At 42.5% G+C, this 238,572-nt stretch overlaps 3 protein-coding genes across 4 annotated transcripts; 1 reads left to right on the plus strand and 2 right to left on the minus strand.

Annotated features, from left to right (window-relative positions):
• Nucleotides 1-12,715: 12,715 nt before the first annotated feature.
• LOC144687120 (hydroxycarboxylic acid receptor 1-like) lies at nucleotides 12,716-13,870 on the minus strand. The gene has a single exon (XM_078552873.1). The coding sequence runs from the start codon at nucleotides 13,825-13,827 to the stop codon at nucleotides 12,775-12,777; it is 1,053 nt and encodes a 350-aa protein (XP_078408999.1). The 5' UTR covers nucleotides 13,828-13,870; the 3' UTR covers nucleotides 12,716-12,774.
• Nucleotides 13,871-90,655: 76,785 nt separating this feature from the next.
• LOC144687702 (hydroxycarboxylic acid receptor 2-like) lies at nucleotides 90,656-92,469 on the plus strand. Its single transcript, XM_078554127.1, has one exon. The coding sequence runs from the start codon at nucleotides 90,732-90,734 to the stop codon at nucleotides 91,710-91,712; it is 981 nt and encodes a 326-aa protein (XP_078410253.1). The 5' UTR covers nucleotides 90,656-90,731; the 3' UTR covers nucleotides 91,713-92,469.
• On the minus strand, nucleotides 92,411-225,462 carry kntc1 (kinetochore associated 1). 2 transcript variants are annotated; one of them, XM_078554126.1, is made up of 64 exons: nucleotides 225,328-225,462; nucleotides 221,132-221,275; nucleotides 220,007-220,127; nucleotides 218,087-218,202; nucleotides 217,618-217,690; nucleotides 216,063-216,140; nucleotides 211,914-211,948; nucleotides 211,711-211,818; nucleotides 210,320-210,410; nucleotides 205,498-205,550; nucleotides 205,285-205,397; nucleotides 203,163-203,217; nucleotides 202,842-202,940; nucleotides 202,181-202,224; nucleotides 201,928-201,993; nucleotides 200,509-200,584; nucleotides 196,931-197,056; nucleotides 196,746-196,835; nucleotides 196,603-196,668; nucleotides 196,450-196,511; nucleotides 193,174-193,285; nucleotides 190,521-190,664; nucleotides 190,370-190,426; nucleotides 188,980-189,081; nucleotides 186,766-186,885; nucleotides 186,130-186,273; nucleotides 183,402-183,500; nucleotides 182,979-183,082; nucleotides 177,640-177,742; nucleotides 177,030-177,164; nucleotides 176,567-176,683; nucleotides 175,487-175,559; nucleotides 175,338-175,405; nucleotides 174,143-174,429; nucleotides 173,708-173,880; nucleotides 169,509-169,606; nucleotides 166,209-166,353; nucleotides 162,286-162,342; nucleotides 160,967-161,130; nucleotides 159,306-159,410; nucleotides 158,227-158,355; nucleotides 154,611-154,727; nucleotides 147,114-147,223; nucleotides 145,214-145,418; nucleotides 144,017-144,106; nucleotides 143,394-143,565; nucleotides 134,082-134,140; nucleotides 129,299-129,515; nucleotides 128,741-128,814; nucleotides 127,214-127,424; nucleotides 125,039-125,148; nucleotides 121,637-121,692; nucleotides 118,781-118,859; nucleotides 117,904-118,022; nucleotides 116,283-116,418; nucleotides 113,235-113,330; nucleotides 107,127-107,183; nucleotides 105,009-105,063; nucleotides 104,830-104,893; nucleotides 101,898-102,027; nucleotides 101,248-101,337; nucleotides 99,398-99,543; nucleotides 96,121-96,211; nucleotides 92,411-93,550 (listed from the first exon to the last, which is right to left on the minus strand). In XM_078554126.1, exons 2-64 carry the CDS (start codon nucleotides 221,261-221,263, stop codon nucleotides 93,527-93,529), a joined length of 6,648 nt encoding a protein of 2,215 aa, XP_078410252.1. In that variant the 5' UTR covers nucleotides 221,264-221,275; nucleotides 225,328-225,462; the 3' UTR covers nucleotides 92,411-93,526. The 2 variants fall into 2 exon arrangements, with proteins under 2 accessions (XP_078410252.1, XP_078410251.1); XM_078554125.1 differs by having other exon boundaries at nucleotides 166,209-166,356.
• Nucleotides 225,463-238,572: the final 13,110 nt, after the last annotated feature.

A 238,572-nucleotide genomic window follows, 5' to 3' on the forward strand; every position in this document is an offset into this window, starting at 1 on the left:
GCTCCAGGGGAAATAACCCCAGTCTATGCTATGCCTCCTCATAAGTCAAACTCTCCAGGCCAGCCAGCGTCCTCGTGAATGACCTCTGCACTCTCTCCACTCCAATCACATCCCTCCCGTGAAGCGCATTTCACAGAAGCACGCAGAACTATAGCTGTGGCCTAGGCAGTGTTTTCTGCACTTGGAACATTACCTCCCTGCTCCTATATTCTATTCCTCGACTAATAAAGGCAAGTATGGCATTTACCTTCTTAAATACCTTATGTACCTGTCCCGCTATCTTAAGGGGCCTGTCGACATGCACAGCAAGGTCCCTCTGATCCTTCTTACTTTCCACGGTCCTACCATTCCTCATGTATTCCCGTGCCTTGTTTGTCCTGCCCAAATGCATCACCTCACACTTGTCCACAAAACATTCCATTTGGCATTCCTTAGGCCATCTGACCAGCCCGTCTATATCCGCCTGTAATGTAAGGCTATCCTCCTCACTATTAACCACCCCACCAATATTCGTGTCCATTGGTTCTGGAAGGTTGAATGCATAATGAGCCGGGAGGACAGGGATGAAGTTTGTCAGTGTGCGCACACTAACTGATCCACTGTCCTTGTTGTTCATTTCAGCATCATCAGACATGGCCACCAGGAGGAATTCCAGATGCCCCCTCTCACACCTGAGGGCCCTCAAGTGTCACTGTGTCACACCATTTCTGTGAGGCAGGCACCAGCGCAGATACTATGACCTCAGCGGGCATTGCAACATTGGCTAGTGTCCCGGGGCACAGTGGAGAGGGCACTTCACAATCGCTGGGGGAGCTGGCAGAGACAGAGAGTGCCAAAGGCACCAGCAATCGGAGGACTGCAGGGGACCAGGCACATGCTCAATCGGTGCCTGATGATGTGCCTCTGGAGTCGTCCACGACGCAGCAGCTGCAGGAAATGTGGCCGGGTGTGCGGAAGCATCTGGGTGTGATACATGAGGTTATGCTTCGCTTGGTATCCGTGATGGAGGAGTCCACGTGGACCATCACTGATGCAATGAGCCTCATGGCAGAGCGTCATGCTTCCTCCATGGAGAGAGTGGTGACTCTCGTGGAGAGGGGCCTCCAGGAGAACAAGCAGGTTCTCCTGGTGTTATGTTCGGACCTGCAAGCCCTCACTGCGCCAGTGGCCACAGCTGGTCATTGCCAATGTGGGAGATGGTGTGGGCTTCAAGCTTCTCAGCTTATTGCCCATCTATCCATGGTGAGCAGGGAGGTCCGGGGCGGCCTCACATTGGTGGAGCAGCTGCCTGTCGGATCTGCGGGCTCCTCTCACGGCCCTCCGGGTGAGGGCACCAGCTCCTCCACCCCTCTCCCAGTGACCGCTTCATCGGGTGAGGCTGCGACGACTGGGGAGATGCCAGCTGTGGACCTGGCAGATCCCTCCCAGGCGGGGCCAGCACAGGCTCCACGGGCCAAAGGACGACTGCCAAGGTCATCGAGGCCAACAAAAGAGCAGAGTCAGCAGGCTGTTTCAGATGCCACTCCCAGCGATGGGGCAGCACCAAGACATAGCACCCGTAAACGAAAGCATAAGGCACCTTAGGCACACCACGGGTTTCTCATTGGTGCTTTTGTGTTGGCCCGAGATTAGGTACTTATAATTTTTTTCTGCTTGATTAACGTTTTGTTTTGGATTTGTGAGAACATCTGATAGTTAAAATAAAAACCAGATGTGTTACCATGGCTGATGGTGGCTCCTTTGTTCTGCATTTGTATGTTTAAGATAAATGTGATGAGTGTTTGTTTCAACATTCAAGTTTATGTCCAAAGTCCTTAGTTGCAGCTGATGACCTGGCAGATGTAGCACTTAAGTGCCAAGTATGGAAGCGCCAGGCAAGGCTGGTCCTGCTGATCCATTTGTGTGGAGCTGGCTGAAGGTTCGTTGGATTAAAGTCTCCCAGGTGTCCCTGCCTCCTTGGTGTAGTCCCGGGTCAGCATTCAGCCCCTCATCATTCCCCTGTGCTTCTTCATCCTCAGAATCAGTGCTGGACTCATCGTGTGCAGCCGCATCCACTGCGTCAACGTCTTCATCGTCCACTGCGTCCCCCCTTTCCGGCGCAAGATTGTGGAGAGCGCAGCATGCAACCACTATCAGCAACAGACGATCAGTGGGGTGCTGGAGTGCGCCCCCCGAGCAGTCCAAGCATTGGAAGCGCATCTTGAGAAAGCCAATGGCTCTCTCCACCACAGCCCTTGTGGAGGCGTGGCTCCTATTGTACCGCTGCTCAGCTTCTGTTCTTGGATGGCAGAGAGGTGTCATGAGCCACCTTCTGAGGGGATAGCCCTTGTCACCCAGCAGCCATCCATCAAGCCGGGCCAGAGCACTGAAGAGCTCCAGCACCTGGGAGTGTCTGAGGATGTAGGTGTTGTGGGAGCTGCCTGGGTACCTTGCACAGACTTGTAGAATCAGCATCCTGTGGTCACACACTATCTGCACGTTCATGGAGTGGAAGCCCTTCCTGTTGACGAAGGCACCGGGCTCACCTGCTGGCGCCATGATGGCCACATGTGTACAGTCTATAGCATCTTGGATGCGGGGAAAGCCAGCAAAGGCCACAAAGCCTTTGGCTCGCTGTGTCTGACTTGCCTGGTCCCAACGGAAGTGGATGAAGGTCAATGTACACCTGAACAGAGTGTCTGTAACCTGCTTGACACAAGTGTGGACAGCTGATTGGGAGACACCGCAAAGATCACCCACCGAGCCCTGGAAGGAGCCAGAGGCATAGAAGTTGAGGGCAGCTGTGACCTTCAGAGCCGCTGACTTGGGGTGTCTGCCCACACAGTAAGGAGAGATCTCAGGGCCAATCATCTGACAGGTGTAGTTGACTGTTTCCCTTAACCGTCAGAGCCTCCTTCGGCACTGCACCTCAGTCATATCGAGGTAGCTGCTTCGCTGCCTGTATACCCTGGCATCAGGATAGTGGTATCTTCTGCAGCCCCTTCCACCTTGGACAATCTCTTGGCCCTGCGCCCCTTGTGCCTGTGCCTGTACTCCCAAAGGTGGCTCCCCTGGAGGCTGAATGTGCACTCTTGGCCCCCTTATTCTAGCCCTCCCTTCCTCCTCAGAGGAGCTGCCTCCAGTGGACATGTGAGAACCCATACCCCCAGGCTAAGGGGAGGCCTCCGCAAAGGCCCGGGAAAGATTACTGCCTGCAGAGTGCTGACCTGAAGGTTCAAAGTACACAGAAAGCTGCTGGAATTCGTTCTGAACTGCTGCAGATCACACAGGCAGTAAAAAAAACTTTCTGCAATAAATACTTCACAACCCCACTGAGCCCCCTTATCCCGCCCGTGGATGAGCTTTATTAAAAAGTCTCTTACCCGGCTGCTCATTGCGCCCGTGCACCGACCTGAAGATCGCACGGGCGCCTGAAAATTGCCGTCAATTGACAAATTAAGGGCCTTAATTAGCCCATTAATTAATGGTGGGCACGCGTTGAACTTCATCGCGCGCCCGCCCAGCAAAATATCATGATGGCGCACGCTGATGTCGGGACGCTTGCCCGACATCACCGTGCATCATTTTGCGCGCTGACGTGCGGGGCCCACCCCCCGCAAGTCAAGCCAAAAATTCTGCCCATGGTGTTGGGGGTGATATATAAGCATGGATAAAGGACTGGCCAACTGACAGGAAACAGAGTTTGGATAAATAGGTCATTTTCAGGATGGCAAACTGCAACTAGTGGAGTGCCACAGGGATCAGTGACGCGGCTTCAACTAGTTACAATCTATATTAATAACTTGGATGAAGGGACAGAATGCATTGTACAAGATCAGGTCAGAGACTGGGGAATTCTGTGGTGAGTAACTCACCTCCTGACTCTCCAAAGCCTGTCCACCATCTACAATGTTCAAAACAAAAACAGAGTTACCTGGAAAAACTCAGCAGGTCTGGCAGCATCAGTGGAGAAGAAAAGAGTCGACGTTTCGGGTCCACACGACCCTTCAACAGAACTGAAGTATAGTTAGGAGGGGGGTGAAATGTTCAAGTCAGGAGTGTGATGGAATGCTCTCCACTTGCCTGAATGAGTGCAGCTCCCACAACACTCAAGAAGCCTGACACCATCCAGGACAAAGCCGCCCGGTTGACTGGCATCACATCCACCACATTAAACATTCACTCTGTCTATCATCGACACACAGTGGCAACAATGTGTACCATCTGTGAGATGCACTGCAGCAACTCATCAAGACTCATGCGACAGCACTTTCCATACCTGTAACCTCTATCATCTTGAAGGACAGAGGCAGCAGATACATAGGAATACCACCACCTGCAAGTTCCACTCCAAGCCACAGACCCACCCTGACTTGGAAATATATTGCCGTTCCTTCACTGTTGCTGAGTCAATATCCTGAAACTCCCTTTCTAACAGCACTGTGTACGTACACCACATGTATTGCAGTGGTTTAAGAAGGCAGCTCACCAGCATTTTCTCAAAGGTAATTAGGGATGGACAATAAATGCTGACCCAGCCAATGATGCCCACACGCCATAAAAGAATATATTTTTAAAAAGATAGGTTAAATGAGTGGACAAAAATTTGGCAGATGGAGTTTAATGTGAGAAAATGTGAGCTTGTTCACTTTGGCAGGAAGAATAGAAAAGCAAAGTATTATTTAAATGGAGCAGGTCTACAGAATGCTGCAGTACAGAGGGATCTGGGTGTCTTTTTACATGAATCACAAAAGTCAGCATGCAGCATGTAATTAGGAAGGCAAATGGAATGTTGGCCTTTATTCAATGGGGGTGGAGTATAAAAGTTGGGAAAACTTGCTATAACAGTACAGGGCATTGGTGGGACCACACCTACATACAGTTTTGGTCATCCTGCTTCAGGAAGGATCAGTAGCCTGATTCCTGGGATGAGGGATTTGTCTTATGAGGAATGGTTAAGCAGGTTGGGCTCATTCTCGTTGGAGTTAGGAAAACTGAGAGGTGATCTTATCAAAACGTGTACAGTTCTAAGGAGGCTTGACAGAACAGATGCTGGGAGAATGTTTCCCCTTGTAGGGGAGTCAAGAACGAGGAGGCACATTTTTAAAATAAGAGGTCTCCTATTTAAGACGGAGATGAGGAGTAATTTTTTCCCTCAGAAGCTCATTAAAGTTTGGAATTCTCTTCCCCAGAGAGCAGTGGAGGCTGGTTCATTGAATATATTCAAGGTTGAGTTAGACAGATTTTTGATTGACAAAGGAGTCAAGAGCAGGGCAGGCTGGAAAGTGGAGTTAAGATCACATTCAGATCAGCCATGATCTTTTGAATGGCAGAGCAGGCTCAAGGGGCCAAATGGCCTGCTCCTGCTCCTATTTCTTCTGATCCTATGATTTAATGTTCCTGATATTTAATTGGAGGAGATTCCTGCTCATCCAATAATGGATGTTGAATAAACAGCCTGATAATTTAGCAACAGTGGAGGAATCAAGAGACGCGGTGGGCATTGTCAACAAACATGTAGAAGCTACTTCTGCTTGTCAAATGATGTCAGCGAGGAACAGCATGTAAATGAGAAATAGGAGGGGGCCAAGAATAAATCCTTGAGTGACAACAAAGATTACAGTGCAGGAACAGCAAGTGAAACCATTGCAAGTGATTCTCTGGCTACAATTAGATAAATAAGAATGGAATCAGGTGAGTGCAGTCCCATCCAGCTAGACAATGTTGGGAGGCGTTGGAGGATGATTGTGGTCAACCGGCAAGCAGGTCGAGTAGGACAAGGAGGGATATTTTAACTTTGTCATAGACACATAGGATGTAATTTGAGACTTTGACAAGAGCCTTTTTGGTGCTGTGGCATGGGCAGAAAACTAACCAGGAGGATTCAAACATGGAATTCCAGGAAAGATGGGAGCTGATTTGGGAAATGACAACATGTTCAAGGACTTTGGAGAGGAAAGGGAGGGTGGAGATGGGGCAATAGTGTGCTTGGACTGTGGGTAAAGTGTAGGTTATTTGAGGAGGGATGATGAGGACAGATTTGAACAAGAAAGGGACAACACTTAAGAGAGAACCAATTTTATCAAATCAATTTGGACTCTTCAAAACAAAACATTGTTTTAACTGGACCAGAGTTTTAAAAAACTGCTATTGTTTTATGCAGTTTGTCATATTAGCAAAGGAGGAGGAAAGAGATGCATCTTGACAATACAGGAGGGACAGTTGATATGATCTTTTCTGTGCAGATAAAACTAACTATGAAAGAAGGAAATAACATGCTATTTAAAGGAAAGAACTATCCAGCCCAGCAAAAAATCTCCAAATGTCAATGGACTAGAATTGAATCAGGAAAATGTATTCTATCATAACGTGCATTTTGAAATCACACCGTTTGTGTCAAACATGAGCTTGAATCTGTCAACTAGATTATGTGAAGGAATTATTCACAATGAATAGAGAAAATAGTAGGAGAATTAGAAAATGAATTGTTAGTAAAGAACAGGAAACAGGTACCAAAGCCTAATCAATATGGGAACTTACAGAAAATCAAACACAAGATCACAAAAGAAGCGAGGTTTGACAGAATGGCTGGGAATAGGAGTTATGGCAGGGTTAGCAGGATTAAACCCAATATGTGGGAATATGGTGAGGTGACAAAGAGGCAATTTAAAGGATTACTGACAAATGCAAATCAACAAAGCATCAGAATGCTTTGTCTACAGAAGAATTGGTGCAAGAACTGGGAAAGTTCCAGGGTAAAGTAAATAAGTTAATAGAGCCAAACAATGAGGCTAACCAGAATCAAGACCTTACTATGTGTCACATGTAGCCTGTGTATGGCACTTTTGTGTTGAAGGTTGTACAGAAGAGACTGGATGAGATAAAGGGAAATCAATTCCTTTTGTTTAGTAATGAAGAACAACTGAAAAAAGTGGTTCAAAGGACCACAGATGCAGATTATAATGTGATGCGCGAGATGGGAATGACCCTCAACATGAGGTGAGGATGAGAATATTATAAATCGGTATTGTTGGCATTACCCTTGTTAGCAAAGAATTGGGAGTCAACCTTGAAAAGTGTACCAGGTAGAGTCTAACAGAGTGGTTAAAGACTCTGGCTTAGGCTGTCACTGGATCAAAATCCTGGAACTCCTCCTAAACAACACTGTGGGTGTAACTACAGCGCATATACTGCAATGGTTCAAGAAGGCACCTCACCACCACCTTCTCAAGGGCAATTAGGGATGGGCAATAAATGCTGGCCTAGCCAGCAATGCCCACATCCCATGAATTAATAAAACGAGGTCTGGTACACAGACAATATGAGGAATGCCCATGTTATCCAATTAGAATGATGACATATGCAATGCACCAGGCATGGAGTTTTGCATGCTGAAAGGAATCGTGTGGATTTGTAGATGTGACATGGCCTCTGGCTTTGTGCTGGATGATGGTTCCCCAAGTTATAAAATGGAATTTTGAGAGAGGAGCAAAGGGAAATATTGTGTAACAACTACGGCAGTCAGCACGATGGCGGGAAGGACTGCATATCCTATCACACAAACATTATTTTGCCTATGCCCTCAGGAAGCATATGTAAAGATAGGATGAAAAATTCTGGTGGCAGTACATCGTCACAATGCAGCTGAGGTACAGATGGAATTTCCATTAAGGGATGATGCCATGTGGTCAATATGTCATATCAAACATTTTGGGCTGAATTTTCCCTAGCGGATCGTGATTCTGACACCTGCCTCAATTCCGGGTTGGAATTGGAATTCAGAAGCGTCCGTGGAGGGTTGTCAGACACAAAGCTTCCTAGAGGCAGCTGGTATGAGTTAGTTAAACTTCTCTCACTCCCATGGGCTTGGAAAATTCAGGCCTAAATATCTGCCTTATCGCTTAGCCTAAAGACAATAATTCACCAAAGTAGGACCTCTAGAAACATATGATGCTGATCCAGGATAAGGGCAGGATAAGGGGATAGAGGAAAGCATTTAAACTGCACTGGAATTTCAGTCTTGACTGTTATGCTCAAGTCCTGGAGTGGGACATACCTTTCTGGCTGAGAACCAAGAGTGCTACCAACTGAGCCAGAGCCAATATTAACACTGCGTTATTAACCTAAAAGCATAAAACACTCTGTTAAAAGGTAGCTGACTAATTTTAAAAAGGCATGTTGATAAATAAGAGAGAGGGAGAAACGGAAAAAATAGAGACAGAAAGAGTTACAGATTAAGCAACACTCTATGTGTTTAAGATTCATTCAAAGTCATGGGCTGAATGAGGTAATTAAAATATTCCATACAAGACTAGGCTTCAGCAGTGATCCTGGGATGGTCAAAGGGTTAGAAAACTTGAAATAAGAAAAGATACTGAATTAGGAGATTACCATATTAGGCAATGTGCAGTAGCAGAACCAATCAGGAGAAGGGAAAAATTAAATCAAACACTGCTTAAAGTATAAGATTTTCAGGCAGTGCAATGTGAGAAGGCATGCTTACATTTGCTGTATTCTATCTGTGAATAATACTCTGCTTGTAATTTGCTTTTTATGCTTAGGTATAAAGTGAATTATAGAATCATAGAATCCAAGTGATTGAATTATTGACTGACTTTCTTGCTACTCAAATGAACTACACAAAGTTTTTTCAAAATTACAATGGTTGATAAAGAGAGGCGCTATCCTGTTGTATCTGAAATCGGGAATAGTTATTCTGCTCTGTATGCGGGGGATGTGCTGAAAGAGAAGTTTTGCTGCTGGATGTTAATTATTTTTCAGTATACAGTGTTTTCACTCTAGTAATCTAGAATGGCATTGTTTATCAGGATTGGTCTTGGGGAAGTAAAGAGGTACATTTTGAAGGAGTGATGTTTACAGTAATCAACTGACTGGCCAATAAACAATGCATCTGGTATCACCAAGAGGACTAAATGAGTAGGCCACTGATGGATGGGGTACGAGCTGCTGCATTAAAAGCAATTAATACCACAAAATCAAAGGTTCACATACAGTCGGCGTAGTCCTTAAATAAGGAGGCCAAAACTGCACACAATATTCGAGATGCGGTCTTACCAATGCCCTGTATAACTCAAGCATAACATCCTTACTTTCATGTACAATTCCTCTCGTAATGAAGGATAGCATTCCATTAGCCTTCTTAATTACTTGTTGTACCTGCACAATGTACAGTGTGGGAAAATATGAAGTTGTTCAATTGGGCAGAAAGAATAAAAAAGCAGAGTAGTGCTTAAATGGAGAACGACTGCAGAATTCCAAGGTACAGAAGCATCTAGGGATGTTCTAGTGCATGAGTCACAAAAAGTTAATAAGCAGGTACAACAAGTAATCAAGAAGGCTAATGGAATGCTATCCTTCATTACAAGAGGTATTGAACATAAAAGTAAGGATGTTGTGCTTCAGTTATACAGAGCATTGATAAGACCACGTCTTGAATACTGTGCATAGTTTTGGTCTCCTTATTTAATAAAGGATGTAAATGCATTAGAGGCAGTTCAAAGTAGGTATACTGCATTGATACCTGGAATGAGTAGGTTGTCTTGTGAGGAAAGGTTAGACAGACTGGGTTTGTTTCCACTGGAGTTTAGAAAAGTGAGGGGTGATTTGATTGAAGTATACAAGATCCTGAACGGTCTTGACAAGGTGGATGCGGAAATGATGTTTCCTCTTGTGGGTGAGTCCAGAACTAGGGGGCACTGTTTTAAAATTAGAGGGTGCCCTTTTAGGACAGAGATGAGGAGAAAAAATTCTCTCAGAGGGTTGTGCAACTTTAGAACTCCTTGAAGGCGGTGGAGGCGGGTCATTGAATATCTTTAAGGTGGAGGTAAATAGATTCTTGTTAGGCATGGGAATTAAAAGTTATCAGGGGTAGATGGGAATGTGGAATTAGTAATACAAACAGATCAGCCATGACCTTATTAAATGATGGAGCTGGCTTGATGGGCCAAGTGGTCTACTTCTGCTCCTATTTCGTATGTTCGCATTAGCTTTATCTACTCACTGCCACCCAACCCCCCATCCACCCTCCCCCATCTGCCCCTTGGGTCCTGACACCACAGAACACCTCAAACTATGACCTGATGCCGACTGTATGTGAACATCTGATCTTGTGGTATCAATTGTTTTTAATGCAGCAGGTTGTACCCCATCCCATCAGAGGCCCAATCATTTAGTGCTCTTGCTGATACCAGATGCACTGTTCATTGTCCAGTCAGCTGAGTGCTGTAAACTGCACTCCTTCGAAACGTACCTCTTTACTTCCTGAAAACCAATCCTGATAAACAATGCCATGCTAGATTACTGGAATGAAAACACTGTGGTCTGACAAATAAATAACATCCAGCAGCAAAACTTCTCTTTCTGCACACCCCATCCCATACAGAGCAGAATAACTATTCCAGATTTCACACAACAGGATAGCCCCTTTCTTTCCTCCCACCCAATCCCCCATTTCCCTTTCTCCCTTGCTCTGATCTTCACAAGAAATCAAAAATCCATCTCCTTGTTGAACAATGGATTTTGTCATTGAAAATCACCAGTCAACATCGTATCGTAAAATATTGTAGGTTTTCTGGTAAAACAATGTCATGTTTTTACTACAGATACTCCTCCAATGTACCAATCCTTCTTATATAGCAACAGGAATAACATTACCTTCTCACATGGACAAATGAGCTGAACTCCCGGGGTGAGGTGAGAGTGACTGCCCTTGACATCAAGGCCACATTTGACTGAATGTGGCATCAAGGTGCCCTAGCAAAACTGGAGTCAATGGGAATAAGGGAGAAAATTCTCCACTGGTTGGAGTCATACCTAGCACAAAGGAAGATGGTTGTGGTTGTTCGAGGTCAGTCATCTCAGCTCCAGGACATCACTGCAGGAGTTCCTCAGGGTAGTGTCCTCGGCCCAACCATCTTCAGCTGCTTCATCAATGACCTTCCTTCCGTCATAAGGTCAGAAGTGGGGATGTTCGCCGATGATTGCACAGCGTTCAGCACCATTCATGACTCCTCAGATACTGAAGCAGTCCATGCCTAAATGCAGCAAGACCTGGACAATATCCAGGCTTGGGCTGGTAAGTGGCAAGTAATATTCGCACCACACAAGTACCAGGCAATGACCATCTCCAACAAGAGAGAATCTAACCATCACCCCTTGACGTTCAAAGGCATTACCATCACTGAATCCCCCACTATCAACATACTGGGGGTTGCCCTTGACCAGAAACTGAACTGGACTAGCCATATAAATACTGTGGCTACAAGAGCAGGTCAGAGGTTAGGAATCCTGCGGTGAGTAACTCACCTCCTGACTCCCCAAAGCCTGTCCACCATCTACAAGGCACAAGTCAGGAGTGTGATGGAATGTTTCCCACTTACTTGGACGAGTGCAGCTCCCACAACACTCAAGAAGCTTGACACCAACCAGGACAAAGCAGCCCACTTGATTGACACCATATCCACAAACATTCACTCCCTCCACCACCAAGTAGCAGCAGTGTGTACCATCTACAAGATGCAGTGCAGGATCTCACCAAGGTTCCTTAGACAGCAGCTTCCAAACCCATGACCACTACCATCTAGAAGGACAAGGGCAGCAGATAGATGGGAACATCACCTCCTGGAAGTTCCCCTCCAAGTCACTCACCATCCTGACTTGGAAATATATCGCCGTTCCTTCACTGTTGCTGGATCAAAATCCTGGAACTCCCTCCCTAACAGCACTGTGGGTGTACGTACACCACATGGACTGCAGCGGTTCAAGAAGACAACTCACCACCACTTTCTCAAGGGCAATTATGGATGGGGAATAAATGCTGGCCCAGCCAGCAATGCCCACATCCTATGAATGAATAAAAAAATCACTGCTCTTTATTCCAATAAAAACAAAGGAACAAGATATATGTCTTCCTTTTTATTCTACAAGCCACTTTCAGTCTTTTAATTATCTTCTTTGTCTCTATTTAGCTGCATTTTTAGAGATCATTGTTCATCTTTTGAAAACCTCCAGCCCTAGGTTAGATCACATTTCCTATTGGAATGGTGAAATGCTGCCAGCAATGGCACATGGGAGAAATATGTTGGTGCTGGGTGGAGTGGGGTGCGGCTGAAATGGGCGTATTTCGTAATGTTCCTGATCCAGAAGTGGCCTCAGTAACAAACATTCTGATCAATATATGTCCCGAGAGTCTTTTGTCCACATTTAAAGAGCAGGGGTCAGGCTGTTCCACCATTGAGATATGTATCTTTTCCCTGCTCCCTGGGAGAATTGGCAACCAACACCTCATACAGCTCAGACAGGGCAAGGCCCCAGGCAGAGTCGGACATTTCTAAATCAACACCAGCCTCCCATACGCCACTAAAGTCAAGCCTTTCCTCTTTCCCCACTGATTCCTGTCACCTTGTAAATAACATGAACAAATCTCATCTGCCAGAAAATGGACAACATCCCTATCCTTGTGGGAGACTTACTCAGTTTTACAAAACTGTCTCCTTACAAGTGCTGTCTGACCTTACATTGACCACTACTTAGCATGACCTGAAAACCTTGTATAATCATTTTAATTCTATAGAGTAATGGAATAACTATTTGGCATGTGGATAACTTGATTTTAAAAATTGCAGTTTATTTTAGCAGGTATTTGATAGAAACAGTTAACTACTTTTAAAATGTCACAAAATCCTCTTATTTTCAACAAAATCCTCTGATTTTAGCACTTATTCACAGGCTATACTTTAATTACACAAGCTGACAATTAACAGTTAGATGTTGCAGTCAATGTAAGGTCAGATTGGGATTGATCACAGGCATTACGGTCCGGTATCTTTCTGGAATTTGACCCACAACCATTTCTCTCTTGTGTTCTCTTTGTTGCGACGAACGACGACTTGCCGATCCGAAACAGTTTAAATTAAGAGGTGCAAGTGCTTTCATCAAAGAAGCTTTAAATGTCGAGCTTGAAAAGTAGTAAATAACTGGATCCAGCACAGCGTTCAGATATGTCATAAACAGTGTATTATAAAAGACATGAACAGCTGTTTCATATGACTTGCAGTCTTCAGCGACTTTTAGCTTTGTAATTAAAACAGCGATTATAGCAATGTTTGTGGGCAAGAAACAAAGTACAAAAACTGCTGCCACAGCTATCACAAGCTTTACCGCTCGCTTATATTTACCCCTCGATTCACTTTCCATCCGCTTTAACTTCCAGATGATGCTCGTCGTGGAGAAAAGGATAACTGAAGCTGGAAAAGCAAACTTGAAAAGGATAAAAAGAACATAGGTCCAAATTGCTGTAGGAATTAGAGACCGGGACATGTTAAAGGGCTCACAGTATGTCAGATTGTTGTGCGGGAAGCTGTGAGACTCTGCTAAAAGGTGGGAACAAGCTGTCATTGCCAGAATCCACAAGATGCCTGCTAACTTCACTGCACTGCTTGTACGTATCTTGTTCACTCGGTGGTGAGGCTGGACCACTTTAAAATAGCGATCAATCGCCATAACTGTCAGAAACACGATGCTCCCAATCCGGTTTAAGGAGATCAAAAAAACCTTCAGGCGACAAGGAACATCACCAAAGATCCAGTTCTTCCCCCGTAAAAAGTAATCTGCTCGAAATGGTAAACAGCTGATTAACAGGGTGTCTGCAATCGCCAGATTCAGTGAATAAACTGTGTTTGGTTTCCAGCATTTAACATGAAAACTGAAGATCCATAAAGCAATCGCATTTCCAATGAATCCGGGGATACAAGTTATAATAATTATGGGTGGATTGTAGGATGAATTAACATCTTTCTCAAAAACACACGGCTGGTTCCCGTTGTCCATTGTCGGCAGTATTGCAGTAAACTCAGTCACACAGCCACAGAAATTAGTTAACTTAGTGAATGATGCACAACCTTATATACAGTTCTCCCACACTACATCATGGACTGTGGGCGGTGCTCTAATACAGTCAGAGTATTAGTGGAGTTGTATTGCAAAATTACCAGCAAAACTCCAGGAAAACCTTAAATATGTATGTTTCTATTGATTTTGTACTGAGTACATTCGCCCCTTTTCCACGCAGAAAGGACCTCAGCTATTAAATTAACGTGCTTTGTTAAATGTTTTGCAATTCATATTCATTATCAAGTTTGCTTTCTCTGAATTGGAAAATTAAGTCTCAGAAGTTGCTGGTGAGGCTGAACACGAATATGAAAATGCATTTCAAGCAAATGTATTTCTTTGGCTATAACGTGCTTTGGCACATCCCGTGAGCATGTAAGGTGCTGTATAGGTGCAAGTCCACTGTGAGCTGAATCTGGCCTAGGCGAGGGGGAGGAATGGCGGTGATACCTTCCCCACTCAGACTGTTGTGGTTCAAGAAGGTAGCTCACCACCACCTTCCCAAAGAAAAGCAAGGGGTGGGCAATAAATGCTGGTCTTGCCAGCTGTGCCCACATCCCATGAATGAATTATGTAACAGTTTTGCTCCCGGTGCTCCCTCTTAACTGCCCTCTGAAATGGCCTAGCAATCCATCCAGTTCAAGGGTAATTAGGGATGGGCAACAAATGCTGCCAGTGACACCCACATCCTGTGAATGAATAAAGAAACCCACTCTCATAAATGTTCCTTAACCCCAGCCCCCAACCCAACACAGCTTTTGTTTTACTTAACTGTAGTTGACTATAAATAGCAGCAAAATACACTAAGCCAGCAAGTTTGCAACATAGCAAAGAGAAAACTGACTACAGGTTCCTAGTCCTGATTGCTATCTGTGCTACCAATGCATCTGTGCAGATGTTGGATGTGAACCAGATTGGGATTAATGCATATTACCAATTAAGCTTACCTCATACTATCTGTAACTAAACTAGAGCACAAAGATTTTAAGATGGTTGTCTCACAACATTTACCAGATTTTAATACAATCAAATCCATGAATTAATTCACTTGTTTTGCAACCTCCGGATCTCGTTTGGGAAAAAGAGGATATTTGGCCAACATAGGATATAATAATGGCACACTAAGTAAAAGTGTGGTGTCAGCAAACTCAAAAAGCAGCACTAATGGCTGAATCAGGAAAAAAGCCAAATTAGCCTTAAATTGTAGGGTATAAGAATAGGCTGCAGGAAGGTTGGGTGAAGTGAGAGGAGAAACAAGCGCTAGTGCATGGCCTATAGTTTTCCCTGCAGATGCAACCTGTAAGTTACACCCGAAAACGTGTCCAGTGTCTCGCCCAAATATCCTACCAGTTTCATTAGGATACATCTCAACTTAAGATGAGTGTAGATCAATGTAAAGAATCAGGGCCATGGATAACAACTGTTATGATCCCCAGCTGAGATAATTCTGATCCCAGAGTGGAACCCAGCTTGATAGACCCTAACTTTTATTTGTTTGTGTAGATACGTGGAGAGTAGCTACTGAACAGAGGCACAGGGGTCAGCTGATGAGCTTATTACAAAACAATAAAACATTTATTCAACAAGAAAAGATGAACTATATTACAGTACTCCTTCGCCCACAACTAAAACTTTACAGGGGTATACAAATTTGTAAGGTTAACACAAGCCACAAAAGCTATCTTATACTCTAATGTACACAGTTAGTATCTAGTCCATATAAGCCTGTGGCACCCTCAGACACACCACACTCTGACCTCAAATGATAGATGCCACCTCAACCAGGTGCTATGGATCTCGCCTCAACTTCCCCCAGATGCTTGTCATACCATGAGCCAACCAGTTTGTCTGAATTCAGTCCTTCACATGAGGGTTTCCAATCTCCACTCTCCAAGACCTCACCATGGAATCTCCTCCCAAACCGACGTTTTCTCTCAGACACCTTTCCCAAGGGTTCACCTCCAGGGTTTTGAACTCTCCTTCTGATGTTCCTCTTCCCTGGGTCGCCACATGCATTCAAGCTGTCTTCCATGCACTCTCTCTCACCACCAACTCAGCCTTAATCGTACCCCATTGCTTCACATGCCCATAGCAAAGAATTACAGACCTTCAGTTGTCTCTTTGAGCCTTTTTGCTTCTTGCAAGCTGTTCTCACTTTAAATCTGAAGCTTGGAGCCTTTCTCTCTGCCCCTCACTCTTAACTTCACTTAACAGGACCTTTCCCCAGGTTCCTGTCCTCCCTTTGGCTACAAGGTCTTCTTTGGACTTTCCCTTCTTCAACTCTCCTGGATTTTGGGAGTTTTTCTTCTCTTGGACCTTTTTGTTCTTTTGGGAAATCTGCAGTTCCCTCTCCCGATGCCCAGTCTCTCTGGGGTCCTGGCTTCAACTGAACTTAAAACTGCTGTTATTTAGTTCTGTGTGTGTATGTCTGTGGGAGGAACCTGTCTATCCAGCCCCACTGTTGCTAGGCAACAGCACCATTCTTTCTACTCTTGTGTTTGCTTTTACTTTATAGGGGTCATAAACTGCTCGTTAGAAATGCAAGCAACCTTTTAAAGTGAAGCTAAAACTTCATTTGACCTTTCTTAACACAGATACAGAAATACAAATCAAACTTAAACTTTAAAGCTAAAGCTCATTTCTAACTCCTACAAATACAAATATAACTTACTTAAACTATCTCTATTTCCTACCAGCACTGATCCCACATCATGGGTGGAATCATCCCAGATTTGCACTAAGTGAGGTAGTGGGTGGGTGAAACAACATTTCACCCATTGGCAGCAATGCCAGCTTTTTGTGTCATATCGTCCCAAACCCACTGCATTAATTATGCAATCCCAGGAAACATGCCATTTACATGGTGGGCCGGCTCTCATTTGCCCATCATGCCATCACCTCGCCGATTCATCATGCCAGGTATCACATTTAAAGTACAGCCGCGTGCACATCTCTCAGTGCTTCCAGCCCAGGACTGCTGCATGGAAGACAGGGTGGCCCCAAAAAGCAAAAAGACTGCAGCCCCACACTTTAGTGACGCACCCCTCAAGCGCCTTTTGAACGTCATGGAGGCCCACCGTGATGTCCTGTACACCTGCTCCGGCAGCAGGATAGGCAGCTGCATCACCAATCCAGCATGGGAAGCCATGGCAGCAGTGGTCAGAGCCAATGCCGTACAAGAGGACAACCAACCAGTGCCACTACAGGATGAATGGTCTCATCCGTTCCACCAGGGTAATTCACTCTTATAAAAGCAAAATACTGCAGTTGCTGGAAATCTGAAACAAAAACAAAAATACCTGGAAAAACTCAGCAGGGCTGACAGCATCTGTGGAGTGGAATACAGTTGACATTTCGAGTCCGTATGACTCTTCATCAGAACTAAGGAAATAGAGAAATTAGGTGAAATATAAGCTGATAATCACTCTCAACTCACACACTTACAAACCCATCACATATCCACAGGGATCTCACACCTCAAGGGACAACACCATTAACTCTCACACACACCCTCACATCTCCATCAGGCTCATACCCTCTCGAGTTCACGTCCTCATCCTGTCCATGGCTCCAATCACCACACAAACATTCCACGCAGTGCCATGTGTCCTGCTCACACTCCCTCCATCTGTTTCCATGCAGGAGAAGTCTGCTCACATCAGCAGGGAGAGGTCCCAGAACCGGGGTGGATTGGACCACATTAGGCCCTTCACTCACTTTGAGGAGTATACTATCGCTCTGACTGGTGAGGGCTTAGACTGTGCCTGCGGTGACAGTGAGGTCGGTGGCCAACACCCACAAGGATCCGGCACCACATCATCCCTCTCTCAATGCAAATGTGAGTGTGCTCCCTCCTGCTTTTGACTCTGCTGACATGCACTAATTATCTCTACATTGGTTCACAAGGAGCTCTGCCAAACAACCGACACCCTCAGCCAAACAGTCCCTCAGCTCCATCCACGTCCTCATCTCCAGCCAAGAGGACATCTCCTCCATTGAAGTGCTGGAAATAAGCAGCCTGGAAGACCCACCACAGCGCTTACCCACACCCTCCACCAGCGCAGAGATACACACCTCAGTGGGACCTCAATCTAGAGAAAGCTCAGGTTCACAATCTGGTGGTCACCGCATGGACACATGTCTGCAGCAGGAGGAGGCACTCGGAGGACTGCTGGGGAAGAGACATCTGTGAGGCCTGAGTCAGATGACAAACCTCTGGATTTGGCTTTCCAACTCATCCTGGAGAGTCAGCAGAAGGCTTGGGAACATCACACAGAGCTGTTGGAAGCCCTCAACAAGGTGGCACTTGAGTCGGAGGAGTGCGTCTGCCTGCTCTCTGATGAAGTGCTGCCCACATGTGCATGTATGGAGCTCTCCATGGGGAGCATGGCGGACACCATGGAGACCCTGGTCCAGCAGAATGCAGAGATGTGTGCAGACCTGCACTCCATCGCGGGAGCCATGGGTGAGTTCCTGCAGTGGCAAGAGGGAAATAGGGCACCTCAATGTCCCTCCAGGTGCTCCTTCCCCTCCAGGAGTCAGGCCAGGGCCCCCGGGCACCCGTGCCAGCTGGACACGTCTGGATCATCCACTCAGGAATCTCAGAGGCTGTCCTCTCCCTCCGGGTCCCCTTTGCCTGCGAGGCCCTCAACCTCGTCCTCTGTCACTGCAGAGGGAGCAGTTGGCCAACGAGTGATTCTGGAGGGAGAAATGTGTGTGGGGCAGGGCCTTTCGGAGACTCGTGCAAGCACTCTCCCGCACACACGGATCCTTCACGTATCACACTAATCTCACTGTCCTAGACATTTTCAATGCCGCCTGCTGGGGTTTGCTATCCATTGTCCATCTGGGATGACCTGCATCTCCACCCACCCAATGATCACACCCCCATGCAGCACCTGATCTCACCCACCGCGACACTCATTTCACTTTTGATTTAGTCAGCATGGTCTCTATTTGGTTTTTCGTGCGCTCCTCTGTCTTTTCCCCTCCCCCAGTCACCCATTTCCTATCCCATCGCTGTTGACCCCCTGGCATCAACTTCCACCTCCCCTCCATGACTTACCAGCCACAACCCTCTTCCTTCGGGGGAGTCCAGGTGAATGTGCATTTTCACTTCTTCCCATAAATCCCACCCCCATCCACATTCTCCTCTCCGACCTCCTGCCTCCCACCCCCAGGGTCTGTGTCTGCCTCTGAGTCCCCACCCACCACCCTCACCATCCCTTCTGCCATTACCATCGAACCCTCACCCTCCCACCCTACCGCCTCACTCTGCCCTCGGTCATTCTCACCATTCCCTCATACCACGCCCACCCTCAGTTCACTCCCCAGGAGGCAGCCATGGATTGATCAGAGCCCTCCCTTGCACGTTCACCTGGACATCCACCCCTAACCCCCTCCGGACCCTTTCACCTCTCAGGAACCCCTTCCCTCCTGGGAACTCCTTCCCCAGTCAGGAACCACTCCCCCCACCCCAACCCCCCCCCCCACCCCCCGAAACCCCTTCATCCCACCCCCTCCCCCAGTCCTCTTTCCGCTTGGTCGTCCCTTCCCCGACTCCCCCACTTAGTCCCTCCCGCTCCCTGACTCCTTCAGATACCTTTACTTCTTCCTCCAGCCTTACTCCCTCCCTTCTCCATGATCCTTCTTCCCCCCAGACTCTCTCCCCTCTCCGCACCCTTCCCCCCTCCAAACTCATTTCCTTACACCTTCCCCCCTTACTCCTACCTCCCCAGTTGCCATCTTCTCCCCTATTACCCCCTCCTCCCTCATAGTCCCTCTCCCCTGACACCTTCATCCCTCCCCCCCACCAGCCCCAACCTCATCCCACTCTGACATCTCCTCCTCCCCCAGTCAACCCTGGGCCTTACGCTCCCACCCGCCCGGTACATCTTCTTCTCTCAAACACAGCTGTACCTTCTGCCCCACCCCTCAACCATCATCCATTGTGAGCAGACCCTCAGCTTTCCAACTTCCGTATGCTGCTTTGCAGCAGAACCATGCCCATGAGAATCATGTCAGCGTGCCACGGATGTTCCTCCAGGATCCCGTTGCTGTCGGGCTCCAGCATTTCCTGCTCCTCGGATGTTCGCGATGTGAGCAGGACCCTGGCAGTAAGTCCCAACGTCTGCATGCCACACTTATCAAGACGTGTTTCTGCGCTGGCGTGTAATCACGCCAACATGGACGGACGATCCGGGGGGAGGGGGGGTGGGGATGAGTCCAGCGAACAAGCCTCATAATGATATACAGATGTATTACAATGAGGTTCCCAACATCCGATGGCGGGGAATGCCAGCGACAGGCTGAGCAGACGATCGCAAACTGGTTTCATGAGGTCATGAAACTGACTTTTGGCCTTCTCGCCATATTGTCCGCTCGCGCCGCTGAACACGCCCGATGCCAGAGGGCACGGACGAGTCCGCTCCTTGCATTTATTCTCCAAGTATGCACAATTGAAGTCTCAAGTCATTTAACAATTATTCCTTCACAAGAGGCACAACATGTTGAAGAATCTGCAAACAGGGATGCTTATTAATTTTTAGTGCAACTCATAGTGAATCATAAAAATGCATTAAAAGAAATAGAAATATAGAGTAGGTCCCAGGAAGGATAAACATTTTTTAAAACATTCAAAAAATTGAAACTAAGCAGCAGAAACATTATTTTCTTTCCTTTGACTGGATTAAAAAGGACACGTCCATACACAATTTAAAAATAATTCTCCCTTCAAACATTAGAGTTTTGAAATACAGGAATTTCTTTTGCTCACAGAATCCATTATTCATTTGTCATGTTTTCCAGCGATAGTTATCACTGGTTTCTGAGCCAATTGCATGGGACATCATTTGCACATTAAGATGATAATAAGATTGAAACCTATATCCGTGCTATTTCAATAGATCAGATTAATCAATGTGGTGATGTGTTACAGCTCACTCAAAGGTCGAATTGCAGTGGCAACATACATTTTTACATGCACGTTGTAGCCTGGAGCTATGGATAGTGATGGTAGAGGCTCCAATTTCTTTCTGTCACATGGCTGACCAGGAATCTCTCCCGCTCTTACCGCCTGCCATTGCCATGTGTTGGAACGAATTGCAGTTTGACACTCAACACCATCAAGGACTGGGTTGGAACTCAAACCTGAGGTCCTAAGTCAGAGGTAGGGAGCTACCCATTGTGCCACAAGACACCCCTTAGTCAACATATGAGATAGCAATTAAAAAGGACATACACGTACACAATTAAAAAATAATTCACCCTTCAAACATTACAGTTTTGAAATACAGGAATTTCTTTTGCCCACAGAATCTGCTGCTCATTTGAAACATTCTCCAGTGATAGTTATCACTGATTTCTGTGCCAATTGCATGGGATAGCATTTGACATTAAGATGATAATAAGATTTGTATATTTTTTTCAGCTAACTTTTCTCTGCCTCCCTCGCCTTCCCTTCTGAAGGTGCTGACACTTTGCCTGGACCCAGTTCCACAGATAACTTATCTATTCTGTGCAAGTTGCCAGGATATTGTGCAATTGAGTCATTAACGTCAGACCAATTTTGTGTTTACATGACACCTGCGTAAGTAGACCTCCAGCAGGAGTTTCAGGTTATGAGCGGTTAGCTTCTTTTTTCTCTTTTTGGCTGGCGCAGCCACGATGGGCTGAATGACCTCTTTCCACACCATAACTTTTCTATATAGTTTTATGGTTGAGTGAACACTCTGGAAGGTTTTTTTCCTATTACCCATGGGGCACAAGGTCAATTGTAGCACAGAATATACCTTCTTAACCAAAATCAGTAACTCAGCATAGACCAGGTTCATGTGCCAGGTTGCAGGACTGGTATTCACCAGATAAACTCATCAAGTCTTGGGTTCTCACCTTTTTAGGTTACCTTTTCCTGTGTGATACGGGCTATGTGTAGACTAACAGGTTATGCATAAAGGCAAAGAGAAAACAACCAATTGTTATGACACAGCAGTTGGTAAAGGTTGTTATTTAAATTCCCAGAGGGAAACTTTAAACAACTGTCATAACCTATATTTTCAAGTGGTATGTTTGAGATGCAGCTCTAAATTCAGGAATAAGACCACCAGTTGTCGAGAGGTTTTATATCAAACTACATGAGACATTTATTAATTTCCACAAATTAAACATATACACCTGGCTACAAATTACTACTATCATAACTTATTAACAAATTCCCAAATTAATCTCCACTAAGGCAACAACAACCCACAGACTTAAGCATACACCAAGCAAAGTATTTTCACCTTACAAATTCAAAATGAGGTTCCTTTCACATTATAACCATAGAAATCTGATTATGGTACTAAGAACATAAGACTAATGTAGATCAAAAGATAACTGCTGACCACCGTAAGTAAATATTTCCATTTTCTGAGAGAGGATCAAACTTTATTTTTAAAAATAAATCTACTCAGCTATTTCACATGTATACACTCAGATATTAGTGTGCTTTCTCTGATTGGGCACAAAAAGAGTCTGACTTTCAGTGCGTTGACCCCACATACGTTCCCTGGGGGAGCTGAACTAACAAAGAGTGAGCAAGTTCCCAGCATTAATAGTGGTTGAATAAGAGTTTTCCCATCATTGGGTAGAAAGTCTCATGCACCTGTAGGCTTAAAGTAAACTTTAAAGAAAAGGCATTGTGGTTTGCTGGCTTTCTATGTATAAATTGCTTTGGTACAAAAAGATTTCTGCAAGGAAATCAGTGGCCCAGAAGATAACCCATTTCCTTGGCAGACTATTGAAAGGAGAGAGCAAACCATATGTAGGGGCACTGACTGGCAGCAAGTGCCATAGGATCTCAAGTAGAGCAGCATAAAGAGAACGTAACAAAGAGCTTGTCACATTTTTGGGTATTTTCTACTCTTATTTTAGTTACTTTGCCTTCTGTACTTTATATATTTTCATTGATGAGTCTTAGCTCTCAAGTATACATTGGCCTTGATATTAAGGTATGTTTCTGGTAGCTAGCACAGAATTGTTTTCACTGCTGGATATCTTGTGTTTCCCCAAAAACTTTGTTACATCTTCAAAAAGCAGTTTAGGACTGTAAGGAGGGATTTAACCCTAAAAACAGGTGGGTTTGGGTCAGGTGGAAGGTTAAAATGCTAAATCCTAGTGGTGGATAGGCAATTTAAATGAAACTGGGTGCCCCAGTTTTGTGCGCCATTTTGAATTCAACGCGACAGCCAAGATGCCTCAGCAAAATCTGACAGCTACATGAAAGTGAGGATTCTTGGGTCTAAGAGGTAAGTGCGAACTCACGACTCTTCCTATCTTCCCCAAGGCCTCCAATCTCCCCCACACCCTCAAGAGATCTGACCCCACCCTGAGACCTCGATCCCTCCCTCCCTCCCTGACACCTCCAAACTCCAATCCACCTCACCCCCACCCCCATGCCTCGATTCCTCCAATATCACCACCACCCCCTCCTCCTAGGCATCCAATCCTCTCTCCACCAGAGGCTTCTAACTTCTCTCCATCCCTCCCCATCCGAGGCTTCCAAATCCATCCAATACCCCCACCCCTACACCAAGCTACCCCTTGACAGGGGTGTGACAGACAGAGTTAACACAGCATACAGACTATCTGTTTTCAATTCTTTTTGACGAGTATTGTTCATTTAGGTACTGAAAATGATGACCTACTCAGATCAAATGATTGCCAAGTTTGAAAACCATATAAAACCAAAGAACACTTGTTTGTGCTTTCTTGGTACCTCACTTCAAGCAACCCTTTCTAGCCTTCTTCTGTTCACCTCTGACGTCACTGTAATGATACTTGAGATTTCACACGTACAGAATACCACTGAGTGAGTGACAATTTTCAGGGCTCAAAGCACGGAGGGAACAATTGCGCCACCATGAATGCTGTGACTGACGTCCCTAAGGCTTTGGGCCCTCACTTCAGTAGTTTGTCAGCAATGGGTTTGTCAGACTAAGGGCAGAATTTTATGCCTCGCAGGCCGGCTCACGCCCGACCCCTTTTGGGCATAAAATAACACGAGAAGACGTCAGGCAAGCGTCCCGACATCAACCCAACACGCACACAATCCTCATTCAGCAGGCACGCGTGGGTGTCGGAGCCGTGTCCGCCATCAACTAAAAGGCCATTTAAATGGCCATTTAGGGCCATTAATAAGCCAACTGGTCCATATGTTAAGCCGCCCGTGCAATTTTGCACTTGTCACACAGGCAAAACGGGCAGGCGGACAGCCCACATTTTGCAAAACATCATCCGCAGGTGGGATAGAAAGGGTCAGCAGCATTGCCAGTGTGAGTAGTGAGGAGTCTAGGTGGTAGTTTGCTACTGGTTGCTTATTTGAACTTGACAGCTTCATCTCTGTTTGGGAATTCATTTTTAGCATTTCCTGGCTTCATTTCAGGACTCCTTGGTGTCTCCAAGACCCCTGGAGAATTTTGACAATGTGGACCCTTGCAGGTATCAGACAGCCTTCTGTTACCCTGGTAATGGGGGTTGTGGTCTCCACTGGAGGCACCTCCACTGAGGAGGAAGAAAGGGGCAGAAGAGAGAGGAGACCACGTGTCCCAATTCAGCTTCCAGGGGAGCGACCTGTGGGAGGAGAGGCGCAGGCACAAGGAGCGCAGGGCCAGAAGGAAGTCCAAGGCGGAAGGGTCCGCAAAAGATGCCACTATCCTGCTGCCAGGGCTTACAGGCGGCGATGCAAAAAATTAACATGACGATCTCTGGTATTCATTTTCAAACCAGTAAATATAAATGAAACATTGCAGAACAGAAGATCACCCGTGACATTTGCGAGTGCTACATCATGTTCTCCCCCTTGTTGGCACTGGCATTGGAGGCAGCCTGCTGACTCTGCTGTCTTGTTGGCCTTGATGACCTTGGTGGTCGCCCTCTGGCCAGTGGAGCCTGTGTTGGCACCACCTGGGAGGCAGCGGCCAGTGCCACGGCTGGCATCTCCACAGTCATCACAGCCTCATCAGATGCCAGTCACTGGCAGAGAGGCGGAGGAGCTGCTGCCATCATCCAGAGGAGCCTGCAGAGATGACAAGCAGCTCATGCGCCAACGTGAGGTCGGTCTGGACTTTCCTATTCACCATTGATGGATGGGCACCTAGCTAGGATACTGGGTGCCTCATCCACCTCCCACACTGGCACTGATCACCTTAGGTCAGTGCCTGTGTGAGGGCTTGGAGGTCCGAGCGCAACCCCAGGAACCCCTGATTCTGTCCCTGGAGTTGCCTCTCTATAAGAGTCGCCACTCTCTCCAGGGAGGAGGCAGTGCGCTCAGCCATGAGGGTCAATGCGGTGCTCACGCTCCGCATGGAGTCCTCCACAACAGAGACCATGGCACGCATACCCTCATGGATCTCTGCCAGATCATCCCACACATCCCTTTGGACATCTGCCACCTAATGGATGACTCATCATCTGCCTTCAATTCAGCATCGTCCTGGTCTCCAGCAGTCCTCCAACAGCCGACGTCCTAGGCACTTTCTGCCTCCGCATGCACCTCAGGCGAGTGTGAAGTGCCCTCACCGTTGTGCACTAGCTGAAGATCTAACACTCACCAAGATGCTGGTATCTGCACTGGTGCCTGGTTCAGAGAGTGGGTGTGATGCAGGTCCATCTGAAGCCCAGCAGTCCTCTGGTGTCAGGGGTGGGTCTTCGTGATCCTGCGAAAGAGAGCCTGCTGGCAAATCTAAGGGAGAACAATGACATGTCATTAATTTAATTCATCACAATGTCGCTGTGCACGCCAGGCACCCTGTTGACACAATGGAGATCTGCATCATGGTGCCATCTTTCAATGACCGATGGGGCCTCCAGGTTTGAGGCTCCCATCAATGATGAGACTACACAAGAATGTTTGTACCACCCAAAACTCTCACCTCTGTGCACTGCCTGGATAGAGTGGACGTGGGGAAGATGTTTCCATTAGTAGGAGAGACTAGGACCCAAGCGCAGAGCCTCAGAGCGAAGGGAAGACCTTTTAAAACAGAGATGAGGAGAAACTTCTTTAGCCAGAGAGTGGTGAATCTATGGAATTCATTGCCACAGAAGGCTGTGGAGGCCAGGTCATTGAGTGTATTTAAGACCGAGATAGATAGGTTCTTAATTGGTAAGGGGATCAAAGGTTACGGGGAGAAGGCGTGAGAATGGGGTTGAGAAACTTATCAGCCATGATTGAATGGTGGAGCAGACTCAATGGGCCGAATGGCCAAATTTCTGCTCCTATGTCTTATGGTCTTATGCACCCTTACCTTCACCTGACAACGCAGCCTCCCCAGGACTGTTGACCGAGGTGCGTGGTGCCTCTCCAGCTCCAAAGCGTCCTGCTCAAATCTGGTCCGGATTTGGAGGTTTGGGGCGTCTTCACCTGTCCGTGACCTCTCAGTGTTGTTATTGCTCATCTTCTCCTGAAAGGACAGAGGAGCATTGATGAGTCCACTCTCTACCTGCAGCGCCATTGCAGCCTGGCCAACCCCACCTGAGGAACACATTGCAGGGCACATCTGAGCCACAAGGCACTCAGGCCAAGCAGCCAGAGCTCACCACCCTGGCCAGCTCCGGCGTCAGTGACAGTTGGCACTCAGATTCTAACACCCCTGAGCTCCATGGGGGGACGGCCAGCCCTTAACACTTCACCACACTGATCCATGCCAACACAGTGCTCACCCTTCCAGGGCGCAGCAGGTGGTTGAATCTTTCGTGGCAATGCAGCCATATGGGCCACAGAACATCATGGCTGCTGACCAGCACTGCCAAAACTCTTTAGGTCTGGTGCGGTGGCCTCCTCATTCCATCTCTGGGGATGAGGGTGTCCTTCCTGGCAGCCACCTTCTTCAACAGCACCGCAAGGCACTCGTCCAAAAACCAGAGGGTTGAGTGGCCATCCGGCCTGGTATCTCCACCCGCTGCTGAGGCCATAGCTTCACTCTGCAGAACGTTCGAGAAATGTCCTTCCCTGGCAGCCTTCAAGGAGCTGCCTGTTCCATTCTTAAGCAGCCCACCAGGTCGCCATTGGACCCGGCACCCAACAGGTCCCCCTCCCCACCCGGCCCTTCCCACCATTGGGAAGCTGCGTTTCACGCTGGGTGGGCCTTAATTGGCCAGCCAGTGTGAAATCGCGGCCGTGGGCCGATTCCAGGCGGGGGCTTGTTTCCCGACTGGTCCCAGGCCCAGGCTGATCGTGTGTGCCCGCCAAGGCTAAAATTCAGGCCTAAGTGACTGGGCGGAAAAAGCATTTACAGTCAGTTTAACCCAAGCGGGAGAGATTGTATAGGCTGATCTCATGTAGATCTCCAGCTATCCAGTTGAGACACCGAGTAACAGTGGCATGAGACAAGGATCCAATGAGACAGCTTTCTCTCAGGATTTTCTGAAGCCTTGATCACCAGCACCTGTAATATCCTAGGTTACTGGGACACATCCTTTCCAGTTGATGAATGCTTTTCTCTGAGAAAATAGTAAAAGCTTTGTGCAGTATATCGGTACCTGTCGTCTGTTTTATATAACTGTGGGATACACACAGCTTTATCTGACAGGTGTGTCCTGGAGTGAGCTGGAAGGATAACTTTGCATAGAAGTTTAATAATGTTGTGGACTTTACAATGACAAAGTAATGCCAGTCCTTGAAGCTGTGTGCTATCCAGTTCATGGTATAGCTTGGTCACTACCTCTACAATGAAGTAGAAATGCAAACACCGGCCTCCTCCAACAAAGCCAGGTAGGAATGTTGTGATGTATAAAGAAGGGTCCTTCAGTATTGGTAGGAGTTGATACCAATGACATAAGTAGGGCTAAGAAAGATGTTCTGCTAAGGGAGTATGAGCAGCTGGAAGTCATTTTAAAAGGCAGAACCGCAAAGGTAATTATCTCTGAATTACTACCTGAGCCATGAGCAAATTGGCATAGGGTAAATAAGGTCAGAGAGTTGAATGCGTGGCTCAAAGAATAATGTGGGAGAAGTGGGGTTTGATTAATGGGTCTCTGGCACTAGTACTGGAGAAAGAGGGAGCTGTACCATTGGAAAGGTCTTCACTGGAACTGTGCTGGGTCCAGAGCCTTGGTGAATCATATCACAAGGGCTATAGAGAGGGTTTTAAACAAAATAGTGATGATGGGGACTTCATGTGAGGGGAGTTTTGGAAAGTCAAAGAGAAAGGATAAAGCAATAGTTCAGGGTAGCGATAAGGCTGTTGATAATCAGAATGTGACAGGAAGTCACAGAGCATACAAACATAAGGGTGCACCAGAAAATTAGGTCAGAATAGGGGAAAAAGAATTAAAAGCTTTTTATTTGAATGCATACAGCATTCATAACAAAATGGATGAATTGATAGCAAAAATAGAAATAAATGAGTATGACATGGTTACAAGGAGACCAAGGCTGAGAGCTGATTATTCAAGGGCATTTGACATTTTGGAAGAACAGGAAGCAAGAAATGGGGATGGGGTAGCTCTGTTAATAAAAGATGAAATCAGTACAGTAGTGAGAAACAATCTAGGTTTGGAGGATCAATATGTAGAATCAGTTTGGATGGAGATAACAAATAGCAAAGGAAAGAAGTTACTGGTGGAAGCAGTTTATAGGCCCTCTTACAATATAGCTACACTGTAGGAGAGAGTATAAATGTAGAAATAAATGGTGCTTTTAAGAAAGGTACTGCAATAATTGTGGGCGATTTTAAGTTTCAATAAGATTGGTCGAATCAAATTGACGAAGGTAGCCCGGTGAATTCATAGAGTGTTTTTGGGACAGTTTCTTAGAATAATCCATCCTGGAACCAACCAAGAAGCAGGCTGTATTAGACGTGATAACATGTAATGAAACAGAATTGATTAATGACCTCATAATAAAGAACCCCCTAGGCAAGAGTGATCATAACATTCAGTCACATTCAGTTTGAGGATGAGGAATGCGTGTCTAAAACTAGTGCCTTAAACTTAAATAAAGGCACAAACAAGGGTACAAAGACAGAGTTAGCTAAAGTGGACTGGGAGAATGAGTTAAAAGATAAGGTGGTAGAGAAGCAGTGGCAGACATTTAAGGAAACATTTCATAACTCTCAAATGTATATTCCATTGAGAAAGAAAGCTTATGAGAAGGGTATACCATCTGTGGCTAACCAAAGAGTTAAGCATGAGATCACATTGAAAGAAAAGGTGTATAATGCTGTAGAAATTAGTGGTAGGGCTGAAGATTTGTAAGGATTTTAGAAACCAGCAAAGGATGACTGAAAAAAAAGAGGGAGAAATTAGAGTATGAGAGAAAACGAGCAAGGAATATAAGACAGTGAAAGCTTTTACAAGTATATAGAAAAGAAAGGAAAAGAGTAGCTAAAGTTAATGTTGATCCTTTAAAGGATGAGACTGGGGAATTAATAATGGGAAACAGGGAAACACTAGAGGCTTTGAACAAGTATTTTTGTATCCGTCTTCACATAGGAAGACACAAAAAAGCATGCCAAGAACAGTAGTAAATCAAGAGGCAAAAGGGAGAGAGGAACCTAAAGCAATCATGATCACTAGAGAAAATGTACTGGAACTAAAGGCTGACAAGTCCCCTGGACCTGATGGCCTGTATTTTAGGGTCTTTAAAGAAGTTGCTGCAGAGATAATGCATGCATTGTTTGTAATCTTCCAAAAATACCTAGATTTTGGAAAGGTACCAGCAGATTGGAAAATCACAATTGTAACATTTCTATTCAAGAAAGGAGAGAGGCAGAAAACAGAAGACTATAGGCCAGTTAGCTTGACATCTGTCGTTGGGAAAATGTCAGAATCCTTTATTAAGGAAGTAACAGCAATACATTTCGGGCGGAATTTTCCATGCTTGCCAGTGTTGGGTGTGCTCGGTGGCATGAGCGGACAAAATGACGCGATAGGTTTCACGATGGCATGAAACCAGATCTCGATTGTCCGCTCAGCCGCCAATGGCGGGCAGCGTTTCCCGCCATCGGACATTGGGAACCTCATTGTAATACGTCAGCAGATCATTATTAGGTCAGCCCGCCAGGATCGATCCCCTCCCGCTGGATTGTCCGTCCACTTAGCGGGAAAGCGCACCGACGTGTTTCACAACAGCACGTAAAAGGCATGCACTTGGTGGGCTGCACTTTGAAGGGAGCTCGGTGGCTAGTACACAATAACACTGTGCAGCACTCACCAGGACTTCCAGCTTGAGGCACATTGCCAGATTAGTGATGTTGCTGCCCATCCTGCGGCCAGAGCGGGTGTAGAGGACACCCTGGCCGGCCTCCACAGCATCCAAAAGGTGTTCCAGTGATGCAGCGCTGAACCTGGAGGCTGTAGTCCTTTTGCCATGCAGGGTCACGTCTTGCCTGCAGCAGTCGTGGGCTGGAAGCACTGAGAGGAGTGCGCGAGGCTGGACTTTTAACATGGTGCCCGGTGTGATGCAGTGGCGAGGTGATGGCAGGTGGGTGAATGAGAGCCCGGCCGCCATGGAAATGGCGTGTTTCCCAGGAATGCATAAATAATACAGCGGGATTGGGACAATGGGCTGGGAATAGTGCTCAGAGTGCCCGTTTCTCCATTAGCCTTCTCACCATCCTTTTCCTTATTTATCCATTGATATTGAACTTCAAGTATTAATGTATTCCATCAGTTGAAATATATTGCTGCACATTAATATTACCAGAACACATTAGTTCTTCTAAAATAGTATTGTCCTGTCTTTGTAAGAGATGCATTTTCTATTGCAAGTTTGATTCACGTTAGTGTAGCTGTTGTCATGTCATTTTTTACAATATTTAAGGTGACAAAACCAGATCATTTGGTTGGATTGTGGTGTGGTGGATTGAAATGTTGATGCACTGAGCTACAGGCTGTAAGCAAACACGCTGCTGCTCCCAGCATAATCAGTTCCTAATTTCAAGAGCAAATACAGAAAACAACAGGAACAGACAGCATCAGTGGGGAGGAAAGATCAATTAATATTTCAGATATACAGCCCTTTATTAGAGCCTAACAGACTATACACCTGAAGCAGTAACTTATCCGTTCCTCTCCACAGATACTGATTGACCTGCTGTGTGCTTCCAGCATTGCCTAGTTTTGTTTGTTCTCAAGTCTGCAGTCACAGGAGATTTTAAATTGAGCCTAAACACTTCCTCACAACAAAAGAGAGAAAGTCAGAGGGAGAATTTTGCCTCCACCTGCCCCCAGCCTCATAGGTTCTCAGAAGAGCTGCATTGACAAAAGCTTGAGCTCAGCTTACCTGTCTGGTCTCCTATTAGTTAGCAGAGCACAGGATGGATAGAGTAAGTGTTGGGAGGGAGGGTAAAATTATATAGGCAAAGTTTAAGAAATAGAAAGTTTCTTGTATTATTTACCATTATGTGCCTTTCTAAATGCCTGAAGAAATTTTTCCGGTGTGATATATTTGTACAGTTTTGACCAGTCATTTTCTGTTCCTTGTATAGCTTTACGTTTGGTGTGGCAATGTCTAAAATGCTTTCAGCCTCACTTCACTTTTCTATATCTATTTGATCTCCACATTTCAGCAATAAGGCAGAACACAAACAACATTCCCACGTTACTAGGGGAAAAAACTTTTTACCAGCAGTTTTGTATGTGACGCATCTGCAGTGGAGGCATTGGTGATTTTTAGACCCTGAAAGTGTAATTGCAGAACCGATTGCCAAATTATTTTGGAATCCCATCTTATTCATCAGACAAGATCATTTTTTAATTTTCAGTTATTTGTTTGAAAATTGGTTGATGATTGATCACTGATTTTGGATACAAACCTCAATACTAACTTAAGTACTAACCTGTTTCAAATATCTGACTGTTTAAACTGTAATGCATTTTGGAAGGTCTAATACAGGCAGGAATTATACAGTAAATGGCAGAACCCTTAAGTGCATTGACAGGCGGAGGGATCTGGGTGTACAGGTCCACAGGCCACTTAAAGTGGCAACGCAGGTGGATAAGGTAGTCAGGAAGGCATATGGCATGCTTGCCTTCATCAGCAGGGGTATTGAGTATAAAAGCTAGGAAGTCATGCTGCAGTTGTATAGAACCTTGGTTAGGCCACACTTGGAATATTGCGTGCAATTCTGGTCACCACATTACCAGAAGGATATGGAGGCATTGGAGAGGGTGCAGAGGAGGTTTACCAGGATGCTGCCTGGTCTGGAGGTTATTAGCTATGAGCAGAGGTTGGAGAAACTCAGATTGTTCTCACTAGAGCGACGGAGATTGAGGGGTGACTTGATAGAAGTTTACAAAATTATGAGTGGCATGGACAGAGTAGATAGTCAGAAGCTTTTTCCCAGGGTGGAAAAGTCAATTACTAGGGGACATAGATTTAAGATGAGAGGAGAAAACTATAGAGGAGATGTGCGGGGCAAGTTTTTTTACGTAGAAGGTAGTGAGTGTCTGGAATTCGCTGCCAGAGGAAGTGGTGGAAGCAGGTACGATAGTGGTGTTTAAGAGGCAGCTTGACAAATACATGAATAGGATGGGAATAGAGGGATACGGACCCAGGAAGTGCAAAATGTTTTAGTTGACGGACAATATGATCGGCGCAGGCTTGGAGGGCCGAAGGGCCAGTTCCTGTGCTGTACTTTTCTTTGTTCTTCGATACAGCGTGAAAACCCGCCATCGCGGCCGGCGGGTAAAACGTTGTTTGACCCGCCCGCTACCACACTTAGTGTAATTCTGGGACAATTCCGCCCTTAGAATATCATCATACAATCAGGTAGAGTCAGCATGGTTTTGTCAAAGGGAAATCATGTTTGACAAATTTATTAGAGTTCTTTGAGGATGTAACAAGCAGGGTGGATGAAGCGGAACTGGTAGATGTAGTGTATTCAGATTTCCGGAAGACATTTGATAAGGTGTCACATAAAAGGTTACTACACAAGGTAAAGGCTCATGGTGTTGGGGGTAATATATTTGCATGGATAGAGGAATGGCTAACTAACAGAAAACAGAGTCAGGATAAATATTTTCAGGTTTTAACTGTAACTGCTGGAGTGCCATAGGGATTAGAGCCTCGACTATTTAAATTTTAGTTGACGGGCAATATGATCGGCGCAGGCTTGGAGGGCCAAGGGGCCTGTTCCTGTGCTGTATTTTTCTTTGTTCTTTGTTCTTTGGATTAAGGTCTCACACTATATTTTTATAAAATATCTATAGATATGCACATCGCTATTTCTAACATTTTTAAAAACTAAACAAAGGCCTTTAAAATGGCTGAAACTGGGTATGTCTGTGACCCTGAAACAAAAGAAGCCACTTGGCAGTTTTAGGAAAACCCACACCTCGTTATCCCTGAGGAGTCACTAACGACCCCCAGTGGATTGTATAGCCAACTTCAAAGAGAGCAGAGAAAGGCAGAGAGAGAGAGAGAAAAAGAGAGCAAGGAAACAGGAAAGGGAAAGAGAGTTCCAGCTCTGAAAATTGGAAATGGAGTTAGCAGCTTAAAGGGAAAGAGAGAACAGATACTGGAAGCTGTGAGGGGAAATCTGTCTCTACCCAAAAGCACCCCTTATCTCCCTAACCCAGGACCACTGTCTGAGGCCCTCAAGTATTCTAGATTCATTCCCAAATTTGAAGAGAGTGATGTGGAGTCAATTCTTTGCTGCATTTGAGGAAGTATCAGGACAGATAAATTGCCCTCAGATACCTGGATATTTTTAATTCAAGGGCAACTGTCAGGGAGAGCCCAAGAGGCCTACACCAAGCTGACCCCTGATGTGTCCATGAATTATGAGCAGGCCAGGGCTGCCATCCTAAATGCTGACGAGTTAGTCCCAGAAGCATATCAACAGCAATTCCGGAATGCTCATAAGAAGCCCACACAAGCCAACATTGAGCTTGAGCGGCTGAAGCAATTTGTGTTTGACCAATGGGTACAGTCCCTAAAGATCCCATGCACCTATGAGGAATTGCGTGAGCTGATATTGTTGGTGGAATTCAAAAACTGCTTACCCTCCAACCTGCAGATGCACTTAGAGGAGCAGAGAATCCTCACAGCCAGGAGTGCAGCAGTCACAGCAGACAGCTACGATCTCACATAAAGGCCTGGAAATTCGGGCAGACCCTTTCCAAACCATTCCCAGGAACATTGGAAAGATAAATAGGTGACTTAGATAGATGAGGCCCCACACAGAAAAGAAAACACAAAGGAGGGTGCGAGAAGCCCACATGGAGCCAGAGAGGACAACCCCCAGAGACCAGTATGTTCTCATTGCAGTAAAATAGGCAATTCCAGACCTGAGTGCTGGATATTGCAAGGAAAGCCTATTGGCCTAATAGGGCTCCACATGAGCAGTCCCTTGAAGGACGCCCCTATGGGTAGTGTGGCAGAGCAGGTTGAGACCCTCGCTGCAGTAACTTACCCCTTGCAGCGCACGGCACTGCGTGTGTCCGAGTCGGACAAACTGCCAGAGAGCTTTTGGAGTTCTGTCCTTTCAGGAACAGTGCCCCCTACCCACCCCAAAATGTGAACAAGTCCATGGTACTGCTCTGGGGCACAGGGGCCACTCAGACCTTAATGTTGGAGGGAAACCTAAACCTACCCCCGCCCACCCCCAACCCCGAGTCCTCGTTGAAGGCCAAAGCCCTGGTCAGTGGAGTGGGAGGAGGATCTCTGGTTTCTCCCCTCCATAAGGCCCACCCAGAGTGTGATCTTGTTTCAGGTTCTGCCACAGTCGGAATTGTCCCTAAGCTGCCAATAGCAGGAAGCAATTTCCTCCTCGGTCACAATTTGGCTGGCAGCAAAGTGTTAGGCAGCGAAATGAAAGAGGCCGACGTCAGCCAGCAAAAAAATCTGCAGGAATGCAGGAGGCTGGGGAGCGTTTAGACATCCAAAAGGGTGAAATAAAATCCATGACCATTGAGCGAGAGCTTCTTGAATGCAACAAGGCCAAAGCCAGTTCAGTAAAGTTAAAGGAGGCCCAAGAAGGACCAATAGGATTTAAAATAGCTCTCAGAATATCCCAGAATTAAACAGGGACCAGAGAAGTCCCAGGGCAGGGAAAGAGATAGTGAGGGAGATGCCCCACGTAGTTGACGAGCCGAAAGGAAGGTAAGTTATTATACCAAGAAAGACTGAGGTTAAGGGATTGCCTGAAATATAACTGGCAAAAACCTTTTTCCCCAATTTAAATAGGGACAAAGGAAGTTTCCAAACTGACAAGCAGATAGGGAAAACTCCTCCAATTGCAACACCACAAGGGAGTGTAGACGGAGCTGCACCTGCACTTGATGGCTGTGGTACTTCAGGGCACAGAGAACAAGTTAGGAGAGCACCCAAACCCAATCCAAAGGCACTGGCTAAGAAGCTATTGATTGATCTAGCTGGCAGCTTTATGGTGAATTTAATGGCCACCAGGAATGTTCTCAAATTGGCTCAGAATGAGCAAGGGTGGTGCCTCATTTAGTTGAAAAGCCACAGGGATGTACAGCAAAAGCTGACCATCTACCAGAGGGCAGTACTATTCCAAAAGGCATGGAGCCTACCAATCAATTGACCAGCAGAGAGATTCCCACCAGACTGGATCCCGTACACACCTTAGTGCAGAATCACGAGGCGACCTGACAGGGCTGGCCACTGCATTTAAAATGATCTGTAACAACCCACCAGGCTTCAGCTCTGTAGCCCTACCCAGTATGGATGCAGGAGTGGCACCTTACAGAAGGCAGTCTCCCTATCTTCTGGACCCAGAAAGGCTGGTCCAATTCAGGAGGAGGTTGCCCGCCTGTTGCCATGGCAACCCATATCACCTCGCAACAGTAACTGGAACACCCAGTGCTGCTAGCGCCCAAGCGGGACACTAAACCGGAAACCCTGAAAGAGACAAACATCTCATTAATACACCCCAATCTCCTGACCCTCAGCCTATCCATAGTCCCTGGGTTTGAACAGCTGAATGCACAGATTACCAAGGTGGACAGGGAGGAGCTAAACTGGACCAGAGCCGTTCAGCCCTATGATCAAAGGGCGTGGCACTGAGAGTGAGGTACCCGGCATTCTCCTGCTTATAGCCCCGAAAAGCATGACCATCACACACCCTCTGAGAGCTAACCACCCTGCAAAACCCCCAGACCCTTTAGAGGACACTTAATGCGGAGTTGGACAGACAGAGTTCTGAAACCAATGGCTTTGCTTATAGCTGATCCCCTACAGAGGGAATTCAGAAGTCTAACCCTGAATACCCGCCCATAAAGACAAATTTGAATCTTCCCAAGTCACCTAATCATTCCACATCCCAGGACAGAACAATGTTCTTGCTGATGCACTAACCCAGATTTCAATCTCAAAAGAAAAGGCAGCAGGGAATTGCCATTGGCCCTGCTAGCTGTGTGTCTGACATTCCAGTGTGAATGAGAGAATGAATGCACACTTTTTTACTTCATATTCTTCCTTCATAAAACCACATTTAAAAAAACAAAACATGTTTCATTTTATTCTCCAAGGCCACGTGGACTGTGAGGGACTAATACCTCACACTGTATAATTTTATAAAATAAATATAGATATGTTTATTGCTATTTCTAACATTTTTTTAAAATGGAACAGAAACCTTTAAAATGATTGAAAAGTGTCTGCCTGTGACTCTGGAACAAAAGAAGCCATTGGCAGTTTTAGGAAAACCCACACCTCATTATCTCTAAGGAGCCACTAACGACTACCTGTGGACTATACAGACCAACTTAAAAGAGAGCAATACAAATTCCATCTACATTTAATAACCCAGGCTGGCCAGAAGGACGTGGATTGTCTGTTAAGACAAAGGTCCCGCAACCGTCCTTTCAATTCCTAATGGCTGAAACTTTGGAGTCCAGACTATGGATACACATCCTTTTTCAAAGATGGTGGAGAGGTGGGAGACATGTGACATGGGCCTCTGGCTTGTGGAACAAGTAGTATTTCCTTGCTGAACTGAAAAGTTCAGTCTGCTATTTAACATCTGACTACCAGGCCACACCATAGCAGCTCTGACCTATGTTGAATGCCTGGCTGCATCTACCCTGCTTTTGTTGAAAGTTCTATGTCATTGCCTACAGGACTGATTCATTTCTGTGTGCCTATCTCATCTTGTGAAGTCACCGCCACTGGAAAAGGGAAGTCTACAACTTCGTTTTTCAGCTTACCAATCTCCGTGAAGGAATATCTCAATGGCCTTTGATTCTGGACTCTGGACCCACCTGAACCAATATTTATTTTCCCTGTGGTCTTTGCACTGTAAATCCTTCTTTTCTCTATCCCTTTCTTTACTGTCTGAGGGTGGAGGCGACGTTGCGACCCTCCTCCTGCGTCTTGAGTGTGTGCAAATAAACTTACCCTTTGAGTTCATCCTATCTCGAGTTTGCTGTGGGGTTATCACTAGAAAATTGGATCACACAAAAACCAAGGGGTTGGGGAAATACACCACTAAGGAAGAAACAAATCAAAACACCTTGCTGTTTACAGATGGGTGGTAAGTGGAGAAATTGTTGCTGCTTAAATTCACCCCCTCTTGCCCGTAACAATGATCTATATTAATGACTTGGATGAAGGGACCAACTATACTGTAGCCAAATTTGCTGACAATATAAAAAAAAGATAGGAAAGCAAATTACAGGAGGATACAAAGAGTCTGCAAAGCAATATAGATAGGTTAAGTGAGTTAGCAAAAATTTGGCAAATTCTTAACAGTGAGGGATATACTTGCATTGGAATCAGTTCAGAGAAGGTTCACTGGGTTGATTCCTGGGATGAAGGGGTTGGCTTATGAGAAAAGGTTTAGCAGGTTGGGCCTATACTCATTGGAGTTTTAGAAGAATGAGAGGTGATCTTATTGAAACATAAGATTCTGAGTGGTGTTTGACAGGGTAGATGTTGGGAAGATGTTTTCCCTCATGGGAGAATCTAGAACTAGGGGGCACAGTTTAAAAATAAGGGGTGTCCCATCTCAGAATGAGATGAGGGGAAATTTCTTCTCCCAGAGGGTCATTAGTCCTTGGTATTCTTGGTAAACATGTCTCAGTTTAAAGGGAACCGTTAGACCCAATTTTCACTCTGGAAAGGCAGGGGCGGGGTCGAGCCAGGCCCACCGACCCCGGAAGCAGACCCTCAGCAGCCATGGAGACAGGCAAGTAATGAGGCAGGCTGTTTATAAGACCTGCCTCATTTTTCTGGGACTTCATCCCAGTTGTTTTAGACACTGTTAGGCCCTTTAGCCCTCACCCCTCATCTCCCAACCCACCCCCCACCTCCCTGCTAACTCATGCGCCCCCCCCAACAAACACCATGCTTCCTCATACTTCCATGACCCCTCCATGCCAACTCATTCCCCCACCCACAATCCATGACCTCTCATATCTTTCATGGCCCCGAATACCCCCATGCCACCTCCATAGCCACTGGGCCCGTATCCACCATGGGCAGACCTCAGGAGTCAAGTGGAGGTGAAGAAAAGCAAACTTCTAACAATCTAATACAGCTTTCACTCATCTAGACTTGATAGTGAAAAAAAAAACTCCCATTCAAAACTCTTAAATCTCAAGAGCAGGATTTTATGTTCGTCAGGTGGGCTCGCACCCGACCCAGTCGGGAGTAAAATCACGCGGGCGAGCATCCCGACGCACTCTCCTGATCTTTTGGTCAGCGGGTTCAAGAGTTGGCAGCACGCCTACCGGCAAATAAGAAGCCTATTAAGGCTCTTAAGCAATTAATTAAGTTGCATTTTTCGCTGCCCGCTCAACCGTTCGGTTGGCGAATAGGCCAGGCGGCCTTTGCATTTTTACGATGCCTCATCAACGGGCGGAATGAGGTTTCCAATGGTAAGTAAAAGACGCAAAATCATTTTCCCACTTCATGGGGACATGTTTATATCATTGATTAAACCTTTATTTTCCTTTGTCCAAACCTTCAACCCTCTGTGCCTCCCACACATGTGCAGATTTCCGCACCCGCCCTCCTCCCGCCCCCCACCCCAGCAGCGCTGAGCCTTTCAGTGCACCTTTCACACTGGCTGGCCGTTAATTGGCTGGCCAGCGTGAAATCTCGGTTGGGGGCCGGTTGTGGGTGGCAGTTCATTTTGCAACCATTCTTTGGCCCGCCCAGCTGCCTGACGAAGGAAAGATCCTTCAATCTCTTCTAAAAATTGTTAAGAAATGGAGATGGTTTAAGTAAGTTATATTGGTATTCATGGGTGTTAAGGATGTGTTTTTAGCTCTAATTTTTAATTTTTATATTTCTGTATTTGTGGGTTAAGAAAAGGCCAAGTTGAGTTTTGGATTCACACCAAAAGGTGCCTGCACTTCTAATATGACTCACTGGGGGTAGTGCACTGTAATATCAAGCTCCACTGCTCCCTGAGCCAAGACAAATGTGAAAAGTTTGGTTAGACCACCAAATTGCCCAATTCTACCTAACTGTTTAATTTAGGTTAACAGAATACGAGACCAGGTTTGTAAATTTAACAAGTAAATAACTGTTTATTAAACAGATTGTCCTTAACTAGTGGCAAAAGAAAGAAATACAAACTGCTAACTTTTAACTCTATAACTTAAACTCTACCCCTTCTTAACCCCTGTACACAAACATACACACACACATAAGGCATACAAAACATGGATTTTAAGGGTGAGATAAAACAATTCAAAAGCACCAATCTGGAGTGCGGGATCAGATGTCTTCCCAAATTCCTTGCAGTTCGTTGTTAATGACACAAGGTGGTCTTCCAGCACTTTCAGTCTATAGTTCACTGGTTGAAAACTTGCTTTTCAATGTCTGATGTCTTCCCAAATTCCTTGCAGTTCATTGTTAATGACACAAGGTGGTCTTCCAGCACTTTCAGTCTATAGTTCACTGGTTGAAAACTTGCTTTTCAATGTCTCTACTGGTGATTTTCCCCTTTTCCTCTTGACAGGGATTTTTTGCAGTGAGAACAGGTTAGAGATATGAAGAAAAAAGCAGCTTGCTAGCCTTGTAGATTTATTGGAATCTTACATACACAGGAGAGAGAGATTTTAGGTGTAAAAACAAAATACTGCGGATGCTAGAAATCTAGAACAAAAACAAAAATACCTGGAAAAACTCAGCAGGTCTGACAGCATCTGCGGAGAGGGATACAGTTGACATTTTGAGTCCATATGACCCTTCATCAGAACTAAGACATATAGAAATGAGATGAAATATGTCCGTCCTTGGCCTGCTGAAATGTTCCAGTGAAGCTCAACGAAAACTGGAGGAACAGCACCTCATCTTCCAATTAGGCACTTTGCAGCCTTCTGGACTTAATATTGAGTTCAACAATTTCAGATCATGAACTCTCTCCTCCGTCCCCAGCCCCTTTTTTTTTTACACTATATTTTTTTCTTTTCCCTTCTATTTTAAAATTTATTTCGATCTATTGTTTCATCTCCACCTTTTAGCCCATTTAGATCCCTTCCCCCCACCCCACCCGCACTAGGGCCATCTGCCACTAGCTTGCTTTCCTTAATGTCCCCATTAGCACATCTTTTAGATAATATCACCACCATCAACACCCCTTTGTCCTTTTGTCTATGACATTTTTGGCAGTGTCTCTTGGCCTCCACCTATCACTGGCCCTCTATCGAGCTCTCCTGTCCTACCCCCTTCTACCAGCTTATATTTCATCTCATTTCTATATGTCTTAGTTCTGATGAAGGGTCATACGGACTCGAAAAGGCAACTGTATCCCTCTCCGCAGATGCTGTCAGACTTGCTGAGTTTTTCCAGAGGTTTTAGGTGTGTTCTCTTTGCAGGCTAGAGTCTCTCTGCTCACTGCTATCACACAAAATCTTGGTCACCTGATCAGGAGCCAATTAAAATGTTTTTGCTAGGCAGTTCCCCTTAGTTCAGGGCCCATTTCTGGCACCATTTTGTCCAGCCTGGCACACTCTGTTCCAGGAGATAGCAACATTGTATATTCCTCATCCTGTTCCAATGAACATGTCTTTCAACTGCAGCCATGGTAGTTTTTAAAGCCACAGTCCAATTTTTAAAACCACAGTCCAAGAAAAATAAAAAATAGGTTCTTTACTCTAATGTGAGTTTTATGGCTCTAAGTGAAGTAAAGCAAACAAGAGATAAAAAAAAATCCTAGGCTGGAGACTAGCAACAGGGGTCCAGAGAGGCAGGTCCCTCCCATTGACACACAGAAGAAACTAGAAACAGCAGTTTGATTTGGAAGCTGTTTGAGTTCAGTTGGTTTTGAAAGTAGCTGCCAGGAAAGACTGGAGCAAAGGGAACAGATAGCCAGTCTGAAACCAAGGAAAAGATTCCAAAATCCAGGGGAGTAGAACTAGAGAAAGTCCCAAGTAGACCTTCTAGTCAAAAGGAAGGACAGGAGCCTGGAAAAGGTCCTGTTAAGTGAAATTAAGAGTGAGGGGCAGAGAGAAAGGCTTCGAGCTCCAGGTTTAAAGAGACAAAAGCTGCAAAAAGCAGATTCAAAGTGAGAGCAGCTTGCAAAGAGACAACTGAAGGTCTGTAACTCTTTGCTATGGGCATGTGAAGTAGTGGTACTGTTGACAGCTGAGTTAGTGTGCGAGAGTGTGTGGAAAAAAGCTTGAATGCATGTGGTGAGCCAGAAGAGAGGAACATAGGCCGGAGTGTTTGAAACCCTGGAGATGAACCCTTGGGAAAGGCGTCTGAGAGAAAGTGTCGGTTTGGGAGAAGATTTCAAGGCGAGTTCTTGGAGAGTGGAGATTGGAAATCCTCGTGTGAAAAACAGAGTTCAGTGAGACCAGTTGGCTCATAGCATCTGTAACAAGCATCTGGGGGGGAATTGAGGAGAGAGCCATAGCATCCATCTAGGGTGGCATCTGTCATTTGGTTTCATAGTGTGGTGTGTCTGACCACAGGTCGCCAATTGGTTTACATGGACTGTGTACTCATTGTGAACATTAGAATATTAGATAGTTTTTGTAACTCGTGTTATCCTTATAAATCTATATATATCTGTAAAGGTATAGTTGTGGGTGAAGAAGTATTGTAATATAGTTAATCTTTTCTTGTTTACTAAATGTTTTATGCTTTTGTTAAAAGTTCATTAGCTGACCCCAACAACTCTGTTCAATGGCCCCTCTCCAGGTATCTAAACAAAAAAAAGTTAGGATCTATCAAGCTGGGTTCCACTCTGGGATTAGGCTTGTCCAGTGGTAGCCTCAGCTGAGGATCATAACGAAAAACAAACAATCATTTATTCAAATGCACATAAGAGACCTAATCCTTTAAAAGCCTCTTTAAACTGTCAAACATAAACTCATAACCCCCTGCTGTGATAATTGTAGCTTTTGAAACTCAGGCAAGAATTCAAAATGACATAATAACAGCCTTGGGAAATGTCAACAAAGACTCTTTTGAAATTGAATGAATAGATGGTAATTTATTTTCTAATCTACACCAGATAGCCAGTCAATCAAAGGAGTCCAGCTGATGGTGTTTTTTAAACTCACTCTGATAGCTTAAACCTGTCTTTTTCCCCCAAGTTTAAAGAGCAGGGTGTTTTAAAATCTTCAGATTATGACACTTAAACAGACATTATCCATCCTTTAAGAGTGTTTACATCTACTCCATCAATTCGTGACTCCCACACTGTAGGTTAAGGCTCTTAGAACAACCAAAATGGGTCTGTTTGTACTTAACATTAATTTCAAATGACTCTGCTGAGTTTGGGTTTCTCTTCAGTGTGAATTGTGTCCTGATCCCTTCCAGCAAAAATGAGATGTGTCAGAAATGGGGGCGGACTTCTGCAGCCAGGCCCGCCCAGCATTTTTGAAAATCTGGTCCTAAGGAAAGGATTTCTGGGCTGTTCCACAGAAAGAGGCAATCAAGCCTACTTTGTAAATGTGTATATGTCTCAGTAGACTCAAAGCAAGATGGAGTAAAATGTGGAGGACTGGATAACCAACCTGTTACAGAAATTATTCAATTTTCACCGCAGTGATTTCCATAGGATGCTAATAATACAAGGTCAATAATGGACATACAATCTACACCATCACATCATCACCCAGGCAGCAAGATTAAAAATTAATCCTGATGAGTCTTTACTTTTCAATATATTTTGATGGGGAAGTATTTTTCTGCTGACATGTAGGATGGAAGAGAGTAAAATATTTAGAAATCAAGCCACATAATCAAACACATGTTAAAGACAACCACAAGATAAATGGGTCAGAGAAAGCAGAGACAAGTGTAAAAACAACCATAAGATATATGGGTCGTAGATCATTTATAAACATCTAGAAAGAGCAATATATTCTTAAAACTAAAAAACATTATAAGCAACATTAATGAAGCACAATTTGGCAAAAATTCAAACTATGATATTTATACAAAGTTCTGTCCATATTTAACGACAGCAATGACCAATGTTTGTTGAGTTTTCATAATATATACCACAGTTTTAAACTGAAATATAATTAGAAACAAAGGGCCAAATCCTCCTCTGGGTTTGGAAAAAACTGTGGCAGTTCACAAATTGCACACCCAACCCACGTTTGACTTCACACGCTATTTTTGTCTTTTCACACCAGGGTTGTGTTTGCAGTGCAATTTGAGAGTCACTAAGCAGTATTGGAGAAGGTTAGGTGCAGAGCTGGGCCAGTTAGAAGGCTTGCCTTGGTTCTCCAACACAATATCCCAGCTCCCAAGAGTATTTAAGGGCCCTTTAAACCTCACGCCCCATGCCAGCCCATGCCCCTCAGATCATCCATTCTACTCCATGCCACCTCTAAGCCCATGTATCCTTTATGCCCTCTCAGATCACCCATGCTACTTCTATGCACCCCCATGTATTCCCCATAGCCTCTGACCCAGTATGCACTATACACCATCCTCAGAGTCCATGCAATATCAATGGAAAATATTTCACATTCCTTGGGGGAGATAATGAACCATCTAATAAAAGCCTCCATATCATTGATTCGGAGAGAAAAAATGCATCACTGTCAGAGTGCAGCACTGTCAGAGGCACTGTCTTTTGGTTAGGGCGTTAAATCCAGGTCCCACCTCCCTGGCTGCTGGGTTCCTTACATTACAACAGTGACTACGCTTCATTAGCTGTAAAGTGCTTTGGGACATCCTGAAGAAATAAAAGGTACTGCGTAAATACAAGCTCTTCCTCTTTTACAATTATGTTATATACAGAGTATTACTTTAAACTCTCCCTTCTTGGATCCTACAGTGCAGAGTCACATTTGAAGGAAGCACAGATCACGTATAAGTCCACTAGTGAACTTGGAATAATAGGTCCACAAATTGTCACTTCTGTTGTCTTGTGTAATTTCAAACAAAAAAAGGACCAACAATTATAAACTTGAATTAGTGAAAAGTAAATTCAAAATGTTGAAGAACTTCTTTATTTAAATAGCGGCAAATATTTGAAATAATCTACCAAACAGAATAATAGGGATAAAAATATTAGGGATTCTAAAGCCAATTGAATAAGGCGGTAGGGTGAGCTTTACTGGAATGAATAATCTTAGCTTCAATCCTGAGTTATGCTAATATAATATTGAACTGGCATGTGCATTGTGCAGGCCTTATTATCAGTAATAATAACCAGCTGTACCAAATTACTACAGTATAATTAAATTACCAGGAATATCTGCAGTGGAATTATTTAGTTGGAATTAATCAAAACTTTAAAAGTCAAAGATGGTGGATTCTGCTGTTCCAGCTACTGCAAGCATTAACAAAGCAATGGTATTGCAACTTAGAAATATGCAACCAGCCTACACAAGAAAGATAAGGTCTTAGTAGGTGAAGTAACATTTAAGGGAACCTAGTGTGTAGGGAAATTCCACAATTGAAAAGCCTAACCACATTGTTCATCTAACGTGAAGGGATTTTTTTAACCCTACCCAAAATTAAAATGCTTTCAGCCATTTTCCTCCTTAATCCTGTCACCTGGATCCTGCCATGTCCAATTTTAACCTATTCTTCTGAGCAGGCAGCTGATGATTTCAAATGCGCCCCAATGATATTTTTATCTTTCATCTGATTGGAGAAGCCACTGCTGAAGCGAATTTGGACGATCAAGACCTCCAGGCCCTGAAAAATAAGTTCTTTACTTTTGTTTTTTTTTATATTCTTTAAAGGGATTGCCCAGCATTTACCCATCCCCAATTGTCCTTGAGAAAGTGAGCCACTTTTTGAACCCCTGTGGTCTTTCTGTACCAGTGTGATACAGCTGAGTGGCTTACTAGGCCATTTCAGAGGACAGTAAAGAGCCAATCACATTGCGGGTCTGGAGTCACATGTATGCCAGACGAGGTAAGAATGGCAGATTTCCTTCCCTAAAGGGCATTAATGAACCAGATGGGTTTTTATGACAATCGATGATAGTTGTCATGGTCACTATTACTGAGGCTAGCTTTCAACTCCACATTTATTAATTAATTGAATTTAAATACTACCAGCTTCCATGGTGGGGTTTGAACCCGTGTTCCCAGTGTATTTACATGGGCCTCTGGATTACTAGTCCAGTCACATTACCACTTTCTCCCCATTACGCCTTCTAAAGTAGCAACAGTGTTCCTCTAAGCTCCACAAAGAAAGTTTAAACCTGTCCCATTCTTTCCTGCGGGATTCACCCAGGAACTCCTTAAGCACAGAGACTTTCAGGCCACTGCTGCACTGCTGTCCAATTTGTGTGGCAAACATGGCCACGTTCCTCCCACTTGCCGCCTGGAAGAGGGAGGCTGTTTCCAGGCTGCATTTAACTGCATATTGGGCAGGTTGTTCACTGTGGTTGTTCCACTCAGTAAAATCTGCCAGCATAACAATGGATACTCCAAACTCATATATCTAAAGTTATGTGGGCCCAAGAGAAGCAGGAGTACTCCAACTAATTAATGACAGTTTTATGCTACAGCCTCATTTTCTCTACGAACTGGATTAATATTGTCACAACATATTTCCAATTAGGCCATTACAGCAGAAAAACAAGGTTTTCATCCCATCATTCCACATTGGATTTGAATCCAGGGCTAAGAACAAAAATACAAAATCCAACTGTTGTAAGGCGGCCGAGTTGTGCTATTAATGATACAGTTGATCTGCAGATACTTCTTTGGTGGAAACTTTTAAGTTTATTTACAATATACTCAGCAGCAACTACACATCTGCTTTCAACTCTAGCTCTACACTGATTGCTGAGGTAGCCCGTGCTACTCTCCTACTACAGATCATGTGATCTTGTCTAACAAGTATTATTCTTAAAGATACATTACACATTAAATAAAACCATAATCATTACACCAACCTAGCACTATCCAATTACCAGATGCAAACTTTGTTATCCAACAATTTTTCTATGGCTCCTTCAGAGGCAGCATTATAGGCAGTAGAGGGTTTCATTTTTCATTAGAACTATTTGTTTAAATACAGGATTCAAAATTTCATGTGTTTAGTTGCTTAAACTTTCCTTGCCCACATCATTGTCATGTAACACAGCGGCAAGGCATTATTTACTGACACAACACTTGTACTCACAGATTTTAAAGCAGACAAAAATATAGCTTTGTGCCATATACGAATACAATTATTGCCATATAGGAACACAATTAAATACATTATAGAATACACAGAGAAATCAGGAACAGAGGAGCTTATTCTGGCCTAAGGGTGAAAACAGGCACTAAATGGATGCTACGCTAATATAACACCTTTTTGAGATAAACGCAAAATACTGCCGATACTGGAAATCTGAAATAAAAACAGAAAATGCTGGAAAAACTCAGCAAGTCTAGCAGCACCTGTGGAGAGAGAAATAGAGTTAACATTTTGAGTCCGTATGACTCTTCTTCAGAGCCCTTTTTATTACACATTTTTGAGAGTTTGGGTTTAACACTAATTTGGACTTGACCGGAGGGTGCCAAACCAGACACCAAAAGGAATGGCACATAAGTTCTGATCAGACACAATCTTCCTGGAGCAGTTTGTGTGGGCTCCTCACACCCACCTACATTGAAGGCGTGGAGTAGACTGGCTGACACAGCAGCAGGTTTCATGATGGCTCAAGGAGCAAGCAAGGAGGGTACACAGGTTCTTAGATGCAATATTGGAGGTCAGGATGGAGAAGGTCCAAAGGATATCCTGTACCCACAGAGGGGATGAATGCAACCTCACCCTTCCACAGCAGCTGGTGTTATTCTGCCTGGCTTCAGGTCCTCCTCTGATTCCCGGTGCAGTCCATGGGAGACCCCTAGCAAGATGTTCATGACCACGCACACCCTTTCTCCAGGTGATTCTTATAAATAGAGTTACACAACACTTATTTTCACAAGTAAAGTTTTCAGAATAAACGTCGCTAGAGTGTTGGTAAAATCTTAAAGTGTCCCCAAAAGTCTCCCGAGGTGTTTCAAGATTCTCTTCACCACTCCTATAGCAAGTAGCGTTTGAAATCAACATCAGCTGGTTGCTGTTAGGAGAGGGCATTAGGACAAGCACAAGCTATGAAAATGCTGTGCAGCCACCTTAATGAGGTCCAGCAGACATTTTGAGCAGCAATCAAGCCACTTAATAATTCTCCAGCCAGTTGTTCCAACAGCAAACGTCAACCCCTTTGCCAAGCTGGCATCAGAAACTGCACTGCCAAGGCTAAACTGTTTCAGTTTATCTATTTCAGAGGCTAGTTAGTGCCTGAACACTCTGCTGAAAATTATTCAAATTTCCCACACTCTAAATCAGTACGTTTTTTTTTGAAAATGCGACTGCCCAGTTTTGAACCAGGGGCCTTTCACGTGTTGGGGGAAAATGAGAAACACTACACGACAGAAGCAAGCGCCCAGCGGGTTCAATTAGAAAGAAACATTGTTTCCAACATCCAGACACAAATTACGTGATCCTATACTTCCAGCGGAGAGCTGCTTTCACAAGGGAGTGTGGATTGAATAATCAGTGTTGTAGCTGTAACCCACTCTGTTCCCTTCAGGCAATCCTATCAGAGTTGCAGAAACAACCCGGTGCCAAAGTTTTTTTTTTAAATCGTATTTCCCTCATCCCTTTTGAAGGTTCTTTTTGTCTCACTTCAATTGGTGAGTTTCAACAGTTCTCATTTTACCCAGTAAATTAACTTGTGGTTGAGCTGCATTCCACCACCTCCCCACTATTCCCCAAAGGAAAAGAAAATGTGAGGATACAGTACACTAAAAAACAGGGAAATTATTTATTTGTTATACATTAAGCACTGAGTACCATAACATTCGAACGGTGTAGTATCTGGAGATGTTACTGTGAGAATATTATGCCATCTAATGTCATGTGACTATCACAAGCCCTTGATAATTTCATCTGCGGTATTTAATGTTTGCCACAGGGTAGCACTGTAGCAGTAAATTTCCCAAAGAACAGCACACAGCAGGGCAAAGGTAAGTTTATTTTACTGAACAAGTAGTCCACAGGAAGCCATGTTTTCCTGCTACCCCCTCCCTATTATTTCCCAAGTTCGAGCCTGCTCCTTTTGCCGACTCCTCTTTAATGACAGTCTTCTATTGCATTTCTCTTCTCTCCACATTTGATAAACAGCCACCCCCGTTCCTGACACATTCTGACTGCTGCTGAACCATCACTCATCTTCCTACCCACCTCAAAAGTATTGCAGTAGAGTAAGCTTCCTGTTTGTCTCAAATAGCCCGATAGTAATGAGTGGGGGGAAAAAACTAGTTGTCAATACTGCTTCTCCCTGTAACCAAAATTAGCTGCTCAATAATCTTGTATTTAATTAATTTCCCGGGTAAAGCCTCAATCTTTAATTAGTTTTGCTGACAGATGCCATTTTCAATTTAATTAATGCTGCTGACATGTAAGAGCCCTTTAAATTAATTAATTTTGTCAAGATATAACAACATTTACAATAGAAATGGGGAAGATAATGGATAAGCAGTCAAACTTAGAAATATAATAAAACCACTAGGTTAGATAGATTACATCCATGTATGTTAAAATAAGTTGGAGAAGAGATAGCAGACGCAATATCACATATTAAAAAAATTTAGAAAAGGGAATACTGCCAGAGGACTGGTGAATAGTTAATGGGAGTCAAGGGTTAAGGGGGAAGATAAGAAAGTGGAGTTGAGGCCACAATCAGAGCAGTCGTGTTCTTACAGAATGGCAGAGCAGGCTTAAGGGACTGAATGGCCTTCTCCTGATCTTAGTTCTTGTATTGTGTTCTTGCAGACCTCTGGAGTTCCATGGAGTCTTTCCAGGGAGTCCACAAAATTATCCTTCTAGTGGGCAAGAGAGAAAGAAAAACGCAATGAGGAATAAAGAGCAGGAAGTACAAAATGGCAATATAGGTACATTAAAGGGCAGTTAGATAAGCACACGGAACAGTAAGGGATTGAAGAATATGCTGAAATGGTAAGATGAAGAATCATGAAGCGTGGTGGAAGGGGTCTCATCTGGAGTATAAGTGCCAATGTGGATCAGTTAGGCCAAGTGACCTGTTTTTGTGCTGAGGACTCTTTGTCACCATGTCCTCAAGGTATTTCATTTTACCCAACATTGCCAACTTTCTTTAACTTATTCACTGCCATTTCTTCCCATTCTTGTAAGACTGCTTCTAATTTGTGAATTCCCCATTTTCACTCCCTTCGTTTTACTTGGATCTAATTGCTGTTTTTTACTACCTCACCCGCTACTTTTGCATCCTTACCATCTCTTCCCGCTCCCTGCCTTTTCCTTGCCCCTATTCTCTTTCCCCTCACCATCCTCTCCACTTTTCCTGTCCTCTCTTCCTGAACCCCATGCTCTACTCATTCTGCACTCACCTATCTCCTCCCTTTCCTTACATATTCTCCCTGATCACCACCATTATCCTTCTCTCCCTTCTTTTCCTTCCCCACCGCACCCCTCCCTCCCGACCGTACATGTCATTAGTTCCAATAGTGCAGCCACTTTCTTTTGTTTCAATCTCTGCTCTGACAACCTTCAATTCTCTCCCCTCCCCACCACAAACCAGGTTTCTGACATTTCACTAACCTCTAACCTGCCTCAACATTGCTTTTACCTTATCACTCCAGCCTCTCTTTCACTTCACCCCACCCCACCCATCCCCCACAGTTTCTCATCCTTATCTTCACAATCATATGTCAGTCTGGGTTGAATAATTTGCCACCCATTAACTCTCCCTGCATCTCCTCCTTAAAAAGGTGCAGATTGCCTTTAAGTATTGGCTGTCCTGACAGATTTCCTACCCTCCTGATCTCTTACTGATATCTTTTCCATCAATTCAGTCCCTTTCCCAACCCATTCCTATATCTCATCATCCACCCTGCTTGCAACAATGAATGCACCATGAGCGATGCTAAAAGAGTTTAACTAACTAAATACAAGACTAGGGATCAAAAAATTGTAGGAAAAACTGGTAATTGATAAAGAGAGATGAGAAAAAGCTCAATGGGAATTAAAACTAAAGGCAATGATTGAAAAATAAGAAAAGGAAGAAGTAATGAAGTGTAATAAAGTTGAAAGTGATACATGACTGATTAACATTTTTCTTTCTTATTTTACTGAAAAATAATCTAAATATTATATTTGAGGCACTGAGCAAATTGTAATAACAAAGAATTGTCCAATAACACTGCTTTTAAAGCCAAGTTTCAGTTAAACAAGAACATAACCTGTTTTCCTCCTGTATTTTTCCAAACAAAAGAATTACAATTGGGACTTAAATCCACTGTCTCTCTGCAGGCTGACTCAGAATAAGAAACAAAAAATAGTGAATCACTTCAATAACATCTGTACAAAAATACATTTTCGCAAAATAGAAACATTAGACTTCGCTGTAATGTTAACATCATTCCAAGTGTTTAGAAGGCAATTGTTATATGACAGATGGTATTTGCCAGTCTGACCAAATCCCAGAGGGAAACTTGGCCAGGCTATCACAATAATTTTGCAATTTGTATTTATTATGGGAAGGTTTGTGCACTGAAATCAGAAGTAATGAGTCCACTACCACATTTAGAGATTTTAAGGATTTTAAAGATTAAATTAAAACATTTATTAATAGAAAAAAAAACTTAAACACACACAATTTCCTTAACACAGTTACATGTAGTTTTGTAACTGTTCCCACAAGATATATATTTAACTAGACTCCCAACTACACACTCCTTTCAGGCAACAATCCAAAATAGATTATTCATCTATAAAACATTCAGCAAGATTACCACAAGTACCTACTGTTTCTATAAGGGAGGTGTTTCACAACTTCTTTCTCCCTCTCACTGGACAATGGACTTCCAAGACTTCTTAAAAAACCTTACACTCCAGAACAAGCAAGCACTGCTCTCTGAGGTAGGTAGAGGCATCTTCTTCACAAGTCTATTTCACACAGCCAAGGTCTCACATGGCCACACTCATACAGCTTTCCATGTGTTCTCCCTTTCATTCTGTGAACCCCATTGTTTTCAACCTTTCTTTGGAAGTTACTTACCCAGAATATAAAAATTTTTCATGTTGTCATTATGGCCAGCACTTTCAGGAGAAATAAACATAATGACTGCCTTATTTATCCTGCCAGTTGTAAATCTTATCATGCCTCTTTGAAAATCAAATAACCTCTCAATTTATCTAAAAATGCAAATTCCATTCACATTGAATCTGCTGAGACTTCATCCTAGCTTACCCATCGCCATTTCAAATGTCTTGCACCTAATCCCTTTTGATGAATCAGATCTTGCAGTCTGACTGTCTGCAGTTTGATTACACTAGACACACATACACAAACATACCCACAGACACGCACAGTCCCCATGAGCCTGCTTCAGTGTCTCACAGTAATATTAGAAAAAATTTGATAGTTCCTTTACACAATGAATGACATTTTAAACTAAGATAAGCTTGAAAGAGTGTGGGTTGGAAACCTTTCATATATCACAGAGATCGAAAATGAACTCAGCGATTAAGAAGTTGAGGCCTGGAAATTCGATGGCGCCACACGCATTTTCCTGGTGCAAAGCAGGTGCCCAAGCATCCAATAATATGGGTACGCCACACGCACTTACACATTGGAAGTGCACCACAGCATACCATATTGGTAAAGGCAGAAGATTAGACACCCAGGCAGCGATCCTAAATTTTCTTATTTGTGCACAGCCCATTCATTTCAATGCACGATACATTTAAAAAGTTTTGCACTGCTGTCCACACACGGTACTGTGAGCAGCCTGCATGGTATACATAGATCACACATAGATCAGAGGGAACATTGTATCCAGGGCCTGCGCCTAAACTAGGCAATCGGTTTGAGGCCCCCTTTGTAAAAATTGGCCTGCCCTGAACGCAGTCAGGGCAGACAAACATTGTCCACATGCTGTCTAACTAGCAGCCCTTAATAAGAGGCCACCAACAAAAAGCCAAGTACTTAAAAAGAACTTACTGACCTGAATATGGAGGCACAAGGTGTATCGTTGTTCCCTCAGCTTCATTGAAGGCAGGAAGTACCGACTGCCCCCATTAGCCAATCATCCTGTTTACCAAGGACATGAGGGCCACAAGCAGACAGAAATTCAAAATCTGTTTTTGCCAGGGAGCTGCCTGGGAATGCCCAGCAGGCATGTAAATGAAGGGGGAGGCCCACCATCAGATGAGCCTCAGGCCCACTCTTCCCAATGCAGGAATTAGTCCCTATGTCCACATTTCCAGACCAAACTTTTTAATATGACTCAAGCAAAATACTGTGGATGCTGGAAATCTGAAATAAAGACAGGGTGGGCAGGTAGTCATGTCAGGTCGGGAAGGGTAGTCAGGTCGGGTCAGGGGGGGTAGATGTGCTGTTGAGGGATTGTCAGGTCGGGTCAGGGGGCTAGTCAGGTCTGGTCGGAAGGGTAGTCAGGGGTTCAGGGGCAGCCGGTGGTCAAGGGGCAGTCATCAGGGGGAGCAGTTGGGTAGTCAGGGGATTAGTCAAGTGGTTGGGAGGTAGTCGGGTGGGAGCAGGGGGGCTGGGGTGGTCAGAGGGTAGTCCTCAGGGGGATATGTCGGGTGGTCGGGGGATTAGTCAAATGGCCGGGAGGTAGTCGGGGGGATGGGGTCAGGGAGGTAGTCGGGGGCTCGATGTGAGTGATTGGGGAGGTCAGTTGTGTAGTTACCCAGGTGTTAGACTAGGTTTTAATCTGACTAACATTTCCTGGGTATCTATCCAGGTAAGTACCATGGAACTGTCCAAAGTCTCCAACTCAGAATCAGAGACATTCGTGGAGGGTCTCAGTGAGCAAAGGAATTGTCCTTTGGAAGTTTAAACTTCCTGGGCAATTCCCACGCAGGTCCACGCTGTAGTAGTAGGGTCTAATACATACAGGGTTAATGTGGGGCTGAGTACAGTACTGCCCACACAGAGATGAAAGAAGGCATATGACCCAGAGGCAGGATCAGACTAGAGATGGACAGAGATGTGTAAAGACCTAGGATGGAGTCAACTCCATACCTGTACCCTCTACCATTTATATGTATATAGTCATGAGTTACAAAGGCTTGCTGTTAATGTACTCAAGAATACTTCGACAATCTGGAGACTGGAAGATTTGGCCCAATGTGTTTTTTATTCATTCACAGGGGATGGGTGCTGCTGGCAAGGCCAGCATTTATCAATCCTTCTACAAATGAGTGGCTTGCTCAGCCGTTTCAGAGGACATTGCGGAGAATCTGGTGTCACACAGAGGCCAGACCAAGGCCAGAATTTTGGCGTCGGCGTGCGGGGGCGGGCCTGACACACCGACGGATAAAATGACGCGTGGTGGCGTCGGGCTTCGACGCCATTGCGCGTCAGTTAGATCTTTCGTTCAGCGGGCGCATGCTGGAGACAGCTGTGCGCCCGCCGAACTGTCAAAGGCCAGTTAAGGCCACTAAGAAACCAATTCAAGTAATTATCAATGCTGCCCGTCCAACCTTAAGGTTGGCGGGCAGGCAAAGAGCCCTTGCGGCCTTCACGTTTTTCAGGAAATCTCATCCCGCCAGGAATGAGGTTTCCTGAAGGTTTTATTAAATAAATAAATCATTTTTGCACAATTCATAAGCATGTCATATGAGGGACATGTGGAAATAATTTTTATGTTTCTTTATTCAAAAATTTCAACATGTACATGCGTGAATGAGCGCAGGCCCTGACTCTCCCTCCTCCCCCCACCTGCACAGGTAGCGCTGAGCGCTACCGGCCGTGCATCACGCTGGGCAGGCCTTAATCGGCCTGCCCACGTAAAATAGCGGCGTGGAGCCGATCACGGGCGGCGTTCGGCTCCCTGCCCGCCTGCACCCACTCCCAATCGGCCCGCCCAACATGGGGAAAATTCTCCCCCAAATAAGGATGGCAAATATCCTCCCTAAAGGACCTATAGTAAACCAGATGGGATTTTGCAACAATCTGGAGATTTCATAGTCACCATTACTAAAGCTAGCTTGTACTTCCAAATTTATTTAATTAACTGAATTTAGCTTCCCAAGCTATTATGAACTGTTGTCTCTGGATCAGTCAGACTGGATTATTAGTCCAGTAACATAACCATTATGCTACAGTATGTACACACCACAGGAATGCAGTAATCCAATCTTATAAGTGATTTTTAAATTTTACTTTGAATAATCAAAATATTGAAATGTATGGCATATTCATTGCATTTATATAACTCATTGTAAAAACTGTTGTCCTGGTGATACCTGTGCAGCAGCTAAGGGACTGATTAAATTAGCAGGAGTGCTAGGTGATAAGAAACAGGTTGGGTGAAACTGTGTTGGATCCCATGCCCTTTGGTTTGTTGGGGCTAAAGGGTCTGGGTTCCATGTTTGATTAGGGGTGACTGAGTTGGTAACTCTTTTTGTTGCAGCACAAATAAACCAAATTAACAAATCAAGGGACAAAGTAAAAGGCAGCCCCTTAAAGGGAAACTGCAAAAACAAAAGACAAAATGCAAAGGAAACTAACCGCCAAGACAGAGAAGATAGGTAGGCTGGTCTTAGAAGAAACACAGTGGACAGAATTTTACACTCAGCCTGCAGGCGTGCACCCAACATGCTAGAACAGAAAATGATGCGCGATGACATCGGGTGTGCGTCCCAATGTCATTGCAAACATGCCCGCTGATATTTGAAAAGCCTATTAAGGGCATTAACCAGATAATTAACCTGAATTTCACGCTGCCCGTCCAACCCTATGGTTGGTGGGCAGGCGAAAAGGCCAAGCGGCCTTTACGATTTTTAGGAAACCTCATCCACGAGCGGGATGAGGTTTCCTGAAGCTATTACAAATTAAATAAAAAGTTTCATTTGAACTTGAAAACATGTGCCATCCCATGTGACACACATCACACGAGGGGACATGTTTCATTGAATTTTTCTGCTCTTTATTAATTTTTTCATAAAACGCTTCAGCCTCCCTCAGGCAGCTCGGTGCCTGAGGGTGATTGAAGTGCTCTTTTGCGCACGTGCACGAACTGCGCGCTAAGCCTGGCTCTCCCTCCTCCCCCTGCCCGCACAGGTAGTGCTACCACTCGCAATCCACGCTGGGCGGGCCTTAATTAGCCTGCCCGTGTGAAATCAGGGTTCGGAGCTGATCGCGGGCAGCTCCGCGACCATGCCCGCTCACTGCCACCGAGCCTGCCCGACCAATGTAAAATCCTGACCATTCTGCTTATTTACAAAAGGAATTCCGCAGCTACACTTCTGTGCTTACAACTCAAAACTCTGTCTTTACTCTTCAGACTCTAATTCAAGACTACTGACTGCAGAGGTAGCCCGCACTACTCTGCTATTGGGTGCCAAGATCATGGACAGAATTTTCCCGTTGGCAAATGGGAGCCACCTTTGGGAGTACAGGCGCAGGCACAAGGGGCGCGGGGCCAAGAGGCAGTCCAAGGTGGAAGGGGCCACAGAAGACGCCACTATCCTGCTGCCAGGGTATGCAGGCGGCGAAGCAGCTACCTCAATATGTCTGAAGTGCAGTGCCGAAGGAGGCTCCGACTGTCAAGGGAGACAGTCAACTATATCTGTCAGATGATTGGGCCTGAGATCTCCGCAAATTATGTGGGTCTGCCAGTGGCTCTGAAGGTCACAGCTGCCCTCAACCTCTATGCATCCGGCTCCTTCCAGGGGTCAGTGGGTGATCTTTGTGGTGTCTCCCAATCAGCTGTCCACACTTGTGTCAAGCAGGTTACAGACGCTCTGTTCAGGCGTGCATTGACCTTCATCCACTTCTGTTGGGACGAGGCCAGCCAGACACAATGAGCCAGAGGCTTTGCGGCCATTGCTGGCTCCCACCGTGTCCAGGGTGCAGTAGACTGTACACATGTGGCCATCAAGGCGCCAGCAGGTGAGCCCGGTGCCTTCGTCAACAGGAAGGGCTTCCACTCCATGAACGTGCAGATAGTGTGTGATCACAGGATGCAGATTCTCCAAATCTGTGCAAGGTACCCAGGCAGCTCCCACGACACCTACATCCTGAGACATTCCCAGGTTCCAGGGCTCTTCAGTGCTCCAGCCCGGCTGGATGAATGGCTGCTGGGTGACAAGGGCTATCTCCTCAGAAGGTGGCTCATGACACCTCTCCACCATCCAAGAACAGAAGCTGAGCAGCAGTACAATAGGAGCCAAGGACTGTGGTGGAGAGAGCCATTGGTCTTCTCAAGATGCGCTTCCAATGCCTGGACCGTTCAGGGGGCGCACTCCAGTACCCCCCAGATCGTGTGTCGATGATAATGGTTGCATGCTGTGCTCTCCACAATCTTCCGCTGGAAAGGGGGGACGCAGTGGACGATGCAGACGTTGGCGCAGTGGCTGTGGCTGCACATGATGAGTCCAGCAGTGAGTCCGAGGATGAGCACACACAGGAGAATGCTGAGGGGGTAGACGCTGACCCGGGCATACTCCAGGGAGGCAGGGACACCCGGGAGGCTTTAATCCAATGAACCTTCAGCTAGCACACCACATATGGAGCTCCAGGACAAGCCTGGGCTGTAGGCTCCATACTCGATACCTAAGTGCAAAATCTGCCTGGTTAGGAACATTAACTAAGGGCCTTGTTAATAAAGCTCAATGTCCCACAAAGCACTCATAACATTTTTGGAAACCAACCACCTGCAGAAGAAAAGAGGCACCCTCAGCCATGGTCACATGTCTGAATTTACTATAGGAAACAAAATGACAATGGTGTTCAAAATCGAAGCAAATCGTATCATCTCGGACCAACACAAAAGCACCAGTGATAAACCCATGGTGTGCCTAAGGTGCCTTATGTTTACATTTTTGGGTGCTCCGTCTTGGTGCTGCCCCCTCGCTGGGAGTGGCATCTGAGACAGCCTGCTGGCACTGTTGTCCTGTTGGCCTCGATGACCTTGGCAGTCGTCCTCTGGCCCGTGGAGCCTGTGCTGGCCCCGCCTGGGAGGGAGCTGCCAGTTCCACAGTTGACATCTCCCCAGTCGTCACAGCCTCACCGGATGCAATGGTCACTGGTAGAGGGGCGGAGGAGCTGCCTGAGAGGAGCCCACAGAGACACCAGGCAGCTGCTGCGCCGACATGAGGTCGCTTCAGACCTCCCTGCTCACCGTGGATAGCTGGGCGCAGAGCTAGGAAGCTTGGTGCCCAGACCATCTCCCACACTGGCACTGACCAGCAGAGGGCAATACTGATGTGAGGGCTTGCAGGTCCAAGCGCATCCCCAGGAAGCCCTGATGGGTCTCCTGGAGGAGCCTCTCCATGAATGTTGCCACTCTCTCCATGGAGGAAGCATGGCGTTTAGACATGAGGCTCATTGCATTGGCGAGGGTCCGCGTAGACTCCTCCACCACGGAGACCAAGCCAAGCATAGCCTCATGTATCTCCCCCAGATGCTCCCGCACACCCAGCTGCATTTCCTGCGCTTGCTGCATCGCGAATGACTCCAGAGGCCCATCATCAGGCACCGACTGAGCATGTGCCTGGTCTCCCGCAGTCCTCTGACTGCTGGCACCATGGGCACTCTCTGTCTCTGCCAGCTCCTCCAGCGACTGTGAAGTGCCCTCATCGCTGTGCCCCAGGACACTAGCCGATGTTCTAATTCCCACCGAGGTGCTAGTATCTGCACTGGTGCCTGCCTGGCAGAGATGGCGTGACGTTGGTGAGACTTCAGTGCCCTCAGGTGTGAGAGGGGGCCTCTGCTGCTCCTCCTCCCGGCCCTGCTCCTCTGATGCTGAAAGGAAGAACATGGACATTGGATCAGTTAACGTGGAGACAATGTCAATGTGCATCCCTGTCCCCCAGATCAATATGCGCTCATCCTTCCATAAGCAATGGACAAGCCATGTTGCAAACTTCAATCACTTAACATTCAGCACTGCTATGGCTGTTGGGAGAACAATGCTGACCTCACTGCTGGGCAAACATACCTGCCCGTGGCACCCCAGCCTCACCGACACCGGTGGACCTGGGCGCATGGCGCCTCTCCAGATCTAGGGCCTCCTGCTCAAACCGGCTGAGAATCGCTAACTGCACCTGTCCTCACCTGCTTGGCGGCATTATGTGCATTTTTCTCCTGAAAAGGAGAAAGCAGCAATGATTAGTGCAAATTGTACCTGGATTCTCTTCGTGGACGGCCCACCCCAACCAGAGTGGGACATATCAGGGCTCCAGAGCCTCCTCACCCTACTGCTGCCGAACACTCACACAAAGATGCTAGGCCTGCTCCCCATCCCCTTGGCCACATGCTGCCTACATCACATTAGGCACCACAGGGCATATCCTTCCTCTGAAGGAGGCACAAGCACGTGGAGCGCAGAGGGCAGCAGATGGTTCGTTGCCACGCCACCTTGAAGCTCCCCTCCCAGTATGTCATCACCCTGACTTTGGCATGTCCTGGAGTTCCAGCACTGCGCCTAGGTGCAGCTCCTTCAGGTTACCCCAAAACAGTAATGTGGGTCTCCATGTAGCACATGCTGCGGGGGCAGAAACCATCTCTTCACCCTCTTAGGGTGACCTCAGCATGGGCAATATCTGCTAGCCCACCCAGCGAAGGACACATGCCGTCAATGATTCAATGCAGTCACTACATTCAGACTTGAGGGGGGGTTGGCAGCGGGGGGCAAAGCCTACCTGCTGGGTTAAGTGACCAATGCCAACATGGTACTCACCCTTCCAGAGCGCAACAAGTTGTTGAAGCGCTTGTGACACTGGATCCAGGTGCTCTGCACCACGTCATGGAAGCTCACCACCTCCGCCACCTCCTCCCAGGCACGTTTGGCCATTTGAGGGGGGCCTCTTCCTCCCGTCCTGGGATACCAGGACCACCCGCTGTGCTGCCACCTCCTCGAGGAGGGCAGCAAGGCAGTCATCGGAGAAACGAGGGGTACAGTGCCCCCTTGCCCTGCCCTCCTGCCTGGCCTGCTCACCAGCAGCGCTCTGGGAAGCTCTTCTCCACTGGCCATGATTCGCAGCATTTGAAAGGCTGCAGCAACTTTTTAAAACAGGCGGCCGGGTCGCCATTGGACCGAGTGGTCATTGCAGTCCCACCACCGCCCGCCCACTCCCGCTGTCCTCGGGAGCCGCGATTCATGCTGGGCGGGCCTTAATTGGCCTGTCCGTGTAAAATGGCGGCATGGACCCGACCGTGGGCAGCAATCATGTCTGTGCCGGCCCGCACCTACTCCGGCTCCACCACCCCCCCACCCCACCCCCCTCAACAGCCAGAAAATTCTGCCCACATGATCTTCCATTGCAACATTTGTCAAAAGCATATTACGCAGCAGATTACTACAAACTGATATCTGACCTCAAACTGAGACTTCAAACTTCAGGCGCACTAGTCAACCTAAATGTGCAAAGATAAACCACAGCTCAGGAGAAGTATTTATACATTTACAAGAGGATGATTTGGAGATAACTGTAAAAAATGATCGTTAAGATCCATGTTGAAAACATTTGGCTGATGCAAACCCTGAGCATGAGGTCAGATTGTGATCAGGTTATCAGATGAAATATAACATTGGCAAATTAACGTGAGGAAACAGCGTTCTGAGATAGAAATTAGAAGAAGCCCAGGGTGCCCTTGGGAAAACAATGAGCTGACCTGCCTGAGAGGCAGATCACACCTACTACCAACTAGTCTGTAGATGAGGCTTTGAAGCAATGACTTGGTTAGGGACCAGGTTCAATGAGCCCCTTGGACAGCTAATAGCTTTATTAGGACTATATGGTTTAAATGTAATGCAGGTTTGTGGGCAGACCATACAGGGACTGATCAAACACCCTACTGCTTTTAGGAACAGTCTGTTTGATGTGTATGAAAGAAAACCACCTATCGTGCTTGTCTGTGGCTCCTGGAGACTTACTATTCAGATGTAGGAGTGTGTCAAGGAACATGTTAAACCCATGCCTGTAGCTGTGGAGGGACCAGTGAGAGTCATGAAGGATAGGGGATCAGGGCCAAAGGACTGGATTTGCCCAGGTGGGTTGCATTCCCAACCTCAGCGTCAATTCAGGGTCAGGAACCCGGAAGTGTCCATGGCAGGAAGTTGGATATGGTCTTCCCTGAGGCAGCCAATTAAGAAGCTGCTTCCAGGAGCCCCATCCAATTAGGCTGCAACCAGGTCCCAGAATCAGGAGGTCCAGGCAGCATGGTCAGTGGGTAGGGCCACCAACCACCTTCACAGTATGGGCACTGCTGAGGGTCCAGCAGCAAGAGCACTATGGCATCATGGAGTCAGTAGGAGGGCATTGGCTGCAATTACAACAAGAGTTTCATTAGAAGAGGCATCAGTGTCCATGAAGTGGCAGAAATGGCTTGCCCTCTGCTAGGGAGATCAGAGCTCTGCGATACAATGCCAGCTACTTAAAAAAATGCCTTGTGTAGTTTGCAGCTTGGGTTTCTGCTATGAAGCTGCATCCACTCAACCCCAGCTTCTGACACAGTGGAGCACCCATGCATCATTGGAAAAATTGCAATGCATTTCACAATAGAGGCTAATTGCCTTATTTAGTGCCCTAACTGGACACTCACTGCTGCCAGGCAGGCATCCATTGCTGCCGGGAGCTCACCTCCAGGAAAAGCGCATAGAGGCAGGAGCATGTTGCAGAAGCAGCTCAACGTGAGTCAATCACATTTCCTTGCTCCCCGGCCACCTGCCTCTAAAGCCACCTCCAAGGGGCTAGGAGACTTCAGTCCATTGTATCTGCCCTTATTAACTGTGGCCAATGGCAGGTGATGTTAGTAGACACAGGGTAGACAGTGACCAACATTCACATTCACATCCCGAATGTTAAGTTGTGGCCCAAGGCAAGCATATACATCTAGTGGGTTTTAATGGATTGACACAGTGTGCTTATCGGCTGGGCTCTGCCCAAATATCTTTGCAGGGTGTTGATGATACCTTGCAACAGCTATGCAAACTAGTGACAGGATGGTATATTGGAAACTGATGTTTTAGAGCAATACAGTGTTAATAATTATTCTACTTAACAATACTGAACAGTCTTTACTAATGTAACAGCCTGATCCTTGTTCATTTCTGACTGTTATCCCTTAGTTTGGTTATGGAATTCTTCCAACTGTTTCACGTCAATGTCATTGACAGTGTTTACTTTACCAGGAAACACAGTGTTTCTCTTCCATGTTCTCTTGTTTAAATTCTGTGTTTTTATAAAAATGGACAAATTGCTGGAGTGATAAAATGGCCACAGCTGATAGTTCTGGAAATTTCTGAGCAGTTCTAATGGATAAAAGCTAACTCATCAACCTCCTGGAATGTGATTTCTATTGTATGAACATTCCAGCCAAACCAACACAAATGACTAGTAGGTGAGGTGTCTGCACCAACTGGACAAAAGCAAAGCTATTTGTGACTCTTCATCTCCAACATTGTGCTAATGGTTCCACTGTTACTTGCTCAAAATACAATAGGTTTTAACAAGGCTCCTGTAAAGTACATCATTAGTTGAATGGCTCGACCCAAAACCACCCTGTCACATGACCGTGATTTGAGCTGTTTGAATTACTTTAATTATACAGCTTTTGGACTGTTTTCGGTCGCTATTTAATCTTAGAAGAGAAACAGGACTCCAGGCTGGCTGCCTGTCTCTGACGACCATCTTCCATCAGCCAAACAGCAGCGGAACCAGAGCTGTCCAGGTTTAAATTGTCTGGCCCCAGACACATTATTTCCTACAGCGCCAACAAGACTAAATTGATCAGCACAGGCCCATCTCATTGTGGAAATCATCTCTTCAGCCTGCAGACTCTGAAAGAATACACCACTGGACTTTTGATTCTGGGCTCTGGACTCACATGAAACAATGATCCTTATTTTGTCTGTGGTCTTTGCCTTGTACCTCCTTCTTTCCCTTACTCCTCTTTTATTGTGTGATTGTACTGGGGTTATGTAACGACATCCCCTCCCCGCGTTTTGAGTGGGTGTAAAATAAACTAGCCCTCTGATTTTATCCTATCTCAAGTTAGCTGTGGGTTTATTAATAGAGGATTGGATCCCTCCAAAACTGAGGGGTTGGTGAAAGCTTATAAATGGGAAATCAAAAATCAAAAACACCTTTCTGTTTACGGATGGGTGATGAGAGGAGAAATCAGGGCTGTTTTAAATTGACCCCCCCCGCCCCCCTCCCCCACCCCCCTCCCCTCCCTTCCCCTCTCCCCCCCACCTCTCCTATCCTACCTGGATTTGAAAAGGCTGAGATTAGGCCAGTAAAGTTAAAAGGGGTCCGGGAAAATGGGTTTCAGATGAGATGAAAGGAGTGAGCCAGAGACCGAATTGGCCAACGCCTCCTTCTTTGCTAAATCAAACAGGGAACAGGGCCATTTCCAAGCAGCAAAGCTGATAGTGAGGGAGCTGCCTCACACTGAGCCACATGGTAGGAAAGTAGAAGCTAGCCAAGCCCATGTGAGCCAGGGTGTCCCAGAGGACGTGGGACCGAATAGGGACCGGCCCACCCCTGCAGTAATGACATTGGGCAAGTCCACACTGGCCACTGCCCAAAAGGCAGAGCAAGTGTTGCAGTTAAAGCGGGCGGGCCATACTCAGCTGAGGAGCTGGAGCAGGCAAAAAGGCTGGGTTTAGTGCGGCAAGGGCTGGAGGAGATGCAGCCAAAGAAGGGCTAGCGGAATCCTTCTCCCCGGAGATAAATAGGGGCCTGGAAAGTCCCCAGAACCAGCCAGCACATTTAAAAAGAAGGGACCCCATATCCTTGCTGCATCAGCATGAGGTTCTGGCTGTGTGAAACCTTCTTTTCAAGTGGGGTGCCAAGAAAGTCCCTGAATAAATACTCTGTTGGTGAGGGAACGACCTTTCCCAGATTTAAAGTAAGAGGAACCCGGCACTCCCTGCTGGGTGAGCAGGAAGTCTGGCTACTGAAACCCGCCTTCCCGAGTTTGGAGGCAGATCCAAGAGATTCCCAAATACTCCCAGAGCTGGTGAGGAAACTGCCTCACCCAGTTGAAGAACAGCAGCCGAAGCTAGCCCAAGCCCTGTGAGTGAGGCTATCCCCAAAGATACAGGACAGAACGGCGACCCAAAAAGGTCCCAAACCAGGCAGGACGATGTAAGAAGAAAGGAACCTGTATCCCTGTGGGATGAGCAGGAGGTCTGGCTAGCCCACACCATCTTTCCAACCTTAGAGGGAAAACCAGGAAGGTCCCAAGTAGATATGCAGATGGTGAGGGAGATGCCTCAAACGTTGAGGAGCTGCAGGGCAGTGCAGCAGGATCTGGACAGCCACCTGAGGGCAGTAGTGCCCCAAACAAAATGGGACAGATTAGGAACCAACCCCTCCCCACAGTAACAGGTCAGGGAGAGGCAGTAACCCTGAAACCCCACCGCCCTTGGGGCTACCACAAGAGGAGTTCAAATGCAGTTAGAACCAAACTGAACCCAAAGCCTGAATTTTTCAGGCGGTGGGCGGGCTCGGCGGGAGTGGGCCGATCACCACCCGCAATCGGCTCCACGCCGCCATTTTACACGGGCGAGCCAATTAAGGCCCGCCCAGCATAAGACGCGAGCTGTAGTGCTCAGCGCTACCTGTGTGGGTAGGGGGGAGGAGAGAGAGTTGGAGCCAGCGCTCTTTCTCGCATGCACACGAAAGAGGGCTTCAATCTCCCTGAGGCACGGAGCTGCCCCAGGGAGACTGAATCGCTGCTGAAATTATTAAATAAATGGAATAAAAATTTATTTAAGCATGTCCCCTCCTGTGACTGTGTCAAATGAGATGGGGCATGTTTTCATATTTCGGAAAGTTTTTAAAATTTAATTATTATTTAACCTCGTGGATGAGGTTTCCTAAAAAAACGTGAAGGTCGCTTGGCCTTTTCGCCTGCCTGCCAACCTTAAGGCTGGACGGGCAGCGTTAACAATTACATTAATTACTTCCTTAGTGACCTTAATAGGCCGTTTATACATCGGCGGGCGTGCAGCCGACTCTGGTGCACACCCGTCAAACGAAACATTGCGAGGCAGCGCGATGACGTCGGATCGCACGCCCAATGTCATCACACGCCATTTTACGCACCGGGGAGTCGGGCCCAGCCCCCGCACGCTGACTGAAAAACCCTGCCCCAGGGCCCAGTCAGCCAATGAGCATCTACCAGAGAGGGTGGACGCATCTTGAGGGTAGCCAAGAGGGGTCAAGTGAGAAGGAGGGACAGGATCCTTCCCAGTTGAACCGCCAGGTTGTCAGACCCTGGAATCACAAAGGCCCAATCGGCATCTCCCTAACACAAGAGCAGTGGGAGGACATGGCCACCCTGTTCAGGAAACGTAAAGAAATTCACAGGGATCGGCTGGAGGGTTCCCCACTAGCAGGTCCATGGTGTGGGTGTGGGAGAACCCCCACCAATAAATCAAGACCCCTGCCAGCTGAGCCCCTGCCATCTGGTCCAGGTCAGGCAAGAAATCCAGCTGGACCCTGATATAGCTGAACCTCAGAACGGCTGGAGCTCCACCAATACCCTGGAGTTGAATCTTGCAGCCTTTAAACCGACAAAAGAAATGACTCACATTGGCTGACACCCTGTCCCATGTGTAAATTCTGAGAATGCAATAGGGGACTGACATTTTCCCTTGCTAGCTGTGTATGTTCATTTCAGGAGTGAATGAGGGAATGAACGAATACCTCCTTACTTTTTTCTCTTCTCCTTAAATACATTTATAAAAAATGAAATAGAATTCACTTTTTTTTTTCCCTCCTATAGGGGAGGCATGTCATGCCCAGAAGCCTTGAAGAAAAAAATCTAAAAGAAATTTGTTTCTCTTCCATATTCACTTGTTTGAATTCTGTTTTTTTTAAAATGGACAAATTGCTGGGCTGATAAAATGGCTGCTGCTGGTCACATGCTGGCAGTTCTGGAAAATTCTGAGCAGTTCCAATGGACAAAGGCTAACTCATCAGCCTCCTGGAATGTGACTTGTATTGTATGAACATCCCAGCCAAGCCAACACAAAGGACTAGTAAGTGAGATGTCTGCACCAGCCAGTTCTGGACAAAGGCAGAGCTATTTGCGACTGTAACGTTGGACGGACAGGGAAAAATACGAGTGAATTAATTGATTAATGGCCTTAATAGGCCTCTTAATTGTTGGCAGGTGTGGTGTTGACTCTCGTGCGTGCCCACCGACTGAAATATCGTGCGAGTGCACGATGGCATCAGGATGCTTGCCCGATGTCGTCGCACGCTATTTTGTGCTCAGGCGTGTCAGGTGCGTGCCTGCATGCCGAGCTGAAAATCCTGGCCCTCATCTCCAACACTGAGCTAATGGTTCCGCAGCTACCTGCTCAAACTACAATGAGTTTTAGCAAAGCTCCTTAAAGTGCATCATTAGCTGAATGGCTCCACCTGAAACCACAGTGTCACTTGACTGAGGCTTGGGCTGTTTGAATTACTTTAATTGTACAGCTTTTGGACTGTTTTCAGTCGCTGTTTAACCTCAGAAGAGGTTAGCTGCTGGACTCTGTCTGCCATCTTCCATCGGCCAAACAGCAGCAGAACCAGAACTGTCCAGGTTTAAATTGCCTGGCCCCAGACACACTGTTTTCTACTGGAACATCTGAACTTCTGTACCTGTGCCTACGAAACTAAATTCATGCCTATGAGCCAAACTAACCATTTGTTCTTACATACCTCTCCTCCTCCCAGATGGTCCATGGGTCTATCTGCAAATTGATATTATTATTATTATTTTATTTGCCATCAAGGCTTCTGCATTGCCTAGTTATTATTGTGAATTCACAAAAGAGATAGAAGCCTTCACCTGTAAGGCTAACACGGTTATAGTTGCACCCAAATGCCTACAGAGTGAGGTGATCTGCACATGGGGCAGGCCAATACCTGTACGCAGTGATCATCATATTTTGCAGGCAAAACTTTTACTGAATTACAAATGCTCTCAAAAATAAGACACAAATTGCATATTCCACACCCTCACCAAATCCCCCACTACTACTGCCACAGTAAGAAAAATCAGGACTTTAAAACTCATTAAGGGAGTTGTGTGCAAATCATTCAACTCAAATGGGAATCATGGTAAATAGATCAACACCACTGCCTTAAGAAAACCGTAGAATAAACCAAGACTCCTCTGCACCATCTGCATCAATTACATCAGGATGACAAGGCCTAGAGGCCAAAGCAAGGGATCTTGGAGAAACCACTAGGTGAGATAATTGAATATAAAAGAAAATATGGGACAAAAACCCATTTGTAAGATTGGCATCTTACAGCTTTGTGTTTGCGCAGGGTATTATGATAATCTTGCTGATACATCTATTAAGTGGACTTTGAAGCAGGTGAATCCAAAGAAGAGGAATTTGGAGATGGTGATGCTACTTAAAAAGGTAAGAGAGATCAGCCCTTTTTGGAGTCCCACACACTCAAGGTGGGGACTGTAAAGGAATGCTGTCCCTTGTGATATCTGTGCAGCAACTAACGGGCTGATTAAAGCAGCAGGAATTCTGAATGAAAAACAGAATGGACAAAATTGACATCTGACTGCAGACCAGGAAGTCACAAACCTCAGGCCACATTAGCCAAGCTAAAATGAAGTGCTCAAAAGGAGTGCTTCCATACTTGAAAGTAATTTGGAGGAGGCTAATAACTGTCAAAAAAAAGCAAAGATAATGTAGATACAGGCTGATGCACATGATCAGGTTGTGATCAGGTTAATGTGTGGACCACGTGTACAAATAATTAAGGAGAGCTGATTGCCCTGCTTTTGCCACAGTTTTGTGTATTATATTGATGGGTGGCAAATAAGGTAGTGTATAAATATGCAGTGAAGCCAGATAATTGTAGTAGAGGAACAGGATCAGAAATCCAAGCAGCCACCAGTTTACAGCCCCCTCCTAGGCAACAACTGGGTAATATAATTCTTTGTCCTCTTAATTATTGCTTATATAATTTTATGTATTAATATTTGCTCAAAATAAATATCAATTGCTGTAACCTACTGGTGTCAAATCCATTCATAAATTCTACAGTGTCTCCAAATGCTTAATAACCAATAAATTACCTTTGAAGTACCTCTGTATAATATCCATTCTAAAAGGTGATTCATGCAGCATTGCAACACTTTGTCAGTGTCAGCCTGAATAATGAGCTCGAATCAGTAGTGGGACTTGAGCACACAAACTTCTGACTGAACATACATGAGAGGTTTACAATTAGATATCATTGTTGGTTCAGTGCAACATTCTTGCCTCTTGTGGCGGAAGGTTGTGGGTTCAAGTTCTACTACAGGGATTAGAACACATAATCAGGGTTTACCCTTCTGTACAATACTAAGGGATTGCTGTACTACCAGAGCTTCTGTCTTTCAGTTAAGACAATAACCAGAGGTCCTAGTCTGCCCTCTCATGGATTGTCAGGAAAACATAATAATGTTATTAGGATTTATTGTAAAATAACAGTATCTGTGTCTATATGTGTGTGTGTGTGTGCGCGCACGAGAGACTTAATCAGATTAAAGGCAGCTGCTCTGAAGGCTTTGATGTATTAGAAGATGAGCTATGGTTGAAATGTTAAGTAGGTAAACATGGGGAAGTTTAGAATGCAAGGTGTAAAAGGATATTTGCATTTTTTTTAAAACCAGACTAGATCGTTTTCAAAGGAGGGATAAAATGTGAAATGTGTCACCTAGCCAGGTGAAGTTCAGAAACAGTGGTCAACATTCCACCCCCCGCCCCCCCCCACCCCACCCCACATTGTGGGGGGATGTGTGGGTGCGGGCACAGATGGGCAGGTTCCCGATCGGTGCCCCCAGTCAGGGGGGCGCCGCCATTTTATGTGGGCAGGCCAATTAAGGCCCTGTGCGGGCGGGGGGGGTAGATTCCCTCAGCCAGGAGTGCACTCTTTCACATGTGTGCTTGAAAGAACGCACAGATCTCCCTAAGGCAAAGTGCTGCCTCGGGGAGATCGGCTCAGATTTGAAACTTTAAATGAAGTTGAGAAAAATATTTCGCTGCCATGTCCCCTCATGTGACACTGTCACATGAGTTTGGATATATGTCCATAATTTTTATTTTGAAATATTCTGAGATGTTTTAATCACTCATGAAACCTCATCCCCCCCATGGGTGAGGTTTCATGCCTTTTCAGAAGCGCGCCAGGGCTCCCGGCCTGCCCGCCAACCTTAAAGTTGGACAGGCAGGTCCATTAATGGTTTCAATTAGTTTCTTAATGGACTTAATAGGCCATTGACAGGTCACCGGGTGCACAGCCGAGTTGGCTGCGCGCCCGCCAACCTGAAAATCTAAATGACGTAGGGTGACGTCGGGATGCACGCCCAACATTACCCCGCGTCACTTTACGCGTCAGCGAGCGGACCCCGCCCCCGCTCGCCAAACAGAAGATTCTGCCCAGTGTGTTTATTTTTCCCAAAGATTACTGGTAAAATTGGTGCTATGATAATTTTTTATGATCAGGGTGGTAAAGTCCAAAAACATAATGAAACAATGGGAATTTGCATTCAAAGGGGAAAATATGTATAAAGGAGAGAAGGCTGTGTGTAAAGGTAAGCATTTTAAGATCTAACAAGTGTGAAAAGCTTTCAGCATCTATGCCTCAAGCTGCTGTCTGCGATGAACTGAAGTTGAGGAAACTCACTTTGAATTGGATTATTTAGGGTATCATGTTTCTTTGCCTGGGTCTTTTAAAATCTATGGGCAGCATTTTCCTCCTGTCGAGGGGTAAGTTCAGGAGCAGGCGTGTGCAGGCGTGCCTCCGATTGGCGCCCCCGATTGGCGGGAGCACCACCATTTTATGTGGGTGGGCCAATTAAAGCCCGCCCAGTGTGGCATCCGCCAGGAAGCGCTATGCTCCCTGTGCGGGTGGGGAGGGGGGAATTCCCTAAGCTGGTTTCATGCTTTCTCTGAAGCCCGCCAGGGCTCCTGGCCTGCCTTCCAACCTTAAGTTTGAATGGGCAGGCCCTTTAACTAGCTCAATTACTTTGTCAATGGCCTCAATTGGCCGTTGGCAGGTTGGCGGGTGCACAGCTGATTCAGCTGCGCCCCCGCCGACCTGAAAAAAGAAATGACACAGGGTGACATTGGAAGTTCTGCCCGACATCATCCCGCGTCATTTTATGCGTCGGCATGCGGGTCCTGCCCCCCTGCATGCCGACAGGGAAATCCTACCCCCCATGTGTCGTACTGTTGTCTTAATGGAGATGTAACTGGGAGTCAGGTTAGTTAGGGGATTTATAAGTTATTATCGTAGTAATTTGTAGACATTTGTATGTGTTTAAAATCATTTCTCTTATTAATAAATGTTTCATCTAGTTTTGTAAAAACCTATAAGGCTTTAATAATAAGTCTTATTACTACTGAATTCAAAGCCCGCATATCAAAGCATACAAATTGCAAAAGTAGTTGTGGCAGTTGTCTCAAGTTTCCCTCTGGGATTTGAACAACTCAGCATTTACCATCGGCTGTGCCATAACATGGATGCAGAGTCTAACGGAATTTTCTGTGGTATGCTGGCCAACATTTGTCACTGAAACAGATTCAGTCATCACTGGCAGCCAGACGATGTTTTGCACCGTGCTGGTCAACTCCATCATCGCCTGGAGTGACTCAGCAGCCCCACTCTGGCATGGCAGTGTCTGCCACATTTGCTGCCGAGGGAGACAGTGGGCTGAGAAGATGCACGATTTGCTGGCCTCCGTTTTCTCTGGGCCCTCTTTTCCGGCCAGCTGAGCATTCCATTTCTGTTCGCATCTTCCAATGCCCTTCCGAACAGTCAGCTTCCAGAGGTCACGGCCACGGTCTTCCAGTTGTCATTGTCAATGTACATCATCTTCATAACTTGCTTGCAGGCGTCCTTGTAGTGGAGGTATGGATGCCCAGCCTCTTCTCCTGCCTAGCATATGTTGTCCAGGTTTCGCCCCTGTAGAGGAGTGTACTGAGGGCACAAGTTCAGTAGACTGTCAGTTTGGTGTTCTCAGTAAGGTTGTTGCTGCTGCTCCACACTCTCCTACTCAGCTTGGACACAACAGCTGCAGCTTTTACAACGTGTGTGTTTATTTCAGCATTAAGTGACAGATTTAAGCTGCTGGAGAAAATTGGTTGTCTTCCAAAGTTGCTCAATGTGCTGTCCTCTTTCCATGACATCATGATGGGTAAGGTCTTTTGTGACAGGGCAACATCAGAACCCACTGAGATCTGCACTGCAATCAAGCAGGACTATGTTCTGACACCAATACACTTTATCATATTCTTCCCTTTGCTGCTGTTACACGCCTTCAGGTCATCCATAGAGTGTTTACTTACATACCAGAACTGACAGAAAGCTGTTCGGCCTGGCTCACCTGAGATCCAAGGTCCACAAAGTCCTCATCAGAGAGTTGTGCTACACTGATGATGCCACACTAATATTCCATACAGAGGAACATCTGCAGCAGCAAACAGACAGACTCTCTCACGCCTATAAAGAGTTTGGTTTGACCATAAACATCAGGAAGATGAACATCATAGTCCAGGATGTTGCCAATTCCCATCTATCAGCATTGACAACGTGACACTGGAGGTTGTTAATAGCTCCAAATATCTGGGCTCCATAATGACCAGCAACCTGTCACTTGATGTCGAAATTAACAAACACATTGCAAAAGCTACAGTTGTCATGTCCAAACTGAGTAAGAGTGTGTGGAGCACTGGAACTCTTTGTGGTAATTTATCTCATTCAAGTTTTTGAACACTTGCTTTGTGGAAATTGATACATTTCCTGAGATTACAACAATGACTACAACAGTGACTACATTTCAAAAATATGTCAATGGCTGTAATATTGTGAAAGGTGTCACATAAATACAAATTACTTCTTTATATTTCTCCATAGGTTATTTAGAATACTCAGGTTTAATCTTACCAGTTTGTCTGAAACCAGAAGTAAACAATAAATATTATTTTCTAACATGATTACATGCAATTCTAGTTCAAACAATCACTTGTTTATGTACTGTAAAGTACAACATTTGGTTTTCTAAGCGGTTTCATAGTATCTTCCAAACAGTTAATGCTTAATACAGCAGGGTTTGATTTATGATATGCTAGTTATTGGGAATGCTGATCTATGTTGCTTACAATGGTGTTTATTTTAATTATGCTGATGCTTTCCCCTCAAAGCCATGTTGGGCAGTATTCCTTTGGGAGGCAGGAGGAACATGTGGAAGTTAGCAATATGATGAGCTGTCACACAACAGTTCTTGTTAACACAAAATCCTAGCTTTTCATTTTCATACCACTGAGCTGTTGACAACTGCTTCATTTTTTATCCTTTCCCTTCTGCTGCCTCTTGTTTTCTGTCCTTCTCCAGTGTTAAAGAAGCCATAATGAGTTTCCTATTAGGGGTGCCATGGAACCATAGAGACTTACAGAAGAGAGTCCTTCAGCCAATCATATCTGTGCTGAGCATTCCAAAGTCAATCCCACTAGTACACTCACTTGGTAGACTTCTGTTATGGCACAGCCGATGGTAAATGTTGAGTTGTTCAAATCTCAGAGGGAAACTTGAGACAACTGCTGCAACTATTTTTCAATTTGTATGTTTCAAGATTCAGTAATAATAAGACCACTGAGCCTTATAAGTTTTTACAAAACTAGATTAAACATTTATTAATAAGAGAAATGATTTTAAGCATGTACATATGTCTACAAATTACTTCTATAACATCTAAATCCCCTAATTAATCTGACTCCAAGTTACACCTCTGTTAAGACAACAGTAAGACACATAGATTTTAAAAGACCCAGGCAAAGAAACATGATATCCTGAACAATCCAATTCAAAGGGAGTTTCCTTAACTTCAGTTCATTGCAGACAGAAGCTTGAGGCATAGATGCTGAAGGCTTTTCACACTTGTTAGATCTTAAAATTCCTGCCTTCACACACAGCCTTTTCTCCTTTTTACATATTTTTCCCTTTGAATGCAAATTCCCATTGTTTCACGGCGTCTTTGGGCTTTACCTCCCTGATCATAAAAAACTATCATAGTACCAATTTTACCACTAATCTTTGGAAAAAATAAACACACTGGGCAGAAATATCCCCCATCAGGGGAGTTGTGTGGGGGTGGACGTGAACCCGATCGGCACCCCAGATGCGCTGCCATTTTATGTGAGCGGGCCAATTAAGGCTCGCCCAGCGTGACGCGCGCCTGGAAGCACTGAGCACTCCCTGTGCGGGCAGAGGGGGGTGGGATTCCTTGAGTTGGGGCCTGAGCTCTTTCGCGCTTGTGTGCAAAAGAGTGCAGAAATCTCCCTGAGGCACCTCTGTGCCTCAGGGAGGTTGGTCTAAGGTTTAAAACTTTAAATAAAGAAAAGCAAATATTTTAAGACATGTCCCCTTATGTGATAGTGTCACATGAGCTGGGCATGTTCATGAACTTTGATAAAAAAATTTTATTTAATTAATGAAACCTTCATGAAACCTCATCCCGTCCATGGATGGGGTTCCATGAAAAATGCGAAGGCCGCCTGGGCTCTTTACCTGACCGCCAACCTTAAGGTTGGATGAGCAGCCCTGTTAATTGTTTTAATGACTATTTAAATGGCCTTAATAGGCCTTTGACAGTTTGGCGGGCGCACAGCCGACTCGGCTGCATGCCCACTGAACTGAAAATCTAAATGACACGCACCCGACGTCACCACGTGTCATTTTACATGTCGGCGAGCAGGCCCCACCCCCACTTGCCGACCTGAAAATTCTTCCCACTGTTTCTGAACCTCGCCTGGCTAGGTGATACATTTCATCCCTCATTTGAAAACAATCTAGTCTGATTTAGTAAAAATGCAAATATCCTTTTACACCCTACATTCTAAACTTCCCCCATGTTCACCTAACATTTCAAACCGAGTTTATCTTCTAATACATCAAAGCCTTCAGACCAGCTGCCTTTAATCCAATTAAGTCACACACACACACATAGACACAGATACCACTATTTTACAATAAATTCCAATGACATTATTATATCTCCTGACACTTTCATCTTTTTCTACTTCAACTATTAATCCAGTTTTCCCTTGAAAGATGCATTAGTCTCTTCTGCAGCCAGTCTGTATGACAAACCATTCCATAATCCAACAACCTACCGTGTAAAGAAATTTCTCCTAATTCTTCTCCAAAAAGAAAATGCAGAAAATAAAAATGTAATAAAACATGTCCCATCATGTGACACCATTACATGAGCAGGGACATGGTTTTAATTCAATTTTAAAACTTTTATTTTATCTTTATTTGCTTTTGGAAACCTCATCCTGCCCACGGATGAGGTGTCCAAAAAAAATGCAAAGGCAGCTTGGCCTTTTCACCTGCCCTCCAACTGTGAGGTTGGACAGACAGTGAAAATTTTAGGTTAATTGAATACTTAATGGACTTAACAGACCTTTTAATTGTTGGCGGGCACACTGCCGACTCTGGTGCGTGCCTGCTGACCGAGCTATCGCGCCACTGCATGTTGATGTCAGCACACTCGGCCGAAGTCAACGCGTGTCATTTCACACTCAAGCAGGTTGGGCTTGCGCCCGCCTGGCGAGTGAAAATTCCTGCCCGCTGTGTGGGAAACAGTCACTCAGCTGTGATTTTCCCCAAATTGGCCAATTATGGGACAAAGGGCAGGCCTGCCATCCAATTAAGGATGACGGCCAGAATCCTGGAGTTGGAAAGCCAATAGGTGGCCACTTAGCACTGAAGAAGCAGAAGCGGGACTTTCAATATAAATGAGAGTAAGGGCAACCATATAGAACTTATTGGGGAGAATTTCATGTCCCGCAGGTGAGTGCGCACCCGACCCAATCAGGAGTAAAATAGTGCGCAATGACATCAGGCGAGAGCCCTGACATCATCGCGCACTCGCATGATATTTCGCTCAGTGGGTACATGTGGGTGCCGGAGCGGCGCCCGCCATTAATTAAGCGGCCACTTAAGGCTCTTAAGAGCCTGACTGAATGCAATTTTTCCTGGCCCGTGCGATTTCCAGTTCATCGCACGGCCAAAACAGGCAGGCGGCCAGCCGACATTTTCACAAACCTCATCAAAGGGCGGGATAAAAAGGGTCAGCAGCATTGCCATTGTGGAGTTGTGAGGCGTTTTGGAGATAGTTTGCTGCTGGTTGCTTATTGGTACTTGGCAGCCTTATTTCTGTTCGGGGCTTCATTCTTAGTATTTCCAGGCTTCATTTCGGGGTTCATTGCTGCCTGCAAGGCCCCCGGGGGATTCATACCGTGTGGACCCTTCCAGGTATCAGACAGACTTCTGTAACCATTGGAATGGGAATTGTGGTCTCCGCTGGAGGCACCTCCTCTGAGGAGGAGGGAGAGGAGGCCAGGTGCCCCTATGCAGCTTCTAGGGGAGCGACCTGTGGGAGGTGGGGCGCGGGCACAAGGGGCGCAGGGCCAGCAGGTAGTCTGGCGGAAAGGGCCTTAGAAGACACCACTATCCTGCTGCCAGGGTTTACAGGTGGTGATGCAGTTACCTCAATATGTCCCAGGTACAATGCTGAAGGAGGTTCTGCCTCACAAGGCAGAGGGTGACCTCCATTTGCCAGATGACTGGGCCTGAGATCAGCTGGGCTCCCCCCGCGTCTAGGGTGCCACACATGTGGCCATCAAGGTGCCAGCGGGTCAGCTAGTTGCCTTCGTCAACAGGAAGGGCTTCCATTCCATGAACCTGCAGATAGTGTGTGATCACAGGATGCCGATTCTACAAGTCTGTACAAGGTACCCAGGCAGTTCCCATGAGCCTACATCCTCAGACACTCCCAGGTGCCGAGACTCTTTAGTGCTCCAGCCCGACTGGGTGGATGGCTGAAGGTGACAAGAGCTGTCCGTTGAATAGGTGGCTCATGATATTTCTCCGCTACCCAAGAACAGAGACAGAGCAGTGTTACAATACGAGCCATGCCTCCACAAGGGCAGCGGTAGAGAAGACCATAGGTCTTCTCAAGATGTGCTTCCGATGACTGGACCGTTCATGGGGAGCACTACAATACCCCCCAGAGAGGGTGTCACTGATAGTGGTTGCATGCTGCACTCTCCACAATCTGGCACTGGCAAGGGGGGACCCACTGGAGGAAGAGGATCTTGACACGGCTGCACTGGCCACAGTTGATGAATCCAGGAGTGAGTCTGAAGAGGAGCACAGTGAGGAGAACGCTGAGGCGTGGGGCCAGACCTCGGTAACTTACAGGGAGGCAGGAACACCAGGGACACCTTGATCCAACGCTCCTTCAGCTAGGCTACCAAAGATCAGCTTCAAATGCATGCCAGGGCTGCTGCCTCCATCCCAGATGTCTGAAAGGACCTTTTCATTTGAACACAAAGAACACTCAGTGCCTGTGCGATAAAGTTCAGAGCCACCTACATCCAGCATTACATGCTGGTGTTCCCCGCACCAATGAAATAAAAAGGTGAAGCATACTCAGGCAATGACGACAAAAACACAATTTATGTCATTCTAACAGTTCAAAAACCTTAACAGAAACGTTTCTGGTATTCAACATCAGGCCTTTTTACATAAAATAAACAAAAATGAACATAAAACCACCCGTCACCAGTCCCTCTTGTGCTCATTGTGCCTTTAACTTACGTTTGCGAGTGCTACATCTTGGTGCTCCCTTGCTGGCACTGGCCTTGGAGGCAGCCCGCTAACCCTGCTGTCTTGATGGCTTCGATGTCCTTGGCAGTTGTCCTCTGGCCAGTGGAGCCTGTGCTGGCCCTGCCTGGGAGGGAGTGGCCAGTGCCATGCCTGGCATCTCCCCAATCGCCGCAGCCACATCAGATACCACAGTCACTGGCAGAGGGGCAGAGGAGCTGTCTGAGAGGAGCCGTAGAGACGACAAGCAGTTCATGCACCAACGTGAGGTCACTATGGACCTCCCTACACACGATTGATGGATGGGCACTTAGCTGGGATACTGGGTGCCTCATCCACCTCCCACACTGACACTGACCATCTGAGGACAGTGCCTGTGTGCAGGTTTGGAGGTCGAGGGCAACCCCAGGAACCCCTGATTCTGTCCCTGGAGCTGCATCTCCATGAGAGTCACTGCTGTCTCAATGGAGGAGGCAGCGTGCACGACCATGACAGTCAATGCAGTTCTCATGCTCCACATGGACTCCTCCACAACAGAGACCATGGCACACATACCCTCATGGATCTCGACCAGATCGTCCCACACATCTCGCTGGACATCCAGCATCTGCCGCCTAATGGATGACTCATCATCAGCCTTCGACTCAGCATCATCCTGGTCCTCAGCAGTCCTCCAACTGCCGGCGCCCTGGGCACTCTTTCCCTCTGCCTGCACCTCAAGTGACTGTGAAGTGGCCTCACCAATATGCACCGAGATACTAGCTGCTGCTCTAATGCCCACCGAGTTGCTGGTATCTGCGCTGGTGTGAGAGCGGGTGTGACGCAGGTGCAAATGATGCCCAGCAGTCCTCCGGTGCCAGGGATGGCCCTTCGGGGTCCGGAGAGCGAATGCCTGCTGGTGAATCTAAAAGGGAGAACAAGAACATGTCATTAGTTAAAGTCATCACACTATCACTGTGCATGCCAGGCACCCTGGTGAGACAATGGAGATCTGCATCATGTTGCCATCATCTTCCAATGATCAATGGGTACTCCAGGTTCGAGGCTCACATCAATGAAGAGACTACACTAGAACGATTGGACAAGTTGAAAGTCTCACTTCTGTGCACTGCACTCTTACTTTCGTCTGACACCCCTGCCTCACCACGCCCGGTTGCACATGGGACATGCCGGCTCTCAGGCTCCAGGGCATCTTACTCGTATCTCAAGAGGATTAGGAGGCTGGGATTAGGAGATTGTTGGAAAAACAATTTTCTTCTAACTTTCCAAACCCATGCTATTTCCTTTCTGAGGGTTGGAAAGGTCTTGGATGCAAAACACATTTGCACCTCTTCTGAGGTCTGGGTTGCCATTGTGGGGGCCATATGAAATGTGAATTTCCCTCACCACGTTATTTCTGTGTGCTGGTGGAGGAGTCTGAAGCCCCAAAAATACACATCTACTTGGAGAGTTTGTGACCACTGGGAAAACAGGCTGAGGAGTCTGGAACATTCTGTCAGTGAAGTGTTAAATGTTTTGTTACCTTCAAATGTCACTATAAGATGTTGTATTGTAACATAGATGTGTTTTTAATGCAGTGATTGGTCATAAGGCTCTGTCTGCAAAGCCCTTTGCAAGTTGTCTATTACATTGACCACCATTGTGTAAGTGTTGACATGCATTACATATTTTTCCCAATGGAGAAAGTGCTATAATGCATTCAAAAGTATAGAAAGACATGCTGGAAAATTCTCCTGTCCTGAGATTTAAATGTCCAGATATCTTTTACTTGGAAAGTTTTTAAAAATTAACAGCACCTGTTCCACTCCATTGAGTGACAGGTAACCTGCTTTGAAATGGAAATGTAACATCATCTGTTCTTTCAGTTTCAGCAGTGTGGTCTGGAGCCGAAAACTAAAATTTTGATAGCTGTGCCATTATGAATCCTTGGTGAGTTCCAAAAGCTGTTGGAGTACTCAGCTCTGTTGACACAGCTGCACAGTGGATAGATTGACATTTTTACAAGACCGTAATGACATAATTTGCCTTTAATGTGGTCCCTGAATTCATGACTGTTTGTTTACACAACTTACTAGCCACTTAAGTGATTAAAATTTTTTCTCTTGGCTAAGTTTTTTTTTTGTGGTATCAATACCACAGTATTTGAATATGATTTTTATTAAATTGTTACAGGTTTAATTTTTTTCACCTGCACCTATTGCTATTTCATGGGTCCTGAGGACTGTGCATAGTGGATTCTGGGTGAGTGACTATAGAGGGCATGGAGGTGGGTGGGGGTGAGGGGTGAGATTTAGGTGCCATTCAAATGACATTGGGAGCTGGGCTGCTATCCCTGAGAATCCAGGCGAGCTTTCAAACTGGCCCGTCTCTGAAACCCCACTCCCACCGCACTGCATTGCAGCTCACAAACTGCACACTGCCCCTCTGTGAAAAAATGAAAATCCCAGGCAAAGTCAGGCATGAGTTGGGTGTACGTTTGCAAAACCACAGAAGGGCCTGACTCGCATTTCACGAGCCTGAGATGAAAATCCAGGCCACAATGTTTGAAAAGACACAGGAGGCTGAATGAATCTTTTACATTGAACAGATGGAGACATTGGATAATCATATAAGGTGGTGGCACTGGCGGTTTCTTCAGTGAAGTTTACAGTCTATTAAATGACAAAGTCGAATCTCATTATCTCTCACTAGCTGAAAGTTTGCAACCAATATTGGCAATCCTGATCCAATGTTGCAAGGAATGTTGGGAAGAGGTAAGGGGACCTGAGGTTAGCAGAGCAGGAGTGTCCAAACTAATGCTGCAAAACTTGGGAACTCCATTGTATAGCTTGTTGACCTTATTTGAATTTTGAGAGGCTGGATCTATGGTAAGAACTGTTGACAGCATTGTATCTTCATTGCGAATAACTCCTAAATCAATAACTTGAGATCAATCCATCTGAATTCAGCTTGGATTTAGACTTTTTTTAAATGCAGCTTCTAAGAATCCATGGCAGATCCCAATGAAGTCCAGGAAAACCAAATTTGTGGGCAGCAGGGCATGGAAAATAATCCTCCTCCAAAACTAAGATTTTAAATTTCTCACAGTATCTGTACCATCTGGATGCAAAGTGAGCTTTATATTTAAATATTTATCTTAAACGCAGCAGCTTGACCATTACTGTTGCCAAACAGGCATGCCCACCCCTTACCAGCCCCAAAGTCAATGAGAGCACACCCATCAAGAGCTGCCCTCCCCTTTCAGTCCTCCAAGCTCCTTCATGCAGGCCTGGGAGGATTCTGCAAATAACTAAACTATCTTTAGTGTAGGCAGTTGCCAAGGATGTTGCTAGCTTTGACATCTGTTACGATTCCAGTAGAGACTGATAACTTTAGAAACAGGTATGAATTTCCCAGTGACCAACAAAAGGAATTGCATGAAGAGATTTCACATTTCAAGACTTTAACTATAACAAAAAAACTAAAATCAACATTGACTAAATATTTCTTAGTGGGCATCTAATACACTAAACTACAGAACTGGTATTCCCTAGCAACTTCTCAACACAACTGAAAACCCCACACCATGTTTATATGTTACAGCGCATTCTCAGCAGATGCACTTTGTATTAAAGCCCCAGATATCCCCTGGAGACTCTCTCTTCCCCTTGCCTCACCAGGTTGAATCTTCCATTGTCCTTTTGAACAAAATCCCCTTCACTCAATCTCCTGGGCATTCTCAACAGGACTTCCTTCAACAAGGCATCCACCGATGACTCTTTGGTCTTCAACTCTCCACAGCAATCGTCATTCCTTCAAACAGGGGATCTGTCCTCACCAGCACATTCTGGAGGTTAACCTCCAAAACAGTCCTTATCTTTTGTTTGGCATACCAGCACCTGTTGAGGGTCTTCTTTCCCAAATCTCCATGGCTGACTCTTTTTGCGAGTCTGTAAGTTTGTTAGCAGTGGGAACAGTTGTCTCCTTTTTTGTTCAGGTGTGAAAACTTGTACCTTTCTTTCAATATGTTTCAACCTGGGCATCTGTCCCCATGGCAACTAGGTCACATGGGTTTGCCTCCAGGCAGATTTAATTTGAGGTCACGTGCCCCTCTCCAAACTGCTCAATGTTATCTTGAATTAAAGGAGACAGTTTAAAAATAACCTTCTTATAAAGTCCAGTGGTCATAACCTGTCACAGGCGCTGCAACTGTGCATGGCCATGAAGCACATCCCATGCAATTGCACACCAACAGTGCAGCCTAAAATTAACTCACCCAGTGTCAACTGCTGTTTTCAAAAGAGAGTTCCAAACTTCTACAGCCCTTTTCAGAAGCGTTTCTTAACTTTGTTCCTGATGTCCTAGGACTGATTTTTAGGCTATGTCCTTTAGTCCTAAATTGACCAACCAGTGGAAATAGCCTTTCTCTACCTACTTTACCTATTTCCCTTAATATCTTGAAATTTCCTTCAAACCACCCTTTAGCCATGTAAATTCCAGGGAATACAACACTGATTCTAGGTGTCATGCTAGTAAACAAACACTGCACCCCCCTCTAAGGACAATATATTCTTCCCAAGGTGAAGGACTTCCCAAGGACAAGGTGCCCAGAATTGCTCACAGTATTCCAGATGTTACAATGCTGCCTACCTTTTTGTCGCTGACACATTTGCATATGTGGCTTTCTATTCCATCATCTAAGTTATTAATAAATCTGGTTAATAGCTGAGGCACATCCCTATGGGACACTACTACTCACATCCTGCCAATTAGAGTACCAGCCCACTATACACTGCTACATTTTTCTATCTCCTACCATTCAGCCAATCTCTGAAATGGATCAATAATTTTCCCTCAATTTCATGAGCTTGAAACTTGGGCAACATTTTCTTATGAGGGACTTTATTTAAGGAAAGTCCCTACATCCACAACAATTCCCCTGTCCACTTTAGTCATAATTTTAAAACATTCAATCAGGTGTGTCAGGCATAATCTACTCCTTTACGAATCTGTGCTGGTTCTCTCTGATCAGCTGAAACTTCATCAACGTGTCCAGTCACTCCATGTTCAATTATGGACTCGAATAATTTCCCAACAACAGAGCTTAGGCCAGCTGGTCTCTAATTTCCCGATTTCCTTCTTACCTTTCTTAAACAGCAGTTTGACAATGTGCAATCTTCCAATCTGAAGTTATGGTTCTTGAACTCCGGAACTTTGGAAGATTATGGTTCAGGCATCTGCAATGTCTTTCTTTAAAAAAAGGAAAAAATGCATTTATACAGTCCTTTTCATGACAACCAGACACCTCAAAGCACTGGGGAAAAAAAACCCTGCTTTTCTTCAAAGAAGTGCCTTGGGATCTTTTACATCCACCCAAGTAATCAGATGAGGCCTCAGTTTAACATCACAAAGGAAAGACAACACCTCTAACTGTGCAGTACTCCCTCAGTACTATGCTGGAGTATCAGCCTTGATATTGGTGTTCAATCCCTGGGGTGGAACTTGAACCCGAAAACCTAGTGACTCAGAGGCAAGTGTCATGGCATACATAGACACATCAATCTCCATCCCTGATTCAGTATTAGTTTCTTTGAGATTTCATTCTCCACTGTAAATAGTTAATTAACATGTTCACCATTTCCTTATTTTTATTTATAATATCACCTTTGTCAGTTTTTAAGGGACCCACATTACTCTTAACCACCCTATTTTTAAAATATGATTATAGCTTTGTGTTGATTTTGATAGCCATTGCAATTTTTTTCATACTCCCATTTTGTAAATCTTGCTATCCTTTGTACCCCTCCGATTTGAAAAGATCTGTACTATCTTTGGCATTCTTCTTGGTTTGTGCTTTCTTTTAGTTTAATGTTGCCCTTAACTCTTTAGTCACCCATGGCTGTTTTTTTTTGGGCAAGTAGAGCTTTTGCTTCCTAAGAGTATGAACTGGTTCTGTATCACATCAATTTCTTAGTTTTTAAACACCTCCCGCTGATCTGTTGTTTACCCATTCACAGATTTTCCCAATTTACTGTGGACAGATTCGTGAATCACTGCTTCATGTAGACCAGATGCACTCAGGCAAGGATCAATGATTACTCCAAATGCATTTTCTTTTTTGGCCTCTTTCATATTGTTCAGAGTTGGTGCTCATGTGATTTCTGAGCACTAATGCACTGTGTCCAGCAGCTTGCTGGATCCCTTATGCATCTTCATAATAACAAGTATATTTTAAGAAATCTTGGAATAAGAAAAGGCCACGCACACCAAGCCCACAGACTATACACAATGGCCATAGTGCACTTTTTCCCACAGCCCACTAATGATCTCGAGTTTCTTTCCCATCCTTATATGAATAAATTCTTTTACATTTGTTGACAAATCAACAAAATAATGGTAAGTAACGTTTTGCATACTTTTCAGCTTAGTAAGAGAGTGCCTTGGTCTGCTTGTGTGGTTACTGCAAATTTAACCACTAATTGTTATTTTTGATCATGGTTCTTCAGCTGTTTCAAAAAAATGCTGGTACTTTCCTCCTTATACATTTACCCTAACCTGTTTCGTATGTTCCGCATTTTCCTCCAAGTTAAAAAAATATATATTTTCTTCCCATCACTTTCAATATAAAGAGAGCATGCACCATTCCTGGCTGTTAAGTTTTCAAGTGACATGCTCCTCAGTGTGTGAAAAAAAACAGCTACTCAGTATTCAAGAATTCCCCAGAGTTCATTGTACTTTCCAACAAGGGTCACTAGATCAGTGGTTAACTTTTCCTTCCCTTAGTTCAGGACACAAATGCGCTGCCTGAGGGTGTAGTAATAGATTGAATCACGGCCTACAAAAGAGGATTGGATAATTATCTAAAGAGAAAAAAAATTGCAGGGCTGTGGGGAAAAGGTGGGGAGTGGGACTAACTGAGTTTCTCTTGTAGACAGCTAGCACAGACATGATAGGCTGAATAGCCTCCTCTATGCTGTGACCATCCTATGACTCAAACCAATTGATGAGGCCCAGCAGTGATCAGCATACTTTGCCTGTATGGCTCAGTACCGCATCAGGAGATGATGCATTTCCCCATTACGCCATTGGATAAGTGCCCTCTTTCTAGCTTACAGTCAAATAACAAGAGTAAATTAAGTGGTAATTATTGTAGCACTCCAAATATTGTGTGTTTTAAATCTCAGGCAGAGGCACCAATCCGTTCCAAGCAGCATGTTACAGAGTACCATAATAGAGGCCTCAGAGCAGGTCAGTTGTTTTTCCCCCATTGAGTATTCAGTGTTTGTAGATTAGTATGAACATAACTTGCATTTAATAGCAATGTAAATCCTTAGGACATTTCAAACTGCCTTTCAACTAATGAATTACTTCTGGAAGCAGAATCATTCTCGATATGCAAGAAGGCGGGGCAGCCTATTAAGATGGTAAGGTCCCACAAACAGCAACTAAAATGAATAATCTGATTTTTTTTTTAGTAATACCATAAAAGAAAGGCATTTTTTAAAAAATCACACAATAGGTCCCTTTCAAATTAGGTACATCCACTATTACCTGCCCATGTTGGAAGAACTCTACAGTTATCCACATTCATAACAATCTGTCATAGTTCAGCCCTTTCATATAGCAGAAAATGCTGGAAATACTCAGCATGTCTGACAGCATCTGTGCAGAGAGAAACAGAGTTAATGTTTCGAGTTGAAAATTACTCTTAACTTTGTTTATCTCTCCACAGGTGCTGTCTGAGCTCCTGAGTATTTCCATCATCTGCAGTATTTCGCTTTTACTTTCATCCAGCACGCTCAATTTCCCTGCTAACAGTTAGCTACTCAAGTGGTATTCTGCCATTGTTTAGATACAAGGACCTAGAAATTCAGAAGCACCCATTTAGTAAACATTGTTGAAAAACCCTGAGAAATAATTTAGGTTATGTGTGTTGTGTTGTGTTATTATCATTTGTTGATAGCCTATTGTTTTAAGGTAAATCCGCTTTCTGAGCGCCCTGGTGAAGCTGGAGGACTTTGCAATACTAAGAGTAGGAAAGCATTCCAACTCCAGAACATGTGTTTCTCATACCAATAACTGCAAAATATATTTATATTAAATTACCTCAATCATCACCTGTGTTTTAATAGTTAAGAACATAAACACCCCATTACTGACAGTGAGACACAGCAAGGGGGTGGCAGAGACACAGGGCTGGATTTCACTGAGTCGGGCCAACTCTGGAGACCTTAAAATGGTGGGACACAGATGCAGAAGTCCCATCCCATTTCTAACAGTAATCATTTTTGATGGTAGGGGACAGGGCATGAATCACACAGGCAAGTTGTATAGAACCTTGGTGAGGCCACAGCTGGAGTACTGTGTGCAGTTCTGGTCGCCACATTATAGGAAGGATGTGATTGCACTGGAGGGGGTGCAGAGGAGATTCACCAGGATGTTTCCTGAGATGAAACATTTAAGTTATGAAGAGAGGTTGGATAGACTTGGGTTGTTTTTGTTGGAGCAGAGAAGACTGAGGGGCGACCTGATCGAAGTGTACAAGATTATGAGGGGCATGGACAGATTGGATAGTAAGCAGCTGTTCCCCTTAATTGAAGGGTCAGTCACAAGGGGACATAAGTTCAAGGTGAGGGGCAGGAGGTTTAGGGAGGATGTGAGGATAAACTTTTTTACCCAGAGGGTGGTGACGGTCTGGAATGCACTGCCTGAGAGGGTGGTAGAGGCGGATTGCCTCACATCCTTTAAAAAGTATCTGGATAAACACTTGGCATGTCATAACATTCAAGGCTATGGGCCAAGTGCTGGTAAATGGGATTAGGTAGGTAGGCCAGGTGTTTCTCATGTGTTGGTGCAGACTCGATGGGCCGAAGGGCCTCTTCTGCACTGTGTGATTCTGTGAGAGGATATGGAAGTGCATGAGGGGGTATGGGGGGCCGGTGTGGCTTGGGTTGGAAGCATGAGTTGACATGGAGAGGCTGTGGAGATTGGGTGGGGGTGTGAGACGGTGTGAGGGGTGTGGGCTAGAGGGCCTCACAGCTTCTAAAACAACTGGGACAAAGCCCCAGAGAACCAAGGCAAGTCTTCTAACTAGCCTGCTTTGGTACTTGCCTGCCCTGTGGCCACCTACAATCTGCTTCCAGAGTCAGTGGGCGCAACTCTATCCCACCCCTGCCTCACCGGAGTGAAAATCGATTGTAACGGGTCCCTTTAAACTAAAGTGAGTGTGCCAATTTAGGAAATTCCCCAACTCAAGCTATCTCTCTCGGTAACGAAAATGATCTTCATCATTATCATATTATCTTCATCATTTCGGTTTTATTCTCCCATAAGAAAAGTTGAATACTGAAAGCAGAAAGAAAACCTAGGAATCAGAGGATATCCCCAGAATGATTGCAGGCATGCAGCCAGCACTGTTCATTGGTTACGTGCTTGTGGGGAGGTGGGGGTGTGGGGTAGATGACGCCACTCAAAGTCAGCCAGCACTTCTTAAAGGTATATGCATCCTGGATTCTAGCACCAGGGAGACATTTCTTATTGAAGAGATAGCTGCAGAAAGTAGTGAGAGGGCACCAAGGTTCTCTGAAGCTACCTTAGAGGTCCTGGTGCAAGGCAATGAGCAGGAGGAGGAACATTACCTTCCTTCATTGGGTAGGGTGTCCTCCAGGCATCAACTTGGGAGACAGTGGGAAAAAATTGCAGAGCCTGTCAATGCCAGGAGATTTGCACCCAGAACATGGCTGCAATACGAGAAGAAATGCAATGATCTAGAATGTTAAACTAAGAATATTGCTCCATTAACAATCGTATCACTTTCTGGTTTACTAATTACAACACTGACAGCATTCAAAATTCCTCTCCCTACTTTCCTTCATTCTTCTGTAATCACTTGCACCACACTTCACTGTTACAAACCTTAGTTAACCACAACCTACAGCACTTCTCGGTGAGAACCCTGCCACCTAGGGGCATTGATGGTCTCTGCCTCTCCTCCTCCCCCTCTGCCTAATCCTGCTCCTGCACTTGTTGCTGCCCATGTAATGATAAAAGCTTGTCCTCCATGATGTAAAAGTTATGAAGCATGCAGCAGGCAATGCTGCAACTGGACACCCGAATGGGCATACTGCAAAGCTCCAAAAATAATTTAGGCAATTGCTTGTTGACCTTCCTTGTAGCAGCATGGCCCTTATCATATGTCAGCTTATCAAATACATAGGTGAAGGAAGAAAGGGCACTTTTTTTTTTTCAGAAAGCAGACAGTGTGGCATTCTAACCCCAAAACACCAAGAAAAACTGCAAACTGTTCAAATGAAAACATAATTTGACTTTAGTCACTGTAAATCAATGGCTGGTTATCATGCCAAGCATTGCATAAAGACCACCAAAACTATAGGAGACCTACTAGCATAATTAAAAATAAATTGCAGGAATCTTCATAAGAACACAAGAAGAAAAAGTCACATTGCCCACCAAACCCACACCTTCTGCAGTCCATGCATGGCTATATTTGTCATGGACTTGCTTCTTCACTGTCTCCTACATTCTCTCTATTTCCTTTCCAATGCCTTTCATGTCTACTGACGATCAGCTAACTGATAACTTGTTGACTCACGTTGAAAAAGCACAGTTTAGCTATATTTGTGTGGTAATTAAAGATTAGACACCACTATTTCAGATGAAGATTCTGTGTTTGCAATAATTTCCCCCATTTATGTCTATCAACACTACTACTTTTTACTACACTTCCTCTTGTAACAAAAAAAACAATTTGGTCAGGTTTCCCCACAGACTCCAAAAATGTCCACTTATCTATTTCCCCACCTTGTATTTTTTATACTTAGTACTTTCTCCGATGTTAAAAATGCTTATTTAATTTCCTTCCCCTTTCTCAAAACGGCTTAGTGTTTAAAGATGGTTTATGGTGATGACATGCACTTGCAAGAGTTGCTGATTAGCCCAGAATCAACTTGTTCCGTATCCTCCCCAAGACCATGGTAAACAGCTCCTCAGGGTTAAACTTGTCAATGCCCCCTAAGTGTCTTGAATACTTCAATAAAACTCCCGTTTCTTTTCTTGTATAAGAAGTTCCATTTCTGTGGTCTCACTTGTAGCTCAGCTGTCAGAGTGGCCCTTTGCTGCATTCCAGAACATGCACACAATACTCCAGATGGTGATGAATCAATACCCTACTATAGGCTTAGGATTTGTGAATGACATATTGTGACTATTCCTTCTTGACCTGTCTGCAGCCTTTGACATGGTTGATAACACCACCCACCTCCACCATCTATCATCGAGCTGAGTGTGACTGCATTGGTTCCATTCTTACTATCAAAGGCTTTTCATCTCACTCCCACATAAATACATCAGGTGTAGCCCAAGGATCTATCATTGGCCACCTTCCAGTTCTCATCTATACACTTCCTCTTCATGACATCATCTGAAAATACACCACGTTCCACATGTACACTGAAAGCACCCAGCTTTATCTCAACAGCACCTTTCATTATTCCTCCACAATCTCTACATGTCTGACATCCAGTACGGAGCAGAAATTTCTTCCAAATTAGTACTGGGAAAACTGAAGAAATTGTCTTCAGTCCTTGCCATATTCTCTGTTCTGTAAAATTTTAGGTTCAGGAGTCACAGATTACCTAAAAAAAAGGGGATCAAGAACTCAGTAAACTACTTTAAAACCACTTAGGTTTATTAAGAAGCAACAGGTTAAAATGACACATAAGCTAAATAGACTGTGAAAAGCACATGACCATAACATGAGAGCAGTTTGCTGATCCTAGAGAACGAATGAGTGAATATAGCCAATCTCTGCAGCTGGAAAGTGGCAGTCTCTTGTCTGTTAGCAGTAGTTTTCTTCTCTTTGTGTTTTGTCTCTTCAGGCTGACCAAGCTGTTAGGAGACTCTTGGTCTTCTGCTTGGCGAGGACTGTTCCCCTGTCCCTCTGAGCATTTGTTGATATACTTTATTTTGGATAGTTCACCCCATGTCAATTCATTTTGACCAATGAATTGTACCAAAGAAGTCATTTCCCCTTTGTCTATGGTCATCTTTCAGCTTAGCCCATGCTCGACAATGGTACAGATAAGAAGGCTCCCTCATGAATTTCTGTAGTCTAGTGCCCTCTACATGGCTATCTTTGTGACCATTATCTTTGTTTTGCCTTGGTCCCTGACTGCTCAGGATTATGTTTTTCCAGAGAGAAGAAACAGCTTTTCTGTCAGATGACCCCGTGCAATGCCTACAAATTCCAATAAGAATTCTATAGTATTCTGAAAAGTACCATTTATTTAAGGTACTTTTTCTTACAATTCTCTAGTCACTGACTCCATCCCTCAACCCTGACAACTACCTGAAGCTGAATCAGACTGTTGCAAACTTGGTGTCACTTTTAACTGAGATAAGATTCTAATCCCAAATCTGCAGCATCACTATGACGGTCTATTTCCATCTTCCTGATTTTGTCTCTGCTGCAGCACATCCAGTGCAGAAACTCTCATCCATGTTTTTGTTACCTATGGACTTGACTATTCCAGTGTAGTCCTGGCCAGCTTCCCATCTTACACTTTCCATAAACTTAAGCTTATCCAAAATTCTGCAGCTTATGTCCTAACTTGCAAACTTGCGCCAAGTCCAATTCACCCATTACCGCTGCTTGCCACATTGTTCAACTGGGACCCAATACCTCAATTTTAAAATTTTCAGCTTTATTTTTTCAAATCCCTCTATGGCCTCTAATTATCTCCTACACAACAACCCTTCAAGATATTCTTGATCCTCCAACACAGGCCTTTTGTGCACCCCCAATTTTGATAGCCCCACCATTTTAGCAATTGTGTCTTCAGTTGAAAAGGCCTAAGTTCGGGAATTCTCTTTCCCCTTTTAAAACACTCCTTAAAAATGCACCTGCCGTTACTGCTGATAATGTTCTCGTCAAATTTTGTTCGACAACACTCCTGTGAAGTGTATATGATATTTTACTGCATTAAAAAAGTGCTATATTAATGCAATTCACCCAATTTCTCATTTAATCACTCCTGCCTTCCACTCAATGACAGACCTCCCCTTTTGCTCTTTCCCGTTCCCTGCCTTTATACTTGCTTAAAATCTGTTACATCTCTAACCTTTGCCAGTTCCGATGGTCAACGACCTGAAACATTGGCTCAGATCTTCTCATCTCCAGATCATCAGAGACGAGATGGATGACCCAAAACACGCGTCTGGAGCCTGCAGAAGTCCCAACGCACTGACCTCCATGGGAATTTCTTGGGAAGTCTGAATTTCCAATGGGCAATTCCCTGCTCCCCAGAACCCTCTGCAAATATCTCAGACTCTGAGTTAGAGTAGGAGACTTCAAATGGTTCCATGGTACTTACCTGGATAGTTACCCAGGATATGCTAGACAGATTAAAAGCTAGTCTAACTCCTGGGTAACTAAAGAACTGACTCCCCAATCACTCACATTGACCCCCTCCCCAAAACTACCTCCACTGACCCAACGACTAACCCTCCGACTTGACCTAACAACTACCACCCACCTGCTACCCTACCCATTCATTCATTCATCCACTCACCCATTCACTAACATTCATCCATTCACACTGGACCCTTAAACTTACCAAACGGCAGCAGGTGCCATAAAAAGGGGGTGCTGTCCTGTCTTCCCCACTATGCCACAGTGCTGCAATTGATTTCTTTGAATGACGCTGCACTCTGCATTTCTAGAGAAGCCGAGCTCGGTAGACCCAGCAAGAAATGCAGTGTTGAGGCTGGGAAAAGTTCGAGTGGAGTGGCAATTCAACAATAATTGCCAATCTGCAAAAGATCCAGGCCATTAACTCTGTTTCTCTCTCTACTAGATGCTGCCTGACATGCCGAGTATTATCACAATTTTCTATTTTTTATTTAAGTATACACCTCCAGGTGTTTTATAGTAAGCTAATATTTGATCCGTAATAAATGGTAAGGTCACCTAGCCTACAATGTTCAAGGCAGGCTTTTCCTCTTTTATTTAAAGATAGGGGTTTTGTTCTTGCTCTCCTCTTTATCTGTAATACACGCATCATAGTTCTGGTTGCTAAAGAGCGCCAGATCATCTATTCTGAACACTTCTCATGCTTGTGTACATTTGAATAGGGTTTCTAATCTCTGCCCTCCAGGGAGAGGTAGAACTCAGATTTTAGGACCCCAATTGCTCCAGACCATTCTTAAGCAGTTCCCGGTTACAAGTTACAGAGCTAAATGATTAGATGGCCAGAGGCAGAGCAGTAAGCTTCTCCCTGTTCCAGCCTCCACATCAAGTGCATGACTCTGGATTTGAAAAGTCCTCCTCCAAGATTCTCAAGAATGAAGGAACAGAGATCTATGGTACATACATCTTTAAAAAAGGTGGAATTACAGGTGGAAAAGGCCAAGTGGGGAGACATTAGTTATGTCACAGTCGTCACAAGACAATAGCTATGTCACAGTTCGAGTCGTGTTTGCAGTTCTGGACACCCTATTTTAGGAAGTATTTTGGAACCATAACATATTTGTTCAATGAGCCAGCCTAAAATGAAACCCGGAACAAGGTTAGTTATGAAATCGTAAATAAAAAAGGGGGCTTTTCTGAGAAAAATAATCAGAATTGAAGTCAACAGGATGTCAATTTCAAAATTTTAAAATGTTTTAGTTTGCATCATACAATAAGGAACTTGCGGGGCAGCAGAACTATATATAAGCTACTTTGGCTACTTTATCATAGCATAAAAATTCAGAGCATTGTCCTCAACACAAGAGTACAGCAATGAATTTCTCAATTGAATTTGACGAAACAACGCTGATAAAGATAGCAAAACCGTTGCTGTTGGTGGAGTTCATTCTAGGATCAATTGGTAATGCAATTGCTTTGTGGATCTTTTGCTTTCGGATGAAACCTTGGAAACCAAGTACTATTTATTTGTTTAATCTGACAATAGCAGATTTTCTCTTGATGTGTTGCTTACCATTTCGACTGGCTTACTACGTCAACCAAATGGACTGGATTTTTGGAGATGTTGCTTGTCGCATGATGTTATTTATGGTGTCTTTGAATCGTGCAGGTAGCATTGCTTTTCTCACACTTGTGGCAATAGATCGCTATTTTAAAGTTGTCTTTCCTCACCATAAACTCAATTCTATGTCACAAAGATATGCTACAGTGGGAGTAACTTTTACATGGGCTCTAATGATATTAATGACCTCATATCTTCTCTTTGAAAGACATATATTTGAGCAGAAGAACCTTACATACTGTGAGAGTTTCAACTTTTACGATCCTTTCAATGTTGCTGCAACTTGGCATGATGTGTTTTTTGTTATTGAGTTTGTAGGACCACTTTGTATCATTCTTTTTTGTACATTCTCAATCATTTCAAAACTTCAGCACAAGAAAAGCGAAACTAGAAGAAAATATAAAAAAGCTATACGAATTGTAATAACTGTTGTAATAGTGTTCATTCTCTGTTTTCTGCCCAGCAACATTGGTAGGCTACTTGTGCTAGTAGCACAATCAAGCAAGTTTGAAAATAGTGAGGCATACAAGGCTGCTATTGAGGGATTTTATGTTACGCTTTGTCTCACTTACGTTAACAGCATGCTCGATCCAATTGTCTATTACTTCTCAAGTTCAAAGTTTAAAAATGCTTTACATCAAAAGAGTTCACACAAGGCGGAAAGGAAAAAGACTGGAAACTCGTCTTGCACTTCTGACACCAACAGTGAACAGGTGTGCCTAAGGAAAATATGATAAATGGGTCAACAACAGCTTCAAATTATTTAGCATGGATAACAGACTTGCATTTAAGCTGAACTGTGTGGCTTAAAAAAATAACGCAAACCAATGAGCATCTCTTGTGCTTACCACGAAGGCAGCATAATGCAACATCCCCACCAAGCTTACGCAGGAAATGTAGACAGAGCATCTGTGGAGCATTGGACAATTGGAGCGAATGATGTATGAGCTGCAGCTGGAGATTGAACAGCGTCAGTTGTGTGGGCCATCTTCCTAAAGGTACACTTCATCCTGTCCTCTACAGACCCTTGTCCATTTCCGCCTGTCTCAAGAACAACAGGTGATCAGAGAGGTCCCAGCATATTTTTTGCCAGTGTATTATTCCACTATGTGTGACCAATCACCTGGTCCTTACCTCAGTTGGACCAATCAAGGCCCATATTATCTGTATGTTCAAAATGTGTGGAATTTGTAATATTGCATGTTTCTGTAATATACCCTGACCTGAGAAAGTGTGTAATTTGGTTTTCAGCATAAAATGTATAAACAATGGAAAACTTCATTAACTACCATTAATTGAACAACCTAAATGCCAGGAAAATGAATCTTTTTTTTGTTATAATCCTATTAAATACTTAATATGCAAATTGCTTCTGTACAGTTGCCATTGCAAATTGTGATAGCTACAAAATGCAAAACGGAAGCAGTAAAAGTACATTTTAACATTGTAATTTGTTTTAATTTGAGTGCGTTAAACATTTGTGAAACAATACAGAGAGAGCTAATTTACAGTATTTTGTTTTTCAAAAAGAAAACATATGCATCTTTCCCATTTTACAGGTCTTAAACTGTTTCAGAAGAGTAAATAGTTTGAGCACACAATTAATTTAAGCAATTAAAATTAGGTCAGATAGAAGATTTATATATATTTTCATTTTATATCATTAGTGTAATCTGAATAACCTGCAGAGATCAATTAAAACATTCCAAATATTACACTAGTTCTTATATAGATACTAGATAATGCACTTTTCAAGCTTTACACATTGTGCCCAACTCCAATGTCAGACAAACTGCAGATTGGGAGCACTTACATCCATCTTTAAGTCAACAGAGTTTGTCTTCACAAATTATTAACTGAGAAAAAGTTGGTAGATTAGCAATTATGCAGCTTCATAAACCTGAAGTTATGTAAACAACTGTTGGGCTAATGGAGCACAAGTACATTAACCTCTCAAGATGCCAATTTTTGAAGAGGTGTTCGACACTTGCCAGAAGTCATTAGGTACATTGCCCAGGTGACCATTGGTGATAGGTGAATGGTGCCTTTGTGACATAGGCAGCATTAGTCAAGTTTATCTGCCTCAAACATTATCCAGTTTTCAAGAGGGCTGGCTCACTTGATAGTAGCCAAAAATAGGAAGTTTGTTAATTTTCCCCTCCCTAGTCTTGAAATAGAGACCAACTGTATTATCAGCACCAGCACCCAGCTGTGAATATTAAACTCAGTATAGAACAGGGATAAATTTCATTATTAATTGTCGCGTAAGAACCAGCCCCATGTCAGTTGGTGCATTTACCCACTGGTTATCAGGGGATGCCAAGCCATCTGTTGTTGACAACCCCATATGAATGCATTTCAATTTTTTCTATTGCGAGGTGAAACTACTTAAAAAAATGATTAATATATATCTAGTATTAAAACGTATACAAGGATGATTAAATACTAAGTGGCAAAATGCTAATACAACTTTAATTAGAGATTCCATTCCATAGGAAGACAAAAAACTATTTTATCTTAAAGCACTATGTTGATTGCGCTGATTATTCTACTGCCGTTCATGAAGAAACTCCTGGAAGAAAAAGAAGAACAAAAATCAAAAAGATAAAATCTAAACTTGTTGTATAAAATAAAAATGAACAGAGGGTAGGCCCTTTCAAGAGATTTTCAGATCCATAGGTGACAGCAGTTTGATTGGTTAGGACTGTATTTTAACTGAAAAAAAACCAGGCAGGTTTGGGTCAAGTGGAGGGTTAAAGTCTCAGAAAGTGATTTCCCAATCCAAACCCTCCTCCAACCCATGCATTTCCATCTTTAATGCAAGCCGGGTGGGCTGGCAGCCAACCAAGGAGGTGGGTTGCAGCTTTAGTTATGATAATACGACTAGGAAGCTCATTGTTGTTCTACCTTTGAACTTTTACGACTGTTGGCTGGATTTCCTGAGGGGTGGATGATCTAGCAGCTTCCTCAAGAAGAGGACTGGGCGGATTCAGGAGGCAAACTGCCCTCACACTTACCCCAGAATTCAGCTTGCCTGAGAAGCCTCTATGAGTTGGCACACCACAGCATGGAAGAAATCCCGATGGCGGGTTCCTCCAGCTTTCTGACCAATCTGCTCTCTGCAGGCCAGGTCAGTGAAAATTCTGACCTTAATATCAGTTGGCTATGCAGGACACCACATCTGCATCTGAACCTATCCATATCCTGTGTAGACATATATGCCTGTATGGACACTTTCCAAAATAAGTTACTGCATAGTTAAGCCAGGAATTCTGGATGAATTTTGCCTTTCCTGAAGACACATAACCATTGAAGCTAACTGTTCCCCACGGCATTTTTTAAAAATTCATTTATGGGATGAGGGCTTCAGTGGCTAGGCTAGCATTTATTGCCCATCCCAAATTGCCTTCGAGAAGGTGGTGGTGAGCTGCCTTCTTGAACCGCTGCAGTCCTTAACAGTGCTGTTAGGGAGGGAGTTCCAAGATTTTGACCCAGCCACAGCGAAGGAATGGCAATATATTTCCAAGTCAGGATGGTGAATGAGCTTGGAGGGGAACTTCCAGGTGGTGGTGCTCTCATGTGCCTGCTGCCCTTGTCCCTCTAGATGGTAGCGGTCGTGGGTTTGGAAGATGCTGTCTAAGGAGCGTGGATGAGTTTCTGCAGTGCATCTTGTAGATGGTACACACTGCTGCCACTGTTTGTTGATGGTGAAAGAAGTGAATGTTTGTGGGAGGGGTGCCAATCAAGCAGCCTGCTTTGTCCTGGATGTTGTCAAGCTTCTTGAGTGTTGTTGGAGTTGCACTCATCCAGGCAAGTGGACAGTATTCCATCATGCTGCTGACTCACACCTTGTAGATGATGGACAGGCTTTGGGGAGTCCGGAGGTGCGTTACTCGCCGCAGGATTCCTAGCCTCTAACCTGCTCTTGTAGCCACAGTATTTATATGGCTAGTCTAGTTCAGTTTCTGGTCAATGGTAACCCCAGCAGGATGTTGATAGTGAGGCGAATCAGCGATAGTAATGCCACTGAATGTTATCGGATCATCTAATTCAGTACAGACAAGGACTAAAGTCTAAGCCTTGAACCTGTGCTGTAATAACTCAACCACTATGTAGCACTTTGAACCATGAAGGAAGCTCTCTCTCATCCCGTTTCCTACATCTCTCTCTACAACATGTAACACTTCCATGTCAAGAGGTGACTTGCTCACATGCCTCTATAATGGCCTAAGGCCATCATTTCTGGCCCTGAAAAGTGCCCAGTTACCCCAGAAGGGCAAGGTATCTCAAAAATTTGAGCTTCAGGTGAAGCTAGCTGTTTCACGCTGCTACTATGCAGTAGCAACATGAGTGGTATTCGCCAATAACAAGGTGCTACCGTCAAGCCAAAAAGGCATTCTGCCTATCACACAAATGAGTAATGTGTATATGAATTTCAGTGCCAGTGTGATGCTAGGTGTGTAGGTCATATGTCCCAAAGACTGGCGGATCGTAACAAACAGCATGCCCCAGCCACTGTTCGCAACGGGCAGGGTACAGATGAACACAACCAGCCTGTGTTTGTAAAACTCAAAACCCAGTGTTCAACATTAGATGTGATTCCGCGATTGGACGACATTTGCTAAATAATCCTCAATGTGCTACGGTTATGCTGAAAACCAATTTAAGATTGTCAGTCGGGTTCACAGTGTGGTGCATTTGCATGTATTGGAAGCTACATATATTAATACACAGGGCCCTGTTCTTTGCAGACAGAAAGAACATGTACATACATTGCGTCTGTTTCAGCTAAACAAAATTAGTGACAGCCATTTGCTGACTCATTAGTCAAGGCGTTGCCTGAGCAATCAATGCTTGACAGTTAACTGTCAGTCACCATCAGTGGTGCATTCTCCATGGCAATGCCACTTACCAACCAATCAGCACTCTCTGCAGATACAGTATAAATTGTTATTTTCCCCTTATATTAATATTCTTGCGAGTGTCCTAATGAATGCAAGACGAAAAGCTTAGACATGTCTCTTTTTTCAGCAATACTCAAGTTTGTACTACCGGAGGATATTTTTTCTGAAATGAGTGCATATAACAATATTTCGTAAGAGAAAAATGCACAAAGTGCACTTCTTTCAAAATATATTTTACCTTTAAAATTTCAGCAGGAGAAATGTTTGATTTGATGGGTCTTCCTTCATGCGTCAGATATTCAGTTACCACCGACAGTGCATCATCTAGGCTGCAAGAGTAAAGCTGAATTACTTAAAGTACCGTGATGTTAATGAAGAAAAATGGAGTGCATAAGCACACTTGACAATCGAATCACACCTATGTACCCTTTCAAGCAGCCATTTTGATTATACAAAGGGCTAAACTACACATATAATTCATGTCCTTTATTTAAACATGTTCTTTTTAACCATTTATAGCATTGTGAAAGCAAGTTGGAGCAACAAAACTGATGTAGGGTCCTGGCTCAACCCCACACAAATATAGGAAAAGAAAGGCAATATTATGCTCATCTGATCCTTTATCATGTGGCCTTGGGCACCTCTGTGGCCAATCTCAGAAAAACTAGAAAATTCCTCCTCGACTCCTGACAGCAATCAAACAAACCCTTGAAGATAATGGTTACCCCTTGACACATCATACCACATCATACAAACCTTTGCAGTCAAAAGCAAGATACAGCTAAAATCACTGTACATGGCTCACTTCAATATTAAACACTGACACCACACTGGTTTTACTGCAGTTATGACTTTATTTGGCACAAGTAAGAATTAATATATTGTAGCATTAAAGCAGTAGTTATAAAGCATAACTGAGAATTATGCTGTCCCATAATCCTTTGGGTAAAAGCTGTGACTCCATTCCGCATTGCTTCTAATCCTGAGCTTTCATTCACTTGCCTGGTGCTCTCCAAGCAATCTTCAGCACCAAGGAATCTAAATCTCCTAAGATTTCACCCCAAAAAGTAGAACGGAGGCAAAATTCATCCAAGCATGTTTTTCCCCAATACCCTGCAATCATATGGTCAGCACAAGCATGTTAAGACACAGATAATGCCTTGTGATTCTCTTATCTGTTTTTATTTGTCCCAGAGTACTCCTGTTGCTGTGTTAATGAATCATATTGTAGACTTTGAAGGTGTTAAAAAGGTCCAACTGCAAAGAAAACCCAACTCTAACATAATTCTTGTTACTCATTCTAACAAAGGAAAAATTAGACTATAACCTAACAAATCTTAATACAAAATGCATTTTAGAAAAGCTTAATATTGGAAAATGGTAAAGGGGGATATAATTACACACATGACAAGAGTTCTTTAGTGTGCATGACCACCATTGGAGGATGGATAAGATATAACAAGAGGAACCATGCTCCTCTTTTAATATGCAACAATAGAACATTTGACTGTTCGCCCGTTTGCATCTTCAGATAGTTTAAAAACAGTTCAAGTTTAATTTCATGGAAAAATTGTTCCCTAGTCCTTTACTCCTTTGTGCTGAGTACCGCGCCCCCAATACCACCTAAACCCACATTTCCTTACACCTCCCTTTCCTCCTCTTCACATGTTTCAATTTTCCTAGGAACACTGGACAGATAAAGGAGCAAAACAACCATCTCCATCCATCAGGCTGACCCAAAAACATCACAGACTTTTGATTTCACACTACTTACACAAATCCAGAGTGCTTTGGCACAAAACCAAGGCTACAATTACGCACTGGAAGAGTGCTGAAGTTTAACTTCCTAAAACCATGCAGCTTACCAGCACAGAGAAGTTTTCCAAAGATTTTCTAGTCAGGATCATCCTGTCCATGAGTTTAAAATGAGATTTCAGCCCATTAGGCTGTCATTGCATACAAAGATAAAAGTCATCTACTTTACAGATTCAGTGCTCTACATCGTGAAATATATAAGTAAAACACCACGTGTGGAATCCAAAACCATGGGTCATAATGATATTAATAAATCCAGTAAGAAATTCAGGAGAAGCTTCTTTACTCAGAGTGGTCAGAATGTGGAACTTGAGACCACATGTCGTAGTTGAGATGAATAGCAAAGATGCATTTAAAGAGAAGCTAGGTAAAGTGCATGAGAAAGGAATAGAATGATATTTTGACTAGGTAAATTAAGGTGGGAGGAGGCTCATGTGAAGCATAAACACGGGCATAGATCTGTTGAGTCAAATGGTCTGTTTCAGTGCTATAAATTTTATACATCAGGTGCCTTTCAATATTCCTGACACCAAAAGTTTATTTAAGCACTCTCAATATCCTCCACTTTCAATGCCTCCCAAGAGAAGCTTTTCACATTCACCCACATCTGCATTAAGTAGTCATATTTTGTGTGAATTCATACTTTCCTGTCTAAAGTTTGAATCCATGTTCTCTTATCCTAGAGATTGTGTTAATATGGATCATTATTCTGGGATCCAGTTTATCTATTCCCTTGAACAGCCTAAATATACCATACTAAAGATTAACTCCAAAATAAACAAACATTCATAATATACTTATTTTTGACCTCATGGCTCATATGCCCAATCCCATTTGATCAAATTTGTTGCCACTACATATCCCAGTGCCAGGATTTTCACATATGCTTCAGTGTCCGCAAATGCACATGATACGCCAAGATGAGGGTGGACGAGTGTTTCCTCTGAGTTACCGATTACTTCCTGGAACTTCCCATTTTCCAGAGAAATAGGTTTTACAAAGTGCAACTGTGCTATTGGTTTGGAAGGGTTTTATAAATAGGTGTATTATGGGTGGCTTTCAGCTAGATTATTGTATCCAGCATTAAGTGTCCTACTTCATGAAGGATGTCATAGACAGAGCAGGGAAGAGATTCACGAGGACACTAATGATAAGAGGTTTACGTTATGGAGGGGAAGACTACAGAAGCTGGGATGCTCCATTACAACAATGAAAATTAATGTTCAAAATTATTTTTTTAATTCTGATATGGTAAGAAGGGAACAATTGCTGTTGCTGCTGGTCAAAGAAATGGGCCAGGATTTTCCGGTCGTCGGGCGGACTTGGCAAAGTTGAGTGGGAGCGGCCTCGAATTGGACCAACGCCCTGAATCGCCATTTCACGCTGGCCGACCAATTAACAGCCAGCCAGCCAGCGTGAATTGCTCGCTGCAGCGCTGCCTATGTGGGGGGGTGGAGAGAAGAGGGCATGCACAGAAGTTCACGCATGCACAGGGGAGCGCACAGTAAAAGCCCCCTGAGGCACAGAGCTGCCTCAGGAAGCTGAAGCTTTCTGAACATAAAAAATATAGAATTTTAAAATGTTAATAGCATGTCCCCTCACGTGACTCTGTCACATGAGCAGGGACATGTTACAAATTAGTTTGAAATTTTTTTTTCAAAAAATCACTGATCGAAACCTCATCCCACCCATGGACTTACCAGCTCCTATCCACAAGATAAGCTGCTAATTCTTCCACTCGTTTGTTGTCAATCATGTGTTGCTTCAGAAAAGGAAAGAATTTTGTCCCAATAAGCTTCTCATACTGTCTTTTGTCTGCGATGCTGTCCAAGGCCAATTCTTTAATCTTCAGAGATTAAAACAAAATTTTATGACATATTAGCACTTTTTTTTAATGTAAGCACCATTTTGACTCATATGTTCTTAAAGTAAACTAATAAACATGTCTCTTTTGTCCCACAAATATTAAACGCAATTCTTTAACATAGCCAAATATTGAAGTCAATTAACATAACAGTTCTGATGAAAAGTCATCAACTTGAAGCATTACTACTCTTTTTATCTCTGCATATGCTGCATGACCCAAGTGTCTGCAGCACTTTGTTTCTATTTTAGATTTCCAGCATCCAAAGCATTTTATTTTTGTGATATAAACACTATCACCCTATTGCTCCTGCTGTTAAAAAAGAAATCAGAGAACCACTGATACTCCATTTCACATTAGAACCCAAGTATAAAATTCTACGATTGCATAATCATTATTACAAGGAAATTGACCAAGTGGGGATGATTTGAAATTTCTTCACTACTAATAAGTGCTGCCTCAGGGAGATCGGCTCTGCATTAAAAAATCTTAAAAATAGAAAAAAAAAAATTTCAATGACATGTCCCCTCATGTGACACTATCACGTGAGTTAAGACATGTCCATAACTTTTAAATCCACTTTAATTACATTTTTAAAAACCTACATGAAACCTCATCCCGCCCGTGGATGAGGTTTCATGCTTTTTCTAATGCCCACCTGGGCTCCTGGCCTGCCTACCAACCATAAGGTTGGATGGGCAGGTCCATTAATTACTTTGATGACTCTGTCAATGGCCTCAAATGGCCATTGACAGGTCGGCAGGCGCACAGCTGATTCTGCTGAGCCCCCTGCCACCTGAAAATTTAAATGGGGCACAGTGATGTCGGGAGTTCCGCCCATCATCCCGCGTCATTTTACGCGTCGGCAAGCGGGCCCCGCCCCCTGCTCGCCAACCGGGAAATCCTGGCCAAGGAGTCAAGATCAAGTGCAGTAATATTCAGGTCATGTAGGATTAAAGGATGTAAGGTTAACACCCAAGTTAAGGGAGGGAGAGCAAGAGAAAGGGGAAACTGCACAATACAGCTTAATTTGAAGACAAATGTTGATATAAGGATAAGCATACATCTATTCTTGATACTTACTCCCACCAACACATATCAATAATGAAATGGTAATAATGACCCATCATATCACCTTTTTGCCAGTGGTATGAAAGGAATCTTGCCAAACTATCAGGACACTCATGAACTAGGCCCATTAATTCACGAGCCCTTTGAGTTCTTGCAATGTTTAATTGAAACTTCTTCTAGTGTTTCACTAATGTATTACAATGAATTTTAGCCTTATTCTCAGCATTGTACTGATCTTGCCCATACCAGAGTCCTGTTTGCTGGTGCTCACTTGAGTCTGTTTGGCTATTTGCAACCATTAACTTGGTCTAAAGTTTTAGCTTTTACTTCCATTATCAGTTCATTGTCAAGTACTTCCCATTAATGCTTTTGATATCTTTCAAAGATTAGTTCACTCACTATGAACACTAACCTACTAATCTAGTAGACAAAAGCGTTATCATATTCTGACCATATAACCAAAAAACAAAAAAAGTGATTCAAATTTTTGTTCATTTAATTTTTCAGGTCTTAAGCATAGTGCCTAAAGTGTGACTTATCTTTTTGTCTTTATAGATGCAGTATTATCAGTGTTATCGCACATTATTTTTGTTTCTGTACAATAAGCCACTTTACCTTGAATGCATATCCTGCAACCTCGCCTGTTGTCATGTGATCGATAACTTGCTGCAAGAGGGTCACAGGATCAACTGACAAAAGGAATCCCTGCAACCAAAAAAAAGAAAAATTAAACAAAATTACTTTAAAAAAAAAGTGTTCATGAGAGTGTCACAGGCAAGGCTGTGCTGGCAGTGCTTTGTTGCCCACCCTGAGTTTCCCTTGAGAAGGTGGTGGTGAGCCACCTTCTTGAACTATTGCAGTCCATGTGATGGAGGCATGCCCACTGTGCTCTTTGGAGAGAGTTAAACACTTCCTATAATGTTAACAGGTATATGCTTGAAGCTTAGCTTGTTTGTTGCTTAATATTTATATCCTATTGGTAGGTTCACACATTGCCATGCAGACCGTAACGTAATGTGACATCAACTTAATTCTATTCGCTTAATCAATTAGGAATATAAAATTAATTATTTAACAGCTCTAGTCTAAATCAAGTTTCATAAGATATATTGAAATATTAAGCATGCCATCATATTAATTTGGTTAGTTCTACATGTACATTTTTTGTCCTTTACTGAAAATCAATATATCACTGGTTTAGTTGTTCCTACTGCAAAACAAATGCACTGTAAACGGCTCATGCTTACTGCATCAAAACCACATACCTGTATTTGTTGTTTCTTTTTCTCAGAATAAGGAATAAGAAGTAGACAACCCAGAGCAAACGCCAACAACTCCAGCTGTACATACTGCTTTGCAATGCCAATAAGGTCAAGGTCAAGTAGAATAGGACACCTTCAGGATCAGAAAATGAAATGGTATGATCATTTTAAATACTGTACAAATTAAACATTTGTATTTTCCATTAAGGGGCTATTAACTACACGATAGAGAAATAGAAAATAGGAGCAGGAGTAGGTCATTCAGCCCTTCAATGATTATGGCTGATCCTCTATCTCAACGCCGTACTCCTGCGCTCTCCCCATACCCCTTGACACCTTTAGAGTTTAGAAATCTATCTATCTACCTCCTTTTTAAATATATTCAGTGACTTGGCCTCCACAGCCTTCTGTGGTAGAGAATTCCACAGTTTTAGCACCCTCTGAATGAAGAAGTTTCTCCTCATCTCAGTCCTATATGGTCTACCCCGTATCCTGAGACTGTGACCCCTTGTTCTAGACACCCCCTAGCCAGAGGAAATATTATCCCTGCATCCAGTCTGTCCAGCCCTGTCAGAATTTTATATGTCTCAATGAGATCTCCTCTCATTCTTCAAAACTCCAGTGAATGCAGGCCTAGACGGCACAATCTCTCCTCATACAACAATCCTGCCATCCCAGGAATCAGTCTGGTGAACCTTCAATGTACTCCCTCTCTGGCAAGTATATCCTTTCTTAGGTAATGAGACCAAAACAGCACACAATACTCCAGGTGTGGTCTCACCAAGGCCCTGTACAGCTACAATAAGACATCCTTGCTCCTGTACTCAAGCCCTCTTGCAATGAAAGCCAACATACCATTTGCCTTCTTTTGACTTTGTCATTTAGCTTTCATTTCTTGCCTGCTTGCTTCAAGAAGTTAAAGCTAAATGACAAAGTCAAAACAGACACATTCCTCCATGTACTTAATCATTTGCTGTCTGCATATTAGAACAGACTTCCTGTACACACAAAACTCTATGTAAACATTTAGACAATCTTTAAAAATATTTCTCTGAAAGAAAGGTTATCATGCCAACAAAAAGCTGCTAAGAGTGGAGTCAAGTGTAGATGGACAGAAAAGTTACTGAATCCAACACGTTCAACAATTGACCAAATATTGAAAAGCATTGCCAGCCTGAAGATAAAATCGGACACCTTTAAAAATCAGAAAGTTAATGGTATGAGCAGTTTTTAAAACATAATAAGCCAAAATTAATAATCACTCTTATTTGCTTTTAATAGTAAAAGAGGCATATGCAGTGAAGGGAAAAGTATTGTCCCTTTCACATCTTTGGGATATCTTTGGTTTCACAGTTAATGATTTAAAGAATAGTCAGAGTTACTATGCAGGCAAATGTGGCAGCCTATTTGCACACAGTAAAGTTCCTATAAATAACAAACTAGATACATGGCCAATATTCTGTTCTGACATCTTTAATTTAGGGATAAATGTCAGCTAATTACAGGACTCCCTGCTCTTCAAATAAGAACATAAATTATTTTACTCCAACTCTATGGACAGTGCCATGGTTTAATATTTCATCATAACAAAGGCACCTCTGATAATGTAACACTCCTTCAGAAATGAACTGAAATGTCAAGATAAGTTATGTGCTCAAGTTCTGGAGCAGGGCTTGAATCCAAGACTTTTGAAGTAAGGTGCAACAGTTCCACCATTGAGTCTGACTGACACTTTGGCCGCATATATTCTATTTGTTTTGTGATGGAATTTGTAGTATCAAAGCTTGTATTTTTTGAAATAGACACTAATCAAAAAGGGAAACCAAGTAAAGGGAAAGTGACCCTCCCAGTTACCAAAACTGCTGGTTGAAACTATATAAAAAGACAGCCATCAGAACTCTGCACATGATGACAAGCCCAGTACAAGCAGGCCGAAGGCGACAAAGGCTAAATTCAGAAGCAGAGAATAAACAAAGATATAGTTGCTGCAGGTGTTTCTGGTACTTGAAGATAACATTGGTGGATCTACACCATCCAGATCATCATAAACAGAGTTGAGGAGGTTCTGCAGGCATGTGCTATTTTTGGTGAAGACTGTGCCCGTGGAACTCGAGTAGGTTGTGTGCTGCTGTCAGCTAAGGATCAGGTTAAGTCCTAGAAGAAAAGGAGCTAAAATTCTTCATGAGAAAGATAGAATTTTGAAGGACTTTGACTGAGATTGATGACAAATATAGTGGACTGTTGAGCCAATTTGTAAGCTATGTCTTAGTTGTACTTAATGCCATTTAAGGTGTAATTTATAGTTTATAATCGATCACAATTTACCTATTAATTCATGTTTAACTTATGTTGATTTTAGGCTTTATAATGTAGGGAGTTAGCTGAAATAGAATTTAGTGTTTGTTTTGTTTGACTCTTGTATAGTAAAAATTATTTTGTTTAAACTGTGGAATCTTGTGGCTTCATTCTTTTCAGAAAAAAACGGCAATTTCAGTTACTAGTCTCGAATGAGATCATAACAGTTTATACGTTTTACATATGCTCAAAATCATCATTGTACAGGAATCCCAAAGAATGGCAGAAGAATAAACATATGTTAATTGCAATTAGCTGGCAAACTAAGAAAAAAAATGCTGCTGAGAGTACATTCAGATAGTGATGAAAGTGCTCTTGTAAATAAAGAAATTTGTTCACTCTCCAATTACCGGCTGCATCCTGAGTGTCAGACCTAAGATACTTTTCATCAATTTCAAACTAACCTCAACAAGTTCCCCCTCAGTGGAAGGTTGGGTAGGTTTCATTAATACCAAAGGAGGTACCTTTAAGGAGGTACAATCCAAATCTTTAGAATTAATTTCTTGGGATAAAACATTACTGCGGGGTGAATACAAGTTATTCAGCTACTTGACATAAGATTTTATTTTGCAGCACTTACTTGATCAAGAGCACAAATGACTCATAACAAGCCTCCAATTGCTTTGGACTTGGAGGACACGAAGCTGGATAAAAGAAATAAAAAACAGAAATCTAGTTTATAGGGTGCACATCTTTCACTGGGCTGCCACTTGAATTTTTAAAAAATACTAAAGGTTTATTTAAAAATTTCTTACATACCTGAAAGGAAAGGTGCAAGAATGACACTACGCCATGCTCTGTTAAAATTTGGAATCTGCACAATGTAAATTTATGACTCTTAAACATTAACCAGAACAGTGGAAAAGCAAAACAAGGTTTTTAATTATTGAGTGAAACATTTAAGAGTTTATCATCTGAAGAAACGAAAACTACCTATCACAGCAAAAAAACAAATCAGTCATTTGATAGTGCTTCAGTATTGACAAATGCTCCTCTGTAAACAAAAAATATAATATTCAAAGAGCCAAATTGCCTCAGCAGCAAAAAGATTATCACATTTGGTCAATTCCATTTCATGCCTAATTTGCATAGCTAAATTACTGCTGTTTCCTTCCACTTCTGATTCAAGAGTGAAGAAGCAAAGACCGGGGAGACAGGTGGTGGAGCGAGGGAGTTGTGTGGGAATACGAAAGCAAGGGCAAGCATGAGGGTAAAAGAAAGTGGAGAAAAATAGAAGAGATAGAAACTGAGTGCATGCAAGCATATGGATTAGAGAGAAAGTGGACAGGAGATACCTGAGCATATGAGAGGGAGGACAGGGAAGAGGGGCAAGTTATGCTCATCGAAAACATGTCTGCATGCATATTGGTAGCTAGCCACACTATGGCCTGAATTTTTCAGGCGGCAGGCGGGCTGGGCGTGAGCAATCGCAGAGCCAATCGCCGCCCGTGATCGGCTCCATGCCGCCATTTTACGCAGGCAGGCAATTTTTTAAAAAAAATCTCAATCAGTTATATCTCCTGTGCTTACTACACAATTATGATTTACATTAAATGCTCTTTTTCAGTTTTAAAAAAAAAAGTATTTCAATTGTAATAGGTCATCTAACGCTTCAATAGTCTTCATTTAACACATCACAGTGAATTGTATTTCTGAGTCTCCTCAGCTAATTTCTCTCCTCTCTTTTAAAGGCATTGACTCCTTAATAGAGTGCAGTTCCGCGGATGGCAGGTACTATCTGGGACTCCCTTCATAAAGTGCAGCTCTGCAGGTGGCAGGTGCTATCCAGGGCTCCCTTCCAGAGGGCATTATTCATTTGAGTCTTGGTGTCACATTTCACGGGTTATTTCATTAAGAGGACATTATTGCAGAGCCTGCATCTGCCCTCATCCAACATTCATAAAAATGAACTTCCAGCAGGATTTGTAGGGTGACAAATCAGGACTGAGAATAAGTTTTTTTTTTAAAAAATCCCACCCTAAAATAGGGGCACACAGCTTAATTGTAGAAACCCTACTACTGAAAATAATTAATTCAGATCAGACTATGGATCAACATTGTTATCTTCCTGGTTTGTATGGATTAGTCATTCACTAGGTGAGCCTCAGGGAGCTGCAGCCATGCTTCACTGACATAAGTAAAGTGGAACCATAAGGCTTTCAGAATTTCTGAATTCTAAGCTTTTCCTTAATCAACCTCTACAGAATTTATGAGATTATAAAGGCCTCAATAGTTTGGCAAGAGTTATAGAGTAGATAGGGTAGAAAAATCAGGACAGAAATGCAATATTTATTAGCTACTAATAACTCCAAAGGAATATTTTTGTAGGACTTGCATTAATGACACATTTGACACAGGTCAAATACCCTACAGAAGACTACAACGTCCACTGAAAAAACATGAAATATAATATCAGTCCCCTTTATGTTCAGATGTCATGAGGAAATTGGATTATGTTCTTTGAATTTTTGTGGAGCACTAATCATGCTGTGAATTGCATCTGGTTTGCTGGAAAGACAGGCCAAATAACCTTTCCCCAATCAACACTCTATGCAACACACATTAGGCAAGCCCCAAATTGTTTGTTCTTTCTCTCAGTGGTAGCTAACAATAAAAAGGCTTCAGTAGCTTATTGGCACATAGATAAAAATAATTATTGCATTTAATTGAACAGAGCTGGAACATAACACAACATTACATGAGAAATGGGTCAATGGTTAGTTAATGTTATGTTTATTAATATTTCAGATCTGCAGTACCAGTGCCATATTATCTCTATTATATTAGGGAAAGAACAATGACAATGCTGCATTACCGTGATACGCAAAAAGATCAGTAATCCATCTACAATAGTTTGCAGAGAAAAATAGCACTTACCTGCCACAAAGGGAGAATTGCAGTGATTGCAACAAGAACTTTCCTCAAGTAGTTGTTCTATAACATACAAACATGTTGAATTTTATACAAAAGCTTCATGCCTCAGTTAAACAGAAGTAAATATTTAGTGATGCAAAAAAGATAGAACTCTGAAGACAAGCCATTAAACAAATTATTTTGGTTATAGATAAAATTTACAATTGCTCCTCTATTATATCTTTAAGCTTGAGGAAACGTATTTGATTTCTCTTTCACAACCCAGAAGATATATATGACTGTTATATCAATATGCTCCACTGGAAAGTAGGCTGACGCATGTCAGCAAATGGAAATTTCTAACCTCAGGTGGACTGCAAAGGAGACAGGAAAAGAAGCTGGTTACGGAGTAGTCACCTGGTAAAAGGCATTCTTTTGATCATAGGATAATACATGTTGGGCGGGGGTGGCAGGGGGAAAAAGAAGGGGATAACTGGAAAAACATCCAAAATAATGAAAAGAAAATCAATTACCTGAATTTTTCCCACGTCGGGTGGGCTTGCGTTGAGCGGGCAGGGGCAATCGTGGAGCCGATGGCCACCTGCAATCAGCTCCGCACCGCCATTTTATGCGTGCGGGCCAATTAAGACCCACCCAGCGTAATACGCGAGCAGTAGCGCTCGTGCGGGTGGGGGAGGGAGAGTCGGGGCCAGCGCTCTTACGCACGTGTGCGCGAAAAAGCGCTTCAATCTCCCTGATGCACGGAGCTGACTCAGGGGGATTGGAGCACTTTTGAAAACAATAAATTAAATCAATAAAAATTTAACGAAACATGTCCCCTCATGTCACTGTGTCACATGAGATGGGACATGCTTTTATTTTTCAGAAAAACTTTTTATTTAATTCATAAAAGCTTTAGGAAACCTCATCCCGCTCGTGGATGAGGTTTTCTAAAAAAACGTAAAGGCTGCTTGGCTTTTTCGCCTGCCTCCCAACCGGGGCAGCGTAAACTTGGCATTAATTACCTCATTAATGGCCTTAGTAGGCCTACCAATTATCGGCAGGCGCGCAGCTGATTCTAGCGCGCGCCCACCGAACGAAACATCACGAGACAGCGCGATGATGTTGGGACGCACGCCTGACATCATCGCGTGTCATTTTACATACCGGCGTATCGGGCCCACCCCGCATGCCAACTGTAAAATCCTGGCCCATGTGTTTGAAAGTGCTTGTGTGAATGCCACCATAAGTAGTGACAGATAACCTTGCTCTCCAAAAATACTTAAAACTATAATGGCAACTATTGACTTCACAGCAACTTCAATACTTACTTGATGAAACAGTCAGCTTGGTAAAATTCCAACCCAACATCTGACCCATTTCTGCCACCACATAGAAAAGCCCTGACAAGTTACAAACATCATTCTCTGGATTTTGACAATGGTGCAATATCCCTCTTATCCTCCTTGATGTCTCTGCAGCCTGTGTCACACAACTTGCAATTATGTAGTGCCTGATCACAGTAAAACATCCCATGTAGCTTCATTGAAGTGTTATAAACAAAATTTGACAGTCAACTGCATACACCCCTTCTAATACTCCTCTCTTGTCCAGCTCTACGAAGCTGGCTTTGCTTTAATGCACTTTTGGTGTCAGCCTTGACTTTTGTCTGAGCCTGCAAGTTACGGGTTTGTACAACTCCAGAACCTTGAGCACATAATCTATACATTATCCATCCTCAATGATGGGGAACCTAGCACAGAGCAAAAGATAAGGCTGAAGCATTTGAAACAATCTTCAGCCAGAAGTGTCGAGTGGATGACCCATCTCAGCCTCCTCTGGAGGTCCCCAGCATCACAGATGCCAGTCTTTAGCCAATTCGATTCATTCCACGTGATATCAAGAAATGGCTGAAGGCACTGGATACTGCAAAGGCTTGGGGCCCTGACAACATTCTGGCAATAGTACTGAAGACTTGTGCTCCAGAACTTGCCATGTCCCAAGCCAAGCTGTTCCAGTACAGCTACAACACTGGTATCTAAATGCAATGTGGAAAATTGTCCAGGTATGTCCTGTACACAAAAAGCAGGACAAATTCAACCTGGCCAACTACCGCCCCATCAGTCTATTCTCCATCATCAGTAAAGTGATGGAAGTGGTCATCAACAGTGCTACCAAGCAGCACTTACTTAGCAACAACCTGCTCACGGCCACTCAGCTCTTGACCTCATTACAGCCTTGGTTCAAAAATGGACAAAAGAGCTGAACTCCAGAAGTGAGGTGAGGGGACTGTCTTTGACATCAAGGCAGCACTTGACAAAGTGTGGCATCGAGGTGCCCTAACAAAACCAGAATCAATGAGAATCGGGGGAAATCTCTCCGCTGGCTGGAATCACACCTCACACTGTCATGAAATATAATAATTATAATATTATTGTGATTTATTGTAAAGGTAGGTTAATAGTGGGGTTTGAATTAGTTTCTCTGTGTGGTTGTGTGTATGGGGGAGGATGTAATTGAATTGAGACAGCTGATCTGGGGCTAGGTTTGAAATGCTAAATATGTAAACATGGCTGAGTTTTAGAATGTGAGGAAAATTTGCATTTTTAGATAAATTACAGTAGTTTGAATTTCAAAGAAATGACAGGATGGTATACTAAAAGAAGCTAAGCCAAACTGTGTGTTTATGAAAGATTTATTTTATGAGAAAAGTAAAGTTGCAAAGACATATTGGAATAATGGAATTTACATTAAAAAGGAGAAACATGTATAAAGGAGATGGATATGTGCAAGGGAGAAGGCATTCTAAGATCTAACACAAATATGAAAACCACCAGCCTCTGTACATCAAGTTGCTGTCTACAGGAACCGAAGCTAAGAAAACTCACTTTGAATATCACTGTCCAGGGTAATGGGTGTTTTGCCTGGGTCTCTTAAACTTATATTTCGTTTTACTGTTGCCTTAGGTGTAAGGTGTAACTGGGAGCCAGATTAATTAGGGGATTTAGGAGTTATTATAGTAGTAATTTGTGGACCTATGTATGTGCTTAAAATCTTTTGTTTAATTTGAGTTTTGTAAAAAAAAAAACTCTAAACCTTGGTGGACTTATTACTACTGAATTCAAGGCACGCATCTCAAAATAAAACACAAATTGCAAAGCAGTTGTGGCAGCTGTTTCAAGTTTCCCTCTGGAATTTGAGCAGCTTGGCATTTGCCATCCACTGTGCCATAACAGCACAAAAGAAGATGGTTGTGGTTGTTGGAGGTCAATCATCTCAGTTCCAGGACATCACTGCAGAAGTTCCTCAGGGTAGTGTCCTCTGCCCAACCATCTTCAGCTGCTTCATCAATGACCTCCCTTCCATCATAAGGTCAGAAGTCCGGATGTTCACTGATGATTGCCCAATGTTCAGCACCACTCATGACTCCTCAGGTACTGAAGCAGTCCATGTCCAAATGCAGCAAGACCTGGGCAATATCCAGACTTGGGCTGACTAGTGGCAAGTAACATTCGTGCCACACAAGTGCCAGGCGATGATCATCTGCAACAAGAGAGAATCTAACCATCGTCCCTTGACATTCAATGGCATTACCATCACTGAATCCCCCACTATCAAAATATTGGTGGTTACCATTGACCAGAAACTGAACTGGACTAGCCATATAAATACTGTGGCTACAACAGCAGGACAGAGGCTAGGAATCCTGCAGCGAGTAACTCACCTCCTGACTCCCCAAAGCCTGTCCACTATCTAAAAGGCACAAATCAGGAGCGTGATGGAATACTCTCCACTTACCTGGATGAGTGCAGCACCAACAACACCCAAGAAGCGGGACACCAGGACAAAGCAACCCACTTGATTGGCACCCCATCCATAAACAAGCCTCCTTAGACAGCACCTTCTAAACCCATGACTACTGCTTTCTAGAAGGACAAGGGCAGCAGATACATGGGAACACCACCACCTGGAAGTTACCCTCCAAGCCACTCACTATCCTGACTTAGAAATATATTGCCATTCCTTCACTCTCGTTGGGTCAAAATCCTGGAACTCCCTCCCTAACAGCACTGTGGGTGTACCTACACCACATGGACTGCAGCAGTTCCAGGCAACAGCTCACCTCCACCTTCTGAAGGGCAATTGGGATGGCCAATAAATGTTGGCTTAGCCAGCAGTGCCCACATGCCATGAATGAATAAAAAAAAATCTGAAGACAAGCAAGGGCACCAACCAGATGGCCCTGCTAACATATATCCCTCAATCAAAATCACGAAAAACAAAATGATCTGATAATTTATCTCATTTCTGTTTATGAGACCTGGTTGTGTGCAAACTGGCTGTTGAGTTTCCCTACATCGCAACAGTGACTATGTTAAAAAGCACTTCATTGCTTGTGAAACATTTTGGAAACTTATCAGAGTTGTGAAAGATGCAATATAAATTCTCTCACCTATCTGACTGCATCCAAAGCAGCTCTGTCAATGACCTTGCTTCCCACACTTACACCATAATCAATGAAGTCATCTGAAAATCTACCCTTGGTCCCCTCCACATACATTCTACTTGCTGCCCCCTGCCCACATCATTCACAGACAAGGGGTCAACCTCCAAATGTACATGGGGTCAACCTCCAAATGTATAATATTATGACGTGGCAGGTGATGTGTGCTAAGCAGACCAAATGCACAACGGAAACTTGGGCACACTATCACAACGGTTTTGCAATTTGTATTTATTACGAGAAGATTTGGGTACTGAATTCAGAAGTAATGAGTCCACTAACACATTTAGAGATTTTAAAAACTGAATTAAAACATTTATTAACAAGAAAAGATTTCAAGCACATACATAAGATTAGTTATTTATTATGACAAATCTCAAAATTCCTAATTAAACTGACTCCCAACTACACACACCCTTTAAGGCAACAGTCCAAAATAGATTTTAAATTTAAATACGAAACCAGCAAATTTACCACAGCACCCAATCGACAGTGGAATTCCAAAGGCTTTTCTCCAACTTTATTTACTGGACACAGCAGACATGGCTGGAGGCTTTCCCAAAGCACTTTTACAAATTCCTTTTAGTTCCAATCTGGCCCGACAACATCACCATCCTTCCTTCTTTATATATGTTTCTCTCTCTTTAATCTGTAAATTCCATTGTTCTATATGTCTTTGAAAACGTACTTTTCCTATAATATAAAAATCTTTCATGTTGCCAATATGGTCAGTGCCTTTTGGGAAAAATAAACATAATAACCTTGCACTATTTATCTTGTTAGTTGTAAACATCCTACCATCCTTTTGAAACCCAAACAACTCTTTCACTTATCTAAAAATGCAAGTTTCATTCACGCCCTACATGCTAAGGCCTCATCCATGTTTACTTATTAGCATTTCAAATACCTTTTACCCCTAGCTTCTTTTGATAATTTCAAGCTTGCAGCCTGACTCTAATTTAGTTAATTCACACAGGCAGAACCATCTACACTCTCACCCATAAACTTACTTTACAATAAACCACAATAATATTATGAAAATTATAGTTTCATGACAACAATGATGACGCCATCTCGATCCCATAACCATGTCTCCCAGTCCCCATTACCCTCACTGCCAAACTGCTTGTTCAGCATTGAGCCTTGGATGAATACTAACTCCCATCAGTTAAACACTGGGAAGAATGAAGCTTTTGTTCCATTGCAAGCTTTGCTCGGTCACCGCTGATTCTATCCCTCTTCTTAGTTACCATCTTCAGTTAAACCAGGCAAGTTGTAGCTTCAGTATCCTGTTCAATCTTGCCCTCTGGCCCCATATATCTTTCCCACCTTAACGGTGGTCCACTCCCACCTTATCAGCACCGAAACGTTCATAATACGCCTCCAATAAGTCTTCCAATCTTTGGTGACTCTCCTAATTTCTTTTTCGATACCTTGGGATCTGTTTTCCCCATTCCTCCGAAGTGCTTGAGAAGTTTTTCTATGTTAATAGCGCTGTACAAATGCAATGCTGTTGTTGATCCCAAGGAAGTAGGCTCAAAATGAAAATGGTAAAACGTACTTTTGGAGCACTATTAGTTTGCATTAAATATTCACGCAGAAGGACTCAACTGTATTCCTTTACTTACCATGTTAAAAGCCAGCAGTTTCTGCAAAATACCATTCCATAGCTGTGGGTCATACACTCTGTACTCCAAACTCAACTCAGTAACCAATCTAACAGCCTATGAATAAAAGAAACATTGTTAATAATAGTTTCTTATACAGAAAACTTCTAAACCTTAAGGAATACAGTGCTGACTTTTAAAATAACTGAATGAATTCAAACAACTAGGACCTAAATCTCCAATTTCTAAATATAACTTTGTGCAAAAGTATTCCAATACAGTAGCATTCACTATTTTGTTTTAAATATAGAATGTATCATCTAACTTTATAAATGTGAATTTGAATGTTTACATCTATTTCTACTTACTATTTACAGGAAACAATTCTGAAATCAATTCAGAGAAAAAAGGATCCAAGTATTATTGTATACAGATCACTCAAGGTCCATGACCAATGCAGCAAAGCTGTTGTCAAAGAAAAAAGGCATTTGGTTGTAATAATAGAATCATTCAATGAAGCCTTTTCCAGTCCTTGGCTAGGTTGTTTCTTGAGTGACCAGTTTTGGTCCCTTATGTGGCCTTGCAAAAAGTTCAAATGAAAACTACAAGAATTTATTAACAAAAACAGAAAATGCTAAAAACTCAGCAGGTCTAACAGTATCTGTGGAGAAAAAAATAACAGAGCCAACTTTTTGAGTCCTAATGACTCTTCTTCAGAGCTAAAGAGGAGTATAATGTAATGAAATTTATACTGTTTAAGGGGGGGTGGAGCAGGTGAAGCTGGATAGAAGGCCTGTGATAGGTGGAGGCAAAAGAGAGATTGCCAGAGATGTCATGGACAAAAGGACAAAGGGGTATTAACGATAGTGATACTGGCTAAAGGAGGTGCTAGTGGTGGCATTAAGGTTGGAGAGCAGAATGTGATAATGGCAGGGCAAGGGTAAGCACTCTGGAAAGAACAACATGAACAAGTGATAGGTGGCCCTTGTGGGGGTGGGGTGGGGGGAGGGGACAGTGGTGGGAAAAAAAGATTGAAAATAGGATAAAACAATGAATAAAAATGAATTTAAATAAAAGTAGGAATAAAAATAAGTGGATAAAAAATAAAAATGAAAAAATAGAAATTAAGAAATGAGAATGAATATTGAAAAAAACGGGATATAAAAGGGGGTGAGGATGGAGGAGAGAGCTCATGGTCTGAAGTTGTTGAACTCAATGTTAAGTCTGGAAGGCTGTAAAGTGCCTAATCGGAAGATGAGGTGCTGTTCCTCCAGTTTGAGTTGGGCTTCACTGGAACATTGCAGCAGGCCAAGGACGGACATGTGGGCATGACAGCAGGATGGGGTGTTGAAATGGCAAGTGACAGGAAGGACTGGGTCATGCTTGCGGACAGACCGAAGGTCACCCAGTCTGCCTTTGGTCTCTCCAATGTAGAGGAGATCACACTGGGAGTGGTGAATGCAGTAGACCAAATTGAAGGAGGTGCAAGTGAAGCGCTGCTTCACTTGAAAGGAGTGTTTGGGTGCTTGGATGGTGAGGAGGGAGGAGGTAAAGGGACTGGGGGTGGGGGGACAGGGTGAAGGGAAAATTTGTTTGGTGGTGGCATCATGCTGGAGTTGGCAGAATTGGCAGAGGATAATCCTTTGAATGTGGAGGTTCTTGTGGTGAAAAGTGAGGACAAGGGGGACCCTATCATAGTTCTGGCAGGGAGAGGAAGGTGTGAGGGCAGAGGCGCAGGAGATGGGTTGGACACAGTTGAAAGTCCTGTCAACCACAATGGGTGGGAAACCTCGGTTAAGGAAGAAGGAAGACATGTCAGAAGCGCCGTTTTGGAAAATGGCATCATCGAAACAGATGCGACAGAGGCGAGGGAACTGAGAGAATGGGATTGAGTCTTTACAGGAAGCAGGGTGTGAGGAGCTGTAGTCAAGGTAGCTGTGGGAGTCAGTGGGCTTGTAGTGAATATTGGTGGACAGTCTATCACCAGAAATTGAGACTGAGAGGTCAAGGAAAAGAAGGGACGTGTCAGAGATGGACCATGTGAAGGTGATGGAGGGGTGGAAATTGGAAGCAAAATTGATAAATTTTTCCAGGTCCAGACGAGAGCATGAAGCAGTCATTGATGTACCGAAAAAAGAGTTGTGGGAGGGGGCCTGAGTAGGACTGGAACAAGCAATGTTCCACATACCCCATAAAGAGACAGGGATAACAGGGGCCCATGCGGGTACCCATTGTCACCCCTTTTATTTAGAGGAAGTGAGATAAGCTAAAAGAGAAATTGTTCAATGAGAGAACAAGTTTAGCCAGACGGAGACAAGAGGTATTCCCAGCTTAAAAAATCTTAGTTATCCGGAAGCTTAAAGAGCTGGGTCTATTTACTTTAGAATAGCATAGACTTAGTGGTGATCGACGGAGGCATTTAAAAGGGTTGAATTGCAAACCCACTAATAGATTATTTCAGTTTGACAGATTGGGGAGGACCAGCAGTCATGCATTTCAGCTATGCAAAGGTAGGAACAGGTTAGATGGTTTTTCTTTTCCCACAGTTGTGGACCTTAAAAATTGCCAGCTTGTGTAGTGTGCTCACTCTCTGCTTGCCTTTAAAGAGCTTGACTGGTTCTTGGCTGTGGCAGAAATCACATCTTATGAATGGCAAGTAATTTGCCAGTTTACATAAGCATGGTCAATGTGGTCTTCTGGACTAGTTTAATAGCATGAGAGAGCTGGAAGAAGTTTCGTATTTCTTCCCTTTTTTGTTCTGTTGTTGCCTCTTCTAGGAGACTACATGGCTGCTGGGGAGTAGGAAGTGTATATTCATGATGCTCCAGCCATCATGAATGTGGGACAAAGTTTGATGGACCAGCTGCTCTTTTCCTACCTGACAATTTTCATGTGTATCACTGCTGTATATACTGTCTGATAGTAAGATCAGACAACACAAAGTGAATCACATCAAATGATTGATGAGCAACAAATATAGAAACACATTTTCTCTAATCAAAGCGTTACTAAAGAGATAAATTGTACTAGTTGTCCTACATTAAAATATAAATGGATTTTGGTACTAACTCTAGGCTCGTGGTTGTGGTTCTTCCATAAACCTTTGATCATGCCTTCTTTGGGACTGCTGTGGAACGATTCAATGGTGTACGGTATGTTCAAGATTTCAAATTCAGTCAAATAAATGCAATACTTCAGGTAACGCCTACAAGAACAGAGGTCAATTACATTTATTAAAGCTAGTTCCATTATGAAAAGGTTTTTATTGAATGAATTAAGTAGACACCCTACTAACCTTCAAAATCAGCAAGTTCTACAGATAAACAAGCATATCTCTTTCATAGTAATGGTTTTAGTTATGGTGCTGTTGATTAAATTACTAACACAACTAGTGTGACCTATTTAGTTTACATTCTGAAGCAGTTTTTCTAGAATGTTGGTACTATATAATCCTCTGATTACCTCCGCCACTGAAGGTGAGTTATATTGTTTACAGACAAACAGGCTATCTCAAAAACTATTGGATGGATTTCAATGAAACTTGGTACAGAGATTGGCTCTGGCCCAAGGAAGAACTGATTAGTGTTTGGCGAAGATGTGGATCCGGATCCTGGAACTTTTTAAAGGATCTGTTAACATTGGGAAATAGGGCGAATTGACTTTTTAAAAAATAATGTAGTGAGTTATGTTATTTAGAATATTGTTGGTTGTTTTAGAATGTTGTGGATTGTCTTAGCTGCTGTGCAATTTGTCACAGCTGTTAAAATATGTGCTGAGCTTTCAGAGCAAGTTATTGGATGTGAATTGGCTTGAAACCTCCTCAGATGGAAGCAAATAATAAAGAGATCTATTTTTTCAGCTTTGTAGTTACTAAACTTCAGCCAAAGTCAGGAAAAGTCTCAAGGAGGAGCTCATAATTGTAATAACATTGAGTTAACACTGCATGATGGAGTGTGTGCTCTACTGAGTGCCCTCTTCGCTTGTTAAAATCCAAAATAGTCTGAGTTACAAATAACCCAAAATGTTTCATTTAGCAATAATTGTCTTCCTTAAAATGTCAAGTAATATTTTTCCATTTACTCTATCTCTCCTAAAGACAATAATGCATACTTTACATATAACAATAACACTTCAGCGCTGTACTCAAGTGAGCCAGGACATTGTCAGCAGGTAATTCAATCACAGGGGCCATCACAGCTAAGCCTGACCTTGTCCTTGCTTGAATTTATCCAGCAGGCGTCAGGCAGTCCTGGGAAGCCAATTGCTTATTCTTTCCTCCATCCCCCAGTCTGATGGTTCAGAAGCTACTTATAATGTCCTATAGCTCCCCTGGCTGATTGCCTAACTTAGCAAAGGCCTAGGATCAAACTTGGAACCTTGCTAATCTATATGGTTCAATGTCACAATATATAGCATATTTACTAAGCCAAAGGCCCAGGGGGCAGGGAAAAGAGAAATAAGAATTTTCTATTCCATTTTCAATTAAATTTCAATTGTTTTGTTAACATCAGCCAATTAACATGTTAGAGCTGTGGGGCTCTGACATGGAGGGGTAGACTAGTACTGTGTACTTACTATAAAGCAACTTGGAAATGCATTTTCACCAAATTCTTTGCAAAGGAACGCTTATTGGTTTAGAATAGCAAGGTTTATTAGTAGGCAATTATCAAATGGTGCATTTGCAACATACTTGACTTGTTCAAATGATTGCTGACTGATGTTTGCTATTGTCTCACTGTCCGCAATATGAAGGAGACACTGCAAAGCACGGCTCCTATGCGAAAATGGCAGCTGGGCACCACCAAATGGCTAGAAAAATTAGAAATGTGAGATTATTACTCAATCTTAAATTTACCAATCTTACATCGTGTAAAATCTATAATCATGGTTCAAAGTCAACAAAGACACTTGTGTTTCAATGGACCAGACGATCAGTGCCTGAGATTCTCCACCAGTTATGGACCAGCAGCCTCTCTCATCTCACCCACAGAATGTAGCACCACAGGGAAAGAAAACAAGATGGCAAATTAAAGTTAAAATTAAACCCTACTTTTAGAAAAAAAAGGAGTACTAAATCAAACCCATTTGTTACTCTTCTTTCACTCATTCATACTTAACATTTTTCCTAAAAAAAACATTTTAAATGCTATTTTTTCTTTCTTGCTTGTGTGTTCTCTGGTGCCATGATGACAGAAAAATCACAAGGTTCAAAACTATAAATAGCTGCACATTGCACCAATATGCTGTACCACTAGGGAGACCTGGAATTTCTTGCGCAATTCCTCCCTCCAAATGTAACTTTTTTTTCTGTTAGTTGTTATTTTTATTCTCTCATTGGAATTGGTTCCGAATGTGCTACGCAAAGCATTCAAAACAGCAGACGTCATGCCAAATATGATATCTTAAATCAAAATACTACAGGCAGCAAAATACTTACTTTTGCCACTGGCTGATTTTGTTTTTATTTCTTAAATTTTAATCAAGTTAGGATATAGGCCCACCTGTCATCAATTTTAAGCAAGCAAATGTAATGCCAATAAAGTTATATATGTTGAAGATTCACATACAGATGATGAACCTGTTGCAACAGTAAAAAGTAATTTTGCACTGTAGTCAACTGGATACATTTGAAGAAGGTAAATAACTCTGCAAAAAAGCAAACATAAAACAAAGATTAGCTTCAATTTAAGGAAAAGAAACGTTGTGAAAAACCTTTTAAAATGAATACTTGTTCCTATTAGAAGCAAAAATAATTTTTTAATTGAATTCAGTTAGATAAAATGCGGTATAACAAAAGTGAAATGCTGCAGCTGCTGAAATTCTGAAATAAAAATAGCGTTGTTCAATACTATTACCTACAAGTGGGTAATTTAGACTGGAAATTTAGCTGCAACTAATTGCATTTCTGGTTAGTAAGCAAAAATGAGTCATAAGACACCATTGTTGTGCATATGATCTCAATAATTCTATTCGCATGGTGTATATTAGTGCACTTTAATCTGAGATGGTTGATAAAATGACAAGATGCAAAGCAGAGTGTGCGAGTGTTTTTAATAGAATGCTTTACTGTTGAATGATGTTAGATACTTATTAAGTAAATATATATGTGAAGCCTGTATCGTGCCAGTATATGGTGTATGTAATATGTAATTGCCTACTAAAATTAGGACATGGGGCTAAAATGGTGTCACCGTAGTCATACCTGTGGCTAGGCAGCAAATTCTACTGGACAACACTTGTAATGCACAATGCTAGTAATTATACTCATTTCACAAACACAAGTAAAAGTTTCGTCTGTAATCCACCAATAGTTTAGTTTTAAAGTACAATGGGGTGAACTTCTGCAAGAGTTCATTAGCTTACCTACAACTTTGGTAAAAGAGTTATGGAACACTGTAAAATGGCATAAACATTACTTTATTTTTAGCTTCTCTAAGCGCACACTTGGTTAAGGCAGTGAATAACTATGCCATCCACATGCAGTAAGTCTCAAATTCAATCTCTGCTTTCTGCTGAATTAGATTATTGCAGCTGAAACAACAGCAAGGGCAATAAAACTGGCCTTGTTATCCCAGAATTAGGGAGGACAAGATAACTCGTGACCCTGCTCCTGAACATGTTCAATTACTACATATATGGATAGGGGAAAAGGGCAGGATCAGATGCAACTGATGCTGCAACCACCCTTCCCAAGTGAAATGCCTGCCAAGACTCATTGTCTAATCACAAACATTGAAGAACAGCTATTTGTGAGAGATATCAGCACGCAAACGACACCCACATATTTCTGGAAAGCACTGTCCAGAAGGATAGTGGAAATAGATTCAATGGTAACTTCAAAAGGAAAATGGCTAAGTACTTGAAAAGGAAAAAAATGCAGGAGTCTAGGGAAAGTGCAGGGAGTGGGACTAATTAGACAGCTCTCTCAGTCAGCACAGGCACAATGGTCCAAATGGCTGCCTTCTGTTCTGTCCAATTCTATGACATAATAATACTCCAATAGGGACTCAATGCTTTCAGAATAGAGGGGAGGCAAAGCCTTAACATTATACTTAAGTCACAGAGCAGCATACACAAAGTTAGAAGAAAGTACTATGAATTATATATGGCAATGTATTCATTGCCTACAATTGATCTGGTCAATCATATACACCGCTGTGCAGCATGTCAGCATGGATCAGTTGGGCTGAGTGGCCTGTTCCTGTGCTGTAAATTCTATGTATTAAATACTCTTGTTTCATCCAAAATAGTTATTTTTTAATTCGACTTTTTAAAGATAAACCTATATAAAGTTCCTTTAGAGACTGTGTGTTCATATAGAGTGAAGTGATCTCTTGGAGATGAAGGAAACCATAAGGAATCCCGTGGAGTGGACCTGTCCCTTAATAATGTTGGTATAATCATTTAGGGCAGGATTTTTCAGTCGGCGTGCTGGGGCGGACCCGACACACCGACGCACGATGACGTCGGGTGTGCGTCCCGACGTCATCTCGCTGTATTGTTCGGCGGGCGCGTGCCGGAGTCTGCTGCGCGCCGCCGGTATGTAAACGGTCTATTAAGGCCATTAAGGAATTGATTAAGGTAATTGTTAATGCTGCCCGTCCAACCTTAAGGTTGGCAGGCAGGCGAAAAGGCATGCGGCCTTCGCATTTATTAGGAAACCTCATCCACAAGCAGGATGAGATTTCCTAAAGCTTTTAGCAATTAAATAGAAAATGTTTCAAAAATATAAAAACATGTCCCAACTCATGTGACACAGTCACATGAGATGGGACATGTTTAAATAAATTTTTAAACCTTTTATTCATTATTTACAATAGCAATTCAATTTCCCTGAGGCAGCTCTATGCCTCAGAGATTGAAACGCTCTTTCGCGCACATGCACGAAAGAGCATTGGCCTCGACACTCTCTCCTCCCCTTGCTCGCACAGGTGGCGCTGAGCGCTACGGCTCGCGTTTTACTTTGGGAGGGCCTTAATTGGCCTGCTCGCGTAAAATGACGGCACGGAACCGATCGTGGGCGGCGATCAGCTCCGCGACCGCCCGTGCCAAGCCTGCCCGCTGCCTGAAAAATTCAGGCCTTAGAGTTTAGGTTTCCTTCCTACCAAGTATTTTTTTAAAAAAGCTAACTACAGTAGCACTACCAGACTATGATGCTTCACGAGGAGATTCACATTGCTCAAATAATGAGCTGTGCATGAAATTTGTCTGAAAGAAAAACAAAATTTGTGGAAGTAATCGACATGGGAGTAAGCTCTAATTATTCGTTGTACTTACCCCAAAAGTCACTTTTAAGCAACTGTGAGAATGGGAATATTAAATCTAAAGGTTGCCCAAAACAAGACAATACTGTATCTAAAATATATGAAGTTGGCCATAACGTTCTATATATATATATATTAACATGAATAGAAGGAACTCACCTCATCAGCGCTGGATCTTCTTGCATGTTATTAATGTTGTCCTGTGACTTAGAATCCTAAAATTAAAAAAGAAACGCCTCTCATTAACATAAATTTAAGTTATTTCATACTGACATTATTAACAAAAGATGAAAGCATCCATCTGTAGTAAAAATCACAATCCTAAAACAAATCTGTTACTTACAGGGGTGAGAGTGGCCGAAGACAAAAAAGTCTAAAATTAGAGGTTGAAGATAAAAAGGTCTGAATTTTTTTGTGACAGGAATCATGTAGTTATAGCACTTTTTACGATCTATAGTGAAATGCAAATGCTTCTAGGCCACTTCAAAGGAGCGGAATTATTAGGCCTCAAGTGGGTAGAAACATTAGGCAGGAATTTCCCCCCGTTGGGGGGGGGGTTGTGCGGGGTCAGGTGCAAACCCGATTGGCGCCCTTGATCGGGGCCGCGTCGCCATTTTATGTGGGCGGGGCAATTAAGGCCCACCCAGCATGACGTGCACCCGGAAGCGCTGAGTGCTCCCTGTGGGGGCGGGAAGGGTTTCCCAGAGCACAGAAATCTCCCTGAGGCACCTCTGTGCCTCAGGGAGATTAGTTTAAGTTATGAAACCTTGAAGAAAGGTAAAAATAAAATTTAAGGACATGCCCCCTCACGGGAAACTGTCACATGAGCTGAGGCATGTCCATTAATTTTTTCAAAAAATTTTATTTAATTAATGAACCTTTCATGAAACCTCATCCCGCCCGTGGATGAGGTTTCATGAAAAACGCGAAGGCCACCTGGGCTCTTCGCCTGTCCGCCAACCTTAAGGTTGGACGGGCAGCATTCTTAACAACTTTAATTAGTTTCTTAATGGCCTTAATAGGCCTTTGGCAGTTCGGTGGGTGTGCAGCCGACTCAGCTGCGTGCCTGCCGAACTGATAATCTAAATGATTTGTGGTGACGTCGGGACGCCCACCTGATGTCATCGCACGTCACTTTACGCATCGGCAAGAGGGCCCCACTCCCCTCGAAAATTCTTCCCATTAGTTTTCCCTTTGTTTACCTTCTGTCCAGCTGGACCAATGCATTTGTATAAAATCACTGAAGTGATCTCAACATTTCAGCGTTCAATGTAGTTAGTGCACGTAACACAGGATGAAGTCCATACTAACAACAGAACAAAAACTGTGTTTTTAAAATACTTTGTAAAAACGCTATTTTATATAATCAGGTCAGCCTCAGCCGAGCTCTCCATATCCCATTGTGACAGGCTTGTTGAAGCGCAAAAACACACACCTCTTCCCAACTAGCCTCCCCTTACCCACACACACAGCAGCCCCTCTTCCCTCACCCCCCCCATCATTCACTCAGCAGCCCTTCGTCCCTACAACCCTCACCCCACTCAAATCCCTTCCCCATCACTCAGTCATGCTCTCCCTCCCCACTCACTCATATCCCCTCCTCCTTCTCAACCCTACCATCCCTAACCTGGATTTCTCTAACTTGCCAGACTTTGCTCATCACTGCTACTTCCCCTGTCAATGGGTGGTTGTGGTACTGCCAGGTATCCCCACAGCCTGGCACGGAGCTCAGAGCGCAGCCTCTTCCATATCAGAGCACTTGGGTAGCACCGAGATGGCAAGTAGGCCAAGCCAGGTTCTGCCTGGCACAAGGCTGAGTGAATGAGGCCCTAAATAATTTTCTCACCGATTCCACTAGCACATCATAAACTAAACCAGAATGATAGCTACCCAAGCCTAATCCGGCCTAGTTAGTGGCAGAGACTCCCTCCTCTTCTTTCATTTTACATTTCTTCTTCTTGGCTTCCCATAAGATGTCAAAAAGTCATAGTGCAGCGGAAAGACTCCTAAACTCATGCTGACAATTCTCATCCCTGTACATGCTTATAGCAGTAACAAATAGCGTATAACTAGAATGAAAGATCTCGAGACCCAATCCTAAGCTGGAATCAATGTTTTAGGACTCAACATCATTTTTCACTTACAAATCTATATCATTTATATTATAGGAAGGAGAGGGAAACAGCAAGCAGTTCACTTGTCTTGCACAGCTATCTCATTTTTGTCTCTTCACTAGCTTTTGCATTTCTACCTTACCTTAAACGTCTCTACCAACTTTTACTTTTAAGGAAGTTTTTTTTTTAAATGAAACAATTTTTCTCCATTATTTCGATACAATGAGGAGAGAAGCCTAATGAATAGTATATTCCACTAGGGAGGAGGGCAAGAGGCAGCTCTGCAACTTACCAATGACTATACAGGAAAGTGCACATCTGTTGTTGGCCCATTGACAACTTATAAAAAGTGACTTAAATATGCTTGCATTTAAAATTGCACAAAAGACTTACAATTTCTTTACACTTTTGACTTCTGTTTGCACCTATAAAGCAGGTAAGGAACACTTGGGAGGTATCTTTTTCAGAACAAACACGCTGAAGAATCATTTCCATTCTAATTAGTGTTGGAATAGAATCTAACAACCTCATTAGCTGGTCTAATAAAAGATAAAGGGCAATTCTAAAATCTCAGAGCCAGAAATAGTAAGATCATCAATAAAGGCATATAAAAAGGGCTTGTTAATTGTTAGAAAGAGACTTGTAAAATTTCTGCCAACAAAAATTGGAATTTTAAAAAATAATCAACAGAAAGAAAGTCAAATTTGCTCATCTTGAAATATGCAACAGGATCAAATGAGCAGGTTTAAAGATGGATCTTGAAGGCACTGCTTCAATCCAAGGAAAAGCGACACAGTATTGAGAATATGAGAAACATTGCCATAGAATGTCATAGATGCAAAGTTAACTGAATTGTTTAAAAGTGAGATAGCTAATTATGAAAGAAGGAAGGGTATTAAAAAGGATATAAAAGGGAGGAAATTGGGGTCAAAAAGATAAAGCTGCCATCGCTAATATAGAAGAGCAGGTTCGATGATGGCAAACAACTCTTCGGTAGTGCAAAATGTCAGTGTTAAACAGCACTCATCTTATATTAAACCATGTAAAGGCTGAGTAGGAAAAGATGGAAACATACATCAGGTCCAACTTTTAGAAAAATGGCAGAAGTTTAGTTCGAGACCATTTGCTGGAACCCAAGTGTCACACCTCAACCCAAACCAGTAACTTATTTTCTGACGTTGACTGACTGACATTTGCAATTTCCATATTTTTGCTTCAAAGTTTCTGCTTTTGTATTTATTTTCATCAAATCCACAGATCTGTCATATATTGAATTTTCAACACAGCAATTAAATGAGTTTTTATCATCCATGTTAATTACAGCAACCATTGTCCTTTGTTGCACTGAAACCAGGAACATTATGTATTAGAGCTTGCATACAAGATTACACCAGCACAAGTGACCATAATATTTGCTGATCTTTAACTGCACTGATTACTCACTTACCAAATCTGGTTTGGTAGGGGGGCACAAATATTCCTCCAGCAATGTAAACCTGATTTTATTTATATCTCGGTTATTTACTTCTGCTAGTTCACCAGCTGCAGTGTGAATATCTAAAAAAAAAACAAAATTCCCTTCAGTAAACATTTCAAGTCTGAATCAAATGGTTTCATTTCCTGTTTCCGATTGAAATATATTGTAATATTATCCATTGACAGTCAGTTAAATCAGAGAAAGAAAGCCAATTTGTTCTGAAGGACTGCTATCAATACTTTGCCCTCCATCACTGTACTTTTTTTTAAATATAAAGAGGGTATGGATTTTTATGCATATCAAGATGATGGAATTAGTGAAATTCAGATTATTATCCTTCAGTGCAATTTCCTTATTCTTAATACTATTAGTCCTCCAAATTAATACATAGTAAAGTACAGGGCAAATACTGAAGATTTTTGATCCTTGCATTAACCATTTGAGGTCCTTTGGATCATGGTGCACTCAAGAATTTATAACCTAGGCCTGAATTTTTCAGTCGACGGGCAGGCTCAGCGGGAGCGGGTGGGGCTGTCACGGAGCCGATCGCGGGCGCCATTTTACGTGGGCGGGCCAATTAAGGCCCACCAGTGTAAGACGCGAGCTATAGCACTCAGCTCTACCTGTGTAGGCGGGGGGAGGAGAGAGAGTCGGGGCACGGAGCTGCCTCAGGTAGATTGAAACGGTTTTCAAATAAATAAATAAATGGATCAAAAATTTATTTAAACATGTCCGCTCATGTGACTTTATTTTTATATTTCATAAAAATGGTTTTATTTATTTAATAAAAGCTTTAGGAAACTTCATCCCGCTCATGAATGAGGTTTCCTAAAAAACGTGAAGGCTGTTTGGCCTTTTTGCCTGACCGCCAACCTTAAGGTTGGGCGGGCAACGTCAACAATGATCTTAATTACTTCCTTAATGGCCTTAATAGGCCATTTAAATACCAGCGGGCGTGCAGCCAACTCCAGCGCACGCCCACCGAACAAAACATCGTGAGACAGCACAATGACGTAGGGACGCACGCCTGACGTCATCGTGCGTCATTTTACAAGTCGGCAGGTCAGGCCTGCACGCCGACTGAAAAATTCTGCCCCATATGTTTTGATAGAGTAGGTACTGTAAATAACATGAAACAAGCTCAGGTCATTCCAGATCAGACAAAGAGGAAATCAGTTGTGAGCATAATGTGAATGGTGTCACCTTAGGGAACTTGTACACGTGGTATTCTGTAGCCACAGCAATTCTGATAATTTTGCTTACTGTCACAGGTGTAATGCCTGCTGCTAAGGTTCATATAAGAGAAGAGAACCAGACCCAGAGGTGAGCAAAATGAACAGCATCAAAACCAGCAAGTGGATATGTAATCAAGGCCTATACTTGGGCAGGGAGAGAAGGCACTTGTCAGAATTTGGACAGGAGTTTAAGTATCTGCTGGCAGGTCAGAAGCCAACTCTGAGTTGCTCTGGCAGAGATAACACTTAAATTTTCCAAGTAGAAGGGAGAGCAGGAAGTTTGATGTAGAGAATGGGAAAGTGTGAGGCTGTGGATGCAGGTTTGTAGTCTATGGGAGGTAGGTATGGGTGGTGGTGGTAGGTATTGGTGATGTTTTAATACGTTCTTAAAACGTAGACAACACTGTCAATAAGGCATTTGTTGCCTTTAGATGGTGGTGGTAGGTGTTGTTTATTAGATCATGCCAGTTGGTGAGGTTAAAACTAAGACACAGCTGTTTTCTTTGCAGGAGTTTTTTGACTTAGTTCACAGTCAACACTACTCCCAACCCCCTAGTATCCCAGCTATCTCTATTTATGTGTATACAAATACCCTCACCTGTTTAACAATGTAATTGCCATTAAACCATAACAATTTAATTAATAAGACATTGACAGGGGTGGGAAGACTACCATCTCATCGGACTTCTGTAGACCTTCTGGTGACGGTGTTCCCACAATAATGTTGGGTCTGGATATTAACAGTGAACAGGGAGGATGGTTTTGGAGTAGGTCTGCTTCCTTGCATCAAGTCAAACTATGGTAAGGCAATTGACACTGAATAGCTCAGATAGCCAGATGATAACGCAAGCTTAGCATTTTTATGGATACGCAAACATAAATAGTTTCTTTCACCGAACAAAATGCTTACCTGGATAATCCTTGGCAGTAGGGTGCTTTAACCTGTCTTCGATGCTGCTATGTTCATACAATGAACAAATTAGTTTAGCTGGCAGTTTAATTAATTTCAGGTACTCAGGGCTGTTTAAGTTGTGGATTCTCAGCAGGTTCGCAGTGGCTGAATTCTCATACTCTACTCGTAACTTAGTTAGTGAATCCTCTGCTTTTTGACGGGCTTTTTCCTAACAGTTTAAAAAATTGTATTATCAGTTAAAAATAATATCCCAGGTATAGTTTTAATCACATAAATATCTATATTACAAGGTGTAATTCCACACAGCCAGTGGAAAGCTACACGTGCACATTGGAGTTGCTATCGCCCTCTTTTCCGAATGGTGCTCTCAATGAGTATATTTCCTTGCCGGGAGTGCTAAATTAACTCCATAGTATAACCTTATTGTAACATGCCTTCAATTCAGCCCAGTATGTCTCAAAATCTACAAGATTGCAGATTTTGCAAAAAACAAGCCAGTGAGAGTTGCTAACATGTGGAACATGTACAAACTGTCTCAACATCAAGATAAAAGCAAAATACTGCGGATGCTGGAAATCTAGAACATAAACAAAAATACCTGGGAAAACTCAACAGGTCTGACAGCATCTGCCTGTCAGAACTGGTTCTGCTGAAGGGTCATGAGGACTCGAAACGTTAACTCTTCTCTTCTCCGCCGATGCTGCCAGACCTGCTGAGTTTTTCCAGGTAATTCTGTTTTTGTTTTATGACCATGATATTGATACCCATGGAATCAAAACAAAGCAGCCATTTGGCCCATGCAGACCATTCAAGCTCTCTGCAGGCCAATCCAGTCAGTCCCACTCCCTGCTCGATCCCCGTAGCCCTTAAGGTTTATTTCCCTCAAATGCTATCCAATTTCCTTTGGAAATCATGATTGTTTTCGCTTCCACCAGCAACATGGGCAGTTCAGTTCCAGGTCATTGCCACTCACTGCATAAAAAAGTTCTTCCTCACATTCCCCCTTCACCTCTTGCCCAAAACCTTACCATCTATGTTCCCTTAGTCCCTAAACTATCGGCCATTGGAAACAGCTTTCCTTTGTCTACTTATCCAAACCTGTCACAATCTTGTACACTTCTATCAAATCTCCCCTCAATCTCCTTTGCTCCAAGGAGGACAACCCCAGTTTTTTCTAGGTGGCACAGTGTTACATAACCTGCTGTTTCTTCTTAACAAGCTGCAGAGTTATTGCCTAACTGAAGGTGAAATGAGAGAAAGTGCTGAAATAAGTGATTATGCGTTACTTTTTACTGTTGCATAGAATCTGCAGAGCACTTGATTCAACATCTAGCAAGAAGTGTTAAAAACTCCCCAAGCTGAAGTCTAGGATAGACTTCAAATTGCACAACTTGTCCAAATATCTTGATTTGCTTTTATTTGTTAAAAAAAAATTGAGATTGCCAGTCACCTTACAGGAACATACATATGAATTTTGATTTCTTTATAAAATGACAGATACCAAGTCTAATATTTCAATCATACCGTTGACGCTGTCGATTTTAACCAGTTTTCAGACATTTGTAGACAAAATTTCAAGGCTTGGATCTTCTCGGGTCCTGCAACCAAAGAGCACACAGCTTTTACCAAGAAAGCTGATCAAAGCGTGATCCCTAGAAAGTCTGTGCATATATGACAGAAGGGAGTTAAAGGTAAGCAAGCATAGCTTAAAAAAAATGCTGAACGAACTTTCAAGAAATTAATCAGTCATTGATGATATCACTTTAAAAAACCTATTGCACATTACACATTGCTCCTGTTAAGCAGCTCAATGACATTCTCTGCTCGGAGGAGCAGCGGAGAATAGAAAGAGCAGAAATGAAGAAGGCAACTTCTGGTACGCTCTTTGCCACTACACCAAAGCCGGTATTTTAAATATTTTTTACCTAAACCATTTGATGGTACAACATCATAGGGCCTGAGTATAGGTCCCCTGGCTGTCTTATTAAGTGTGACAAATTAAAGCAAAATAATGAATGTTGAAGCCAATTCCATCAATTTTAACCACAGCACCAGATTCTTACGACCAAACGTACAATTTACCTGTTGGAAGTTCCTGAGCAACCCGATGTGAACTAGCAGTAGCCCATTCGGGATTTGTAATTGCCAGGATGTATGACTGTATATTATGCACAGTCTCAGCAATTTCCTTTGATATCTGTGAAACACATCCCTCTTTTGTCAGCTTAAGTACTTTAGGTTTCAGTGTTTTTGCAAGCACGTGGTCAGCAGCTTTCATATGAAGTGTATCCAAAGATACCTGAATGAAAAGAAGTTCCATTTACTAGACTAAAAGCAAGGATAAAACATGAGATGAGATTGAGCTCTTTAGACTTATCAGTACAACTGAATCTTGGTAAACATACAATGACTCACCAAGAAAGCTCACTGGGCAAGAAATAGCAGAAGAACAAGTCATTTTTCTAAACTAACAGTCAAAATTTGAACGGTCTTCAACATTCTCAATTGGGATTCCACTGAGGAGGTTAAATGAACCACATAATACAAAGCCACGCAGACCAGAAATATCCCACACTTGGGGCTGGATTTTATAGCCCCTTGACCGTCCCGTTTTCAGCAGGGTGAGGTATGTAAAATATGACGGGCAGCTAGCTCACCGCCTTCCTGTTCACCCCTGACCCAGGCACTATAATACGGTATGTGGGTGCGTGTCAAAATCAGCAGCCTATCCACCACATCATTTTTAAATAATTAATTAATGGGCAATTGAGCTTATTATCAAACCCATTGATCCAAATATTACACCACCCGCACCAGAAAACAGTTGCCACGGGCAGCTGGGTGACATTGGGTAGGCTATTTCTTTTAAGCCGACTGCTTTGAAGGTAGGAAGGAAAGGGGGTGCACCCTGTGCCCTTCAGGATCCCCCATAAATATGTCTCCCCCCCACCCCCCAACTTTGTTCCTCCCCACCTGGCCTCTGAAACCCATGCCACCCCACCCCTAGGCTCCCCGATCCCTCCCTGTCCAATACGCCTGAATTACCTCACTGTCCATGATCCATGTCCTCTTCATTTCAGGGCCTACTTGCAGTCCCAGCGGCACCCACTACTACATTCTGGCGCTGTTGGGACTGCTAGTGTTGCTGACCAATTAGATTGGCAGTTCTCATCTTCCTCCCATCCAGGAGGAGAAATACCATTCTCACCTTGCTCATGCCATTGGCAGCACTTTACTACTGCAGGGTTGCCCTTGTTGAGCGTTGGGTGGAACAGCACCAACTTTCCTTCTGGGAGAAGGATTGAGCAATATCCTTGTAAAATTCAGCCCTTCATTTCTGATCTGCAGTGAATTTGCTGCTCTTTGCCAGATTAGTGATGGAGGGGAATAATAGTAGAAGGTCAGCCAGAATTTCTCTCACTTCCAACTGCTATGCTGCCCCCTCAGCAATGAGGACCAGATTAGTCTTGGTAGTAACATCTGGAAAGCCTGCAGATACTTTGAGAATGGCAAAATGTCAGTTCTCAGATCAGAATGTTCCATCTTCCTCCCCATCTCCCATAATTGTGCAAGTGGGATAAATGAACCACAAAAATTTGAGTTTACATTTCCAGAAATTGGGATAAGGGACGGTTTTAGCAATATATAAATAGGAAGAGAGCACATCTAAGAGGCAGAAATGACTAGCGTAAAAATGAAAAAGGACCTTTACAAGGTCAGTACGCAGCTTGGAATTGAGTAAAGCAGTTAGCTTTCTGGATAGTATGTTGCATAGGAACAGGAGCAGGCCACTTAGCTCCACAAGTCCATTCTGCCATTCTCATACGAGAGAATGTTCCCCCCGTCGGGTGGGGGGTTTGTGCGGGGGTGGGTGTGGACGCGATCGGCACCCCCGATTGGGTCCGCACTGCCATTTTACGTGGGCGGGCCAATTAAGGCCCGCTCAGTGTGACGCGCGCCCGGAAGCGCTGTGCATTCCCTGTGCGGGGAAGTGCCTCAGGGAGATAAGTTTAAGGTTTAAAAATGTTAATAAAGAAAGAATAAACATTTAAGACATGTCCTCCCTTGTGACAGTGTCACATGAGCTGGGACATTTCGATGAACTTTAATTGAAAAATTTATTTCATTTATATCATGAAACCACAAACTGCCCGTGGATGAGGTTCCATGAAAAATGCGAAGGCCGCCTGGGCTCTTTGCCTGCCCACCAACCTTAAGGTTGGACGGGCAGCTTTCTCAACAGCCTCAATTAGTTAACTAATGACTTTAATAGGCCTTTGACAGTTCGGCAGGCGCGCAGCCAATTCGGCTGTGTGCCTGCGGAACTGAAAATCTAAATGACGCGCGGTGACGTCGGGACGCATGTCCAACGTCATCCCACATCATTTTACGCCTCGGTAAGTGGGACCTGCCCCCACTCGCCGAGCCGAAAATTCTCTCCATAATAACCAACGGGTTTGTGAAATATGGGTAACAAAAATCTATCGGTGTCGACTTTAAAATTAAAAATTCACTTAACACCAACTGCAGTTCCAAATTCCTACTATCCTTTGTGTGCAGAAATTTCCAAGCTTCTTTCCTGAAAGGCTTAGTTTTAACCTTTAGAAAATGTTCACTAGCCCTAAAACTCCCAACTGGCAGAAATTGTTTCTCTCTGCCCTATCTGTTCACCTTAACATCTTGAAAATGTTAATCAAATCACCTTAACGTTCTAAATTCTGAGAAATACGTCAATGGTTTATGTAACCTCCCCTCGCAATTTAATCCTTGGAGTCCAGGCATCATTCTGGCAATCAGGTCTTTCCTAAGGTGTAGTGTCCAGAGCTGAACACAGTACTCCAGGCATGTGCTAATCAGGGTTTTGTATAGCTGCACAACTTCTACTCCCTCGGTTTATAATCCTTGAGATATAAAGGCAAGATTATTTTCTTTACCTGTACATGACATTTTACAGATATGCACGTTGAACCCCAAGTCTCTTTGGGCCTCTATTGTTTCTAGCTTTTCACCATTGAGAAGGTACTTTGATCAATCCTTCTTTAGGTCCAAAGCAGATTACCTCACACTTGCCTATGCTGAAATCCATTTACCATAGTTTTGCCCATTTACTTAATCTACTAACACCTTTTTGTAATTTTATGCTTCCATCCAAAATGCATACAAAGCTACTTATCTTTGTATCATCTACAAACTGGGATATGTGGTTTTCTATCCCATCACCTATGTCGTTAATGAATATGGTGCATATTTGAGGCCCCAATACAGATCCCCGTGAGATGCCATTATGCACGTCTTCCCAATTAGAGTACCTTCCCATTATCCCTACTCTCTAGCTCCTGCTGCTGAGCCAATTTCCTAGCTAAGCCAATGTTTTGCCTACAATTCCATGAGTTTCAACTTTATCTAACAGCATCTTATGCAGGACTCTATCAAATGCTGTCTGAAAGTCTTTGCAAATAACATGCATACAATTCCCTATTCAAAAAATTAAATCAGATTTATCAGGCATGATCTACACTTTAAAAAACAACTTAAACGTTTTCAGGGTGTTCAGTGTTTCTATCCTTATGGACGCTTGTAATTTCTCAACCATAGATTTTAGACTAACTGGTATGTTATATAGACCTTTCTTGTATAGGGGAGTGGCATCATTCCACAAATCAAGGAAATTTTGGAGGTTAGGGCATCTGCAGTGTTCTCACCTACTTCCTTTAAAAACATGGGATGGAAACCATCTGGTTCTGGGGATTTGCCACTCTTTCGTGCCATCATTTCTTTCATTACTATTATTTTGCTCAAGTAAGGCTGGTAACTAAATCTGGCTCATTACTCAGCATCAAATCTTGTTGAGCCACATCATTGCAGAAAACATCATTGCAGAAAACTGTCTTGAACACACTCAAAAACATTCACTTGCCATTCTGACATGAGCCAGTCTGCTTATCCCAATCTATGAAAGTTAAATCCCTCGTTTAAACCACTCTGCCTTTGTTACACTGTGCTTGCCTAATCTCTGCATTATATATTCAGCCATGTCAGAGCTGCTTCCAGGGGTCCAATGCACAACTCACACAATTCATAAATCCTTTTCTCCTTCTTAATTCTACCCATAGAGTCTCCACTGCCTGCAAACCTCTCATTCTATCCTCTCTCATCACTGAAGTCTCCCCCCCCCACCCCGCAGTTCTTTCCAATAGACCTTTAAACCTGGTATATTCAAATTCCGTTTCGCAGCCATGTCTCAGTGATGGCTATCATGTCATATTCTCTTTGCATCTGTAATTCATTCACTTTGTTCTTTATATACTGTACATTTGTATAAAGAATGCTTATTAGAGCCACACATCCTAACCTGTCTTTCTGCTCTCATGTTTTACTCACACATTTCTTAATTCTCTCCGCTAAGTTAATTATTTTGTTTATTTACATTTTTAAATTTTCTCTTTACCTGCAGTGCATAAAACACCATTTTTGACTGTTACTCTACTGTCTTCCGTTTTGCTTTGTTCAGAATTATTTCTACTACCATTTCCACCTGAGCTCTCACTGTGACTGCCCTAATCATCCTTTCCACTAGGATCCTGGTTCCAGACCAGTTCAGGAGAAATCCTTCCCAACTGTACAGTTCCTTCCTGCCCCAATACCCCATGAAATACCACCATTGATATGGTGGGACAAGGTCTGTACCTAACACTGCTTTTAAATGGAGACCATAAAGAAAATAGTTAGCAGGGTGGCCGGGTTGCAAGTTATGTTATTTCAACTTTCTCCTACAACCTTAAACCATCCTGCTCCTGTCAACAATTACTTCTGAAGCAACATTCTAACATTGTTACTAAAGTACATCAATAGGCCTCAAACTCACCTTCATCAGTTTAGATATCAAAAGCAATGTAGCAAAGGTCTCTTCACTGAGTTCTGCAGCTGCAAAAAGATCAAAGATTCAAGATTCTAATTTCATAAGAAGTCAAATGAACAACAAATTCAGGTATTTAACAAAATCACTTAAAATTGTAGAAATAGTCTCAATAGCTGACAAGATAGAATGGGCTTGGGAATAGGACGCAACATTTCAGTTTGCTAACGGCACAAAACTTGGCGAGACAGTTAACAGTGAGCAGGATAATAACAGACTTCAGGACCATATAGATAATTACTATAGCATAGTGGTTATGTTGCTGGATAAGTAATCCAAAGGTCTGTACTAATGACCAGGATACATGAGTTGAAACCACACCATAACAGCTGGGGAATTTAAATTGTTAACTAAATAAATCTGGAATTAAGTCAGAATCAGTTTCTGTGACCATGAACTACCAGATTGTTGTGTGAAGAAGCCACTTGCTTCACTAGTATAATTTAGGGAATCTGCCATCCTTACCCAGCCTGAGCTATATGTGACTCCAACCTACAGAAATATACTTGATTCTTCACTGCTCTCTGAAATTGCCTTGCAAGCCATTCAGTTGCACCAAACCACTAAGCTTATGTAAATTCAAAAAGGTGGCTTACCACCACCTTCTCGAGGGCAAACAGGAATGACAATAAATGCTGACATTACCAGCAATGCCTACATCCCAAGGATGAATAAAAAAAGACTATTGAAATGGGTAAATACATGGCAAATGAAAGGGGTGGTGACGTAGCTCAGTGGCAGAGCATGAAATCCCAGCATCTCCATCCCAATTTGCCAAGTCCGTGGCACCACGGGTGGCAAAGTGATGGAAGGTATCATCAACAGTGCTATCAAGTGGAACTTGCTTAGCAATAACCTGCTCGCTGACACTCAGTTCGGGTTCTGGCAGGGTCACTCAGCTCCTGACCTCATTACAGCCTTGGTTCAAACATGGACAATAGAGCTGAAGCCGAGGTGAGGTGAGAATAAATGCCCTTGACAACAAGGCCACATTTGACCAAGTGTGGCATCAAGGAGCCGTAACAAACTGGAGTCAATAGGAATCGGGGGAAAATTCTCTGCAGGTTGGAGTCATGCCTCGCACAAAGGAGGATGGTTGTGGTTGTTGGAAGTCAGTCATCTCAGCTCCAGGGCATTACTGCAGGAGTTGCTCAGGGTAGTGTCCTCGGCCCAACCATCTTCAGCTGCTTCATCAATGACCTTCCTTCCATCATAAGGTCAGAAGTGGGGATGTTCGCTGATGATTGCACACGGTTCAGCACCATTCGCGACGCCTCAAATACTGAAGCAGTCCATGTCCAAATGCAGCAAGGCCTGGACAATATCCAGTCTTGGGCTGACGAGTGGCAAATAACACAAATGCCAGGCAATGACCATCTCCAACAAGAGGGAATCTAACCACCACCTTTTGACATTCAATGGCATTAACATCACTGAATCCCCCACTTTCAAAATCCTAGGGGTCACCATTGAGCAGAAACTGAGCTGGACTAGCCATATAAATACTGTGACTACAAGAGTAGGTCAGAGGATGGGAATCCTGTGCCGAGTAACTCACTTCATGACTCTCCAAAGTCTGTCCACCATCTACAAGGCACAAGTTAGGAGTGTGATGGAATACTCTCCACTTGCCTGGATGAGTGTAGCTCCAACAACACTCAAGAAGCTTGACACCATCCAGGACAAAGCAGCCACCTTGGTTGGCTCCCCCTCCACAAACATTCACTCCCACCAACACCGATGCACAGTGGCAGCAATGTTCACCATCTACAAGATGCACTGCAGGAATTCACCAAGCCTCCTTAGACAGCACCTTCCAAACCTATCATCACTACCATCTAGAAGGACAAAGGCAGCAGATACATGGGAACACCACCACCTGGAAGTTCCCCATCAAGCCCAATCGCCATCCTGATTTGGAAATATATTGCTGTTCCTTCACTGTCGCTGTGTGAAAATCCTGGAACTCCATTCCTGACAGCACTGTGGGTGTACCTACACCACATGGACTGCAGCGGTTCAAGGAGGCAGTTACCACCACCTTTTCAAGGGCAATTGGGGATGGGCAATAAATGCTGACCTAGCTCGCACTGTCCACATCCCATGGACGAATTTTTTAAAAAGCTGCACAGGAGGAGCGAAGAAGAGTGGAAGAGCAATAGGGGATTCGACAGTCAGGGGTTCAGACAGGCTTTTCTGTGACAGTAAACGTGACTCCAGGATGGTGTTGCCTCCCTGGTGCGAGGGTCAAGGATGTCATGGAGCAGCTGCAGGACATCCTTCTAGGTGAGGGTGAATTGTCAAAGGTCATGGTCCACATTCGTACCAACTACATAGGTAGGAAGAGGGATGAGGTTCTGAAAGCAGATTTCAGGGAGTTAGGAATGAAACTAAAATGCGGGACCTCAAGAGCAGTAATCTCAGGATTACTATGCTAGTGTGCATAGGAACAGGAGGATTGAACAATTCAACACGTGGCTGGGGAATTGGTGTATGAGGGAGGGCATCAGATTTCTGAGGCATTAGGACTGGTTCTGGGACAGGTGGAACCTGTACAAGATGGGTGGATTACACCTTAACAGGATCGGGAGTAATATCCTTGCATGGAGATTTGCTGGTACTGCTGGGGAGGGTTTAAAATAGCTTGTCAGGGGGATGGGAACTTGAGGGGTAGCTCAAATTGGAAGGAAGGAAAGCTGGTAACGGGAAGTAAAAAAGTGGCAAGCGATATTAGAAGGCAGGCGAAACAAAGATGAGCATCAACTAAGCTTAGATTGCAGAATAACGTCAAAAAAACAAAGTTAAGGGCACTCTACCTGAATGCACGCAGCATTCGCAACAAGGTAGATGATTTAAAGGCACCAATAGAGATAAATGGGTATGATCTAATTGTCATTACAGAAACATGGCTACAGGGTGACCAAGACTGGGAACGGAATATTAAAGGATATTTGACATTTAGGAAGGGCAGGCAAAAAGGGATAATAAGGAAAGAGATCATTACATTAGTAAGGGAAGATCACAGATTGGAAGAGCAAAATGTGGAATCTTTTTGGGTGGAGCTAAGAAACAGCAAGGGGCAGCAAATATTGGCAGTTGTTGTTTATAGGCCACCAAACAGTAGTGGTAGTGTGGGGCATGGTATTAATCAGGAGATTAAAGAAGCATGTAGCATGGGTAATACAGTAATTATGGGTGACTTCAATTTGCATATAGACTGGGTAAACCTAATGAGCACTCGTGCTGAGGAGGATGACTATCTGGACTGTTAGGAATGGTGTTCTAGACAGTTTTTTTTGGAATCGACTAGGGAACAGGCTATTTTAGATCTAGTATTATGTAACAAAAAAGAACTAATTAATAATCTTGTTGTAAAAGAGCCTTTAGGGATGAGTGATCATAATATGATAAAAATTTTACATTTTGTTTGAAAGTGAGGTAGTTCAATCTGAAGCCAGGGTGTTAAATTTGAACAAAGGAAGTTACGAAGGTATGAGGGGGAAATTGGCTGTGGGGGATTGGGAAAATACATTAAAAGAGTTTACAGAAACTACACATTCCTTCAAGGCACAAAAACCCAAAAAGAAATGTCAGTCAACCATGGATAACAAAGGAAGTTAAAGATTGCAAAGATTAAAAGAAAAGGCCTTTAAAGTTGCCAGAAATAGTAGTAAAGCTGAGGATAGGGAGCATTTTAGAATACAGCAAAAGAGGAACAAGAAATTGATAAAGGGAGAATAGAATGAACGTAAGCTAGCAAAAAACATAAAAACGGTAAAACTTCCATAGGTACAGAAAAAGGAAATATTTGGCCAAGACAAATGTGGGTCGATTACAGGCAATCAGGAGAATTTATAATAGGAATACAGAAATGGCAGAGAAGCTAAATGATTACTTTGTGTCATCTTCACTGAGGAAGATACAAGAAATCTCCCAGAATTAGAGGTCCAAGGGACCAGGCAGAATGAGGAATTGAAGGAAATTAGTGATAGTAAGAAAGTTGTACTGGAGAAATTAATGGGGCTGAAGGTTGATAAATCCCTGGGACCTGATATTCTACATTCCAGGGTGTTGAAAGAGGTAGCTATGGAGATAGTGGATGCATTAGTGATCATCTTCCAAAATTTTATAGATTCTGGAACAGTTCCTGCAGATTGGAAGGTAGCATATGTCACCCTACTATTTAAGAAGGGAGAAAGAGAGAGAAAACAGGGACCTACAGGCCTGTTAACCTTACATCAGTAGTAGGGAAAATGCTAGAATCTATTATAAAAGATGTGATAAATGGATACTTGGATAATAATAATCTGATTGGGCATAGTGAACATGGGTTTACGAATGGGAAATCTGTTTGACGAACCTGTTGGAGTTTTTAGAGGATGTTACTAACAGAATTGATAAAGGGGAGTAGGTAAACTGCCTGTAATGGATTCTCGGAAGGCTTTTGATAAAGTCCCCCACAGGAGGTTGGTCAGCAAAATAAAAGTGCATGGGATAGGGGGTAATACACTGGCATGGATTAAGGATTGGCTAACAGCTAAAAAAAGAGATAGTGTTAAAATAAACGGGTCATTCTTGCGTTGGCAGGCTGTTACTAGTGGGGTACCGCAAGGACCAGTACTTGGGCCCCAGCTGTTCACAACATATATCAATGATTTGGGTGTGGTGATCAAATGTAATATTTCCAAGTTCGCAGATGACACAAAGCTAAGTGGGAATGTGTGTTGTGAGGAAGATGCAAAGCGCTTCAAGAGGGTTTAGGCAAACTTAGTGAATGGGCAAGAACATGGCACATAGAATATAATGTAGAAAAACCTGAGGTTATCCACTTTGGTAGGAGGAATGGATATGCAGGGTATTTCTTAAGAGGTTAGAAAGTGTAGACGTGCAAAGGGACCTGAGTGTCCTTGTCAATAAGTAACTGAAAGCTTACTTGCAGGTGCAGCAAGCAATTAGGAAGGCTAATGGTATGTTAGCCTTTATCGCAAGACGATTTGACTACAGGAGTAGCAAAGTCTTGCTTCAATTGTATAGAACCTTGTTTGGACTGCACCTGGAATACTGTGTGCAGTTTTGGTCCCCTTACTTTCGAAGGGATATGAGAAGAGGCGCAATAGACCTAAATGATACAATTTTAAAAGGAGTGCAGGAACAAGGAGACATAGGGATTCACATACTCATCTTTGAAGTTAACAGGATAAGTCAATAAGGCTGCTAAAAAGTATATGGGATTCTGGTCTTTGTAAATAGGGACATAGGGCCAGATTTTCATCATTGAAGCAGGAAGCTAGAATCAGGAAATTTCCCTACTCAGCAGGCCTATCCCCTTTAAAAGGGCCCCCGCCCGCCATATTTTTGTTCTGAGAAGGTAGGGGCTGGGTGGAGTTGGGCCCCGTCGCTTCCTGTGGCAGTCCAGAGGCAGGAAAGTGCAAGTGCAAAGGTGAGCTGCCTAGAAGGCTCACCTCAGTTCTCTTGGGCTTCATCCCAATTGTTTTAAAGGCTGTTTGGCTCACTAGTTCCTTCCCCCAGCACCCATTCCCCATGCTACCTCCATGCCCCCCAATTTCACCTCCTGGGTGAGCTCCAAGGCTCACTAATGGGTTAGCTTAGCAGGGGATCTGTTTTACATTTATTTGGACAAGATGAAGAGGTGTGAAATGAGGAAAGCTTCTGTTATTGATACTATAATGACTGTTTGATTGACACTTTTATAGGGTTGTAAGAGCAGCATTTCTTCCCAAAGCAGATTTCTGAAAGGGTATTTAAGTGCATTTCAAGACTTGCCAACATTATTATATGGCTCTTTGATCTAATACATACTGGGTTAGTTGGTATGAAGGATGCAAGGGGGCCACGGAGGGGGCATGGGTATGATCTTTTGAACATATATCTTTCAAAAGGTCATAAATCCAGACTATGGTTCACGAATCCTGAGGGTTGTGCGCACAAGAAGCTGGTCCAGCATCACGAAAATTGCTGGGGGTAGGGGGGGGTGCACTATGAGGTACCTAACCCGCAACAGAATCGGCCAGGTCGGGAGCGCAGGGTGTGGGCTTGTTACCCACATCCTTACCCCACGCCAGCAAAAATTGCTGGCTCCAGGATTCCTGGAATCAGGTCCCACCCACCATTTTAAAGGCCTCTGGAGTTGGCCTGACTCCACAAAAACCCAACCTATATTGTACAAAAGGAAGGAAATTATTCTAAGGCTAATGAATCAGTGATTAAGCTTCAGCTAGTGTTCAGCGTCCAATTCTGGGCAACACACTTTAGGAAGAACATCAAGGCTTTGGAAGGGGGTGCAGAGGAGATTTACTAAAAAAGGTACCGGGATGAGGGACCTCAATTCCAAGGAGTGCTTAGAGAAACTGGATTGTGCACCTTCACATAGAGAACAGCAGATTTAATAGCGATGTTCAAAATTATGAAGGGTTTCATCAGAATAGAGGGGGAGAAACCATTTCTACCCAAAGAAGAGTCAATAACAAGAGGACATGAATTTAAGCTAATTGGCAAAAGAATCAGGGCAGAATTGTTTTTTAAATTAAAAAAAGTAGATATTACTAGGAGTGTGCTGCTTGGAAGGTAATCAGGATAGAGCAGGGGAGCGGGATCAATTAAATTGCTCTTTCAAACAACAACTTGCATTTATATAGCATCTTTAACATAATAAAAGATTCCAATGTCCTTCACAGAAGGTTTATAATGCAAAATTTGACACCAAACAACAAAGCAATACTAGGTCAAATGTTGAAAAGCTTGGTCAAAGAGGCAAGTTTTATGGAGGTTCTTAAAGAAGGAAAGTGGTAGAGACAGAGGTTTAAGAAGGGGATTGAAGATTACAAAAGATAGGGAGGGGCAAGGCCAAGGACAGATTTTAAATAAAAGAATGAGAAATTTAAAGTCGAGGTGTTGCTTAACTGTGAGTCAATATAGGCCGGCAAGCACAGGGGTGGTCGGTGAACGAGATACGGCGCAAGTTCACAGGCAGCAGAGTCTTGGATGACCTCAATTTTATGGAGGGTAGAATGCGGGAGGCCAGCCAGAATTGCAGAAGTTAAGTCTAGAAGTGACAAAGCATGGACAAAGGTTTCAGAAGAAGATGAGCAGAGACAGGGATGGATGATGTTACGGAGGGCTGGCACAGGCACAATGGGATGAAAGAATCTCACAGCACAGAAGAAGGCCTATGAAATTCAAATCAGCCACATTTTCAGAAGCTCTTTAGTGTAAAATAGACCAAATTTAACTGGGTATATGGATATGATAGAAAATTCTATATTCAGAAATCTGATTTTTTAAAAAGTGAAAATACCCTCCTCTGAAATTCAGTTATGATTTGGATTTCATCAAGCCCGGTGGTGCAGTATTCAACCCTTGCCACTTGACGGAGCTGTACAGAAGTTAAAATGCAGCACGGTCTGCCACTGGCTCAAATTAGCTCAATTCAAATTAAAGAAAGAAAAACATAGCTAGTCTTGATAGGGAATTTAGCATTCAAAACATCCTAATTCAGACTTTATGACCCACAAAAATAACTTCAGACCTTTCATGGAAAAGCAAACTGATGAATGCAGGAGAAGGTATTTATATGTACATCACTAATTGCTCCTATCCATGTGCTCAAGTTGTGTTTGGCAAGCCTCGATCTGGCACAATTCACACTTAACTCATTCCTCACACAACATTTTAACAAGCATTTTTGAAAATAAAACTTGCTTTGCTTATTGAAGAGGAATGCTGCAAGAAATAGGTGATATTTTATGCTCTGCCAAATGTGCAACCTTCATTTAGAGGGTGGTTCACAGAATCACAGAGTGCAGAAGAGGCCCTTCGGCCCATCGAGTCTGCACCGACATGTGAGAAACACCTGGCCTACCTACCTAATCCCATTTACCGGCACTTGGCCCATAGCCTTGAATGTTATGACATGCCAAGTGCTCATCCAGGTACTTTTTAAAGGATGTGAGGCAACCCGCCTCCACCACCCTCCCAGGCAGTGCATTCCAGACTGTCACCACCCTCTGGGTAAAAAAGCTTTTCCTCACATCCCCCACTAAACCTCCTGCCCCTCACCTTGAATTTATGTCCTCTTGTGACTGATTCTTCAACTAAGGGGAACAGCTGCTCCCTATCCACCCTGTCCATGCCCCTCATAATCTTGTACGCCTCGATCAGGTCGCCCCATAGTCTTCTCTGCTCCAACGAAAACAACCCAAGTCTATCCAACCTCCCTTCATAACTTAAATGTTTCATCCCAGGCAACATCCTGGTGAATCTCCTCTGCACCCTCTCCAGTGCAATCATATCCTTCCTATAATGTGCCAACCAGAACTGCACACAGTACTCCAGTTGTGGCCTCACCAAGGTTCTATACAACTCCAACATGATGTCCCTACTTTTGTAATCTATGCCTCGATTGATAAAGGCAAGTGTCCCATGTGCCTTTTTCACCACCCCACTAACATGCCCCTCCGCCTTGAGATCTATGGACACACACGCCAAGGTCCCTTTGTTCCTCAGAACTTCCTAGTGTCATGCCGTTCATTGAACACTTCATTGTCAAATTACTCCTTCCAAAGTGTATCACCTCACACTTTTCAGGGTTAAATTCCATCTACCACTTATCTACCCATTTGACCATCCCGTCTATATCTTCCTGTAGCCCAAGATACTCAACCTCACCGTTAACCACCCGGCCAATCTTTGTGTCATCCACAAACTTACTAACCCTACCCCCACATAGTCATCTATGTTTATATCAATGACGAACAATAGGGGACCCAGCACGGATCCCTGTGGACACTGGCTTCCAGTCACTAAAGCAGCCTTCTGTCATCACCCTCCCCCACCTCATCAAATTACCCTGTATCCCATGTGCATTTGCCTTCTTTATAAGTCTTCCAATGTTGTGATTCTTTTGTCAGTGCTTCACTTGCAGATGCTCAATCTCCTTTTACCCCTCCTCTACTTTAAAACAAATCACAATAGGGTCCCATCTGTAAGTTATGTAGAATGCAAAATCTCCCTTTAAAAAATGAATTACCAATAGTATGCTTTCAAACCCCTCCCACCCCCAACTCATTCATATTCTTTTGATTTTACTTCCATCAAAAATAAAGAAGACAAATACAAATGTTTATTGAACTCTCAAACTCCTGTTGTATTGTATTACTTGTGAGTTAATGGAGGATACATTTGTAAAAATTGATAGCTCTGCACACCATTTAACAAGCTCAAGTTGCAAATTTAAATACTTACATATTATATTCCAAAACCTTTGAGTGGTTTCAAAGAAAAGTAAGTGGAATGGCAACCTGTCCTCAGCCTTTGGTGAAAAGTCAATTGAATGTTTCTGGAGATATTGAAGTTCCAAGTTCCCAGGTGCTGAAATTCGTTTGTAGGAGTACAAATGTTGCAAAAGACTTAAAGCCTATTTAAACAAGATTTTGTGGATTAATCAATTTACGTATATATTTGGAGCAACATTATGGAATGAAATTAAGTCTTGGACTGGCAAGAGGCTTGAGCAATTCCAGTCTTCCTGGGCCAACAATATGTTTCTATATATAAATAATCTTGTCAGAATGTCAGAAGTACTGTAACTCAATTACAATAATGATATTAAAATCTTAGTTGTTAAAACTTGTAAAGGGTTAAGGCTTTTCTTTTAGATCAAAAAGTACCTCCATACATCTCACTTGCACCAAAAAAGTTTGTTTACCCCTTAAAAGCTCACTTGAAAGACCTCACTCCTCTGCCAAAAGACGAACTCAAGCACAGAGCATCAAGTAACTTTAGTTACTCATCCATTATCAAGTGTACAAAAAGATGACATTGTATTCACAGCCATTTTTTTATCCTCCAGATTCATTTGTTCCTACCTGATCCAAGTTATAGTTCATGGCAGGTTCATTTGCCAATTTTATAATCTTTAAGGCATTTTCAATGATTTCATAGTTATATGGATCCATCTTAAAATGAAGAGAAAAAGCACACATTAGTATTCAACTAAATATGGAGTACATTTTTCCCTTTTTAAAACATACAGCAGGATAAGAACCATACAAGGTGAGTTTGGACCTACATGGTTGTCTGAAAAATACAACCCCATACCAAAACCTCTGTGGATGGTCACCAGATTGGAGACACCATCACCAGCAAGTTTCACAAAATAAAATTATTTATCTTAACATCCTCAGTTGCCAGTAACTCTCAACTCGTTTTCATTGAGGACCTGGGCTGGACATAGACATGTCATACTGCAGTGCCTAACTTTGCACAATGCTGTAGCTGTAGCCTATGTTGGACATTCCATCATAAAAATAACATTAAAAAGTCAGACAGCATACTGTGTACATTTACTAGGATGATGCCTGGGATGGGAAATTGTAGTTCTGAGGTCACAACTGCGATACTGGGACTATGTTCACTGAATCAGAGAAAGCCAGGGGAGGTTCATAAGTTGGAAAATGAATTATTATTTCCTTTGGATGTGGACGCAATGATAGGAGGCAGAGCGGAGCTGCAGGCTCTTTATGGAAAAGTGATGAATTTAAAACTAGGAGGGAGGGAGAAGAAGTCGGGAGAAATATCGTTACCCGAAGAATTGTGGGAACATCAAATGTATTGCTACCAGGAATAATTGAGGCAGAAGCCACTTATCAGAAAAGTGAATAAACATTTGAAGCAGAGGAAGATACAGGGCTATGGGAAGACAATAAAGAGCTAGCATAAACACAATGGGCAAAATAGTCTCTTTTTGTACCGAAAACCTCTATGGTTCTATAGTCAAGTTGAAAACCCGATCAAGAAAATAGCCAATTGATAGGTGTGCCTATGTCAGAGACATGTTGAAGGATAAGGGAATCAGAGGATCTCCTCTTGGAGAATTCCTTTAAGCTATTATTTAAAGAAACAAGGACCATAATGATCAAATATATCTAAAAACTGTGCTAAGCAATAAAATTCAGTCAGTATGCTATTCCTGGTGAATCATCTGCAAAAACATCCTTTTTCAATTACTGCTTAAAAGTAGGGCATAGATGCTAGATTAAATTAGTTTAAAAGTAGATTATTACCTTGTGTAAAGTACCACTCAGACTAATGACCAAGTCGGTTTTACTTCTGAATAAAGGCAAGACTTCAATAGCTCTTTCCAAAAGTTCAGCAGGAGGTTGCTTTATGTCACCTCCCTCTCCTTCACCACGATGGCCATTTGTATCTCGTAACAGCAATGTCTCTATATACAACTGTAGCGCAACATCACTGTTCAGTCCAAAAGCACTGAAAGAAAAACATGAGCTCACCAAGTTTCAAACTAAGTAACCACATAATTCAGTTACTATTTAAAAGAGGAGCACTAAAGACTTCAAACTATGCCCATCACCAAACACAAATTCTAGCAATAAACGGATTCATTTATGCACATGGTCATTGTTGCTGTCCCTCGAGTTGAGGATGGCATCTACTTATGTTCGTGAGTTTCTGCCATGGGCCTTCTTGTGACTGAACAGGCCAATTCTTGACCCACATGGGGCAGGACTTTCTACAAGGTAGTGGGATCTGGAGTACAGGATTGGCTTCATTTTATTTCCTTCTCTGCTGCCACTCTGCTTCATTGTTAGAACATTGGAATTCAAAGCATGATGCAGCTTGATGGACAGGTTCTTGCCATTCTGAACAATTGGTAGCAAGCTTCTCCCAGCCATTAAGGTCAATGCCGCCATACTTCAATTTGCTTCTTAAGGATGATAATGCCATCTGTCAATGCTGGAAAGAACATTTTGAACAACTCCTCAACCACAAATCCACAGCAACAGCTGATACCCTCCAAACTGTCCCCCAGTACCCTGTGGTAGAAACCCTTGGTGAATTGCTATAGATGGGAGTGCTGCAACAAGCAGTAGAACAGATGAAAAACAACAAAGCCGACAGCCCCGATGGCATTCCAGCTGTGGTCTTTAAAGCTGGCAGACTATTGCTCACATCAAATCTCCATGCACTTATCCTAAGGATTTGGGAGGAAAAAGACAATCCCCCACCCTCCACTGCTGACTTCAGGAATTTGACCATTGTAACTATCTTCAAGAAGAGAGATAAATCATGTTAAGGAAACTATTGAGGTATTGGCCATAACAGGGAAAATCCTGACACGCATTCCCCTGAATCACCTACTTACTGTGGCTGAGGAAATCCTCCCAGAGACTCAATAAGGTAAAAGTACAATGAAATGCAGTTTCATTCCAACATAGTTGAGCTACTGGTTATAGGAATACTGGACATTCTAACTTACACGTTAACATGGGGGGGCGGGGGGAGAGAGAGAGAGAGTTTAGGAGCGGGCGTCTGGAGGTGCACCTCTGATTGGCGGCGCGCTGCCATTTTACACAGGCGGGCCAATTAAGGCCCGCCCAGCATGACATCCGCTAGGAAGCACTATGCGCTCTCTGTCCGAGCGAAGAATGTGCTCTTTCGTGCAAGTGCACTCATCTCCCTGAGGCTAAAAGCTGCCTCAGGGAGATCGGCTCCACACTAAAAAATCTTAAAAATAGAAAAAAAAATTCCCCTGACGTGTCCCCTCATGTGACACTGTCACGAGTTGGGGCATGTCCATCACTTTCAAAGACACTTTTATTACATTTTTTCCAAACCTACGTGAAACCTCATCCTGCCCATGATGAGGTTTCATGCTTTTTCTAATGCCCGCCAGGGCTCCCGGCCTGCCCGCCAACCTTTAATGAGTTTGTCAATGGCCTCAATTGGCCATTGACAGGTCGGCGGGCGCACAGCTGATTCTGCTGAGCCTCTGCCTACCTGAGAATTGAAATGGGGTGGGGTGACATCAGGAGTTCCACCCGATGTCATCCCGCATCGGCGAGTAGGCCTCGTCCCCCCCTGCTGGCCGACCGGGAAATCCTGGCCATGGATTTTTTTATTCTTTTCATCTGTATTTTGAATTGCTTTATGATGCTTAATTACCTGCAATACTGCATTATTAGCTCAGAGTTCACATTTGGATTTTGCACCAAAATAAGGACACATTCCTTTCTTTTTGCCACATTATCTTTAAGTGTTGATTGGAACGCAATCTAGAAAGACCAGAAATTAAGAACACTGTGAAGTTAATAAATCTCAAAAAAAGCACTTGCAGATTGATATATTCATTGATATATTACATCAGTAGCAGGGAAAATGTTAGAATCTATTATGAAGGATTTGATAAATGAATACCTGAATAATCCTGATCTGATTGGGCATAGTCAGCATGGATTTATGAATGGAAATCATGTTTGACGAACTTGGAGTTTTTTGAGGATATTGCTAACAAAATTGATAAAGGAGAGTCGATGGATGTAGTATACTTGGATTTTCAGAAGGCTTTTGATAAAGTCCCCCACAGGAGGTTGATTAGCAAAATAAGAGCACATGGGATAGGAAGCAATATACTGGCATGGATTAAGAATTGGCTAACAGGCAGAAAACAGAGTAGGAATAAACAGGTCATTCTCATGTTGGCAGGTTGTGACTAGTGGGGTACAGCAAGGATCAGTACCCGGGGCCCCAGCTGTTCACAATATTTATCATTGATTTGGATGTGGGGACCAAATGTAATATTTCCAAGATCGTGTATGACACAAAGCTAGGCAGGAATGTGTGTTATGAGGAAGATGTAAAGTGGCTACAGGAGGATTTGGACAGACTTAGTGAGTGGGCAAGAACATGGCAGATGGAATATAATGTGGAAAAAATGTGAGGTTATCCACTTTGGTAGAAGGAACAGAGGTGCAGGGTATTTCCTAAATGGTAAGAGATTAGAAAGTATAGATGTACAAAGGGACCTGGGTGTCCTTGTCCATAAGTTACTGAAAGCTATCATGCAAGTGCAGCAGGCATTTAGGAAGGCTAATGGAATGTTAGCCTTTATCGCAAGGGGATTTGAGTACAGGAGTAATGAAGTCTTGCTTCAATTATATAGAAGCTTGGTTAGACCACACCTGGAGTAGTGTGTGCAGTTTTGATCCCCTTACCTCAGAAAGGATATTATTGCCTTAGAGGGAGTGCAACAAAGGTTCACCAGACTTGTTCCAGGAATGGCGAGACTGTCTTATGAAGAGGGATTGGGGAAACTGGGCCTGTATTCTATAGAGTTTCGAAGAATGAGAGGTGATCTCAAAGTGCAGCAGGCATTTAGGAAGGCTAATGGAATGTTAGCTTTTATCGCAAGGGGATTTGAGTACAGGAGTAATGAAGTCTTGCTTCAATTATATAGAAGCTTGGTTAGACCACACCTGGAGTAATGTGTGCAGTTTTGATCCCCTTACCTCAGAAAGGATATTATTGCCTTAGAGGGAGTGCAACAAAGGTTCACCAGACTTGTTCCAGGAATGGCGAGACTGTCTTATGAAGAGGGATTGGGGAAACTGGGCCTGTATTCTCTAGAGTTTCGAAGAATGAGAGGTGATCTCATTGAAACCTACAAAATACTTAAAGGAATAGACAAGGTAGATGCAGTTAAGGTGTTCTCCTGGTTGGGGAGTCTAGAACCAGGGGACACAATTACAATAAAAGGGGGAAGCTACTTAGGACTGGAGATAAGGAGAAATTTCTTTACTCAGAGAGTTGTGAAACCTTTGGAGTTCTCTACCCCAGAGGGCCGTGGAAGCTCAGTCATTGAGTATGTTTAAGGTAGAGATTGATAGATTTCTGATTAACAATAACACAAAGGATTATGGGGATACTGTGGGTAAAAGGCATTGATCAGCCATGATCGTATTGAATGGCGGAGCAGGCTTGACGGCTGAATGGCCTTCTCCTGTTCCTACGTTCTATGTTCCTATGAGAAGTTACTGAAAATTTTATGAGAGAAACAAACTGCAGTGTGTATTTAATTACCAACTGCACGTTTACAACACCACTGCAGTATCAGTGAAGAGTTAAACAGCCTAACTCAAGAGTTAGAGTCAAACGTGAAGGTGGCAATCCAGCTACACTGCACTTGTTTGAAATCCTGATGCACACAGAAGTTTAGCATTCGTAATAAGTGGAAACTGCTTTCTATTGACACTAAACTTGTATCGCAAATTTTTTGACGTTTTAATAAGTTCCTGGGATATGGGCAACACCGACAGGGCTAGGCAGAATTTATTGTCTATCTCTAGTTCCCAAGGTACTGACAACGGATCATTTTCTTGGAACCACTGCAGTTCTTCTGTAGTACTCCCAAAAGGGGGTGAGGTTTGAAATTCCAGGATTTTGACATAACAACGATAATACACATAAAGTCAGGTTGGTATTTGACTTGGGGAAAAAATTTGGAGGTGACGGTAGACAGGAAAGGCATTGCTATTGGAAGTAGCCTTAGCAAGTTGCTGCTGAAAAGTGCTCTCTGATTTCACTCATGTATGGCCAAACTCTAATTTTCAGATTGTGTCTGGATTCCCCAACCAGTAATTTTATATCTACTTTATCAAACCTCTTATCATTTAAGACTGTAAATGGATCATCCCTCAACCCTCTAAGCTCAAGGAAACACAAACCAAGGTTATGCAGCCTGTCTTCATTTAACCCTTTAAAACTGGATATCATTATGGTAAATCTGCATTGTACCCACTTCCAAAGCCAAATTATCTTTCCTAAGATGTGTCCAAAGCTGAAATACTCCAAATCGGGTCCAAATGAGAACATAAGAAATAGGAACAGGAGTAGGCCATTCAGCCCTTTGAGCCCATTCTACCATTTAATGAGATCATGGCTGATCTTCTCCTTCAACACCTTTTTCCTGCACTATCCCTGTATCCCTTGATGTTCTTAATATTTAGAAATCTATTGATCTCAGTCATGAACATGCTCAACGACTGAGCCTCCACAACCCTCTGGGGCACAGAATTCCAAGGATTCACCACCATCTGAGTGAAGAAATTCCCCCTCATCACAGTCCTAAACAGTCTGCCCCTTATTCTGAGACTGTATCCCTGGTTCCAGACACTCCAACCAGGGGAAACATCCTTCCTGTATCTACCCTGTTGTGCCCTGTAAGAATTTTGTGTATTGGAATGAGATCACTTCTCATTCTTCAGAACTCCAGAGAATAAAGGCCCAGTCTATAGAGCCTCAGAGGGTAATCCCTCCATCTCAGGAATTAATTTGGTGAACCTTCATTGCAAAGCTCTGAACAACTGAAGCAACATTTTGTATTCCAACCTCTAAACGGTTAGCTTTATATTAACCTTTTGGACCATGCTTTGTATCTGTGCAATAGTTTTTATTGATTTGTATACATGGACAACTAAGTATATCATTAACAAATAGTTCTGATTTGTCATTTTTTAAAATTCATTCACAGGCTGTGGGCTTTGCTGGCTGGGCCAGCATTTATTGCCCATCCCTAGTTGCCCTTAAGAAGGTGGTGGGGAGCTGCCTTCTTGAACCGTTGCAGTCCATGTGGTGTAGGTACACCCAGAGTGCTGTTAGGGAGTTCCAGGATTTTGACCCAGTGACAGTGAAGGAATGGCGATATATTTCCAAGTCAGGATGGTGAGTGGCTTGGAGGGGAACATCCGGGTGGTGATGTTCCCATCTATCTGCTTCCCTTGTACATCTAGATGGTAGTGGTCATGGGTTTGGAAGGTGATGTCTAAGGGGCCTTGGTGAATTCCTGCAGTGTATCTTGTAGATGGTACACACTGCTGGTACTGTACGTCAGTGGTGGAGGGAGTGAATGTTTGTGGATATGGTGCCAATCAAGCGGGCTGCTTTGCCCTGGACGGTGTCCAGCTTCTTCAGTGTTGTAGGAGCTGCACTCATCCAGGCAAGTGGGGAGTATTCCATTACATTCCTAACTTGTGCCTTGTAGATGGTGGGCAGACTTTGGGGAGTCAGGTGGTGAGTAACTCGTTGCACGATTCCTAGCCTCTGACCTGCTCTTGTAGCCACAGTATTTATATGGCTAGTCCAGTTCCGTTTCTGGTTAATGGTAACCCCCAGGATGTTGATATTGGAGGATTCAGTGATGGGAATGTCATTGAACATCAAGGGGCGATGGTTGGATTCTCTCTTGTTGGAGATGGTCATTGCCTGATACTTGTGTGGCGCAAATGTTTCTTGCCACTTGTCAGCCCAAGTCTGGATATTGTCCAGGTCTTGCTGCAGTTGGACAATGACTGCTTCAGTATCTGAGGCGTCGCGAATGGTGCTGAACATTGTGCAATCATCAGCGAACATCCCAACTTCTGACCTTATGATGGAAGGAAGGTCATTGATGAAGCAGCTGAAGATGGTTGGGCCTAGGACACTACCCTGAGGAACTCCTGCAGTGATGTTCTGGAGCTGAGGTGACTGACCTCCAACAACCACAACCATCTTCCTTTGTGCTAGGTATGGCTCCAACCAGTGGAGAGTTTTCCCCCTGATTCCCATTGACTCCAGTTTTGCTAGGGCTCCTTGATGCCACAATCGGTCAAATACTGCCTTGATGTCAAGGGCAGTCACTCTAACCTCACCTCACCTCAGGAGTTCAGCTCTTTTGTCCATGTTTGAACCAAGGCTCTAATGAAGTCAGGAGCTGAGTAGCCTTGGCTGAACCCAAACTGAGCATGTGAGCAGTTTATTGCTAAGCAAGTGCCACTTGATAGCACTATTGATGACCCCTTCCATTACTTTACTGATGATTGAGAGTAGACTGATGGGGCGGTAATTGGCTGGGTTGAATTTGTCCTGACTCTTGTGTACAGGATATACCTGGGCAAATTTCCACATAGCTGGGTAGATGCCGGTGTTGTAGCTGTACTGGAACAGCTTAGCTAGGGGCGCGGCAAGCTCTGGAGCACAAGTCTTCAATGCTATTACCGGAATATTGTCAGGGCCCATAACCTTTGCAGTGTCCAGTGCCTTCAGCCGTTTCTTGATATCACATGGAGTGAATCAAATTGGCTGAAGACTGGGTGATGCTGGAGACCTCTGGAGGAGGCCGAGATGGATCATCCACTCGGCACTTCTGGCTGAAGATTGTTGCGAATGCTTCAGCCTTATCTTTTGCACTGCTGTGCTGGGCTCCTCCATCATTGAGGATGGGGATATTTGTGGAGCCACCTCCTCCAGGGAGTTGTTTAATTGCCCACCACCATTCACAACTGGATGTGGTAGGACTGCAGAGCTCAGATCTGATCCGTTGGTTGTGGGATTGCTTAGCTCTATCACTTGCTGCTTGTGCTGTTTGGCATGCAAGTAGTCCTTTTTATAGCTTCACCAGGTTGACACCTCATTTTTAGGTATGTCTGTTGCTGCTCCTGGCATGCCCTCCTGCACTCTTCATTGAACCAGGGTTGATCCCCTGGCTTCATGGTAATGGTAGAGTGGGAGATATGCCAGGCCATGAGGTTACAGATTGTGTTCGAGTACACTTCTGCTGCTGCTGCTAATGGCCCACAGGGCCTCATGAATGCCCAGTCTTGAGTTGCTTGATCTGTTCAAAATCTATCCCATTTAGCATGGTGGTTGTGCCACACAACACAATGGAGGGTATCCTCAATGTGAAGGCAGGACTTCGTCTCCACAATGACTGTGCGGTGGTCACTCCTACAAATACTGTCATGGACAGATGCATCTGCGGCAAGCAGGTTGGTGAGGATGAGGTCAAGTATGTTTTTCCCTCTTGTTGGTTCCCTCACCACCTGCCGCAGACCCAGTCTAGCAGCTATGTCATTTAGGGCTCAGCCAGCTCGGTCATTAGTGGTGTTCCTGAGCCACACTTGGTGATGGACATTGAAGTCCCCCACCAAGAGTACATTCTGCGCCCTTGCCACCCTCAGCGTTTCCTCCAAGTTATGTTCAACATGGAGGAGCACTGGTTCATCAGCTGAGGGAGAGCGGTACTTGGTAATCAGCAGGAGGTTTCCTTCCCCATGTTTGACCTGATGCCATGAGACTTCATGGGGTCCAGAGTCGATGCCGAGGACCCCCAGGGCATCTCCCTCCCGACTGTATACCACTGTGCCACCACCTCTGCTGGGTCTGTCCTGCTGGTGGGACAGGACATACCCAGGGATGGTGATGGTGGTGCCTGGGACATTATCTGTTAGGTATGATTTCATGTCAGGCTGTTGCTTGACTAGTCTGTGAGACAGCTTTCACAATTGTTAGTAAGGAGGGCTTTGCAGGGTCTACAGGGCTGCGAATGCTGTTGTCGTTTCCGGTGCCTAGGTTGATGCCAGGTGGTCCATCTAGTTTCATTCCTTTTTGTGTCTTTGTAATGGTTTGTTACAACTGAGTGGCTTGCTAGGCCATTTCAGAGGACATTTAAGAGTCAACCACATTGCTGTGGGTCTGGAGTCACACGTAGGCCAGACAAGGTAAGGACGACAGATTTCCTTCCCTAATCACACATTGCCCACTATGAGACTGAAAGCGGGTGGCAAGCATGCACTGAGGGATGGTGGGACATCAGGCAGGATATTACTGACTGTAGCCAATTAAGAGGCCGCCACCGGAATTGCTGTCCAATTGAAACCAACAGTCCACCTCTTAAAAATGCTGGCCCAGTCAGAGGGCAGCGTGGCAGCGCCACGGATATTGAGGCACCTCTGAAGGCAAATTATTTTTTATATAATGCATTTTGTGGCGAGGTAGGCAAGCCCCAGTGATCGGAGTGGTGAACCCTCCAGTGGCAGCGGCGCAGCCTTGGGAGGCCACCATTGCTACTGGGGCGGCAGGGTGGGGTGGTGGGGTTGCTTAATTGGTCATTTTGCAACCATTAAGGAAGGCCCCTCTGGAACCTGCTGGGAGGTTGCCACAGTCTGCCTGGTGGTCTCCCCATGCGGCATGGGCCCATCTCAATACCAGTAAAATCCCGGCAGGGCAGAAGTTACTGCTGATTGGCCAATTAATTGGTTTAGTTAGCCGTCCACCTCTGGTTGGCAAGTGGCTAAGTCGTTTCCATTCCCGTCATGAGAATATCCCATCGCAGCAGGAAGGCATCGGGCTCCCTTCCCTTCTCCAGAGAGTTGGTAAAATTCAGCTCATTGAAACCATTCAACATCATAATGCATACAAGTTGCACTGGACATGAGCTGTAGCACTAAGTAAAATGACACAGATAAGTTTTGAACAAAAGGGAAACAGTGTTCTTTTGAAATCTGCACTATGAATAACTCCGTTAAGAGTTGATCATATAAAAGAGGTTCCTACTGTTTCAATTAGTTTTCTAAATGCAGATAGAAGTTAATATTAGGATCATATGGGGTGTTTACAACAACTTGTATTAATATAGCATCTTTAATGGATTATGATCATCCAAGATGCTTCACAAGACCATTATTAGACAAAATTTCACATCTAACCACAATGACATATTAGGACAGGTGGCCAAAAACTTGGTTAAAGAGACACATTTTAAGAAGCATCTTAAGGAGGAGAGTCCACTATTTGATTTAAAATTTCCTCAATTCTAATGTTCAAAAGCAGTTTACTGAATTTACTTACTCCAAGTTTACTGAGCTTCAGACACCACTCCGTGTCAACAATCAAGGAATTGAACTTCTCTTTTTGTTGCTCCTCCTGAAGCAAATCAGCCAGTTGAGCACCGACAACAGCAACTGCCTGAAACAGCAAGAGTTCAACAGTGAAAAGAAAAATAGAGTAGTTCAACAGTTAACCAATGTACTGCTCTTCTGTAATGATTGAAAAAGGGAATTATTTTATTACAGAAATACCATACTTGCCTTAAAAATATCTTTAAATATGATATTTTTGTGCTAGTAAGCATAGATCTGGAAACATTATCAAATTTTAAAATATGCATGTTAGAAATAGTGCATAGTCTCAAGATTCCAAAAAGTTGTGTAAATTATAAGACTAATCGATTACTATGGGACAGCATCCAATGGTATGTAACAGCCTTCTAAACCCTCAAACCATAGGTGTTCCTTTCAGAAGAAAGATCAGTTGCATTGAGCCCAATCTATGTGTAAGCAAGCACAACAAATTTATTAGGGAATAAAGCAATCAAAGTATATGACAGGTATAAAAGCTGTTGAGTGAAGCGGGGTAGGGGGAGGAAAGAAGGAATGGTTCCCGATGGTCCAGAAGGGGCTGTTTAATTTTCAAGGCACCTGTGCACTGTCCACCAAAAATGTGCCAAACCCCAAAATCCCCAATGTCGTCAATGTTTGCCCTTGCATGCTCCAGACACTCAAAGCAGCCCTGATAGACCCCAAAACCCATGTCAGGAATTTCTTCCCCACTTGGAGGAGAGAAGATTGACAGAAGGTATTCAAAATCATAAGAGGTCTGGACAGAGTAGTTGGGGAGAAGCTTTTCCCATTGGTAGAAGGATCAAGACTAAGAGGGCACAGATTTAAGATAACTGGCAAAAGAAACAATGGTGACATGAGGAAAACTTTTTCACGCAGCATGTCTTTAGGATTTGGAATGCACTGCCTATGTGTGTGGTGGAGGCAGGGTTAATTGAGGCTTTCAAAAGGCTTTGGATGATCATCTGAAAAGGAAAATATTGCAGGGCTATGGGGAAAAGGCAGTGGAGTGGCATTAGATGAATTACTCCTTCAGAGGTCCAGCACAGATATGACAGGCTGAATGGCCTTCTTCTGTGCCGTAAACTTTCTATGATTCTATTCCAGATCCCAAGAACACCCAAAGCTCCCACACACAGAAATGTCTCTCCCCAATGTTCCCAGTTCCCTAGAACTCTGCCCATGTGTTCCTAGGATCAGCCCAGTATTCTCCGAACTTCTGCTCCCATGAGTGTTCTTGGAACTCGCAAGACGCCCAATCCAGTTTATCCAAACCTAAGCCCCATTTCTCAGTGTCTCCGGAACCAGAATGCCTAACAAATTAGCATCCCTATTAATAAATACTAATGAGTAACATAACCCCATTCTTACAAAACCCGGCTGATCAGGACCAATGCCACATATAAAATTAGTTTATGCTCTAAACGGATGAGTTAACATGCGATGTTTTAAACTTAATTTTTAAAATAGGTTATTATTTTTAAAAAACTTATTTACTCTTTGTGAATAAGTGGGATGCAGATGTTGTTTTCACCAAAAAAATTGTTTTGTCGATAGACACATAATAATTTCTCTAGGTTAAGTTGAAATGATGATAGACCAGGTTCAAAATACACGGGGCGGAAGGCTAATTTGCCCTAGAAATCTCACAAATAGCCTGTGAAAAATCAAAGGTGGGAGGTGAAAAATTCAACATAGGTCACCCCTGTACATAAAGCAGAGCTCGATTGGAGGAGCAGTGAACATGGGAGAGACAGAATCTGTGAAAAGCTGCTCCACCAATGACAGATTCTGTCTCCCATGCTCGCTGCTCCAGCTCCTCCAATCACAGGTTCTCTTCCTCCTGCTCTTGCTGCTTCTCCAGGAACAGAACCCTATGATAGGAGGAGGCACAAGGCCAGGAGGAGGGAACCTGTGAATCGAGGTTGAGGGACAATAAGTCATACATCTAGTTTTTTTTTTAAATCCAGTCTAAGTATATTTTGCAATTACATCCATTACAGAACCACACAATTGTTACAGCACAGGAGGCTATTCAGCCAATCATATCTGCGCTGGCTCTCTGTAGGGTCAGTTTACCTTATCCCACACTCTCGCCTTCTCCACATAGCCCTGCACATTCTTCCTTTTCAGATAAAAATCCGATTCCCTCTTGAATGCCTAGATTGAACCTGCCTCCACCATACTTCAGGCAGTTTAATTCCAGATCCTAACCACTCACTGTGTGAAAATGTTTTTCCTCACCTTGCCATTGCTTCTTTTGTCAACTGCCTCAAAATTAAGCCCTCTTGGTCTTGATCCTTTCACCAATGGGAACAGTTTTTCCCTATCTACACTGTCCAGACCCCTCATGATTTTGAATACCTCTATCAAATCTCCTCAACCCTCTCTTCTCTAAGGGAAACAGTCCCAACTTCTCCAATTTATCTACATAACTGAAATTCCTTGTCTTTGGGGCCATCCTCATGAATCTTATCTGCACTCTCTCTAATGCCTTCACATCTTTCCTAAAGTGAAGCACCCAGAACTGGACAGAATACTCCAGTTGAGGCTGAACCAGTGTTCCAGACAAGTTTAACGTAACTTCCTTGCTTTGGCACCCTATGCCCCTATTGGTAAAGCCCAGGATAGCACATGCTTTATTAACCGCACTCTCAATGTGTCCTGCTACCTACAATGGTTTATGCAAATATGCACCAAAGTTCCTCTGCTCCTACACCCGCTTTGGAATTATATCCTTCATTTTATATTGCATCTCTGCATTCTTCCTGTCAAAATGGATCACTTCACTCTTCCCTGCATTAATTTTCATCTGCCACTTGTCCATCTATTCCACCAACCTATGTCCTTTTGGAGTTCTATCCTCCTTACAATTCACAAACTCTTCCAAGTTTTGTAACATCCACAAAATTTGAAATTGTGCCCTCAACACCAAGGTCTTGGCCATTAATATATATCAGGAAGAGCAGGGGTCCTAACTCTGACCCCTGGGAAACTATAAACCTTCTGCCAATCCGAAAAATATCTATTAATCACTACTGTTTCCTGCCACTTAGTCAATTTCATATCCATGTTGCTAGTGTCCCTTTAATTCCTTGAGCTATAACTTTGTCCACAAGTCTGTTGTGCGGCATTTTACCAAATGCCTGCTGGAAGTCCATGTACAACACATCTACAGCATTACCCTCATCAATCTTCTCTGTTACCACGATCAACAATGCAGAAATTCATTTGTTCCCTTACATACATTACTTCTTATGTCTGCTTGATTCCTGGTTCATTGTGTCAAATAGTTAGAATTTGAGATGAATCTGATCTTTATTGTTGTAAATTGGAAATTCGATTTAGAATCCAAATTTGAGAGAAAATACCAAGGAACTGAAGAAGAATAGTACCTTTAACTCCTCATGTGTAAATGAAAAAGTAGCACCAGACAAAATTAAGCTAGACAGTGTTTTTTTCCTCAAAAAGAGCCCTTGAAAAATAAAATTTTTGCCCTTCTGATAAATCAAAGCGTTGTATTGATATCTAAACATTTAAAAATTTTGATTAAGCGTCACACGTACCAGAATTTTGTTATAATTTTGCCACGCATCACTGATGACATTCCACAGCTTCTCAAACACAACCTGCTTTGGTAACAATGTGCAGTAAGCCAGTGCTAAGTCAGTGTCGACCACACGGCAGTTAAACAGCTGAGAAACGAGAAGTGAAGGTTTTAGTGTAGAAATATTGGCTGACATCTGAACCAAACTATTTGGTTTTTTTTTTAAAAAGGCAGGAAATTATCCACTTGTTAGATGATAAAATTATCATTTAGTACTGATTAATGCACAATCTTACATATATATATATTTGAAACCCAAGGAGTCAATGGATCACACCGGTAAATGAATACAACTAATGATACAAATAACATTAATTTAAATAGGAGCTTCATCTTAATAAAACAGATTGCTCTCTGGGTAAAGTGATCATTGTTCCTACATTGAAGATCTCTCTATACCTCCTATAATTACTGACACAATATAATGTACAAATGGCTCATTGGGTAAATACACAAGTGGCACCAGGCAAATCCCAAATTCCATTCCCGGCTTGTACCTAATTAGCTGTTCTAAGTCACTACAATCAGATTTGTAGTCTTTAGGCTTTGGGAATGGAAGGCTGAAAACTTAGCATTTGGCAGTTAGGTGAAAATTATCAGGATTGGCTTCAACTACTTCATGGTAGTCTGCTGACATTGATCTCACTCGAGAAAAATGGCCTCTTTTCCAGGATACCATGTCACTACTAGTAACATACTGGCAACAGCTAGATATATGATAGTGAATATCTGAGCCACAGAGACAGGATGTCTCAGGTTCAAACACCAATTTGTGCTAAGTTGACTTTTTTCAGTCATGGTGTAAATAGGAATACTATAGTTAGCCTCAGTATTTCTGAAAGAGGTGGGATCAAAGGGGAGGATGTCAGGCTTCCTTGCTTCTGATTGTTATTCAGCAACTCTAGTTAGAAGTCAACATATCGTGAGGAGCGGTGAGGAGGTCAAATAGCCTGGTAGCGCTCATTATTAAATGCTCAAACAAGATGATATACAAATAGAAAAAAAGAGGAAATGGGTGGAAAAAATGTTCATCTTTACCTTGTGTAGCAATGCCTGAGAATTCTTTTTAACGATTGAAAAGGCCATGTTTCCAATGTCAATGACAAAATCTTTGACGTCTTTCAAGTCCTGACCCTCAAAAAGCTACAAGTATATTAAAGCAAAGACTTAATAAACCCTTATACATTGTATTTAGAATGCAAAGCAAAAAACAACCAAACTAATTTTAGCCCATTATTTCAGAGCCTGGTGTGAAGCCTCATGAGAAATATACCCTTAAAAATATTCCACTTTTGAAAAGAAACAGCTCCAAATGCTGTAAATTCTAAATAATCATGCTAAACTATTTAGAAACAATTCTCTGATTTCCCCAATCAGGTTATCCCAGCACTCTCAGGGAGCATTAGTTGGGAATCAAAGATTCACAGACCTAGATATTCCAATTTGGAAATCAGTCTTCATATATTCTTTATAGTACACGCAATACGCTTTCATGCAAACAGTTTGTGCCTAATCATAACAAGTATAGAACATCTGTTTGCTTCTTATTCTAAAACGATTTCAGTAGCAAGAAAGAAGGCAAAGGATCAACTCAATTACATAGAGCATGAAATAATTAGAATGATTACCATGCAATAATCCATTCAGGCACGATTAGATCACAGGTGAAGCTTATGATAAAGTTAGCAGTCAGCAATCACACTGGATTTAATGCAGTCCATCACTTGGAAACATGGCAACCGGGCCCACTTAATGGCAGGAGAGGCCCCATGTCCATCTCCCAGTGGTGGCAAAGCCTTCCACGATTAAATCAGAGGACAGAAGGGGCTGATGTGGGATTTGTTGGTTGGCGGATGTCAATTAAGCTTATTCCTGAGCCCACGCAATTTAATGGTGGCTCAGGAATTAAGTCGAGGCCGTAAGGCTTTTCCACACCCTTGGGAGGTCGCCCAGCAAACACTGTTAGGCTTTCCAGCCGACTCCTGGCAGGTTCCCTCATAGTCAGACACACTATACCTGATTGAGGGACCCAGCATCAGGAAGGGGGTAGGTGAGAGGGGGAGAAGGTGTTTTGTAGAGAGGGGCGGGGGGGGAGGAAGGCCGCTGAATGCCACTTCCCCTTGCCAGCAAACCATGCCCACCGTCCCCCAACTTCCTTCACTCACCTTTGCTCTGGGGTCCCATGATGATCCTGGACCTCTGGTGGGTGCATTGCTGCCAGCTGCCACTGCTCCCACTGGCGGCAGTGGACAGCTTCCAACCTCTGATTGGCCAGCGGTTCTCAGTGGGTGAGATTTCCACCACTGGGGAGCTCAATCACAGAGAAGGTCTGATGGTGGCTACTTAAGTGCCTGAAGGGAACTTGGTTGCATCAGGCATCCCCCAGAACTGACGGGGGCTCCGGTCAGTTCTCTGACTGGCAAGCAAGACCCCAGTCAGCCTGACAGGAACCCAGCCTATGATTTTTTTTCCCCTAATGGTATAAGGATTGCGGAGTTAGTGAAAGTAATTTTCTTTTCTTGTATATCGTGCAATATAGTACATGCAGTTGATGTGCAAAGATTTCCTCAAATAAGCATTTACAGAGATAAAATTATAGCAAACTTAGAAAGTAACAAGCTGAGTTGATTACCAGAAATAACCTTGCTCGTTTAATAGTACAAAATTCTGGCATTCTAAAGCTAACTGTTTGCACCTACCTTTTTGCTCAAGTCAGAATTCATATTGTTTGACACAAAATGTTGATGACAGTTTCCAAAAGAGTTGATAGTTAGCTGCAAAGCTAGTTGCAGTTGGCTATACTCTTGCAAATTCTGTAGCAGGATGGTCATTGGTGTAGAAACTGGCTTCAAAGGGTTCTCGCCTGTATATAAAATCAGATGTTTAAAATTTCTGTATAAGTACTTTATTTTTAAACACTGTACATACACAGAGTAACCCATAAAACAAAATACTGCAAAAACTTGGTTTACTTCCTGTCACACTGTTGGGTTCACTTTTCCTTTTAAGGCAGACTTAGAGGAAAAGGCACACAACTATATTGTTGATCAGTTTACTGGCTTCTCTGTCCATGAACTGCTATATTCACAAAAAATTTTCAATAATTTCCATGACAGAAGTTGTCTTGAATCTAACGAGCTTTGGATCACAAGATGCGTAATTCATTTTAACTTAAGCACAAGGCCTGGATGATCACTAGGTTGCTAACTCTGGTTGGACATAGGATCACTCTTCAGAGACCCCTGCATGTATGCATGAAAGAGACAGTAGCAGGTTTACACTTAGCTGCAATTCCCCTGAGCAGTAGAATGGCCCACTTATACACTGTATGTGCTCACATCTGAATGATGGCAATATCGGGCAAGGTACCAACATGGGACAGGAACTCACGGAACAGAGCCTCAACAAAAAAAAATCAACCTCAAGAGAGGGAGCAAAGGACTTTTACCAATTACAAGGAATATTTGTCCAGTGGAACTGAACTTTAAATTGCCCAAAATAATTTTTTGCACAGATTCTTGTTTTAACAAGAGGGACTTCATCCCATCAATCCAGACTGGATTTTTATAAAAATTCCATTTTGGAATGCGAGCGTTGCTGCTAAGGCCATCCCAAACTGCCCTTGAGAAGGTAGTGGTGAGCCGCCTTCGTGAACTATTGTAATCCACGTGATGTAGATATACCTACAGTACTGTTAGGCAGAGAGTTCCAGGATTTTCATCTAGTGACAGTGAAGGACAACGATATAGTATCAAGTCAGGATAGTGTGTGACTTGAAGGGGAACTTGCAGCTGGTGGTGTTCCCACGCATCTGCTTCCCTTGACCTCCCAAGTGGTAGAGGTTGCATGTTTGGAAGGTGCTGTCAAAAGGGGTTTTGATGTGCTGCTAAACCCAAAAGATGAAAGCGGAGTTCGCAAGCCACTGTGCCATTCCTTTAACAGACAGCTTTAACATTAAATGATGTTTCAAAGCTTCCCATTTGTAAAGGTCATTAGGTTTGGTTAACTCTAAAAATACCTTCTACACCTGGGCTCATCGGCAAGCCTATGCAGTCCAATGGATAGAGTTTTTTATCTGCACAAAATAAAAACTGTGTCAAACAGGTAATCATCTAGATTTTTTAAGTTTATATATCAAATATCCTTCACTTTACCAGATACCACAGTACAGTAAATGAATTGCACCTCATTTCATCATGACTCATAAAATCTTTAACACCTTTTTATAGTTGCTGAGCAACAACAGATTTGCAGACCAGCAACATATGGTTATGTAACACCTTGTTCAGAGAACAAATTATGCATAATTTATATGCAACAGTCTAGATTTTACACAGGGGGAATGAGCTTCAAGTATACAAAAAGAAATCTGAAAATTTAGGAGGATAGAGTAAAATGTAATATGTTGTTGGTTTTATTTTTTAATCAAAACATCACACAAAATATACCAACAATTATATGAATATGCAGAAAATTCTACAGCCAAATAAATCATAACTTTGTATTCAGTTTCTTCAGATATCCATGTAATTAGCTGGACTAATTTTAATAGAATATTAAATAGATTATTGTATTTATTTAGATCACTGTGGAATTGAACAATAAATGAACAGATGTTTAGAACTAGTTGGGTTGACAGATTAATACAGTAATTGAATTTTTCTCCACCCCTCCCTCCCAAGTCAAAAGATTTTGCTAATGAAAACAAGGTGCTTTCAATGATGATCTCCAGCCTTCACACGTAGTGCATTTAATTTTTAACTTTCCATAGTACTACCTGTAAGTAGAATAATAGCTAGACGAATGCCAGACTATAGTACTTTAACTTGCCATTATGGAGCACTAGAGCACAGAATCTGAGGAAATACAGGAAAGATTTATAAGAATGGTTCCGATGATGGATTTCAGGTACAAAGACAGGTTTGAGAAACTGGAGCTGTTCACTTAGAGAATGGAAGTTTTAGAGGGAATTTGTTAGGGGTGTTCAAAATTATGAAGGGTCTAGATCGAGTGGATAAGGAGCAACTGTTCCTGTTGGCAGAAGGGGCAAGAAACAGAGGATACTGCATTTAAGGCGAATTGCAATAGAAGGAATGGCAACATGAGGAAAAGCTTTTTTTGTTATGCAGCAAGCGGTTCAAATCTGGAATGTACTGCCTGAGAGCATGGTGGAAACAGTTTCAATTATGGCTTTCAAAAGGAAATTTGGTGAGCACCTGATGAGGAATGATTTACAGGGCTTCAGGGAAAGCGCGGGGAGTGGGTTTAGCTGAGTCACTGTTGCAGAGAGCTGACATGGACACAACAGGCCAAATGACAAGCTCTTGTGCTGCAATATTCTATGATTCTAGGTCATTAGGTATATTAAACCTTCTGACCAAGAACAATTGTACTGTCATGGATCCATTCTAATTTATCCAATCTTCTGAATATTGAGTAACTTTAGGCAGCAATTCCAAAAGCAGAAAACTCAAATTCCTCTCAAACCCAGCTCCAGTTTCTCAAACCTGTCTTTGTACCTGAAATCCATCATCATCAGAACCATTCTTATAAATCTTTCCTGTATTCCCTCAGATTCTGTGCTTTATGCTCTAGTGCTCCATAATGGCAAGTTAAAGTACTATAGTCTGGCATTAAGCAAAAGATTATTAATTGCTCAGCGTTACTGAAGATTGTAGCAAATGTTTCAGCCTTATCTTTTGCACTGATGTGCTGGGGTCCCCCATCATTGAGGATGGGGATATTGGTGGAGCCTCCAGTGAGTTGTTTAATTGTCCACCACCATTCATGACTGGATGTGGCAGGACTGCAGAGCTTAGATCTGATCTATTGGTTGTGGGATTGCTTAACTTTGTCTATCACTTGCTGCTTATGCTGTTTGGCACACAAGTAGTCCTGTGTAATAGCTTCAACAGGTTCACACCTCATTTTTAGGTATGTCTGGTGCTGCTCCTGGCATGCCCTCCTGCACTCTGATTGAACCAAGGTTAATCCCCTGACTTGGAGATATATTGCCGTTCTTTCACTGTCTCTGGGTCAAAATCCTTGAACTCCCTAACAGCACTGTGGGTGTATCTACACCACATGGACTGCAGCGGTTCAAGAAGGCAGCTCACCACCACCTTCTCAAGGGCAACTAGGGATGGGCAATAAATGCTGGCCCAGCCAGCAAAGCCCACATCCTATGAATGAATTAAAAAAATTGTCAGGCCATGAGGTTACAGATGTGTTCGAGTACAATTCTACTGCTGCTGCTGATGGTCTACAGTGCCTCATGGATGACCAGTCTTGAGTGGCTAGATCTGTTCGAAATGGTAGTGCCACACAACATGATGGAGGGTATCCTCAGAGTGAAGGCGGGACTTCGTCTCCGCAACAACTGTGCAGTGGTTACTCCTACAAATACTGTCATGGACAGATGCATTTGCAGCAGGCAGGTTGGTGAGGATGAGGTCAAATATGTTCTTCCCTCTTATTGGTTCCCTCATCACCTGCTGCAAACCAAGTCTTGCAGCTACGTCTTTTAGGAGTCAGCCAGCTCAGTCAGCAGTGGTGCCACCGAGCCACTCGGTGATGGACATTGAAGTCCCCCACCCAGAGTATGCTCTGTGCCCTTCCTACCCTCAGTGCTTCCTTTAAGTGGTGTTCAACATGGAGTAGCACTGATTCATCAGCTGAGGGAGGGCAGCATGTGATAATCAGCAGGAGGTTTACTTGCCCATGTTTGACCTGATGCCATGAGACTTCATTGGGTCCGGGGTCGATCTTGAGGACTCCCAGGGCAACTCCCTCCCGACTGTATATCACAGTGCGGCCACCTCTGCTGGGTCTGTCCTGCCGGTGGGATGGTTGCTGTTGCTTGACTAGTCTATGAGACAGCTCTTCCAATTTTGGCACTAGCGCCCGGATGTTATTAAGGAGGATTTTGCAGGGTCAACAGGACGGAGTTTGGCGCTGTCGTTTCTGATGCCTAGGTTGATGCCAGGTGGTCTGTCCGGTTTCATTCCTTTTCTGAGAGGCTTTGTAGCAGTTTGACACAATTAAGTGGCTTTCTAGGTCATTGCTGTGGGTCTGGAGTGACATGTAGGCCAGACCAGGTAAGGACGGCAGGTTTTCTTCCCTAAAGGGCATTAGTGAACCAGACAGGTTTTTGCGACAATCCACAATGGTTTCATGGTCATCATTAGACTTTTAATTCTACATTTTTATTGAATTAAAATTCCACCATCTGCCGTGGCAGGATTCAAACCCAGGTCCCCAGAGCATTACCCTAGGTCTCTGGATTACTAGTCCAACGGCTGTACCACTACACCATCACCTCCCTAAATGCAAACTAGAGTAAATAATTTAATGTCAAATCAGATACAGAAAGAGAAATAAAGAAAGATTGGATTAAGAAAGAAGATTGGATTAAGGAAGAAAGAGGAAAAGTAAACTTTTTAAAAAAGGATTAAAGCTGACATTTTTAGAAGTGACTCCACAATTGTAATAGCTAATTTTCAGTATCAGAGAGGTTGACTGGCAGTAATTAATAATTACTACATATAATTACAATAATTAATTATATTGTTAAATGGGTACATATGCATGAAATGACAAGACTCAACTGTATGGAGAATCTAGCCCTCATCTACCACACATGTATAGTAACTTCAACATTCAGTGCATATCAATGGTAAGTCAGAGTGCAATGCTGTTTTTACGAAGCTAACTGCAGACTGGTGCAACTTGGATAGCAACTTTTGGATATTGGCATTTATCTGCACCTCTGCTCCTTGCCTAAACTAGCTGTGCATATTTATGCAGAAATAACAGCGAGTGTCATTAGTCTCACCATTATTCTGACAAAATCAGGCATAAAATTTTAACGCCAAGAACAAGCTAGATGAAATGGAAACAACTCAGACATAAAACATGTAGATTCTGATTCAACTGATATACCTGGAGAGTATGGCACGAATGAGGTTGTAATTTCATACATTACAGGCATCACTGATAGGTGATCAAGCACAATGCCATCCTCTGTGAAGAAATCTTCAAAAGTCCACTCATCATAGGGATCTTTGTCAGTTTCCAAAGTTGTCATCTTCTCAAACAGAATTATCCAGGTTAATAATCTAACAATCTACATCAAAGTCAAAAGATTCTTATTTCTCAATAAACAATGACACTTTTAAACTCGAGAAAAATACTACAGATGCTGGAAATCTGAAATGAAAACAGAAAATGCTGGGAACATAGAACAAGTCAGGCAGCATATGTAGATTCAAATGGATGACCTTTCATCAGAACTGGGAGAGTTTATATGTTTTAAGTCTATAACATGGTTTAAGCAAGTATAAGGTAGGGATGGAGTAAAACAGTAGGGAAGTCTTGTTACAACTGTACAGGTCATTGGTGAGACCTCACCCGGAGTGCTGTGTATAGTTTTGGTCCCCTTTCTTAAGGAGGGATATACTTTCATTGGAAGCAGTTCAGAGAAGGTTCACTAAGCTGACACTTCCTGGGATGAGGGGTTTGTCTTATGCGGAAAGGTTGGGCCTATATTCATTGGAGTTTTGACGAATGAGCAGTGATCTTACCGAAACATACAAGATTATGAGGGGGCTTGACAGGGTAGATGCTGAGAGGATGTTTCACCTCATGCGGGAATCTAAAACTTAGGGCGGAGTTTCAAAATAAGGGGTATCCCATTTAAGACAAAGATGAGGAGGAATTTCTTCTCAGAGGGTCGTTAGTGTTTGGAATTCTCTTCCCCAGGGAGCAGTGGAGGCAGGATTATTTAACATGTTCAAGGCTGATTTTTAATTAAAAAGAAAGTCAAGGGTTATGGAGGGCAGACAACAAAGTGGAGTTAAGGCCACAATCAGGTCAGCCATGATCTTATTGAATAGCAGAGCAGGCTCAAGGGGCCTAATACCCCACTCCTGCTCCTTTTTCTTATGCTCTTACAAACAGGGGGAAGAGGAGGAAAGAATAAAAAGGAAGGTCGGTGATAGGGCAGAAGGCAGAGATCAAGTGACAAAACGGATTGACGATGCAAGGCAAAAGGAGGTAGTAATGGGACAAGTAAAGAAACAAAAGATGGGATGAGGAGGCAACATAAATGGGAAAAGCAGAATCATTCCCAAGAGATACTTTCTGAAAAGGCAGTGGTTATGATCCAAAATTGTTGAACTTAATTTTGAGTCCAGAGACTGTAAATTATCTAATCTAAAGAAGAGATGCTGTTCCCCAAGTTTATGTTGAATGGTGCTGGAGGCCAAAGAAAGGAGGTCAGAGTGGGAATAGGAGTGGGCAGAGAATTAAAACAGCAGACCACCAGAAACTCAGGGTTACATTTTCTGGCTGAGCTGACGTACTGCACTTTGCGATCACCTTGTGTTTGGTCCCCCCGGTGTATAGGAAAACTCACCACGAGTGGTGAGTACATTGTACTAAATTGAAAGTGTAAGTAAATCACTGTTTCACCTAGGAGGAGTGTTTAGGGTCCTGAACAGTGAGAAGAGATAAAAGGGCAGGGGTTGCATCTTTTGCATGGGAAGGGGAACACACGATTGTGGAGTGCACCAGGTCATTGTGGGGGGAACAATCGCTCAGAATGCTGAAAGGGAAGGCAAGGCAAGGAGAAAATGGATTTGGTGATGACATCACACTGCAGGAGTTTTAAATTCCTTTTAAATATCTTTTGAAAAATTAAAAAGTATATGTTGAAACATGTGTAGTTATTATACATTCTGAAATAGTTTGAAATCTGCTTTATTGATAGCTTAAATTTCAGTGACAGAGGGGAGATGCTTCTGCTTGCTGAAGTCCTGAACACAAGGGGATTCATGTTCATTCCAGTTGTAGTAGTGCTCTGTTTAACTCCCGAGCAATGCTATTACTTCCAAATAGTGTACCACATAAGATCACATTCCTTTTTTTTTTAAACGGATAACGGCTAACTTACGGTGATGTTCTTGTGATCTTATTAAGGATCCTTGAAAGTCAGCACAAGAGAAATATCTGGCAAATCCCTAAAGCCATAACAGGGAAGATCCCAGAGTTATCTGGTAGGGACACATTCCAAAATGGAAAAAGAAATAAATCAGAATTTAAAAGGTCCCAAAATGGCTGTGGTCTCTCAAAAGAAAACTGGCAGGATTTATAGAAGTTTAAAATAGATACAGCATATCCAACGATAAAAACAAAAAACTACTGCGGATGCTGGAAATCCAAAACAAAAACAGAATTACCTGGAAAAACTCAGCAGGTTCTGTTGAAGGGTTGTGTGGACCCGAAACGTCGACTCTTTTCTTCTCCACCGATGCTGCCAGACCTGCTGAGTTTTTCCAGGTAATTCTGTTTTTGTACAGCATATCCAATCCTATCAATCCTAAATTAAACTTCAACTTTTACTCCTAAATAACAGGCTTGGAATTCATTAACTTTTCTTGATTTTGTTATAAATGTTAGTTGTATTGGTGAATTTGGTAGTTCTGTACCATTGTTTTATGAAAAATTAGATATTTACATGTAAACTAACTGGCTCAAATAAACTTTTATATGAATCAATTAGAAGAAGCCGAGTAATGAATTTGTGAAGATGTGTGACATAGGAAGTGCAATGTGTTTGAAAGAAAATGCGTGTGACATGTTCCATTTATTTATATACAGACTGATAAGATTAATAGATCTTCAATGGATTGCTCAATAATTGGATTTTCAAAATGTATTTGTTTCCAGGATGTGAGCAAGACTTGAATTACATAGAATAGCAACAGGTTAATCAGCCCAACCAGTCTATGCTAATTACTGTTATCCTGGATTGCTATTGCAGACTTTGTGGTGATGGCATACCCATTGTGTTTTATAAGGGCAGATGCTCTACACTTTGTAATATACAATATTCATCTTCTGATAAGGTGAAGCTTTGACAATTTAAGGACAAAACACCTAATTATTGTAAATGAGCAATGTTTGAGATCAGTTTAACTACAGATTAGAACCCAGGCTTTTTTTTCTATTAAAAGGTATTAAGTTAAATCGGTATTAGCTTAATTAAGTTACAAGTTAGAATTATTATTTTTTCTAAATTGCTGGGAGACCTTGTATGTACCAAATACTGCCTTGACTTTTCACTTTAAAGAAATGTAGAGAAACTTTCATTGCAACAGAAAGTGTGATAATAAGAAATGCACACCAGATGCAGTGTTATTATAAATTACTCTTTTATATGGTTAAGATTAAACATCTTACCTTTGTTCTAAATCCATAATCATCAATTAGGCACTGTCTATAAACGTCCACAGCAGCACGAGTGCTTTTACACAATTCTTCACAGTCAAGTAAAAGGTCTGTAAAAGCACATTAAAAATTAAATTGCAACACTTCTGTAATATTTTAGTCAAGGAAATTAAATACAAGCTGAGACCAGAACTACAGTGCAAAATGTTTGTGTAGTAATGGGCTGTACACTGGAGTGGGTAGGACCAAGTTTCATGTTTATGATTCCTTAAAAGGTTTCTGATCTCAATGTCAGACATTGCTGCTTCACCACAAGGAGTGAAAGGCTTAGTAAACTATTCTCATGCATCTGCTACTGGCTGGAAGCAAGCATAAATGGTAAAGGCCTTTGAAAAGGTTTGTTGATTCTATTCTTTATCTACAAATGTCTTCCAGTGATAGGGGAAAAAGGGGAAAACAAATTATATAGTAAATAAAAGGTACATTATTCAAAGATGCAGTGGACATTTTCTACAATTACCAAAGCCAACTCAAGATGAGAGAAGGGGGAAAAGGTTATATGTATAGGGCACTTTTATGGCAGCACTTCCTCTCTCGGAATTGATCCATTTACCCAGAGTTTACCCATATTCCATTATTAAATGGTCACAGTGGAGTAGACAGCTTTACTCATAAATTGGTGATTCCTATTAATGCTGTGTCTCCATTTTATATTAAGTCTCCTGCATACATCATGGGTAATACTCACAATATAGCAGTTTTCAGACCAGAAAGCTGTTTTAAAGAGGAAACTAGTTAAACTCTAGGGCCAGGGTTTTCCAGTTGTCGGGAGGGCTCCGCGGGGCGAGTGGCCGTGAAACGGACCACCACATGCAATTTCACACTGACTAACCAATTAACGGCCGGCCAGTGTGAAACGCGTGTTGCAGCGTTCAGCGCTGCCCAGGTGGGGGCAGAAGGAGCATGAGCGTAGAAGTTCACGCATGCGTGCAGATGCGCATAGTAAAAGCTCCCCGAGGCACAGAGCTGCCTCAGGGAGCTGAAAATAAAAAAATTAGAGATGTTAAAAACATGTCCCCTCATGTGACTCTGTCACATGAGCAGGGACATGTCAGAAATGAGTTTGAGAAGTTTTTAAAAAAATTTTTCAAACACTAATCGAAACCTCATCCTACCTATGGATGAGGATTTGCCAAAAATGCAAAGGCCACTTGCTTGGCCTTTTTGCCTGCCCACCAACTGAACAGTTGGACAGGCAGCGAAAAATTACAATCAATTAGTTCATTAACGGCCTTAATAGTCGACGGGCGCGCTGCAACTCCCGTGCACCCCCCCCCCACCTCCACCCCCCCCCCCCCACCGTTTCTCCGGACCAAAGTATCACACAAGTGCACAATGACGTCGGGACCCACACCCAATGTCACCGCGCATCATTTTACGCTCGTTCGGGTATGGTGCACGCCTGCCCGATGAGCCAAAAATTCTGCCCTAGGTTTCTTGAACTAAGCCAATCTTTCAACAGAAAAATTGATACTGCACCAGCAGTCCTGCACCATTAAAAAAAAACATCCACAGCAAGGCAGGATGAAGCAAGCAGTGGAGTTTGAAATTCACCAGAAACCACACCTGCAGGATAGTCAATACTCAACGAAAACTAATTCATGTTACATATGGTCATTGGCTAAAACAAATACTACAGGAACTTGTCCAACCAAGACTCAGTTCTATCTTGGGATCTGTAGCTCCAAGATGTCTCATGTTCCAGTCCCTTTCCAGAAAAAGTACACACACATTTATCAAGCTTCATCAACAGTTACTCTTCAGTAAGAGAATAAATATCTACTATTGTTTCAGAGCTGACTGCAGATCCGATTCCAATTGGGGCCCCAAGCAGTTTTTTTGTGTTGAAGACATTTTGTTTTAAAACCACCATTTTCTTAAAGGTCCACAGCTTTTGTCCTTTCGCTGCCCTCATAAGCAAAACTGGTCGAGAGCCAACTGAGAAGGATATCATTATCCCCTAAATTAAGGAAGTACATCACCCTTGAGTTCTCTCATCATCAATTGAAAAAATGTCTTTGGCAAAAATGGATGATAAAGTATAGACTGGTTTGTTTTTCCAGAGGGAGTGGTGATCAGAATTCAACTTATCTACCTGTAATGAGGCAAACTAAAATTGTTTCTGCCCCCATGCCACACACATTTCATCAGGGGCTCACAGGTTACATTAATTCCTAATACAATCTCCGGGAATAGTATTGCTAGAATGTCGCTACTAACCTCCATGTTAAATGAATAACCTCCATTTCACTTTTCTGTACCATGTTTATAGGTGCATAGTAAAACAGAGGATTTTGTTCCTTTCTGGTAACATACCTTACTTTTACAGAATTTTTCTACACATACAACTACTTATTCTCAAAACATTTCATTGGACCCCAAATATATTAAAAAGTGGAGATTCTTAGAGATTCTTTCTCTGTACACTATCACCCTCTACACATTCTATGCAGGTATAAAGAATTTTAAATATGTTTTTGTATTCGTGGAATACAAAACTGTTGGTATCACACGATCAAACCAAATCCCTACCACTATAAACAGGTAGAAATTTTGAGATGTGACAAGTCTCATCTGCACCATTGTCAGTAAACTCAGTTTTACTCTTTATTAGAATGGGAGGCTGGGTACAGTGACCTTGAACATTAAACAATCAAGAAAATAAACCATTTTTAAAAAATTAGACGGTGTTAATACATTTCTCAGATACTGGGCGGAAAAAAGAACATTTTACCCACTGGCCACAATGGTGGCTTTTCACACCGTATCGTCCCAATCTTGCCTCATTGATCATGCATTCTGGGGAAACACACCATTTCGATGGCAGGCAAGCTCTCATTTGCCCGCCACACCATCACCTCGCCACTTCCTCGCACTGGGTGCCATATTTAAAGTGCAGCCGTGAACACACCTCTCAGTGCTTCCAGTCCAGGACTGCTGCACACAAGACATGGCCCCAAAAGGCAAGAAGGCTGCAGCACCCCCCCAATTCAGTGATGTGTCCTTGGAATGCCTTTTAGATGTTGTGGAGGCCCGCTGTGTTGTCCTCTACCCCAGCTCTGGCTGCAGAAGGTCCAGCAATCTCATCACTCCAGCTTGGTAGGCGGTGGCAGTGGTGATCATGCCAGTGCTGCACAGAAGAGGTTGACCATCAAATGCAGAAAGAGTGTGAATGATCTCACCTGTGCCACCGGAGTAAGACAACCATCTTATCACTCTAAACTCACACAATCAAGCCCATCACACATTCACTGGCATCTCACACACTGCCAGCTCAAGGGACATCACCACTCGCTCTCTCTCACACCCTCAAATCTCCATCTGGCCTCACCTCCTCTGGAGACTGCATCCTCAGCCCTTATCTTGAGGCCACTTGGACAGATCAACTCATGTCCCCCTACACACTCTGGGATACCCCGTTCCCCAGTACAGCCCTCGCCCTGCAGCCTCTTCCTTTGCCTGATGCCACTTCTTTCCCTCTTCCCCAAGCAGCCATTGAAAAGCCACCCCCACCTTTTGGCTGATCTGGTAGGTAGAGACCAGCCCGTAAGCCTCTTTAAAAGTGACCTGGTGCTGATGACCGCGAGTGCTGCCTGAAGCAAAGTAGGCAAACAAACCTCGAAGTCCCCAACAAAGTGCAGCTCGCCAGGTGCACGTCACTTATGTACTGTTGTGAAACACGTCAGCGGTGCTCAAATGCTTCCGGCGAGCTGGGCTTATAGTGATATGCAGGTGTATTACAATGAAGTTCCCGATGGCGGGAAACGTGGCCTGCCATTGACGGCAGTGCAGACGATTGCAAACTGGTTTCACGATGTTGTGAAACCGATTTTTGGCCTTCTTGCCATATTGTCCGCTCACGCCGCCAAACACGCCCGCCGCCAATAGGCATAGAAAATTCCACCCACTGTTGCTGCAACAGGTTTCCATTGCTAAAATAATTTTGACACTAGAGCAATTACTGGCCAAATAAAAATGAATGCTTTCAGGCAAAATACAAGTTTCGTCCTTCATTTTTTCAAATGAAGAACAACAATTAATGCCTACAATTAAATTCTAAATCCATTGCAAAAAAAATCCAAAGATAACAATCTGAATGATAAAAATTAGCTATCATTAGGGCAAAATTGAACATCTCAGGAAGAAATTACCAGTGCTACAGATAGTGACAGCTTGGCAGGCCAGTTCATAAATAACTGCAGGCAAGTTCATTCCAGTTGGAATTATCATGGGAACATTAGTTTCCAACATCTGAGATAGTTTCTGTGCCACATGGAACAATACTTGACCAGTCTGAACATTTTTGTGCTGTCCATAAAGCTCACTGTGAAAAGAAAAGGAAATAAAGAGAAAACAAAATGATTTGTAATAACTCAATTAAGTTTTAAAAACATATTACCTATTCTCCATTCCAACCTGCTGGACATTATTATCTGACTAACAAGATTGCAAGCAGCACTTTCCAAATAGCCATTAAGAGGGCAGATTGATTCACACACACACGCAATGACTCACTTTCCCACAAAATAGTTCTGCCAAGTCCAAGCAACAAATAGTTTATATGCCAAAGTTTCTATATTTCCTACCTGCAAATGTTTACTGCCTCTCCTATATTCCCATCGGAAAGTACACTTAATGCAAGCTTTGACAGCACATCCTGTTCTGAGTTTTGGAACAGGAGAGAGAGTTTATATGGTTTGGTCTCTGTAGGAATCTTCACATTGGCGTTTGAGCCACCAGTCCAACCTGGATCCTTTTCTGACTTTGAATTAGACCTCATACTTGCATATGCTTGAACTTGTCCTTCATACAATTGCAAAAGCACTTCGGGATTCTCATACTCTTTCAATGAAATAAATACATCAAAATACTCCTGAAAACCAAGGATGAAAGATCAGTATTAATTATAAAGTAAGAACTAATATATACAAGTTATAGAAACACATGTTTCAAGTATCAGCCTTTGCTAAGTGTAGCAGTCTTACACCTGAAGTGGGGTTTGAGGTCATGATCTTCTGATTCAGATCTTTAGCAGTATAAACTGCTAAAGTTTAGTATAAACTGACATTTCACTGCAAACTGAGGGGATGTGCATTGTGAAAGGTGCTATCTTTTGAATGAAATATGAAACCAAAGTTCTTGGTCTTATTGCTCAGGTGGATATAAAAGATCTAAGTGTTGGCCAATAGTTATCCCTCAAACATCATCACTAAAACAGATTATCCAGTAATTTAACATGTTGCTGTTTGTGGGACCCCGCTGTGGACAAATTGCCTTCTATGTTCCCCTAAGTTAAAACGGTGAATCCACTTCAAAAGTAATTTGTTGACTCTGAAGTGCTTTGGGATATTCTGAGGTTGTGAAAAAAGTTTTTATGGTTAAGGCATTGTGAACAGATGGGCTTAAGACTGAGGTGGGTATACCAAGGAACAAAAAACTTTCACTTTGGGCACCCAGCATCAGAGTCCACACTCTACATTAGCCATGGTCAGCACAAATGAATGGTCTTCTGCTTGCATCAACATTATACCCTGACTTCAATTAGATACTTTAACCTCAACTGAAACAATACATCCTACTAGCTTAGTTTTGACCACTTCCTATACAAACCATCTAATGGTCTGCAGGTGAGATTGTGCTGAACCCTGAGTAGTCTTGTTCAACAGACTTTGACCACGAGGAATTTGGTAGATACTTTCAAACAGGACCTTATTTCAATATTTGAATTAATTGATCCAAATATTCTGATGCATACATTGAATGGTGTTATATAATAATTACCTGTAAATTTGCAATAGTTTCAAATTTATTTAAAAGGTTTTCACACGCTTCCTTTTGTAAAGTGTTTCCTAAAAAACAAAACATTTTCAATGTCATTGCAATGCAAAGCTAATATTAACTAAAGGTGTTTAAGAACACAGAAAAATTACCCTTTTGATTCCTCAGCAAAAATTTAACAATCTCCACCACTGTCTTTGCAATTGATACCAGATGTTTTTTCCACTGAAATATAAACAACAGATTAAGCAGTAGAATCTGTACATCGTTTTTCTTCTAAAAGTATTTCTGTACATAACAGGCTAAAATTAGAGTCAGACCTGTCAGGAGTGAAATTAGGAAATGCTTCTAAGGGATGGTAGAAGTTTGGAGCTGTCTTCTGCAAACCACAATTAATGCTGGATCAATTGTTAATTTCAAATCTGAGATTAATAGATTTCTGTTAACCAAAAGGTATTAAGGGATGTGGGGCAAAGATGGAGCTAGGTCACAGATAAGCCATGATATCACTCATGGTGGAAAAGGCTTGAGGGGCTAAATGGCCTACTTCTGTTCCTAAGTTCCTGGCTATCTATACTTATTTTAAAATGATAGAACAGGTTTTCCCCACTAAACACTCAGATCTTGTCTGTTAAAACTCATTTATTTTGTGTCACGAAACAACAGAAAAATACAACTTGCCAAGTGCTTTGTAATGGCTCTGTGAATTAATCCAGTAAAGAACTAAGCTATATTGCCTAGGAAGTTCAATTTTGAACCATGTTGAGTTAGCTAACAACAGTCAGAACAGCAGTAGAGAATGCTACAAGTAGCTTCAGCAACTCTTGGCCAAATCAGCTGGGATTCCACCTACAGATTGTTAACTCGTGACCCTTCCAGGAAGTATATGCGCATTCATATCGCATGACTGCAATAAGGTTCAAATCTGAGTTAACACCTCACCTTGTTAGCCAAATACCTTTCCAGTGCTCACCAAAGCTCAAATTGAATAATGGTCACTTGAGCAAGGTACCAGGGGATAGTTATTGCTTATATCTCAAGCAAGCAGCCAATGCCGTCTGAGTGAAAGGAAGGATGACAGTTTTTGAGGATAAATAGCACCAAAAAAACTATGCATGAAATATTCAATCTGGACTTAATCTGCCTGAATGTATCTTTATAAAATCAGAAGTTGCAACTTATTCCATCAATGTAAGGTGATATTTCTTAAAGGATTGTCATCATGATCTTACCTCAGGATCATCAGATTGGTTTTGGGTTTTCAACTGTGCCCAAGTGGCCAAACGCATTATGGTGGCCTCAGCTTCACTCAACATAAGAGACTTCAGCAAACTGAGGGAGTCATCTCTCTTAACAAGGGAAAAAGGCAGGCATGTTCATTCATTTTTTTTTAAATTATAAACCCCAGATGAAGAGCTCAGGCTAATCATGTGGGACATCAAGTTTGGATAAAGCAGGAGAGAAGATGAGGGAATTCAGGAAGTAGATTGGGTGACACAAATTTTGAATTTTAAAAACCTGCAGATTGTAGAAGGGAAGTTCAAGAGTGCTTAACAAAATGTGATAAAGAAAATTCTGCACTGATATCTCAGAATATACAAACATACAGGATTTAGGAAAAAGTTGAGACCAACAGAATTTCACACACCTCACCCCACACACAACACAAGTGTGAATATGTGAAGGGATACTTACTTTGTCATTAGATGCCAAATTTTTTAAGTGAAGAAAGTAAACTTCAACTGGGCTCAGTAGGTAGGCATGAACCACTTTCAAAGCATCATCTAATGATGATGGCAGGTCCTGTTTCAAGATGAACTTTACCAACCACTAATCAAAAGAACAGGTCACAGTATTAATAAAAAAGAAGGCATGGTGAAAGTGACATTCCTGTTAAAAATAGACTCCAAAAGGAACACATTATTAAAGTGAGGCAGCGGTTATTTGTTTCTTCACGAATACAAAATCCTAAAAATACAATATTTAAGATTATTTAAGAATAAACCCCTAAAAACAGTAACATACAAAAGTTTAGAATTAGCTCAATACTTGCTGACTAAAAATACACAATGAAAAGTAAATAGAAAAAACATAGGTCAGTAAAAAAAAAAATCTATCAACCCAAGAAGCTTTATGTAGAAGAAAAATATGTACAATGGAATGGCTAATGTGACTCCAGTTAAACTTTATTTTTGATCTCAAAATTCAGATAAATCTCTGCAATTACAATTTATTCAGAATCTAGTCCTTTCAATATGTTCACATACATCTTGTTACTAATAATATATTAAATTCACAATCCTACCATTATTTCATGATCATTGAACATGTCAAAGTTCCGTATTCCATATCCTCTTAATAATTTCTTCATCTCCATTAGCCTGTAGCTTTCTTGCAACAATTTCACCCTACCAACAATATTGTGTGTTATTTATCAACCACTTTGGGTAAAGAAACTTACATGAAAGGAACTCACATGACAAATGGGAAGCATTTAGTCACAATTGATAATGTAACTGACTAACTTTGTTCACGTGGAAAGCAGTGATGGGAGATGTAACCAATCGTTAGTTACATCTGATCAAATAGTGTTACGAGCTTTTCAGAATTGTGGTCAAGATCACTCCATAATCTTCAAAGCTTAAGCATTTATATCTACCGCTACATGCCTTCTTTATTTCCATAATTAACTTGCCACAAGTAATAAAACTCAGTTCAGCATCCAGGTAAGGCTGCCTAAAAGTCATACTGAGAATGTTTGGTCTTGTATTGAATTATCTGATCTCAGCCAGCGCAGTGTTGGGACACTATAAGTTACTATAATGCCTTGGGTTATTTAAGGGTAAAACACCCATGAATCCATGGCTGGAAAAGTTCTGAAATTGGATAAGGAGAGAATTGGATTCAACAGATATCCTACAGATCAAATAATCCACATAACTCAGAGGACAACCAGCATCCATAAAACAGCAACTCAGTAAGGAAGTTTATAATGTGGTATAACTTGGAAAGAAAATTGGGGAGGGAAGAGAAAAAAAAGGACACTTATCAATTGAAAACTAAGGGAACTGGTTAAACCTGACCTCTCCATTAGAAAATAGGTCTCTCTAGAGTAAATGGAGGAGTTACAATTATGAAAGCATTTTCAACCAACAGAGGTCTTCCATAGCATGTAGATAATAAAATGGTGGTAAGGGAAGAGTAGGGCCAATTAGGGACAAAAATGTGGAGGTTGGAGAAATAGTGTTGAATGAATACTTTGCATCAGTCTTTACAAAGGAAGAACTTGCTACCCAGGCCGAGGTGAGAGAGAGGTAACTGGTACATGAGAAGAACTTACAATCGAGAGGAAGGTGGTGTTGGAAAGGCTATCTTTACTTAAAATAGCTAAGGTACCAGGACCGGATGAGATGCATCCAAGGGTACTGAGGGAAGTGAGAGTGCAAATTGCAGGGGCACTATTGGTAATTTTCCAGTCTTTCTTAGACTCAAGGGAGGTGCCAGGGGACTGGAAAATTGCAAATCTTATGCCCTTGTTCAAAAAGGGGTGCAAGGATAAAGCTGGCATCTACAGGCCAGTCAGTTTGACCTCAGTGGTAGGGAAACGTCCGGAAACTATAGAATGGAATAAAATCAATAATCACTTAGACAAGTGCAGGATAATTAAGGAGAGCCAGCATGGATTCATCAAGGGAAAATCATGTTTAACTAACTTGCTGTAGTTTTTTTGAGGAGCTAACAGAGAAGGTTGATAAAGGAAACGCTGTTGATGTGGTGTATATGGATTTCCAAAAGGCATTTGATACAGTGCCACACAACAGACTTGCGAGCAAAATTCTAACTCATGGAATAAAAGGGAAAGTAAGAACTTGGATAAGCACTTGGCTGAGTGACAGGAATTAGTAGTGATAAATGGTTGCTTTTCAGATTGGAGGAAAGTCTGTAGTGGAGTTCCTCAGGGGTCGGTGTTGGGACTCTTGCTCTTCCTGATATATATTAATGATCTAGGCTGTGGTGTGCAGGGCATGATTTCAAAATTTACAGATGAACTTCAAAACGACAGACATGTTGGTGGATTGGGCAGACAAGTGGCAGATGAAGTTCAACGCGGAAAGTGTGTGGTGATTCATTTTGGCAGGAAAGATATGATGAGACAGTACAAAATAAAGGGAGAGCCTTAAAAGGAGGTGCAGGAACAGAGGGATCTCAGTGTATACATACATAGGTCATTGAAGATGACAGGGTATGTTGAGAAAGCAGTTCATAAAGCATACAGTGCCTTAGGCTTCATTAATAGGGGCATTAAGTACAAGAGTAAGAAGGTCATGTTGAACTTGTTTAAGACACTAGTTAGGCCTCATCTGGAGTACTGTGTCCAGTTCTAGGTCCCATACTTGAGGAAGGATGTGAAGGCATTGGAGAGAGTACCAGGGAGGTTCACAAGAATGATTCCCAGGATGAAGAACTGTAGCTATGTGGATATATTGGAGATGTCGGGACTGTTTTCCTTAGAGAAAAGAAGGCTGAGGATAGACTTGATGGAGGTATTCAAGATCTTGAGGGGGTATGGACAGGGTAAATAGTGAGAAACTGTTCCCACTCAAGAGAAGATCAAGAACTAGAGGGCACAGATTCAAAATAATTGGCAAAGAAGTAAATGTGAAGCAAGGAATTTTCTTCTTCACCCAGAGGGCGATTGGAGTCTGGAACAAGCTTCCTGAAAGGGTGGTGGAGGCAGGTTTGATCGAGATATTCAAAAGGGAATTGGATTGCTACCTGAAAGGAGAGAATGTGCAAGATTACGGGGATAAAGCAGGGGAATGGGACTAGGTGGAATGCTCTTTCAGAGAACCAGTGCAGACTCAATGGGCCAAATGGCTTCCTCTTGCACTGTAAAGATACTGTGAATAATGACTGCTGTCAGTTGGATTTTCTGTAGGACTGTAAACGTTACAAACTGATAGAATAGGAAAACCTCTTCCCATGAAGCAAAGGTCCAGGATCCTCTACAGCCCACTGTTTTCAAAAATTCACCACCAGCTGTATCTCCCTATAAGTACTAGAGTTCTAACTCTGAGTAGTTGTTAAGTTCATGTTAATGAACCCGAATGAGTTAAGAGATTTTTTTATTTTTAAAGTGTAGAAATACTAAAACACAAAAAATAATGTCCATTTTAAAACGACACAACAGCACTTAACATTTCCAATGTTTTTCTCTGGGCAGTGTCCTCAACACAAAGGTTTGAGCTGCTTCATCAACGACATTCCTATTGTCTAGCGTGAGGATGTGTGCTGACAAATCTATAGCATTTAGCACCATTCATAACTCTTCTAATAAATAAACACCCATCCCAGCCTGGAGCATCACTTGCAAAATATCCAAGTTTAGGCCAACAGGCAGGAGGTTATATGCATTCCACATAAATGTTACACAATGAGTGCCACCAACAAGAAGTGGCCCAACCACTTCCAGTAATCTTGACTAGTAACCCAGAGGCCCAGGCAAAGTCTCTGGAGACATGGGTTCAAATCCCACAACAGCAGCTGAAATTGGAAAACTAGTCTCAGTAAAGGTGACCATGAAAACATCAATTGTCATAAAAACCCATTTTGGTTCACGAATATCCTTTAGGGGAGGAAGCCTGCCATCCTTACCTGGTCTGGGCTACATGCGACTCCAGACCCATAGCAATGTGGTAGACTTTTAACTGCTTTCTGAAATGGCCAAGTAAGCCACTCAGTTCAAGGGCTATTAGGGATGGGCAACAAATGCAGGCCTTGCCAGTGATACCCACATCCCATGAAGGAATAAAGAAAAAATAACTTCTCCCTGACCTTCATCAGCACCAGCGTCAACATCCTGTGGAGGTACCTAATGCTATTCCAAAATCCACAAGATTGATGCCAGAGGCACGATGGAAAACTGATCATTCACATAGATGTGTGTGGTCACAACAAGACTAAGAAGCTCCACTCCTTCTAGGACAAAGCAGGCCACTTAATAAGAAATACTGTCACTGAACTCAATATCCATCCCTGTTTGATCGTAAACACTTTGTGGCTCCGAGGATATACTATCCACAGAATGCAGTGGTGCAATTCGCCAAGCTTATTCCAATAGCATCACCCAGCCCAGTAACCTTTATAACTTAAAAAAGGGCAATCTTTACCAGCAAAAAAAGATCAGGAGCAACAATGTCATGGTTTTAGGAAATAGAGATAGCTTAGTAAGTTATACCTGTATTGGTGGGTGTTAGGAATGAGTTTTAGCTTTAAAGTGTAAGTTTGATTTTTATTTCTGTATCTGTGTGTTAAAGATAGGTCAAATGGAGTTTTAGCTTCACTTTTAAAAAGGTGTTTGCATTTCTAATGAGAGTTTATGACTTAAGTTAAGCAAACACGAGGGTAGAAGAATTGGGCTGTTGCCTAGCAACAGGGGGCCAGAGAGGTAGGTCCCTCCCACAGATACACAGAAAACCTAAAGAAACAACAGCTTGTTTTGAAAGCTTTTGGAGTTCAGCTGGTTTGGAAGACAGCTGCTCAACAGTAGCCATGTAGAAGGGGCAGATAGCCAGCTAAAGTTGGTTGAAAGTAGCTGCCAGGAGAGACTGGAGCAAAACAGATAGCAAGTCCTAAGCTAAAGAAAAACCCCAAACTTCCAGGGGAAAGTCCAAAGAAGACCTTCTAGTCAAAGGAAGGACAGTAACCTGGAAAAAGTCCTGTTAATGAAGTTAAGAGTGAAGGGCAGAGAGAAAGGCTCCAAGCTTCAGAGTTAAAGAGACAAATGCTGCAGAAAGCAGATTTAAAGCGAGAACAGTTTGCAAGAGGCAAGAAGGTCCAAAGAGATAACTGAAGGTCTGTAAACTCTTTGCTATGGGCATGTGAAGCAGTGGTGTACTGTTGGCAGCTGAGTCGGTGAGAGAGAAAATGTGTGGAAGACAGCTTAAATGCATGTGGTGACCCGGGGGAAAGGAACATCGGAAGGTGAGTTCGAAATCCTGGAGGTGAACCCTTGCAGAAGGCATCTGAGAGAAAGCGTTGGCTTGGGAGAAGATTCCAAGGCGAGGTCTTGGAGTGTGGAGATTAGAAACCCTCTTGTGAAAGACAGAGTTCAGTGAGACTGGCTGGCTCATGGTGTGATATGCATTGGGGTGGGGGAGTTGAGGAGAGATTCATAGCATCTAGAGGTGGCATCTGTCACTTGGTTTCAGAGTGTGGTGTGTCTGACCACAGGGTGCCATAGATTTGCAAGGACTGTGTACTTACTGCATACACTAGAGTATAAAATAGCTTTTGTAACTTGGTGTTATCCTTACAAATCTGTATATATCTGTAAAGCTATAGTTGTGGGTGAAGGAGTATTGTAATATAGTACATCTTTTCTTGTTTAATGAATGTTTTATTCTTTTGTTAAAAGTTCATCAGTTGACTCCTGGGACTCTGTTCAGTAGCTACTCCCCACCTATTTAAACAAACAATTAAAATTTAGGATCTATCAAGCCAGGTTCCACTCTGGGATCAGGCTTGTCCAGGGGTAGCCTCAGCAGGGATCATAACAATGAGAATACCATCACCTCAAAGTCACAGACTGTCTCAAGTACTGTAACTATATTAAATTCACCATAATATTAAAATGATGCATACTTGGGATGATTCTTTTCCAAATGCTGCTTGACAAGCTGTTCCACTGCATCGCTCCAAGGCACTACTGCTCCATACATTATCTGTAGTACTGCATCAAAGATCAGCTGTGAAGGAATATCACCGTATCACAAAGAGCAAAAAATATATAAGAGCTGTTAATATCTTTAACAACTAAAATACTTAAGCGTTATTCGCCCCTCAACATCTCCCCTGCTGCCCCCACCACCAGATAGAGACACAAAATGTTCCCAAGCTTTACCTTGCTACCAGAAGAGGTATAACTGTCCCTCCTTTGAGGAGGAATGCTTCACATTAGCACATCATCTCATTTCCCTCTCTCCAATAAATAGGCTCAATAAATTTTAACCAATGAAAATAATGAAATTACTGGTGTACTATAAAGGTAGTGTATATCATACTTACATCAATCTCAGTCATACAGCCCAATACAGCCATAGCTTTGGCCTCCCATGCAGTTTCAAAAAGAGAGGCTGAACGTGAACTACATCGTTCCAGCAAATCCTATTTAAAACAAGACAATAATGTGATTACTTTAGGCATCTTAGTCATTTTCAAACAAAAGATATATATTCCACTTTGAGACTGTGAAGTTCAAGTTACACTGAGAAAACCAAAAGTACAGTTATCCCTATAAGCTATATTCATGCCACAACTAACATTGGTTCACTTACTGCGGGCTCACTCTTAAGTTTTAAGAATAAATTGAATAGATACATGGATGGGAGAGGTCTGGAGGGTTATGGACTGGGTGCAGGTCAATGAGACTAGCGGAATAATATTTCGGCACAGACTAGAAGGGCTGAATGACCGGTTTTTCTGTGCTGTAGTGTTCTATGGTTCTATGGTATGGATCAGTTCCATGTTGGCCTGATGTTCTATTTTCATTTTTAAATGCAGCTTGTATCCAGTATCAGCATCAAATCTGACATCTGATCTAAGTTGAGTTAGACATCCTTAAGAGGTAATTGCACTTTGCTTCATTTTGGGCCTTGACACCTGTCTTAGACTTGAATTTTAGGCATTGCATCGTCACCAAAATTCTGGAATAGAATGCATTATTATAGAGTTTTCGGCTACATTCCCATTGATCATCATCCGCTGTGGATAAAGTTAAGCAGAGGAGCCACCTTAACATAATATTTTATCAAATAGTTTTAAGCTTAAAGAGGCTATTGCAAAAGGAGGTTACTCATAATAGTTTTTTGAAACCTTAATTTCAGCTCAATAGAGGTTCTAAAAGCAAATTTCTCTTCAAAAGCTCACCCACTGCCCATCCCCCATGAAAACATGTTTTCACATGTAGCTTTTTGCACAAAGGGCCAGATTTTTACAGAGTGAGTACAGAGTGACTCTGAAGGCCTTTAAAAATAGTGGGCAGGACTTAATTCCAGGATTCCCACCCTTGTCCCGGCACCAGCAATTTCATCGGTGCAGAATAGGGGTTTAGTAGCAAGCCCACAGCCTGCACTCCCAACTTGGCTAGGTCCATTGTGGCCATCCAGAGAAACAGATACCTGGCCAACTGCTTCTCTGATAGAGTTTCCAGATGGTCTCGTTATGAATGCTTGGCTGAGCTCTAACTCATTAACAGATTAGCTCAGCGGGGTCTGCTTACACAGGGTGAAGTAGAGTTAGCTTTGACTGAGAAGCATCTTTATGAGCTTAAAATAAATTATTCTCTCTGATCTGTTTTTTCAATACCTGTATGTTTATTTGGACGATTAAGAGATGTGAAGTGGGATGAAACTTCTGTTATTGGAACTATGAATAGTGTCTGATTGACTTTTACAAGGCCGTAAGAGGTCTTTTCAAAGCAGATTTCTGAATGGGTGTTTTTTTCACGAGCATTTCAAGACTTGCCATCGTAATTATATGATTCACTGGTTCTGTACGTAGTGCTGATTGCACATGGAAGGGACACAGTAGGTTTGAGGGCAAATGGAGAGTGGGCGGGGGGAGCATGAGGGGGAGCGAGGGGCAAGGGCTAGAGGGCCGAACAGCCTTTAATACAACTGGGCTGAAGTCCCAGAGAACCAAAGCGGGCCTCCTAACCAGCCCGCCCTCAGCATTCACACGACTTTGAACTGCTTCTGGGGTTAGTGATCCTTACTCTATCCTGTGGAGTGAAAATAATGCACACAGGGACCATTTATTTGGAGATGGCTCTGTTGAGTCGGGAAATTTCCTGACTTGTTAGCAAAAATCTGGCCCATAGTTGCACTGTGAAAAGAGCAAAACAGCTTTCCATAAATAAGTTAAATGCTTCAAACAACAAAATATCTAACACTTGGTGGACAAGCAAAATAACTGGATCAAACTGTGCAATTGCTCTAGCTAGGCAGCACAGTGACAATCTCTGGTCAAAGACGCAAGTATTCGTGCAGAATGTGGTTCAGGGAACAGCCTCCTAGTGTTCAAAGGGCAGAGTTACAGGAAAAGCCCAGAAAAACAAGCTTTCCAACCCTGAAAGGAAGTGATAAGGGAGGCAAAACATAACCATATACAAAAGGGTACAGAAAAGGTAGAGAACATTTTTTCAAGGTCCATTGCAAGAGGAAGACAAGGAGACCATATTTAACTCAGTATAAAGGCAAATTTAGAATGCTATCAGGAAGTTATTTTTCACACAGTTTCCAGTACACAGTATGGACTTCCACAGAGTAATGGTGGCAAAATTCCTACAATTATCTACAACTGGATGCTGCAGAGCTTTTCTGGATCCATTAGCCAAGATGGGATGAATAACCTTCCTCATCCTTAATTAACTTATGACTGTCTCTTTGCTGCGCCCTCTTCACAACGGTAAAGTATTTAAAAATACATTATTCCTCCCTGAAACTCTTAAAATGAACACAGTCCTTCAATTTTTCTCAGTTGTATATTTTACTTTTCCTATGGTATTGAGTATAATTATTGATGAAATACAACTACAGATTACATATGAAGTATCTTTTTAAAGATAATAATTTAACTTACTACACCTATCTATATAATACTTCAATTGCAATGCCATTAATTGTTTAAACATTTCTCCAGTTAAACAGTTTACAACAAAACATCTTACAATTCAGCTGTTGCATTTGTGACTTAGACTACTTTTGTCAGGAAGACACTATAGACTAGTATTTACCTTTATGTAATGCAACAGCAGCTCTTCCTTTTGTAAGTTGTGTTTGATTATATAAGGCTGTATAACTTTTTCAAGAGTTGATGGAATAAGCTCTGGAGCCAGAACCCTATCCAACATCCGAAATACAATTGTTGCCGTAGTTTCCTAATAAATAAATCAAACTATTAGCTTTTTAGTAACTGGATATTGTAATATACAATCCTCTAGTTAAATCATGTCATATGCTAATTACGCTAGATAAAATCTGATTTAAAAACGTAATTTCAAAAGAACATGATTAAAAATTTTTAAAGCTTTGTTCACTGGGATAGTCACTGACTCAGCATATAATTAAATTACAAGTAACATTTAACAGAATTGTGAACAAGAACAGTTTGTTCCAAAATCAGTGACAGATAATTGATCTGAACTATCAGCAAATCTAAGGCTCAGTATTACCTTATAGTGCATTTTATACTATGAGGTATAACGATACGGTATTAATCTCTACATTATAAGAATTGGCAACTATTTTACAATGAAGGACAGGACCACGCTGGATTTTCTTCTTTAAACAATGTTCAAATGTCAAATTCTGGATATACAAAACTAACAATCCATCTTCCTAGACTATCTTTAATGTAAAATACCACCTACTTTTTCAAACTCTGAGAGAGCCAGTCTGCAGTTGTACTTTCTGTGGAGGTCAACAAGCTCCTGCAGATTATTAATCAATGTCTTTAATTGGTACACCTCCTCGCAGTCAATGTCTTTTTTCTAAGTCCAGGACAAAAGAAACAGAAAAGCTGCATCATGAATTCAAAACATGCTTCACCAGCACAAAAATCTAAAATTGTTAGCTTTTTACCTTGCTCTCTTCTGAACACAACTTCTGTCTCTCCTAAAGGCAACAATGCCTTAGGTCAGTGATTCATAATCGGCAGCGACCAATTAAAGCACCCCTACAGATGCCTTGCAAGATCAGCTAACTCTGCACAAAGCAAGTGATTGAACAAGGGACCTTCTGATCTTTATGGCTGCACACTAGGCTGTGCATGTGCCAATAAGGAATTTGGTGATAAACTCTCAGTGCCTCTTCAAGCCCGTTAAAGTAGTGAAAAATGCCATTACACTCTCACTGCTTTACACACTTTGAACGTCCATGTTTTCCATTTTAAACCAACAGATCTTTGTAATCATTCTTTGGTCTACTTTTTTCATTCTAAAGTTATTACACTGAATTTAAAGACATCTTTGAAAATTCCAGTTTTATTTAAGGGATACCAAAAATATATCAAAGGAAATTAAGAAAATTCTATACATTCCACCTCTCCACAAGAGATAAACAAAGACCTATAATTTGAACTTTTTTTGTAAGGGGTCAAGTGACAAAATGAGTATTGCTCACTAAGAGCAGTCACTTCAAAAAATATTTATCACACCCATTCTGAATAGTTCAACTATCCAAACTATCCAATGTTAAAAACAAAATTAAATCTCAGGAACATCTTGCTTTTAACTCTGGTTGCAAAAGCACAATTTATCTGTTTTCCATAAGGGCACCTTGCAAAAGTTTTGTATTCAAAACAAGCATGTGTTCTGGACCCCGAATTACATCAGCCTGCGCTGTTATTTCCAAGTGTGGGATTTTAGTTGGCAGGATGCACTAATGCACTTGAAAGGTTACCAAAGGTCATTTAATAGCATCTAGGCAGTCAACACTGCTGAGTATCTGAGCAGGTACCAATAGTTGCTTGGAGGGTAATTCACATTTAGTCATATATACCCTTAAACATAAACACAAGTCATCAAGAAGGAACCCACCTAAATCTATAAAATGGAACTAACAGCCAACACAGAACTTCAACTCCATTGTAACACTAAAACACAAGACTCAAAATAAAGCTAAAACTTGGTCCTAAAGTACAGAAAATGTAATGCTTATATCAGAAGTCTTTTCATGCCCAAAACTACTGCCATTTTACAATGTTGCTGAGTGGTCACAGACGTATAAATTTTTGAAAAAAGATGACATTGTGCAAGAGCCAGAAGCACACTGAAGCTGCGAGGCAAGAGACCTTTAGTATATAGTTCTGTGTTCTACACTAGTTGTATAATTTTTAAGCTGCATCTTGAAAAGGACCACTTCTGAGAATCTTTTTACACTTAACATGCAGTCATTTAAATGTTAGGAATAAAGCAAAGATATCTCCCACTCTTTGGTATTAAAAACAAAATGCCCAGAAAACAAAGTTCTCTGCTCGCATTCAAGCTAAGCTAGGTGGCTCCACTAAAATGCAAGACCAAAGTTTTCAAGAGCATGACAATTTTGCACATCAGATTGTACATAATCTTGATGCTCTGACTCATAGTTCAATTTAAAACCATCATTTTCATTTATTCCTGATTCCACATTGCCTGCCTCAAACTGCACAAATTAAACCCTTTTCCACCCTCAGAATCAAAATTAAACTCCACCCTCCACAAATTCCAACTCATTTGAAATTTATTTGCTGGCGCTCTCTCCTGCACTAAGACCTGTATGCGAATCAGCCCACTCATGTTCAAGAAATCAACTCCCTATTCCCCCAATGCATCCCTTTCATCCTCTTCTACAAAACTCTGTGCAGCCTTACCCAACCCTATTCTAAACTATTTGACCGCTTCCTCCAACTCTGACACCAATAGTGAAATGAAAGGTCACAGCTTTCAGCTGTCTCATCGCTAATCTCTGGAATTCCCTTCCTCTTTGCCAAGAGCAAACCTCTTTGCATTGCTTTTTTTCTTCATGCCTTCAAATGCCTTTTCAAAATTTATATTCAGTTAAAATAAATTGAAGAAAATACAATTTCAGAAATGAGTCATTCATACTAATGGAATCCAAAGTCCAGCAGTAATAAGCGCAAGTTCATTTGGTTTCTTCGCTACAAAGTACAGTTCTGCCGTTTGCAATCCATTTTCTGGCCAGTTTGCCTGTAAATGTATGTTAAAAAAAAGCTGGTAACAATAATTATAAATTATGATATTTTCAATATCCACAACAACTCTTAATTTTGCTTTAAAATGAACAAAAATTAAGACATAGGGGCTTATAAAAACAAATTTAAAATCAATATAGATATTGTACACATTTTCAGATTCGGGATTTAAATTGACAAATAATCCTCACAGAACAAGTTACATTCAGAGTTTCTTTAATGGAATTAAAAGTCACCCAAACCACTTCACAAGACCAAGTAACACAAGGAAATATTAAGAGGTTTTAAGGAGGGTTTTGAAAGGAGGAAAGAAAGACAGAAACAAGGAGGTTTAGGGAAGGAATTCCAGAGCTTTGGGCCTAGGCAGCTGAAACCACAGGTGCCAGTGATGGAGCGAAGAAAATTGGTGATGTGCAAAAAGCTGGAGATCTTATAGCCTCCCAGGCCTGGAGAAGGTTACAGAGAGAAAAAAGGGTGAGGCCATACAAGAATGAAAATTTTAAAACTGAGGTATTACCAGACCATGAGCCAATGTAGGTCATCAAACACAGGAGTGACAGGCAAGTGGGGCTTGGTACAAGTAAGGATACAGGTAGCAGAGTTTTCAATGAGTTCAAATCAAGGAAGATGGTAAGTGGAAGTGGAAGGCTGACCAGGAGAGCAATAGAATAGTCAAGGCGGGAGATAGTAAAGGCATGGATGAGGGTTGCAGCAGCAGGTAGACTAAGGCATGGGCAGAAAACGGCAATGATACCAAGGTGGAAGTAGATCATCTTGGCAATACAGAGGATATAGGGTCAGAAATTCAGCTCAGGGTCAAACAGGACACCAAGACTGTGAACAGTCCGACTCAGGCTCAGGAAGCAGCTGGGACAGAGATTGTGGTGAGGCTGTAGAAACTGGCTTTGGTCTCCCCAATATTTAATTCGAGGGAATTCCAACACTCGATGTTAAACAAGCACCATGTCAAATCAGAGGGAGTTGAGAATGGTAGTGCTGAGGTAAAGCTGAGTGTTGTCAGCATATATGTGGAATCTGATGTTCTATTTTTAGATGAAACATGGAACAGTTATCTTTCATAACGATCTTTGTTTGAGATTTAAAGCATCCACAGTATTTTCTTTTGTAATAGTTAACTTTCAGCTTGGAAAAAATATTTTGTAGCTTTTACATTTGGTATTTGGGAAAATTGACTATTTTTAATGGTTTCAATGAAAATTGTCAATCTGGTTGAATCTTCAGGATACTGTAATCGAATCCATCCAAACTATTACATTCATTACCTTCTCAGTTAGTTCAAGACTCCTGGCTCTGTGCTCCAACCATTTGACCAGAATTTTCTACAGGAGTTGAAGGAAACAAAACCATTAACACCTTGGGAAAAGTAAAAAGAAATGTACTTCTTTACCATAACAAGCTACCAGGCATCATTACCTTTCCCTCAGGAACAATCCTTAAAACAAAGGGAATGATGACATTTCTGAACCAGAGACAGAGTTCCTGTGAAGGGAGGCTTGCAGGAAGAGAATCTAACAAATTCTGTAGTCTTTTCAAATCAAATTTGTTTTCAAACTCCACCTGAAATTGAAAAACGGTCTTAAGAACAAAGCTCTTACTATTCATTATATAACTGCAAAACTCCATTAAAAAATAATTTCAGTGCCACTAAAACAACACACACATTAGTGGCAGGTCAGAATATATAAAACAGCAAAGAATAACTAAAAGAATGAGGAGGAAGAAGAAATTGGAGTGCGAGAGAAAACTAGCTAGAAATATAAAAAGATAGTAAGAGTTTATACAGGTACTTAAAAAAGAAAGCAATAAGTAAAGTGAGCATTGGTCCTCTACAGAGTCTGGAGAATTAATAATAGAAAATAAGGAAATGGTGGATGAATTGAACAAATATTTTGCATCAGTCTTCACTGTAGAGGATACAAATAACATCCCAGGAATAATTGTGAATCAGGAGGTGAAAGGGAGGGAGGAACTTAAAACAACTACAATCACCTGGGGAAAAGGGTACTAAGAAAATTATTAGAACTAAAAGCTGACAAGTCTCCAGACCCTGATGGACTTCATCCTAGGGTCTTAAAAGAAGTAGCTGCTGAGATAGTAGATGCATTGGGATTTTTGCAAATTACAGCCATAGATTCAGAAAAGGTCCTATCAGATTGGAAATAACGAATGTAACTCCTCTATTCAAAAGAGGAGGGAGACAAAAAGTATGAAACTATAGGCCAATTAGCTTAACATCAGTCATAGGGAAAATGCTGGAATCTATTATTAAGTAGGTTATAGCAGGGCACTTAGAAAATCTCAATGCAGTCAGGCGGAGTCAATGTGATTTTGTGAATGGGAAATCATGTTTGGCTAATTCATCGAGTTCTTTGAGGAAGTAACAAATAATGTAGCTAAAGGGGAACCTATGGATAGGCTGTACTTAGATTTCCAGAAGGAATTTGACAAGATGCCACGTTAAAGTTCATTGTACAAAATAAGAGCTCATGGTGTTGGAATAACATATTAACATATAGAGGATTGGTTAGCTAACAGGAAAGAGAGAGTAGGCATAAGTGGGTCATTTTCAGGTTGGCAAGATGTGACAAGGGGAGTGTCACAGGGATCAGTGCTGGGACCTCAACTATTTACAATCTACATCAATGACTTGGATGAAGGGACCAAATGTAAGGTTGCTAAATTTGCTGATCACAAAGGGAGGTAGGAGTAAGTGTGAAGAGGACATAAGGAGTCTGGAAAGAGATATAGGTTAAATGAGTGCAAAGATTTGGCTGATGGAGTATAATGTAGGAAAATGTGAACTTGTCCACTTTGGCAGGAAGAATAGAAAAACAGCATATTATTTAAATGGAGAGAGATTGCAGAACTCTGAGGTGCACAGGAATCTGGGTGTCCTGGTACATGAATCTCAAAAGATTGGTATGCAGGTGCAGCAAATGATAAGGAAGGCAAATAGGATGTTGTCATTTATTGCAAGGGGAATGGAGTGTAAAAGTAGGGATGTTTTGCTATAGTTATACAGGTCATTGGTGAGACCACATCTAGAATACTGTGTACAGTTTTGGTCTCCTTATTTAAGGAAGGACATAATTGCATTGAAGCAGTTCAGAGAAGGTTCACCACTGATTCTTGGAATGAAGGGGTTATCTTATGAGGAAAGGTTGGACAGATTGAGCCTGAATCCATTGGAGTTTGAAAGAATGAGAGGCGATCTTATTGAAACATATAAGACCCTGAGGGAGCTTGACAGGGTTGATGCTGAAAGAATGTTTCCCCTTGTGGGAGAGACTAGAACCAGGGCACACAGTTTAAAAATAAGGGGTCTCCCGAAGATGGAGATAAGGAGAAATTTTCTCAGAGGGTCGTGAGTCTGTGGAACTCTTTTCGCCAGAGAGAGGTGGAAGCGGGTCCATTGAATATTTTTAAGGCAGAGGTAGATTATTAACTAACAAGGGAGTCAAAGGTTATCAAGGGTAGGCAGGAAAGTGGAGTTGAGTCCACAATCAGATCAGCCATGATCTTATTGAATGGCTGAGCAGGCTCAAGGAACCAAATGGCCTACTCCTGCACCTAATTCATAGTTTGTATGATATGTTGAACCATTTGGATTTTTATGACAATCCAACTTATTCATGGTTACTTTTACTGGTACTAGCTTTTTATTTCCAGATTTAAAAAAGAAATTGAATTCAAGTCATCAAACTGGGATTTGAACTCTCATTCCCTGGATTACAAGTCATGTAACATTACCATTACACCACCATACCCTAGTCAGCAGATGAGACAGACCTTTAATGCCATCCAGCTGTCTAGCCCCCTGGAGGGTGCAGATACTACTACTGAACAATTGGGAAACTTCAAACCAACATACAGGTGTAAAAAAAGAGGGAAAGGAGTCAGGACAGCTATGTGGTTGCATATCAGATTTAAATGTCATAAAACACATATCAGCCTGCAGGTTATCAATTCAATTAGTAGGATATGAACATAAATCATCATTCACTACACCAAAAATGGAGAGCACTTGACAATATACAAGAACAACAAACCATTCAGCTCATATCACCTGGTGCCTTAACCAAATGTACTCTGCACATTTCTGATTTCCCTCCTGGAGCTGCAATAGAACATCATTAAAAAGGTCCTCATTGTTTACAAACTTGATCCAAGCAATGCCACTGTGAAAGAAAAAAATCAAATATCAGTCACACTGCAGGCACCAATGAACTCTAAAGCAAGAAGTCTACCAAGTCTTAAAGGCTAAATTTTCAGCATTTGTACAACACAAGTTCAAGCCCCAAATGGGTCAGTGGGTTTGAACTAAACCATAAGCCAAAAAGACCAGAAATTAAACCTAGGACCTAAGTTGATCTCAGAATTTGCTGGACTGGAGGACAGAAGACACAGGTCTGTCAGAGCACCCACACTTAAAACTGCTATTCCACAGAATCATGAAAGTTTACAGCCAATCTCATCTTCCGTCTTTTTCCTACAGCAGTCAAAAAAGAATCCCACTGCCCCTTGCTCTCCCCATAGTCCTGTCCTATTCCTCCTCTTCATACATTTATCCCAGGTTTGTCCAACCTTTTCGTTTGTGGGTGGGGTGGGACACATTTCCAATTTTTTCCTCACTCAAGGGGCTGATGAATAAATTTCAGAAAGATAACATTTGGCATAACATTAAACTGAATTTCAAAAAGAGTTGAGGTATTCAGAAAAGAAACAATTGCTGAGCAAAAATAAAGCAATGTCATAGCAACAAATTGTTAAGCTTCAAAAAGAGTAGTTAATAAAAATGACCAGAGTATGAGGGGGTCAGAGTTTGTGTGCCAGGCTCACTCCCACTCTCAAGGTGTTTACTCACTCACCCTCACCCACTGTGAATGGGTGTGTGTATGTGGTGGTGAAACTGAATGAGAAACCTGAGGCTGGGAGTAAGGCATACACACACTCACTATTCGTCAATTCTCTCTAACTCCCACACTTATTCACATTCACACACACACAGTCAGCCTCTTCCCCACCCCCTCTCCTCTGTCCCCAGGCTCTATGGCGTCTCACTCCCAGGCCTTGCAGCATGCCTCTCCTCCCTTGCACTCTGCCCTCCACCAGGCCCCGGTACTCTGGTCTCCCATCCACCCCCATTCTGGCCCCCTCACGAGTCCCGGCACCCCAACTCTCCCACCTTCCATGGCACTCTCATACCACCACTCCCCAAACTCAGCACCACTGGTGTCTGCTGCTCCTCTGATCACAGACTATTTCTCTCCCACATTTGCAGCTGATAGATTCACTAATGAGGATGGCCTGTGATTCCAGGAGCATCTCCTTGCAGAATCTTCCACTCTACTTACCTGCCTGACCAGCATTTTGAAAATGGGCTCCCGAGGCCACACAGAATGGCTTTGGGGGCCACAATCTGTCCTGCGGGCTGCCGCTTGAACAAGACTGCCTTAACAATTTTTCCCATAAAAGATGTCCTGTTGTCTGCCTCAACAAAGCCCTGTAGCATTGTCTAACAACTCCACATAAAAAAAAATCTCCTCAATCTCAAGTGCCCATTTTAAATTGATGATTCCATCAGGGAGTAATCTCCAGCCAAAGGAAATAGTGTTACCCTGCTCACTGCATCAAACCTTTCATTATTTTAGAAACCTCTTAAGCTGCTATTTGACTATCTCTGCTATACAAGAAACAGTTCAAATATCAAATTTTTCAACATTATTGCCCATCAACCATATTGAATCTACACCATAGCAATTCCCCGAAGCAGGTTTGGTGGCAGGAAGGAGTCATTTAACCAAACAGGAGGGTGGAGGCACCCATCACCTTCCTGCCTCTTCCCCAATTAAGTCCGGAGGGAAGGCTTGTGGATTACCTTGTTGCTTGACTGTCAACTGAGGCCCTTGAGTGGGCAATTAATGCCCACTTAAGGGCCTCATCCTGCCACTGTTAGTATCTACCCAGCAGTGGGAAGGGGGCTCGCCATCCAGGAAGCCCGGAAAAAAAACATCTCGGGGATGTTTGCGGGCTTCTTGGGTGGGGGTGGAGGGGTCCCTCATTCAAAGACATTCAGTGCCTAGCTGAGGGAACCAGAGCAGGAAGTGGGGTGGGGCCGCTGAGAGTCACTCCCCCACCCTTGTACTCAAACTATGACAACCATTACCTTGTACAAATTCATCATCAAATCTTGGCTCTCTATACTCCTAATGCACAAAATTCTGTTGACTTTTTGATGGTCTTATCTAAGTGTTATTTTAAAGTGGGATTGCAATGTATTTAAACCAAGTTTCTCTTTAACCTCATCCTTCAATACCTTTCCATACACCATTCCTTGGTTTTCCCTCCCAAAATACAAGAAATATACATATATTTATTAATAGAATGTATTCTTCTCTACATTAATTGAAACTGTCACATACCTATCTACTCGCCTAAATTGTCACTGCCTTCCTGAAGTATTTGAGTTTACTTTGATGCTTGGTGAACTATCTACTTTTGCAACATAAACAGGTATTGAAATTTCACCACTTACAGCATCCAAATCATTTGTATATTTCAAAAATAAACAGTAGGGCAGCACAGGCCCTGGAGTACACTTAATCCAAGCATTCTCCATTCAAGACTCATTAACCTCTGCCACATGCTGCCATTTTGCCTCTTCTAACAGACACCTGCCTTTTTGCACAAAAGCAAGTTACTGCAGACGCTGGAAATCTGAAATAAAAACAGAAAATGCTGGAAACATTCAGCAAGGTCAGGATGCATCTGTGGAGAGAGAGAGTTAACATTTCAGGTTCATGACCTTTCAGCAGAACTTTCTAATGAAAGATCATCTACCTGAAACATTAACTCTTTCCACAGGTGCTGCCCGAACTGCTGAGTACTTCCAGCATTTTCTGTTTTTATTCCTATCTTTCTGTAATGTTCATTTTGACCCAACATATTGAATGCCTTCCAAATTCTAAAGGGCATTAGGGATGGGGAATAAATGCCAGCCTTGCTAGTGACACCCAGATCCCATGAATGAATAAAACAAAAGCTATTTGTACACGTGGAAGGTAAATCCCAACACAGCTTTGTCAGATTGAATAGCCAGTTTCTGTATTGTAACCTCCACTAATTCAGCCCTCTCAGCATACTCACTTGAACTCTCTAGTCTTTCATTTCCTCAAATCCATTCTTCAACCAAAGTTTTGGTAATTTTTCCAAGCTGTCCCAGTGGTATTCTTTACATTTTTGCCTCTAAAGTGCCTGGCACTGCTTTTCTATACTAAATGGTAATACATAAACCCAAGTTTCATTGTTGATGAAAGTAGAGTAACAAGAACAAAAAACTGACCTGAACTTCTCAGGCCCATATGCTTCATGAAAAGTAGTAAGTCTTGCTTCTGCTCTCAACACCTGATTAAAATGGATAAGATCAATTCAGTGATCCATAATATCTTCCTAGATCAATATGAGGAAATTAATAAAAATGTCTCATTACAAATACCTCCACCAGCCACAAAGCCTGCACCTCAGACAAACCAAGAGACTTCTTATCTTCTTTCTTTAGAATCTACAAAAAGAATTTCAGTTAACAACAATTTATCTATAGGGAGTGCAATAAAACATGAGTCATTGTACAAAACTCACCCGCTTTTTGGCATAATTTAACATTTCCAAAGTAGTTTCAAAAGTTGGCCAAGGAACGTCCAGACAATATTTCACTACAAACTGATCATCCTATGGGGGAGAAATTAAAATTTAAGGCAACCAGCCAATCAGAAAGAGCACAAAATGTAATGTAGCTTCACTCAAGCAGCTTTTAAAACTTTTACCTGTACTTTGTGTAAGTCTGCTTTTGCCTCATCGACAGCCTTCTGCCATGATGATGGATTGGGGGCTTCTAAGGAACTTGAGGCTAAGTTCTCCAAAGCTATATTGAGCTTCACTTTGTACACAAGCTGGAAAAAGTTTCAATATTTATTAACAAAGGTTCAGTTTAATTGCATTGTTTTGCTAGGTCAGAATTCAACACTTCAAAGCAGAACTGGCTGCTCAAAATTATTAGAAACTACTCCATATATCCAAATTTTTGCACTTCATACATTCAGGTAACCATATTTCACTCATTCCCAGTGCAAAAGCACAAGTAAGAAGAGCACAGGAATGAAAAGAAGGCAGCTGTACAAACTGCAATGATAAATTCGCTACTTCAGTGTTTTATTAGATTTTACTTTCAACAAATAAGATTACATATTATTCCATCTTAAATTTTCCTGAAACGAGAGATATGTTGCCAAAGTTTTTCGTCTTGCACTCATCAGGGACAAATGCAAGAATGCCAAATTTCAAATGATCATAACAATTTACACTACAGGAGGAAAGGCTGCTGATTGATTGGTAAAGGGACTGCCATAGAAAAAACAATGGGGAACTATATGCTCCCCATGTTTCCAGTAATTCAACAAAGGCACAAGGCTTGGACACGTTCCTTTACTTTGCAGAGAGTGGGTCCCTGTGTATGAATGTATGTCACTTCTACCGAGTGTAAATCAGCCATGCTACAAAATCAACTGATTATCCTAAATTAGTTGTTAATGTAGCTATTAACACGCTCAGGATCATTTAGCAAGTGCTGTCCAATCGCAAAATGATGACTAACAGAAGATGTTTTGTTTTGGAGTGGTTGAGTACGGTCTGTGATATACGTATTAAGAACAACCAAAGGAACATGCTTTTTTTTTGTTCATTCATGGGATGTGGGCTTCGCTGGCTGGGCCAGCATTTATTGCCCATTCCTGGTTGCCCAAGGGAAGGTGGTGGTGAGCTGCCTGCTTGAACCGCTGCAGTCCTTGTGGTATAGGTACACACCCACAGTGCCTTTAGGAAGGGAATTCCAGGATTTTGACCCAGCGATAGTGAAGGAATGGTGATATATTTCCAAGCAGGATGGTGAGTGACTTGGAGGGGAACTTCCAGGTGGTGGTGTTCCCATCTATCTGCTGCCCTTGTCCTTCTAGGAGGTTAGTGGTCGTGGGTTTGGAAGGTGATGTCTAAGGAGCCTTGTGAATTTCTGCAGTGCATCTTGTAGATGGTACACACTGCTGCTTCTGTGCGTGGGTGGTGGAGGGAGTGAATGTTTGTGGATGTGGTGCCAATCAAGCGGACTGCTTGTCCTGGATGGGTGTCCAGCTTTTTCAGTAGGAGCTGCACTCATCCAGACAAGCGGGGAGTATTCAATCACACTCCTGACTTGTGCCTTGTAGATGGTGGACAGGCTTTGGGGAGTCAGGAGGCGAGTTACTCGTCACACGATTCCTAGCCTCTGACCTGCTCTTGTAGCCACAGTATTCATATGACTAGTCCAATTCAGTTTCTGGTCAATGGTAACTCCCCCCCCCAACCCCTGCAGGATGTTGATTAGTGGAGGATTCAGTGATGGTAATGCTATTGAACATCAAGAGGCGATGATTGGATTCTCTCTTGTTGGAGATGGTCATTGCCTGACACTTGTGTGTCGCGAATGTTACTTGCCATTTGTCAGCCCAAGCCTGGATATTGTCCAGGTCTTGCTGCATTTGGACATGGACTACTTCAGTATCTGAGGAGTCGCGAATGGTGCTATTTGATTCGATCAGTCAATTGTTGGGACGTACAGCCCACGTAACTGGCATCGCACTGGCACCGCAACTCATACACAATGTTGCTCAATTATGTGGTAGGCAGCATCCTATTAGTGGAAAATACTATTTGCGTCGTCACTGCATAGTAGGTGAACCAGCTTGCTTAAACTGTTGTTCAAACTTTTGAGATACTTTGTCTTTTCAGGTAATTTGATGTAGATTAGGCACTTTTCAGGTCCAAAAATGGCAGCCTTTAACCCATTTGCAAGTTTGAGCAATACACAGCAAAACTGATCTGATCAGGATAGCCATTATCCTACAGGATAGCTTTGATGCACCCTATTTCTGCACCGAGCTTGTAAAGTGAGCAAATGGCTAAGGCCCTATTTTAAAAGATTGCTGATATGGCCAATCTTATAACACATCAAGCTATACAAATCCCAACATGTATGTTGACCGGTGAAGGTAGGCTTACAGTAGACACTATTGGAGGACCCATTAGCAAATTAAAAGCTTTGGCAATATGTCTCTCTTTTCTGCACTGCCAAGTGACTGCTTAAATTTTCCTTCTCTTGTCTCAAGCAGGGATGTGGTCCATGGGTGACAATAGGCAATTATTTGGTCTAAACGTCCATTATTCATGTTTGACCTCAGTTAGTGAAGCTATAATTTGTAGCAGAAGCACAGTTAAGCTTATAGTATACCTGGCATCCACATTGGCAGACGTTGATGAATAGTAAGCAAAAGCAAGAAAAGCTAGAAACCTGGCTAAGTGTTCCTCTCTCAGAGCTAGGGAAGGTTAGGCCAACTGCTCTTCTACATTAACAATCTAGTTGTCATGGGTTTGTTGAACTCATGACAAGAATCAAACTTGGGAACCAAATAAAATACATCAAAATCACCCAGTTGGAAACATTGACTCAGTAAGAAAAGAATCGAAAAGGAAGATTTCTCAAATTTCTAATTTAACTAGCATTTTAAAAAGGTGCAAGTACTGCAACCCCTACTTTGTTCTACTTTTTATTAAACAAGGTGAAACGCTTAAACATATGCCTCCCCACCCAAAATACACAGAAACCTTTCAATACACTCAATACAATGGTCTAGTTTGTCAGGTGTTAAACTGTTTCTCAAGTATGAAGTGTACCTCTCGCCATTTTGGTTAACGAAAAGGAGCCAAACGCCTTTCTGAGGTATCCGTTACAAGGTTAGTCTACCCCAGGTCAGTTAGTGCCATTTGTCCTCAGGATAACCAGGTCTACATACAGGCTAACAGTCAATCCTTAAAAACAACCACAACCAAAAAAGGTAAGATTTTAAAATACACTTGTCTCTATGCAGAATCAGGTGCAAAAGTGCTCCTTCTGACTCCACATGCAAGTAGTACGGCTGCTTCCGTGTGCCCCAGCCAATTTTGTCTTTAAAATGTAGTTGTTCACAGCTTGTTTTTGACAGTTCATGGCCCCTTAAAATTTTTTTCACAGCCATGCACGTGCATTATTTATCACAGAATAAGGCCTGCATGGCATCTTTTTGGCTGCTGCATGGCTGCGCACCCATATAACCTAGTAGAAACACTGCCCCCCAACCCCTCCTGGTTTCCACTGCTAACTCAACGTCCCCGCCATTCCAAACATCCACCTTCTCAGTTGGCCTTATCTTCCCTTAGTGTTCACTCACTTGACAGCCACTGCGGTGACAGGGATCCAAATTTCTTGCATGTTTAGTGCATAAGCAACAATTGGATACTTTTAATTGTGATTATACAGTATTCTTGCAGATAGGCCTACCTCAACATCCAAAGCAAACTGAATGGCAAATCTCTCTGCTTCCTCAAATTTATGCTTATAAAGCAGGCGACTTAGTCTGGAAACAGATTATAAAATGTAAAACTACAGCCAATCACAGCTTAATTAATAAAACAAAGCACAAAAAAAGCTGGAAGCACATACCAGATCAGTCAAGACCTGGGGCAAGAACAGATAGTCCAACATTTCAAGCTTATGTCATTTTGAACAGAAAAAAAACTGAAGAACAAAACAAATGATAAAATCAGAAAAAAAGATAGGAGGAAATAAACTAAAAACAAACAAAAACACAACTTTTGTTGGATGATGCGATAGAATTTCTGGCAAGTGATCAAAAATATTTAAGAAACTGAAGGGGAAAAGGATACATTATTAGTTAAAATCAGTGGCAGGCCTAAGGAAGGATGAGAAAATGAGATAGCAGAAAACTTGACAAAATTGGGTTTTAAATTAAAAATGTACTGTGGGATCAAGAGCTCCAAAAGCTGTCAAACAAGTGAACAGGAGTGGTATATTTCCCCATAGGAGCACCAAGTTCCAATGGATCCACCATCCAAAATGCCAACATCCCGTCCCCCAGACAATGGCAGACCCACCCAAATCACCAGCAGCCTGGAAGAAGGTAAGCAGACAGGTGCTACATCTCACATGTCTGAATGGAGAGAAACCAGGCGAAAGTTGGAATGATAGAAATATGGACCGGGGGAATGATCCTTTCATAAAGCAAAGGAGTGTGGAAGAGGAGCTGTCAAACGCTGAAACTGGTGTGTATTGGGGAGAGTTGTGCTGTCAATTGAAGTTGAAAGGCAACAAGGATGAGAGTGACAAGGACAGAGTAACCTCCAACTGCAGGAAAATAGGAGGTCATTTCAGGAGGTTCTGGTGCAGAAGATAGAGACATTAGAGTATATGCAAGTGAGACTGCAAAATTTGATGAAAGAGATTGGAGCCCTTATGTAAGCGAGAGGTGTAAAGACTACCACTTTAGATAGTTGTGGTAGTCATTGAGCTTGGAATAGATACCTTTGAAAATACCAACGCAACAGGGAGGGAAGGGAATAGAGAACAGAAAGAAAATAGAGACTATGAAAGGAAGAGATTTTTTAAAAACCGAAGAGTGACAAAGCAAGACAATACATTCAAGAGTGTCTCTCTCACCTGGAAGCAAAGGGGCACAGAAGACTTAAAGACGAACAGTGTGAAAGTGAGGGATGAATGAAAATTGGAAGCCTCATAAATAAATTAAAATCTTGACAGTAGAATGGTGACTACCAGCAGTGTCAAATTAGTCCCCATTGTAATGAAAGAAGTCATCAAAAGGGTCTGTTAAAAAGTTCAATCTAGCTGGGCTAGGTGGTTTCCCAGGATGACATGTGTCACCATGTACAGTTTACTCTTTACCTGTTTTCTGGCAGTGCTTCTGTTAAGCATCTCATGGCTACTGTAGAAATGACTCCTTCAGGTGAACTATAAGTTATGAAAATATGCAATAACTACATGGAAATAATTGGATTTGTTTTGCAAATGCATTTTAAAACAGAATAGTATAGAATCCATAAAAAAATTGCAATGTAGACACATTTGTTCAATTTATTATATGTAGTTATAACAATATGAAAGACTTTCAATGTTTTAACTGGTAAATTTGTTATACCTTTTCTGATTTTCAGAGACTCCTTCCAAAATGTATATTGTGTCCTTTATAAGAAACAGTACAAGTGAGTTATCAAAACTAAAATCCATTTAATTATAGTTAAGTGACAATGCATTTCAGCACCAACATAGTCATGGGGTGGCAAGATAGAGATCTGAATCTCTCACACTGCTAGATCTTGGATCTCAGCTGCATCACGTAAAGAGAGGAAAGGCAGGGAGGCAAATGAAGGAAAAATGATGGAGCAAACAAAGTTTCTACCTACAAAATTAAGTCATGCCAACACAATTTTATTCCAATATTAGGTCTTTAATCTTGCAGCTGAATGAATGAGAAGTCATTACTGGACTAATCATTACAAAAAAGTGAACCTCACTGCAACAAGCTTTGCAAAATGTTAAGTAGTATGGTAAATCAATTTGTAAAGACTATTCTAATCACTCCTTGATAGAGAACACCACAATACAAAAAAAATCTTCAACAGTCTGAACAATTTCACCTTTATCCTTTCTCATGTATTAATCAGTAACTTTGATCATTTAGGAGTAAGGAAATGACTTCAATGCCTCAAAAAAAGTAAAGTAACATTTTATTATGATTCACATCAAAAAGCTAATAGACATTTCTCAATCACCCAGGATATATTTTTGTACTCTCCTACCTGACCAACATCAGTTTGAACCAGAGCTGCAACATCTGCCACTTCTAAAGAGTACAGTAGCTTCATTGTGGGAAATGAATACACTAGGAGATTTCTCATCTATAAATAATCAAAGATAGCCATACTCATACATTGTAGCTAAGTAAAAGCAAATGCGTTGCACTAAACCATAAATTCACTGTACCGCAACTTTCTGAACGTAAAAATTCCTTCTAAATAGATTTACACAATTTACATCTAGTAAATTTAGGGTTCTGCTCATTAGAAATAAAAAAGTCATTTGGAGAAGCAGTTAATAACTTGAAGCAAAAAAAAAGTTACCTGTTTGTTCACTGGAGTTGTCAGAGCTACAAGTTTCAAGTTTGCATTCCCTTGTCTAAGGAGAAACAAAATAAATAATTATATTTGATAGCTTTTCCAGTAACAATAATTTGCATTTACCAGAACCACTTTTAAAATAAAAGAAATGAAAAAGAAAAAAAAATCAACACTGCAAGCTTGGTCAAAGGGGTAGGTTTTAAGGAGAGGAGAGCCAATTGGAGGACTGGAGGGCAAGGCTACCTCTTTTATTGTTGTATGCAGCCCATTCATTTAAGTGTTCAGTCCTTTATATATATATTTTTTGAGTGGTTACACACGCACGGCAATTTAAAAGAGCTGATTTGTGCACAGCCTGCACAGGAACTTCTAGGTTGCTGCGCAGCACAGTTTAGAGAGGTGTAGGGAGGGAACTCTAGAGCTTGGGACCTATGTGGGCTGAAGGTACATCTGCTGATGGCGCTTTGAAGGGATGGTGGTGTCACGACGAGAATTATAACTAAGTGATATCAACCTGTAATATCACCAGCTAACCAAGGATAGACTGAGCTGTTTAAAAAGGACCTTTTAATGACAAGATACTGACCAAAGATGGCTGCCACGAGTCACCTGATGTCTGGTATTATATGTTGACCGCTTTAAGTTCCTACATGGATTGTACTGCAGGCATGCCCTGACATGTTGCTCAGGGAATTTCACACCTGAGGGTGTTAAGGTCCACTTCAAAAAGGAACTATTGAAAAGAATGGAACACTGCATTTGCAGCTTTATAAGACTCTTTCTCCAGCGGAGACCAAAAGTCTGCTGGGACAATAGCTACCTGGAAAGGAGTCATCAAAATCGATAATGACTCCTTCAGAAGCTAATGACTGGGACATTATAAACCATAGAACAAAAGCCAGATTCAGACATCAGATGAACAGATCCTCTCTGAAATCATTGCAGGGAGAGAAGGTCATGTGACGAGTAACCATTTTGAAATCTCTTTGATACAGTTGCTAAGCTCAAAGGCAGTCATAGTCTGGAGAAGCTGCCAATGGAGCAGTAAAAAGTCCCTTCTCTCTCTGTCTTAAGCCAAAGCCCCATTTTACATCTAAATATCCAGCACAGTGATAGTGAATTTCCATCAAAAAGAACTTCAGGAGAAAACTCATCGATTTTTGGAAAAGATGGATTTTAAAAAAGGATTTGTCTCCAACAAATGCAGTTACATCGGCTTCAACCCAACCCTGGAATCTAAAGGAACCTGGAAAAATCACAGCCATAGTGTCCAGCGAGGAACTCAAACTGTGAATCTCTTTTTACTTTTCAGCATTGAACTTTTAATTTGGCTAAAAACATAACTACCTCCAGTGTAACTTGCAAAACTGTGCATGCTTATGTGGGTCATGAAAGTCCCAGAAGTACAGATTTACCTTTTTAAATATTTTACTATCTTTACCTGGATGGGTTTTTAAAACTCAATAAAAACTAATCCCTTTTGTTTTGAAAACCTCAAGAAAGGCTGTCAGACCTATTTCTTTGCAATCAGTACATAAATGGTGAAACACAGACAAGAAAATTCCTTCATCCTCCTAAATTCACAAACAAACCTGTTACAGCCAGACCGGGGGCTGGTAAACTAGAGGAGTCAAATTTTATCTTTCATTTGGTCATAACAGAATGCACAACAAGTCACAGCCAGGAACAGAGAATGCATATATTACAGATACAGATGCAAATAGGCTCTAGCAGATTTTCTATGGAGTTGCACACAGTTTTATACCAGTAAAGATCTTGCCAAAAAAGTGTTATGTAAGTGTGATGCCTACAGCAAGTGCAAGCTATATGAAAGATTCAATTGCAATGTCAATTCATATCATCTGTTCTCCAAATGTCCAACAGTAGGAGTCTGTAACCTGAAATGATACTGATCCAATCAAGATATTGTTCAAAATATACTTTTCTTTCAAGTTTTTCCTTTTCAATTCTTTACATTTTCTGGCAATACTTGCTGAATGCAAAACTCTTTTCCACGGAAAGTCAACAATTAGAGCAAGTATCAAAACTGATAAGTTCAAGGAAATAACTAAAACATAAGAGAAGGAAAGGCTGTTTTATTACAATAATTTACCAATCTCCTTACTTGTTAATGGCAGAAGAATCCCCCTCTGCAGTCAGCAAGAAATCTTGGATGTGAACTGTGGGCCAGGACCAGACCATAACAAACACATAGGCATCCCACATGCTGAGAAAATCCTGATCCAAAATAAAAGCAAGTTAGAATTTAAAGGAAAAAAGGAAAAACTTTATTGATTAAAACATTCGGTCCTAGTACAGGACATTGACCTAAACTTACAGTGTCATCCAAGACAAATATTGCACTCCCAACAATCTGGCACTTCTTCACACCTAAAATTTAAAAACAGTATCCGTTACATATTTAGATTTTTCAGACTAGATATTCTAAGTGAACAGAACATTATAAACTTACACTAAAATATGATTTCCTTCCTCCTCAGCCTGAAATGTTGGACAAAATGAAGTTGAGTCATCTCAATCCTGTCAAATGGTTGAACAATCCACTTCCTTCAATTTCAGAATTGTTTAATTCTTATCAGACAATTTTGTTTTGTTTTTAAACATTAAATTTTCAGTCTGTGTTAGGCCTCCGAATTAAAATTGGAGCAAAACAAAAAAAAAGTTACTCTGGATCATCAGAAGTAGTCTGCAAATCAACATTAAGGCTCCCCACATTTCCACAAGACAATGACCATCATTCAGAAAGGATATTGGAATGGGATGGATAAAAAAGTTCAAATGCTTACAATAGGAGTAGTTCTGGTACATTTGAAGCAAAGGCACACTGACAGATCCCACGATAGGACATTTTATTTTACCTCTAACTTATGCTCTGCCTAATCTGGCAGTGACGAAAAAATGGTGTGTTTAAATTTGTAGTTTATACAAAATAGTGTGGGAAAATGGCATGTTCAAACAAAAAGGTGAAATTCAAAGTGCGAGAGAAAGACCATAGCTGCAGTCATATTGCCATCCAATCTATGCAAAGCAATTTCAGTTGAGGAATGAAAACAGCAACAGCATAACACGCGTGCAAGTCTTAAGCCCAATTATAAAGCACACAAAAACCCAAATGGAGAAACACCCCATGTCGCTCCACCATGTCCCAGGATTTAAGACTCATCCTAATTTGAGCTTGTACCAGTCAGTCAGTTTAACAAGAAATATTTTAAGTATCTACCAGGGATCCAGTGAACCGACTAGTTGCTTCTTAAATTCGTATGTCAGGAATTTTTACAGGGGGGTTCACCAAATTATTCAACATAATATTGGTGGAGGCCCCAGAGAAATGGCATAAAAAGGATGTTTCTCTGGGGTTTCTGATGATTTCCCAAAGTTACAGTGGATGATCGGAAGATATAGATATTGCAGTGGATTCTCTCACAGCTGGAAAGAAAAAATCTCTAAAATTAAATGAGTGGATGCAAATCATCAACTGTTGGATTGTTTCACAAGAACAAAAGCACATACGAAGGAATTGTTAGGCATCCTAGAGACGTAGCGTGTCTCAGTGTAATGTTTTGTACAGAATATGGAGGTCTTTGATTTAATTTGTTTTGAAATGTTGGTTGCATGTGTAAACTCCAATTTTGATTTAACAGATTCCGTTCTATTAAATGTACATTACTTGTATGCAGGTTGTAGGCATTAACTGGTGATTCACTTCAGCTCCTATAAATAGGAACAAAATGAAACTGTGATTCTTGGGTTAGGAGGTGCATGTATATAATGTGTATCTTGGACATAAAACTTTATAAAATGTGTAAAGATTGGCTCCAGTTCTTCACAATCTGGCTTCCTGGATTATAACACTGCATTGTAGTCTTTTGGCTGAGACTTCCCTCAGGTGGCATAAAAAATCCCATGGCACTATTTCCAGGACAGCAGGGGAGTTTTCCCAGTGTCCTGATCAATATTTATTCCTCAATCAACATCACAAAAACAGACTATACGATCATTATCACATTGCTGCTTGTGGGAGCTTGCTGCGCGCAAATTGGCAACATTTCCTGTATTACAACAGTGCCTACACTTAAAAAGAACTTCATTGGCTGGAAAGCACTTTGGAGACTGGTTATGAAAAGCACTATACAAAATCTTTTTTTTTTAATATTTGTTCGTTCGTGGGGTGTGGGTGTCACTGGCTAGGCCAGCATTTATTGCACATCCCTAATTGCCCTCGAGAAGGTGGGTTGCCTTCTTGAACCACAACAGCCCATGTGGTGTAGAGAATTCTGGGATTTTGACCCAGCAACAGTGAGGGAACAGTGATATAGTGCCAAGTCAGGATGGTGAGTGGCTTGGAAGGGAATTTGCAGGTGGTGGTGTTCCCATGTGTCTGCTGCCCTTGTCCTTCGAGGTAGTGGAGGTCACAGATTTAGAAGGTGCTATCAAAGGAGCCTTGGTGAGTTGTTACAGTGCATCTTGTAGATTGTGGCAGCAGTGTGTACTGTCAGTGGTGGACTGATTACATGTTTGAGGTGGTGGATGGGGCGCCAGTCAAGCAGGCTGCTTTGTCCTGAATGGCGTCAAGCTTCTTGACTGTTGTTGGGGCTGCACTCGTCCAGGCAAATGGACAGTATTCCAAAACACTCCTGACCTGTAGATGGTGGACAGGCTTTGAAGACTCAGGAGGCGAGTTACTCATTGCAAAATTCCTAGCCTCTGACCTGCTCTTGTAGCCACAGTATTTAAATGGCTGGTCCAGTTCAGTTTCTGGTCAACAGAAACTGAACTGGATGCTGATAATGGGAAATTCAGCAACAGTAATGCCATTGAATGTCAAGTGGTTAGATTCTCTTGTTGAAGACAGTAATTTTGCCTGGCACTTTTGAGATGCAAATGTTACTTGCCACTTATGAGCCCAAGCCTGAATTTTGTCCAGGTCTTGCTGCATAGATAGGGACTGGTTCAGTATCTGAGGAGTCGTGAATGGTGCTGAACATTGTGCAATCATCAGCGAACGTCCCCACTTCTGACATTATGAGGGAAGGTCATTGATGATGAAGCAACTGAAGACGGCTGGGCTCTGGGCACTACCCCAAGGAACTCCTGCAGTGATGTCCTGGGATTGGCATGATTGACCTCTAACAACCACCACAACCATCTTACATTGCGCTAGGTATGACTCCCGATTCCTATTACTTGAATTTTGCTGGGGCTCCTTGATGCCACACCCAGACAAAGGCTGCCTTGATGTTAAGGGCTGACGCACTCACCTCACCTCTGGAGTTCAGCTCTTCTGTCCATGTTTGGACTAAGGCAGCAATGAGGTCAGGAGCCAAGTGGCCCTGGCAGAACATAAACTGAGCCTCAGTGAGCAGGTTATGGCTGAGTAAATACCGCTTGACAGCACTGTCAACTACGCCTTCCATCAAGAGTGGACTGATGGGGCGATAATGGGCCGGGTTGGATTTGTCCTGCTTTTTGTGGACAGGACATAACTGGGCAAGTTTCCACATTGCCAAGTAAATGCCAGTGTTGTAGCTGTACTAGAACAGCTTGGCTAGGGGTGCAGCTAGTTCTGGAGCACAAGTCTTCGGTACTATGCCAGAATTGTCCAATAGTATCCAGTGCCTTCAGCTGTTTCTTGATATCACGTGGAGTGAATAGAATTGGCTGAAGACTGGAATCTGTGATGCTGGGGATCTCAGGAACCTGAAATGCATCATGCACTTGGTAGTTCTGGCTGAAAATGGCTGCAAATGCTTCAGCCTTATCTTTGGCACTGATGTGCTGGGCTCCCCCAACGTCAAGGGTATAGATATTTATGGAGTCTTCTCCTCCAGTGAGCTGTTTAATTGTCCTCCACCATTCATGACTGGATGTGGCAGGAGTGCAGAGCTTACATCTGATCCATTGATTGTGGGATCACTTATCTCTGTCTATTGTGCGCTGCTTCCACTATTTGGCATGCAAGTAGTCCTGTATTGTAGCTTCACCAGGTTGGAACTTCATTTTTAGGTACCTGACCATGGCATGCCCTCCTGCACTCTTCATTAAACCAGGGTTGACCCTCGATTTGATCGCGATAGAATGGGGGGGTATGCCGGGCCATAAGGATACAGACTGTGGTTGTACACAATTCTGCTGCTGCTAATGGCCCACAACGCCTCATGGATGCCCGGTTTTGAGTTGCTAGATCGGTTTGAAATCTGTCCCATTTAGCACAATGTTAGTCCCACACAACACATTGGAGAGTATCCTCAATGTCAAGACAGGACTTCGCCTCCACAAGAACAGCGTAGTGGTCTTCCTGTCAATAATTGTCATGGGCAGGGGCATCTGCAACAGGTAAATTGGTGAGGGCGAGGTCAAGAAGGTTTTCCCTCTTGTTGGTTCCTTTACCACCTGCTACAGACCCAATCTAACAGCTATGTCCATTAGGACTCAGCTAGCTCAGTCTTTTAAAATGTAATAATTGTAATGGCCTGCCAGTTATAGGAGTCACTGCTGCCCCACTTAAGCATCAAAAGGAATTTGGATTAATTCTCAAGTCAAGAACAGTAGGCTATGCACTATGTGTAACAAAATGAGAAATGGTTAGAACAGGTCTTGAGAAATTAATGTGATCATAGGTAATGCTGTATGTGTTAATTGAGCTTTTCTGATTCTTAAATTATGTCCTTGATGTTGACACTGTGCTAAAGTTGCAAATATATTTTTCAATATTAATATCTCTCACTTGAGTATAAAATATACACTAGTAAAAACATTTATCGCAAAAAAACGGAGTTCCACTGACTTCTACAGTTGTGTTTCCTCTGACACAGGAACATGAACCCCAGTCTTAACTAAGTTTCCCATTTGGATTTTCTTATAATAGCGTGGGATGGCAGGAAAGAAACATTAACTAGAAATAGGTTCTTGATGACCATGCACTCAATTCTTCTTTGAGAATTGATATTTATGGCAGATATGAAGATTACCATTGACTGGCCCCTAATTCTGGACAGTGATATGAAGGGAATAAGAGGAAAGATAGCGACACTAATTGCACAATACAGAAAAAAGGGACAGTAAATGTGTTAACAAATCACAAAGCTATAGTAATAAATATTTGCTAAACTGATGACTCACTGTTCAAATCTCACACTGACCTTTGATTATGGATGAATCAACCACATTATTGACTTCTAGGTCCTTGAGAGTATTTATGTTCCATGTTGATAGTACATAGTCACCTGTGCCCTGAAGTACAAAAAAAATGAACAAAATACTTTCTTTCTTGTACATATTTATTGAGGCAGAAAAAACAATAATAATTGCCTCAACAGTATAAAAACACAGTTTGAGATTACAAAGACCCTTCAAGCGTAATATGCATGTTACACATTACATACATTCATTCCCATTATATGTTACACCCAAATGCATTGCCAATAGCTTCTCTGCAGCACATTGTGAATACAAGCAAAGAGCGAAAGCTGTTCCATACTACAGAATTGCAGAAGAGAAAAGATTAAATGGCCCAAAAAAAGAAATTCTTATTGTTTCTCTCCAAATATGCTCCCCTCTTCTACTGAAGGTGCTCACTTTGATTGGCATATGGATCCACAGTTGCAGGCACCCTCTAGTACCTCATTCAGGTGCTGTGTTTTGCATTGCAAATAAAAAAGTTGTATCATATGCCTTTATTTAAAAAAATACAGAGAACAAAAATAGCCTGATGTACATAAACTACAGCATTTTTGAATTTTTGGACAAGCATTTGAATTATTCCCTAGTTTTTAAATTACTAAACAAAAAGTGTTAGAGTTAGTTAGCAAATCCATATGTGAGCAAATGGAGAATGCATTTTCAAGAGAGTTAGAATATCTAACACAAACTATTTCTCCAGAGATTCTCTTCTGTTTCTGATTTTTGTTAGGTATGCCTGGTGTTTGGCATAAATCCTTCAAACTTGATCACTGAAACAAGCCAACCTTTGCAAAACAAAATGGCTTTAGATGATGCAGACAAGCTGGAGAAACAGTGTAAATAGTGCAGGTCCCCCAACACAGTTACAATGCATGACTGGGAGAGCCCCTGCCAAAATTCAACTGCACAGTGATTTTAAACTGAATTCTGATGTGAATTCAGAGCTGCATACGCAACTTCAGTTACCCTCAAACTTACTTCAGGAAATGATGAGCTGTTAGTATTATCATGAACTGTTGATTTAGACCATTTCTCCATAAAGAGAACTTGAACAGTGGTCTTAAAGAGAACAAGTCAGATCAAACAAAATTCCATTTTAATAGCTAAACATCACAATTATGCTCTAGACTCCAGATTACCTACTAGCACTACTGTATCCTAATAAATACAGATTAACCCCTCCACAGATAAACAGGACACATGCCATTCTGGATACTTTCATTGCTAGTAGTTTGATGCATGTCTCAGCAGTGGAAAACCTTATTTCCAATACTAATGTTGATAATCATGATTTAGATTTGCAAACAACTAATGTCAAATAACTTGCAAAATTTATGAGGAAACCACTTACCCCAACGAGAAGTTTAGCATTTTTCAAACAATCAATCACTGCATGGTTACAGCCATCTGTGTGCTTATCCTCAGTCTGAACATATTTGATCTTGATCTGTTCCTTTAGCTAATAGGGAAAAGAAAAAATTAAAAGGAACTGCAATGTGTTTTCCTGCAGTATTAAGACATAGCATAATGACATTAAAAGTCTTGAGGTCTTACTGCTTTTGTTGTATCAAAGTCCATCGTCTCAATTGCTGTAATAGAGAAAAAAAATCAGAATACCAGAAATGATAAATTATAAATGGAACAAAAATTTCAAATCAATAATAGACAAATGAGTCAGCAGGTCTGATACCAAATAACATTATGATCAACAGTGGTGGAAGGTATATAGGAATTGGGTAGGAGACCCAAGACATGGTGGCATGGGGATGGATGTCATGCACTAGGAATAATTTCCAGAGTTCAAGAGCAGTGGAAAGGGAGTTCCTGATATCTGGGAGCATTGGAGCTATGGGATCAGCAGCCATTCATTCTAGGGAGCAGAGTGGGCTAGGATGAATTTCTAGCAGTGAATTCTGAGAACATAGGGTTGGGGTGGAGTAAAAAAAAACAGGACAGGAGAATGGAAGCAGAACTGCAGGTGTGCCCCCCACTATATTTTCATGCTCCAGTCTCCTTCTCTGACTTATCCATGACCTTTAAAAGCCACCAGGCATGCTCACTGCTTTTCTCTCATCTTGGGCCAATTTCCATTTATGCACTCCAACCTTAAAAAGGGATGTCCAAGAAATGGGCAGCAGCTTTTTGGGTGTGATAGTACAGAGGTTGGCATGCATTTCAAATTTATGGCAGGAGGCATGGAGTGCGGGCACAAGGAGAAGATGATGACACTAAGGTAACAGAATGTTGCTCATAACATGCAAAGTTTTGGAGCAGGACTTAAGGTAAAGAACAGTGCTGGATTTCTCTTTCCGTCCCTTCCATTTCACTGGGAACAATCAACATTCAAATACAAATTCTAAAAATGAAACAAAGTACTCAGTAACACTGTTTACCACACTCTGAAGGCAATTATTAACAATCAAACTAAAGTTAACACATAGCTCAGCTTGCTCATAGCTGGGGGTCTCTCGGGAAATCGAGAGAAGACTGTGCAGTCTGTTTCTTTTGGGGATTTGGGAAATAAAAGAGGGAACGATCTACAACCTAAAAAAAAAGAGGCTGTTAACATTCGAAGTTTTGCATCAGTGTGGATACCAGTGCAAAATTACTTCACTTTGCACCAACTGTGTTATTATATTGTACCTACAGCCTGAATCCAGTCAAGGCACAACTCAGCACTGGGGCAAGCTAATGGGAGTTTCACCAGAGGAAGAAAAGCACAAGTCAGAGGCTGGGTATTCTGCAGTGAGTGACTCACCTCTTGACTTCCTAAAGCCTGTCCACAATCTACAAGGCACAAGTTAGGAGTGTGATGGAATACTTCCCACTTGGTTGGATGAATACAGCTGCAATAATACTCAAGAAGCTCGACACCTTCCAAGTCAAAGCAGCCCACTTGATCGACGCCACATTCACCACCTTAAACAATCACTCCCTCCACCATCGGTGTATCATACCGTCTAAAGATGCACTGCAGCAACTCGGCAAGGCTTCTTCAACAGTACCTCTCAAACATAAAACCTGTACCACATAGAAGGACCAAGGCAGGGTTTGCATGGGAACACCACCTCCTGCAAGTCGCACACCATGTTGATTTGGAACTTTATTACCGTTCCTTCACTATCGCTGGATCAAAATCCCGGAACTCCCTATCTAACTGCACTATGGGAATACTTCAACCACATAGACTGCAGCAGTTCAAGAAGGTACTTCAGCACTACCTTTTCAAGGGCAGTTAGGCTTGGAGAATAATTGCTGGCCTTAGCAGTGGCACCCATATACCATGAATAATAAAATGAAAAACAAGAGTTGGGAAAAGGAACAGAACTGAGAAAGGCATAGAAAGAACCAGTTGGAATTAAGATAAACAGAAATACTGAGAATACATGGCCAATTGTGGCTAGAAACGAAGACAAAAATCTGACGGAGCAAGTCCACACTAGGCAGAAGAATCAAATTGATATAATTAAATCTGACTAATTTGCAAAACTATTGCTTTTTTTGAAAACAACTTTTTATCCCAAAACAAGTTTACAAATGTCAATTCACATTGGCATCAAATACTCTGTATATTTTGCTTTAAATTTTATTTATATATTGATGAAAAACAGAATCAGAGTTAAGTTCTTATGGTGTTCAACAAACCTTTTAAGGCTAGCAACGAGTAATAGATCAAGAGTGAGAAGCATCTGCCTTCAGAATTCCACAGACATGTTTTTCCCCATTCCCATTGCTCAAAAATTCATTTCAATCTCTCTCATCCGGCTTCTGCCCTGACAAGAACAATAAGGAAGCCCTGGCCAAAGCTATAAAAGACTGTCTGCTCTAAGTACAGCTCCATTGGACTATCTTTGAATAATTTCATTCCTATCTACACAAACTCAGCAAGGGCAACTACAAAAATAGTTTTTCTTCCCACCCTGCACATTCAGAATTCCCCAAGTTATGTTCTCATCTACATGCTGCCCCTTTGTGATTTCATCAACATCTTCTACAGCTAATGAGATGACACCCCAGCTGCCCTTTTCTGTCAGCTCTCTCAACCTCACAGTCAACCAAGTTTTGAGTGCTTGCTGACATCAAATAATGATGAGCCACAATTTCATCCAAATTAATACTGGGAAGAATGATGTCACTGCCCACAGTACAGAGTTCACCATAAACTCCTCTCCTTTACCTCTGATTTCACTTCCCTCCTCAGCCAATCTTTGAGGTTAAACCAGATCGTGCAAAACTTTGGCATTTTGTTTGGTGCCAAATTGATCCAACACATCAACAAACCCCATGTCATATCTTATCATCAAGGCTAAATATTTCCATATGAACAACATTACCAGCCTCATTTCCAACTGCTGCCTCACCCCTTGAGACTCAGTCCATGCTTTTGCCAGCACTACAGACTCATCCTCAACAAATTCCAAAAATGCAGCTGGCCACAATCTTTCCTAAATCAAGTCCTGTTCACCCATCATTCTCTGCCTTACTTAGAATCAATCTCTTTACACCATCGCATTAAAATTATGAGCGTTACCCTGATTTTCAAATTTCTTAATGGTCTTGCTAAACCACATTTCAGCAACATTCTTCAATCCTTTATTACATCGCTGTTTCCCCACTGCTGCTAAATTATCGACTGCGTATCCAACATCCAATACTTGATGAGTGTAAATTTCCTACAATTAGTGCGAAGACTGAAACCATTGTTTTCAGTCCTCTCTCCAAACTCTATTCCCTAGCTACTGACTCCATCCCTCTCCATGGCAACAGTCAGATATTAAGCCAGTCTGTTTGTAACCTTGCTGTCACATTTGATCCAGAGATAAGCTTCCGACCTCATATTTGTGCCATCGCGAAGACCTCCTATTTCCACATCCATGACATTGCCCAACTTCACCCTATCTCAGCTCAACCAGCTCAGCTGAAACCCTCATCAATGCCTTTGTTATCTCTAGACTCAATTGTTCCAATGCACTCCTGGCTGGACTCCCACAGGCAATCCTTTGTACATGTTGAGATCATCAAAAACTCTGCTGCCCGTGTCATAACTCACAGCAAGTCCCGTTCCCCCATCACCCATGCGCTCATTGACCTACACTGGCTCCTGGTCAAGCAATGCCTTGATTTTAAAATTTTCATCTTTGTTTTCAAATTCTCCATAGCCTCACCCCTCCCTCTCTCTGTAATCTCCTCCAACCTCCAAAACCCTCCATGATACCCTCTAATTCTGGCCTCTTGTGTATCTCCAATTTTAATTGCTCCATCATTAGTGGTTATGCACCAGTTGTCTAGGCCCCTAGCTCTGGAATACCCTTCTTACAACCTCTCTGCCTCTATGATATGCCTTCAAACCTACCTCTTTGACCAAACTTTTGGTCACCTGACCTAATAAGTTCTTATGTGGCTTGATGTCATACTTTGATCTATAATATTCCTATGAAGCAAATTTGGATGCTTCATTAAGTTAAAAGGTAGTATATAAATATAAGCTGTTCTTGTTACTTCCTTTCATCCTCCAATTTTAGCCTTATACGCATTCCCCCCACCACCTTTGCACCACCATTAATGGCAGAATCTACAGTCGACTCTGCTGGAATTGCTTCGAAAAACTTTTGCACCTCTCCTCACTCTCACCCCATTTTTCTGTTCCTTTCCAAAATGCATTACAGTCTTAATATAAATCCTAGTTAAATGTAAGTTTTTTACCTTGTTGAAGTCTAGCAAGCTGAAGGCATGAAATCCAGAAGAAACCATTGCTAGTTAGCAGGACCATATAGTAGGTACCTAAAGGAAAAATGAAAGGTTTGCAGAATTGAAACGTCACTGTATAGAATGAGAATCATCACCTTGAACAGACATTCGTGATTCAATTTCTCTAAGAAGATATTTGTCTGTTACAGTTGCAAGACTGAAGCAGGGTTAAAGGGGAAAGAAAGACAACTAAGAAAGAAACTGATGGCATTTTTCTCATCTCCAAAGCCTGTGAAAATGAAGTACAAAGACAAGGGAAAGTAAAAAGAGAAAAGAGAAGGTTGATATAAATTGCTCGTAAAGCAGAATTTTAAAAAGTCTTCATCTGAAATTAACATATATACAACTGCAATAACTTAAAATTATATAGCGCCTTTACAATGTTTCTTAAGGCACTTCACAGGAGCACTTATCAGACGAATATTTGACACTGAGCTATATTAAGGAATTATTAGGGCTAGTGGCCAAAAGCTTAATCAAAGTAGTAGGTCTTCAGGAGTTTCTGAAAGGAAACTATCGTGGAAGAGAGGTGGTGAGGTTTAGGGAGGGAATTCCATAGTCTAGGGATTAATCAGCTGAAGGCATGGTCACCAATAATAGAGCAATGAGAATCAGGAATGCCCAACAATCGAAAATTGACAGTACTTGCAAGTTTTTTTAAACCATAAAAAAAACAATTATTTAATTTTTAGTGACAATTTTATTTTGAGAAAAGCATTGACTTGTCATCTGGAGACTTATTACATCTAACTAAAACAGGGAATTGTGTCACTGCTCTGGATTTGATGCTCCTGATGCATTGAATTATCTAGCAATATTTCTCATCTGTCATCAAACAAATTTTAAATATTATGTCCTGGAAGATTATCATTACTGAAGGAACCATTTGTATTGGACTAGATTACATCTACTGAAAAAAAGCAAGAATTTTAATAGGTACGCAAGTAGTAAGAGAACAGCCAACGTGGGGGTATAGCTAAGAGATGAACAAGGCAAATTTTGTGGGAGAGTGAGAAATACTAGGTAAGAACTAAAATAAACACAAAATGCTGCAGCTGCTGGAGATTTGAAATAAAAACAGAAAATGCTGGAAACACTCAGGTCTGGCAGCATCCATGGAGAGTGAAACAGAGTCACCGTTGAGTCCATATTAGTGCAAACTGATCATCCTGGGGTGTTTTACCTTTCAATTGTCCCTCATTCACGCTGGAAAGGCAATCTGGCTGACCTCTAGCATGCAACAGCATAACCAAAACCAGAAATAGGGTTTGTTTTAAATCAATTAAAAAACCCAAGTAATGGTCTGCAGTACTTTAAAACTAGTTAACCTTCTCAAAATTCAATTAATATACAGTAAAAGACTTGGAATTAACAGAAATAATTAGCTGTCACATTAATTGCAACATTTGCTCTTTAACATTTCAACTTAAAAACAACTAACAGTACACTGCCTTTCATGAGCTTACTTCTGGCCAATAGCAATAGCTTATCAATGAAAAGAAAACTGTACCTGAATGAGGGGCTTCCTTCTCCAAAGTAAGGCTTAGATAGGCCTTCCCTTCTGAAGAGTTCTTCATCAGTGACTTCCAAAGAAGACAAGAGGTGTAAACGAATATTGTTATTTGGGGAGTTTAAGGTGCATATAATACGCTTTACTGCAAACATCTAAATATTGTAAATAGATTAAACATAATTATAGCAATATCAACATTGGCAATTACACTATTATTGCTTAATATATGGAATTGTTCATATCTTGCTTCCAAAAATAATTAGCAAATATTTATTAATAGGAAGCCATAACACTAAAGTTGGCAGATCAAATATAGTGGTACGCACAAATAAAACAGTCAAGTTATTCTGCAATCTCAAGAATCTCGAAAGCTTCAAACTATCAACCTCCTTGTAAAAAATGCTTCAGTGCTGGGATGCTTGGTCAAGAAAATTATTTACAACTACATAAGCAAATCTCCACTTACATTAGTTAAGAGTGTCTGTCTGGACTTTACATGCAAAAGATGAAGATTTCCATTTCTTTCTCCAACCATCAGAAATTGTCCTTCCTGACAGAGTGCAACCACATCCACATCAGTGTCTAAAATAGATGAATTAGGAATCAAATATATTGAACAGTTATTTAGACAGCCAACAGAATGAGAGATAATGGGTAGGCGGCGTTCAGGATATATGGTCCTATGACAGGGCAAAAGAAATGGTTCTTCAGAAAGCTACAATGCTTTCTGCCTTTATTAAGCTCGAGAATTCCCACCCTAAACCTCTTTATCTTTCTTTTCTCCTTTAAGGTGCTCCTAAAAACCTACCTCATTGAGCAAGCATCTAGTCATCTGTCTTGTGAGACTCAGTATCAAATTTTGCTCTATAACACGTCTGTGGAGCACTTTGGGACTTTTTAATGATGTAAAGTGCTATCTATATACAAGTTGTTGTTGTCACAGTATTTTTAAGACTGCCGATGGTCACCCATAGCATGAGGTATTATGCAACTCATCATCTAAAAGTGACCCAGATTGAAGAAATTTTAAACAGTATAATTCCAGTGCATATATCATCCTGACAAACTAGGTTATTTCAAATTATCTTAAGCCATAGCTCATCATATAGTTTCACACATGAAGGATAGCCATTTTGGATGGAATAACAGGGGCAACCAACACTGTGGATCTGTACCCCAGCATCTGTCGCAGCCTTCAGGAAACAAGAGGAGGAAGTTTGGAACCAGAAAAAGTACAGTACAGCTGCCCCTGAATATAACTCTATGCTCAGGAGCCTTGAGGAAACAGTTTTGCACCAAAGGAACCGTTATATGCATAACTGTTTATGTAGCTGGTATTATACATTATAACCTTGGTGTTTGAAAATAGGGACATACGTTGCATCTCAGCTGCTTTATATGCTCTGAACTCAAACAATATTCTTTAAGTATACCTAACACAATGTAATTGCCTCCAAACAGCTCAGCAGTGTTTCAAGCATGTTTCACAAATTTCCTGATAATCTGGCATGGCAAAGCATCTTCCTGAGCTTCTTGCCCTTCACAGCTGTTGAGATTAAAACTAAACACTATAATGTATTGAGCTGTTAATTAATCACTGGCAACGCACTTTTCTAGGACATGAAGCAATGCCTCTTATTTTGTCCAGTCTCTCATCATCCCAAGTTAAGCAGCTACAATGATGAATGCTAAGTCTAGATGAGTTGTATTGTTTCTTACTTCCGCAGTCACCAGGAAATGCTTCAAGCCCTTTGCCATACCATTCCTCAATAGTAAAGGTCTTACTTTTTATTTTAAAATAACAACATCTTTGAAGGCCAATTATTTTAACTGAAACACAGTCTGTAGCATTCTATTCATCTCAGACATAAACTAGCTTTAAAGCCAATATGCAGGACTCCAGATGGGAAACAGTGCAGAGTCAAATTACAACAGACAAAACTGACCTGATAATAAAAGCTGATATCAATTACACACTGATTCCCTGGTTGGAAGGGAAACCACATATCTCAAGATTCGGCCAGAACAAGGACAGAGTTAACCTCTGCATTGAGCTACAACAATTACATTTCAAAAATAATTAATGGTAGGTAAAGTGCTTTGGGATATTCTGAGACTCTGAAGATGTAATAAGGTTCAATATAAATGCAAATTTGTTCTTTTCTTATTTTTGCACCAACAAGTAAGGGCTGTATAAACTGATTATATTTCTGAGGAACTCCATGAAATCTAGGAAACTATTACTGCAAGTTTACTATACTATCTTAATCTGGCCCTCACAGATACTACCAGTTCAGAACTGGTAGTAGTTCTGAACATCTGCTTCCCTTACTCTAGGTAGAACATTCTGGAGGAACAAAACACCAAATTAGCCAACAGTACTCACCAAACTGAAGCTGCATCTGCACATATTGACAAATCTGATCCATAAGCAATACTGAATGGTCCACAACAACCACACAGCCATCAGAGCTGCAAAAGGCATGAAGCTTGGGACAGACTGTTACCTAAATGGCAAAGGCAATGTTAATTCTTTACAACAGCTTTTAAACTTAGCAGTTAAATTCTTTGAAAAATAAAAACACTTGAAACTGCAGTATTGCATTTCATATAAAAATTTTCTTCTCCCATTTCTCAGGACAGATAAGGCTGTGAAGGCATTTGACAAAGGCCAGCAAATGAAAAAGTCGCTGATCCACAATTTAAAAAAAAAAACTTTGGGCTGGCAGCAATTTTAGAATTTTAAAATGCACCCACTGCATTTTATAAACACAGGCATTTGCTGGAAGTGAATTGCAAATTCCCTAACAGCGGTGGAATCAGTCTGCACCCAAGTTGAGAAGCACTCATTGGATTACCTCCCCACCCCATTACAAATACTGGTCTTGATCTTTAAACTGAATTATTCACAAGATTTCTGTTCACAAGATTACTCAATTTCTAGTGTACTCAATCATTAAAACACCCAGAGTCTTTCAGTGTGAATTGAAAGATTGCAGCTAACCAAAGGATTACTGATCTTACAACTAATGATATCTTTCAGGCATACGCCCTCTAGGAATTTACCAACTGACTGGCAAACGGGGACACAAAGATGTTAAACAAAAACAAAAACAGAATTACCTGGAAAAACTCAGCAGGTCTGGCAGCATCGGTGGAGAAGAAAAGAGTTGACGTTTCGAGTCCAATGACCCTTCAACAGAAGGGTCTGTTCTGTTGAAGGGTCATTGGACTCGAAACGTCAACTCTTTTCTTCTCCGCCGATGCTGCCAGACCTGCTGAGTTTTTCCAGGTAATTCTGTTTTTGTTTTGGATTTCCAGCATCCGCAGTAGTTTTTTGTTTTTATCACAAAGATGTTATCTTAACTGAGGTGATCTTGTGTTAGAGAATTATTCAGAACACAAGAAACACTTGTTAAATATTTGAACCATCCCAAAGTACTGCAGCTTTACTTTGTCTTTGAAGTTATGCTGTTATCTCACCACCCCCCCCATAAAAATAAAATCTTACCGTTGTTGAAGAGGATATTTTAACTATAGTATCTACTTGATAAAGGGCTGCACCACTCTCTTTTCTGGCCTCAATGTTTAGCCGACCACTGCCGGTATCATCATTTGTCAGAAGTTCAATCTCGTTCCACATCTTGAATGATTGCTATAATCAAAAATACAAGTAGCCAATTATATTTTACTTATTTTGTTTGAACATTTGACCAAGATAAGCAATTGATTTTTAATGGCTAGCTTCAATTTAATTTCACAAACATAACTAATTAAAACTTAAATGAGCCAGAGATATTTGTCCTTTGGGTTTTGTAATATTAAAAAATTGTATCCTTCCTTTCCTATATCCAACAACTTGCACTTTACAGTACCTTTAATGTAAAAAACATCTCAAGGCACTTCACAGAGGCACGAACAGAAAGAAAAATGAACAAAGAGCAAAGAAGGAGCCATTAAGAGTTTGTTTTAAGCAGTGCGCTGAAAGAGCAGATAAAGGTATAGGGACAAATGCACTATGCATAGGATATATTACATACAAGAAAATTTTGGATGAACTGAGACTTGTGGGTCATTTAGGATGGTTGGCTGGCTAGGAGAATATTGGAATATTTAAGTCCGTAGGACACAAAGGCAAAGTTGAGGGTTTCAGCAGCAATGGTGGTCTGCTCAACAAAATCCAAGGTGGCAGAAAGGTCAAGGAGGGGATAAAGCATCATGGTCAGTCTCAGATGTCATTTGTGACTTTGATTAGGACCATTTCAGTTTTGCGATAGGGACAGAAACTCAATTACAGAGATTCAAACAAGGAATTGCAGGTAAAATAGGAGCAGATTGCAACATATCCAAAGACTTTTGAAAGGGAGTTTGGAGATAGTGAGACAGTTTGCAAAGTCAGAGGGATTGAGGCTTGTTTTCTTGAGGCGGGATGACGATGACTAGTTTTGAAAGTAGGAGGTCAGTGCCAAAGGAGAAACAGCCACTAACAATGTCAGCTAACATGAGAGACAGAAAGGGAATATTGGGCAGTTGGCTGCTAAGTGAAATTGCAATTACGGGAGCTTGAGATGGGTCTCATGGACAAAGATGAACTTAGGGAGAGAATAAAAGGGATAAACTAAAAAAGTGAATTCAACAATAAGGCAGGGGAGCCTTGGGTGAGTGGGCAAGAGGAAAGAGCAAAGGAGTTAAAGCAGTTAAACAAATGGTCTCAACCTGAATAATAAAGTCCTCCATGAACACCTCGTACTTGTTAATGATTTTTTTTAAAAATTCATTCATGGGATGTGCGCGTCGCTAGCTAGGCCAGCATATACTGCCCATTTCTAATTTCCCTTAAGGTGGTGGTGAGTTGCCTTCTTGAACCATGTGGTGTAGTTATACTCAGTGCTGTTAGGAAGCAGGTTGCAGGGTTTTGACCCAGCGACAGCAAAGGAACGGTGATATATTTCCAAGTCAGGATGGTGAGTAGCATGGAGGGGAACTTCAAGGTGCTGGTGTTCTCATCCATCTGCTGCCCTTGTCCTTTGAGATGGTAGTGGTCATGGGTTTCGAAGGTGCTGTCTCAGGGGGCTTGATGAGTTCCTACAGTGCCTCTTATAGATAGTACACACTGCATCAGTGGTGGAGGAAGCGAATGTTTGTGGATGTGGTGCCAATCAAGTGCACTGCTTTGTTCTGGATGGTGTAAAAGTTTCTTGAGTGTCGTTGGAGCTGCACTCATCCAGACAAGTAGACAGTATTCCATCACACCCCTGACTTTTGTGCCTCAGAACAGCTTGGATAGGAGCGTGGCAAATTCTGGAGCACGAGTCTTCAGTACTATTGCCAGAATATTGTCAGGGCCCATGGCTGTTGTAGTATCCAGTGCCTTCAGCCATTTCTTGATATCTCGTGGAGTGAATCGAATTGGCTGAAGACTGGCATCTATGATGCTGGGATGTGGAATGAGCAGAGAGGGGGTTTAAGGAGACAATTGGTGAAGAAGTTGGAGGTTATTTATGCGGTCCAATTTAATCCTGGAATAATGGGTGATTTAGGAGGAATCATAGAATGGTTACAGCACAGAGGGCAGCCATTCAAACAATCGTGCCCGTGCCAGCTCTCTGCAAGAGCAATTTAGCTAGTCCACTACCCAACCCTTTCCCTATAGCCCTCCAAATTTGTTCTCTTCAGGTGCTTAGCAATTCTCCTTTGAAGCAACAACTGAATCTGCAACCACGATACTCTTAGTCAGTGCATTCCAGATCCTAACTGCTCACTGCATAGTTTTTCCTCATGTCACCATTGGTAGAATGAGCTCAGCAGCACTTGGTGTGGTGATGAAAGGTTACTGTCCTGAAATGTTAACCCAGTTTTTCCTTGCAACAGATGCTGCCAGGTCTGACTGTTTCCAGTATTTTCTGTTTTTATTTCAGATTTCCATCATTTGTAATATTTCGCTTTTGTATTTGCACTTGGTGTGGTTCAGCAGATCTGGTGATGAATGACTAAACCAGTTCTTTGCCAGACACACATCTGTACCTGCACATCTGCACCCCCAATTTAATATTTTCCAGGTCTTTCACTACCTGACTTCATACATTATTTTAGATGAAAGTGTTAAATATATGGCTCCTGCAGTCTAGCAAGTGATGATTCACCACATTCCCAGTGGCTACCTGAAAGGGAAAATTATCCACAAGATCTTTGATATAGTTGGGCCAAATGAGGAATCCTCTATCTTTTAGCAACATTAATTTCACTTTCCCAATAATTAGCCTTTCTAATATTTATCTGGAGGAAATTTCTACTCATACATTACTGGATATTGGATAAGCAGCCTGATAAACCAGACAGTGGAGGGGCCAAGAACAATGTTGATAGTGAGGTAGAACTGGATGTTGTCAGCATGTGGAACTTGATATTGGCTCAGGTTTTGTGATCTGCAACGATACAACTGCACTCACCACTGATATTGAAGCACGCTTTCCTCAAAAATCTAGCAATCTCTGATGTGGATTTCCCCTTTAGAAACATTAATTTGAATTTGTCACCATCCAAGTGGATCTCCAAGCATCCAGCAACAGTTTTGTCACCAAGCAGAGCAAGCAGCTAATCACATTGAAGTATTTCCCGAGACAGCAAACCAGGAAATAAAATACACTTCTTATTTTTCACTTTGTCAAATTTTATAGAGAAAAATAAATGGTGTGCACACATGGGATTGAAATAGAAACTGAACACAAACTCTTGAAAAAAGATTAATGTAAAACTTATCATAATGGGGAAGTTTGACATTCCACCAATATAAAACTAGTTTTTCAGGGCTAGGAGGTTTTCCATTATGAACTGAATATGATATTAGAAACCCAGATAAACTTTCAACCAGGTATAACTTTTTCAACAGTTTTTATAGTGAGACGGATAGCATAAAGGACAAGTTCTCATGAATTAAAATTGATTGCAGGCTGAGGGTTCTTAAATAGCGCACCCTATGGAGGATGCACAGAAACAGTCAGCAACTTTTGGATTTCCGCGTGTAACTGCATAAATCCAGACTCCAGAAGTTGTCCTCCGTTTCAGAAGAATAACAACAAATACCAACAGTTCCATTGACATTACTACTGCAAAATCCAGGTCACTGTGTTTTTGGATAATGTCATCAAGGAGCAGCATTTAGATGGGAAAGAAAATATTGTCAAGAATAGATCATGTTGAGAGGCAACGTGTGAGAGTAGAACTCATTGCAGGTGAGATACACAGGACATATAGGAATAAAGACCCAGCCAGCTGGATAACTGAGCAAAGATGCTGGAGAAGGTGATATATACACGAATTAAAATAGCCAATGGAAGGTTCAAGTTAGTTCGTGATTCGCCAGCAATAAACACCATATTTGGCAATCAGAATTTGTACCGAAACATTCACGTTAGTCCAACATAAAAAAATGTTGTATGATCTGAAATAAACACAAAGTGCTGGAAGAGCTCAGCAGGTCTGGCAACATCCGCGGGGAAAGAAACAGAGGTTAACGTTTCGGGTCCAATATCACCTTTCCTCGGAACTGAGTATGCAATATGATCTGCCTTGGCTTCAAGTGGATTATTTACACAGTAAGTACTGTCTTCTCTCTGTTAACTGTTAACTAAAAGGCCCAAATACCGAATCCTCTACCAATCTGGGAGAATTCGCTTTATCAAACACAGCAATTAATATGATCCCTACCGTGAACAAATGAGGCCGACGCCAAATAAAAATGAACTAAAGTATCATTCAAAACGATCAGTGTTACAGAAAATAATCCAAGGCTTCTCTGCACAAACTGTTTTTTTCAATTTGGCGGGATTGCGACAGGCGCCCAGCATTCCGCGCGCCGAGACGTAGGCGGGGCGAGAAGCTCGGCCCACGTCGACCTTGTGGGTGGAGCACGCAACCGCCCCACGTGGTGTGTAGCGAGGCCAATTGGTTGTCCGAACTTCAAGGGGAGAAGCTCCGCCCACCTCTGCACGGAACACGTGATCTGTAGTGGGGGGCAATTGTCTGTCCTAATGAGGTGAGTTCAGTTCAGACTGATCTACCTGCACAGTCTCGTCCAACGGAATTTGTGAGAGGAGCACAGAATAGCGCAACACAATCTACTTTGTAGAGAAGAATATAGATGATTAGTTCGCACATATGTTTTTTTTGTTAAATTTATTAGCCCAATTTCTGAAACCACTGCAGAGCTACTATACCAGCAAGCACAGAAGGATTTTGTTCAGTTAGGATCCAAGTTGCCATGATTTTTTGGTTGTCACTCTTCCCTTTTTGGTAAGCAAAACCTGTAGTGCAGTGGAACAGGACAATTTATGCAGCAGGAAAGCAAAAATTTCAATCTTTTACACCGACTAAGTTGCCTGCCAGAGACCTGCAGAGTAACTGAAGGGTCTCAAACAGGCAGCACTTTTAAAAGAAAGGGCGAATTTTTCACGTGATCAATATGACCAAAAGTGTAACGGGAAGAAAATGGAAGTTTTAAAAATTGGAACATAGTAATTTGTATTTTAGATTGCTTTCTCAGTAGGAGTCATGAGTGTACTGTTGCCAAAAATAACTGACATTGTTTACTGATCTTTGGACTGAACTTTACATTGCTTCCATAATTATTTTTGAATGTCTTGAGTTTGGGAATTTTTAGTTTGTAAACCCTAAGAAGAACATCCCTATGGAGAGCAAGTGCAGCTGGTCAATGTTACTACGGGATGCAAAGGTTGGAATATAAACAAGATAATGGAAGATAAAGGCAACAATTATGTGGTTTTCGTGATATTTGATCTGGATTAGTCAGACATCACAACCAACGAGATTTTGAGGAAAGCAGGCACACAAGGACTTCTCTGGTTATTGTGCATGAAACACAAAAAGCTAGCATACAAGTTCAACAGATAATAGGGAAGGCAAATAGGATGTTGGCCTTTATTTCAAAGGGAATGGAGTGTAAAAATAGGGAAGTCTTGCTAATACTATATAAGGCACTAGTTAGACCACACCTAGAATACAGTGAACAGTTTTGGTCCCCTTATCTAAGGAAAAATGTACTGGCATTGAAGACAGTCTAGAGAAGGTTCACTAGGTTGATCCCAAGCATAGAGGGATTTTCTTATGAGGAGAGGTTGAGTAGCTTGGGCCTGTAGCTCATTGGAGTATAGAAGAATGAGAGGCGACCTTATTGAAACATATACGATTCTTAGGGGGCTTGACAGGGTGGATGCCGAGAGACTATTTCCCTTTCTGGGAGAGTCTAGGACGAGAGGGCATTATCTCAGAGTAAGGGGTCGCCCATTTAAGACAGATAAGGAGGAATTTCTTCTGAGGCTGGTGAATTTGTGGAATTCTTTACTGCTGGGTCATTAAGTATATTCAAGGTTGAGATAGACAGATTTTTAATTAGTAAGGGAATCAAGGGCTATGGGGAAAGTGGAGTTGAGGATTATCAGATAAGCCATGGTTTCATTGAATGGCGGAGCAGACTCGATGGGCCGAATGGCTTACTTCTGCTCCTATGTCTTATGGTCTTGGATCTCCAAGAGATAGCTACAATTATTTGGGCATATGCTTTTGAGAGAGAAAATAGAACATCTGGTAGAGACTGGTAAAATTGAGGGTAGTGGAACAACAGGAAAACAAAGGTTGAAATACACTGACAGTTTAAGAAGCAGAACAGGCATAAGATTTGAGAACACCGAGAAGTTAGCTACTAAGGACTGTGAAAGTTGGAGATCCATGATCACCACATTGTAAAACATGGCACCTGATGAAGAAGAAACTCTAAAGAATTTCTTCAAATTATCTTATCTTTGAGCCTTTCAGATTACGAAAACTGCAGGAAAATGGGCCTGTGATGACTTATAAAGCCCATCACACTGCAGGATGTGCACACTGTCTCCACTCCTATTCTTGCCAATGCAGCTGCTGTAGGACACATCTGGACAGCTTCCCTTTGTAAAATTGCTGTGGAACTTAAACACCTAGGAATTCTGGATTAATTTAAGTGTCATTTCCAGCTGATTGATTGATTGATGCTGGGTGCTTCTTTATATACACAGGTGTGACTCAGACAATGGCCTATACATTAACTGCCTGCATTTAACATTCCCCAATAAATCAGTTATAATTACACTCTTCAGAGATGTCACTGGGTGGGAACCCAGGTTGCAATCTGATAGGCCAATAAGCATGTGACAAATAAGATCAGTATTTGTATAATTGGAAATGCTAATAGAGCATTATTTTAAATGAGTCTCAACTAAACATTTCTACCGTTTGAACAGAATGGTCCTGCAATAATTATTCTGCTACTGCAGAAACCCTTATACATGCTGTTGTCACCTCCAGTACCAACTTGTCAAATGTCCTCCTAACTGGTCTCCAGACTCCGACTTGGCCAAATCTGTATTGCATATAACCTGTACTGCATTAATGCTTTGTTGACCCATCAAGACCCATCCTCACTAACATGATTCAAATCTATAAATTCCCCCAAGACCTCGCCCCATCCTATCCCTTTGACTTTCTTTGCCTCCTGACTGCTGTGCAGCTGTCCTGCCACCGTCACTGGCACAACCTCCAGCCCTGCTTCAACTCAAGGTCTGGAACTCTGTCCCTAAACTTCTCCAACCTTGTCTCCACCCTTAAAAAAAAAACGTTGTCCAAAATCCGTCTGTTGAAGCAATTGTCCTTATCCTGGAATAAAAGCAAAATACTGCGGATGCTGGAAATCTTAAATAAAAACAGAAATTGTTTTCCATCTGAAGAAGTCATATTGGACTTGAAATGTTAACTCTGATTCTCTCTCCACAGATGCTGCCAGAGTTGCTGAGTTTTTCCAACACTTTCTGTTTTTAAGTCCTTATCAGGGGTGGAGTGCTGCCGGAGCCCCTCCTATTTAAAGGCTTTAACATTCACTGTTGGATGGTAAACTCTCCTTTGATGATTGGACATTCGTTATACACCCCACCTGATTTTTCTTTCCACTGACCTCGCTAACATTATTTAAGAAATGTAGTTTGCATTCAAAATTAAACTTTTCAAAGTTAATCAATCATAACTTTATCATATCCCCAAGAGTGGCAATAATTAAAGGTTTGACAGCAGAACAAAAAGCTTGTCTGTCTGCAGCCGGATACAGGTAAAAAGAGAAAAGACTGAACCCGTCAAACATTCCCTTGGTGATGATTTATAATTTATAGCAAAGGGGAAGTTTGATGTAGTCTACTGGAGCAAGTGTTGCAGAGTTGGTGGTAGCATTCGTTTGGCAACATTGTTTTGGAACAGCAGAAATATAAAGCAAATTAAATTACATTTGAAACCAGGTGAATGCACCCTAGTTTTGCCTTTTGTTAAACGGTGTGTAGGGAGTATTTTACAACAAAAAGATATTGTGTTAGAAATGTTTTTCCACATCAATCAAATTACAAAACTCAAACTTCTCTTTGTTTGAATTGAAATGACATTTGGACATTAATTTACTAACTTTCAGTAAAGTGCAAATTAAAAGGTAATTTATTTCCATCTTAAAAGTTTATTGTGTTGTATATGTAAAATAACTGGCATTGTATATTAGAAAAGGCATTGCAGAACATGTAACACAATTTAGACATGAAATTTTGTAACATGGTACATATATAAACCTATACTTTTGTTTATTATAGATACACTTTCAATTAGTGCACTGCATAATACTAGTATTGAGATTCTAAGCATATCAATAATCTTATATCAATAAGCTCTGAAGTAGGGTCATACAGACTCAAAATGTTAACTCTGTTTCTCTCTCCACAGATGCTGTCAGACCTGCTGAGTTTTTCTAGCATTTTCTGTTTTTGTTTCAGATTTCCAGCATCTGCAGTATTTTGCTTTTATATCAGTAATCTTTATTGTTTAGCTGTATATAGCTTTTTGAATATCAGTGACTTAATCTGATGTTTTATAAAAATGGTACAAATTTATGGAAATCATTCTGCTCTCCAAATAAAGCCTTATTTATTTGTTTTTTTGTTTAAAGCAAGCACATATTATCCGATAATTGAATGGCAAATTTCTGAATGTTACAGTTTTGAAGCAAGGTCACTTCTTATGCGCAGGAAATACATGCAGTATGTTTGTGTGTGTATGTGTGTACTGCTGTCATGTGATTTTTTTTTTCAATCCTATTTGGTGAAGCAGCTTGAGTTTTTGCTTTTGCCTCTGTTTGGTGAAGATTTTGACTGCAAGCATTGATTGACAGATACATGGCAGAAACCCCCATTCTGCTCTTCACAAGATATGTTGATGGATAGCAATTTCTTGGCCCAGCAGAATACAGAAGCCACAAATGCTGTAATTGGCAGGTATGGAGTCAGCCATTTCTCAACTCCCCTCTTATTTTGCCCCACTTGATTTTTCTTTCCGCTGACCTCAGTAGAATCCCCTCCGTTAATTGTATGACTGGATTTTCAATCTGTAAAATTGGTGCTGATTTTAATCCTCACTGCCTCCAATATTGAAGCAGCTTTGTTTCCAGAAGTAACACACGCTGGGGAATTTGGCTCATTGGTGGCAACAATTAGAATGGGAGGGAAATCCTCTCGCAATCATGTGGGACTGTGTGACGTGTGACGCAGAGGTGGCTGGCGCAGAGCCATGTCGAGTGATTTCTATCTGCGTTATTATGTGGGGCACAGGACAAGTTTGGCCACGAGTTCCTGAAGTGTGAGTTCAGGCTGGACAGTAAGAGTTCATCAGAATGTCCAGAGCTCATGGTGTGCCTGTGAATCTGAAGCCTGGGGAAGTTAAGAGGTGGCGGAGGAAGGCCAGGCCCAGGGTCCTGGGCCTCACACTGCTGCTGCTGCTGAATATATCTGGGGAGGTGATGGCCTAGTGGTATTGTCACTGGACTAGTAATCCTGAGACCCAAGGTAATGGTCTGGGGACTCGGGCTTGAATCCCGCCACGGCAGATGGTAGAATTTGTATTCAATAAAAATCTGGAATTAAAAGTTGAATGATGAGCATGAAAGCATAGTCAATTGTTGTAAAAACCCATCTGCGTTACTAATGTCCTTTTGGCCTATGTATGACCCCAGACGCACAGCAATGTGGTTGACTCTTAAATGCCCTCTGAAATGGACTAGGAAGCCACTCAGTTGTACCAAAAAATGAATGAAACCGGACAGAACACCCGGCATCGACCTAGGTACTGGAAACAACAATGGCAAATTCAGCCCTGTCGACACTGCAAAGTCCTCCTTACTAACATCTGGGGGCTAGTGCCAAAATTGTCTGCATAGCAATAGCCTGACATTGTTATCCTCACAGAATTATATCTTACAGATAATGTCCCAGGCTCCACCATCACCATCCCTAGGTATGTCCTGTCCCACCAGCAAGACAAACCCAGCAGAGGTGGTGGCACAATGGTTTACAGTCGGGAGGGAGTTGCTCTGGGAGACCTCAAAATCGACTCCAGACCCCATGAAGTCTCAAAGCATCAGGTCAAACATGGGAAGGAAACCTCTTGCTGATTACCACGTACTGCCCTCCCTCAGCTGATGAATCATGTTGAACATCACTTGGAGGAAGCACTGAGGGTGGTAAGGGCGCAGAATGTACTCTGGGTGGGGGACTTCAATGTCCATCACCAAGAATGGCTCAGGAACACCACTAATGACCGAGCTGGCCAAGTCCTAAAAGTCAGAGCTGCTAGACTGGGTCTGTGGCAGGTGGTGAGGGAACTAACAAGAGGGAAACACATACTTGGCCTCATCCTCACCAACCTGCCTGCTGCAGATGCATCTGTCCATGACAGTATCGGTAGGAGTGACCACCCACACAATTGTTGTGGAGACAAAGACCCACCTTCGCATTGAGGATACCGTCCATTGTTTTGTGTGGCACTACCACCGTACTAAATGGGATAGATTTTGAACAGATCTAGCAACTCAAGGCTGGGCATCCATGAGGCGCTGTGGGCCATCAGCAGCAGCAAAAGTTTACTCAAACACAATCTGAAACCTCATGGCCCGACATATCCCCCACTCTACCATTACCATGAAGCCAGGGGATCAAGCCTGGTTCAATGAAGAGTGCAGGAGGGCATGCCAGGAGCAGCACCAGGCATACCTAAGATTGAGGTGTCAACCTGGTGAAGCTATAACACTTGACTACTTGCGTGCCAAACAGCATAAGTAGCAAGTGATAAACAGAGCTAAGCGATCCCACAACCAATGGATCAGATCTGAGCTCTGCAGTCCTGCCACATCCAGTTGTGCATGGTGGTGGACAATTAAACAACTCACTGGAGGAGGAGGCTCCACAAATACCCCCATCCTCAATGATGGGGGAGCCCAGCACATCAATGCAAAGGATAAGGCTGAAGCATTTGCTACAATCTTCAGCCAGAAGTGCCAACTGGATGATCCATCTCGGCCTCCACAGGGGGTCCCAGCATCACAGATGCCAGTCTTCAGCCAATTCAATTCACTCCACATGTTATCAAGAAATGGCTGAAGGCACTAGATACTGGAAAGGCTATGGGCCCTGACAATATTCTGGCAATAGTACTGAAGACGTGCTCCAGAACTTGCCACGCCCCTAGCCAAGCTGTTCCAGTACAGCTACAACACTGGCATCTACCCGGCTATGTCGAAAATTGCCCAGGTATGTACCATGCACAAAAGCAGGACAAATACAACCCAGCCAATTACCACCCCATCAGTCAACTCTCAATCATCGGTAAAGTAATGGAAGGGGTCATCAACAGTACTATCAAGCGGCACTTGATCAGCAATAGGCTGCTCACTGATGCACAATTTGGGTTCCATAAGGGCCACTCAGCCCCTGACCTCATTACAGCCTTGGTTCAAACATGGACAAAAGAGCTGAACTCCCAAGGTGAGCTGAGAGTGACTGCCTTTGACATCAAGGCTGCATTTGACCGAGTGTGACATCAAGGAGCCCTAGTAACACTGCAGTCAGTGAGAATCAGGAATTATGATGGAAGGAAGGTCATTGATGAAGCAGCTGAAGATGGTTGGGCTGTGGGCACTACCCTGAGGAACTCATGCAATGATGTCCTGGCGCTGAGATGACTGACTTCCAACAACCACAACCATCTTCCTTTGTGCTAGGTGTGACTCCAACCAGCAGAGTGTTTTCCCCTTGATTCTCATTGGCTCCAGTTTTGCTAGGGCTCCTTGATGCTACGTTTGGTCAACTGTGGCCTTGATGCAAGGGCATTCACTCTCACCTCATCTCGGGAGTTCAGCTCTTTTGTCCATGTTTGAACCAAGACTGTAATCTACACCACATGGACTGCAGCGGTTCAAGAAGGCAGCTCACCATCACCTTCTCAAGGGCAACTAGGGATGGGCAATAAATGTTGGCTCAGGCATCAAAGCCCACATCCTGTGAATGAATTTTAAAAAGTTGATGTAAAATAAAACACAGACTTTACAACTCCCTTCGCACAGCTTTTTCAAAAACAGGTATTTCAGGGTCTTTGAAGCTCGAGGTTACGACGCTGTAAAGCAGCATCAGTATCCTGCTGGAGGATGTGAAATGCGGTATAGTGTTTGTATTCCCGCTTGGCAGCCTTACGTGGAATTCATAGCACAGAAGCAGACCATTTGTCTCAGCTCTTCTCTGTTGGTGTTCATGTTCCACACAAACCTCCTCCCACCCTTCTTGACCACACTATCAGGGTAACCTTCAGCTTCTTTCTTCCTTGTATTCTATTCTAGAATCATAGAATGATTGCAGCACAGAAAGAGGCCATTCAGCACATTGTCTTTGTGTCGATCTGCAACAACTCAACTAGTCCTACTCCGCTTTTTCCCTATGGTCCTGTAAAATCTTTTCTCGTCAAATAATTATCCAGTTCCCTTTTGAAAACCCCAATTGAATCTGCCTGCACCACACTCTCAGGCAGTGCATTCCAGATGCAAACTACTTGTTGCATAAAGAAGTTTTTCCTCATGTCGCCTCTGGTTCTTTTGTTACTTACCTTAGGGTTCTCGACCTTCTGCTGATGGGAACAGTTTCTCCCCATTTATTCTGTCCAGATCCCTCATAATTTTGAACACCTCTAACAAATCTCCCCTCAATCTTCTCTTCTCCAAGGAGAACAGCCTCAGCTTCGCCAATCTATCTACATAACTGAAGTCTCTCATCCTCGGAACCATTCTCATAAATCTTTTCTGCACCTTTTCTAAAACCTTCACATCCTTCCCTTTGAATCTGAACCAGTGTTTTATGAAGGTTCATAAATTACTTGCATTTGTACTCTGTGCCCCTACTTATAAAACCCAGGATTCAGTATAATTTATTAACTGCTTTCCCAACTTTCCCTGCCACCTTCAATGATTTATGCACAGATACACCCGGGTCCCTCTGCTCCTGCATTCCCTTTAGAACTGTACCCTTTATTTTATGTTACCTCTCTTCATTGTTCTGATCTTCACACTTCTCTACATTAAATTTCATTTGTCATGTGTCTGCCCATTCCATCAGCCTGTCTATATCCTCTTGATGTCTATCACTATCCTCCTCAGTTCATAATACATCATCTGCAAATTTTGAAATCATGCCCTGTACACCCAGGTTCAAGTTATTCATATAAATCAAGAAAAGCAGTGGCCCCTCTATATACCATCCCCCAGTCAGAAGTAAGTAGTTTTCTGTAATTCATATTTTTAAAAGACTTGAATTAAATAATTAAACTGTTGCATAATTAAATTCTACCTATGCTCAGGACTACTGATTCAAAATACCATATGGTTCAAAATAAGATACCTACTGGCACTAATATTTTTCACTTAAAAAGCATAGCTTCACTGACTCTTGGGGACGCAAATGATTAACATTTAGGAAAACAACTTAATAGTGGATTTAGAAATTATATGGCCAACACATTTTCTTAGATCTCCGGCACCTCAAAATTTGGCACTACACCCCTGGTCCTTAAACTGGTTTGGTGTCCCTTTTGGTTATGCCTAAAAACTGAAATTTCTATGGGTTTAAGGCTGAATATATAAATACAAGTTGTTGTGGTGTATGAAAGCAAAATGCTGCAGATGCTAGTAATCAAAAATAAATACAGAAAATTCTGGGATACTCATCAGCAGGCCAGGCAGCATCTACAGAGAAAAACAGAATTACCTGGAAAAACTCAGCAGGTCTGGCAGCATCGGTGGAGAAGAAATCAGTCAACGTTTCGAGTCTTCATGACCCTTCGGCAGAACTGAAGCATAGTTAGGAGAAAGATGAAATATAAGCTGGTTTAAGGTGGGGGGGGGGCGGGGGGGGGGAGGGGGGGGAGAGAAGTTGAGGGTGTGGTGATTGTGGAGATAAGCAAGCAGTGATAGGAGCAGATAATCAAAAGATGTTACAGACAAAAGGATCAAAGAGGTGTTGAAGGTGGTGATATTGTCTAAGAAAGGTGCTAATTAAGAATGGAAGACAGGACACTCAAGGTACAGCTCTAGTGGGGGTGGGGTGGAAAGACTGACAGGGCATTACAATTATAGATTTAAAAATAATGGAAATAGGTGGGAAAAGAAAAATCTATATAAATTATTGGAAAAAACAAAAGGGAGGGAGAAGAAATGGAAAGGGGGTGGGGATGGGGGAGAGAGTTTAAGATCTAAAGTTGTTGAATTCAATATTCAGCCCGGAAGGCTGTAAAGTGCCTAGTCGGAAGATGAGGTGCTGTTCCTCCAGTTTGCGTTGGGCTTCACTGGAACAATGCAGCAAGCCAAGGACAGACATGTGGGCAAGAGAACAGGGTGGAGTGTTAAAATGGCAAGCGACAGGGAGGTTTGGGTCATTCTTGCGGACAGACCGCAGGTGTTCTGCAAAGCGGTCGCCCAGTTTGCGTTTGGTCTCTCCAATGTAGAGGAGACCGCATTGGGAGCAACGAATGCAGTAGACTAAGTTAGGGGAAACGCAAGTGAAATGCTGCTTCACTTGAAAGGAGTGTTTGGGCCCTTGGACGGTGAGGAGAGAGGAAGTGAAGGGGCAGGTGTTGCATCTTCTGCGTGGGCATGGGGAGGTGCCATAGGTGGGGGTTGAGGAGTAGGGGGTGATGGAGGAGTGGACCAGGGTGTCCCGGAGGGAACGATCCCTACGGAATGCCGTCAGGGGGGGTGAAGGGAAGATGTGTTTGGTGGTGGCATCACGCTGGAGTTGGCGGAAATGGCGGAGGATGATCCTTTGAATGCGGAGGCTGGTGGGGTGATAAGTGAGGACAAGGGGGACCCTATCATGTTTCTGGGAAGGAGGAGAAGGCGTGAGGGAGGATGCGCGGGATATGGGCCGGACACGGTTGAGGGCCCTGTCAACGACCGTGGGTGGAAAACCTCGGTTAAGGAAGAAGGAGGACATGTCAGAGGAGCTGTTTTTGAAGGTAGCGTCATCAGAACAGATGCGACGGAGGCGAAGGAACTGAGAGAATGGGATGGAGTCCTTACAGGAAGCGGGGTGTGAGGAGCTGTAGTCGAGGTAGCTGTGGGAGTCGGTAGGCTTGTAATGGATATTGGTGGACAGTCTATCATCAGAAATTGAGACAGAGAGGTCAAGGAAGGGAAGAGAAGTGTCAGAGATGGACCATGTGAAAATGATGGAGGGGTGGAGATTGGAAGCAAAATTAATAAATTTTTCCAGGTCCCGACGAGAGCATGAAGCAGCACCGAAGTAATCATCGATGTACCGGAGAAAGAGTTGTGGGAGGGGGCCGGAGTAGGACTGGAACAAGGAATGCGGGTACCCATAGCCACACCTTTTATTTGGAGGAAGTGAGAGGAGTTAAAGGAGAAATTGTTCAGTGTGAGAACAAGTTCAGCCAGACGGAGGAGAGTAGTGGTGGATGGCGCATTGACCTCTACCTCGCGGAGGCTGACCGTCAACTCGCAGACACTTCCTCCTACCTCTCCCTGGACCATGACCCCACCACAGAACATCAAGCCATTGTTTCCAGGACTGTCACTGACCTCATCTCCTCTGGAGATCTTCCTCCCACAGCTTCCAACTTGATAGTCACCCAACCTCGGACGGCCCGCTTCTACCTCCTACCCAAAATCCACAAACAGAACTGTCCTGGCAGACCGATCGTGTCAGCCAGTTCCTGCCCCACAGAACTCATTTCTCGTTATCTTGACTCCCTTCTCTCTCCCCTTGTCCAGTCCCTTCCCACCTACATCCGAGATTCCTCTGACACCTTACGTCACATCAACAATTTCCAGTTCCCTGGCCCCAACCGCTTCCTCTTCACCATGGATGTCCAATCCCTCTACACCTCCATCCCCCACCAGGATGGTCTGAGGGCCCTTAGCTTCTTCCTTGAACAGAGGCCCGAACAATCCCCATCCACCACTACTCTCCTCCGTCTGGCTGAACTTGTTCTCACACTGAACAATTTCTCTTTTAACTCCTCTCACTTCCTCCAAATAAAAGGTGTGGCTATGGGTACCCGCATGGGCCCCAGCTATGCCTGTCTCTTTATGGGGTATGTGGAACATTCCTTGTTCCAGTCCTACTCCGGCTCCCTCCCACAACTCTTTCTCCGGTACATCGATGATTACTTCGGTGCTGCTTCATGCTCTCGTCGGGACCTGGAAAAATTTATTAATTTTGCTTCCAATCTCCACCCCTCCATCATTTTCACATGGTCCATCTCTGACACTTCTCTTCCCTTCCTTGACCTCTCTGTCTCAATTTCTGATGATAGACTGTCCACCAATATCCATTACAAGCCTACCGACTCCCACAGCTACCTCGACTACAGCTCCTCACACCCCGCTTCCTGTAAGGACTCCATCCCATTCTCTCAGTTCCTTCGCCTCCGTCGCATCTGTTCTGATGACGCTACCTTCAAAAACAGCTCCTCTGACATGTCCTCCTTCTTCCTTAACCGAGGTTTTCCACCCACGGTCGTTGACAGGGCCCTCAACCGTGTCCGGCCCATATCCCGCGCATCCTCCCTCACGCCTTCTCCTCCTTCCCAGAAACATGATAGGGTCCCCCTTGTCCTCACTTATCACCCCACCAGCCTCCGCATTCAAAGGATCATCCTCCGCCATTTCCGCCAACTCCAGCGTGATGCCACCACCAAACACATCTTCCCTTCACCCCCCCGACGGCATTCCGTAGGGATCGTTCCCTCCGGGACACCCTGGTCCACTCCCCCATCACCCCCTACTCCTCAACCCCCACCTATGGCACCTCCCCATGCCCACGCAGAAGATGCAACACCTGCCCCTTCACTTCCTCTCTCCTCACCGTCCAAGGGCCCAAACACTCCTTTCAAGTGAAGCAGCATTTCACTTGCATTTCCCCCAACTTAGTCTACTGCATTCGTTGCTCCCAATGCGGTCTCCTCTACATTGGAGAGACCAAACGCAAACTGGGCAACCGCTTTGCAGAACACCTGCGGTCTGTCCGCAAGAATGACCCAAACCTCCCTGTCGCTTGCCATTTTAACACTCCACCCTGTTCTCTTGCCCACATGTCTGTCCTTGGCTTGCTGCATTGTTCCAGTGAAGCCCAACGCAAACTGGAAGAACAGCACCTCATCTTCCGACTAGGCACTTTACAGCCTTCCGGGCTGAATATTGAATTCAACAACTTTAGATCTTAAACTCCCTCCCCCATCCCCACCCCCTTTCCATTTCTTCCCCCTCCCTTTTGTTTTTTCCAATAATTTATGTAGATTTTTCTTTTCCCACCTATTTCCATTATCTTTAAAGCTATACCTGTAATGCCCTGTCAGTCTTTCCACCCCACCCCCACTAGAGCTGTACCTTGAGTGTCCTGTCTTCCATTCTTAATTAGCACCTTTCTTAGACAATATCACCACCTTCAACACCTCTTTGATCCTTTTGTCTGTGACATCTTTTGATTATCTGCTCCTATCACTGCTTGCTTATCTCCACAATCACCACACCCTCAACTTCTCTCT

This window comes from Cetorhinus maximus, chromosome 12, assembly GCF_964194155.1.
Source record: "Cetorhinus maximus chromosome 12, sCetMax3.hap1.1, whole genome shotgun sequence".
Classification (NCBI taxonomy): domain Eukaryota; kingdom Metazoa; phylum Chordata; class Chondrichthyes; order Lamniformes; family Cetorhinidae; genus Cetorhinus; species Cetorhinus maximus.

Excerpts from the sequence above, each read along its gene's own strand:
- LOC144687120 (XM_078552873.1), bottom strand. The coding sequence starts at position 13,827 with ATGGACAACGGGAACCAGCCGTGTGTTTTTGAGAAAGATGTTAATTCA.
- LOC144687702 (XM_078554127.1), top strand. The coding sequence starts at position 90,732 with ATGAATTTCTCAATTGAATTTGACGAAACAACGCTGATAAAGATAGCA.
- kntc1 (XM_078554125.1), bottom strand. The coding sequence starts at position 221,263 with ATGTGGAACGAGATTGAACTTCTGACAAATGATGATACCGGCAGTGGT. Across the intron at positions 113,331-116,282 it reads ACCACAACCACGAGCCTAGA|GCTGTTAGATTGGTTACTGA; the intron begins GTTAGTACCAAA and ends TTTTATTCATAG. Across the intron at positions 102,028-104,829 it reads TCATTTGTGCTCTTGATCAA|GTGTCCTATTCTACTTGACC; the intron begins GTAAGTGCTGCA and ends CTGATCCTGAAG.